The 235,184-nt window shown below is 42.4% G+C and overlaps 2 protein-coding genes across 2 annotated transcripts; one reads left to right on the top strand and one right to left on the bottom strand.

The window, feature by feature from the left end:
- Positions 1-14,913: 14,913 nt before the first annotated feature.
- UPRT (uracil phosphoribosyltransferase homolog) lies at positions 14,914-48,235 on the bottom strand. The gene is made up of 7 exons (XM_073599499.1): positions 47,885-48,235; positions 32,074-32,116; positions 31,436-31,505; positions 31,269-31,331; positions 29,098-29,259; positions 25,339-25,437; positions 14,914-15,451 (listed from the first exon to the last, which is right to left on the bottom strand). The coding sequence occupies exons 1-7, from the start codon at positions 48,103-48,105 to the stop codon at positions 15,345-15,347; spliced, it is 765 nt and encodes a 254-aa protein (XP_073455600.1). The 5' UTR covers positions 48,106-48,235; the 3' UTR covers positions 14,914-15,344.
- Positions 48,236-48,269: 34 nt separating this feature from the next.
- Positions 48,270-229,005, top strand: ABCB7 (ATP binding cassette subfamily B member 7). Its single transcript, XM_073599498.1, has 16 exons — positions 48,270-48,531; positions 104,517-104,597; positions 107,043-107,129; positions 134,473-134,592; positions 171,471-171,603; positions 183,245-183,513; positions 184,789-184,877; positions 186,859-186,946; positions 188,014-188,188; positions 194,758-194,915; positions 199,024-199,187; positions 199,729-199,858; positions 201,257-201,428; positions 214,526-214,629; positions 222,793-222,900; positions 228,392-229,005. Exons 1-16 carry the CDS (start codon positions 48,391-48,393, stop codon positions 228,608-228,610), a joined length of 2,238 nt encoding a protein of 745 aa, XP_073455599.1. The 5' UTR covers positions 48,270-48,390; the 3' UTR covers positions 228,611-229,005.
- Positions 229,006-235,184: the final 6,179 nt, after the last annotated feature.

Genomic DNA, 235,184 nt, shown 5'->3' with positions numbered 1-235,184 from the left:
ATAATCAAAAGTGCTAATTTTAAAGGCTTATATGCAAGTTATTGTCATAAAAAGTGTTTGGGGGACCCGGGTCCTGCCCCAGGGGACATGGATCAATGCAAAAAAAAAAGTTTTAAAAACGGCCTTTTTTCGGGAGCAGTGATTTTAATAATGCTTAAAGTGAAACAAAGTATAATATTCCTTTAAATTTTGTACCTGGGGGATGTCTATAGTATGCCTGTAAAGGGGCGCATGTTTCCCGTGTTTAGAACAGTCTGACCGCAAAATGACATTTCAAAGGAAAAAAGTCATTTAAAACTACTCGCGGCTATTAATAAATTGCCAGTCCGACAATACACATAAAAGTTCATTGATAAAAACGGCATGGGAACCCCGAACCAATTAAAAAAAAAAAATGACATGGGGGGGTCCCCCTAAATTCCATATCAGGCCCTTCAGGTCTGGTATGGATTTTAAGGGGAACCCTGCGCCAAAACGTAAAAAAAAAATGGCGCGGGTTCCCCCCAAAAAAATCCATACCAGACCCTTATCCGAGCACGCAACCTGGCACGCCGCAGGAAAAGAGTGGGGGGGGGGAGAGCGCCCCCCCCCTCCTGAACCGTACCAGGCCATATGCCCTCAACATTGGGAGGGTGATTTGGGGTAGCCCCCAAAACACCTTGTCCCCATGTTGATGGGGACAAGGGCCTCATCCCCACAACCCTTTCCCGGTGGTTGTGGGGGTCTGCGGGCGAAGGGCTTATCGGAATCTGGAAGCCCCCTTTAACAAGGGGACCCCCAGATCCCGGCCCTCCCCCCTGTGTGAAATGGTAAGGGGGTACAAAAGTACCCCTACCATTTCACAAAAAAAGTGTCAAAAATGTTGAAAATGACAAGAGACAGTTTTTGACAATTCCTTTATTTAAATGCTTCTTCTTTCTTCTATCTTCTTTCTTCTATCTTCCTTCGGTTTCTTCCTCCATCTTCTTCTGGTTCTTCCTCCAGTGTTCTCATCTGGCATCTTCCTCAGCGGCGCCGGCGTCTAATTCTCTTCGTCTTCCGGGCCACTCCGCATCCAACATGATGGGAGGCTCCCGCTGTGTGACGCTTCTCCTCTTCTGACGGTTCTTAAATAACAGAGGGCGGGGCTACCCGGTGACCCAGCCCCCCTCTGACGCACGGGGACTTCCCTGTGGCATTCCCCATGATGTCAGAGGGGGCGGACAGGGAAGTCACCGTGTGTCAGAGGGGGCGGGGTCACAGGGGTCCTCCGTTATTTAAGAACCGTCAGAGTAGAAGTGTCACACAGCAGGAGCCTCCCATCATGCTGGATGCGGAGCGGACCAGAAGACTAAGGGAAGAAGACGCCAGCGCCATGGAGGAAGATGCTGGACGAGAACACCAGAGGAAGAACTGGAAGAAGATGAAGGAAGAAACCGAAGTAAGATGGAAGAAAGAAATTGTAATTTTTAACATTTTTGACACTTTTTTTGTGAATTGGTAGGGGTACTTTTGTACCCCCTTACCATTTCACACAGGGGGAGGGCCGGGATCTGAGGATCCCCTTGTTAAAGGGGGCTTCCAGATTCCGATAAGCCCCCCCACCCGCAGACCCCCACAACCACTGGGCAAGGGTTGTGGGGATGAGGCCTTTGTCCCCATCAACATGGGGACAAGGTGTTTTGGGGGGCTACCCCAAAGCACCCTCCCAATGTTGAGGGCATGTGGCCTGGAACGGTTTAGGAGGGGGGGCCGCTCTCTTTTCCCCCCTCTTTTCCTGCGGCCTGCCAGGTTGCATGCTCTGATAAGGGTCTAGTATGGATTTTTGGGGAGACCCCACGCCATTTTTTAAAAAAAAATTTTGGCCGGGGTTCCCCTTAATTCATACCAGACCTGAAGGGCCTGGTATGGAATTTAGGGGGACCCCCCACTTTATTTATTTTTTTAATTTTGGCTCGGGTTCCCCTGTGGGGAATTCCCATGCCATTTTTATCAATGAACTTTTATGTGTATTGTAGTTTTAAATGACTTTTTTTCCTTTGAAATGTCATTTTGCTGTCAGACTGTTCTAAACACGGGAAACATGTGCCCCTTTACAGGCATACTATAGACACCCCCCAGGTATGAAATTTTAAGGAATATTATACTTTTATTGTTTCACTTTAAGCATTATTAAAATCACTGCTCCTGAAAAAAACGGCCGTTTTTAAAACTCTTTTTTGCATTGATCCATGTCCCCTGGGGCAGGACCCAGGTCCCCAAACACTTTTTATGACAATAACTTGCATATAAGCCTTTAAAATTAGCACTTTTGATTTCTCCCATAGACTTTTAAAGAGTGTTCCGCGGCTTTCGAATTTGCCGGGAACACCCCAAATTGTTCGCTGTTCAGTGAACTGGCGTACAGCCAATGTTCGAGTCGAACATGAGTTCAAATCAAACTCGAAGCTCATCCCTACTTAAGAATACTTGGACAAGTTTTGGCCAAGTTCCAACTGCAGAAAAGCCAGGATATAAGGTACTGCGTATTCTCAGGGGTTGAAATACCTGTGTTCACACCAGGCACGTTAGTAGATTTTTCTCCAAGTGGCTTTTTTGGCCTTGAGTTATATGGAAATGACAGTCAGATATACCCCTGTCCTTCATCACAGGAGCTTCCTGGTTCTTACATCACATCTACGCAAAGGTACTTGCTCATCATTGACCATCTGGAAGGTTGCAACCTGCTGGAGACCTATTGATAAGCTTTGTAATGTCTCTTTTAAACACGAGTGCATATTTGTTTTTCATTTTTATCAATATGTTTTAATACATGCTACACTTGGGAAGTGGCGTTTTTTCTCTCCTTTTTTCTGTTTATACTTTGGAGTGGAGACACCTAACCTTTGTGTGTTTTAGAAGGAAGCGAATGATGCACTCACATTGCATATCAGATTGAATTATGTATGGTGGTGTTTCAGCAGCAAGTTATTTTATTTGCTTTAAGGGCGAGTCATTTAACCCTTGAAGGTGATGGGACACTGGGTGTTTTTTCCACAGATTAAATATTTTATCCACACCAATTTTTGCAGACTTTGCACTTCAGTGGTGAACTATGGATTAACCACTGCAGAAATGACATTTCTTGGACTTTTTTTTATTCTTTATTTTAATAATGAATTTTGGGACTGTTATTCATTTTTTTTTTTTTTGAATATGTCATGTATTGTCACTTTATTTGTTAATTTTTAGGCCTTTTTTTAATTTGGTATTTATGAGATTTAGATTGGAGAGAAATATGAAATTTTGGCAAGTTATTTGTTTACAGGTGAATATTATGGTAGCACATTATTTATTGGTTTATTGTAGAAATACTATTAAATCGAAGTTGCATGGTCACTCTTTGTTTTTTTATTTAGGCCTAATTCACACCTGTTGTTTATATAGCATGGTTTATCTTGGTATACGTCGCTTTTTCCACTAAGGTATTTCTTTATGCACTTTATACGTACCCCCTTTTACATAGTAGGGTATTCTTATATTAGTTATATTTGCATTTGGTATATTAGCGCTACACTCTTTACACCTAATTCACACCTATGCATTTTTAGTGCATTTTGCCGATTTGCACTACAGTCCATTTACCTTGGTTTCCTATGGAACACGTTCTGTAGTACAAATCTGCAAAATGCACAAAGCACTAAAAATGCATAGGTGTGAATCAGGCCTTGAAGGGGAAGTCAAGCCAAAGCCCAAAGCAAATTGGTTTGGTTCTGCACTCCTGTGACCCGTTTTCAGCAGAGAGCGGGCTGAAGTCCGCTCTCTGCTGACGTCACAGAAATCAGTCCAGGCACCGCGTCATCCCAACAATAAGAGTCTGGATCTGCCAGGTGCCTGAACTGACACCCATTACAGCCTCTCAGCGAGCCGCTGAGTGCCTGAGACAGCCGCTCCCCTCCCTTGCACAGCCCAGCGCTCCAGTAATTGAGGAGGAGCAGAGCTAAGAACTGCTGATTGACAGTCAGCAGCTCTCTGCTCAGGAGCTGTTCACTCAGTTCTCAGGCACCAGGGGATAGATGCAGCATGATACTGGAAAAAAAACATCCATTCTCTTTTAAACTTCAGCTTATACTGTATAAGTAGTTATAGCAATCAGTTTTTTTTTTTTTTTTTTTGCCTTTTTGGGATAAAGGTTTTACATAAATAGAAGCTGATCATTGCAAGTACTCCTGGCAGTGTGAAATAATTTGTCTCATCCCTGTAACTGATAAATTTGCAAGAGAACTTTTGAAAAAACAGATTTACTGGCTGGATCACCAAGTGAAAATAGAAGAAAGAAACCCTAAAAAAAAACTAATGCAGCCATCACATCTAAGAATTGTTCAGCTTCAATATAATGTTTGCTATTGGGTTTTATGCCACCGAGCTTGACCTTCTGTTAACAGAGCCGAGGAATCAAGATGCTGGCTTAAGCAGAAATACTACACATGCGCCATCAAATCAGGCCCCATGCTGGCTTGGAGGCCCTTCAAACTCGCTTGTGAGATGTAACCGCTGACCCATCTAAAACTGTCTCCTTGTTTGTGAAGTTCCTGGAAACTGTATACGATAAACCAGGGGTATTCAAACTATGGCCCTCCAGTTGTTCAGGATCTACAACTCCCATCATGCCTAGTCATGTCTGTGAATGTCAGTTTTACAATGCCTCGTTGGGATGTGTAGTTCCTCAATAGCTGGAGGGCTGTAGTTTGAAGACTCCTGCAATAAACCAACTGCTTTCCCCACTGATAAGGCCAACCAATTTTTTCCGATCCCTGCACTTCCCCCTCTTTCAACAGCAGCCCACCCTTCTCCAGTATCATTACAAGCGTATATAACTGTGATTCTAAGTACCCATTGGGATCTTTTCAGCCTCCCCAATTTAGGCCCATCACCCTCCTAAATATTGACCTGAAAAGTGTTGAGCTTCCAGATAAACAAATACCTCTGCTTCCTCATTCATGGGGACCAGGTGGGCTTTGTACCTGGCTGTAAGGCTGGAGATAATATATGCAAGGTGATCCACTTAATACATCAGCGTAGGACTTTGGCTTTCTTCTCTCTTTTGATATGTTTAAGGCATTTGATTTCCTTTCATGGGACTACCTGCGCTATGTCTTGCAACAATGGTGTTTTGTAAACTTGATCCTCGCCTGGATTTTGGCCCTTTATGCCACCCCTACTGCTGCAGTCCGCTATGGTGGGCATCTCTCCTTATTTCAATACCCTCCAAGGAACTAGACAGGGTAGCCCCCCCTCCTCTCATGTTCTGTTCTTTTCATCCTATCGAACCCCTCGCTCAGGCCATTGGGGACAACCCTAACATCATGGCATATGGAATACTGGGCAGCAATACAAAATTAATCTATCATCACTCTTTCGAACCTCCAACAAACCCTCTGACTTTGTGGACATTTTGGGACACCGCATTAATCCATTCAAAACCATTGCCCTTAAAGGCTAAGTTCACCTTTGGAACATAGTACATGTTACACCCATATTTAGGGCCTTCTGGCCTTTGCAAACAAGGATACAACTCTATTTCACCTTATAGTCCCTAAGGATGCAAAATTGGCCCTACTACACCATCAGAACATTTGCCATATACATATTTACAGCTGCTAAAAAGTCGATAGCCAAAGCTTTGGAGAAAACAATCCGTAATCTTGTTAAAGATAGCATGAATATCTTCCTGGTCAGTGGAAAAAAATGCTCAGGGGCTGCAATTGAAATGTCCTAAAGTATGGGAACCTTGACTTCATTATGCTTTGCCTACTCTAGATCCCTTAAGCCTGACCTATTTCTGAGGCCTATGACCCTGACTAGGGTCCGAGCCTGCGGAACCATACCTCCCTCTTCCTCCTCCTTTTTTCCATTCTAACCTTCTCTGTGCTCGCCCCCTCTTTTCCTTATGTTACTCTTTTATTGTAATTGCCATGTCCTGGTAAAGGACACATGCCTGAAACCCTTTTCTAAGAACTGGCTACTTTTTATGTTATGGCCACGTTTTGGCCCCTGCCTTATATAACTCGTTGACAATTTCAATGCCTGTATAGCCCCTGCATGGGCATGCTTTTTGCTGTTCTTTCTTTTTGAAAAACCCAATAAATGATTTGAAAGAGAAATATAGTTAATGTTGATTGAGAGGGTAAAGTTCTGCTTTAAGACCATTACTTGTCTGAGAATTCTGGAATATCTGCAGAGAAATCTGCCTTGGTCAGGCCTCTTCTTGTGGGCCTGAGATAGAATTGGATTCAGAGTCCTGTGTTAAAATAGCGTTCAATATTCCCATTGTACACAACCAATGAAACTGGTAACATAGATTAAAATATGTCGCTAGCAAATGCCTCTGCTAGAGTGGTCTCAAAACATTGAACCTTACCGATGTGATGTTATCTTTATAACACACAGTGTGCTGGCTGCTAAAATAGGGTGCAAGTGAAGTAACGGCACTGAGTGGTTTGAGCTTGTCCTCCTGAGCTTTCGTGCGATTCCCTTGCGTCTGTTTTTTACCATTGAAGGAATTCCCCTGTGGAGTTCTCCTGTGGCATAGGGTGAGGAAACGGGATAACCGTGCTTTGAGAAGGATACACTGCAATCCAGGTGTGGATGGTCCTGAAATAAATAGAATTTAAAGACTGCTGGATGTTGGAAAGTCAAAATGGCACCACATCCCTTGGTTGAAGAAATTTTGTAAAGAAAGGGTAATGGGACTTTAAAGGTGCCAAGAACAAATCAAAAACCTATCTACAAATTTATTTATAAAAAAAAAGAAAAAAATCATCAGGATATCATCATACAATAACCATATGTAGGAAATAGACCGCAGTATTTTCTTGCTCTACATGTTTTGTCGTACGATGGCTTCCTCAGGAGATGAGTACTGCATATGTGGTCACTATAGATTAAAAGCAGAGTATTAGAATCATGTAGTTTAGTTGTAATATACAACATTGTAATGATAACATAAACAAGAAAAGTATACATATCAAAAACTCTCAAAAAGGCATAGAACATAGGAGCGCCAAAATCCTCACTTGATAATACCATGTATCCTATGAACATCAAATTACGGCTCAGATGTCAGGAGGATATTAACATTTGGGAGATATTTGGTGCACCACAGAGGGGGATAGAGGAACCCGAATGTGAATGGGCCTGTGAAGTAGGAGGATATTTTAAGGGCCACTGAGAAATGCATAAAAAACACATATATTATTAACCAATAAGTCCAAGGTTTGAAAATTTATTTTCAATTGACAAGGAAATAATAACGCTCATCCCAACATTGAAGGAAATTCCCAGTTCTTTCTTATTTAAGGACATTAATCTTCCAATAAGGAAAATCATAAGCTGTTACCCATCCTGAATCACAACAAATGAGAGGGAGGATGAATCAATACAAAACAATCCACATAATTTTCTGCCAGAAAAGGAACAGATTGGAAATAAACGAAAATTCTTGTTTACCTTCAACAGTACAGTGCCTCACATCAAAACATCCGCTGCAAAGACGGAGCAGCGAAGGAGGTCCTCTTATACTCCCTCCACCTCCACCAGCGTCTAATGGCGCTGGTGGATGTGTGGATGCCAAAAAAGGCCACTGCGCATGCGCAAGCCGCGCCGGATGTGAGGCCACAAAAATCTGGACGTCAAGGAATCTTATTGTTCTTTGATCGTAGTTCATTGTGAATTTTAAGTTGAAAACATTCAACATAAGGACTTCAAGAAGGGAAAGCAATTCTTCCCTAGGCCCTGTCCATATCACAAAAATATCATCACTGAACCTTCGCCATATACAGTAAGTATTTTGCTAAGGCTTTCCTGCAATTCTTCACATGAACTTAGATCAAAGAACAATAAGTTTCCTTGACATCCAGATTTTCATCAATGATGATGGGAATATTGGTTCAACCTTATTCCACAAACCTTCAGCAGGCAACACAGTTCTTCACTCTACAAGCTCCCATCCTAGACCCCTAGTTTTGAGCTTACCATACAGCCAATACCTCAGATTGAAAAGAAATTGTAGTCGACAGACTATGCGATGGAGGCCAAGGCCTTACAAAATTGCCTCTTAGCAAGAGGCTATACTCGATCATGCCTCAAAAGAGCCTACCATAGGGCCAATCTGAGGGATAGAGACACTCTAATTTTTGCCAAAAACACTATAAAAACAAATCAAAAAGTCCAACTAATAACTTTGTTTTTTTATTTAGGACAGCATTGGCAGGTCCGAGACATTATCAATAAATATTGGCATCTATTAGTAGCTAATGATGTGTCTAAATATGTCAGTCCCTATCCTCAAATTACATACAGAAGGTCTCAACCCCTGAGGGACCAACTTGTCCATAGTCATTTAACAACCAAATCTAAACATCAGGCTCAAAAAAGTACGGGGACTCGGTCATGTGTAAAATATAATTTTTGCAGATATCTCATGAATGTCAGTCAGATAATGCTTCCAAATGGAGAAAGCTATAGGCCCAACTTCTATGCTGATTGCCAGACAATAGGCGTAGTATATTATATGGAATGTGAATGCAAGGCCTTTTACATCAGCAAAACCAAAAGACCTTTTTTTTCATAGGGTTAGGGACCATGTGTCGTTGGTTTCCAAAAAGAAAATGGAAACTTAGCCGACACGTGGGCTCTATCACAGTTTTAAGCTATCCATGATTACATTTTTTGCCCTTGAACATATACCTGTACATGAGAGAGGGGGAGACGTTGACAAACTACTTCTACAGCGTGAAACTAAATGGATCCATACCTTATCGTCTATGAAACATCCTGGACTGAACGAGTTCATTAGTTACAAGCCCTTCCTTCTGAGCCATTAAATTCTTCTTTTTGTAAAGAGGAATTTTTCGATTATGATTAAATCATGATTACTTCTTTGATCTGATAGATTATAGTGTATGTTTGCTTTGTTTATTTTTGTATATTTTTATTGTAACTCCATTTGGCTCTGAGGGGAGGAGCTATCTAGGGATCCCTACCCCTAATACTTTAGATGTATCCTATGCCTTTCTATTGTTTTTCCCTCCTTTAAATGTTTGTATTTTTTGGGGGTATGCATATAGATACATATGATTTATCCCTATTATAAAGGCTCATTTGTGAACATTTAACACGTTTTTAGACTGGGTTGTCTTTCCCTTGTTTGGCCACTAGATGGCATTTACCAAATTGTCATATATTGAGGTGTATTGTTGGGAGATAGGTGACCATACGGACACCCAAAGCGTCATCGTTGCTGGCTCTGGGACACATTCAGGGTTTGCAGCGCAGGCGCCATTAGCCACTTGTTCAGCACCTTTCCCTAGGCAGGTTCTGACCCACTGTTCCTTTGGTTGGTGGGTGTGGTTGAGTAGATGATGGCTCAAGCCTGAATCCACTCCTTGCTCTAGGTAGATTTTTCAACATGGCGGCGTTGGCTTCAACGCGCCTAGCCATGACCTCACATCCGGCGCAGCTCGCGCATGCGCAGTGGCCTTTTTTGGTATCCGCACATCCACTGGCGCCATTGGATGCCGATGGAGGTGAAGGGGTTATAAGAGGACCTCCTTAGCTACTCCGCCTTTGCAGCAGCCATTTTGGAGTGAGGAGATATGTGAAGCACTGTCCTGTTGAAGGTAAATAAGATTTTTAGTTTATTTCCAATCCGTTCCTTTTCTAGCAGAAAATGATGTGTATTGTTTTATATTGATTTTCCTTATTGGAAGACTGATGTCCTTAAATAAGAAACAACTGGGAATTTCCTTCAATGTTGGGATGAACGTTATTATTTCCTTGTCAATTGAAAATTAATTTTCAAACCTTGGATGTATAGGTTAATACCTATATATGTGTTTTTTATGCATTTCTCAGTGGCCCTTAACCACTAGGCGCCCGCGCTATAGCCAAAAAACGGCTACATCGTGGCGTTGAATTGCCGGGAGGGCGTCCCTGGACGTCCTCCTGTTTACTTGTTCTCCACGTGCTGCCGCGGGCGTGCATCAGGGAAAATCTGTGTTGGCCATGTCCCTTGGACGCAGCCAATCACAGCGGCCATTTAGCACTCGATTGGCGTGTCCAGTGAGAGATGATCTCAAATGTAAACATATGAGAACACAAAACACAGTGCAATCTGTCATCAGTGGCACCTGCCATCTGTTATCAGTGCCAGGTATTAGTGACATCTGTCATCAGTGTCACGTGTCATTGCCCTGGTGCTCCAGGGCCTTCAAAAGTCTAATAGGTAATCAACAAGTTAGAAAAGTGTTAAGATGGCTTCCTAAAACAATTTGTCCCAAAAAAAGAAAAAAAAAAAAAAAAAGGGGAATGTTCAAACCAAAATTGGTGTTAATGAAATAGAAATGATGTGTATATGATTTCCTTCAAATAGTGGCTGACTTCTAATATAACAAAAGTATACCTACACATTCATAACGTGCATTAGTCAAAAAATGCTATATTGAATATAAGGGAAGGGGGGGGGGGAAATGGGTATGGAAAAAGGGGGGGGAGGATGGGACGAAAAGTCCAGGCAATAGTAAAGTGATTTGTGCTCAAAATTATCAAGTGTTATCCAAAAGGACAATATTGTTTTAAATAGTCCAAATTGAAAGAGCCCAAGTGATGCTGTGCTTGAAAACTTGTTCCTCTTGATAAAACAATATTGTAAAGTGCAATCTTCTTATTCCAGTGTTCTTTAGTGACTGTGCCTTTAAACGTGCTCCTCCTGTGCAAACACTCACCGGATACTGTCACCCCTGCAGGGATATTGCGCGGTCACAGTTGTGCCACTGTGCAGCAGTTCCTGGCTTTCCGGATCGTGTTTATGTTAACATAGAAAAGAAGGGGTGCCCATAGTGTAAAAACGTTTAAAACTTTTATTCCAAAATAAATAGAATGGTACTCACATTATAAAAATGAAAATTAAGCATGAAAGATCTGAATTTGCACCGTCAAAGAAATCCTATGTTCGATCTGTTAGGAGATGACGCAAAACGTTGATCATGCCACGGCCTACGCGTTTCATCATTGAACGCTCCCGTAGATGTCCAATGACAAAACACGTAGGGCGTGGCCTGATCAACGTCTTGCGTCATCTCCTAACAGATCGAACATGAATTTGAACCGTCAAAGAAATCCTATGTTTCAACTGCATCCTTCTGCAGAAGGAAAAGTGGTGGATATATACCTTGAAATCCCTCGTACCTCTAGGTATGAATACTGAATTGAATATGCAACCATTCTTGAATCGATGAAATATGTTCCTATTAAGGCAAAGTCTGTCCTTCTTTCCACCCATTTACCCTTTACCTCCTATTCTTTTCCATGTATCTCTTCCCCTGGCTTCTTCTTTCCTTTCTTCCCACCTTTCTCTATTCCTTCTACATACTTACCTCATCCTCTCCTCACAATAGCCCCTCTTCCTGTATACTTGAAGATAAAAATATCTATTTACAATAGAACATATAACCCTTAATCATCAAGGTAAAATCCAGAATCTTAAGTCTATATGTTTTGTGTTCTTTACAGTCAGAAAGGGGTTAAAATAATAAACTGTAAGCCGTTAACTAAATAAATGTGCTTTTTGCCACTAAACAAGAATATGCCACTAGCATTTATGATAAATATATGGCAAGCATCGAGATATAACAGATAAATGAAGGACATCTATCCAAGTTTTTATTTTAGCTTGTCCCAGTTATATTCTTCAGTGAAAGCAACAACAAAAGGAGGGGCGAATACACCTCGAGGCACTATAAGGGAGAGGTGTATGTTTGCCTCTTTTATGTCCAGTTGAAGCTACGTGACAAGTATGTTGCGATGCGCGTCGGCATAACTGCGGGGCATGGATGCCGCCTCAGTGATTCCCCAAACATCCTAGGAAGTAATGAAGCGGAGAAGCCTTCCATCAAAGTCTCCACCCACACAGCCGAAGCTGTTACGAGCAAAGCTACCAGCTATCGCAGGACTCCGCTGCGGCATGGCCGACTCACGTACAGGCAGTGGGTGGATATCCAAGACGTTAGATCTATTGGCGCCAACCCGCCTATCCCCAACAGACGGAACGGGAATGTGAGGAGCTTGCTATACTCCCGAAGTGCCCGATCGTATACCAGGAAGGAAGGCGGTAACATTACATTGCAGCACTTATGCATACTTCTTTGTATTCTTACATAGGAACGTTACTAGCCAGCAAGTGCCTCGGGGATCGATCAGATCCCGTGACAGTTTGTTCTGTTGGCCATGCAATTAGGGCATATCTAGTGTTGATGACGGCCAAAAAGTTATATGGCATAATACCATTTTGAACTTTTTCTGGTATAAACAACCTGTCCAACAATTACTGTCACCTTTGCACAGCCTGCTATATCACTGACTAGATCCACACCAACGGTTATGTGGACATCACTGCAATAGGAGCCAACTTTTGAATCTTCTATTCCTAGGATGTGCCTTTACAACATGCAACTTTATATAATCACAGCATGTCCTGAAAAGACCTACAGTTAGCACTAGCTGTCATCCCTAATATTATTCAATCCATCTGGCCCTATCTCTCATGACGTTATCGCACTAGTCAGATTCAGCTTCATTTCTCCCCCCGGGGACCACACCTACGTGGTCACCCCTGTATATTTTTGCACATTACTGTTTAGTTATGATTATTGGCGGTTTGCCATAGGGGTCTCCATATATGTGTGGATCACTGCAGGCGCCTGCCCTGCATGTTTTTCTTGTTTGTCATTCAATGTGTATGGTCTGTCTTCTTAGTCTGTCTGTTTTATCGGTGCACCACTTGTGATTGTTTCTCCTGGTGTACCACCTCATGGTTGGTGACGGGGGACCGTTGATGTTTTGGCTTCCATTGAGAAGCAATACATTTTTATATATCATGTGGTTTTGGTAAATTAATAAAATTTGGTATTGTTTTTTACCCACTCTTCTCTTATTGCCCTCTCTAGTAGCAATCTGTATCCCTGGGTTACCCACTCTGGTGTTTTTTTCCCAGAGATAGTTTTTGTATGCTTTATATAGGCTATGGTTAGAGCCTCTCAATCAGAGGAGCGGTAGGGAGTAAGTAACCACCATCTATCAGAGGTGAGAGCATAATGGTGTGGTCACTCTAGCTGTGTTGTGTTAAGTGGTTAAAATATCCTCCTACTTCACAGGCCCATTCATATTGGGGTTCCTCTATTCTCCTCTGTGGTGCATTAAGTATCTCCCAAATGTCAATATCCACCTGACAACTGAGCCGTAATTTGATGTTCATAGGATACATGGTATTATCAGGTGGGGATTTTTTAGCTCCTCTGTTCAATGCCTTTTTGAGAGTTTTTGATATGTATATTTTTCTTGTTTATGTTATCATTACAATGTCATATATTACAACTAAACTACATGCTTCTAATACTCTGCTTTTAATCTGTAGTGACCATATATGCAGTACTTATCTCCTCGAGGAAGTCATCGTATGGCGAAACATGTAGAGCAAGAAAATACTGCGGTCTATTTCTTACATATGGTTACCGTATGATGATATCCTGATGATTTCATTTTTTGTATAAATAAATTTGATATTTTTTATATATATTGTTTTTTGATTTGTTCTTGGCACCTTTAAAGTCTCAATACCCCTTTCATTACAAAAGGTCCTAAAATAAAGTTGATGCAAATGGCCAGCAAGTGTAAGTTGGTGGCAATAAGGCGACCCGTGGTGTAATGTAACACCTGAGACTAAACTCTGAATGGTGGAAGTTTAACCACCAAGTTTCAATGCTTAAATTACTCAACAAATGAATAAGATCAAGCCTAAATTCCCCATTTCCTGGTACAGTTTAACCTAAATGCACAGCACAAAGTCAAGATTGCAAATGTTAGGAGCACTCTGTAAGGTTTCTTAAAAGTGTTTGTTAAACCCAAACCCCCCCCCCCCCCCCAAAAAACAGATTCTGTTCCCTTAAAGCATGTTATATAGCACAGCGCTTGTGCTGTGTCATTTGGCCCCCTGTATACCCTAAAAAACTTGGCTGATCCTGCCTGGCTATACCCTCCCCCCTGCAAACAGACCACAATAATCATGGCTGCTGAGCCCCTGACATTGTGGTCTATTTGCGTGATTCCGTCAGCTGCACTCTCCTGTCTGTAGCTCCCCCTGTGTCTCTGTCATCTGTCTTCCAGCCCCCCTCCCTGCTCGTAGCCACGCCCGTCGCCCCTGCTCCTCTTGTATCTGCACCCACCGCTCCTCTCGTATCTATACATAAATCTTATCTCCTCTGTAGCATTAGAACATATGTCCCTGTGTAATGTAAAAACTCTGCCGATCTGTACCTGTATAAACGGCTCCCGCCGCTCAGCTGACTGTCGGCTCTCTCTCTCCCCCCCCTCCTCCACGGGCTGACATCAGCAGGACGGCTTGGCCCTGCCCACTTCAGCTCTGAGCTGGAGAAACAAGGGAGCTGAAATATGAGCTGAGCGCTCAGAGTGCAGCTTTTACAGGTACAAATCGGCAGTTTTTTTACATTACACAGACACATGGACAAATGTTATTATGATATAGAGGGGATAAGAGTGTTCGTAAAGTGGGTTAACAACCACTTTGAGACAAATAAAAAATCTTCTTATACTTCATAATTGTATTTGCATACAATTAACCCACTAACCTTCTATATATTATTTAAAAAAACGTTATTTTTTTCAAGCATTTTTCCTCTGTAGCATGCCATGCAAAATTGATAGAGACATGAATAGATCATAGCACAGTAGGATAACAATTGACACCAATTTATCATCATGAATTTAAAGAAAGTAAGAGCATATTGTAGTAGGCACCGTTCACAATGTTATGCTACAAAGCTAATATGCTTGAAAAAGCAAGTAAAAGGTATAAAGGAGGTTACGTAAATTATGCAACTCTTCTGGTGACAAAAGTATTTATTTTTAATAGTGGCCTATAAAGCTTACCGAGAATAAAAACAGAAAAGACACAGTGACAAAGATCTTGCAATTTTTTAAATTATTACCAAGTAGCTATAATAGTCATACAAATAAATAAATAATTGATGCCCTGGAACGCCTCAGCACACCCATACAAGCTGCATTTGAATGGAATGTGGACCCTTGGTGGGATGTGCAAGCAAAGAAAGTCAAGGAATACCATTCAGTTCCTGTTGCTGGTGGCTAGGCAGTAAATATTCAGTAAAAAGCTAGAAAAACATATACATTAAAAAGACTGCATAATTCAGTGTCATGTGCAAGTTTTCGGCAGCAGTGCACATTATTCAGGACACTGAGACAAACACTGGGTCATAAGCAGCTTCTGAAGAGGCAGGATTACAAAAAAAAGGTCAGTCTGTCCCAAAATACTTTTGTCCAAAGTGTGTAGGGGCCACTGGGTGGACTTCAGTGGTTAAAATGGTTATGTCAGGAAATTCTTGAATGATAGACATTGCACCTGTTAAGGAAATAATAAAGATATTTAACTTTATAGCAAACATGCAGATGAGTTTATGTGGTTTTTGGTTTATATGGATATCTGTAAAATCATTTTCTTAGACTACATCACAGGACACAGAGGGGTTAAAATGGTTCTAAAGCCAGGACTTTTTTTTACCTTAATAGAGGTAATCTACCAGTAATTGTTATCGACCCCCTTCACCTACCTAAATGCTTACCTGAGTCCTACATTCATCCAGAGCTGTGCCCATCTGCAGCGGCGTTTGTCTGTGTTCCTCTCCTTGCAAGAGACAGTAGCAGGTTTTCTGATTCTCCATGGATTCCACTTCATCCATTGGAGAAGAAACTTCCTCCGAAGCAGAAGGAAGGAGAGTGGCCATGTTATGTTCCAGGCTAGTGTAAAGCACTGATCGCTGATCTTGCAGACCAGAAATTATGCAAAGGAAGAAGAGGACTGTGCCCCTCAAACAGTGGAAATACCAGATAAGGGCAGGGAGTCAAAGCTAATCTGCCCCATAGGGGAGCCATTGCAGGGCAAACTTGGCACGAGGACCACCCAACCTGATGAAGGAATCTGGGAGTCCCCATTGTCCTCTCTACCTGCAAGAAGCCATGGTCTGGTGAGGAAGACAGGCCTGTAACCTAGCAAAAAGCGGCCATTTAACTGAAAGGCTTATGCCATGTGACAGCCCCCTACCAAATAATACACGGGCCACTGTACTTGCTGTGCCTCCATGATTGGAAGTCAGCTTGGTTAGTGACTGTGGAAAGCAGGATGACAGATACCAGATGGTAAGGAATCCTTATAGAAGATAATGAATACAAAATGGCAGGTTTACCCCTTTTAACATTGCTACAGCTTGTATATCAACCCATAAAGGGGAAAAACATGTCCTAATGCCATACTATGCTTTAAAGCACCACACAGAGGGAAGACTAATGGGGTCTTCCACAAACACAGAGGCAGATACACGTCCATGCTGCAGGCCCTAATAGGCAAAAAATTTACCCATCACAGTAGGCATGTCCCACAGGATCACTGCCCTGGACCTGTAGAGCACCCCGCTAAAAATATAGGGCACACTGCATGTGGTCCTGCACCGAACAGCAGACTTAACAGGCCTTCCTTACTCTTGTATGTGGGGCGTGTTATTATAGGAAAGTCCCAAAAAAAGGAGATCTTCATATAGTTACTCGGGAAAGCATCCATCACCTTCAGACACTATCACAAAAAACTGAGGCTTAAAGTGGATGTAAACCCAATGTCATCCTTTCTAAACTACTGCCATAGGGGTTATCTATAAGGATATACATGCCTCCTGCATGTATCCTTACCTGTCAAATGTCTTCCCTCTGTCTGTTATTAGACCCAAAAAACTGCACATTCTGTGGGTGGGTCTGTTGTCTGGAGCTCGGTGGGTGGAGTCGTGATGTCAGTAGACTTCCCGCCCACCTCTACACTCCCCTTGTCAATATGCATTTTCTCCTGTGTATTTCTTACACTGAACTTCTGCTATGATCTCTAACATCCAGTGAAAAGACAGGAAAGTAACCACATGATTTCAGCATGCCAAATCATGCTGAGGTGTGGAACAGCCAGTCCTTGCAGAGCTGCTGAAGAAAGGAGTGGGAGGGAATTAAAAAATAATGCATGTCTTAGGCTAGTGCACGAGATATGTAAATCATCTGTCACTCACAGCAAGGGGGAGGATTTGACAAAGTTTTTCTCAGTTTGTCAAGTTTTATCTCACTGAACAATAAAAAAAGGATTGCTCAGAGCTGGATTAACTCTTTGTGGCAAGACTGGGCTCAAATGATAGGAAATCTTATACTCTACATTATGACATAAAAAAAAAAAAAAAATTAAATACATTTTCGGGTTTACATCCACTTTAACTGAGCTGGGAGGGATGCCTGGGCAGGAATTCCTGCCTTTTTTCTGCGCAGTTTCCACTAACTGAAAGGTGGCAACATACTGTAACCCACGTACTAGTGACTATGAACTACCTAGTGTCCTGTGATATAGGATTAAGAAAGCATTTTAAATTTTCACATGGTTTCCAGCAATATACAGCGATCACTGAACACAAAAATGTAATATACTGCAGATTACCAATCCTAAAAAACAAAAAAAAACAAACAAAAAAAACAAAAAACAAAAAAACAAAAAAAAAACAAAAAAAAACAAAAAACACCTTTTTCTCCTTTATTTTTACCTGGTGATTCAGTAACACTTTCCTATCTTCGGATGTCTCTACTATGGCTGCAGAAGCAACAGAAACAACTTTGGACAGCAGAATCGTCAATTTACAATTGTCGGAGAGGGTAGCGTTAGATGCACCAGCAGATTTAGAATAAAAGCCAAACTCTGGCTAACACTTTTTAAGCAGTTACAATAGTTTTCTTTTTCCCTTTTGGAACAAAGGTTTTACATAAAACCTCTTTAGCCAGGGCAAGAAGTGCGTTACTGGCTGGATCAAATAGTAAACCTTAAAGCAAATAAAAAAAACAAATGAATGTAGCCACCACACCTAAGGACTAGTAAGCTGCAATATAATACGTTTTTGGGTTTAATACGCCTTTAAAATCTAGAAATCATACAATAAAAACATACAATGCAGAAAGTAATGAAATAAAGACTACAGTAAGTGCCAATGTGATAATCTCCAAAGAGCCCCACTGTTAATATTTTTATTATGGACCCTCCTGAACATGTTATCAATGGATTCCTGCATATATTTAGCCATTACCCTGAAATTTCATGGAATCGCAGAGGTCAGATTCTTTAAAGACCATTCTGTAACCTATGTCAGTCTTATAAGCTTTAACAGTTTTAGGCTTTTCCATGCATGATCTTGATCCTTAAAACCATTTGTGCAATAAAGGTATGGCAATACTATGGTTGTGAGTCCTATAATTATTAATACAACTTAACCGCTTCAATACCGGGCCAATTCTGACACTTTGCTCCTACATGTAAAAATCATCATTTTTTTGCTAGAAAATTACATAGAACCCCCAAACATATATGTTTTTTTAGCAAAGACCCTAGAGAATACAATGGCGGTTGTTGCAACTTTTTATCTCACACAGTATTTGCGCAGGAATTTTTCGAACGCGTTTTTTTTGGGGAAAAAAATGTTTTGTGTTTAAAAAAAAAACAAAACAGTAAAAGTTAGCCCAATGTTTTTGTATTCTGTGAAAGATGAAGTTACGCCGAGTAAATAGATACCTAACATGTCACGCTTCAAAATTGCATACGCTCGTGGAATGGCGCCAATGTTCGGTACTTAAAAATCCCCATAGGCGACGCTTGAAATTTTTTTACTGGTTACATATTTTGAGTTACAGAGGAGGTCTAGGGCCAAAATTATTGCTCTCGCTCCAACGTTCGCGGCGATACCTCACATGTATGGTTTGAACACCGTTTTCATATGTGGGCGGGACTTGCGTATGCGTTCGCTTCTGCGTGCAAGCACACGGGGACAGCGGCGCTTTAAAAACATTTTTTTTTTTTTTATTGTTAATTATATTTTATTTTTTTTATTTTGACACTTTTTTGAAAAAAAAAAAAAATTGATCACTTTTATTCCTATTACAAGGAATGTAAACATCCCTTGTAATATATGACATGTCAGGTGCTCTTAATAGTGATATATGGGGTCAATAAGACCCCTATCTCACCACTAGGCTGGGAAGCCTGAAATAAAAAAATAAAAATAAAACAATCGCCGCTTCCCAGCCGAAGCGGCGCCGTTTTTTTGAATGGAGAGGCCTCCGACGATCATAGAGACTCCGGGGACCATCTGGTCCGCCGGAAATCTCTATGATCTACATCCGGCGCCGGCGGATCTACTCTCCGCCTCACCGATCGTAACGGTGAGTCAGAGCAAGCACCGGAGGGCGGCGGGGGGGGGGAACACACGTCCCCTCTCGCCTCCCATAGGAACGATCAAGCGGCGGAACAGCCGCTATGATCGTTCCTATGGTGTAGAGATTCGCCGGCTGAAACCGGCAATATCTGAATGATGTCTGTAACTACAGGCATCATTCAGATATACCTGCTCAAAGACCAGGACGTCATATGACGTCCGTGGGCTTGAAGTGGTTAAAGATCAGATCACATTTTTTCATAGAAGAAAGCCAGTTCTCTGAGCTTTTTGTGCTATGGGTAAGGACAATTTGTAGTTTAAAGCAGTTCTAAAAAGGCAGAAGGTTTTTTTATAGGGCTGAAACAACTGATCGATTATGAAATGAATCGATTAAATCGGCCAGTAACATAATGGGGTTAAAAAAACTGAGCCCTTTATAGTACAAAAAGAGCAAATAATCGCTACAGTAAATATTACTTTCACAGTGCTACAGTAAAAAACTGAACCCCTTTCAGTAGCAATTATCTGCTTTTTTTGTACAAAAAGAGCTAATTTTTTTTTTTTTAACCCCATTATGTTACTAAACGTCTTAGACCTGGTTCTATGTGTTTTTTTGGTGCTTTTTGCAGAAACGCACTACAGTTCATTTACATGGTTTCCTATGGGACACGTTCACATCTATGCTTTTTTCAGCCGCTGCGTATTTGGAAAGGGTCAGGGACTTTTTTTTTAAAACGCAAAACGGTGCTTTTTTTGGTTCAATATACTTCAATGGAGAAGCTGCAGAAAAGTATGTAATGCGTTTCTGCAGCAATTTGTGATTTTTAATCTGCCCAACAAATTGGCCAAAAAAATGCAAAACCGCAAATTGCAGCAAAATCACGTACGCAAAAATCAAAATGCACAGCAAAAAGCACTGCAGAAACAGATCAAAAGCAAACTGCATAGGTGTGTACCGAGCCTTATGCTTGCCACACGGATCAATTTTCAGACGAAAAATCTTTGTACATTTGCTGAATGAAAGAATGTTTTTTATTTTACTCCCTAACCATATAGTTGGTTATTTATATTTACCACTGCATAGAGATATTTAAGAATAAATTGCCTTTTTTAAAAAAAACTTTACAGATTAACTAAATTATACACCACACTTTTATTTAAGGTTATTAACCGATTAATCAAAACATTAATCGGCCAAGTAATCGATTTTGAAAATAATCCTTAGTTGCAGCCCTAGTTTTTTTATCTTATGCATTAAGATAAAAAGCCTTCTGTGTGCAGCAGGCCCCCATCACACTTACCTGAAGTCCCCCTCTGTCCACAAGTGTTTCAGCCGTCCAAGATGCTCTGTCCTGATTGGCTGTGACACAGCAGCGGTGCCATTGGGTGCCGCTGCTGTCAAAGTCAGCTAGCCAATCAAGAGAGACGGGGCGGAGCTGCCTCGGGGCTCCATGTCTGAACGGACACAGAGAGCTGTTAAAGTGGTATTAAATGCAAAAACAAAAAAAATTATTCAATGGCAGCTTACCAGTTCATAGACGTGCTGGCTGCATTAGCTTTCTCAAAAAAATAAAAAAATAATATGGGAATATGTATTTGTCACATCAATCGATGCTAGAAATCCCCCTTATTGAAGCGATGCAATTACAGGGTGATCAATACAGAACTTTCGGACCTGTGAGGAGATGAGAGCATTTAGCCTAGGGTGGAGTGAAGGCCCTGTTAGGCTTAGGGACCCTAAACAGCTTTGAATAAAGTCCTGAACTGAGACAGTCACCGTGATCCTATCAGGGAGGCGAGAAGATTTGACGGCATAAAGCAGAGAGGAGGTAGGGGATGAAATTCCAGTTTATATTCCTGGAACACCATGTCCCAAACATCTGAAAAGCCCCAAAAAGGCCAATAGACCTCACCCCACCTGTAATAATAGAAGACAACCTGGTGCCAGACTTCGCTGGCTTGGATGTCCACGACTTGCAACGGAACAGTTGGGTACTTGGCTTTAAAAGCGGGCAATGACAGGGACACGTTAACTTTATGTTCTTTCTGCCTGGGACTTCCTTAATAGAGTCTAATGACTCCTCGAAGAGTCGTTCTTTGTCAAACAGCATCTTGATGTTTCCTACAAAATGTCTTCAAACCAGTTTGCAGCTAGAGAACTGACATCAGAGCCAGGCAAGAATTGAGGCACAGGTTATCCACCACCACGCCTATACAGTAAAGCCCACTAGTTATTTAAGATCTCAGGGATCCATCAGGATCGATCCAGAGCTGTGCACCATCCGCTTGGCCCAGGCTGCCAGGTTCTGGCAACTGACCATACACACCACCAACAGTTCCATGAACAAGCTCCATAGCAAAGGAGGCTTTGAGCAGGGTCTCAAACCCTTTGTCCAACTGGCCTCGCTGTACAAACCTCTTTGGAGGAGTATACAATTTGTCTGGCCTGGGACAGACCTCATTCAGAACATCCAGTACCAGTGGGTAAACTGAAAAGGACCCGGTAGGTTTTTTGGTTGCGAGAAGAGATCCCATACTGGTGACCTTAGGTCCAGTAGGTGGGGATGGTAGTAGGAGCAGGTTATATAGGCATTCCTAACAGCATTGTTTGCCAATGTCCTCACCAAAAGGTGGCAGCATATAACCTGTGGTTTAGATTAACAAAAGCCTGTGCCTTGTATTGTACAATTAAGTAATGTGCATCCCCTACATTTACCACCACTTCAAATCCATAAAATTAGAATCTATGTTCCAGATTATAGTAGGTGATTAGGCAACTCCGATATCTAGGGTCTGATGTAATCTTTTATATTGACAATCCTTGTATCACCATATAAAAATATAAAAAACACTTTCCAAGGCACTCAAAAAAGGAGGTTGCGTATGCCCAAGACAGGGAAGGAATTTAAAAAGATGAAACTATTTTAAATCAGTTAAATCATTCTACTGTAAAGAAAACAGACTAGTGGCACAGTTTTCAAACAAGTGCTAATCTGCCCAGGACTGGCAGGCCCAGCAAATTCAACCAAAGTGCCATTCGCACCAGAACGTGGTGTGAGAAACGCATGTTTCGAGCACATTTCCAGCACAGTGTTCAAAATGTACTGCCTTTGTGCTACGGGTGCCAATAAGGTTACTATCGCCCCAAACTCAGATCGCAAACGCAGTGCCACAGTACCATATGATCTGGTGTGGCACATTTATCAAAGTACTTTTTGTGCAATCTGGTACGATTTTAGCCCATTCAAAATTCTACTGCAGGGGATTGCACAGGGACGCACATTGCATTCCTGTGCAATTCTGGTGTGAACCGCTGCCAAGAGCTAAATGATGCTAAAAGTCCAAGAACCACAGTTAGTGTCAAAGTGCATGCACCTACGAGCAAAAAGGAACTACACCAACTTATGAATAAAGGGGGGGGGGGGGGGGAAATCGGGTTTTTTTGCTCACTGTAACAGCAGACATGTTTGGGCGTAAACCAAAGATAGCACCTTGGGAAGAAATTCATACTGACTGTGAAGCAGGGTGGTAGAAATATTATGGTTTAGGGTTGCTTTGCTGCTTCAGGACCTGGATAGCTAGCATTAAGTTAAATAGGAATGCTGCACCATATTAAAGTGCGCATGAGTAGAATGTAAAGCCATCGGTCAGAGTGGAAGATGATTATGAGCCAAAGCACATAGAGAGAGAGAGATATGGACTGGCCTAGTCAGAGCCAGATTCCTAAAGAAATGTTGTAGGTGGATTTGAAATGGGTAGTTCAAGCCCACAAATAACTTGCAGCTGAAGGTATTTAAAATGAAGTGGTAATAAATATCAGTTGATATCAAAGACCGAGTTATGCAAAAGACGTACAGGTAATTTCTGGTATAAGGAACAATGCCAAAGGTGTACTTTTCCATAATACACCATTATATCTAATAATATTTGTGTAGACTAAATTATTGAAAAGGTCAGCTTTATTGTGCTTTAATAAAAGAGATCACCTTTATCTGTAGGCTGTGTATGAATGAGGGTGTATTTGGGGTGTGCTTGCCATAGGGTGTACTTGGTGAGTATATAGTGAGTAGGATGAAGGGGTGACAATTGAGGCAAGTGCAATATGGGGGCTGCCATTGCTGATGACCTTTCTGTAAGGCTGACTGCCTGGCTGTTCTGGTGACCCACCACTTCAATACGTCATTACTCCATAAAGTTCATAGGTCTGCAAATTAACGTTGGATGTTCTCATCTGCATTTTTGTTCCCAGTTGGTGTCTTAAAATACTGAAGCCAGGTCACTGACAGCCAGACAACTAGCATTTTGCAGGCAAGGTCAGCAATGTTAGTCTACATAATTCTTTCAGTACAGGTTTTCTTCAAACACCCGCTACCAGGGCTTTTTTTTTAAAAAAAAAAAAAAAAAAAGAAGGAGAAGGAGAAGGTCACACGATACTTGCACTGCTGTTGTCAGATCTTTCCATGTACGCAAACTTCAAAAATAAAAATAAAAACTGCGCTGCAGAGCAAAAAAGGTCAAAGGTAAAAGCTGCACACAAAATACACCAATATCTGTGTATACCATGAAAAATAAAAAATAAATAAAGTGCGCTAATTATATGAAAATACACACATAGATGTGAATACATGTAGGTAGTAGTAAAAAGCACAATCTACTGAGAGCAAGTAAATGACTCCATGAGTGGTAAAAATATATAAGTGCAAAACATAAAAACTCAAATAAAAAGAAGAAACAAAAAATGTGTACATGTGAAATACAATGATATTAATAGCATGAAAATCTGAAAATCAAACAAACTCAGTCCATGGGTTCAAATATAAAAAGTTGATCAGTGAAAAAAAGCTTCCATCCACTATACAGCTCAGCAGCAACTAATCCCCCTATGAGTGGATTGACAAGGGAGAGAGATGTGCAGGATGGTGCAAATCCACTGGCGGTGACTCCAATAAGTAAGAAAGTGATAAAGGTGGACTCTTACCCTCCGTGTTGGACCCCCTCCTTGGCAGGGTCTATCAGGCATGCAGATTTTTGCCCTCTGCAGGGACCATGTAATGAGAAGATCTCCCCAGCAGCTGTTAGGAATGTTGTCTCCGATCCGGGCTGGGCCCCTTTGAAGACGTCTACTAATGACGAAACATGTAGGGCGTGGCTACGTTGTAAGCCGTCACGATTGCCCCATGTTATGCACGGGTTATTACGATTTTTATATGCCGGCTTGTTTTTAATTGTATTTTCACCTCACGGAGCGTGCACTCTCCGTTGCGGTCTGTACTTTTATTTAGTAAATTCCGAAACTTTTTACACTATTGGAGCTCTGCTCTTTTGTTTTTTCCTTTGCCACACTGGGAGCAAGAGAGCTTTCCTTCCCCCCTCTCCAGGCGTTTCACTTGGACCAGCCCGGATCGGAGACAACATTCCTAACAGCTGCTGGGGAGATCTTCTCATTACATGGTCCCTGCAGAGGGCAAAAATCTGCATGCCTGATAGACCCTGCCAAGGAGGGGGTCCAACACGGAGGGTAAGAGTCCACCTTTATCACTTTCTTACTTATTGGAGTCACCGCCAGTGGATTTGCACCATCCTGCACATCTCTCTCCCTTGTCAATCCACTCATAGGGGGATTAGTTGCTGCTGAGCTGTATAGTGGATGGAAGCTTTTTTTCACTGATGAACTTTTTATATTTGAACCCATGGACTGAGTTTGTTTGATTTTCAGATTTTCATGCTATTAATATCATTGTATTTCACATGTACACATTTTTTGTTTCTTCTTTTTATTTGAGTTTTTATGTTTTGCACTTATATATTTTTACCACTCATGGAGTCATTTACTTGCTCTCAGTAGATTGTGGTTTTTACTACTACCCACATGTATTCACATGTACGCAAACTAAAGGCTGCTATAGTGGCTGGATTTTTGTGCACAAATTGACGTTGACCCCAACTTAATAATTACATTGGCATTGAAAAGGTTAATATAAATTTGTGTGTGTAAAATATCCAAAAGGCTTACCATGTGGGGTGGAGAAGAGACTGAGAAGTATAATACAGCTAGGTTGGACTCCATGTTCTATCAAAACTTTAACTGCTTCAATAACAGTATTGCCAGTACCTGCAGAATAAATTTAACACAGATGATGACAGAGAACAACAACAATAAAAACAACAGGTAAGGGAAAAACTTTTAAAATTTGATCTCAACACATTAATAATCTACTTTGATGACTCTTTAAAATCATACAAAAATACACACAATATAGAGTATAAATAAATGTATTTATTTTTTTTATTACACACACACACAAAAGAGTGCACCCCTCACATTTAAATATATTATATGTTTTCATGTGACAACACTGAAGAAATGACACTTTGCTACAATGTAAAGTAGTGAGTGTACAGCTTGTATAACAGTGTAAATTTGCTGTCCCCTCAAAATAACTCAACACACCATTAATGTCTAAACCGCTGGAAACAAAAGTGAGTATACCCCTAAGTGAAAATGTCCAAATTGGGCCCAAAGTGTCAATATTTTGTGTGACCACCATTATTTTCCAGCACTGCCTTAACCCTCTTGGGCATGGAGTTCACCAGAGCTTCACAGGTTGCCACTGGAGTCCTCTTCCACTCCTCCATGATGACATCACGAGCTGGTGGATGTTAGAGACCTTGCGCTCCTCCACCTTCCGTTTGAGGATGTCCCACAGATGCTCAATAGGGTTTGGGTCTGGAGACATGCTTGGCGAGTCCATCACCTTTGCCCTCAGCTTCTTGCGCAAGACAGTGGTTGTCTTGAAGGTGTTTGGGGTCGTTATGTTGGAACACTGCCCTATGGCCCAGTCTCCGATGGGAGGGGATCATGCTCTGCTTCAGTATGTCACAATACATGTTGGCATTTATGGTCCCCTCAATGAACTGTAGCTCCCCAATGTCGGCAGCACTCATGCAGCACCAGACCATGACACTCCCACCACCATGCTTGACTGTAGGCAAGACACACTTGTCTTTGTACTCCTCACCTGGTTGCCTCCACACACGCTTGACACAAACTGTTTGCAGGCTTTCTTGTGCATCATCTTTAGAAGAGGCTTCCTTCTGGGACGACAGCCAAGCAGACCAATTTGATGCAGTGTGCGGCGTATGATCTGAGCACTGACAGGCTGACCCCTCACCCCTTCAACCTCTGCAGCAATGCTGGCAGCACTCATACTTCTATTTCCCAAAGACAACCTCTGGATATGACGCTGAGCACGTGCACTCAACTTCTTTGGTCGACCATGGCAAGGCCTGTTCCGAGTGGAACCTGTCCTGTTCAACCACTGTATGGTCTTGGCCACCGTGCTGCAGCACAGTTTCAGAGTCTTGGCAATGTTCTTATAGTCTAGACCATTTTTATGTAGAGCAAGAATTTTTTTTTTCAGATCCTCAGAGAGATCTTTGCCATGAGGTGCCATGTTGAACTTCCAGTAAACAGTATGAGAGTGTGAGAGCGATAACACCAAGTTTAACACACCTGCCCCCCATTCACACCTGAGACCTTGTAACACTAACAAGAGAGGGAAAATGACTAATTGGGCCCAATTTGGACATTTTTACTTAGGGGTGTACTCACTTTTGTTGCCAGCGGTTTAGACATTAATGGCTGTGTGTTGAGTTATTTTGAGGGGACAGCAAATTGACACTGTTATACAAGCTGCACACTCACTACTTTACATTGTAGCAAAATGTCATTTCTTCAGTGTTGTCACATAGAAAGATATAATAAAATATTAACAAAAATATATTATATATACACACACACACACACACACACACACACACACACACACACACATTTCCGGGTAGGGGACAGGGGACGCAAAAGGCATGCCGCTGGCAGCTCACTCCCGCTGTGATTATACACAGCGGGAGCCGTTTAACGGGAAGTGTTCTTAGATAAGCTGACTGTGGATGGCTGCCAGCTCGTGACAGGCTAGAAGTAACTCTGTGGAAGGCAAAGACAGAAGAAGGAGAGCAGTGCCATCTAAATGCAGCATTATTAAGACATCACAGACAGCGGTATACCTCACTTATGCCTAGTACACATGGTCGGATTTTCCGATGGAAAATGTGTGATAGGACCTTGTTGTCGGAAATTCCGACCGTGTGTAGGCTCCATCACACATTTTCCATTGGATTTTCCGACACACAAAGTTTGAGAGCAGGATATAAAATTTTCCGACAACAAAATCTGTTGTCGGAAATTCTGATCGTGTGTACACAAATCCGACGGACAAAGTGCCACGCATGCTCAGAATAAATAAAGAGATGAAAGCTATTGGTCACTGCCCCGTTTATAGTCCCGACGTACGTGTTTTACGTCACCGCGTTTAGAATGATCGGATTTTCCAACAACTTTGTGTGACCGTGTGTATGCAAGACAAGTTTGAGCCAACATCCATCGGAAAAAATCCCGGGGTTTTGTTGTCGGAATGTCCGAACAAAGTCCGACCGTGTGTACAGGGCATTACAGTTAGGGAGAGAGAGCGGGGAGGAGCGCGCGTTTGTAGCATGCGTGCTCCACCACCACAGACCCAATGCCTGCCAGCACCCGCCGATCATCCTGCAGAGAGAAAGAACGGCAGTCTGCCTATGTAAACAAGGCAGATTGCTGTTCTGACAGGAGGAAAGGCATGGATCCTGTGTTTCAGCAAAGCAGGGACATGGATCCGGGTCTTCTCCTAGTATAAGCACCTCCCACAGTGTAATAAAACACAGGCTAGGCACACAGATAACCCTTTGATTGCCGCCATTACTAGCAAAAACTAAAGAAAGAAAAATTCCATAAATGTATCCCAAAGTTTGTAGACGCTATAACTTTTGCGCAAACCAATATATCCTTATTGGGATTTTATTACCAAAAATACGTAGCAGAATACATATTGGCCTTAATTGATGAAGAAATTAGATTTTTTATTGGATAGCTTTTATGGCAAAATGTAACATTTTTTTTTTCGAAATTGTTTATAGCGCTAAAAAAATAAATAAATAAAAATTGCAGAGGTGATCATATACCACCAAAAGAAAGCTCTGTTTGTGGGAAAAAAGGACATACATTTTATTTGGGTACAGCATTGCACGACCAAGCAATTGTCAGTTAAAGTAACGCAGTGCCATATCGCAAAAATGGCCTGGTCAGGAAGTGGTTAAACTACAGTCTCTACTGCAGGGGTCTGACTTTTTGCAATTACATCTCGATGTGCTGATTAATGGTGCCTAGAAAAAGGCTGCAATAGGAGCCTTCCTCTCCTTTCTGCATCCCTTGTCAACAGCGAGAAATATAAAATAATTAAAAAAGATCAGGATCTGATTGGGGAATACATGACCAAAAAATTAGCATTTTTCAAAAGCAGAATGGCAGCACATATTTTACATATATGGCAGGTGTTCTTCAGATTAAATCTGAAGAATACTTTTTGCCTGATCTGCCACTGGCACCATACAATAGGAACCCCATAGGTTTTTCTCTCTATTGTAGTGAAAACCCCCTTATCCTAGTCCATTCTAGACTCTGACCCATTGCCTTTCACCTCCTTAAGCCTTACTATTGGCATCTCAATGATCAAACTAATGGGATATGGAAAGTACATTGCTTACTCTGTGAATGTGTAGCATGGACCAAACTGGTGTGTATGTTCAAGCCATCAGTTACTGTTTATGTATTGTGATAGATTAAAGCTTATGCAAAAATATAAAAAACAGTGAGAAACAGTGGGATAAGAAAAATCCTTACTTAGTATAGGATACATTAACAAAACCTTCCTCCTGTAAATATCTGGTGGGAACTTTGCATAATAGACTTTGGCACGTTGTGTTTCTTCATCACTCTGGATTAAAATTTTTCCAATGCGGATGGAGCGGCAGCAGTCTCGCAGACCCTGTTCCATGGCTTCACCTATACCGAGAAATAATGTGAGAGCTGAGAATTGGTAGGGAATTAAAAAAAAAAAAAAAAAGGCAACTTAGAGGATATTGGGGAGTTGAGTTCCACTTTAAAGCAGTTGTAAAAGGCTCCCATGTTTTTTCTTCATTAAAATAATAAGCATGTGCAAAATTTTAGCACAAAGCGGCTCCGAACCTGCTCTTCTGGAGTCACACACACACACACATTTTGTATATTTTTTAAATTTTATATTGTTTATTCACTGGGCCAAAAAAAAAGTAACAGCCTATTATGTTATTTGCTTAATTGTAAAGCTAAAAGCAGTTTGCTTCATTGCATGTGGCGTCCCCTTCTTTAAAATAGCGACATTTACATAAGCTGACCATCAGAAAAAAAAGCATTGGGGGTATAGTTTTTAAAGTGGTATTAACCCCCAAAAAACAAAAAAGTATTATATTGCAGTTTATCAATCCTTAGATGTGGTGGCTGCATTAGTTTTCTTTTTTAGACTTTTCCCCCTCTGTTTTCGCCTGGTGATCTGGCCAGTAACACCTCCTGTATTACAGGGTCCCCACTCTGGATGAAGGAGCACAAAGGGGCAAATTTGGACAGTAGCACTGTCAGTCTAAGGGAAGTGTTAGATGTACTAGCAGATTTAGATACACTAACAAACTGAAGCCAAACTCCATCTCACACTGCAGTTACAGCAACGTATTTTCCTTTTGGATAAAAGTTTCACATTTAAAAATAAAAGCCATTACCCAAGTTACTCTACCCGTTTCGCTCTTTACCAGTTCCCCTTAACAAGGCTGATTTGGCACAATTCCAATCAAAAGTTAAGTTCATTTGGGGCCCTAAGTGTTCTAGATCGGCTTGCGACACCCTATACACGGCAAAATCTAATGGGGGGCTGGGTGTCCCAGACATAGTATAAAGCGACGCAACTTATAAAATTATCGGTGATATATTCGAGACGAAAACGCCCTTATGGCTGTCTATAAAAAGATTAGCTATTCCGTCCCATACTATCGATTTTCTGCTCTGACGTACTGCTAAAGCCAGACCTCCCATTATGACACCTACGCTTTTTCACTCCTTTGCACTTTGGGACCAACTTCGTAATAACCCTGGGTTAGTTTCTGACTTCACTCCCCTAGATCACTGCTTTCATAACCCGGTCTTCCGTCCAGGCATGGAAATCAGAGCTTTTAAATGGACGGATAAAGGCTTAAACCGCATAGGACATTTCTTCACGCATAGAGGGCCCTTTACCCTATCCCATTGCAATACCACCCTAGAGATGCCGCTCTCTGAACGGTTCCCTTTTTTCCAAAATGCCCATTTTTTTTGTCGACCCCTCACGCGGCTTCCGAATCTCCATCCTTAACAGCTCATGGACAATGGTGTACTAAAAATCAGGGCTTCAGAGGTGGCATCTGCATGGCTTATGTATCCTTGCTTGTTTCCCCTTCGAAACAACCATACATGCTGGCTTGGGAGAGGGATCTTATCTTCTCGCTGGAACCCGAGATCTGGTTTTCCAGGCTCTGGGTCTCTTTCAGAGGTATATTAAAGGAGGTGAGTATTAAAGTGTTAATGAGATGGTATTTGGTTCCTTCTCGCCTAGCCAGGATGTACCCATCAACTTCAGCTGACTGCTTTAGAGGATGCGCCTTGTGGGGCACCATGCTCCACATCTGGTGGGAATGTCCCCGTATCAGGAGCTACTGGAGTTGAGTCTTCTCCTTGATCTGTAAAATAACAGGGATTGCGGTAGACCAACAGCCTTCTATTGCTTTGCTAAATGGTCTCCCAAATGGTATCCTGCTCCCTGTGAAACAATTTTATGCTTCTTGCGGCTAAGTTCACGATCGCAGGAATGTGGAAGTCACCCACTGTTTCCATTTGCTGCATGAAGCATAAAATAGCCTGGATCATGATATCTGAGAAGGTGGCTAGTGTAATAAATGGCAAACAGGTCCTCCTAAAATAGAACTGAACCTAGCATGGCAGTTACTTACCACTCCTCATAATGCTCACACCACAGTTTCCTTTTTCGAATTTTACTCCATCATACTTGTACCCTACAAGGAAAAAAAAAAAAAAAAAAAAAAAGATATTAGTTTGTCTTTTTTTTTTTAAAAGACAAACAAAAGGGAAGAACAGACATCAGCGAAGAGGATCTTACCTGTTGGAGTAGTGACAGTGCATTCTGTATATGGTAATTGGTTCAGACCCTCCTCAACCACCAACCGGATCTGCAAAATCAACACCAATATACCTTAGACACATGCTTTATCGCAGTGGTCTCCAAACTGCGCCCCCCCCCGGACTGGACGTGGCCCTTTTCTTGCCATTATGTGGGCCCTTGAGGGACTGTTCTTCCCATAGATATTCCTCTCACTGACACCAACAATGAGGCACTTATTCACCTATGACATTAAAGTAGAAGTATAGGCAAAACTCCCCCACCTCTATTTTGCATAAAGCAAGGGATGGTTATAACCCGTTTGATTGTTTTTTGCCATCTGTGTCCCATTGCAGAGATTTCTCCTTACTTCCTTTCCATAGCCAAACAGGAAGGAAGAGGAAATACCTGCAATAAGCTATATGGCATTGGAACAAGAAGTTTTCTGCCATACCCGGTCTCAGCAGCACAAGAGACACATCACAATGAAGGCAAGGAATATCCCTTTTGTTTTTTTAGGCTTTAGGTAAACTCAGGCTTTAAATTAAATGGAATACCCCACAGTATTTTGATCATTGTATATATACTCAGTTAATTTAGAAAAAATAAAACAGCATATTACTGGTAAATACACATACCAACCGATCTGCAGAAAATACAAAATCTCCTCTGCTTGTGGTCCTGTAAAACAGAGAAATACAGAAAATGCATTACCATCATGTTACTGTAATGATAGCCACAACAGAGCACGTTGTCAAGTTTCTTGCCCACATGAGGTTTATTCAATGTCCTCTGGAATCCCCAGTTATCATTTACCACCAGAACCAGCAGTATAATAAGACCTCTGAGTGTACTACTAGATCCCTTTTCGTCTGCCATTTTAGAGGTCCATCTTCTGGCAATTCTTTTTGTGTAGTAGGAAGACATAAAGTGGTTAAAGGGGTTTTAAACCCTCATGTTTCTTTACCTAAATGCATCCTATGTGACCTTCTAGTGACCTCCTAGTCACCTGAACCCTGTAATTTCCCACAGTGGAGACGCGCCCTTCCTCTGCCCGGCGTTCTTGGCTCTTGATTGGATTGATAGCAGCGCAGCCATTGGCTCCCGCCACTGTCAATCAAATCCAATGACGCGGGTGCCGGGCCGAGGCCTACATTCGGCATCTATGGACACCAAATGCTAGACTCGGGAGCGCGCCCGCAAGGTAACCCCCCAATGAGAGTGCTTCTCCTAGGGGGTTATATGATGCAGGGAGGAGCCGCAAGAGCCGCCGAGGGACCCCAGAAGTCAAGGATCGGGGCCACTCTGTGCAAAACGAACTGCACAGTGGAGGTAAGTATGACATGTTCGTTATTTTTAAAAAAATAAAAGAAGTAGCTTTACAATCACTTTAAAGTGACACCATTGTCACCAAATAAAAAAAAAAAAATGCCCAAGCCCTGCAAAATACCTGACATTAAAAACTAAAAACTTACCTTGTGTTTCCCATCCTCTCTCTGATGGAACACTGCAGCTTTTATTAAACCCCTTGGATTCAACAGTTGTGAGTGTACCAGATGCCTATGATCTCCGAGATGGACTATAGTTTATTCCTCTGACTTCTGCAGCCTTTACGCTGTTAAAGGACACAGCAGTGATGTTGAATTGAACCATGGCAGAGGACACATGCACCTGCCACTCCCAAAAACGTTGAACGTAAAATAACCTGGTGGGGGCTACAGCAACCAGAGAGACTTGCTATTAAGAATTATTTTGGGCAGGGACAGCCACTTTAAACTATAGGAGAATGGCTATATACATAGTCATGGTCAAAAATATTGGTACCCCTTGCATTTGTCAGATAATGCACGACTTCGCCCTGAAAATTGTTGCAATTACAAATGTTTAGGCATTCTCATGTTTATTTCTTTTGTTTGCATTGGTATGACACAGTGGAGAAACGAAAAGCCAAATCTGACACATTCCACGCAAAACTCCAAAAAGGGACTGGACAAAATTATTGCCACCCTCAATTTAATATTTGGCAGCACATCCCTTGGAAAAAAATAACTTTGTTTCAGCTCCCCATGCACCACCTATGTCTAAGTCACCCTGTGTCCATGTTTAATGGACAATGAGAAGGTGGTTACTTAAAATGTAACAGTATATATATTATTTATAATGTGCCCATCAGACGCAGGCTGCTGCATCTGATGGGCACAGGCACTGGTGAGGCTGCATGAAGGGCACAGACAGGCTGCTGCATCTGACAGGCACTGGTGAAGCTGCATTGATCTCTTGTATCATGTCTGCAGTCTCTGACCGTCTCCTGTTTCATGTCTGCTAGAGGTGCACCGAATGGAAATTTTGCTTATACTATTAGCAATGTGTTTAAGTTTAAGTAGGACATTGCAGACATGATACAAGAGATGGAGGACATGATAAAAGATGGTACAAGATGGTTAGAAACTGGGGACTGCATTTTTTCTTGTCCTTTCTTGCACTAAAGGTACCAATAATGGCCAACAATAAATTCATATTAATTTAAATTGATATTAAAAAGTCGAATACAATACAATTGTGTATAAAAATTATAAATATTTTTTAAAAACCTGTCATTTCCGGTATCAGTTTTCGGCCTAGTGCATCCTTTATTTTCGGTACAAAAATTTCCATTCGGTGCACCCCTAATTTTCACACGTAATGTGACATGAGCTCCCAAAGTCAGTGTTTGTCGTACACATGTGAACCCAGCCTTAGCTTAAAGTTGGCAAGGTTGGTCTGCAATGTGACATCCGAGTCATCCAGGTGGTTAATTAAGTGATGTGGTGGGATTAGCCATGCGTCGGCTGTACATCGTTAGCTAAACCGTTGTGTGATGTTTTGGGTAAATATTTGGGTTACTTCTCAAATGTATAAAAGGCTGTATTCTTGTCCAATAAATCATTCCATGTTCAAGCTGTGTAACTGAGCTGATCTCGCCTGGTTCTTAGTTCCAATATATGGGCTTTAATATCTGATGTTCAGACTGGAGGAGGCGGTATGCGGACAGAAGCACTCAAGCGGGGTGCGACTGGGGTTCCGGTCACAGTAGTCTTCAGATTTTGTAATGCCATGCACACGGTCAAGACATCCAGTGACTGAAAAAGCAACCCCAAAACATCAGTGAACCTCCACCATGTTTGAGTGTATTCTTTTCTTTAAAAGGCCTCATTTCTTTTTCTGAAAACCGTATGGGCTTTACCAAAAGGATGTAATTTTGTTTCGTCTGTCCACAGCATATTTTCCCAAAAGGATTTCGGCTTTCTCAGGTAAGTTTTGTCAAACTCCAATCTGGCTTTATGTTTCTGTGTCAGCAGTGGGGTCTTCCTGAGTCTCCTACCATAGCGTCAATTTCCATTCAGATGGCGATGTATAGTGCGAGGTGACACAGTTGTACCCTGTGCCTGAAGGTGAGCTTGAATTTGTCTAGAAGTTGATCAAGGTTCTTTATCCACCATTCAAACAATCCTTCGTTGCAGTCGTTGATCAATTTTTCAAGAGATTAGCTACAGTGCATTGGGCTGTAAACTTAGACAATGTTGCGCACAGTGGACACAGGAACATTAAGATCTCTGGAGATGGACTTGTAACCTTGGGATTGTCCATGCTTTTCCACAATTTGTGTTCTCAATTATCAGACAATTCTTTGCTGCTCTTCTCCATGCGCCACGTGGCACACAGTGACAAACAGAAAGGTTGAGAACGTTTTTCACCATTTTAACTGGTTGCCGGTGTGATTTCTATATGGTAGCGCCCGTTAATTGATAAGCGAGTTTATTTACAGTATTATAGGAGCATCACAAACTTGGAATGCAATTATTTCTTCCAAATTTTGAGAAGGTGCCAATAATTTTGCCCAGTCCATTTTTGGAGTTTTCTGTGGAATGTGTCAGATTTTACTTTTTGTTTCTCCACTTTTTTTTTGTGTCATACCAATACAAACAAAAGAAATAAACATAAGAATGCCTAAACATTTGTAATTGCAACAATTTTCTGAACAAGTGGTACATTATTTTACAGAAATGCAGGGGTGCCAATATTTTTGACCAACACTGTATTTGTGAACAGTCAAACCTGCAAAATAAATAAATAAATAAATAAAAAAAACAGGCAATCCTTTTCATTCAGCTTTCTAATCCAGACACCCTGCTGGATACTATTGCCAAGTTCTGACCATTTACTTTCTGCACTGCAGTCAAAAAACATTACTGCCTGGTCAAGACAAGTGAAAGGAGAGCATCTTCTTATATGCATTCCTCCTTTAAATACGTTTTGAAAGCACTTTCCTTAGAATACAAATTAAAGTGGTTGTTAGGCCTTTTTATACCATCCTCTGTGTTTATTAATCCTGTGTGCCAGTGTCTGTGTTTTATAACAAATAAGATGTTCTTTACCTGTTTTCAGATCGCTGATCGGCGCTCACGTGACCCGCTGCCTCTCTGCTCTACCCACCTGACAGCTACAGCAAGCGGGGCTGACATTCCCCCTCTGATGTCAGTCAGGAGGAGAGAGTCAGCCGATTGGCGCTCTGAAAACAGGTAAAGTACTGCTTATTTTTATAACACAGACACAGGGGCACACAGGATTAAAATCAAATCAGATTTTTTTTATTTAAAAACAATTTTTATTAAATTTATTTTAATAAAATGCTTTTGGAGTTAGGGTTGATAAAAAATCATTACTCCAAAAGCATTTTATTAAAATAAATTTAATTAAAAAAAAAAAATTTTGAATTTTTTTGATTTAAAATTGATCTTTTTTTTTTTTTTTGATTTTTATTAAAATCGATTTAAAATAAAAAAAAAAAAAAAAAATCAGATTTTTTTTTTTTTTTTTTTTAAATCATTGATTTTTATCCACCCTGCTACAAACTATCTGAAGATAGTTTTCTATTTAAGTTACATTATTAATTTAGTTTATTCAGCATGAAATGGAGCTTAGTTATGTAGCATCAGGCTGTATATTCTGCGATATTTACATTTTTGGTAAGCGCATTCAATGAATCCAAGCTCTGCAAGCTGAGATAACATGCACTGCATTGATGCATTCACACAATTTCACAGTAACCATGAGATAAAAAAAAAAGTTCAGGAATATTCCTTTATCCCATTGTTTTGCAAATTTACATACACTACAAACTGTATGATTGAATCGGTTCTGATATCGCTGTTTTACTAACCTGACAGCTTATTGTAAATAGGAAACCTTCATTTTGTTTGCAAATATTAACCACTTAAGGACCGCCTAACGCCGATTTACGTCGGCAAAGCGGCACGGGCAGGCAAAATCACGTACATGTACGTGATTTGCCTTCCGCGGGTGGGGGGTCCGATCGGACCCCCCCCGCCGCCCGAGGCGGTCCCGTTCTGTTCCCCGGCGATCCGAGATGAGAGGGAGGCCATCCGTTCGTGGCCCCCCCCTCGCGATCGCCGCCGGCCAATGGGAACATTCCTTTGCTGCTGTATGCTAAACAGCAGCAAAGGAAATGATGTCATCTCCCCTCAGCTCGGTATTCCGTTCCAGCGCCGAGGGGAGAAGACATCAATGTAAGTGCACAACACACTACACACACAGTAGAACATGCCAGGCATACAAAACACCCCGATCCCCCCCCGATCGCCCCCCAATCACCCCCCCCCCCCCCGTCAAAAACTGACACCAGCAGGGTTTTTTTTTTTTTTCTGATTACTGCATAGTGTCAGTTTGTGACAGTTACAGTGTTGGGACAGTTAGTATTACCCCCCTGTAGGTCTAGGGTACCCCCCTAACCCCCCCTAATAAAGTTTTAACCCCTTGATCACCCCCTGTCACCAGTGTTGCTAAGCGATCATTTTTCTGATCGCTGTATTAGTGTCACTGGTGACGCTAGTTAGGGACGTAAATATTTAGGTTCGCCGTCAGCGTTTTATAGTGTCAGGGACCCCCATATACGATCTAATAAATGTTTTAACCCCTTGATTGCCCCCTAGTTAACCCTTTCACCACTGATCACCGTATAAACGTTACGGTTGACGCTGGTTAGTTCGTTTATTTTTTATAGTGTCAGGGCACCCGCCGTTTATTACCGAATAAAGGTTTAGCCCCCTGATCGCCCGGCGGTGATATGCGTCGCCCCAGGCAGCGTCAGATTAGCGCCAGTACCGCTAACACCCACGCACGCAGCATACGCCTCCCTTAGTGGTATAGTATCTGATCGGATCAATATCTGATCCGATCAGATCTATACGAGCGTCCCCAGCAGTTTAGGGTTCCCAAAAACGCAGTGTTAGTGGGATCAGCCCAGATACCTGCTAGCACCTGCGTTTTGCCCCTCCGCCCGGCCCACCCAAGTGCAGTATCGATCGATCGCTGTCACTTACAAAACACTAAACGCATAACTGCAGCGTTCGCAGAGTCAGGCCTGATCCCTGCGATCGCTAACAGTTTTTTTGGTAGCATTTTGGTGAACTGGCAAGCAAGCACCAGGCAGCGTCAGGTTAGCGCCAGTAGCGCTAACACCCACGCACGTACCGTACACCTCCCTTAGTGGTATAGTATCTGATCGGATCAATATCTGATCCGATCAGATCTATACTAGCGTCCCCAGCAGTTTAGGGTTCCCAAAAACGCAGTGTTAGCGGGATCAGCCCAGATACCTGCTAGCACCTGCGTTTTGCCCCTCCGCCCGGCCCGGCCCGGCCCACCCAAGTGCAGTATCGATCGATCACTGTCCCTTACAAAACACTAAACGCATAACTGCAGCGTTCGCAGAGTCAGGCCTGATCCCTGCGATCGCTAACAGTTTTTTTGGTAGCGTTTTGGTGAACTGGCAAGCACCAGCCCCAGGCAGCGTCAGGTTAGCGCCAGTACCGCTAACACCCACGCACGCACCGTACACCTCCCTTAGTGGTATAGTATTTGAACGGATCAATATCTGATCCGATCAGATCTATACTAGCTTCCCCAGCAGTTTAGGGTTCCCAAAAACGCAGTGTTAGCGGGATCAGCCCAGATACCTGCTAGCACCTGTGTTTTGCCCCTCCGCCCGGCCCGGCCCAGCCCACCCAAGTGCAGTATCGATCGATCACTGACACTTACAAAACACTAAACACATAACTGCAGCGTTCGCAGAGTCAGGCCTTGATCCCTGCGATCGCTAACAGTTTTTTTGGTAGCGTTTTGGTGAACTGGCAAGCACCAGCGGCCTAGTACACCCCGGTCGTAGTCAAACCAGCACTGCAGCAACACTTGGTGATGTGGCGAGTCCCATAAGTGCAGTTCAAGCTGGTGAGGTGGCAAGCACAAGTAGTGTCCCGCTGCCACCAAGAAGAAGACAAACACAGGCCCGTCGTGCCCATAGTGCCCTTCCTGCTGCATTCGCCAATCCTAATTGGGAACCCACCACTTCTGCAGCGCCCGTACTTCCCCCATTCACATCCCCAATCAAATGCAGTCGGCTGCATGAGAGGCATTTTCTTTATGTCCTCCTGAGTACCCCTACCCAACGAACCCCCCCAAAAAAGATGTTGTGTCTGCAGCAAGCGCGAATATAGGCGTGACACCCGCTATTATTGTCCCTCCTGTCCTGACAATCCTGGTCTTTGCATTGGTGAATGTTTTGAACGCTACCATACACTAGTTGAGTATTAGCGTAGGGTACAGCATTGCACAGACTAGACACACTTTCACAGGGTCTCCCAAGATGCCATCGCATTTTGAGAGACCCGAACCTGGAACCGGTTACAGTTACAAAAGTTAGTTACAAAAAAAGTGTCAAAAAAAAATATATATATATAAAATAAAAAAAAAATAGTTGTCGTTTTATTGTTCTCTCTCTCTATTCTCTCTCTATTGTTCTGCTCTTTTTTACTGTATTCTATTCTGCAATGTTTTATTGTTATTATGTTTTATCATGTTTGCTTTTTCAGGTATGCAATTTTTTATACTTTACCGTTTACTGTGCTTTATTGTTAACCATTTTTTTGTCTTCAGGTACGCCATTCACGACTTTGAGTGGTTATACCAGAATGATGCCTGCAGGTTTAGGTATCATCTTGGTATCATTCTTTTCAGCCAGCGGTCGGCTTTCATGTAAAAGCAATCCTAGCGGCTAATTAGCCTCTAGACTGCTTTTACAAGCCGTGGGAGGGAATGCCCCCCCCCCCCCCACCGTCTTCCGTGTTTTTCTCTGGCTCTCCTGTCTCAACAGGGAACCTGAGAGTGCAGCCGGTGATTCAGCCAGCTGACCATAGAGCTGATCAGAGACCAGAGTGGCTCCAAACATCTCTATGGCCTAAGAAACCGGAAGCTACGAGCATTTTATGACTTAGATTTCGCCGGATGTAAATAGTGCCATTGGGAAATTGGGGAAGCATTTTATCACACCGATCTTGGTGTGGTCAGATGCTTTGAGGGCAGAGGAGAGATCTAGGGTCTAATAGACCCCAATTTTTTCAAAAAAGAGTACCTGTCACTACCTATTGCTATCATAGGGGATATTTACATTCCCCGAGATAACAATAAAAATGATTAAAAAAAAAAATATGAAAGGAACAGTTTAAAAATAAGATTAAAAAAGCAGAAAAATAATAAAGAAAAAAAAAAAAAAAAAAAAAAAAAAAAAAAAAGCACCCCTGTCGCCCCCTGCTCTCGCGCTAAGGCGAACGCAATCGGCGGTCTGTCGTCAAACGTAAACAGCAATTGCACCATGCATGTGAGGTATCACCGCGAAGGTCAGATCGAGGGCAGTAATTTTTGCAGTAGACCTCCTCTGTAGATCTAAAGTGGTAACCTGTAAAGGCTTTTAAAGGCTTTTAAATATGTATTTATTTTGTTGCCACTGCACGTTTGTGCGCAATTTTAAAGCATGTCATGTTTGGTATCCATGTACTCGGCCTAAGATCATCTTTTTTATTTCATCAAACATTTGGGCAATATAGTGTGTTTTAGTGCATTAAAATTTAAAAAAGTGTGTTTTTTCCCCAAAAAATGCATTTGAAAAATCGCTGCGCAAATACTGTGTGAAAAAAAAAAAAATGAAACACCCACCATTTTAATCTGTAGGGCATTTGCTTTAAAAAAATATATAATGTTTGGGGGTTCAAAGTAATTTTTTTGCAAAAAAAAAAATAACTTTTTCATGTAAACAATAAGTGTCAGAAAGGGCTTTGTCTTCAAGTGGTTAGAAGAGTGGGTGATGTGTGACATAAGCTTCTAAATGTTGTGCATAAAATGCCAGGACAGTTCAAAACCCCCCCAAATGACCCCATTTTGGAAAGTAGACACCCCAAGCTATTTGCTGAGAGGCATGTCGAGTCCATGGAATATTTTATATTGCGACACAAGTTGCGGGAAAGAGACACATTTTTTTTTTTTTTTTTTGCACAAAGTTGTCACTAAATGATATATTGCTCAAACATGTCATGGGAATATGTGAAATTACACCCCAAAATACATTCTGCTGCTTCTCCTGAGTACGGGGATACCACATGTGTGAGACTTTTTGGGAGCCTAGCCACGTACGGGACCCCGAAAACCAAGCACCGCCTTCAGGCTTTCTAAGGGCGTGAATTTTTGATTTCACTCTTCACTGCCTATCACAGTTTCGGAGGCCATGGAAAGCCCAGGTGGCACAAACCCCCCCCAAATGACCCCATTTTGGAAAGTAGACACCCCAAGCTATTTGCTGAGAGGTATAGTGAGTATTTTGCAGACCTCACTTTTTGTCACAAAGTTTTGAAAATTGAAAAAAGAAAAAAAAAAATGTTTTTTCTTGTCTTTCTTCATTTTCAAAAACAAATGAGAGCTGCAAAATACTCACCATGCCTCTCAGCAAATAGCTTGGGGTGTCTACTTTCCAAAATGGGGTCATTTGGGGGGGGTTTGTGCCACCTGGGCTTTCCATGGCCTCCGAAACTGTGATAGGCAGTGAAGAGTGAAATCAAAAATTTTCACCCTTAGAAATCCTGAAGGCGGTGATTGGTTTTCGGGGTCCCGTACGCGGCTAGGCTCCCAAAAAGTCCCACACATGTGGTATCCCCATACTCAGGAGAAGCAGCTAAATGTATTTTGGGGTGCAATTCCACATATGCCCATGGCCTGTGTGAGCAATATATCATTTAGTGACAACTTTATGCAAAAAAAAAAAAAAAAAAAGTGTCACTTTCCCACAACTTGTGTCAAAATATAAAATATTCCATGGACTCAATATGCCTCTCAGCAAATAGCTTGGGGTGTTTACTTTCCAAAATGGGGTCATTTTGGGGGGTTTTGTGCCACCTGGGCATTCCATGGCCTCCGAAACTGTGATAGGTAGTGAGGAGTAAAATCAAAAATTTACACCCTTAGAAATCCTGAAGGTGGTGATTGGTTTTCGGGGCCCCGTACGCGGCTAGGCTCCCAAAAAGTCCCACACATGTGGTATCCCCATACTCAGGAGAAGCAGCTGAATGTATTTTGGGGTGCAATTCCACATAGGCCCATGGCCTGTGTGAGCAATATATCATTTAGTGACAACTTTTTGTAAATATTTTTTTTTTTTTTTTTTTTTGTCATTATTCAATCACTTGGGACAAAAAAAATAAATATTCAATGGGTTCAACATGCCTCTCAGCAATTTCCTTGGGGTGTCTACTTTCCAAAATGGGGTCACTTGGGGGGGTTTTGTACTGCCCTGCCATTTTAGCACCTCAAGAAATGACATAGGCAGTCATAAACTAAAAGCTGTGTAAATTACAGAAAATGTACCCTAGTTTGTAGACGCTATAACTTTTGCGTAAACCAATAAATATACGCTTATTGACATTTTTTTTACCAAAGACATGTGGCCGAATACATTTTGGCCTAAATGTATGACTAAAATTTAGTTTATTGGATTTTTTTTATAACAAAAAGTAGAAAATATCATTTTTTTTCAAAATTTTCGGTCTTTTTCCGTTTATAGCGCAAAAAATAAAAACCGCAGAGGTGATCAAATACCATCCAAAGAAAGCTCTATTTGTGGGAAGAAAAGGACGCAAATTTCGTTTGGGTACAGCATTGCATGACCGCGCAATTAGCAGTTAAAGCGACGCAGTGCCAAATTGGAAAAAGACCTCTGGTCCTTAGGCAGCATAATGGTCCGGGGCTCAAGTGGTTAAAGATTCTAACTACCAGCAAGAATAAGTCCTTACATTTAAAGAGCACCTGTCATTTGAGATCCATCATGGCAGCGCCTGTTAGCGGGCATCCACTCACCTGCTGCCACCACTTCCCTCACCTTGTTGTATCACTGCCGCATCACTAGCCGTCCCATTAAAGTGAATAGGACTGTCAGTGAGTCAACAGCTGGTCAGAGGAGGAGCCACTGTGAGACAGAGATGACAGTTACTCTTTAAAAATTATGATTTAAATTGAGTTGATTAAAATAAAATCCGCCCTGGAGGATGGTATAAAGCTTTTACTGAAACTTCAGCAGCAGGAGGGGAGGGGAAGACAGAGGAGAGAAAGGAGAGCAGCCATGACATACCATGGTCAGTTTGTGCTGTATAACTTGCTTAAAAGGGTACAGAATCAATTTTTTTTTTTTTAGCGTAACAAACACTTTAATTATTCATCAGGTAAAGTGGAGTAAACAGCGGTTGTAAATAACCAGATGTAAAGTCAACTCACAGCTGTGGATTAAGCATTTAAGTCATGAGAGGCTAGACGTGCTAAAGAGAATTCAGAGGCCAAGTTCTGGACCTGCTGTCGGTACACTTCAAAAATAAAAAGAAGAAACACAAAACCTAGAAAAAGGTACAAACATAGACAAACCAAAAATACCAAATCAAAAATCTGATAATAAAATGAAGAAGAAAACAAAAACCTAGTAACAATGTTCATCTCAATATCCTTGGAGCATGGTGGATCACCAAATTATGCATGAATTCATACTTGACTCACCACTAAGCAAATCATTAATGTCAGCATTGCAACAGCTGCTGCCATTCCTACAAATACTCAGCATGTTATAATATCAGCTGTTTACCCTTTGAAAGTGCTGGAAAACCGAATAAGTCAACTGTAATTCAATGCACCAAACATTAAACACTTCACCCCCAGCTGCTCAATGACCAGGCCATGTTTCGCGATTCGGCACTGCGTCGCTTTACTGACAATTGCGCGGTCCTGCGATGTTGTACCCAAACAAAATTGATGTCCTTTTTTCACACAAATAGAGCTTTCTTTTGGTGGTATTTGATCATTGCTGCGATTTTTATTTTTTTGCACTATAAACAAAAAAAAAAAAGGAGCGACAATTTAAACAAAAAAAAAAAAAGCAATATTTTTTACTTTTTGCTGTAATAAATATCCCCCAAAAAATATATATAAAAATTTTTTTTTTCCTCAGTTTAGGCCGATATGTATTCTTCTACATATTTTTGTAAAAAAAAAAAAAAAAAATCGCAATAAGCGTATATTGACGGGTTTGCGCAAATTTATAGCGTCTACAAAATAGGGGATAGATTTATGGCATTTTTATTATTATTTTTTTCTATTAGTAATGGCGGCGATCTGCGATTTTTATCATGACTGCGACATTATGGCGTACACATGGGACATTTTTTACACTGTTTTGGGACCATTGTCATTTATACAGCGATCAGTGCTATAAAAATGCATGTGTAAATGACACTGGCAGTGAAGGGGGTTAACCACTAGGGGGCAGTGAAGGGGTTAAGTGTGTCCTAGGGAGTGATTCTAACTGTGAGGGGGCTGGGCTTGAACACACAGGACAGTGAATGCTGCTCTCCATGATGGAAAGCAGTGATCTCTGTCCTGTCACAAGGCAGAACGGGGAATGCTTTGTTTACAAAAGCATCTCCCCGTTCTACCTCTCCGTGACACGATCGCCGGGAGACCGGCGGACATAGAGTCCGCGGGACCCATGGGCGCGATCATGAAGCACGCGACGGTGGCGCGCGCGCAACGGAAAATGCAGAGGGACGTACAGGTACGCCCATTTGCCCATCTGTGCCATTCTGCTGACGTAAATGTACATGCAGTGGTCGGCAAGCGGTTAAAAAAAACAAACAAACTTGAAAAACGTGTTTGAAATGCATGCCTTGACTCAATGTTCTGTGCAATACTTCCCAACAAAAGCAGTTCTACAAAAAACAGAAACTGAGTGCGATTACTGTGCTCTTCAATGTCTGCTCTTACCATGAAAAGGTAACAACTACTTTTCTAGAATTAAAATAACTTTCAGGTAGCTAAGCGATCAAGACAGCTACACTTAGGCTTTAAAATACAAACTCCAGGTTTCATTTAACTTTAAAAATAGTTTGTGTGGACTAAGCTGGCCCAACAAACTATTTCCTTCCTGCTGCCGAAATGTTTTTTTTTTTTTAGTGGGGGGTAGCACCCTCCCTGACCCGTTTTCTTCTTGTCTTTTCATTCATTTTGGAGGGACGTCCAGTTCTTTGTGATGTCACTGTTGTGTCATATTTTCTCCACTTGATGATGACTGTCATCAAAGGGTTCCATGGTATATCTAATGCCTTGGAAATTATTTGTACCCTTCTCCTGACTGATACCTTTTTAACAATGAGATCCCTCTGATGCTTTGGAAGCTCTCTGCGGACCATGGCTTTTGCTGTAGGATGTGACAAAGAAAATGTCAGGAAAGACCTACTAGAACAGCTGAACTTTATTTGGGGTTGATCAGAGGCACTTAGGCTGCTTTCACACTGAGGTGCTTTGCAGGCACTTAAGTGCTAAAAATAGCACCTGCAAAGCGCCCTGAAAGAGCCGCTCAATTCACTCCAATGTGAAAACCCTGAGGGCTTTCACACTGGAGCGGTGCACTTGCAGGACGGTCAAAAATGTCCTGCAAGCCGCATCTTTGGAGCGGTGTATTCACCGCTCCTAAAGTGCCCCTTCCCATTGAAAACAATGGGGCAGTGCTGCAAACCCGCCAGCAAAGCGCTGCTGCTGCAGCACTTTGCAGCCGGTTTTAACCCTTTTTCGGCTGCTAGCAGGGGTTAAAACTGCCCCGCTAGTGGCCGAATAGCACCGCCAAAACGACGGTAAAGTAGCGCTAAATATATCGCCCCTTTACCACCAGCGCCAGCCTGAGTGTGAAAGTAGCCTTAAAATGATGGAAGGTGTGTACTGACTCCTATCTAACATGAGTTTGAATTTGATTGCCTAATTCTGAACACAGCTACATCCCCAGTTATAAGAGGGTGTGCACACATATGCAACCATATTATTTTAGTTTTTTTTTTTTACTCCCCCCTAAAAGATTTTAGTTTGTTTTTCAGCTGAATTGTACAGTTTATAGGTCACATTAAAGGTGGAAAATGTTCTGAAATTATTTATCTTTGTCTCATGTTTTTACATTGCTGAAACCTGACATTTTAACAGGGGTATGTAGACTTTTTATATCCACTGTATCCAGAAAAGTCTTAAAAAAAACCCATTAGGGAGATTCACCCCATTTATCATGCTTACTTTTATTAGAGAAAGTGAATGGAAATCCCAAATGTTCAGTTCTCCCCAATACAAGAAATCTTCCAATAGGACACTAGTGCTGGTGACACCCTGGGATTCCCTTACTTTGGAGGGATTTCCTCTGTTTTAGCTATAAGACACGAAGAGAAAGTACATTTCCCCAGGGGACACACATAACATAAAACATCTGCACATAGTTTTACTCGGTGGTTTTATTTGTTTTCATTCACAACCCTCTAAGCCACCGACAAGGAGCAAATATCCACACGGCGTTGTGAATTTCCGGTCCAGGTTGCATTCTTCAAACACTTCCACCATCTAGGTTCACCCTGCGTCTCCTCCACCTGGTGCTTTACGGCAGCTTCCCCTGCGTCTCCCAAGTGGCCAATAGGATTGCTTCTCCTCTTGGCCAATCGGGTGATGGGTCTCAAGACCCGCTTCCTGATTGGCCAGGAGGAGAATCAGGACGACAATAGCGCATATTAATTAGTTATTGTCACACAACTTTGCGGGCTCAGGGCTCTGCCTTTTTTTGAAGCCTATTAGAGCCTCTGGCTTCTAAGCTAAAAAACAAAACAAAAAAAGACCCCATTGGAATCTATGTGTCCGGTGCTCTGCCTGTAGATCAAGGGGGGGGGGGGGCGGCGCCCCTGCCTGTAGATCAAGGGGGGGGCGGCGCCCCTGCCTGTAGATCAAGGGGGGGGGGCGGCACCCCTGCCTGTAGATCAAGGGGGGGGGGGGCGGCGCCCCTGCCTGTAGATCAAGGGGGGGGGGCGGCGCCCCTGCCTGTAGATCAAGGGGGGGGGGGCGGCACCCCTGCCTGTAGATCAAGGGGGGGGGCGGCGCCCCTGCCTGTAGATCAGGGGGGGGGGGCGGCGCCCCTGCCTGTAGATCAAGGGGGGGGGGGCGGCGCCCCTGCCTGTAGATCAAGGGGGGGGGCGGCGCCCCTGCCTGTAGATCAAGGGGGGGGCGGCGCCCCTGCCTGTAGATCAAGGGGGGGGGGCGGCGCCCCTGCCTGTAGATCAAGGGGGGGGGCGGCGCCCCTGCCTGTAGATCAAGGGGGGGGGGGGCGGCACCCCTGCCTGTAGATCAAGGGGGGGGGCGGCGCCCCTGCCTGTAGATCAGGGGGGGGGGGCGGCGCCCCTGCCTGTAGATCAAGGGGGGGGGGGCGGCGCCCCTGCCTGTAGATCAAGGGGGGGGGCGGCGCCCCTGCCTGTAGATCAAGGGGGGGGGGCGGCGCCCCTGCCTGTAGATCAAGGGGGGGGCGGCGCCCCTGCCTGTAGATCGGGGGGGGGCGGCGCCCCTGCCTGTAGATCGGGGGGGGGGCGGCGCCCCTGCCTGTAGATCGGGGGGGGGCGGCGCCCCTGCCTGTAGATCGGGGGGGGCGGCGCCCCTGCCTGTAGATCGGGGGGGGCGGCGCCCCTGCCTGTAGATCGGGGGGGGGGGCGGCGCCCCTGCCTGTAGATCGGGGGGGGCGGCGCCCCTGCCTGTAGATCGGGGGGGCGGCGCCCCTGCCTGTAGATCGGGGGGGGCGGCGCCCCTGCCTGTAGATCGGGGGGGGGCGGCGCCCCTGCCTGTAGATCGGGGGGGGGCGGCGCCCCTGCCTGTAGATCAGGGGGGGCGGCGACCCTGCCTGTAGATTAGAGGGGGCGGCGCCCCTGCCTGTAGATTACGGGGGGGCGGCGCCCCTGCCTGTAGATTACGGGGGGGCGGCCCTGCATGGACGGGCCATCACTGATAGGGTCAGCCAAGTAACAAGCATCGTCAGAGGGGCAGTCAGCAGATCTTGCTTTCCTCTATGGATTGCCCCTCCTCGGGTCAGGCACACTAGGGAGCTGGCACTCCATTCTATGGATGAAGAAGAGTTCTATTTCCATCAGATACATTATAAGTGTTTTCATTTCTAATAGAGGGGGTGAAATACCCTGGAGATACCCCATAGCGCACACACATACCATGGCGAAGCCGGCTCACCTGTCCCGGATGATGGTCTGCAGCTCCCGGATCTGGTCATTCATGGGGAGAAGTTTGAGTTGAGGTCCCACCTGCTGCAGGTGATCTTCCTCCAGATCCGGGCTCTCCTCACTCTCCTTGTCCGTCTCATTGCTGCTCCCGCTGCCATCAGCGAAGCGGATCTGCCGATGGACGGGCTCCTGCTGCTGCTGCTGCTGCTGTTCCCCCGGCATGTTTTCCATGCAGCCTGGCTCCGACTCCACACAGCACCGTGCAAAGCTTAGCAGCCTCTCGCGAGCATCCTGGATGGCGCCCCTCGTTGGTCACCGCGGCTGCCAATCACATTGAGGCCGCATACCAACAACGTGATTGGCTCCATTCCAGGAACTGGAGGCGGAGCTTCGCTTGGGCATGACCAGCGATGTATTGCAGAAGTCGTACAGCGGGGAGGGACTGTCTGGCCTCGTTACTCTATGGTGTTGGAGGACTAGAAACTCTCCAGCCTCTCAGACCCCGTGACCCCGGACATGGCGCTGCTCATGGTGCTCAATGTGCCCCGTAGGAGACCGGGGTCACTGTGGCAGCTCAGGAGGCCTCTCAGCTGCTACTATCAAGGAGAACGGAGGTGGAAGTCCATCAGTTCCCGGGCAAAGGGGGAGCAGAGCCAGGTGAGCCGGCTGTATGGAGTCATGGGGGGGGGCGGGGTGCAGTCAGGGGATGGAGGGGCCCCTACTACCGGCTGAGCACATGAAGAGGACCTGTCATTGTGTTGTGGGTGGAAGAGACTGACAGGGATGTGATCAGAACACCAGTCAGGTTTTATTGCATCCTGGTGATGGTTGTCATTGAGAGAGAAAACCCAAATTTTGGGTTGTCCCCAGAACAGGAATAGAGGAGAAATCTTCCAATGGGGACACTAGGTCTGGTGACAACCAGGGATTCCATCACTTTGAAAAGATTTCCTCTCACTTCCTGTTTCGGCTATGGGACAGGAAGTAAAGGGAAGCCTTACCAATCGGACACAGATGGTGAAAAAAAAAAAATCTGACAGGTAATAACCCTCCCTTACTTTACCCAAAGTGAACAGGATTTTTTTTTTTTGCCTTTAGCTCTACTTGAACCAGTTGCCGACTGCCCTATAGCAGTTTTACTGCTCAGGGTGACCGTGCTGCACAGGATCCTGTGTGTGTATATACGTGATCCTACACTTCCAGGTAGCGGGCGTGAGTGCACAACTCGCTCACGCTATGATTCTACACAGCAGGAGCCAAACAGCGGGTCCCAAGGACTCCATGTCCGCCGGCACCTGCTGATCATTCAGTACACAGAAAGAATGGCGGTCTGCCTATGTAAACAAGGCAGATTGGTGTTCTGTCAGTAAGGCAGGCATGGATCCTGTGTTCCTGCAAAGCAGAGACATGGGTTTCTGCCTCCCCCAGGTAAAAGCCTCTCCCACACTACTTAAAAACACTGGCTAGGCACGCTTAGCAAGCTGCTTGCTGTGGGGGCACTGAACAGGGGGGAGGGGCACCGAAGAGGGACCCGAGAAGAGGAGGATCCAGGCTGCTCTGTACACATCCACTGCAACAGAGCGGTTAAGTATAACATGTTTGTTATTTTTATAGAAAAAAAAAAGACTTTACAATCTCTTCAATTGTCCTTGTTGTGTCTGACTTGTGTACAATATTGGCATGCACTAAAAAGGGAATAAACTCCAGAGATAAAATGGTAAATACAGATACTTTTTTTTTTTTTAATGTCACATGACAGTGTTTTTTTTTTTTTTTTTTTCTTTTTTTTGGGGGAAGGGGGTGAACGGTGTCTGTGTTTTTACTTTTTATTATTTTTTACAATAATATTTTTTTTTATTCTTTATTGCAATATGTGTTTTTTTTTTCTTAATCAACCCTGTTGGGGGGCTTTGGTGAGATATCAGGGGTCTTAACAGACCTCTGATATCTCCCCCTTGATACAGAGAAAGAGACCAAGGATAGAGATTCCCCAGTTCCTTTCTCTGCAGCCTCAGCTGCACTGAGAATGAATGGAGAGAAGACAGCGGCTCCTCTCCATTCATAAACTGAGACATCGTAATTACAGGAGATTACAATGTTTCAGTTATGTGAATGGACAGAGTCAGCTGCAGTGGCGTATCTAAGGTATGGCAGCCATGGCAAGTGCCATGGGCGCCATGGGGGGAAGGGGCAGCAAAAAGCTGCACTCTGCATGAAAAAAACCCCCACCTGTCCTCCCAGACTAATATAGCCCCCGGCGCCGCGGCCAGCCTGCAGGATCGCGGCGCTGGTGTTCTATCAGATGGCTGTCAGGCTCGGTTTAGGCTGAGGGAGGCTCTGTCAGCAGGGAGGGGTGGGGCAGGGAGCTCCACTGATGCTCTGACCCTGCCCCGTACTCTGTATGTGCTGGGAGCACTGACATCACCTCTCCTGGATCACGAATATTCCCGCCCCCTACCGCCGTAAGCCCCGCCCCTACCACTGAAAGCTCCGCCTCCGGACTCTGAGAGATGAGCCCGGCTGGTCAGGTAGGTCTTTCTACCTATAGACTCAGTGTTACTAAACCCTCCCTGACAATGTTCTTTACTCCCCTGTACAGCTGTGCATTGCTGAAAGCTTACTTTTTAAAACTGGCTACTTGGTCATCTGCTGTAGTATGTCACATTTGCAATCTGGTCATCTGCTGTAGTATGTCACATTTGCAATCTGGTCATCTGCTGTAGTATGTCACATTCGCAGTCTGGTCATCTGCTGTAGTCGCATTCGCAGTCTGGTCATCTGCTGTAGTCGCATTCGCAGTCTGGTCATCTGCTGTAGTCGCATTCGCAGTCTGGTCATCTGCTGTAGTCGCATTCGCAGTCTGGTCATCTGCTGTAGTCGCATTCGCAGTCTGGTCATCTGCTGTAGTCGCATTCGCAGTCTGGTCATCTGCTGTAGTCGCATTCGCAGTCTGGTCATCTGCTGTAGTCGCATTCGCAGTCTGGTCATCTGCTGTAGTCGCATTCGCAGTCTGGTCATCTGCTGTAGTCGCATTCGCAGTCTGGTCATCTGCTGTAGTCGCATTAGCAGTCTGGTCATCTGCTGTAGTCGCATTAGCAGTCTGGTCATCTGCTGTAGTCGCATTCGCAGTCTGGTCATCTGCTGTAGTCGCATTCGCAGTCTGGTCATCTGCTGTAGTCGCATTCGCAGTCTGGTCATCTGCTGTAGTCGCATTCGCAGTCTGGTCATCTGCTGTAGTCGCATTCGCAGTCTGGTCATCTGCTGTAGTCGCATTCGCAGTCTGGTCATCTGCTGTAGTCGCATTCGCAGTCTGGTCATCTGCTGTAGTCGCATTCGCAGTCTGGTCATCTGCTGTAGCCGCATTCGCAGTCTGGTCATCTCCTGTAGCCGCATTCGCAGTCTGGTCATCTCCTGTAGTATGTCGCATTCGCAGTCTGGTCATCTCCTGTAGTATGTCGCATTCGCAGTCTATTTAAAAGTAGTACCTGCTGTTGCACAAATCACTTTATTACACTTTTATTTTTGATATTTATGGCTATGCATATTCATTTACTAGATATATAGAATAATTCTGCGCTACCCTAAAAAGAAACACAGAAGCAGCCAACACGACCAACAAAGTATGAGATTGCAAAACAACAAAAAAGTGTGGCGCTAAACAATGTCACATATAACTGTAAACCAGTCAATAAGCAATGAGAAGGATCAATTGTGTCTGCTATGAACAGGTAGTCCTCATGTGGACAATACAGATGGGTAGTCCTTATGACAATATGTTGTAAACGAAATAATGAAGGATTATATGGACATCTCGAATAAAAATCAGCTCACTACCACCGAGAGATGAAGAGGCTTACCAGATGAGGTGGACCCAATGAGGCATACGCCGGATTGGGTCGGACAAGGCTTGGGTGGTGAGTGGCTGTGTATACTCCGAGAAGGATGTGATCTCGTGGATTTGCTGTATTCCTCCAGATAGCACCAGGAACTTGAGAGGTGTACGCAATCTCCCGGATGTGGGAGGTCATGTAGATCTTAAGGAGATGGTGGGGTGTTCCGTGGGTGAACCCCTCAAAGCAACATTCCATGAACCAAGAAATTATGTGGTAAAATAAGGAAAGAAAAGAAGGGCCACATAGTGTAGATCCAAAAAACAAAAAGTATTTATTTAAAATAAATAGATGTACACTCACATGTAGATTCAAAACATAAAACAGCGCTGTGAGAAAAAGTGGCGACAATGGGCAGGACCCCATTGTCGCCACTTTTTCTCACAGCGCTGTTTTATGTTTTGGATCTACATGTGAGTGTACATCTATTTATTTTAAATAAATACTTTTTGTTTTTTGGATCTACACTATGTGGCCCTTCTTTTCTTTCCTTATTTTACCACATAATTTCTTGGTTCATGGAATGTTGCTTTGAGGGGTTCACCCACGGAACACCCCACCATCTCCTTAAGATCTACATGACCTCCCACATCCGGGAGATTGCGTACACCTCTCAAGTTCCTGGTGCTATCTGGAGGAATACAGCAAATCCACGAGATCACATCCTTCTCGGAGTATACACAGCCACTCACCACCCAAGCCTTGTCCGACCCAATCCGGCGTATGCCTCATTGGGTCCACCTCATCTGGTAAGCCTCTTCATCTCTCGGTGGTAGTGAGCTGATTTTTATTCGAGATGTCCATATAATCCTTCATTATTTCGTTTACAACATATTGTCATAAGGACTACCCATCTGTATTGTCCACATGAGGACTACCTGTTCATAGCAGACACAATTGATCCTTCTCATTGCTTATTGACTGGTTTACAGTTATATGTGACATTGTTTAGCGCCACACTTTTTTTGTTGTTATGCATATTAATTTAATCCATATTGAGCATCATATTTGATTGGCTGCTTCTGCTTGGCATATACACACAATCAAATAGTGCTCAATGTGGATTAAATAAATAGATATCATCATAAAGTTTAATAAAGTGATTTTTGCAACAAGCTCCTTAAACAGTCCACATCCAGTGAAAGTTCATGCAGTGCAAACTTTGCAGTACATGAACTTTCACCGAATGTAGAATGTTTAATGACCAGGGGCGAACTGATCCATTGGGCTGTTTATGTAGTACTAATCCATAATTTGTTAATAGAAAGATTAAAGAGCTCGACTTGTAGTTTTGTTAGCTGTTTTTTTTTTTTTTTTTTTTCTGACAGGGGCGCAGTTTCAGTGCTTGCCATAGGCGCCATTTTCACTAGATACGCCTCTGGTCAGTGGACTCTGTCCATTCACACAACGGAGGGGGTAGGCGGAGGGGGACAGAGGAACGGAGGGGGCATGGAGGATGCGGTGACAGTCAGCGGTGATCACGTGTAGGGGAGTTACAAGCACCGATCACCGCTGTATGTCACTAAGCAGCTGAAAGCCGCGGGGGGGGAGAAGCTTGTAACTCCCCCACACGCCGATCACTGCTGACTGTACAGGTATCGGCGGAAGCATCGGGAGCATTTGCCCGAGTACAAGTACTCAGACAAATGCTCGGTATCGGTGCCAGTACCGATACTAGTATCGGTATCGGGACAACCCTAGTAATTCTCCCGCTTTACAAGACTCTGGCCCGGCTGCACGTGGAGTATGCTGTCCAGTTCTGGGCACAAGTCCTCAGGAAGGATGTACTGGAAATGGAGAGAGTACAAAGAAGGGCAACAAAGCTAATGAAGGGTCTGGAGGATATTAATTATGAGGAAAGGTTGCCAACTTGTTCTCTCTGGAGAAGAGACGCTTGAGAGGGGATATGATTTCAGTGTACAAATACCGTACTGGTGACCCCACAATAGGGATAAAACTTTTCTGCGAAAGGGAATTAAAAAAAACACGTGGCCATTCACTAAAATTAGAGAAAAAGCAATCTAACCGGAAATGACGTAGAGGGTTCTTTACGGTAAGAGCGATAAGAATGTGGAATCCTCTTCTACAAGCTGTAGTTTTAGCTGGGAGCGTCGATAATTAAAAAAACTATTAGGCACCTAAATGACCACCACATACAGGGATATACAATGTAATATTGACAGCGCACACACACAGGTTAGACTTGATGGACTTGTTTCTTTTTCAACCTTACCAACTATGTAACTATGTGTATGGAATGCATTGTGTACATTAGCACACAGAGAAAATAAAATATATCCCATCTACTTAAAAGGGAAGTGAATGTTTACATTTGCAGCACAAAGTGGGGTTGCTTAAAATAAAAAATAAGTTTGACGAATGTGACACGCATTCACCCACTCCTGGCAAAATTCTGACCGTATTGTGCTTAATACAGCATTTTCCTGTAATTGTCATCACCCTCTAGTGGCCATAATGTGATATTTATCCTGAAATGCCTCAATCACAAGAAATACTGAATTATGGCCACTAGATGGAGCTGACGATCATAGGAAATCACTGTATTAAATAAGAAACATTTAGAAGTAGATAAGAATGGGTGAATGCTTTTCATATTCATCCAATTGTTTTTTTTTTTTTTTTTTTTTTTCTTGTATAAATGGATCCCCATGTTACCTCAAGTAGTTGTAAACCCTTCCATATACCCAGTCAAGTCACTGGCCTCAGATGATACACAGAGATAAAACAAATCCTCCTACATAAGTTGTACCTTCTCTGCAGGCTTCTCTTTTCTACATCCATTCAAAGTGCTAAATTATAAAGCTTGTCTGGGAGTTTAAAAAGGTGGCGGGGAGCTGAAGTTACACTCTGCCAAGTTCAGTGAGGAGAGCTCTTATAGTTGATTGGCTGGAAGGGACACACCCCCCCTATACACAGCACATGTAAAAGAGAGGGAGATTTGTTTCATCCCTGTGTATCATCTGAGACTGTTCACGTCACTGGGTATATGTGAGGGTTTACATCCACTTTAAGGACTAAGAATTGTCACAGGAGAACGCACATTTTGGTGATGCCTTGCACTCGGTCACACAATTGAAATGTGAGCATATTGATTGGCTTTTTGTTTTGAAATATTACACTCTATGTCAGGCATCACTAAATGGCGGACCGCGGGCCAAATCTGGACCCAGTAGCAGCCCTATGCGGCCCGCAGCCTCGCCAAATAGTTGCTTGAGTGTTCTCCCTCTGCCGGCTCGCCTGCCCGCCGCTGCCGTTAACATCCTTTATTACATGGGAGGCGCGGCAGGTCTCTCCTTTACATCAACGCCGCATTCCTCGTTCCTCCCTCTCCCCACACTGCCCTACCTTAGTCACAAAAGCCAGGAAGCACGCATGGCAGGTCCAGACAAAGGATGTGACTTTTCAAGTTACAAAGCAGGTGATTGGTGGCTAGACATTGGGGCGGTCCCAGCAACCAATCACCCGCGTTTAACTGGAAAAGTCCCGCCCTTTGTCTAGACCTGCCATGCATGCTTCCTGGCTTTTATGACTATGGTAGGGCAGTGTGGGGAGAGGGAGGAAGGGAGGAAGGGGGAATGCTGCGTTGATGAAAGGGACAGTCTGACTCTGTAATATCTAGGGAGGACTGTGATGGGGGGGTGGGGGGTGGGTCTGTGTTTGTGGGGGGGTCTGTGATGGGGGTGGAAGGGATCTGTGATGGAGGGGTCTGTGATGGAGGGTGTCTTTAAAGGGACATGCTGTGATGGGACTGTCTGTAATTGGTTGGCGGGTCTCTGAGGGGTCGGTCTCTGATGGGGGGACTGTGATGTAAAAGGGAGAGATGTGCTGTGAAGGGAGGACTGAGGACACTGATTAAAGGGCTTGTTCACACTTGTGCAGAGATCTATGTTTTTCTGCACTAGAAAAACACAGGTCTCTGCAAGGGCAATAGAAAACAATTGTGACGTGCATGGGAGGCAGTGATGTGAAGGATCATCACCAATATGACACTCAGACCTCCGCTGGAAAAAACTTTACTGACCGAACCCCCGTGAATTTTAATTCAGTACCCCGCTCTATGTTGTTTTTTCATTTTTTTTTGAGTTTCCCCAAGGGGTATAGAAGGAAGAGGATTAATCTGCAGAATTGTATTGCTCTTGTGAAAGGAAGGAGAAACAGAGACCGTTCCCATCTTATTTTTCAAATGTGTACTGTATTCTGATTCATAAATGAAGGGGCTTTTATTTGGAGAAGACCATTGTGAGAACATTTTGATGAACTTTTAAGGACAACTAACATTTTTCATGCACTGGTTATTGAATGTATATAGATGTAAATGGACTGCCTGTCCGTTTACACCTCACTGCCAACTGATCCAATGTATTGGACCGGAGGGGAACAGATCTCCATCAGTCTGTATTTAGCGGATCAGATTGGATGTAGGCAAGTCTATTTACACCAGCTGCTCCATAGAAGAGAATGAAGGATCTGATCAGGTCTGCCTGAGAAACGGACAGGCAGACCCAATTGGACAGCTAGTGTGAAAGGACCCTTAGCTCTCGTTTACACTGAGGGCAGTATTAGAAATTGTGCGCGTTCGCACAATTTCAAACCTGCATTTCAGTGCGAGTTTGGAGGCGATTTGATAGACATCTGTGCGGGGGCATGCACAGATGTCTATTGAAATCGCCCCCAAAGTCGTCAAAAGTTATGCAGAAACTACTTTTGGGAATTGGTGCGGCGCTGCAAAGTCAGCGTCGCACCGATTCGGACAGTGCCGATGCCAGAAATGGGCTCCAATTTGGCATGCGATTTGACATGCCAAATTGCATGTCAAATCAGCCCAATGTGAACGGGGGCTAAGATATACTTTAAAAGAGACGTACAGCCAAAGCTCGTTTGACTGTACTTCTCTTGGGGATCAGAGGTCTGAAGTTCACTGTCTGCTGACATCTCACAGAGCCACTCCAGGCTCGCATAAGATTGTGACAATGAAGTCTAGATCTGCCCACATGCCTGGACCAGCACCCTCTCAGAAAACCTGAGCCAGCCGCTCATACCCCCTTCACAGCCCAACGCTCTATTGAGTGTTGGGGGGGAAGAACAGAGAGCTGCTGACTGCCAGTCAGCAGCTCTCTGCTCATGGAGCCCTGAACACTGAGCGATTGGCGGTGTTTGATCACTCTGTTCTTGGTGTTAGAGCCGGCGGGGGGCAGATGCAGCATCAGATCGATGCTGCATCCAGCTAGGTAAGTATGATTCTGCAAAAAAACGAGAACCCCATACTTCTCTTTTAATGTCTAGTAAATGTTCACTATCACCCACCAACATTCTAACCATTGTACCAACCTGTTGTTTTCCTGTCATATTGGTAACTAGCATTGCAGATTGCTCCTTTGTCCAGCAGCATTAATATTTTATACTTGGCACAGTAATGCAGTTTATTGTGCAGCTATTACATTGCAGCTGGGATGAAAGAAGTATTGGGGTCTGGGCTGTTGAAGTATAGGATAATGAGGGGTGCAGCTTGGAGGACATGATTCTGCAGTCACAGTAGGCCTTTTTCAGAAGTTTGATGAGTTTACAGAACTGCTGTGCAGAGATAGGTGATTGGAAGACCAAGGCGGTAGAGAATTGATGCAAGATCCTGGTGAGATGGCCTTTTCACGAAGAATGGTCACGTATGAATTAAAACCTGCATTGATGTTCTAAGGTCTGAGGGTGTTTTCCATTATTTTGTAGATAGCTGTGAATATTCTGTGCACATGGCATATCCTTGTTATCTTTCTCAGTACTCTTTGCTTACTTGCAGGTCTCTGCTAACACATCAGCACTGTGGTAAAAAAAAAAAAAAATAATCAGCCATTTATTCATGACCATTTGCAGATGCATTGGTTGAAATCTGAGTTACAGTTAAGAAAAAAAAAATCCCTGCTTGTTTACTTGTTTAAAAAAAAAAAAAAAATGTTTTTGCAATATTTGCCTCTTCTCTGGTGCTGTCCTCTGAAGACTCGCCATTCTGAGGTTCAGTTCCACCTGATTTTTGGACTGATTTTTTTTTCCCTTGCGATCTTGAGAAAGTATTTCCCAATTCTTTCTATGCAGAGAATTCTCTAATGAGGAAAGTTTAACCACTTAAACCTTTTTCTGACATTTATTAGTTTAAAGTTAAAATATATTTTTTTTTGCTAGAAAATTACTTAGAACCCCCCCTCCCAAAAAAAAAATATATACAGTATCTCACAAAAGTGAGTACACCCTTCACATTTTTGTAAATATTTTATTATATCTTTTCATGTGACAACACTGAAGAAATTACACTTTGCTATAATGTACAGTAGTGAGTGTACAGCTTGTATAACGGTGTAAATTTGCTGTCCTCTAAAAATAACTCAACACACATCCATTAATGTCTAAACCGCTGGCAACAAAAGTGAGTACACCCCTAAGTCAAAATGTCCAAATTGGGCCCAAAGTGTCAATATTTTGTGTGGCCACCATTATTTTCCTTGCTAAAGAAACTGAGGGTAAAGGTGATGGACTGGCCAAGCATGTTTCCAGACCTAAACCCTACTGAGCATCTGTGGGGCATCCTCAAACGGAAGGTGGAGGAGTGCAAGGTCTCTAACATCCACCAGCTTTGTGATGTCATCATGGAGGGGTGGAAGAGGACTTCAGTGGCAACCTGTGGAGCTCTGGTGAACTCCATGCCCAAGAGGGTTAAGGCAGTGCTGGAAAATAATGGTGACCACGCAAAATATTGACACTTTGGGCCCAATTTGGACATTTTCACTTAGGGGTGTACTCACTTTTGTTGCTAACGGTTTAGACATTAATGGCTGTTTGAGTTATTTTGAGGGGACAGCAAATTTACACTGTTATACAAGCTGCACACTCACTACTTTACATTGTAGCAAAGTGTAATTTCTTCAGTGTTATCACATTATTATTATTATTATTATTATTATTATTATACAGGATTTATATAGCGCCAACAGTTTGCGCAGCGCTTTACAACATGGGGCAGACAGTACACTTACAATACAAATCAATACAGGAGGGATCAGAGGGCCCTGCTCGTTAGAGCTTACAATCTAGAAGGGAGGGTCAAGTGGAAACAAAAAGGTAATAACTGTGGGGGATGAGCTGATGGAATGAAAATACAGTTGTTAGGTGTGGGTAGGATAGGCTTCTCCTGAAGAGAAGGGTTTTCAGGGATTGTCTGAAAGCTAATAAAGTAGGAGATAAGCGGACAGATTGGGGTAGGGCATTCCATAGTATTGGAGAGGCTTTGGGAAAGGCCTGGAGGCGAGCATGAGAGGAAGTGACAAGGGAGCTAGAAAGCAGGAGGTCTTGAGAGGAATGAAGAGAGCGAGTAGGTTGGTATTTAGAGACTAAGCTAGTGATGTAGCTGGGGGCGAAATTGTGGATGGTTTTGTACGTAGTTGTTAGAATTTTGAAATTAATTCTTTGGCTGAGCGGAAGCCAGTGGAGGGATTGACAGAGAGGAGTGGCAGACACAGAGCGATTGGTAAGGTGGATGAGTCTGACAGCGGCATTCATAATGGATTGAAGAGGTGATAGACTATGTAGAGGTAAGCCAATGAGAAGGGAGTTGCAGTAGTCGAGGCGAGAGATGACTAGCGAGTGAATTAAGAGCTTTGTGGTGTCATTGGTTAGACTACACCTAGAACCTTGGCATGTGGGGATGGGCTTATAGTTATGCCATCGATTTTGACAGAGAGATCAGGGGAAGAGGCATATGGGGGAGGAAAAATTATAAGTTCGGTTTTGGCTAGATTGAGTTTAAGGAAGTGGTGTGACATCCAGACTGATATATCTGAGAGTAAATTACTGATACGTGAGGAGACAGAGAGAGTGATCTGAGGGGTAGAGAAATAGATTTGGGTGTCGTCAGCGTAGAGGTGGTATTGGAAGCCATGGGAGGCTATCAGTTGACCCAGGGAGGTGGTGTAGATTGAAAATAGTAGAGGTCCAAGAACAGAACCCTGAGGGACCCAACAGAGAAAGGAAGAGGAGAGGAGGAAGTAGAGTTATAAGAAACGCTAAAGGTGCGGTTGGATAAGTAGGAAGAGAACCAGCGAAGTGTACAGTCACGGAGACCAAAGGCGTGTAGTTTTTTGAGGAGGAGGGGGTGGTCAACCGTATCAAAGGCAGCAGAGAGGTCCAGGAGTAGGTGTACAGAATAGTGTTGATTGGTTTTGGCCGTTAGTAGATCGTTTGTTAGTTTTAGGAGAGCAGTTTCTGTGGAGTGTTGAGGACGAAATCCAGACTGAAGGGGATCAAGAAGGCCATTATCGATGAGGTGGACGCTCAGTCGGTTGTAGACCAGACGTTCGAGGAGTTTGGATAAGAAGGGGAGCAAGGAGATGGGGTGTAGGTTGTTAAGATTGAATGGGTCCAGTGAGGGCTTTTTAAGTATGGGTCTGACAAGTGCATGTTTTAGAAAGTTAGGGAAGATGCCAGAAGAGAGGGAGAGATTGAAGATGTGGGTTAGAGAGTGTAGTATAGGGCCAGAGGGTGAACGTAGCATTTGTGAGGGAACAGGATCCAGAGGGCAGGTGGTAAGGTGGACATTAGCAAGTAGTTTAGCAACTTCGTCTGTAGTGGTGAGGTTGAAAGAGGGAAATAATGATTGTTCCTGTGGGCATGAAGTGTAAAGCGTGGAGGGTGTCGGCACAATAGAGATCTCAGCGCAAATAGTATCAATCTTCTGTTTGAAGTGATTGGCGATCTCCTGTGCAGTGAGTGAGTTGGCGGGTGGAGGCGGTGGAGGACGAAGTAGAGAGTTGAAGGTGGAGAAGAGTTGACGGGGACAGGATGATAAGTTGCTAATGAGAGTGGTAAAATAGGTCTGCTTGGCAGAGAGGAGGCTGGAATTGTATTTTTGGAGGGCAGATTTATATTGGTTGAAATCTCTCTGGGACTTAGACTTACGCCACAGGCGCTCAAGAGCACGACTACCTTTTTTCAGACTTCTAGTATCATCTGTTTGCCAAGGTTGAAGGGGTCTGGGCTTGATTCTGTGTGTAGTGAGGGTGGCAAGTGAGTTCAGTGAAGCGTTTTACACAGAAGTGGCTAGGTTGGTGCAGGATAGGGGTGAGATTTTGTCATAGAGGTTGTTGATAGCGTGGAGAAGAGAATTTGGATTCTTGGAGCCAGGTTTCGGTAATGGCGAGTAGGTCAATTGAGTTGGCAATAAAGAGGTCATGGAGAGAGGTGAGTTTGTTGCAGACAGAGCGGGAGTTCCAAAGGGCACAAGAGAAAGGGAGTCTGGTTTTGGGAAGAATAGAAATGGAAACTAAATTGTGTTGATTGCGGCTGCTGCCAGAGGGTGCAGGGTGATGGGTGCATGGGGTACAGTTAAATGATGGAGGCCCGGGGTTTGGAAAGATATAATAAAATATTTGCAAAAATGTGAGGAGTGTACTCACTCTTGTGAGATACTGTGTGTGTGTGTATGTGTATGTGTGTGTATGTATGTATGTATATATATATATATATGTATATATATATATATATATATATATATATATATATATATATATATATATATATATATATATATATATATATTATATAATTTTTTTTTTTTTTTCTTTAGTAGAGACCCTAAAGAATAAAATGGTGGTTGTTGCAATATTTTATGTCACACTGTATTTGCGCAGCTGTCTTTCAAATGCAATTCTTTTTGGAAAAAATGACACTTTAGTGAATTGAAAAAAAAAAAACTAACCAGTAAAGTTAGGCCAATTTTTTTGTATAATGTGAAAGATTTTACTTTGCCAGAATCGTGATCTTTATTCTAAGCAAAAATAATCCTGATTCTCATTTTGGCCAGAATCGTGCAGCTCTAACATCATGTAACCTGGGCTAGGAACAGAGCAGACTTCACACATCATTACATGAGTGCAGCTTAGCCCAACAGGAAGCACCACTCAAGCTGAAGAGGAAAGACTAATTTATCTTAATAAGGTGCCACCACCAATGTACCACATCCCAAACCTTTCTTGTGTTCTAAAAAGTTCACCAGTGATGTTTACATGGACTTTACTGGTACAAAATGAGATAACGCTCACATTTGATAAAACGATTATACAATACGTTATTGGTAAAAATAAATGGATCAGCTTGATCCTAACGTTTCTCGACATCTGGTAAACCATATCCCCTCTAAATTCACTTTACATATTGTTCCATATAAATTCTACTCTCCATATGAGGTATTGTACAGGTATTGCTTCATATGTTGTCTCCTTAGGTCAACACGTTTCCCATAAAGCTTCTTCAGAACCAGTCAAATGATTTAGTGAGGAGAAAATGGTAACCACAAAGTGAAAAAATTCTTCTTGGAACAGTGAAAGGGCCATCACAAAGTGGAGCAATCCCCTGAGGCGGACACTGGGACAAAGAGACTGGATCCAAACCATGGCCTAACCAAAGCTCAAAGGGACTAAAAGCTTACATTTTCAGCAATTTTGCCATAAGCATGCCTGATTGGGTCTTTAATGTCCTTATCTGGAATCGGTTTCCTCCATTAAACTAACAATCTGTATATCAGGGGTACTGAATTAAAATTCACGGGGGGGTCCGGTCTTGCTTATGGCAAGATTGCTGAAAATGTAAGCGTTTAGTCCCATTGAGCTTTGGTTCGGCCATGGTTTGGATCCAATCTCTATGTCCCAATGTCCACCCCAGGAGATTGCCCCACTTTGTGGCTGCCGCCTCCACTGATCCCGGAAGTAATTTTGCACTTTGCGGTTACTATCCTCTCCCCATTGGATCCTCAACTGGTCCTGAAGAAGCTTTACGAGAAGCGCGTTGACCTAAGTGGACAATTGTTACAAAGCAATATCTGTACAATATTTCATATGGAGAGTAGACTGTATATGTAACAATATGTAAAGTGAATTTAGAGGGGATATGGCTTACCAGATGGTCAAGAAATTTTAGGATCAAGCAGATCAATTTTTTTTTTTCTTATTCTATCAATGAAGCATTGCATAATGTTTTTATCAAACTTGAGTGTTATCTCATCTTGCACCAGTAAAGTCTGTGTAAACCTCATTGAGGAACTTTTTGGAATATATGAAATTTTCATTACATCTTTGGACTGGTCTGAGGACTGCAGTGCAGAAAGTATCTATGAATAGATTTCTTACAAAATAAATTCAGGGATTGGGGCTTTAGGTCCAAGATGCAGAAGTTCAGATTCAAAGCAATCCTGTTAGGAAGTTTAACAAAAATTCCATTCGTAGTACCCTGTATAAAAAAAAAAAAGCAGATTTATACTTGCTGTTCGTCAGTTGGCTTACAGAAACTTTGCTCTGCAGTAGAGCTCCCGGATACAATCTTCTTTGACTCCTCTGGTGTGTTGAATTGGGTGCCCTGCAGCTGAGTGCTTTGACTCTGCTTGAAGAACACTGTAGTGGTGTTGGTCCCCACTTGAGGAACCACAGTGGCCAGCATAGGCCATGTTCAAGTGGGAGTAAACTCCCATGCATGATTTTTACTGTAAATGTCTCCTAAACGTGCACCATTTAGGAGATATTTACTGTACATGCAGTGGGTGACGTCACAGGTGCATGCGCTCTGAAGGAACGGCATACCCGTTTCCTCCCCTCAGATTCCTGTTCCATAAACAGTGGCTCCCGTGCGCTTATGTGGCAGAGATGTCTTGGTGGCTCTGGCCTTCACACGGCCCCGGAGTCCACAAACCCGAAAGGAAGACCAGGTGAAGCTGGAAGCTCCTTCAGTGGTGACAACGTGCCTCTGGAGGGGCTTTGTTCTAAGGTACAATTTACATTATGATATTGCCTTGCAAGTTAGAAGACAAACAAAAAAAACAGCGGTTTACTACCGTTTTCACCATAATATTAAGTGTGGCAATGGGTTGAAACTGGGAGCTCTGCTATAGAGCAAAGGTACTGCAAACCCATTGACAGACAGGTATCTATAAAACTGCTTTATTCACAGGATGCCAGCTAGATGCCTTGAGTCAGTAGGGTTGATTTTTCTCATGGAGTAGGGGCTACTTACCTAAAGCCTAATTGAACCTTGAGTTTAAATTGGACTAAATACATTCTGGTTGTATCAAAGTCATATACAGTCAGGTCCATAAATATTGGGACATCGACACAATTCTAACCTTTTTGGCTCTATACACCACCACAATGGATTTGAAATGAAACAAACACGATGTGCTTTAACTGCAGACTTTCAGCTTTAATTTGAGGGTATTTACATCCAAATCAGGTGAATGGTGTAGGAATTACAACAGTTTGTATATGTGCCTCCCACTTTTTAGGGGACCAAAAGTAATGGGACAGATTAACAATTATCCATCAAACTTTCACTTTTTAATACTTGGTTGCAAATCCTTTGCAGTCAATTACAGCCTGAAGTCTGGAAAGCATAGACATCACCAGACGCTGGGTTTCATCCCTGGTGATGCTCTGCCAAGCCTCTACTGCAACTGTCTTCAGTTCCTTCTTGTTCTTGGGGCATTTTTCCTTCAGTTTTGTCTTCAGCAAGTGAAATGCATGCTCAATCGGATTCAGGTCAGGTGATTGACTTGGCCATTGCATAACATCCCACTTCTTTCCCTTTAAAAAACCCTTTGGTTGCTTTCACAGTATGCTTCAGGTCATTGTCCATCTGCACTGTGAAGCGCCATCCAATGAGTTCTGAAGTATTTTGCTGAATATGAGCAGATAATATTGCCAGAAACACTTCAGAATTCATCCTGCTGCTTTTGTCAACAGTCACATCATCAATAAATACAAGAGAACCAGTTCCATTTTTAGCCATACATGCCCACGCCATGACACTACCACCACTGATGAGGTGGTATGCTTTAGATCATGAGCAGTTCCTTTCCTTCTCCATACTCTTCTCTTCGCATCATTCTGGTACAAGTTGATCTTGGTCTCATCTGTCCATAGGATGTTGTTCCAGAACTGTGAAGGCTTTTTTTAGATGTTGTTTGGCAAACTCTAATCTGGCCTTCCTGTTTTTGAGGCTCATCAATAGTTTACATCTTGTGGTGAACCCTCTGTATTCACTCTGGTGAAGTCTTCTCTTGATTGTTGACTTTGACACACATACACCTACCTCCCGGAGAGTGTACTTGATCTGGCCAACTGTTATGAAGGGTGTTTTCTTCACCAGGCAAAGAATTCTTCGGTTATCCACCACAGTTGTTTTCCGTGTCTTCCGGGTCTTTTGGTGTTGCTGAGCTCACCGGTGCGTTCTTTCATTTTAAGGATGTTCCAAATAGTTAATTTGGCCACGCCTAATGTTTTTGCTATCTCTTTGATGGGTTTGTTTTTTGTTTTTTTTCAGCCTTGCTTCGCTGATAGCGACAGCTCTTTGGATCTCATATTGAGAGTTGACAGCAACAGATTCCAAATGCAAATAGCACACTTAAAATGACCTCTGGACCTTTTATCTGCTCCTTTGTAAATGGGATAATGAGGAAATAACACACACCTGGCCATGGAACAGCAGAGCAGCCAATTGTCCCATTACTTTTGGTTCCTTAAAAAGTGGGAGGCACATATACAGACTGTTGTAATTCCTACACCGTTCACCTGATTTGGATGTAAATACCCTCTAATTAAAGCTGAAAGTCTGCAGTTAAAGCACATCTTGTTTGTTTCATTTAAAATCCATTGTGATGGTGTATAGAGCCAAATAGATTAGAATTGTGTTGATGTCCCAATATTTATGGACCTGACTGTAGTTTGGTTTTCTTTAGAATGCAGCCACAGACTGAGTAGAAAAGTCTGTCCCCTGCCAGCATGCTTCAGAGAAGGACCCTTTGTTCTGTGTGTGGAAACAGTGTTTTTTCTGGAGAGGTCTGGAACGCACCCTACTGAACCAGAGCTAGAGCTCTCCAATCAGCCGGGAGCATGAGTTGATATGATAGGTGACCAAGTATGGTACCCTGCTTAGGTTGTTTGCAACGGACGTATCCAAAGTCTAATTCACAGTCTTAGAGCCAATCATTTCACTCCTTGAATGTGACATTTTGACAGTCTGACTTTATTATTGTTCCTTAATTTAGAGTGGCTGTAAACCCCATTCATGAAATCTTACCTTAGTAGGTATATCTGTAGAGTTTACTGATCTCTCTCCAAAGCACAAACTCCCGTGTCTTTCTGCTGCTTCATTCCTCTGTTATCAGCCTGATAACTTCTGACAAGTTCTCCAACACAGGAGATCAAAGCAGCTGGAAATGTGTTGGAAGGGAGTCTACAAAGCTGAAGATAGCAGATATACAAGTAAAACTCATGTTGGGAGATTTGTTTCATCTCTGTGTATCATCAGAGGCTTTTCACTTCACTAGGTGTATGTGAGGGTTTAAATCTACATCTACTTTAAAGATCAATTCTGGGTATGGTAAATTTTTGCACGATTTAATTGCTCTAATTTGGACCAGTGTAACCATGTGTATACCATACCTGGCTGATTCCCCTGGACGCTGGAAATCACTAGACTATGCTCCAGTTAACTCTACTTGCTTCCCGATCCTGTGCTGAGCAGCTGGCCTGTTTCATTCTGAAGAGAGTAGACTGGCTGCTCGGCATGGGTGCAATTCAGACAAAGCTTTGCATTCACTGAAAGAATACAAAGTGTTCTCTGATTGGACAAGGTGGGGCAGTGACGTGAGCACCAAAAGGGGTGCGCATACATTGCATTGTGGGATGAAGGGACCGAGCTCTTGGCTTCAGGTTAGAAGTTTTTGGACTGTAACAACCTTATGTTCAGTGCCTGTTATTGAGAAAGTTTGCATTTTGTTAGTGATGACTTTAGTAGGTGTCTAGCTCCTGCGCTCAGATTTGGAGAAGGAGGATCAGCACTATTGCTTTATACAGGGCTGGCAGTAAAATACTATGAGCACAAGGATGACCTCATCAGTGCATTGCTCCCCACTTGTTTAGTTAGAGGGCTGGAGATGCTTAACTGTACAGGAGGTCCGGGGTCTGGCTATGCTGTTTGGCAGGGGTGCCTGGATCACCAGACTGGATGGCAAAATGTATAAATAATAATAAATTGTTTGCCTGTTTGCCTGGTAAGACAATGTATATATTTCAACTGTGAGTTGTCTACTTACCTCCTAGTTAATATTTAAAGTGGTTTTAAATAAGGTTGTTCTGATACCACTTTTTTAGGACCGAGTACAAGTACCGATACTTTTTTTTTTCAAGTACTCGCCGATACCGAATACCGATACTTTTTTTTTTTTATGTCATGTGACAGTGTTTTTTTTTTTTTTTTTTTGTTTTTTAACAGTGCTTTTTTTGGGGGGGGGGGTTGAATTGTGTGTGTGTGTGTGTGTGTGTGTGTGTGTGGTGTTTTTTTTTTTTTTTTTTTTTTTTTTTTTTATCAGCCCTGTTTGGGGGCTTTGATGAGATATCAGGGGTCTTAACAGACCTCTGATATCTCCCCCTTGAGAGAGAGAAAGAGACAGAGGAAAGAGATTCCCCAGTCCCTTTCTCTGCAGCCTCAGCTGCACTGAGAATGAATGGAGAGAAGACAGCGGCTCCTCTCCATTCATAAACTGAGACATCGTAATCACAGGAGATTACAATGTTTCAGTTATGTGAATAGACAGAGTCAGCTGACTCTGTCCATTCACAAAGGAAGGAGGAGGAGGACGGCGGAACGGAGGGGGACAGAGAAGGAGAGGGGAACGGAGGGGACAGCGGAGAGGCACAGCAGAACGGAGGGGACAGCAGAGGGGGACAGAAAAGGAGAGAGGAACGGAGGGGGACAGCGGAGGGGGACAGAGGAACGGAGGGGGCATGGAGGAGGATGCAGTGACAGTCAGCGGTGATCGATCACCGCTGTATGTCACTAAAGCAGCTGAAAGCCGCTGGGGGAGAATCTTGTAACTCCCCCACGCGCGATCACAGCTGACTTCCAGGTATCGGGGGAAGCATCGGGAGCATTTGCCCGAGTACAAGTACTTGGGCAAATGCTCGTTATCGGTGCCGATACTAGTATCGGTATCGGGACAACCCTAGTTTTAAACACACATAGGTACCCCACACCCAAAAGCTAAGGCACACCATCAGCAATTTATTTTCAGAGAAAAGGCTGTAAAAAGAAACACATAAATAGCTTTTACAAGTTTTTTTTCCTTTTGTAAGTCACTTCTGTAGACCTCAGTCCGGTGGGGAGGCAGCAGTTGACTTGTCCTGTAGAGCAGTGGTCATTAACCCTGTCCTCAGGACCCACTAACAGGCCAGGTTTTATGTATTACCTTGGGGAGATGCAGACTAGAATACTGCAATCACTGAGCAGCAAATGATATCACCTGTGATGTTTTTCAGTTATCTTGAAAACCTGGCCTGTTAGCGGGCCCTGAGGACAGGGTTGATGACCACTGCTGTAGAGGAAATAGCCTCTTCAGTATTTTCCCCATTCATGCAGAATGAATGTATATACCAGATTCCCCAAACTAATAGCTATGCAGCTTTTTATAAATGGATCCCTCAGTGTCTGAGCTTGTATTGCTCACGGTCTGGAATCCTTCCTTAGGGTGAAAATAGCTTTAATGTGTAACTAACTATATTTACTAAAATAATTGCATTTCCATGTTCTGTGGGAGACCAGATATAGGGAATGCATGGTCCTGGGTTTAGTAACATTGATGTGACTGCATTAGTTTTCTCTTTTTTAGGCGTTTTACCTTTTTATTTTCTCCTGTTAATTCTGTGAGTAACACACTTCCTTATTACTTTATGTCAACATCCTTTACTGGTTTGCCGCAATATATGTTGCAAATATATTAGGCTTTTTGTTTTTGAGTTTAGACGCATTTTAGCTGACTTGAAAAATCCAACCTGACCAATATCCTTATCCCCATGGGATAATTGTAGAGGGGAGCTGCTGGTACATAGACATTAAATGAATACCAATCCATTTTGATTTGTGCCAGACTGGGTGATAAGTCTCATGGTTATGGATAACTTTCATTGGATAGGGCTGACTTTAGCTTTGTTTGTTTGTTAGATTGCAACCCCAACCGTTGAATATATTGTTGCCATAAGGAGGCGCTATTCATACCAAGACAGACTATGCTAGACTGAAGTGTTATTTCAGGAATTGTACCTTTATATATTCATGAAATGCTGCATTCCAGTAAGTCGGTAGGCGTAGATTATCATGGGTGTCTGTTCAACTTTAATACCAATGTCAAAATACTTGTTTACATGTACTTATTTTACCTGTTTGGAAGCTTTGTCTTGAAAGTTGATTTGAAACATTTTAAATGAATCTGTTATGTTCTTTAGTCAGTTCTTCCAACGACAGTCTTTTTCTGTATGCTGTTGTCATAGCATAGCACCTGCCTGCCTCCCTTCACATATTGTCACCTACAAACCCATTTAAAATGTGCTAGACAAATGGGGAAAAAAATATTGTTTGTGTCGCAGAAATATTTGTACAATTAATTCTGATCTTTTACCACAGAAAGAATATAATGCTGCTGTTTTGTTTTATTTATACAAATGTTTTATTTATACAAGCTAAACTCTAAGCACAAATATTTTAATTTAGATTTAGTTTTCAAAGCTACAGTGAGCATCGAATTCCATTGCAAGTCCAGTTATTACCTTGTAAAATAGAAGTGACATCATTGCTGTGTTGCACATAGTCTGTTCAGAGAGCAGAGCTTGGGAGGGACTCAGCAGGCCCATCCACTATGGTCTGGGGCAGATACAAGACCAGTCACCCTGCACAAGGTAAGGCAGAAAGCAGCAGTGATTGCTCTAAAATACAGGAAGGATCCCCTTCCACTGCCTGCAAGAGCAATGCAGATGCTAATTAGCCACTAGGATCACTTTTACAACAAAGCCCATCGCCGGCTAAAAAAAAACTGGGATTGCACATGTCGTTGCAGGCATCTTCCCGGTAGAAGCAGTATTAAACCCAAAAGAAAACATATTTATTATATTGCAGCTTACCAATTCTTAGATGTGATGGTTGCATTAGATTTATTTTTTAGGCTTTCTTTTTTTTATTTTAATCTGTGATCCGGCCGATAAGTTTGTTGATTTTGAAAAAGAATAAGCTCTCTTCCAGATGCATTGGTTTACATGGATGAGACAAACCATTTACCAAACAAAAGGTGAAGTTGTACTTTTAAGGCCTCTTCCCCTGTTCCTCTTTAACAAATGGCACATTTTTATGGAGGTTGGGGAGAGCGGGTACCTATTTTTGACAGGTACCTGCTCACTTCTATTTAGATCGCCTAGACTTAGCATAGCACTTCTATGTCCCATATTCAGCTGACAGCGGGCTAAAGCCCACTGTCAGCTGACATCACAGAGCTGGTATAGGCTCTGCATGGAATCTGACAGCAAAGTTGGTATCCGCCCCGATGCCTGACTGGTAGATAGCTCAGCCTCTTAGTGTACCTGTTGAGCTCCAGTGAGTGCTGGAGGGACAGACTGTCAGTCATCAGCTCACTGAAGGTCTTTGATTGCTCTGTAGAGCTGGTGGGGGACAGCTGCAGCCATCTAGTTGAGTATATATATATATATATATATATATATATATATATATATATATATATATATATATATATATATATATATATATATATATATATATATATGTATGTATGTATGTGTATGTGTGTATATATATATATATATATATATATATATATATATATATATATATATATATATATATATATATATATATATATGTGTGTGTGTATATGTTTGTTTTAATGTAAACGCGCACTTCTCTTTGATGCGTTTCATACTTTGATGTCCCATTTTCAGCATCCTGTAGATTTCCTAGATATTTTATACAATGGCAAATTTGACACATTGACAGTAACACATATATATATGTGTGTGTGTGTATATGTATGTCGGTTTTAACTTTTCTTTTATTGTAAATAGCCATGTGTATATTAAGTAACACAAACAAGCTTATTAGACAAAGGAGACCGTATGTCCTTTCACACAAATACTATTTAACAAATTAAGTGGAACAACATAATGTTCTGCTTCTGTTCTAACTACTCTACATGATTACAAAAGCTGAAAATAATAACTCCCATGGATACATTAAAGGGGCCTTGACTGACCATGTGTTAGGAAGATAATTGGGGAATAACACAGTTTGTGATCCCTATTTCAAATCTCAATTTCTTTAGTAATAGTAACCAGCAGGGTTCCAGGGCTAAAACCTCAAAGATCCATTGCTTACTACAATAAAACAAATACAGTGCTTCCTGGAGGATAGCAAGTAGCTACTGTGAGCATAGCTTCCATGCATACCATGCATGTGGGTGGACAATGTGAGGCTAGGGAAGAGCTCAACAGGAAATATGTTGTAAAATACCATTTCTAGAAGAAGCAGCTTTACAGAATTCCACAAAACAAGATATGTTATACTGGATTGCAGGTGATGTGTATTTATGTGTGGTTTGATATAGAGATACAGTATCTCACAAAAGTGAGTACACCCCTCACATTTTTGTAAATATTTTCTTATATCTTTTCATGTTTCAACACTGAAGAGATTGCACTTTGCTACAATATAAAGTAGTGAGTGTACAGCTTGTATAACAGTGTAAATTTGCTGTCCCCTGAAAATAACTCAACACACAGCCATTAATGTGTAAACTGCTGGCAACAAATGTGAGTACACCCCTAAGTGAAAATTTCCAAATTGGGCCCAAAGAGTCAATATTTTGTGTGGCCACCATTATTTTCCAGCACTGCCTTAAAGTGGTTGTAAAGCCTTTACAACCACTTTTTACTACAAACAAGACCCCGGATATCTCCTAAACCCTACACAGTTTAGGAGATATCCCCTGTATCTGCATGTGCCGACATCATCGGCACATGCGCACTGAAGCAATGGCACTTATGTGCTGTTGCTTTAGTTAGTGTGCGTCATCGTGCCCCCCCGGCCAATCACAGCACCGGTGCCCGCAATACTCCGGGAGCGATGTTGCCCGGAGCAGTGTACGAGGACCGCTGTGGGGGCATCGATCTAAGGTAAGTAATTCATAGTGAGCTCTTATGCTATTCATACTAGTTCATTATGACTTTGTCTTGCGTTTTTTTTTTTTTTAAGTTGGTTTACAACCACTTCAAGCCTCTTGGGCATGGAGTTCACCAGAGCTTCACAGGTTGCCACTGGAGTCCTCTTCCACTCCTCCATGACAACACAGAGCTGGTGGATGTTAGAGACTTTGCGCTCCTCCACCCTCTATTTGAGGATGCCCCACAGATGCTCAATAGGGTTTTGTTCAGAAGACATGCTTAGCCAGTTCATCACCTTTACTCTCAGCTTCTTTAGCAAGGCGGTGGTCGTCTTGGAGGTGTGTTTGGGGGTGTTATGTTGGAATACTGCCCTGCGGCCCAGTCTCCGAAGGGAGGGGGATCATGCTGTGCTTCAGTATGTCACAGTACATGTTGGCATTCATGGTTCCCTCAATGAACTGTACTCCTCAGTGCCGGCAACACTCATGCAGCCCCAGACCATGACACTCCCACCACCATTAGCTATGATTAAGCACTATTGAGAGTGTGAAACACGTCAGATATTTCATAGTGTACCTTGCTGCTGTATGAACTTTTGTCATTTTACACAATAAAGGCGTTTGTATCGGAGTGCGGTTGTTCAGATTCTCCTTCTTCATTACTCCCACCACCATGTTTGACTGTAGGCAAGACACACTTTCTTGTTTTTATACTCCTCACCTGGTTATCGCCACACACGCTTGACATGATCTGAACCAAATAAGTTTATCTTGGTCTCCTCACACTACAGGACATGGTACCAGTAATCCATATCCTTAGTTTGCTTGTTGTCAGCAAACTGTTTGCGGGCTTTCTTGTGCATCATCTTTAGAAGAGGCTTCTTTCTGGGATGACAGCCTGCAGACCAATTTGATGCAGTGTGTGGCGTATGGTCTGAGCACTGACAGGCTGACCCCCCACCCCTTCAACCTCTGCAGCAATGCTGGCAGCACTCATACGTCTCTTTCCCAAAGACAACCTCTGGATATGACGCTGAGCATGTGCACTCAACTTCTTTGGTTGACCATGGCAAAGCCTGTTCTGAGTGGAACCTGTCCTGTTAAACCACTATATGGTCTTGGCCACTGTGCTGCAGCTCAGTTTTGGGATCTTGGCAATCTTCTTATAGCCTAGGCCGTCTTTATGTAGAGCAACAATTCTTTTTTTCAGCTCCTCAGAGAGTTCTTTGCCATGATGTGCAATGTTGAAGTTCCAGTGACCAGTATGAGAGAGAGAGAGCGATAACTCTAAATCTAATACACCTGCTCCCCATTCACACCTAAGACCTTTTTAACTAACTTGTCCCATGACATCAGGGAGGGGAATTGGCTAATTGGGCCCAATTTTGAACATTTTCACTTAGGGGTGTACTCGCCTTTGTTGCCAGCGGTTTAGAAATTAAAGCGGAGTTCCACCCATTTAAAAGTCAGCAGCTACAAAAAGTTTAGGTGCTGACTTTAAATAATCATACTCACCTGTCCCACGCTCCAGAGATGCGGCCAAACGAAGCCCCGCTCCTCTCCCCCTCCTTTCTGTGATGCCGGCATTGTAACTGTGGGCGCCTGGCTGTGGCTTCACAGCCAGGCACGCACTGCGCATGCGTGAGCCGTGCTGTGAATGGCCGGGCAATCTTCTGGGACCTGTGACGTGTCCCAGAAGATTGTAGGGAGGGAGGGGGGAGAGGTGAACTTCCTTCCGGCAGCCAGGGTGGAAGCTGGAGCTGGGTGCCTTTTAAAAAGTGTGGCATGTGCGGGGGTCACCGTCACTTAAATCAGAAGTTCCATTTGTGGGTGGAACTCCGCTTTAATGGTTGTGTTGAGCTATTTTGAGGGGACGGCAAATTTACACTGTTATACAAGCTGTACACTCACTACTTTACATTGTAGCAAAGTGTCATTTCTTCAGTGTTGTCACATGAAAAGATATAATAATAAAATATTTACAAAAATGTGAGGGGTGTACGCACTTTTGTGAGATACTATATGTATAAATCAATGCAACATTGAACTATTGCAGGTGTTTTGGTTTCTGTAGACCTGTCTCTGAGTCTAGGTTCACATATGTGTGGGTGAGTTTGCACAAGCATAGAAGCCCAGTCATCTGAATGGGCTTCTGTACCGCAAGAAATGTGGGGGAAAAGTCCCCAATTCTTTTTTTAAAAACGCCCTTCATGGAACCACAAGGTCCTGTAGCACCATGTGGTTTCTCACAAAAGAAAACGCACCATGTTTCCCGATGTGTGAGGATAAGAATTACTGGCTCACCCACGCAACTGCTAAAGCACAGCATGTTTTGTCTGTGGTTTGGAAACGCGTGCAATTTATGCATGTGTTTATGACCTGCACATATGTAAACCTAGCCTAAAATTAGTACAGTACTTATTTTGAAATACAGATAGGAAAAGGAAATTCATAAATGACCAATAAGTGAATGCATACTCCATTTTACATTGTTCAAGGGTATCTCTTTTTCTGTTTGTGTGACCGCTAAATCAATTTTGAATTTTCTATTGTAATAAAACTAATGCACATAAAAATGCACATGCACACTGATTGGCTCACTTCTACATATCTGATGGACGTGTCTTAAATGCCAGCCCTTCTGGAAAGAGGTCCACAGGCTTATTAACCAAATAACCACCTACACACTTGACTACACACCAGCGCAGTTCCTCCTTCACTATTCCATGACCCCGACACGTGCCTACTTTCGCTCACTAGCCATGCACATGGTTAACGCAGCAAAGATGTGTGTCCCATTCAAGTGGCGCTCCCCTGATCCACCATCTATAGCAGACTGGTATATAGCGTATATAAAAAACAGCGGAAATGGAGGAGCTCATACATCAAGCGAAAGACACATCAGCCAAGTTTACCAAAACATGGTCATGCTGGTTACATTTCGTCACCACAGATGACTACAAAAGGGTCCTGACTTGAAAGGAACACAGGAGCTGTGGCAGGGAAAAAGAGGAACCCCCCCAACTCCCCATTCCCTTCCCCCCTCCTTTTTTATCCGGACCCTCATCACATACGTCAATATACCGCGGAATGACAGCGAGATTCCTTACATAACCTACTTAACCCATATGATACCCAACACCCCTCCCCCCACCCCATTTTCATAACCCCATTCACTTTCATCCAGATTCTCACATCTGATATCAACATGGCCAACACTAACACCAATATAGTCAATTGATAGAATACAAACCTATCTTTAATTATCGTCTGATCATTGACACTTACGTTCAAAATTGTTATGTACAATGTTCCTCAATAATACAAGTAAACCAAACAAAGGAGAGAGAGAAGGAAGAAAAGGAGGATAAAAAAAAATGCTATGTTTTACCATGTATGACTTGTACACCTCTATCTACATTGACACCTATACACATGTATGCTTTTGACAGCGGCTGCGTCCGCATTCCTGTATTACATATTACATGTTCTTATTCCTATTATTGTTGTTTTATATCCTCAATAAAAACTTTTAAAAAAAATGCACATGCATTAAAAAATTCACAGAAAATGTATATAAATAATATACTGTGCGTAAAGGTTGAAGGTAAAAGGTCAGTTTATAGTTGGATATCGGGTAGAATTTCTTAAAGAGATTTGTTTTCATGGATGGTTTAAGGGTGGACAGAGAAGGAGATAACTGGAAAAATTGGGGTAGAGCATTCCAGAGGATGTAAAAGGCTCTTGAGATTCTTGGAGACGAACATGGGAGAAGGTGACCAGGGAACTAGAGATTTTGAGGTCTTGGAAAGAGTAAAAAAGACATTTGGATGATATTTTCAGATAAGGTTGGTGATATACTTTGGGGTAGAGTTGTTGTGGATGGCTTTGTATGTTGTATTTTGAATTTTTTTAGTTATGCCAACAAGGAGGGAGTTGCAACAATCAAGGCGAGAGATAACAAATCAGTGAGGTTGGAGTATCTTGGTGGTGTTGGTTAAGAAGGGACATACTATTGAAAATGTTAGAGGGTGTAGGTGGCAAGAGTTGTACATTAATTCAACTGGACAAAAGGAGAACTCAGAGTCCAGTATTATAACTAGCATACTGACATGGGGAAAGAGACTAATAGTTGAGCTAGTAATAAAAGTTAGAAATGTTGGGGAGTGGGCACATAGGAAGAAGAAATATTGTTAGCTCAGTGTTTGGAAAGATTGCGTTTTAGGGAGTCGTATGACATCTATACTAATGTATGTCTGTTATTAAATTAGTAAGGAGACTGGCAGGGGTGAGCTGAGGGTTAGTTTACAGTGTCATCATAGAGATGATATTGGATACCATGGGAGGTTATCAGATGAGAAAGGGAGGTGGTGTATATAGAGATAAGTAGGAGCCTGAAGAAAGAGTCTTGGGGGGACACCAATGGAAAGAGGAGATGGCAAGATGGAGTTGTAGCTGACACTGAGGAAAGGGGGAACTAAAAAAATAAAAATAAACTCTTAAGCCAGCTGTAGATGGTTTGAATCATTTATGGGCGGGCTAATTGTACCCGATTCGATCCATCGATTGACTTGGGTTCAGTCAGCTTGTCAAATTTTTACGTGTGATTTTGGCTAGCGGCTACAGCTGCTAGCAGTAATCACTGTGTTTTCCTGGCAGGGACAGCTCCCCACACCCCTCTGCAAGAAGTATTTTCCTACCCCAGAGCAGGCATGTTGTTTCTTATTATATTTTTTATATTTTACATACCAGGGTGCTGGGTGTCATCCTCGACTCTGACCTCTCCTTCAGCCCCCACATCCAATCACTGGCTAAATCCTGCCACCTTAACCTCCGCAACATCTCCAGAATTCGACCCTTCCTGACTGATACCACAAAGCAACTTATTTACTCCTTGATTTTTTCCCACCTGGACTACTGCAACTCTCTCCTTAATGGCCTACCCTTACGCAGGCTATCCCCCCCTTCAGTCTATTATGAATGCTGCTGCTAGACAAATACACCTCACTAATCGATCTGTGACTGCTGCCCCTCTCAGCCAATCCCTTCACTGGCTTCCCCTACCCCACCGTATAAAATTCAAAATGCTAACCACAACATCGCCCCCAGCTACATCACCAACCTCATCTGCAGATACCGCCCAAATCGTCCCCTCCGCTCTTCCCAGGACCTCCTGCTCTCTAGCTCCCTTGTTACCTCCTCTCATGCTTGTCTTCAGGAATTCTCCAAAGCCTCTCCCATCCTCTGGAATTCCCTTCCTCGGTATATCTGATCAGCCCCTAACCTGTTCACCTTTAGGAGATCCCTGAAAACTCACTTATTCAGGGAAAGCCTATCCCACACCCACCTAACAACCCCAAATCATTCCCCGCATCTGTTACCTTTTGTACCACCACCCCCTCCCTTTTAGAATGTAAGCTCTATGAGCAGGGCCCTCCTGTCCCATCTGTATTGTACTGTAATTGTGCTGTCCCCCCTCTACATTGTAAAGTGCTGCGTAAGCTGTTGACACTATATAAATAGTTAATAATAATAATAATAATTAATAATGCATTGGTTGACTAAACTTTGATTGACTCCTCCTGCCAACTTTGACGCCTTGTATTCTGTGGATGTAGAATTTTACAAGAAATGGTCTGTCCCTACTGTGGACCCTACCATTCTTCCACTGAATGAACTTATATTTCTATTGAGGTACCATTACCTTTAAGGATTCAATAGATAGGTGTTTGAAGAGGTTCTTGAAATCCTCCTTTGTTCTGGCAGGCCCCGCCCTACAGCCGGCCATAGCCATCTTATCAGTTGCCCAGACTTTGGCAAACAGGGCTGGTTAAATTTAATACTGCGGTTTCTTCTGATATAGATAATCCCAATCTTTAAGATTGCAGCTCTTTCTCTAGACCAGGGATTTTCAAACTATGGCCCTCTAGCTGTTGCGGAACTACACATCCCATGAGGCATTGTAAAACTCTGACATTCACAGACATGACTAGGCGTGATGGGAATTGTAGTTCCTGAACAACTGGGGGACCATAGTTTGACGACCCCTGCTCTAGACCATTCTATTTTGCGTAGACGCCATGGAGAACGTGATCCATCAAATCTCCAGAATGTCCTTCCTTTCTGTACATATTTACAGAATGTTTTATGGCTTAAAGCTTGGGTGACTGACCTGGTTCAGGAAATGTGCTTTCTGTGCATACCCTTTTGGCGAACTTCTGTTTGGGAACTCCCTCAATGAATATATTGCAGCAACTACTGATGGAAGGGGGTTCATACCCCCATATCCACAATCCTAATTTCCTTTGGAATAAACATCACCAGCCTTATCTGTAAGATCTCCTCACCCCCTGCAGGCAGGCATCCTTATCTACTACGGCAACTCCTTCTGGTCCTGGCAAACCTTCCACATCTAAGCCTACCAGACCTGCTAAAAAGCATCCACATTAAAGATTCACTTCCATCTCTGGAGGCAAAGAAGTAGTCCATTAGGGTGCTTTTCTCAATCTAGAATATAAACGTTTTGGCTTTTTCTTTCATTCTACCTTCTAGAGCCACACAGTGATTGCTGTCGTTTCTCTCTATTCCTTGCTGCTATCTGTCTCTACTTGCTGCTTTTGGGAAGGAAGATGGTTTTAATTAACCCAATTATTGCCTTGGGGTGGCATGGGAGGGAAGATGGTTTTAATTAAACCAATTATTGCCTTAGGGTGGCAGTGGGTGTTCATTGCTTTTCCTTGGGAATAAAATAGGACTTTCCAATCCTACCACAGCAACAGCTGTCCTTTCAGGGCTGCATATCTCATCAACCTCATGATGCATTGGTCAAAATTGAATTAGTAGCAAGGTACCCACAAGGTCACCTATAGCCATGCCATTTTACTACTTTCACAGTTAGACTTGTGCCTAGTCTCTTGTAGACCTGTCACTAGATCTCTCATGTAAGATATTTATTTCCCTTTTTGGCAGACGAAGCATGACGGGTTTTACTCTCCCTCTGTTCACAGGTCCATGAAACTCTTACATTACAAACAGAAAATTATTTTTAATTTACCATGTTTTGTGATGATTTTTCATTGGACCTATTGTCTGAACAATCCAAAGGTGCATTGGAGACTTGCTGCTCTACAGACATGCCAAGTGATTTCCTAATATTCCTGATATTGTCCAGTTAGGCGCATCCCAACTTCTATGTTGGATGTCAGCTTTTTCTTGGGCATGTAGATACCCCCCCCCACTCTGCAGTTTTACTTGTAAGACAGTTTTACTTAGTGTGTTGGTAGTGAACCTTATTCTTGTGTTTGCTCTCATTCTTCATTCTGCACATCTTTCTGCCTAGCACTGCCTACAGCATAGCACGTACCTAGTGGGTCTTTGTTTGGACTGTATATTTTATCTCTTTAGCCTTTGCAACCCCAGTGTACTTTCTGCTAGAGGTGGCTCTCCTTGGTCTCAACTGCATCCTTCCATGTCTGGGACATCTGTGGGTTCTCTTGACAAACAGAGCCCTTCCTTCTTGTTCTAAAGTGCTCCTCCTTTCATGGGTTCCTTATAAAATAGATCCTTCCTTCTGAACCCCCATTCTAGCATCTGTCATTCTTACTTGTGCCGAATCACCACCTGATCTTTTGTTCGCAGTTTACTCCAAACCTGTTTGTTTGCCTGGGGACTGTTTGAGCCTCCACTGTCACTTGCATCATCTGAAAGATTCTTCTGCTGTTAACTGTTTGCTCAGGTCAGTTGACCTTTCTTGTTTTTTTCCCGTGGGCCTTTTGCTGCTGTTTTAGCTGCTTTGTTGCCCAGCCCTTGATTTATTGCTTGGGGACATCCCATGGTCTATGAATCGATTCCTGCACTGTACAATAAAGAGAATAGGAATGTTGATGTGCCTGTAAATTCCATTTTGGAGTACAGTACAGGACACTGGGCCCTGCCCTCTTTCCTCTGTAATCTCCTTGGTGCTTGCTTAAAAAAAAAAAAAAAAAACTGGAGGCTAATGGTAACTACATATACCTCATGATCTACAAATTGATTCCTGTGTCCTATACTTTACTCGAAGATACAGTTTTTTTTGTTTTTGTTTTTTTATTGCCATACTGGGGCTGTGGGAGGTTGAATGCATATATGTATTATTAATATGGAGCATATAGGAGCCCTACCATTAGAAAATTGTTCTTATTTATTTTATACTGTAGTCTTACACTGTAGTCTTCCTGAAATGACCTAAAGGCTAAACTTACAATAAACTGACTTATATAATCTATTCCTAGAGTTGCCCTTTGTGCCACCTTTTTTCCTCTCTGTAGATTTCAAGATTTTGTGCAGCCTCCCTCTTCTCACCATTAGTGTACAAGAGCCCACTATTGCTTGGGGCATGGCGGGATAGTAGAAAGCTTTGATTGACAGTTTTAATATTTTGCCTACACAGCTACTTTAAAGAAAAAACCCTAAGCACACTTTTAGCACTCCGTTAACCCTTACTTGTGGCAGGACTGATATGATTTCAGGACTTTTCTTTAGACAAGTGGGTACATAAGTGCCTTTTGATGTGAAGTCTGAGTTGGTTTAACTTTTCACACGAGTAAAAATCTGCATTTTTTTTTTTTCTGTTAAAAAATTACGTAAAACTCCATAACTATTATATAGTTTCTGAAAGTAGAAGCCCTGTTGAATAAAATGGGGGCAGTTGCAATTTTTTATGTTACATGATAGCATTTTCAGGTGACAGTTTTTCATTCTTTATTAGACTCCTAATGTCACTTCTGCCTTTCACTGCACCTAATCAAGCACATTCTCAGCACGGTAAATGTGGTCAGGCAGGTGTAAAATCACCCGGATTTCTTTTAAGCTGCATTCACACATGATTGTGGGTGGAATCGCTGCAATTCTGTCCAGCTATTTCAAATGGCTGCAAACCGCAGGGTGCGTTTGCGATGCCATGACTTCTATTGGCACTTCAGTCGTGCCGCAAAGCACATTGCGATTTGCCGTGATCGCATCACAAATTACCACACAACAAAAGCGGCAAAATCATGGCGTTATTGAGGTGCCATTAGAAGTAATAGCATCACAAACGCATTCTGTGTTTTGCAGCCACTTGAAATCGCAGGGCAGAATTGCAGCAATTCTGCCTGCGATCATCTGTGAATACAGCCTTACTGAAAAGTCGGTCGCCAGCTGAAAAACAAATGGTATCAAGCTTATGACTGCAGATGCAGCCTTGAACTTGTTTTAACCACCTGAAGTAGTTCAGTTTACATTTTAATATCTTATTTGCACTAAAGTTAACTATTCTAATGCAATTTACATAATTTGGTTTTGAATTTCTAAGGCATGTGACAAGTGTACCATACTTTATCCGCTTCAAATACTGGACCTTTTTACCCCCTTCCTGCCCAGGCCAATTTTCAGCTTTCTGTGCTGTCACACATTGAATGACAATTGTGCGGTCATGCAACGCTGTACCCAAATTCAATTTTTATAATTGTTTTGACACAAATAGAGCTTTCTTTTGGTGGTATTTTGAAAACAGACCGAAAATTCTGAAAAGGAAAAGTTTTTCTTAATTTCTGTCAGAAAATTTTTGTAAATAAGTAAATTTTCTCCTTCACTGATAGGCACTGATAAGCTGCATTCATGAGGCGGCACTTATGGGCATGGATGAGACGGCACTGATGAGAAGCCACTAATATGTCACATTGGGCACCGATAAGTGGCACTGATGGGTGGCACTCTGATGAGCAGGCACTGATGGGCACTGAAAAGCAGCACACATTGGCACCACTGATGGGCACAGATTGGCATCATAGATCACTGACTGGCAGCACTGCTGGGGCTGCACTGATGATCAGTGCCCTGATTGCTGTGCAGGTCTCCTCTGCGATGCTGCTGATCGGCTCTCCTCATACTCTGTCAGTGTGAGGCGAGGATGATTGCCTACGATTGGACACTTCTGGTCACATGGCTAAAGAGCCGCGTCATCAGGGTCGCGCCCGCCGTCATTTTACTATAGGGCGGACGGGAGGTGGTTAATGTACTTATATCAAGTTCCATTTTGTAGTAAAATTGCATTTTTTTTTTTTTTAATTTTTACAATTTTTTTATTGAATTTAAAGATGCATGTATATCTGGACTGTCATGTTTGATAGTGACACATACAAGACGTGCTTTCTGATAATAGCAGAGTCTGATATACAGATAGGCAGACATCACAGTGAGATTCCACAAATCTGTATGTAAAATTCAATCCTAAGGATATCAACACAGCAAGCATGTACAGAGGAGAATTCTAAATCAAAAATACTTTTGGATAAACCTTAAAACTTCATTTACTTTGAATATGCTGCACTTTCCTTGCTTTAATCTCATTTGAAACCCTAAGTTGGAATAAAATACATCTATAACCAGGGACTTATAAAAGTTAAACTTCTCCACTGGAAGAGTTCTTGACAGTGTTGGGCTGGATGGACAACATATGAAGTAAGAACCTTTGCAGCAGACAACTCGTGCACACAAGTCAGACAAAATATCTGTAAGCTGGACATTATCCTTCAATTAGATTTATGCGGTAACCTTTAGCTTGTTAGAACCTGTCTTGTTGCTACGATTTTTCCATGTCTGATATGTTCAATAAACTTTTTTAGCAGGATACTTTGGGCTTTGTCTAAAGTTCGTAGATGTGTGTTTTTTTTTTTTCCACTGACGCCTCTAATCTGATATACTGTAGAGGAATATATAAGGACATTACTTGTATAATCCATGCTTATGAATGTTCTTAATAGACCGATTGCTTGTTTGTTTTTCTTTAAAGTGTCACTAAACCCACATCATTAAAAACGATGTATAAATGGTGTATTACATGCTGTTCATACTCAGTCACTATGGGATTAATTTTCTGTATTCTGCAAAAAGCCGGTTGATCCTGCTGTTTTCTATCTCCACCTTCTGTTCATGTCCCCAATTCAGTTAGGGATTTTGTAGCTGTGATGGCAACTCTGCACATGCTTAGTTTTCAGTGAGTTTCTATTCTGAGCATTTCCTCCCTATCACATCTGAGCAGCCATTGTGACTATAGAGTCACACATGTGAGAGGTAGAGACAGTGGTAATTGACAGCTCACTCCTTCCCTCCTCCTTCATGCCCACTAACCAGCAAAACACAACGGGGGGCGGGATATTACATGTAGATTAATGGAGGCTTCACCTCCCTCTTATTATAAGACCCAGGTCGGAGGGGCTTAACGCAGCCTGTGACTGTCAGAAATCAGCCCACACCATGTCCTTTCCACAAAATAATAAAGATTTCATTTCAAATATATATTTGTATGACCATTTAAAACAATTTATTGGTATTTGTTTCTACTCTGTATTCCAAAGGCTGTTTTTTTTTTTTTTTTTTTAATTTGGCAGCAGAGCACTAGACGCTCCTCCTGCTTATGTTTCCATGCAGACAGGCTGGGAAAGATCTGGGTCATGTGACAGCTGTATATTGATTAGGAAAAGGGTACTTAGAATTATTAAATTAAAATATTTACAGTGCCATCATCCACATACAAAAATAGAGGGGACAATATAAATTGAAAAGTGTGTGTTTAGTATCACTTTTAATATGCGTTTATCAGGGCAGGTACACTGTTTTATTTTTCTTTAGTAGCTCAGAACATTTATTCTGCCTTGGTATTAACCGCTTCAGCCCCGGAAGATTTTACCCCCTTCCTGACCAGTGTGTTTTTTGCGATTCGGCACTGCGTCGCTTTAACTGACAATTGCGCGGTCGTGCAAGGTGGTTCCCAAACAAAATTGACGTCCTTTTTTTCCCACAAATAGAGCTTTCTTTTGGTGGTATTTGATCGCCTCTGCAATTTTTATTTCTTGCGCTATAAACAAAATAAGAGCGACAATTTTGAAAAAAACGCATTATTTTTTACATTTTGCTATAATAAATATCCCCCAAAAATATATAAAAAAACATTTTTTTTTCCTCAGTTTAGGCCGATCGTATTCTTCTACATATTTTTGGTAAATAAGCGTTTATTGATTGGTTTGCGCAAAAGTTATAGCGTTTACTAAATAGGGGATAGTTTTATGGCATTTTTAGTAATAATTTTTTTTTTTTTTACTAGTAATGGCGGCGATCAGCGATTTTATTGTGACTGCGACGTTATGTCGGACATTTTTGGGACCATTGTCATTTATGCAGCGATCAGTGCGAATAAAAATGCACTGATTACTGTGTAAATGTCACTGGCAGTGAAGGGGTTAACCACTAGGGGGCGGGGAGGGTTTAAGTATGTCCTAGGGGGAATGATTACTAACTGTAGGGGGATGGGCTAGCAGTGTCATTACTCTGATCACTGCTCCCGATGACAGGGAGCAGAGATCAGTGACACTGTCACTAAGCAGAACGGGGAGATGCTGTTTACATCAGCATCTCCCGTTCGTCCTCTCCGTGAGGCGATCGCGGGTATCCCCGCGGCGATCGAGTCCGCGGTACCCGCTACCCGACTCACGGAGCTCCCGGCCGGGGCGCACGCAATGGCACGGCGGGGAATCCAAATGGACGTACCTGTAAGTCCATTTGCCCAGCCGTGCCATTCTGCTGACGTACATCGGCGTGCGCCGGTCGGGGACCGGTTAATAGTTTGTCGAAGTTTGGATCTTTATTTTTTACTCTCCAGGGATCTTGATCTGAATGTAAATGCCAAAGTTTTTCACAAGGATGCTGAGTGCACAATGTAAAAATGGAAGAAACCTAAAACCAAAACCTTTTTTTGTTCACATTTTCCAACTCTTTCAAAATGAATTAACACCACCCCTGTGTCCCTTGGGGGAGATTTTTCTTCATATCCTGCCCTATAGACACAACACAACGTGAAAGAAAATCTCTTCTACACTGGCAGGGAAAAGTAGTTGAAAGCCTTGTAATGAACTGGTTTTCTGAAGTAATTTCCCAGAAAATGTTATCTAATCCTCATCCAAGTCACAATTCTAGACAAACACCATGTGCTTAAGCAGCTAACACACAAACCATTCTAATTTCTCGTGTCTGGAGAAAAAATAGGTGAACCTGTAGACTAATTATTTCAACAAAAGCAAATTTCAGTTAGTAGTTTGCATGCCTGGATTCCAGTTAACGAAATGAGTTTGGAAGTGTGGTTTAGATCTACTTTTATAAAAAAAACACTCAAACATTTTAAGATTACTGTTCATAAGAAGCATCAGGGGATGTGAACCATGCCTTGCAAAAATGAGCGCTCTGAAGACGTATGACAAAGAGTAGTTGATCTATGTAAAGCTAAAAAGGTATACAAAGTAATCTCAAAGTGTTTAGGCACCCATCAGTCGACAGACAAATTGTCTATAAATGGAGACGGTTAAGTACTGTGGCTATTCTTGCGAGAAGTGGGCACCCAGCCAAGATAACTCCCAAGGCTCAACATAGAATCCTCCGTGTGGTAAAGAAGAACTTGTGAGTACCAGCTAAGAGCTTAAACTCCTGACTGGAACGGAGTCTACTATATGCAAGTCTTTAAACAGGCAGGGCATTCATGGCAGAATGCCATGGAAGAGCCTTGGCTCTCCAAAAAGGAAAACTATTGCTGCATGCCTGAAGTTTGCCAAAGAGCACCTTTCATGGTTTGTGTTTGCTTTGCTGCCTCAGGGCCTGGACCACTTGCCATCATTGAGGGGAAAATTAATTCCCAAGTTTACCAAAATAGGGTAATGTCAGGGTGGCTGTCTGCTTAGTAGGAGTTGGGTCATGCAGCCAGACAATGGCCCTAACTGCTGGTTCACACAGGGGCGGCACGAAGTCAATGCAAGTCGCCTGAAGTCGCCCCAAAAATACTACAGGAAAGTTTTTCTAAGTCGGAGCGACTTGCGTCGCTCCTATTAGAACGGTTCCGTAGTACAGAACGGGACGCGACTTGTCAGGCGGCTAAGTCGCCTGACAAGTCACCCCTGTGTGAACCGGGGCTAAGCATAGAAGAAAATCCACCACAACCGTGCTTCAGTAAAAGAAAATGTGCCTTTTGGAGTGGCCCAGTCAGAGCCTAGACCTTAACCCCATTGAGATGCTGTGGAATGACCTCAAAAGAGCCGTTCACACCAGAGATCCTACAATTGTGTCTGAGCTGAAGCATTTATGTAAAGAAGAATGGTAAAACATTCCTCCTGAATGTTGTGCAGGTCTGATCCAGAGTTACTGAAAGTGCTTACTTAAAGTCATTGCTGTCAAAGGAGGTTTGGCCACCTATTAAAGTGATCGTAAAGTCTTGTTTTTTCTTAAGAAAAAAAAAAAAAACGTTATACTTACCTCCTCTGTGCAGTTAGTTTTGCACAGATCAGTCTGGATCTTCCTCTTCTGTGCTCCTGGCCCCTCCCACCTGTCGAGTGCCCCCCACAACAAGCAGCTTGCTATGGGGACACCCAAGCCACAGCTCCATGTGTCCATTCAGACACGGAGCCCCGGCCCCGTCCCCTCTCTCCCCTGATTGGCTAAGTCACTCTGACAGCAGCGGAAGCCAGTGGTGCCGCTGCTGTGTCTCAGCCGATCCGGAGGATAGTCACTAAAGCCTCGTACACATGTTACGATTGTTGGCCAACCGAGCGTCTGATTTTTGTCAAAAGGGCGTGTGCCAGAATCTTGTCTTGCATACTAACGGTACACAGTTGTCGTGCCACAAATACGAATGTAGTGACGTACTACAAGGAATTTCAGCTCTTGAGCACCACCCTTTGGGCCCCTTCAGCTAATTTCATGTTTGGTGAGCATTAATTCCAAGCATGCTTGTTTGTACTTTTGACTTTTGTGTGACAGATTTGTGAACTGACCATCCGAAAATCTGACGTCAAACAGTTGTCCGCCGAAAATTTACTAGCCTGCCATCCAACATTTGTTGGCCGAAAGTTGGACAACAATTGTCAAAAGGAGCGTACTAACGGTAAGTAGAACAATGATCTGTCAACAGACAATCCCCTGCGTACCGTGTATACGCTTTAGACATCGCTGGAGAGAGATGGGGCTCAGGTAAGTATTAGGGGGTGCTGGGAAGGCTGCTACACACAGTTTTGTTTTTTTTTTTATCTTAATGCATAGAATGCAAAACTTTCTGCCTTTACAACTCCTTTTAAAGTGGTTTTAAACCCTTACAATCCACTTTTTGCTACAGATAAGCCTATAATAAGGCTTACCTGTAGCTACCCCGGATATCTCCTAAACCTGCATGGTTTAGGAGATACCCCTTGTATCTGCATGTGCCGACGTCATCAGAACATGCACACTGAAGCAATGACACGTACGTGCCGTTTGCTTTAGTGAGTGTGCCGTTACTGGCGGCTCCCACGCTCATGTGTGGGAGTGATGTCATCGTGGCCAATCACAGCGCCTGAGCCGCGATACCCGGAAGTAACTCCGGGGAGAAATGTTGCCAGCTGGTGCTGTGTACGGGCACCACAGCGGGGGCTTTGATCTCAGGTGAGTATTACATAATGAGCTAGTATGTTATTCATACTAGCTCATTATGCCTTTGTCTTGGAGGTCTTTTTTTTTTTTTTTCATGTGGGTTTACAACCACTTTATTTCACTTGGAGTTTGTTTTATTGTTTCTGTCTATAGTTGTGACTTAGATGAAGATTAGACCATGTTTTATGGCAAACTACTTCAGAAAACCAGTTAATTCCAGGTGGTTCAAATACTTTTTTTTCCCCCTTAAGTAAGGCAAATGTCTTGTTGGCCAGCAGTCCTAGAAATAAGTGCCCCCATGGGAAGACTGTCTCTGTTCAGGTGACAGCTAAAAATTTGGGAATTGACTTTTAGCTCTGATAGCAGTATTCACCAAGCTAAAGAGGAGTAAATCTCCTTAACAAAGGTACAAAAAGGAAAAAACTGACAGTAGTTGAGAACACCCGACCTGACACGTTACCACTTTTTTGGCTTTAGATGCATTTTAATGTGATTTCAAAGGTACTTTTTTTTATTTTGGTTAACTAACAGACATGTCATTATACCACCTCGCTAAGTAACCACAAAAGTGTGTACTTCTACTTAATATAAAACAATAAGTGATAAATACAATAGTTTTTCTGAAGGCTCTTTAAAAATAGAAAATAAATTAACACATCTATAGAAAGTCCATAGAATAAGAGTGCTATTCACAAACCTTAAAAACGCAGGTTACAAGAATCCTACTGCTAGCGTGGGTCCTTGTGCCTCCAGTGTGACAAGGCCCGGTCGTCTCACCTGCCTATGCAGCGTCCATACTCCGACTCTCCACTGAGACCATCAAATTTTGCCGTGCGGCTTTGCCCTGACGCATCGTTTTGTCAAAACAACTTTCTCAAACGGCCAAGCTCTTGGTGTAGCAAGGCATAAAGGGGTTGATTTACTGAAGGCAAATAGACTGTGCACTTGCTCCAGATCTTTACTAAATGAGGTAAAGCTTCACTTTGCAAAGAATACTCAATCACATGCAAGGGAAATAAAAACCAGCATTTTTGCTTGCACATGATTGGATGATAGAAATTATCAGAGCTATGTAAATCGCAGCCCAACATCGCAAAAAGTAGTACAGAAAACGGAAAATTGTATACTCGCCTTTCCATAATTTTCCTTTCCTGACGCATCTTCATGGCAGCACACATTGGGTTGTGACTCCGCCTCCACAACCCGACAGGATTGGTCTAGCTATTAAAGTTGAAGAGAGATAACCCCACCATTCTCTGTATATATCATCTAAGAACAGGGTGGGAACCTGTGTGCTGCCATGAAATGCGTTGGGAAAGGAAAATTACGGAAAGGTGAGTATACAATTTTCCGTTTTCCTGACGCCTTCATGACAGCATACACTGGGAAATAACTCGCCAGTCGGGAGGGTGCAAAAATTAAGGTTTTATTATTTAAAGAGCTGTGGAATTGGCTTTAATAATGGATCTGCCAAAGTCTGCTGTTTGCTGAGCAGAGTCAATTTTAAAGTGAGAAGTGAATGTATGTCTAGACGACCAGGTTGCTGCTTTACAGATTGTTTCTGGTGAAACTCTACAGAATGCCGCCCATGAAGTCGCCACTGCCCTGGTTGAGTGTGCCCTGATGCCTTCCGGGATAGTTAGTTGATGAGTAGAGTATGCCTTCTTGATGGTGTTAACCAGCCAGGATGCGATCTTTCGAGAAGTTGCTGGATGACCCCTCCTGTGGAATTATGAGAAGAGTATCTGACTTCCTGAAGGAGGCTGTAGTTTCCAGATAGTTGGCAATGACAGTTTTGACATCCAATGCATGAGGTTCGCCTTGGTCGTTGGAAGGATGGAAGGATGATATCCTGATTATAATGAAAAGAGGATGATACTTTGGGAATGAAATATTCCGAGGGTCTCAATACTCCATCGGGATAGAGGACTATGTATGGTTCCGTTATTAGTAGTGCTTTAAGTTCTGAAATTCTTCTCGCAGATGTAATGGCGATAAGGAAGGTTAACTTCAAAGTCAGGTTCCAAAGTGAAATTGACTGAGCCGGAAAAAACTGAGGTTTTGATAATGCGTCAAGTACTGTAGAGAGATCCCATGCGGAAATGTGTTTTTTTTTTTTTTTTTTTTTTTGGAGGCCTGACTTTCAGGCAGGCCTTCATGAACTGGATCACCAGAGGGTGTAGGGCCCATCTAATGCCTGTTTTAGCCGATAGGGCAGAAACGTGGACTTTAAGGGTACTTGAACTCAGTCCTTTATTGATACCTAATTGAAGGAATTCTAGAACTTGCGGTGGCTCTGGTGATACTGGGTTCCAATTTTTTTGTTGGGCCAGTGAACAAAACCTATCCCAGACTTGTGAGTATGTTTTGTTGGTGTTTTTTTTCCTTGCCTGTAGAAGAGTTGAAATTACCTCCTGCGAGCATCCCTGCTCTAGCAGCCCTGTTCTTTCAATTTCCATGCTGTCAAGTGTAACTTCTCTGAGTGCAGGAATTGACCCTGGGATAGGAGGTCTGATGTTACTGGGAGAGGCAGTGGTTGTTGCAGGCTGAGCTGTAGTAGGGTTGTGAACCAAGGCCTCCTCGGCCAAAGAGGAATTACTGCTATCACTGTGGCTGATGATCTCCGAAGCCTGGATAGGAATCTTGCAATTAAGGGAACTGGTGGAAAAATGTATCCCAGCTTGAAATTCCATGGATGGGTCAGACAATCTATTCCCTCAGCCGATGGGAAAGCCGCTCTTGACAGAAATCTCCGACATTTGGTGTTCACAGGAGTAGCTGCTAAGTCGATCTCCGGTATTCCCCAAGTTTTTGAAAGGAGGGAAAAGGCCTGCTGGCTCAATGACCACTCGTTGTTTGCGAGAAGTTCCCTGCTCAAATAGTCGGCCAGCATGTTCTGAGCTGCTGGGACATACACTGCTCTCGGGTCCATCAGATGCATTTGTGCCCAATCCAGGACAGGGCGAACTTCTTCCATTTACGTGCGACTCCTCGTACCTCCTTGCCTCTGAATATATGCTACTGCGACTCTGTTGTCCATTTGAATCAGAACGCTCTTCCCTTGCAGGTATGGAGCAAAGGCCGGAAGCGCCTGAAAGGCTGCTCTGAGCTCCAGTATATTTGATACTATACCGTGAGCTTGAAACTGCCACTGCCCTTGGGCTGCTAGATTTTGGTAATGAGCTCCCCATCCCTTCTGGCTGGCATCTGAAGTAACCACTTCTGGCTGTGGAGGGACTATAGACTTGTACCTCTTGAGGTTGCTAGACCGTGTCCACCACCACATCGATTGTTTCACATATCTGTTTATGTAGATTGTCTGAAGCATTGATACTCCATTCCACTGCTTCAGAAAGGAATTCTGTAAGATTCTCGTGTGCCATTGGGACCACTGGATCATGGGCAGAGTTGCAGACATGGAACCCAGGACACTCATACACACTCTGGCTGGTAAGTGTGTAGCTGAGATTAGCCTCTGAATCTTTTGGATCAGAGGCATGATCTTTTCCTGAGGAAGCTGTACTCTGTTCTGGATGGTGTCTAGTTCCGCCCCCAGGAATACCATCTTCTGTGTGGGCTGGAGCTTGCTCTTTTGCCAATTCACTAGCCAACTGAAAACTTGCAGGGTTGATAGTAAGATCTCCCGGTACTGCATCAGGACCTGGTGACTTTTGGGCTAGAAGTAGAATGTCGTCCAGATAATGGTGTACTCTTAGACTTCTCTCTCTGAGGTATGCAATGACGGGCAGAAGAATTTTGGTGAAGGTCCTGGGAGCTGACGAGATGCCGAAGGGTAGGCACTGGAACTGGAAGTGATGTTGGTTGATTGAAAAGCGGAGACATTTTTGAAAGGCAGGATGTATTGGGATGTGAAGATAGGCGTCCGATAAATCTACGGACAGCATCCAATCTTCTAGATTCACAGCTAATAGTATGGACTGGAGGCTTTCCATTTTGAAGGATTCTAATTTGATGTTTTTGTTTAGTCTCCAAGTCCAGTACTGGTCGTAAATCCCCCGTTTTTTCTTTTTTACAAGAAAAAGGGGGGAGTAGAATCCCCTGCCTCTTTGACATAGTGGAACCTCCAAGATGGCCTCCTTTTGTTTTAATTCTGTTATGTACTTTAGAAGGATCCTTCTCTTGCCTGGAGAAGACGGGAGTTTGGTTGGAAGAAAATGGTTTCTGGGAATCCTATTTAAGAATCTCCACTTGTGATCGAACTTGATTGTAGAAATGGTCCAAGGGTCCTTGATGTTCTCTGACCATATTTGTGCGAATCTTTTGAGTCTGGTGCCCACCCTCGGAAGATGGGTGGGCGTATTTTCAAAAAGACTTCTGCTGTTTGCCAGAAGGGGTGGCCTTGGTTTTCCGCATCCTCCGGAAGGATGACTGTGTGTTCCTCCAGTTTCGCTTAAACTCTTTACCTGGTCTATAGGTTTTGGCTTCCCTGTATCTTTCGGGAAGGTTACCCTTGTAGGCAGGACCTCTTGGCCTCTTGGGTCTCCTGTCAGAGGGGATGAGGCCCAATTTTTTTTTTTTTTTTTCCCCCGTCACCTTGGAAATGGCTGCATCCAATCTGGAGCCGAAGAGATTAGAACCGTCATAGGGAATTTTGCACCAATTTGTTTTTGATGCTGCGTCGGCTACCCAAGGTTTTAGCCACAAAGCTCTCCTTGCCATCACCGATGCTAACATTGCCCGGGCCGAGCACCTGATAACATCCATGGAGGCTTCTGCGACTAAATCGCCTGCCAATCTAAGTTCCTGCAGAGAGTTAATTACTTTCTCTAAGTCTGCTCCTTCCTGAAGAGATTTTTCGATATTGGAAGCCCAGCCCGAGATGGCTTTACCAACTGCTGCTGTAGTGACTGCTGGTCTACAGGCGCCTCCTGCCGTGGAGTAGGCTTTTTTAAGTTCCAGATCAATCTTCCGATCTAAAACGTCCCGGAAGGAGACAGCGTCCTCGGGTAGGGTGACATGTCTTGCTAGGTGCATTAGGGAGGCATCCACAATTGGAGCGTTAGTTAAGGAGTTGACCTTAGGCTCTTTTAAAGGATACATTTTGGCTAGTTTATTATTAAGGCTAGGCCTCTTGTCGGATCTTTCCCATTCGTCTTTGATTAAATCATCTAATTCCTCAATGAAAGGGAAGAAATATTATGAATTCCGGCGTTCCTCCACAATTGGAATCCCTCCAGTTTATAGACTTCTGCTAAGTTCGGATTGTTCCACAAAGGAGTTTCTGCTAGAAAGCCCAGAATTTTTAATTTAGATTTGACCGTGGACCATAGTTTTTTGAGAAGAACTATGGTGGGGGCTGTTTGTGGCAGGTGTAACAGTCCTGCCTCCAAATTCGCCAGCACTGATGTATTTAGTATTCCACTTCGCAGCATGCTTTCAACCGAGTCAGAATCACTTAGCAACCCAAGACCACTCAAGTGCTGCAATTGAGAGGCATAAAAGTATAGTTTAGGGTTGGGAACCGCAGCTCCTCCCCGATCTTTACCATACTGCAAAGTGGAAAGACTTATTCTAGCAACCTTTTTCCTCCAGATTAGGGATCTAAACAGTGTCTCAATACGATTAAACCACCTACGGGGTATCCATTGTGGAGAATTGTGCATAATGTACAAAAGTTGAGGCCCCCAAACCATTTTGATTAAATTTATTCTACCAATTACTGATAAGGGGAGTTTACACCATGTATTGCATGTCATTTGAAGTTTTTTAAAAAGGGGTAGTAAATTATCTTCCAAGTATTTTTTTGGATTGACCGATACTTGAATTCCTAGATATTTAAATGAGGAGACCACTTTAAGCGGTCTTGCACTATCCGGCAAAGCAACCACTGGTTCATCCACTGGGAGAATGACAGATTTACTCCAGTTAATGGAGAATCCCGACAATGAGCCAAAGTGCTGCATTAGCTGCATCACATTTGTAAGTGATGCCTCCACATCCCCTAGGTAAAGTAAAGTATCGTCCGCATAAAGAGAGATCTTATCAGCTACTGGTCCTCTGATAAAACCCACAATAGACTGTGAGGATCTTACCATCTCTGCTAGTGGCTCAAGGGCCAATGCGAATAACAGGGGTGAAAGTGGACACCCCTGTCTCGTGCCCCTAAAAAGGGGAAACGAATCTGACAGATCACCATTTACGCGGATTCTAGCCGTAGGGGCCGAATACAGCAGTCTAACCCATTGAATAAAATTGTCTCCTAAGCCAAAACGCTTCAAAGTTTCCCATAAGTACGGCCATTCAACGCTGTCGAAAGCCTTGGCAGCATCCAATGATAGTATTGCTCTTTTGCCAGGATTGTCAACAGGGATCTGGAGATTGAGAAAAAAGTCTTCTTATATTAAGAGCTGTGGATCTCGATGGAATAAACCCGGATTGGTCCCTATGGATCACTTTATGGATAACTTTAGCTAATCTTGTGGCCAACACCCTTGCCAACAGTTTAACATCTGTTGTCAACAACGATATGGGCCTATAAGAGTTTGGTAGATGGGCCTCTTTACCAGGTTTAAGAAGGAGGAGAATAATAGCTTCATTCATGGATTGAGGTAAACTTCCTGTTTTTTTGGCATCTTCAAATACTTCCTTTAAGTGTGATAATAGAGTTTCAGAGTAGCGCTTATATACTTCCGCCGGCAAGCCATCCGAACCCGGACACTTACCAGGAGAAGAGAGTGCCAACTCCTCCAAGAACTCCTCAGCCCTAAGGGGAGCGTTCAACTGAACTACATCCTGCGTCGGGAGTTGCGGTAATTGGCATTGATCTAGAAAAGAGTTAATTTCTGTCAGTGTGGGATTGACCTTAGAGGAGTACACATCAGCATAGAAATCTCTAAACGTGGACAATATCTCTGCATGGGAAGAAACCAGAGTGCCTGATGAGCCAGTGATTGCTTCTATGTGGGATGAGCCTTTTTGTGAGCGTATCATCATGGCAAGCATATGCCCTGTGGTTTCTCCCTCTTCAAAATATTTTTGTTGAAGAAAAAATCTTTTCTTTTCCGCAGTAGTTAACACCAGATGGTTGGCCATATGTTGAGCCTCAAGAAAAGATTTCTCGGTACTCTCTGAGGGGGATTCGATAAAAGCAGATTCAGCCCTCTTGGCCTCTTTTAAAACAGTTTGCTCCCAGTTCTTGGTCTCGGTCTTAATGGTATTAATAGATTTAATGAATTGTCCTCTCAGAAATGCTTTTAATGTGTCCCAAAAAATGCCAGGACGAGAATGTTTATTAAACCTAATGAAAGAATCTAAGTTGTCAAAAATGGGGTCAGGCGTAGGAAACAATGACAACCAAAACGGGTTAAGTTTCCAGTAATTCTTCTTTAAGACACCCGACGTAAAAATCTCTATACATAGGGGGGAGTGATCAGAGACAGTTCTGGCTTCATAATTTGTGGAGGTTACTAATGATAGCATCAAGTCATTACCCAGACCGAGATCAATCCTGGAGAGGCTCTTGTGTGTAGCAGAAAAACATAAGTAACATTTTACTAGCGTATGACTCATCCTCCATACATCCCTCAATCCCAGTTCCGCAACAAGGCGGGCAAAGGGAGTCTGTCCCCCTCTCATCCCACCCGAAGGGATTTTTGCGGACATCTTATCTAGCTCGGCATCCAAATAGTTGTTGAAATCTCCAACAATAAGTGCTGGTATCCCCGGGTGTTGTGAGAGGAAGGAGGCTAGCGTCTTAATGACCTCTATCGAAAAAGGGGGTGGTATATATATATTTCCGATAATGCATTGTAACCCATCTAATGAGCATATTAGAAAGACATAACGACCATAAGGGTCAATAACCGATAATGTATGAGTAAAGCTAATATTTTTGCCTATCAGAATGCTGACACCTCTGGCATAGGAAGAGAAGACAGAGTGAAACTGAACGCTAAACAATTTAGTAGAGAATGGGGATTCCTGAGCAGGTAACATATGTGTCTCCTGGAGACACACTACTGAAGATCCCATGCGTTGAAGCATGTGTAGTACAGCTAGGCATTTCACCCTGTCTCCCAGACCTCTAACATTCCAACTAGTAAGCCCTATCTGCTTAGCCATAAAACATTAAAACATAAATAAATGAGGCTAAGTTGTGCAAGGCATATAAAGAATGTTTCAGAGAGCCACTATTGTTGTGTCTAGCAAGACTGTAAGAATTAGGCAGTCTTTGGTGTAGATTTCTTGAGCCAGATGATAGTAGGTAAGGCAGTACCAGGACCAATGAATTAACTGAGTCCCTGGGAACAAAAAACAAAAAGAAAGCAACGGAAAAAAAAACAGAAACTGTAGTGTCCACGAAGGACCCGCAACTGGGGGGCTAGATTCAGTAGCCGGCTTTGAAAAACCAGAAGGCAACAGGCCTTGTTTTACTTGCATAAATGTAGATATCATTAACAGACTGTTCGTGCGGTATCCTCCGCCTTGAAAAGAATATTGCCATCTTGTGACCAGAACTATTATAAGCGGATAATAGTTGCACCATTATTGCTTAAGTAAAAGAAAGTTTCTCTCAGGGTATGGGGAAAAGCGTTGATCTTCAGGTATTTCTGCGCCGTCTGCCCAAATCTTCTCGTAAGGATTTTTCCTCTCTGTCCAGCCACTGCACCACCATCGCAGGCCTCTCAAAAAAGTGAACCTAATCCCTGGCTACCACACGAAGACGAGCCGGATAGTGCATAGAATATTGTAGTTCCAGAGAACGGAGTGTCTTTTTAATATCATTGAACTGGGCCCTCTGATTTTGTACATTAGCTGAGAAGTCTGGAAACAGTGATACCTTAGAATTTTCGATCACCAGGGCATCTCCCAGAGTGCGGGCTTTTGATAGAATTATGTCTCTGTCTCTATAATGGAGCATTTTAAAAAGAAATGCTCTAGGGGGATTGCCTGGGGGCAAGGGCCTAGACAGAACCCGATGCGCCCGCTCCACTGCAAACATGGGGGAGAATGAGTCTTTCCCAAATTTATCCAGCAGCCATTTTTCAATAAAATCGACCGGATTTCTGCCCTCCATTTTTTCAGGGATGCCAATAGCTCTGATGTTATTTCTGCGAAGCCTGTTTTCTAAATCATCGAGTTTCACAGCATGTTTAGCCACCATTATTTGTTGAGCATGTGTATCCCTTTGCATGGGGGCCCATTCATCTTCTATGATACTAATACGTCCCTCAATAGCAGAGGTTCGATCCCTTAATTTCTGCATATCTTGACGCAGGAAAGACACCTCTGCCTTCATCCCCTTAACCTCCGATGCAAGTGCAGTAATAGAGAGATTACAAGAGGTAACAGCGGAAAAGATATCCCTCAGTGTGGGTTCCTGTTCAGGCGAGCTCGTGGTTTGGGCCTTGTGTGATCTTTGGGGCATAGGTAAATTACTCACAGTGTCCCAGGGAAGCAGAGCAGCGTGCGGATCCTCCAGGGGAACAGTGTCATCTGCCTCCGATTGCGAGCCGCTTCGGCTCTCCGCTCCATTGCCGTTCGTTTCTGGTGAGTCCCATATGTCAGACTGGGGGAAAAGCTTCTGCACGGCCTCCCTGTGTTTCGCTGCAGCCGACTTGGATGCCGCGCCGCCATCTTGGGCCTCGTGGTCCGGAGCGGTGCGGACCGTGAAGCCGCGTCTATGTTTTGTAGCCTTACTGGTATATCGCTGAGAGCGGGCGATCGTAGCTGGTATACCGGGGGGGTAATCTGGTGCTGGGTTCGGTCTGTCAGCAAAGATTTGCAGGATTTCTATGTGGATTTTCGGCGGAGCTCACAAGATGTGCGACTGACTGCATCCGCTGCCAAGCCACGCCCCCCTATTTTGCCTTTAGTAAATAAACCTCATAATACATGGATTGTGTAGTTACAGAGAGAACACACAGGAGCACTTTTTACCATCCTTCTGCATTTGGGTGAACAATAAATTCCAAACATGCTTTAAAGTGGTTGTAAAGCCACTGTGTGTAATTCCTGCAATCCCCTGTGTTAAATTACATTATGTACCCCACTGTATGTGCTTATATATATTAAAATATTTCAGAGCGCCACTCGGCGCTCACGTGACTGCCTGCCTGCCGCTCTCCTCTCCTGATCTGATAACTACAGCAGAAGGAGCTGGGAATCCCCCGCTGACATCAGCAAGGAAGTGAGCTGTGGGCAGTCAGGTGAGCCCCCGAGCAGCGCTATGAAATAGGATATAAAGCGGCATATTTTTTAAAAAGTACATACACTGGGGGGGGGGGGGGGGGGATCAAGGCCATACAGCGGGATGACGGAGGCGCGTAAACTATCATGGATCAGCAGATGTGATAAACGTGGTCAGTTTACAGAGGGCTGGGGGGCAGGGGGACAGCACCAGGCAGGATCAACCTGGTATTTTAAATGATACAAAGGGCTAAATTACACAGCACTGTGCTGTTGTTCGTGCTTTAACCATTTCCGGACAACCTTCCACACATATACTGCAGCAAGACGGTCCAGCTGCGCAAAACGACGTGCCTGTACGTCGCTTCGTGCAGTAGCCACTGGGGGCGTGCGCTGATTGGACAGCGGGGGGACCAATCAGCAGGTCCAGCGAACGCAATGTCCGTCGGCCATCCACGATCGTTCCCCAGAGAGGCAGAACGGGGATCTGCCTATGTAAACAAGGCAGATCGCCGTTCTGACGGGAGAATTTGGAGATCTTGTGTTCTGCTAAGCAGGAACATGGATCTCTGTGTTCTACCAGTCAGAGCAGTCCCCACACAGTAAGCACCCCCCCTAGTGACACACTTGATCCTTTGATCGCCCATGGTGTTAACCCCTTCCCTACCAGTGTCATTATTACAGTAATAGTCCGATTTATCTGCCGCAATGTCACACTCACAGTAAAAAAATAACAAATTAAATAAAAATTCCATAAAAATATCCCATAGTTTGTAGATGCTAGAACTTTTGCGCAAACCAACCAATATGCACTGGGATTTTTTTTTACCAAAAAAATATGTTGCAGAATACAAGAAATTTTGATTTTATTTTTTGTTATTGGATATGTATTCTAGCAGAAAGTAAAAAATATTGTTTATAGCGCACAAAATAAAAACTGTGGAGGTGATCAAATACCACCAAAGGTACAGCATCGAATGACCGCACAATTGTCAGTTAATGTAATGCAGTGCAAAAAAATAGCCTGGTCATGAAGGTGGTAAAACCTGCCGGGGCTGAAGTGGTTAAAAGAACAGGATCTATTATTATTATTATTATTATTATTTTTTTTTTTTTCTTTAGGGTTACAACTGCTTTAATGTTTGAATCCTTTTAATTTCAACAAAAAAAAAAAACAACCAGCGTACAATCTCCAGTAGATAATAAATTTGGTTATCTGGTCTGTGTAGTCCAAATTTTGAATATGGCGTGAACATTACGTACATTGCTAGGAATTTGGATGGACAACCTATTTCAACATCACTGCACCTGACACACTTTCTAGCTGGGATGAACACACGCCCTGTAGATTCAAAGTGATGCAACTGATTGATTAAAGTATCCCTTGCAACAGATATGCCCCATGTAAGCGTTTTTTTATTTTTTTTTATTTTTTAGAATACTTAAAATATTCACTTTTTTTTTTTCCTAAATGGGAGTGCTACCTTCACCATGTTTCCACATATATATGTGTGTGTATGTTTCCTGAGAAGAGTAAACAATAGTGGCAGATTCCAGTAACAGTTGAATAAATCTAGGACAGGCAGATCTGACCACCTTTGTTGTCTGCGAGAGAATTTCCTGTGTATATAGTTTTGCATTCAGCTTATCAGGAGAGATGGGTCATTTTTTTAGACCTTGCCTGTTGATAATTTGACCTACCAATGGCCTACTGCTGACTTTTTCAAAGATATTTCATGAAATGCAAATAGGCTAATGCAATGTATAAGGCCTGGTTCACACCTATGCATTTTTTGTGTGCGTTTTTCAGTTTTGCAGAAACACACTACAGTCAATTTAACATGGTTTCCTATGGATGTAGTTCACATCTGTGCTTTTTTCCTGGTTTTTGGTTCCATAGACTTCAATGCATCAAAAATGTGTATTGAAAAACGCAAAATGCACCTGCAATATGCAAACTGCAACCTGCATAGATGTTGAACCAGGCCTAATTGTTAAAGTGCTGCTCTTGTGCAGTTGCCTCCACAGCCTTTATATAGTACTATCATTCAGCATCTAGTTGGAGCACCCTTGTAAGTCAGTGGTTGAAGAAAAAAAAAAAAAAAAACACGGAAGAAAATGCATGAATAATGCATCCCTTTAAATCCGACGGAACGCTTCACACCAGTCAGCTGCGTTTTTAAAAGTCCTGCTTGCTGCATCTTTGGTGCAATTTTCAAAACCACACCAAAAACGCACCTCTCCATTGAAATGAATAGAAAAAGCATCAAAAATGCACCTCGGTTGTGTTTCTTTGCTGCAATTTTTGAGTCACATGACCATGTTGAACAGGTGCATGCTGAACCAGAAAACGCACTAGTAATGCAGCAAAATGCATATGTGTTTTTCATGCATTTTTTTTCCAACAGAGCAGTGTTAAAGCTGCCTTTAGAGTATGCTGGACATAAATGTAAAGAGATTATTATAATTTGCATTGGCTCATCCATCTGTAACTCAGTGTTCATTAGATACTGGCTTTTACTATCTTGGTGTCAAAATTCATCAGTTTTCTGGTGTGTGATGTGAAAACACAAGGCTTTATGAATAGGGTGGAGCCTATTCTGGGCTTCTGTTTCACCATGATAACAGTCCTGGACTTAGAACATTTGTGTAGATTAGAATAAAGTTCCTGTTGATGTCTTTGGCGTATAGTTTGTACACAACTTGTATGTTTTATGTTGAGGCAAGAAGCAATTGTAAAGCATTAGGCAATGTAAACTCAGACTGCTTGATAAACTTTTACTTTCACTCACATGCTGCGTTCTGAGAAATACCGTATTTATCAGCGTATAAGATGCACCTTAATTTTAAGAGGGAAGTTTCAGGAAGAAAACATATTTTTTAGATAAACAACTTTGAAGCAAATTAAGGGTCAGTGCCCATCAATGTCCATCTGCAGCCTGATTAATGTCCTCAATGCAGCCTGATTAATGTCCATCTGCAGCCCATGAATGCATCAATGCAGCCTGATTAATGCCTATTTTAAACTAATTTGCAGCCTCGCCGTCTCTCACACACACACACACACTCCTGCCTCCACCATCGGCATTGGACCAGCTCCTGTAATAGGCAGAACACTAGTCCAATGCCGGTGGCGGAGGTGTGTGTGACGTGAGAGCCGAGTGGAGAGGAGATGATGGCTCATTGAATTCCGGCGGCGCTCGTCCCACTCCGAGGTACGCTGTCGGCGTATAACACGCACCCCTGATTTGCCCCCTATTTTCAGGTAAAAAAAAGTGCGTGTTATACGCCGATAAATATGGTAATCATCACCCAGGCCAAGGAAACCTCTAGACAACCATTCCCTGTAAGGCTGGATTCACACCTATGCAGTTTTTTAGTGCTTTTTGCATTTTGCAGATTTGCACTACAGTTCATTTAACATGGTTTCCTATGGAACACATTCTGTAGTGTAAATCTGCAAAATGCAAAAAGCACAAAAAATGCATAGGTGTGAATCCAGCCTTAGGCCTGGTTCACACCTATGCATTTTTTAGTGTGGTTTCTGTTTTGCAGAAACGCACTACGGTCCATTTAACATGTTTTCCTATGGATGTAGTTCATATCTGTGCATTTTATGGAAAGGGCCAAGCACTTTTTTTCTGGTTTTTGGTTCCATAGACTTCAATGGATCAAAAATGTGTATTAAATAACGCAAAACGCACCTGGAATATGCAAACTGCATAGGTGTGAATCAGGCCTAAATGCTCATTATACAACTTGGCCTGACAGACATAAAATCGCACACTCCTTTGAACTCCTACTACTGAAAGTTCTCAATAGATATGAATAATTTATCATTTAAATCTAATAATTTTGTGAAAACTAATCTTTTAGAAACTGAGCTAAGAATTATGTTTTATAGGTTTGATTCTCTTTTTGGGATTTTTTTCCACAGTGGTTTTCGTATGGCACATATGCCAAAAGATACTCAGTCTATAAAAGCTGAATTCTTGGCAAGCAGCTAAAGCTAAATACAGCTGAGAACTAGAGATGCACCGAATGGGTTTTTTGGGGCCGAAACCGATACCGAAAATAAATCTTCCTTAATCCCGAAAACCGATACCGAAACAGCTCCAAAACCGAAAGTGACTGTTTTTAAAAAATATTTTTATACAGGAGATGATCAGAGACTAGGGACATGGTACAGGAGATTGCCAGAGACTGGGGACATGGTACAGGAGATTGCCAGAGACTGGGGACATGGTACAGGAGATTGCCAGAGACTGGGGACATGGTACAGGAGATTGCCAGAGACTGGGGATATGGTACAGGAGATTGCCAGAGACTGGGGACATGGTACAGGAGATTGCCAGAGACTGGGGACATGGTACAGGAGATGGTCGGAGACTGCAGACATGCTACAAAAGATGGTCAGAGACTGTGGACGGACATGATACAGGAGATGGCCAGAGACTACAGACACATTACAGGAGATGGTCAGAGACTGCAGATGTGGTACAGAAGATCAATGCAGCCTCACCAGTGTCCATCAAATGCAGCTTCACAAGTGCCTGTCAGATGCAGCCTACCAGTCAGTTGTAGCAGCCTGTTTGTGCCTGTCATGCAGCCTCACCAGTGCCTGTGTCCATATGTAGCAGCCCACCAGTGCCCATGCCATGTAGCCTCACCAATGCCTGTGCCCATCAAATGCAGCAGCCCGCCAGTGCCCATCATGTACAGCCTGCCAGTGCCCATGTTATGCAGCCTGCCAGTGCCCATGTTATGCAGCCTGCCAGTGCCCATCATGTACAGCCTACCAGTGCCCATGTTATGCAGCCTGCCAGTGCCCATCATGTACAGCCTGCCAGTGCCCATGTTCTGCAGTCTGCCAGTGCCCATCATGTACAGCCTCCCCAGTGCCTGGTAATGCTATGTCATGCTGTGTGTCAGATCTGAATCGCTGTGCAGACAGTTTCATCCCGGTACGCCCCTCAGAGTCTCCCCTCCCTCCTCCTCCTCTCACTTCTGTCCTACACAGCCTCCCCAGTGCCTGGTAATGAATGTCACGCTCACACGCTGTGTGTCAGAGATCTGAATCGCCGTTCAGCCGATGTCTCGCCTCCTATGACACACAGCACAATGATCCCCTGGCATTGGATCAGAGTGGCGTCTATCACAAGGCGGTCTAGGAGGCGGGACATCGGCTGCACGGCGATTCAGATCTCTGACACACAGCGTGTGAGCGTGACATTCATTACCAGGCACTGGGGAGGCTGTGTAGGACAGAAGCGAGAGGAGGAGGAGGAGGGAGGGGAGACTCTGAGGGGCGCATGGGATGAAACATGTGCGGCACCCGGTGGGATGGCCCCGCCCCTTTTTTTTCGGCGCCAGTATCGGCAAAAATTCTCTTTCGGCTTTTTGCCGAAAGGGCCATTTTCGGCCGATTTTGTTTCGGTGGCCGAAATTTCGGTGCATTCCTACTGAGAACATACATGTGAACCGTACACCTTTCAGAACTATTCCTTATCTTGTTGAACTGCTGATGAGTTAGGGTTAAATAATTTTGACTTGTAGTGAAGTACATCCTCGGCCTAGTAGAGTTCTACAGGGATCAATGTGAAGACTAAAGGCGGCTATAGATGGTTCAAACCATGTATGGACAGGCTGAATGTACCCAAGTTGATTGATCAACTTGGGTACAACCAGCCCACCGGATTTTACATGCGATTATTGCTAGCGGGTGTTGTAGCCACTATCAATAATCGCTGTGCTCTCCCGGCGAGGACAGCCTTCCCCTGCCAGGATCACACAATGGCTTCATGTGAGGATTCCACTGACCGTTGATGGGGGAATTTAGCAAGTTTTGCCACAAATAGTTTTCTTTTGGTGGTATTTAATCACCACTTTTTTTTTTTTTTTTTTTTTTTTTGCTAAAAAAAAATGAAGTTTTTATAATTTTGTAAATAAGTAATTTTTCTCCTTCACTGATGTGCACTGATGAGGTGGTACAGATGAGGTAGCATTAATATGTGGCACTGATAGGTGGCACTGATGAATGGGCACTGAAAGGCAGCACTGACTTGCATCACTGATGGGCACTGAATGGGCTCAAATTGGCATCACTGCTGGGCACAGACTGGCATCACTGCTGGGCACTGTTTGGGCTGCACTGATGATCAGTGCCCTGATAATCTGTACAGGTCTCCCCTGTGAGGAGATGCCGGTGATCAGCTCTTCTCTCTTCACACTCGTCGTGTCATGTTTACATGTGATCGGCTGTGATTGGACACAGCTGATCACATGGGTAAAGAGCTGTAACATCGGCTCTTTACCGAGATAGGGGATCACGCCGTGTCCCAGGGACATAGCGCGATCACCATATGACATCGGCCCAGAGCAAGAGGGGATCCCACCGTCATTTGTCTACACACCGTGTGGGAGGTGGTTAAGCTCAGTATAAACTTTTTTTTTTAGTTTTTCGGGTTTTTTTTCTTCCATTCAACTTGCGGGTTGAGCGAAAAAAAAAATTTAAATAAAAAATCCCTGACAAATCCCCCATCAACACAAACAATGCGTGATCCAGGGATATCTGCTGCCACGTTATTGTATTCTGACAGAGGGGAATCAGAAGGGTACTGATAGCTTTTTGGAAAACATTCTTCTAAATGAACAGTGTAAAGAAGAAATAGAGTTTTAGTCTCTTACACTCTTTTTGCCATGCAGAGCTCTTCACTAGGGGATGTCCACTGAAATGCTCTACCTGTAGCTTTGTGTTCTTCTGTATCATTGTACCTTTTGTTGGCTATGAATATAGTCACATAGGGGAAGGGAGCTCTGATAATGTAATGGGACTCTGATTTACAAAGAAGTAAAGACTGCTGGTGTCTAGAGACATGGAAGCTGTGGTGGTACAAAGGGCCCTTTGTCATTTTGCATTTTTAATGTTTGTTTTTAATTTGCTTTACACCTGCTGCCTGTGTTCTTCTGGCTCTGTTTCAGCATTATATTCTGTGCTTTCCTCTTGGGTATCGCAAAGCATGAAAGCAGAGGGAAAATGGTGCTGCTTGAAGAGCTAATAATTCCTTTTTGTGCTAATATGACCTTGTTTTTCTCTTTAGGTGCTGCACACACTTCCAAGACAGACCGTTTGTCGCATTTGGGAGAGAGACAATTCAAGACACTTGTTAGATGCTGCAAAGGTATTAATAGCTTCATCCTATTCTGAAAGCTTTGGGATAAGATGGGAAACACATTGAGAGCATTCACCATTTTATTCTGCAACATTTTGCATAATGTCTCGTTTTATGTGCATGGAAAAGGGTAAATCCTCTGCCTGCAGCACAATTAAATGGATCGTGAGCTAAATTTGATATGTTTCACATCTGTGTTAAACTGTATGTTATGTAAAAATACACTTGCACACATATAATACATACTATACACATAGTGGCTGATCCATTAAAACTGACTGGGGAAAAGAAGGCCATAGTATATCTGGAGATGTTGCCAGTAGCAAACCAGCCAGTGCAGAGATGAAGAGATATGCGGGCAGCCACACACCATTCCTGGTCATGCAATTAATAGTTAAAAGCAGCCTCAACTTGCTCCCTCTAAGCCATGCCCCCAACACGTTTTGCCCCACCCCCGGGGCTTAATCATGATTAATACACCAAAGACCTGCTGGTAGGTGAATTGGCTCCTGTTTAAATTGGCCCTATTATTTGTATTTATGAATGTAAGTTTAGGGACCTTAGAGTGTAAGCTCCTTGAGGGTAGGGATTGATGTGAAGGTACAATGTATATGTAAAGCGCTAAGTAAATTGACGGTGCTATACAAGTACCTGAAATGGATAAATAAAAATACGTGGGGGGGGTACCTTGCCAAGGGTGGCCCTGGCAAAGTACTTTGTCCCTTTTGTTTAATGATGACTTGGGCCTCTTCCCCACACCCCTGGCCTAGGGGTTGTGGGGGGTGTAGGGAGATTACTTATCGGACTTCCCCTAGTCCCCCGCATGAATAGGTAAGGGGTACAAAATAACCCTGATAGCTTATTCACAAAAAACAATCCAGCAATACTAAAGATTGACTACACTGTGAAAAAAAAAAAAAAGCCTTTATTTAAAATAAAATGCACACAATAAAAATATAGTCATTTAATAGTTAAAGAGGTTTTAAACCTCCCTGCAGTACTTGTACCTATAGGTAAGCATAGAATAAGGCTTACTTGTAGGTACTGTAAATATCTCCTAAATGTAACATTTACTGTATACTGCGCCGATGATGTCATCGGCGCATGTGCTCTGAAGGAACAGTGCTGTTTCATCAGGAGCGAGTGCCGTGACTGGCGTCTCCCGCTCGCATGTGCGAGAGTGACGTCACGCGGCTCCAGCCAGTCACACAGCCAGAGTTCGCGGCCCCGAAAGGAAGAACGGCAAACATGGATGCTGCCTGCAGTAGGGATGGCACAGGCTTTGTTTGCAGGTAAGTGTCACATATTGTGCTAGTATGCGATGCATACTAGCACATTATGCCTTTACTTTTCAAGAAAGGGGAAAACTTTTTTTTTTTCCTGCAGGGTTTACGTTATCTTTAACTTATGTGTACCTGGCCTGTCTTGATGTTCCTAACCACGCTGCTACACATATTGACACACTTCGCGATCACTGTGTTTTTTTACATTTGGTATTATAGCAGGAATATATCGCGTGGCATCTCCCCAGGAGGGGACTGAATGCCAACCCAGTTGGGCAGGCTTATGATGCCACAGCCATCTCTGCCCATTTTTAAACTTGATCAGTGGGGCGGGGAATACTTGACCCATAGAGTCAGCAGGTGCCTCCTGCTGTGGGTGTTCTCATTGTGTGTGACTGAGTTCATCTGCAGAGTGGTGCAGAAAAAAATGTAGCATGTCTGCACTTTATGTCCCGCAGCTGTCAACTGCCAGGAAGTGCAAACAGGACACACAGAAAACCATTGTTTTCTGTGTGCCCTCGCTGAGAGCTGCATTTTTCTTTCCTAGAAGAAAGCAACTCTCTGCTATAATGTCAAGTGGCCCTTAAAGTATCACTAAAGGCAAAACGTATTATCTATTTTTTAGTTTTAGATTGAATGGGGAGGGATTAGAACACATCAGGTTTTTATTGCTGTCTTCCCCCGTTATGAAGATTCACCCTCTCTATTTGTTGTGTTTACCATTTATCATCAAAAGTGGAAGTAAAAGAACAATTCAAATTTTGGGTTGTCCACAGAACTGTAATAGATGAGAAATCTTCCAATGGGCACATTGGCTCTGGTGACAACCAGGGACTTCCTAATTATGGAGGGATTTTTTTTCTCATTTCCTGTTTTGGCTTTGGGACAGGAAGTGAAGGGATATATAACCTGACTGGAGTTATAACCCCCCTCCCCCTTATTCTATCCAAAATGAAAGAAAAAGATTTGCCTTTAATTCTGCTTTAATCATATTTCAAAGTATTTGTACATTTTGCTTTTGTTTCCTGAATGAAATTCTGACTTGAAAACCACCGAGGATGTATGACTTTCCAATACCTTTCCTTTACACAAATAAAGGCATTTGTTTATGTAGTTGTGCCTTATGACAAGAAAGATGTCTACCTTTTAAAAATGTGTTCTTTTATTGTAGGTACTGTCAGCATGGCCTTCTACTCATATAAGATCATGCTGGCATGGGAATGCAGGAGGTGGACTTCACACAGATCCCAAAGAAGGGGTAAGAAAACCAGCCGTTTTTAGTATGCGTTAATTTTCCCCCTAAATATTCTTACTTGAATTAATTTTTTATGTCATTTTTTACTTTTCACGTAGCAGTTGTGGGTGCTAAGCTATCAATTATAGGTATATACTGTAGGCCTGTGTGCCCTAATCAATAGTAACCAATCAGATTTCAGCAGATTAGGTCTTGCCTTAGAAAAATTGATACTGGATCTGGATTTTCGAAATTTTGATGGCATAACGATAAAGCCAAGTGTTTTCTTGTCAACAGTTGTTAGTGTGTCTGAACTCAAGAACATAGTTACATAGTTACATAGTAGGTGAGGTTGAAAAAAGACACAAGTCCATCAAGTCCAACCTATGTGTGATTATGTGTCAGTATTACATTGTATATCCCTGTATGTTGCGGGAACAAAACTCTAATTTACCAATCCTGAAAAGTGGTGACTGCATTCCTTTTCTTTTTTTTATTATTTTTAAGGCTTGTTTTCCTTTACTTTTACCTAGTAAATTTTGCAGTAACATGCTTTCTTCTGTACCTGGGTAACAACGTTTGCTCACCATTCTATTTATTGTACTGTATATGGTGGAGCAGCACTAGGACAGTACTACAGAATGCCCACCCTTTTTTCCCTTATCGTCTTTCAGGACAGCACTTGAGAGAGTGACTCCTCCCCTTGCCAACAGGAAACACCTCTTCCACCAAACTTTAAAAGGAGGCTCCTTTCCACACATTGTCAGTTTTTGTGTTTCCTCCGGAGGGAACACTTCGTGGGAGGTCAGGGCTCTCAGGTACTGTCCTGGGAGCTCAGGTTTCCTGGATTTCCATCAAACACTTTTTTTACCTCATGAGAGCTGTTCCTCCCATTCCACAGCTGAGGTGAAGTGCTGCTGGCTGGGCTCCCTCTCCCTCTTCATATGGGCTCAGGGTGAGTCCGACTGTCGTGGGCATCGCTCCTAGGCGGCGGCAAGACAGGCGGTGGCCGTTTACTATATTTTTTTCTCAGGTCCACCGCCTGTTGCTTATTGCACCGCCGCCATCTTGGGGATGGCAGCGGGGCTCCATCCGCCGGAAGTGAGGCATCCGGAGGGGGCGGTGCCCACGGAACAGGCGTGCGGCGTCATTTCCGCCGGAAATCGCAGAGGGAAAGGGGAGGAACGGGGCTGGTGCTTATTTAGCGGTTCTGGTCCGGCGCACTGGCGCTATTGGAGTCCGGAACCGGCGTTTAGCCACACAAACACAGCAAGCGCTCCTCGATGGAATCGATGGCGGCAGCGAGTGGGACAGGCACAGGCACCAGCAAGGCCCAGGTAAGGTGCAGTTGTATACTGTCTTCCTTGTACTGTGGGGTCTCTCTCTCTCTCTATCTCCCCCCCCCCAGTGGCAGGGGCCTGTCTGGGCACATAAAGCAGTGAGCTCTTACTGTGCACCTGTGGTGAGCATCCTTGGGTATAGGACAGGTTGTCTCACTGGGATGGTTTCCTCTTTTGTCTCATGGCAGGCCAAGAGCTCTGATCCAGTGGCAAAAAGAAAATGTCCTTCATGTAAATCCAAGCTACCTGAAGGATGGAAGAAGACGTTATGTCAAGCTTGTATTGATTTGCTAGTTAAAGAAGAAGCTTCTTCCGCTTGCAGCGACTTGATTGCATCGGATAAAAAGGAACTTGATGCGACTATTCAATCATTTCGCTCTTCCCTAGCAAACCCATCCCTGAGTCAGCCTACTACCTCACAGTCCTCCCAAGGCTCACTTATAGTCCCGGCGATGGAGACTGAGGCATCTCCTACCCCGGAGGGACATTCCCCCTCTCAATCTGAGGATTCTGATGAGGGTGAGGAAGGAGAAAATTTACCTTCAAGATTTAAATTGTCTTTAGAACAGGTAGATGACCTGTTAAAAGCAATCTATACCACACTGGGTCTGGAGGAGGAAAGAAAGGAGTTATCTCTGCATGATAAAATGTATGCAGGGCTTAGCGAGCACAAAAATCGCAATTTCCCAGTACACTCTGTTATTTCTGAAGCTATTAAGAAAGAGTGGACAGAGCCAGAGAGAAAGCCTTTCTTTCCCAAAGCCTTAAAAAGGCGTTTCCCTTTTGATGAAGATCCAGCGGCGGTTTGGAACAAAAACCCCAAACTAGATGCCGCGTTTTCCCAGGTCTCGAGGTCTACAGATTTGGCATTCGAGGACATGGGGGTGTTGAGAGATCCCATGGATAAAAGGATGGACCAGCTACTAAAGAGGGCTTGGCAATCCATCATGGGAAATCTTAAACCTACTATGGCAACTACAGTGGTATCCAGAAATATGGAGTTCTGGTTAGATCAACTTAAGGCCCATATCTCAGCAGACTCACCAAAACAAGAAATTTTGGATTCATTTTCAACTCTGTCTGCCGCTGTCGCATTTATATCGGATGCTTCAGCGGAAACAATTAAAATGACAGCTAGATCTGCTGCCCTAGCCAACTCAGCCAGAAGGGCTCTGTGGTTGAAAACTTGGCCGTGGGACGCGGCATCCAAAAACAAGCTGTGTGGGATACCGTTCCTGGGTGACTTGCTTTTTGGACCTGATTTAGATGCGGTTCTAGATAGAACTGCTGATAAAAAGAAGTCTTTTCCCATCAAAAAGAAAAAGCAGCCAGTTAAACGGTTTTTTCGTTCCCAAAGGGCTCAAGAACAAACCAAACCCCAGGAGAAAAGAAAAAATTGGGCATCGCAGAAGGGTAAAGGCAAAGGAAATGTCCTTTTCCATCCTCCTGCAGCCTCCGGTAAAGCACAATGACTTGTGCGTACCAGTGGGGGGAAGGCTTCATAATTTCCTTCCCCTTTGGGCCAGCATGACAGAAAGTCTATATATTTTGGACATACTGTCCCAAGGTTACAGGATAGAGTTTTCGGATCGCCCGCCAGAAAGATTCTTTGTAACAAACCTACCAAGGGATCTAACAAAGGCTCTGGCCATGAAGAACCTTTTAAAGGATCTGAGGCACCAGAGGGTAGTGATACCAGTATCCCCAGAAGAACAGGGTCAGGGTTTCTATTCACACATCTTTCTGATAAGAAAACCATCCGGAAACTTCCGTCTTATCCTCAACCTAAAACCCCTGAACAAGTCAGTCCTATACAAAAAGTTTTGTATGGACTCAATTTTCACGGTCAGAAACATTCTGACAAAAGATTGTTTTATGGCATCAATCGATCTGAGGGATGCTTATCTTCATATTCCTGTAGCACCTCAGTCCCAGAAGTTCCTGAGGTTTGCGGTGAATATGGGCAAGGAGATTATACATCTTCAGTTCAGGGCCCTTCCCTTTGGCCTGTCGTCAGCTCCTCGTATTTTTACGAAGATAATGGCGGAAGCTCTCGCCCCTCTTCGACTCCAGGGGATTGCGGTAATTCCATATCTGGACGACCTCCTCTTTTTTGCCCCATCCAGGGAAAAGTTGCAGGAGGATTTGAACAAATCCCGCAGTCATTTGGAGTCACTAGGGTGGATAGTGAATGTTCAAAAATCAAATTTCATCCCAGCTCAGCAAGTACTGTTTCTGGGTTATTTGATAGATTCAGTGGAGCAAAAGATTTTTCTCCCAGAAGAGAAAAAGATCAAGGTCCAAAGGGTAATAACGGCACTACAAACAAATCAACTGATTTCAGTCCGAAAGGTTATGTCGGCTCTGGGGACATTAACCTCTTCAATGCCAGCCATCCAATGGGCAAGGCTGCATTTCAGGACCCTCCAGAGGTTCCTTCTAAGGACATGGAACCACAGGACGGAGAGTTTGGATACAAAAGTAAAGATTCCCACCAGAGTCAAGCGTTCACTTTGGTGGTGGAAAAGTCAGGTGGTACTGCAAAGAGGTCTTCTTTGGTCTTTTCCGACCGGGAAAGTGGTCACAACAGACGCCAGTTTGCAGGGATGGGGGGCCCACATGGGTCAAGCCTTAGCGCAGGGAACATGGTCCCAGTTCGAGGCCCAAAGATCCTCAAATTGGAGAGAGCTGAAAGCAGTTGCCCTAGCATTAGCTTTCTTCTCTCAAAACCTCATAGGTTGCCATGTCCAGATTTTGTCGGACAATGCCACGGCCATAGCCTACCTGAACAAACAGGGAGGCACAAGAAGCAGGGCCCTTCACTTACTGTCAGTAGAGATTCTGGAGTGGGCGGAGAACCACTTACTATCTCTATCCGCAGTCCATCTAAAAGGCACATTGAACGAAGTAGCGGATTATCTGAGCCGACAAAAAGTTCAGGAATCAGAGTGGAGTCTGAACAGGAAGGTGTTTGCATTAATCACCAGTGTTTGGGGCCTTCCGCAGGTAGATCTGTTTGCTTCAAAACAAAACACGCAGCTCCCGAATTTTTTCTCCCTTTAGAGAGACATTTGCTCTCAGGGGATAGATGCTCTGGCACATCCGTGGGATTTTCACCTAGGGTATGCTTTTCCTCCATTTCGATTAATCCCTCTAGTGTTGAGGAAAATACTGAAAGAGAGAGTATCAATCATTTTGATTACTCCATATTGGCCAAAGAGAGCTTGGTTTTCCACGATTCTGCAGTTGGCAATCAAACCATGTTGGCATCTCCCGCTCAGTCAGGATTTGTTGATTCAGGGGCCAGTGCTTCATCCAGGGGTAGACAGGTTAAAGCTCACTGCCTGGTATCTGAGGAGCAATTAATGAGAAGCAAAGGCTTTTCAGAACGTTTAACTGCTACGCTGCTTTCCAGTAGGAAAAAGGTAACCAGGGATATTTACGCCAAAGTATGGAAAGTCTATGTTTCTTTCTGTCATTCTGAACATAGGGGGGTTAAAGACCTAGTTTCAGTGCTGGAATTTTTGCAAAAAGGTGCAGACAAGAATCTGGCGGTCAGCACTCTTAAGGTGCAGGTGGCTGCCTTGGGAGTTTATCTGGAGAGATCCTTATCTTCAGAAACTCTGATCATGAGATTTTTCAAAGCACTTTCCAGGTCGAGACCGGTACCGGTGAAGCATTTCCCAAATTGGGATCTCTCGGTGGTTCTGCAGGCTCTGGCAAAAGAACCATTTGAGCCTTTACAGGCCATATCCCTAAAGAATTTAACTTTAAAGACTATTTTTCTGGTCGCAATTACTTCAGCAAGAAGGATTAGTGAACTGCACGCCCTATCAGTAAAAGAGCCTTTTTTGTCAGTTTTTCCTGATAGAGTTGTCCTTAAAGTAGATCCAGGGTTTTTGCCAAAAGTGGCAAGCTTTAGTAACGGGTCTCAAGAGATTACTCTACCAACCTTTTCTGCTAACCCTTCGGGTGCAAAGGAAGAGCAGTTTCACAGTTTAGACGTAAGACGTATCCTATTACAGTATTTGGAAGTAACAGGAGGGTTTAGAGTTTCAGATTCATTATTTGTTCTTTTTTCTGGAAACAAGAAAGGCCAACAAGCATCAAAAGCATCATTGGCTAGATGGCTTAAGACAGCTATTTCTGTAACCTATTCTCAAATGGGTTTATCTTCCCCGCTGGGAATTAGGGCTCATTCAACAAGAGCGCAGGCCACTACATGGGCAGAAAGAGCTGGTGCCACCCCAGATCAGATTTGTAAGGCGGCTACGTGGTCAAGCTACTTAACGTTTGTCCGTCATTACAGACTGGATCTCCTATCAGCAGGTGATCAGGCTTTTGGCAGAAAGGTTCTGCAGGCTGTGGTCCCTCCCTAGGGGGGTAAGTCTCTATTATCCTCTCAAGTGCTGTCCTGAAAGACGATAAGGGAAAATTCAAGTTAGACTTACCGGTAACTTGTTTTCCTTGAGTCTTTCAGGACAGCAGCATCCTGCCCTATTGTTTTTACATATATATACTGTGACTAATCATATCTCGATTATGTGTTCCAGTTTGGGGCCGGAGGTTCTCTACTACTACTGACAATGTGTGGAAAGGAGCCTCCTTTTAAAGTTTGGTGGAAGAGGTGTTTCCTGTTGGCAAGGGGAGGAGTCACTCTCTCAAGTTCTGTCCTGAAAGACTCAAGGAAAACAAGTTACCGGTAAGTCTAACTTGAATTTTTTATCATTACTTAGAATGTGTTTTATAGTCCAAAGAATTAGCAGGGAACAATGCAACTGATAAAGTGCAGCACAGGCAGCCTGTCTGAAGTCTCCTCATTGGGAGAACACAGTGATTATTGCTAGCGACCATAGCAGCCACTAGCAATATTCGCATGTAAGTTCTGGCAGGCTGGTTGTACCCAAGTCTATTGATCAACTTTGGTACATTCATCCTGCCCATACATGGTTCGAATCTCAGCCGGTCCCAGCTGAACAGCCGAGCTTCGAATCGTCTATGGCTGGCTTTACTGAGCACATATATCACCCAAAACGCCCTTAATAGTAAATTTATGAAGCAAGTAAAAAATGTTCATTGTTCAGGTTCAATTAATGAAGCATGAAAGGACTCGGAAACGCCAGGATTTCTTCACTCTTAAGCCATGCCCTCTTTTTGGTAGCATCAGCTCTGTAATTTCAGCTCTATTTTGTAGTTGGGTTTTTAGAAATCTTCTTGGAATCTCCTCTTCTGCTGTTTTCGGTAATTATGTGGCAAGAGAAAACTTAACAGGCTGCCATTCACAGACCCAAAGGTCCAAAGAGACAGTAAGGAGTGCGTCACTGCCATTTTAATGACCTTTAAATGACAGAAATTCTGAGACACGGGATTCCCAGTATATTGGTTTAGAAGTGCAGACCATTTAAAAGGTGATATTAAATGCTATTTCTAACCAAACTTGGATGTTGCTTTAGTTTAACTGAATTTGACATTTGCAATATATAGTACATGCTGGGTTTGATAAGTCAGAAATTGTAGTAAAATAAAGATGTATCTTGTAACAATGTTACTTTTTCATAGGCTATACCTAATTCATTACATTGTACAATGTATTTGCTTAATAACAATTCGCTAAAGTTTGACAGCGAAATGAATCAAGATCTGGGTAATGTGATTACTGTAAGGAGGAAACTCCAGGACAAAGGCTAAGAGACATTTGATGGCAAAGCGGAGTTCCACCAGTTTTTTAGTTTATTAAAAGTCAGCAGCTAAAAAAGCATAGCTGCTGACTTTTAATAAACAGACACTCGCCTGTCCCATGGTCCAGCGATGCGGCCGCCTGAAGCCTCGCTCCCTTTTCCCCTCCTCTCCCCCACCTCTCCCCAGCGCTCTCATAGCAACTGTGGGCACCTGGACGTGACAGCTTACGGCTTCACGGCTGGGCACGCACTGCGCTTGAGCACGTCGCGCTGCGCTCTGCTATTGGCCAACCAATCGTCTGGGATCTTTGTTGTGTCCCAGAAGATCGCTGGAAGGGAGGGACCGCCTAGGGAGAGAGGAGGAGTCGCCTAGGTGGCCAAAAAGAGGAAGGAGGAAGTGGGACAGGAAGTCCCACTAAAAATAAGGTACCCCCCCCTCCCAAAAAAAAAAAAAATTACATGCCAAATGTGGCATTTCAGGGGGCGAGGAGTGCTTAAAGCGGAAGTTCCAGTTTTGGGTGGAACTCCGCTTTAAGTAAACACGTGTGGCAGACCAGCATAATGAACTTGATATTGCATCAATTATGTTAGTTGTGAAACTGAACAAACAAGAAAGATGGGACAAGAAATCTATAATCTAAAATAGTAATCAACAAATCTGTAGTAAAGCGTAGGAAGAACAGATTGTATGTACAGTACAGAGTATAAATTCTACATTAGCAAGGTTGTATGCAAGGTAATATGGTTATGAGCAGAACAATTAGAAATCAAAGCTGGGCTGCGCAACTGCAGCATCTTACTGGCTGGCTTGACCCCCGAGTCCTCTGATCCCAGTAAAGGCGGTCTCATGACATTGTTTTTTAATGAAAATCTTGTGGAAAGCCTAGAGGCAGGAGAACTTGCGACTCTGTCTAAGTTCCCCACATTGGCCTTTATTGATCTGGTGAAAAACTAAACAACACTTATTTGGGCAAATATTTGGGCTGTACTAATTATTATACTCGTGTGTGTATGTATGTGTATATATATATATATATATATATATATATATATATATATATATATATATATATGTGTATATATATATATATATATATATATATATATATATATATATATATATATATATATATATATATATATATATATTATATTATACTGGGCTGAGGTGATAGGAACGGTCAATAAAATATGGAATCTCTAACTTAAAATAGATCCCTAACTTTGTCTATTAGACTGGCTAGATGAAGAGCTATATCTATATAGATATATCTATATAGATATAGATATATCTATATAGATATAGCTCTTCATCTAGCCAGTCTAATAGACTAAGTTAGGGATCTATTTTAAGTTAGAGATTCCATTGACCATTCCTATCACCTCAGCCCAGTATTATATATATATATCGTTTGCATTTTAGTCCAGTTTTGATTTCTTTTTAAAGCAGATATTGTTTATTGAAAACTTTTTTTGTGACAAACAAACACGAATTGAGAAGCGTACAACCCTGATAATGGTATACAGAGTCAACAGTGTGTGTGTGTGTGTATATATATATATATATATATATATATATATATATATATATATATATATATATATTATAGTTGACTCTGTATACCATTATCAGGGTTGTACGCTTCTCAATTCGTGTTTGTTTGTCACAAAAAAAGTTTTCAATAAATAATATCTGATTTAAAAAGAAATCAAAACTGGACTAAAATGCAATGGGAACCTTAAGGGGGTCATAGCACAGCACAAGGGGGCTCATAGACGGTGAGGCATCTTAGTGGAGAATGGAGATAAATAGCCATCCAACAGTTGGGGCATAATTCAGCATCCCGAATGGTTTGGAGACACCTGCTAGTGGTCAGTCGAACACCTGTCAGCTAATTTTAATAACAGATGAAAGAGGGCTAAGGGCATGTTCCCTACAGAAACTTTAGGGACCTATTTTTTGAGCTTTCTGATCTTACATTTTTGAAAATTGGATCACTGGCAAACTTTGGCCTATGCAAAGACCTCAGTGTTTCCCCTCAAATATGGCACATGATATTTGCTTCTGAGCTGGTCTGGCTCAAGGTACCCTGTTTCCCCGAAAATAAGACCTATCGTGATTGTCGGTGATGGCTGCAATATAAGCCCTACCACCCGAATAACCCCTAGTTAAAGTCCTTGTAGGTCTTATTTTCAGGGTATAGCTTATTTGGGGGGTAGGGCTTATATTGCAGCCATCACCGACAATCACGCTAGGTCTTATTTTCGGGGAAACAGGGTAGGACATGAAGTTCTATTGGATGTTTTGGTGTCATCAGCATTAGGGGCACTTTTGGAAGTAGACAACACATGTGTAAAAAGACAAATTCTCACCTTTAAAGTGGTTTGTAAAGGCAGAAGGTTTTGCATTCTATGTTTTACGATAAACAAAAAATTCTGTGTACAGCAGGCCCCCTAATACTTGTTGTGGGGGCACGCAACAGGAGGGAGGGGCCAGGATTGCCCAAGAGGGACACGAGAAGAGGAGGATCTGGGTTGCTCTATGCAAATCCACTGCACAGAGCAGGTAAGTATAACATGTTTGTTATTTTTAACGAGAAAAAAAAATTGAGACTTAAGTGATGCTAAAAAGTGGTTATAAAGGTTGAAGGTTTTTTTTACCTTTTCTGTTTTCTATATTAAGGTAAGAAAAAACTATGTGCAGTTCCCCAGACCCCTCTTATATTTACCGGAGCCCAATCTTGATTCAGCACTGTGCCTGAGAGCAGTGGCTCTCTTTCCTCACTGGAGATTCATGAAGCAGCGGGAGCCAATTCTTAGATGTGATGGCTGGTATTTAGTTTTCTTTTTTAGGCCCCCTTTCTGCTATTTTTATCTGGTGATTCCCAGTAGGTCTGTTGTCTTTTCAAAAGAGCAAGCGCTCTTCCTGATGTATCCTTTTACAAGGATGGGATAAACCATTTAATGCTGCCAGGGGTGCTTACAATGATCAGCTATTTATTTTTATAAAACCTTTATTCCAAAAGGAAAAAAAACATTAGCTGTAACTGATTATAGTGGTTGAATTTTGTTTTAGTTAGTGTTTCTAAATCTGCTGTGACCCAAACTAAATTTACAGGTGCCGCTCAAGGCTCCACCAGGTCCTCTTATGTAGCAACCAGTTGGAGTGCAGACAAGGCCAGAGCTTGTCCCGTCTTTTCCCCATTTCCATTGGATATCTAAATCCGCTAATACATTTAACACTACTCTCCCCCCCCCCCCAACTACCAATGCTGCTGTCTGCTGTGCCCTTCCTGTGCTGCTTCATCCAGAGTGGAGGCACTCTTACTGGCCAGATCACCAGGTGAAAGCACCCCCACTCCCCTCCTCTCTCCCCTTCTGGTTCCAGCCACATTTAAACAGGGCCTATTTTTTTTTTTTTTTTTGATCTTTTGCTTTTAAGGGTAGAGGAGAGATTTGGGGTCTTTAAGACCACAGATCTTTCCATAAAGAGGACCTGTCATGTTGTATTGTTATCACAAGGGATGTTTACATTCCTTGCGATTTAGCAGTAAAAGTGATTTAAAAAAAAAAGTGCAAAAATGTAATAAAATAAATACATTTTAAAAGCGCCCCCGTGCCTGCGTGCTCACGCACAGTGGTGAACACATACGTAGGTCACACCCACATATGTAAATGCTGTTTGCACCACACATGTGAGGTATCCCTGTAAACGTGTGCGCAAGAGCAATAATTCTAGCACTAGATCTCTAAACTGGTAACCTGTAGAAATTTTTAAAGCATCGCCTATTTAAGATTTTTAACCACTTCAATACAGGGCATTTTCACCCCCTTCCTGCCCAGGCCAATTTTCAGCTTTCAGCTCTGTCGCATTTTGAATGACAATTGTGCGGTCATGCGACGTTGTACCCAAATTAAATTTTGATTATTTTTTTCCCCACAAATAGCGCTTTCTTTTGATGGTATTTGATCACCTCTGTGTCTTTTATTTTTTGCGATATAAACACAAAAACAGCGACACTTTTGAAAAAAACACAATATTTTTTACTCTTTGCTGTAATAAATATCCCAATTTAAAAAAAAAACACGTTTTTCCTCAGTTTAGGCCGATATGTATTCTTCTACATATTTTTGGTAAAAAAAAAAAACGCAGTAAGCGTATATTGATTGGTTTGCGCAAAAATTATAGCGTCTACAAAATAGAGTGATAGATTTATGTCCTTTTTTATTATTATTATTTTTTTTTTTTACTACTAATGGCGGCGATCTGCAATTTTTATCGTGACTGTAACATTGCGGAGGACGTATCGGATACTTTTGGCGCTATTTTGGGACCATTGACATTTATAAAGCGATCAGTGCTATAAAAATGCATTGATTACTGTATAATTGTCACTGGCAGGGAAGGGATTAACACTAGGGGACGATCAAGGGGTTAAATGTGTGTCCTAGGGAGTTATTCTAACTGGGGGGGGAGGGGACTGATGAGATGAGGAGACTGATCGGTGTTCCTTTATACAAGGAACATACAATCAGTTCTCCTCTCCTCTGACAGGACGTGGATCTGTGTGTTTACACACACAGATCCACGTCCTTGCTCTGTGATGAGCAATCGCGGGTGCCCGGCGGACATAGTGGCCGCCGGGCACGCGCATCAGGTCCCCAGTAATGCGCCATGCGCGCCACCGGCAGCTCCCGCACGCTTTCCACAATGCCTGGAAGCCGAGGACGTCATATGATGGCCGCCCAGAGGGACGAAGGGTTCCTGCGGCCGTCATTTTACAATACGGCGGTAGGCAAGTGGTTAAGTACCATAGTTTGGTGCCAGTCCATGAGCGTGCGCAATTTTAAAGCATGACATGTTGGGTATCTTTTAACTTGGCGCAACATTCTCTTTTTCATATTATACAAAAAAATTGGGGTATAATTCTATGTTGTGTTTTTTTTTTGTTGGTTTTTTTTTTTTTTTTTCTCCTTTTTTCTTTAATTCATTAAAGTGTATTTTCTCCAAAACAATTGCACACTGCATAAAGACTGTGACATAAAAAATTGCAACGACCACCATTCTATTCTCTAGGATCTCTGCTAAATATATATAGATATAGATCTATATATATATATATATATAGATATATATATATATATATATATATCTATATATATATATATATTGTTTAGGGGTTCTAAGTAATTTTCTAGCAAAAAATGCAGATTTTTACTTGTAAACAACAAGTATGAGAAAAAAGCCTGGTTAGCAAGTGGTTAAGGTGAACTTAACTTCTGTGGGCCACTTCACATCCATAGAGGCTATCACACCAGCTTAATGACAGAAGTTCCAAAAATACTGAAATTGTGGTAATTGACACATAGAAATGTTTATTTATAAATACGTTCTTAAATATTTTAGGTAACAAACAACCATTCTTTGTGCTTTTGGAAGTAATGCTCCGTACGCACGATCCAAAAATCGTACGAAAAATGCAGTATTCGAATCGATCGTATGATAATCGGATCATTAGTACAGAGCTTTCGAGAGACGATCAGGACAGTTCATCCGATGTTATTCTATCGGACATGCACGGAAATTTTTCCGTACGATGACAGATCGTACGATTTTCGTTTAATCAGTACAGCTATCGTTCGAAAATGCAATACAAATGCATTGCAACACATGACATCACTCCTGAATTTTTATTTTGCCGTACGGAATTTTCGGGAGTTTAGTAAACTCATCAGATTCGACGTGAGATTAGCATGCAAACAAAAACGGACTATCATTTGTCCGATAATCGGATTGTGTGTACGGGGTTTAAAAGTTACCAGTGAACTTGCAGATTTAATTTTGTACTGCCACCAAGCATCCACCTTTTGCAGATACCTCATGTCCCTGTACCCCACAAATTGGTCATTACATTGACTGACTACATATGTTAACTATATGTAGGTTGCGTCCAATAAAAATGACCTTTTAATGTGTATAAATAAAATGTCCATCTTTTAGTGTCTGCATGCAGCATGATATAAATTACAAATATATGTTTGCAAGGTTGGCTGTGCAGTTTGCCCTTCAGTATTTAGGATTTGTGAACCTGTGCCGTGCAGACAAATACCTATTTCACAATATTGTCTGCCTCCCCCTTTCCTAATCACAATCTTGACTTATCCTGACTAGCCTGTAGCAATGTATAATTACATACACTCTCTCTTCATAGGGTTCTTTTATACCGTCACAGCATCCCTTCCACTTCCAGCTCCTCATGTTTCTCATAGACCTGGTACCAACTGTGCTTGGATACAATAAAACTATTTATGCATATCCTTACTCTATATACTGCGATGAGAAGATGGATTTGTAGCTAAAAGCTGTCACTGTGCTCTGCCTTTTCTTTCTCACCCAGGTACAGATGAGCATAAATGCCTCATTTTGTTACATTTTTTTTTCTGTCTTTTTTTTATTTATTATTTTTTTTCGTTTTTAATCTTCAAATGGTCTCCTTTTTTATTTTTTGGTGCTTTTATTTTTAATATGTTTTTCATTGTTAAATGTGTTAATTATGAAAGCACTTATTTTGGAAATCTTGGAGCATGTGGAGCAATTATTTTAAGGATGGGCTTATATCCATTTAAAATTGGAGATGTTTATGATTGGAAGCGATGCTTTGTTGTAATTTATGTAAGAGGGCGTGTCCGACACAGACACAAGTAATATGTAAGATACATATTTTGTGTGTTGATAGATCTCAAATAAATATATATATAATATATAAAATCCTTTATACTCAGGTAAAGCTGGCAGCATTTCAGCCTGCATGGACTGTAATGCAGCTTAAATTTTCACAAAGCTGTAGCTGAAGAACACTGTCTAGTGCACTTTACATAGCAAGCATAACTTTATGTTTAAAGTACAGCAAACAAACCTAAAAGTAGAAGTTCTTCAGTCAAATGACTAAATATACAGCTCAGAGACACATTTGTGCTCCTTTCTATAGGATAAAGAAAGTGCATACTCTGTGTTGTGGGGGGTAGTACTAGGGATTTAACTCAATATAGCCCATTTTTAGAGGCTTCTAAGGGCCCCCAAAATGTTGTTGTTGCAAACCAGGCAAACGGCTAAATGTACTGTTAAAATACTTGTGTAAGAACTGCTTTATCTGTCAAGGATGTGTCATTTTGTTCAGCCATTGTTTTGATTTACTCTCCGAATTTACCCTGCATAGCAAGGATGGTATTTCAGTTTTCCACTTACGTTTATCACCTTCCTGTTCAACGGACAATGAATCAGAAGAGCTCGAACGGCACCTACTTGCATGGTCAAACTGCTGTACAATTTTGCAAGCTTTCTCTTCTTCCGTCTTGTGTCTCCTGGTTTTCCTCCAAGCATTGCACCACATTAGCCATTGCTTTTCCCAACTCTACCCAATTTTACTTAAAAAAAAGTGTTTTTGTTTGTATCCCTGTTAGGAAGATTTCCTACTCTCGAAAGCTTTCTAATAGGGACAGTGATGGCAATAAACTCCAAAAGTTCTAAACAAATTCAAAATATTGGCATCTGGTAAGTGACCCTGTCACCATCTTGGATACTTGGAGTCTGCTTTTACAAACTAGTGCTGCAATGCACTTTTAAAGTGTTAGGCTAATTTTACACGTGGCAGTGCTTGCCGCCCCCTTTGAGAAGCCTTTGACAGGTGGTGCCATGTCTCCTCCCTACTGTCGGTTTAAACCCTGGAGGGGCCGTACCATTATGCTGCATCTGCGTGCATTATAGCTAAAGCATTGCGGCCATGGCATGTGTACACCCCATCTGACTGGCTTTGTAGTTTAACAGGGAGTGTAAAAACCACCTGTTTCTACCACCCTCAGCCACAAGTGTAAATGAGTACAAAGTGTGATTTTATTCCTTTGCTGAGCCAAATGAAAAGCAATTTTACACTATTTATGTGGCGTTTTGGAATGTTGACTCGCATGGGGATGAGCACTATTAAAGCTGGGAGGAAGATTCTTTGAAAACCCACAATAATTGGATGTCACAGCCAGGGAAGCAGCTAACTGAGCAGAACTGTGCTTGGTAAGCTGCTTTGGAGGCCAGGGGAGACCATGTTTTTTTTTTTTTTTTTTTTTTTTTTTTTGTTAATATAGGTTTGATACATTTGGTTTTTATGTGTATTAATGTCTGGAATGGACTGTGAAAAAATTGTTTGTCCAGAAGCATTGTTGTGGTGGAGGATCCACTTGTTAGGCCAGAGTTCCAGTCTTTCCCTCTGAAAAGATTCCTGTAACCTTTTCAGAATTTCCAAGTAACAATGTTGGTTGACCATTGTACCATGTTCTATTATCCCCTTGTGATCAAAAGAACTCACTACCATGAATGTACAAGGATTTGCAGACTGTCCACATTTGCATCCTTCCTTTGTGTTTTTGGCTGCCCACTTCTTGCTTTGTCGTGGACATCTTCCCACCCCTCCTTAAACCATCTATGCCATTCAAAAACGCATGATTTCTTCATGGAATGTTCAAAATAAGCCTGTTGTAACAGAGCTAAAGTTGCACGTGCACTTTTGCCAACTTTCACTCAAAATTTAATGGTAATGGTAATGGTAATCCCCTGCTGATTCCTGACACTCATTTGACACACCTGACACACCAACAGCGCAATGATCACACTTGTTATCTCTTCTACTAATCCATAAAGACTGAATCCAACTGGTCTGCGACCCAGGCGAGTGCAAATTAGAACATGTCAGAACACGCTCGAGGGCTGACTCTCTGACACACCACCATAGTGCTGTGCCACAGACATTGGTGGTGTTGCACATATAAGTAAAAAGAAAATGGCAGAAAACACATGCCTGTAAACGAAAAGAGTGAATAGCTTTCCAAAGCACAAACAGGTAACTTGGTGATACTGGCAAAATTGTAATTGAGGTCAAACATAATTTTTCGATGTGTTTGATGCAGAAGCTGTAAGGAACGACTGCTGCAAACAGTAAACCCTTTATTCCCTTCAACAGTAGCTCCATGTTGACCGCCATTTCTGTCAAACAAGGTTAAATAAAAATTTGCATTAAAACCCAATCCTCGTAGATACATTAGGCTCCCCCCCTCCTTGCCATGCTTGATCTTGAGTTTCTTCTTTAAATAGGTTGTACTCTTCTTGAAGAGCTCATTTGGGAACCTCTGCAATACACATTTAACCTTTAAACATAGTCTTGTGCTCTATAGCTTAATGGACTCATAATGCATGATTACACAAGTTTAGAGCCAGCCCTGTTAAATGAAGTGGTGACATTTTACGCGCAGTTAAGCAAGCTAGAACAATTCTCAAGCTTTTAGCTGGGAATTCACTGCAGTGTGCACTGAAAAAAATCCAGTTTACCTTGTAGATTATATTCACAGAAAAGAGTGTCGCTTTTTGTATCGCCAACAATTAGTCCTGACAAGCACACTAACCAGAAGGAAATCAAAGGACTGGAGATGCAGCGCCAACACTCTAGGTGTGATCTGTCACCTCCTTTACTACTTGACTATTTTGTCTGAAGTCAGTGGATACATACCTTCATCTTTTAGGCGCACAAATTATCTTGTACATGCCAATGCCAAGTTTGTGCTGGTTTTTCCTTTTTCGTACTACAATAATAAACCCATTTTGTTTTTTTTCATAGTACATTAATAAACCCATTTTGTTTTATATTGATTCTTACTCCTTCGGTTTGGGAACATTTACAAAGCTGTTTACCCCAATGCTGGAGAGTTGGAGCTCTCCAGTCAGAAGGGACAAAGAGCTTTGTTTTGGATAGCTGTATTTTTGACTCAGAAGTGTGCATATGTTGGACTGCTGCAGGGAAACTGCTGCTTCCACACAGCATCCACACAGCATCAGTCCTTCTCTACTGCATGCTGACTGTAGGCAGGTTTTCTACTCTGGATGTGGCTGCTTTACAAAGGGAATGAACTGAAAGACTTTGACTATCTTTTGTTTTGAATGTATTTGACATATATAAAAGGAAACTACAATTAGGCTTTAAGATACTTTGGTACTAAAACTACCGTTTTTATTTAGTTTTTTGGGACTAAAAACCGCTGATTTCACTGAAGATATTTATATGTATCCATTGTAAATCATTTGTCGTCTTTGAAGACTTCCACATCTACGGTAGTCATTGGGCAAATAACTTAATATTTTTTCTTTGTAACTAAAACGTATCACACTAGTGGCTAAAAAGAGAGAGGTTATCGATAGAACAGTACATATCTGTAATGATATATAGCCTTGTACAACACTATGGTGGCTGGTGTGACTATAGATGAACCTTTCGGAAACATGGAAGTTACCATTGCTAACTTATTTGCTGACTTATTTTTAAAGGTAAAGACTGCAGGGCGGTTATTTGAATCTACTCTTCACTAACTGGTTTGGACAATTATTGAGTGTCAGGATACCGAATATGTACATGCTTGTTCTGGGACATTGACTCTCCAAGTACTGAAGGAAGAAACCCTATGATGACTCAGAACATGTACCTTCCAAATGAAGTCCACAATAATAGGTCCCAGTGTTTTGCTTCTTACATACAGGAGCCGCTGTCCATGGTCCTGAGACACAGAAAAAAACAGATGTCAGAATGTCAGCCAGCACACCCAAGATACTTAGAATAAGCTTACGAAGTAAACCAAGAATATTAATGTCCAGCCAGATCCTTGTAATACAATGGCAACCACAGGCACCCCTCAGTGGTGAACAGACATGAGCCTATTGTGCTAAGATGGACTATAGTGTTTGCCAGCATGGACTATACATTTCAGCTCATAAATCATTAAAGCGACACTACACTCTGCTTAAAAAAGAAAAAAAAATGATTCAAGTATGTATTCTTAAAGCAGAGTTCCAGGCAAAAATTGAACGCCCTAGAAAACTAAACCACACCCCACCTCACCCTCGTTTTTGTGTATGTATGTATATATGTGTGTGTATATATATATATATATATATATATATATATATATATATATAAAATATATTGGGGCTGGGAAAATTAAAGATTAATTCCTTGATTAATCGTTAATTTTTTTGATCGATCAAAATTTTTTTGATCGGTACTCACCTCTCCGCCGGCTTCAGGGAGTTCCGTTGGAGATCCGGTGACGTCACGGACATCAATGTCGCCGTACTACTCCCCCTTCCCAAGTGCCATTGTCTAACGAAGGGAAGGGGGGGGGAGTCCAGGGACATCTATGTCCGTGAAATCGTAAATTGATGAAGACAGATCCTAACGATTTGATTGATCTCACTGCTCACAAGTATTTAGATAAACATCTATGGAAATCCTGGACTTGGCTATGAAAATCAACATATCTGAGTGCTTTCCTGGCTGTAAGTCAGTTTTACGATGAACTGACATTGGTTATCCAGCAATCAAGAAACATTTATGATGAGGGCACTTTTTTGACAGTTTGCTGTCTCAGCAGGTGATGGATGTCTCTGGCTCTCCATCGGTCCCCCTGATTCCCAATGGTGCTATTTAAATAGACTGTAGGGTGACGCCGTAGCCCAGCCCCGCTGAGGAAGTTCTGATTGAACGTAACGCGTACGGGGGAGGAGCTACGCATGACATCAGCTAAAAGTAGTTGGATCTGTATGTGCGTTATAATTAATGTAAATTAGACGATTAATCGATTTAAAAAAAAAAAATTGATTAATCGAACATGAAAATTTTAATCAGTAACAGCCCTGCATGCCTCCCTGTGTCCTGTGCATGCCTCCCTGTGTCCTGTGCATGCCTCACTGTGTCTGTTGCATACCTCCCTGTGTCTGTTGCATACCTCCCTGTGTCTGTTGCATACCTCCCTGTGTCTATTGCATACCTCCCTGTGTCTATTGCATACCTCCCTGTGTCTGTTGCATACCTCCCTGTGTCCTGTGCATGCCTACCTGTGCAGATCTGCCTACCTCACTGTGTCCTGTGTATACCTCCCTGTGTCCATTGTAGCCTACCTGTGCTGATCTGCATCCTCTCTGTGTCCTGTGCATGCCTCCTGTGCCAATCTGCATCTCTCCTATGCCGCTCTGCATCCACCGTTCATCGTGTTATAAAAACATACGGCGGCTATTCCAGTGTTCAAAAGCCACGCCGCCTCCTCCTCGTCTGTGATAGGCAGAACACTCAATTTCCCAGCAGTCAGTGTTCAGCCTATCACGGACATCCGCTCATCCTCATACCACGGATGAGGATGAGAGGATGTCCGTGATAGGCTGAACACTGACTGCTAGGAAATTGAGTGTTCTGCCTATCACAGACGAGGAGGAGGAGCGGCTTTTGAACACTGGAATGGCGGCCGTATGTTTTTATGACACGCTGGCCGCCGTCTGTCTACATGACACGCTGATCATGTAGGCAGGCGGCAGTGACTCGAGTATAAGCCGAGGGGGGCACTTTCAGCATAAAAAAGGGCTGAAAATCTTGGCTTATACTCAAGAATATAAGTGTACTTTATATTAAATTAAAAGTCAGCAGCTACAGTATTTGTAGCTGCTGACCTTTTTTTTTTTTTTTTCACCCAGGCTGGAACTTTACTTAGTATCTAATATTGGTCCCACTGTATATAGAAAGCCACCCTCTCTCGTTCACTCCTGAGATGGCCTAGGGACTATGGGATTTTTAGTTTGCATAGAGCAGTGCACATGACTGCAACTAATTGCACTGCTTGTTCCCAACAAGTGTAAGTGAGGAGGAAAAGGAGACGTTCAGAAGCTCAAGCAGGATGTTACCGGGAGGCAGAAAAATAGATTACAGGGCCATTAAGTAGTGGATGTGTATTGATTAAGGATGCACGGATACCATTTTTTTTACAATGAGTACAAGTACTGATACTTTTTTTTTAGTATTCACCGATACCAATTACTGATACCTACCACAACTGTTTTGTTTTAACTTCAGCTGTCCGCAATGGTACAAAGCATTGAAAAGTTATTAACAAATGAAATAAATTGATTTTTTTTTTTTTTTTATTTAGTGCTTTTTCAATGTAAAATGTGTAAATATGTTAATATATGTGTGCAAAAATATTCACTAACAAAGCAAACAAAAAAAAAGTTTTAATTGTTTATCGTTTATAAAATAGACATGAACAAAAGAAAAACAGCAGGAAAATAATTAAATGGAAGAGAATAGGGAGTTAAGGCTGATTAGAGTAAATTAGGGGTTATTAAGGGGTTAAACAGGAACATTTGTTCATCCCATTGATCTGCAGATGAAGAAACATAAATATACAAAAAGAAACAATGTTTCTTTTTATTTTAGTGTTTCAGGGCTGAGCAATGTTGGTAATAAACATTGCCGGCTGCCTTTTTTTTTTTTTTTGAAAGCTCCAATTACCGGACTTCTTTAACACTGGGGAGACCCACTGACAGCTCAAAGAACCGAGCCTGAAAGTATTGGTTTCAGGTATCGGTGCATTTGCACGAGTACCGATACTTGTGCAAATACTCGGTATCGATACTGATACTAGTATCAGTGCAACCCTAGTATTGATTATTTTTGAAGAATAAGGATATTGTTCAATGTCACTTTAACCACTTGACGACCGCCTCACGCCGATGTACGTCGGCAAAGTGGCACGGACAGGCAAAATCACGTACAGGGTACGTGATTTGCCTTCCGCGGGTGGGGGGTCCGATCGGACCCCCCCCCCCCGGTGCCCGAGGCGGTCGTCTTTTGTCCAGCGGCGATCGGTGATGAGGGGGAGACCATCCGTTCGTGGCCCCCCCCTCGCGATCGCCGCCGGCCAATGAGAACACTCCTTTGCTGCTGTATGCTAAACAGCAGCAAAGGAAGTGATGTCATCTCCCCTCGGGTCGGTATTTTCCGTTCCGGCCCGAGGAGAGAAGACATCTATGTGAGTGCACCAACACACACACACACAGTAGAACATGCCAGGCACACAAAACACCCCGATTCCCCCCCCCGATCGCCCCCCGATCCCCCCCCATTCGCCCCCCCCCCCCCTGTCACAAACTGACACCAGCAGTTTTTTTTTTTCTGATTACTGCATAGTGTCAGTTTGTGACAGTTACAGTGTTGGGACAGTGAGTATTACCCCCCTTTAGGTCTAGGGTACCCCCCTAACCCCCCCTAATAAAGTTTTAACCCCTTGATCACCCCCTGTCACCAGTGTCACTAAGCGATCATTTTTCTGATCGCTGTATTAGTGTCGCTGGTGACGCTAGTTAGTGAGGTAAATATTTAGGTTCGCCGTCAGCGTTTTATAGCGTCAGGGACCCCCATATACTACCTAATAAATGTTTTAACCCCTTGATTGCCCCCTAGTTAACCCTTTCACCACTGATCACCGTATAACCGTTACGGATGACGCTGGTTAGTTCGTTTATTTTTTATAGTGTCAGGGCACCCGCCGTTTATTACCGAATAAAGGTTTAGCCCCCTGATAGCCCGGCGGTGATATGCGTCGCCCCAGGCAGCGTCAGATTAGCGCCAGTACCGCTAACACCCACGCATGCAGCATACGCCTCCCTTAGTGGTATAGTATCTGATCGGATCAATATCTGATCCGATCAGATCTATACTAGCGTCCCCAGCAGTTTAGGGTTCCCAAAAACGCAGTGTTAGCGGGATCAGCCCAGATACCTGCTAGCACCTGCGTTTTGTGCCTCCGCCCAGCCCACCCAAGTGCAGTATCGATCGATCACTGTCACTTACAAAACACTAAACGCATAACTGCAGCGTTCGCAGAGTCAGGCCTGATCCCTGCGATCGCTAACAGTTTTTTTGGTAGCATTTTGGTGAACTGGCAAGCACCAGCCCCAGGCGTCAGGTTAGCGCCAGTACCGCTAACACCCACGCACGCAGCATACGCCTCCCTTAGTGGTATAGTATCTGAACGGATCAATATCTGATCCGATCAGATCTATACTAGCGTCCCCAGCAGTCAGCGTCAGATTAGCGCCAGTACCGCTAACACCCACGCACGCACCGTACACCTCCCTTAGTGGTATAGTATCTGATCGCATCAATATCTGATCCGATCAGATCTATACTAGCGTCACCAGCAGTTTAGGGTTCCCAAAAACGCAGTGTTAGCGGGATCAGCCCAGATACCTGCTAGCACCTGCGTTTTGCCCCTCCGCCCGGCCCGGCCCAGCCCACCCAAGTGCAGTATCGATCGATCACTGACACTTACAAAACACTAAACGCATAACTGCAGCGTTCGCAGAGTCAGGCCTGATCCCTGCGATCGCTAACGTTTTTTGGTAGCGTTTTGGTGAACTGGCAAGCGCCAGCGGCCTAGTACACCCCGGTCGTAGTCAAACCAGCACTGCAGTAACACGTGGTGACGTGGCGAGTCCCATAAGTGCAGTTGAAGCTGGTGAGGTGGCAAGCACAAGTAGTGTCCCGCTGCCACCAAAAAGACAAACACAGGCCCATCGTGCCTGTGGTAGCATTTTGGTGAACTGGCAAGCACCAGCCCCAGGCGTCAGGTTAGCGCCAGTACCGCTAACACCCACGCACGCAGCATACGCCTCCCTTAGTGGTATAGTATCTGAACGGATCAATATCTGATCCGATCAGATCTATACTAGCGTCCCCAGCAGTTTAGGGTTCCCAAAAACGCAGTGTTAGCGGAATCAGCCCAGATACCTGCTAGCACCTGCGTTTTGCCCCTCCGCCCGGCCCAGCCCAGCCCACCCAAGTGCAGTATCGATCGATCACTGACACTTACAAAACACTAAACGCATAACTGCAGCGTTCGCAGAGTCAGGCCTGATCCCTGCGATCGCTAACAGTTTTTTTTGTAGCGTTTTGGTGAACTGGCAAGCACCAGCCCCAGGCAGCGTCAGATTAGCGCCAGTACCGCTAACACCCACGCACGCACCGTACACCTCCCTTAGTGGTATAGTATCTGATCGCATCAATATCTGATCCGATCAGATCTATACTAGCGTCACCAGCAGTTTAGGGTTCCCAAAAACGCAGTGTTAGCGGGATCAGCCCAGATACCTGCTAGCACCTGCGTTTTGCCCCTCCGCCCGGCCCGGCCCAGCCCACCCAAGTGCAGTATCGATCGATCACTGACACTTACAAAACACTAAACGCATAACTGCAGCGTTCGCAGAGTCAGGCCTGATCCCTGCGATCGCTAACGTTTTTTGGTAGCGTTTTGGTGAACTGGCAAGCGCCAGCGGCCTAGTACACCCCGGTCGTAGTCAAACCAGCACTGCAGTAACACGTGGTGACGTGGCGAGTCCCATAAGTGCAGTTGAAGCTGGTGAGGTGGCAAGCACAAGTAGTGTCCCGCTGCCACCAAAAAGACAAACACAGGCCCATCGTGCCCATAATGCCCTTCCTGCTGCATTCGCCAATCCTAATTGGGAACCCACCGCTTCTGCAGCGCCCGTACTTCCCCCATTCACATCCCCAACCAAATGCAGTCGGCTGCATGAGAGGCATTTTTATGTCCTCCCGAGTACCCCTACCCAACGAACCCCCAAAAAAGATGTTGTGTCTGCAGTAAGAGCGCGGATATAGGCGTGACACCCGCTATTATTGTCCCTCTTGTCCTGACAATCCTGGTCTTGCATTGGTGAATGTTTTGAACGCTACCATTCACTAGTTGAGTATTAGCGTAGGGTACAGCATTGCACAGACTAGGCACACTTTCACAGGGTCTCCCAAGATGCCATCGCATTTTGAGAGACCCGAACCTGGAACCGGTTACCGTTATAAAAGTTAGTTACAAAAAAAGTGTAAAAAAAAAAAAAAAAAATATGAAATAAAAAAAAATAGTTGTTGTTTTATTGTTCTCTCTCTCTCTATTCTCTCTCTCTATTGTTCTGCTCTTTTTTACTGTATTCTATTCTGCAATGTTTTATTGTTATTGTTATTGTTATTATGTTTTATCATGTTTGTTTTTCAGGTGTGTAATTATTTACACTTTACTGTGCTTTATTGTTAACCATTGTTAACCATTTTTTTGTCTTCAGGTACGCCATTCACGACTTTGAGTGGTTATACCAGAATGATGCCTGCAGGTTTAGGTATCATCTTGGTATCATTCTTTTCAGCCAGCGGTCGGCTTTCATGTAAAAGCAATCCTAGCGGCTAATTAGCCTCTAGACTGCTTTTACAAGCCGTGGGAGGGAATGCCCCCCCCCCCCCACCGTCTTCCGTGTTTTTCTCTGGCTCTCCTGTCTCAACAGGGAACCTGAGAATGCAGCCGGTGATTCAGCCAGCTGACCATAGAGCTGATCAGAGACCAGAGTGGCTCCAAACATCTCTATGGCCTAAGAAACCGGAAGCTACGAGTATTTCATGACTTAGATTTCGCCGGATGTAAATAGCGCCATTGGGAAATTGGGGAAGCATTTTATCACACCGATCTTGGTGTGGTCAGATGCTTTGAGGGCAGAGGAGAGATCTAGGGTCTAATAGACCACAATTTTTTCAAAAAAGAGTACCTGTCACTACCTATTGCTATCATAGGGGATATTTACATTCCCCGAGATAACAATAAAAATGATTAAAAAAAAAAATATGAAAGGAACAGTTTAAAAGTAAGATTAAAAAAGCAAAAAAATAATAAAGAAAAAAAAAAACACCCCTGTCGCCCCCTGCTCTCGCGCTAAGGCGAACGCAAGCGGCGGTCTGTCGTCAAACATAAACAGCAATTGCACCATGCATGTGAGGTATCACCGCGAAGGCCAGATCGAGTGCAGTAATTTTTCCAGTAGACCTCCTCTGTAAATCTAAAGTGGTAACCTGTAAAGGCTTTTGAAGGCTTTTAAACATGTATTTATTTTGTTGCCACTGCACGTTTGTGCGCAATTTTAAAGCATGTCATGTTTGGTATCCATGTACTCGGCCTAAGATCATCTTTTTTATTTCATCAAACATTTGGGCAATATAGCGTGTTTTAGTGCATTAAAATTAAAAAAAGTGTGTTTTTTCCCCAAAAAATGCGTTTGAAAAATCGCTGCGCAATTACTGTGTGAAAAAAAAATTGAAACACCCACCATTTTAATCTGTAGGGCATTTGCTTTAAAAAAATATATAATGTTTGGGGGTTCAAAGTAATTTTTTTGCAAAAAAAAAAAACTTTTTCGTGTAAACAATAAGTGTCAGAAAGGGCTTTGTCTTCAAGTGGTTAGAAGAGTGGGTGATGTGTGACATAAGCTTCTAAATGTTGTGCATAAAATGCCAGGACAGTTCAAAACCCCCCCAAATGACCCCATTTTGGAAAGTAGACACCCCAAGCTATTTGCTGAGAGGCATGTCGAGTCCATGGAATATTTTATATTGCGACACAAGTTGCGGGAAAGAGACAAATTTTTTTTTTTTTTTTTTTTTTTTTTTTGCACAAAGTTGTCACTAAATGATATATTGCTCAAACATGCCATGGAAATATGTGAAATTACACCCCAAAATACATTCTGCTGCTTCTCCTGAGTACGGGGATACCACATGTGTGAGACTTTTTGGGAGCCTAGCCGCGTACGGGACCCCGAAAACCAAGCACCGCCTTCAGGCTTTCTAAGGGCGTGAATTTTTGATTTCACTCTTCACTGCCTATCACAGTTTCGGAGGCCATGGAATGCCCAGGTGGCACAAAACCCCCCCAAATGACCCCATTTTGGAAAGTAGACACCCCAAGCTATTTGCTGAGAGGTATAGTGAGTATTTTGCAGACCTCACTTTTTGTCACAAAGTTTTGAAAATTGAAAAAAGAAAAAAAAAAATGTTTTTTCTTGTCTTTCTTCATTTTCAAAAACAAATGAGAGCTGCAAAATACTCACCATGCCTTTCAGCAAATAGCTTGGGGTGTCTACTTTCCAAAATGGGGTCATTTGGGGGGGTTTTGTGCCACCTGGGCATTCCATGGCCTCCGAAACTGTGATAGGCAGTGAAGAGTGAAAGCAAAAATTTACACCCTTAGAAATCCTGAAGGCGGTGATTGGTTTTCAGGGCCCCGTACGCGGCTAGGCTCCCAAAAAGTCCCACACATGTGGTATCCCCATACTCAGGAGAAGCAGCTAAATGTATTTTGGGGTGCAATTCCACATATGCCCATGGCCTGTGTGAGCAATATATCATTTAGTGACAACTTTATGAAAAAAAAAAAAAAAAAAAAAAAAAAGTGTCACTTTCCCGCAACTTGTGTCAAAATATAAAATATTCCATGGACTCAATATGCCTCTCAGCAAATAGCTTGGGGTGTCTACTTTCCAAAATGGGGTCATTTTGGGGGGTTTTGTGCCACCTGGGCATTCCATGGCCTCCGAAACTGTGATAGGCAGTGAAGAGTGAAAGCAAAAATTTACACCCTTAGAAATCCTGAAGGCGGTGATTGGTTTTCGGGGCCCCGTACGCGGCTAGGCTCCCAAAAAGTCCCACACATGTGGTATCCCCATACTCAGGAGAAGCAGCTAAATGTATTTTGGGGTGCAATTCCACATAGGCCCATGGCCTGTGTGAGCAATATATCATTTAGTGACGACTTTTTGTAAATATTTTTTTTTTTTTTTTTTGTCATTTTTCAATCACTTGGGACAAAAAAAAAAAATATTCAATGGGTTCAACATGCCTCTCAGCAATTTCCTTGGGGTGTCTACTTTCCAAAATGGGGTCATTTGGGGGGGTTTTGTACTGCCCTGCCATTTTAGCACCTCAAGAAATGACATAGGCAGTCATAAACTAAAAGCTGTGTAAATTCCAGAAAATGTACCCTAGTTTGTAGACGCTATAACTTTTGCGCAAACCAATAAATATACGCTTATTGACATTTTTTTTACCAAAGACATGTGGCCGAATACATTTTGGCCTAAATGTATGACTAAAATTTAGTTTATTGGATTTTTTTTATAACAAAAAGTAGAAAATATCATTTTTTTTCAAAATTTTCGGTCTTTTTCCGTTTATAGCGTAAAAAATAAAAACCGCAGAGGTGATCAAATACCATCAAAAGAAAGCTCTATTTGTGGGAAGAAAAGGACGCAAATTTCGTTTGGGTACAGCATTGCATGACCGCGCAATTAGCAGTTAAAGCGACGCAGTGCCAAATTGGAAAAAGACCTCTGGTCCTTAGGCAGCATAATGGTCCGGGGCTCAAGTGGTTAATAAAGGTGCATTGTTGCTCAGTTTAGGGGGGGGATCACATTCATGTAAGTGTATGTTTTGTTGCTGTATTGCATTGGCTGTACTAAACAGAATTTGTTAGCTCCAAATAAACCATAACCTCTTGATGTAGGACTAAAATATATGCAACTGAAATGCATTTTACTTTTATACAAAAATTACCCAATTAGTACAGAATCACTTTATTATTTTTATTTTTTTCCAACAGCTGAAGGAGGTGGATTCAAGGAAAATCTTAAAAGCTATGTTTTCTTATGTGTGGCCCAAAGACCGGCCTGATTTACGAGCAAGAGTTGCTTTATCCCTTGGGCTTTTAGCTGGTGCAAAGGTAAGTGATCCTATGGCCTTTATCCAGAAAACCATTAATCATGTCCATTGGGAGGCTGAAATAAGTGCCTGCATATGACCCCATAGGTCACTTTTTTATCCATATCAGTGGCACAGCAGTTTGGAAATATTGGAAATCATAGGATTAATACTCTAGTGCTCTGCTTCCTCTTGTACAAAATGTAATCTAAACTGGAGACAGGGAGCCAGTGGCAGCAGCATGGTTAACCCATTGGTGGTCATTTTTAAACAAGCATTTTCTTTTACACAGCACTTGATTTTGTTATAATTTCTTCAGACACAACAGCAGACATTTGGAATTTGCAGGTCCCATAAGTTTGCGACAGCTTATTATTTATTTGAGACTGCCATTTAAAGATGCTGAACATATTGTCACTATCCTAAAATATTGAGGTACTAAAAATTACCTGGGAAAGACTCTCTTCCTTTTCGGTTTCATTTATTTTAGTTGCTTTTTTTTTTTGTTGAATAGAGTGTAGTTTGTGTGTGTATATAAAGCTTAAAGCAGAACTTTTACCCATAACAATTTGATAACCATTATATTTTATAAAACAACATACATTCCCTAATTATGCTACCCACCTAGTGTGTGCTGTAAATTGCCTCCAGCTTTTCACTTGTTTTTTTCCGGTTGTAAGCTGCCATTTTATTGAAGCCCAGAGCATTCCCTTCCTTATTGGAAACTCTCCCCCCTCACTTCGGTCTCAAAAACTATATGTCACTTTCTTCATTAAAGGAGAAGTACAGCCAAAGCTCATTTGCAATTCTTTCTGCACTCCTGTGACCCGTTGTCCTCATCAACATGGGGTTAAAGTGCTAAGGAGAGTCACCCCCCCATGTTGAGGGCATGTGGCTTGTCTCCCTCACACCCCGTGGCCCTGCCAAGCTACATACCTGGATGAGGATCTTATATGGATTTGGGGGGGGCGACCTCACACCAGTCTCGACTCTACTATTGTTTTACATTCTGCTGTCGGTGGGGAATCCTGCTAATTTCAGATGAGAGTTTTATGGTTGTTAAGGATGCGGCAGGTGCCTGGGCCACTACTTATTTAACAGTATTTGCAGAGCGTTTTTGCTTTTTGAGGTAAATATCGCGTAAAAAGATGGTGAATTGACATTTTCAGTATTGCATATAGGGGTGCACCAAATAGAAATTTTGGTACCGAAAATGAAGGATGAACTAGGCCGAAAACCGGTACCGAAAATTACAGTTTTTAAAAAATATTTATATTTTTATATACAATTGTATTATATTCAACTTTTTAATTAGTATTATCAATTTAAAATATGATTTTATTGTTGCCCATTATTGGTACCTTTAGTGCAAGAAAAGCTCAAGAAAAATGCAGTCTCTAACCATCTCTTGTATCATGTCCCCAGTCTCTAACTATCTCCTTGTATCATGTCTACAATCTTACTTAAACTTAAAGTGGTTGTAAACCCTTACAACACACTTTTTGCTACAGGTAAGCCTGTAATAAGGGTTACCTGTAGCTACCCTGGATATCTCCTAAACCTGAACGGTTTAAAAGATATACCCTGTATTTGCATGTGCCGACGTCATCGACTCATGTGCACTGAAGCAATGGCACGTAAGTGCCATTGCTTCAGTTAGACTGTGCCATTACCGGCGGGAGTGATGTCATCGTGGCTCCGGCCAGTCACAGCTCCGAAGCCTGCGATACCCGTAAGTAACTCCGGGAGCGCTGTCGCCGCCCAGGGCGGTGAATGAGGAGCGCTGCGGGGGCTTCGATCTAACGTAAGCAATACATAATGAGCTAGTATGCTATGCATACCAGCACATTATGCCTTTGTCTTGCAGGTTTTTTTTGGGGGTTTACAACAACTTTAAACACACTGCTAATAGTATTGGCAAAATTTCCATTTGGTGCACCTCTAGCAGACATGATACAGGAGCCGGTCAGAGACTGCAGACATGATTCAACAGATGATCAATGCAGCCTCACCAGTGCCTGTCAGATGCAGCCTTACCAGTCAGATGCAGCAAGCTGCCTGTGCCCATCAGATGCAGCAGCCTGCCTGTGCCCATCATGCAACCTCACCAGTGCCTGTGCCCATCAGATGCAGCAGCCTGCCTGTGCCCGTCAAGCAGCGTCACCAGTGCCTGTGCCCATCAGATGCAGTAGCTTGCCTGTGCCTGTCATGCAGCCTCACCAGTGCCTGTGCCCATCAGATGCAGCAGCCTGCCTGTGCCCATTAGTTGCAGCAGCCTGCCTGTGCCCGTCATTCAGCCTCACCAGTGCCTGTGACCATCAGATGCAGCAGCCTGCATGTGCCCGTCATGCAGCCTCACCAGTACCTGTGCCCATCAGATGCAGCAGCCTACCTGTGCCCATCATGCAAACTCACCAGTGCCTGTGTCCATCAGATGCGGCAGCCTGCCTGTGTCCGAAACAGAGCAGTGATCCCTATGTGTCACAGAGCTGGATTTGAATTGCCCGGGCTGCAGTAACAATGCCCGCCTCCTGTGATCACGTCACACTGATCCAATGTCCCGCCGTTGGATCAGTGTGCCGTCTATCACAGGAGGTGGGACATTGTTACTACGGCCTGGACAATTCAGCTCACTGACACAGGGAGATCGCCGCTCTGCAATGAGGAGGAGGAGGGAGGGAAGGACAGGACCCTGACCAGGATGACACCACTACTGCACATTCCCGATTTATTGTGTGGTTTTGTTTTTTTCGGCAAAAGACTATTTTCAGCAGTTTTTTTTCTTTGACCGCTGAAATTTCGGTAAATCACTAATTGCATATACTGTAATATTTTGGGAATACGTGTCACGTGACCCAAATACCGCATTATATGCATTTGTGAATTGCCCACTCTCATCGAGTACAACTAAATTTCAACCAACAGAGAGGAGATTCCGACTCTGGCCGCTGCCCCTTACCACTCTGACTTAAGAGGCATAGCTGACCACATACCAGCTACTAAATAATGTTCAGCATGCAGAAGCACAATTTGCTTCTTTACAGTACAGACACAAATGGCAACCACCCCAATTTGTAACTGGCTTATGCAGCAAGGAGCATGTGAAAGGGCCATTGCATGTCAAAAAACAACAGACAGAAATTTGCAGTTCACTTGCGAGACAGCCTGCAACAAACCAAATTACCCTGTCCAACAGTTCATGGTAAAACAGGCGGTTTAACAACCCTGAACAGAAAACCTGAGATGAAAAAACACCTTGTTGACTAGTGTGTGAGAGATCATGGGGAGCCTGCACCACCCCTCAAGGAAGGAGAGGAATCTTGGTACCATTCGCACAAGCCAGATTAAATCAATCTGGTCTATGACTCAAGTGCTTGAAATGAAGGTGTTTTGCTCAACAATGTCCTTCTCACATGGCCTAATCTGAACAACAACCCTATATACATTTTGCTTTGCTTAAGACAAGAACCAGTGGCTTACATTCAGCAAATGTTCCACTGTTTCATCTTTCCAGAAGAAAATGGAAGGTTCCGATGGCATTGCACTTCACAATATTTCTACATTTGAACTGGGTTACTCCTGAGTCTGATAAAAAAATCGGAGCTAATACCATTACAGTCGACACCTCTGTGAAGTCAAAGTTCTCACCGTTTTGAACGCTTTTCAAAGTGGTTTTCTGTCGTACAAGCTATTGCATGACTTGTGCATGTTGCTCATCAATTTGCAACCAATACTGACGACCATAAAGAGTGTTATGGATTGCACATCTGTAAGGCCCCTTTCACACTGTTGGACCGTTCAGGTCCGCCTGTCAGTTTTGTCGGCGGACCTGAACGGGCGCTCCATGCTAGTCTATGGAGCAACGGATGTCAGCGGTGACATGTCCACTGACATCCGAAGAGTATAGAGAAGGAAAGGAACTGCTCATGATCCAAAGCATACCAACTCATCAGTGAAGCATGGTGGTGGTAGTGTCATGGCGTGGGCATGTATGGCTGCCAATGGAACTGGTTCTCTTGTATTGATGATGTGACTGCTGACCAAAGCAGCAGGATGAATTCTGAAGTGTTTCTGGCAATATTATCTGCTCATATTCAGCAAAATGCCTCAAAACTCACTGGACGGCATTTCACAGTGCAGATGGACAATGACCCGAAGCATACTGCGAAAGCAACCAAACAGTTTTTTAAGGGAAAGAAGTGGAATGTTATGCAATGGCCAAGTCAATCACCTGACCTGAATCTGATTGAGCATGCATTTCACTTGCTGAAGGCAAAACTAAAGGGAAAATGCCCCAAGAACAAGCAGTAACTGAAGACAGTTGCAGTAGAGGCTTGGCAGAGCATCACGAGGGATGAAACCCAGTGTCTGGTGATGTCTATGCGTTCCAGACTTCAGGCTGTAATTGACTGCAAAGGATTTGCAACCAAGTATTAAAAAGTGAAAGTTTGATGGATGCTTGTTAATCTGTCCCATTACTTTTGGTCCCTTAAAAAGTGGGAGGCACATATACAAACTGTTATAATTCCTACACCATTCACCTGATTTGGATGTAAATACCCTCAAATTAAAGTTGAATGTCTGCAGTTAAAGCACATCTTGTTCGTTTCATTTCAAATTAGTTGTGGTGGTGTATAGAGCCAAAAAGATTAGAATTGTGTCAACGTCCCAATGTTTATGGACCTGACTGTATATCACATCACATCATATCACATCATATCACATCACATCACAGCACTGCTGTTTTGGAAATTGCTACAAGCAAGTTAGGCACCAAGGACAGGACTTTACTGAAGGAGCAGTAAATATCTGCAAGGTTTTGGATTGTTGGGATAAAAAGAGGCATATCCCCCAATTCTTCACATATGTCAAGTGTCCACAATGGCAAGGAAGGCACAAAAAACATAAAATTGCAGAGCAGTCAGCTGACCGATTAAGCACAGAACCGCCCTTTACTAATGTTCATAGATGACAGTGAAAACAGGTTCAGCACCTTGCCAATGTCTTCTGGAGTCATTGGAAGGAGGAGTACCTTTCCAAGCTTTACAGTATGTTAATGTTTGCATTACTCCATCTACTCCCCCTTTCTTCTTTTTCAGGTGTACATGGCATAAAGTCTTCACAGAATGTTTGGACTTTATTCTCAATAGTTTAAAACTTGAAATCCTAGATTTCGAGGGGAAGCATCATATTGTTTGTTTGCCTTTAAATAATTTCATCTCTTCCTCACTCTGTAGCTAGAAGATGCTCTGTATTGCTAGTTTCCCCATCTTTTTAGTGCGCACATGTAATTACTGGAGCTGCACATCAATTCATAGCAGCACCCCAGTCCCAAATCTAGAATTGCATTTTGGTTAATAGCTTGAAGAGCATGCTTATAACACTCACAGGATAATAGTTATTTTTGTATTTGTTGTGTAGAGCATATTAGCACTGAAGCCCTGCTCATTTTATTAGTGATACATTGAGCACAGATGGATGGCACACACATATTAGGCATGGGTAAAACCTGGCTTTCACATTTATGGGCTATAAAAATGCCATTTCATCTATCATCTACCCCAATATTTATACCCCCCCCCCCCAAACACACACACACTTTTTAATTAAATAAGACTTAGGAGTGCTGTGTCCAGTACCTTCTTTGCACTAGCGTACCACGTGATGATTTCAGGGTATTGGGTGTGATTCCCCACACTTAAGTTTTTTTTCATGCCCGTATTTGTGCAGAGGCCACTGAAAATCATATTACACTGCCCTTTGCTGTTGTGCACAGCTAACACATTACAGATTGTGTACAGGACGAGTGAGATTATGTAGCTGCCTCAGGCAGCACAGTGCTTGGCTGCTTCTTACCAGACATTCATGAAATTTTAATCAGTTTCAACACCACTTCTAAATGATCTCACCTTGTTTAAGCACACTGGCACAGAACATGCTATAAGATGGGCAACAGAATTTCAAACTACAAAATACCAAATTACTTTGATTCTTTTATATGCAAGTATAGTTATACTGCAAGTCAGCTAGATCACATTTGTGACATACCTTGTTTACCCACTTCAATACCAGGCACTTTCTCCTCTTCCTGCCCAAGCCAATTTTTAGCTTTCAGCGCTGTCGCACTTTTAATGACATTTGCGCGGTTATGCTACACTGTACCCAAACAAATTTTTTTTTTTATCATTTTGTTCCCACAAATAGAGCTTACTTTTGGTGGTATTTGATCACCGTTGGGGTTTTTATTTTTTGCGTAACAAAGAAAAAAAGACAGAAAATTTAGAAAAAATAAACGTTTTTCTTTGTTTCTGTTATAAGATTTTGTAAATAAGTAAGTTTTCTCCTTCACTGACGGGCACTGATAGGCCGCACTGGTATGCGGCACTGAAAGGCTGCACTGATGGGTACTTATGGGTGGCACGGATGGGCACTGGTAGGTGACACTGCTGGGCGGCACTGCTGGGCATCACTGATGAAACATCTGGCAGGCATTCATAGTGGGCACGGACTGGCACCATTTATGGGCACTGGCATCTTTTAGGGCACTGTGTGGCATCCGTGGTGGTCATGGGTGGCATACCTGCTCATCAATGTGTGGTGGGCACCTTGGTGGTCCTGGTGGCATTGTATGGGCATCCCCGGGGGGGGGCTGCGCTGATAAACAATCAGCACAGACCCCTCCCCCTCACCCAGGCAGGAGAGCTGCCGATCGGCTCTCCTCTTCTCGTGTCTGTCAGACGCGAGTGAGGAAAAGCCGATAAACGGCTCTTCCTGTTTACACTGTGATCAGCCGTGATTGGACACAGCTGATCACGTTCTTTACTGAGATCGGTGCAGCGGTGTGTCAGACTGGCACGCCACACCACTGATTGCCACGCTGCGCGCCCCGGCAGTTATCCTGCTTGACGTCATAAGACGCCCAGTCAGGATAACTGAACCACCGCCCGCCAGTCATTTTGCTATAGGCCGGGCGGGATGTGGTTAAAAGCCCTCCAACCTGGTTTCTTGAATTTTAAATCGATTTCCCCTCTTTCACTTATATGCAACTGTAATATTTGACATTTCATGCAGAGAATGTAGCAGGAAGGTTCATGCAGACAGAGGTATGAATTTTCATTGCAGGATAGGGGCAAATCCAGGAATCCCACCTCGAGAATTAAGTCTCTTTGTCCCTAGTGCCTTCTACCTGCAACTAAAACATTCGTTTCAGCCAGGTAGAATGTTTTAAGATGATGGATTATCACAAAAACATGTTATTCAAAGCGGAGACCCCCCCCCCCGGTGCCACAATTGGCACCTTTCAGGGGGGAAAGGGGACACAGGGATACCTGTCCCACTTCCGGGTGCCTCAGCCGCAGCTATTGACGTCACGGCTGGGCCTCCCTCTTCCTTCCCCTGTCGCCAGGCCAGTAGGAGAGAGGAGCGGCCTCGCGCATGCGCAGTAGGGTTCCTGGCGTGAAGCCGAAATGCTACACTGCCGGGTACCCTTACCCGCAATGGTGGCGGCAGCACCCAACAGCTGATGGGAACGGGAACATCAGCTGTGGTGCCGACATCACTGGACTCCAGGACAGGTAAGTGTCTTATTATTAAAAGCCAGCAGCTGCAGTATGTGTAGCTGCTGATTTTAATTTTTTTTTTTTTTTGGGTGGACCTCCACTTTAACATAATTTTTTTAAATGAGCTGTGAATCTGAATTTCTGTAACTGTTCCGCTTTGAATTTTAGCTGATTGTTAGATGAATTAACTTTTAAAAAGCTTTCTCTGTTGGACGCATGAAGTTTGAATAAGCTTGTTCTTCACGAATCTGTAGGAGAAAGAAATGCAATTGAAAAGGGACTTAACAATCTAATAGATATTAAAAGGAGGTAAAGTTCTAATTTAACTGTGCTGGCTGCTTGTGCTAAAAATATTTTACTTACAAAGTGTTATGTAATACTTAAGATACATTATTATTACTATGTTTTAACATGTTCACAGTCCCTATGGTACTTCACTGCATCTTCCAGCCTCTAGATGTCACTGTTGGGAAGGCATGGTGTAGGATCAAATATAAATGACCCCTGCCCAACAATTACATGGCTTTATTTACATATTTTTAAGTTTTATAAATGTGTCTGTAGATATGTTAAATATATTTGAACTTTGATTTGAAAGTTGATCAAAACTTTTACTGTTTTTTTTTTTTTTTGTAAGCTCACTATGTAGTCCATATACCCAGCTTATATTTTGACGTAAGGTTATGCATTAGTGCTCTTCTTGGATGAAAACCTTTTAGAGGGACGTGGAGGAGTAAATACAGAAGGAAAAAAGTGTAATTTTTAAATTTATGCTGAGGATGGGTTAACGTTTTGAAACATTGTATTCAAATATAAATAAGCAGTAAGTAGCGTTGAGTGAAGTATAAGCTGGCCTGCAGAAGGCCCAGTATGAAGTGCATAAAGACATAAAATCCATATCTAAAAAAGAATGGAAATCATCTACACATGGATTTCCAGTACCTTGAGATAAGAGATAAAACCTCTAAAACAGATGTTAAAAGTCTCCTGAAAACTGTGACTTTACAGTTTGAGGATACAGGAGTCTTCAAGTACCCGATACACAAGAAAGATGATGATCTACTTAAGAAATCATGGGAGGCTGCATTCATGTGCCTTAAAACACCACCACAAGACAGTCTAGGGTTTAAAACCTTATATTAGACAGATGGGGTATAACTTGGAGCCCTTTCCAAAGTGGTTGATTATATATGTGATGCAAATGGTATTGCTGTTAGAATTGCATCTACAGTACAACAGATGCTCTCTGAAATGATGCCAAAAGAATCTGGCTCCAGTCCTGGTGGGAAGACCCTGTTCTAAAGCCAAATTGTATAGAATTCCAGTTGATGGTGAGTTTCCGTGCAGAAGAAAATGAAACCGAAGCTGATCATGGACAAGAGCATACAGGAGGCTGAAGCAGAAGCCCACTTAGGACTCCTATTTATGAAATGTCAGTGGTATTACATTTCTGCTTGCTTTTCTCAATGATGGTAGCCAACAGACGGTGGTGACAGTATTCAAAGACAACGTACCATAGACAGCAAAACAAAATGCTGCCTGCGCGTGAGTATGATAGTCTGGTGGCAGCTCCTCATATACATTCGCTGCATTGTATTGTCGGGAGCACACACCACTGTGGTGAACCCCCGGCAGCACTCTACGAAAAAATAAATAAGAGGGCACACCAGCCTAGTACATTATCTCATGCACATCAGCTTAGCATATTATCCCATACACCATTTATTAATAATCCAAATAAAATATACTCACAAAGCATATCAAAGTAAGTGATATCTTCAAGGTTGTTCGATTTATTCAGCATAATCCAGACCATGAGGGGGATACCACCATGATCCTAGCTGGCCTATGCATTTTGAGAGAAGTACCCTCTTCCTCAGGGCCGAACCATCTAGACCTTCTAACTTCAGATGCACTATATTAAAAGTATTGGGACGTCTGCCTTTACACACACATGAACTTTAATGGCATCCCAGTCTTAATCCTTAGGTTTCAATATTGCGTTGACCCACCTTCTTGCAGTTATGACAGCTTGAACTCTTCTGGGAAGGCTGTCCACAGCGTTTAGGAGTGTGTCTATGGGAATGTTTGACCATTCTTCCAGAAGTGCATTAGTGAGGTCAGCCACTGATGTGACCGAGAAGGCCTGACTTGCAGTCTCCACTCTAATGCCCCGTACACACGGTCGGATTTTCCGACGGAAAATGTGTGATAGGACCTTGTTGTCGGAAATTCCGACCGTGTGTAGGCTCCATCACACATTTTCCATCGGATTTTCCGACACACAAAGTTTGAGAGCAGGCTATAAAATTTTCCGACAACAAAATCCGTTGTTGGAATTTCCAATCGTGTGTACACAAGTACGACGCACAAAGTGCCACGCATGCTCAGGATAAATAAAGAGATGAAAGCTATTGGCTACTGCCCCGTTTATAGTCCTGACGTACGTGTTTTACGTCACCGCGTTCAGAATGATCGGATTTTCCAACAAATTTGTGTGACCGTGTGTATGCAAGTCAAGTTTGAGCCAACATTCATCGGAAAAAAATCCTAGGATTTTGTTGTCGGAATGTCCGATCAATGTCCGACCGTGTGTACGAGGCATAATTCATCCAAAAGGTGTTCTGTTGGGTTGAGGTCAAGACTCTGTGCAGGCCAGTCAAGTTACTAGACCCCAAACTTGCTCCTCCATGTCTTTATCCGTATAGTCAGTGTTATCTGGTGCTCCAAATGGAGTAATCTTTAGGGGGATAGTCTGTGACTGTAATAGCTGGATGGTGATGTATCCATAAGTTGAGTGTTTGGAAAAGAAAGGGGTATTAAGGGTTAAAAAGGAAGGCTGCCATCCTTCAGAGTGTGTCTAGAACTCTGCAAGACATGTAAGGGGAAAAAAAACAGGGAGGGGGAGGCACCGATCTGAGTGTAGTATTAAAATGATGACTTTAATAGGATAAGATTAAAAACCCTTACAATATGATAAAATATGCATGCTCATCAAAGTAAAGTGCAGTCCTGGCATTCCACATGGCTCTGCGGGTCCCACCGGGTAGCTGGAAAGGATCGGGCAGCTGGCTGGAATGAATCCGTGTTTCTCCAGGAACCTCCACGCTGACCTGGAAGTGACGTCACCGGCGTCTGGACCAGGGCAGGGCTGGAATCTTATCAATCAGGGCTGCAGTGGTGAAGGCTACGCGCTCAGAGTTGGCTGCTCCTTATAATGGCCTCTAGAGCAGCCAGCTCCAAGCACGTAGCCTTCACCACTGCAGCCCTGATTGACAAGAATCCAGCCCTGCCTTGGTCCAATCAGACACCGGTGACGTCCCTTCCGGGTCAGCGTGGAGCTTCCTGGTTCCTGGAGAAACACTTGTGATCCATTCCAGCCAGCTGCCCAATCCTTTCCAGCTACCCGGAACAGTAGTGGGACCCGCACAGCCATGTGGAATGCCAGGACTGCACTTTACTTTGATGAGCATGAATCTTTAATCATATTGTAAGTGTTTTTAATCTTCTCCTATTAAAGTCATCCTTTTTATACTACACTCAGGTCGGCGCCTCCCCCTCCCTGTTTTTTTCCCTCCATGTCTTTATGGACCTTGCTTTGTGCACTGGTGCGCAGTTATGTTGGAACAGGAAGGGACCATCTGCAACCCCACAAAGTTGGAAGCATGAAATTGTCCAAAATATCTTGGTATGCTGACGCCTTAAGAGTTCCCTTCACTCGAACTAAGGGGCCGCCAAGCCCAACCCCTGAAAAACAACCTTGCACCATAACCCCCCTCCACCAAATGATTTGGACCAGTGCACATATTTATATATACAGTCAGGTCCATAAATATTGGGACATCAACACAATTCTAATCTTTTTGGCTCTATACACCACCACAATGGATTTGAAATGAAACAAACAAGATGTGCTTTAACTGCAGACTTTCAGCTTTAATTTGAAGGAAATTAACATCCAAATCAGGTGAACGGTGTAGGAATTACAACAGTTTGTATGTGTGCCTCCCACTTTTTAAGGGACCAAAAGTAATGGGACACATTAAAAATCATCCATCAAACTTTCACTTTTTAATACTTGGTTGCAAATCCTTTGCAGTCAATTACAGCCTGAAGTCTGGAGCGCATAGATATCACCAGACGCTGGGTTTCATCCCTGGTGATGCTCTGCCAGGCCTCTACTGCAACTGTCTTCAGTTCCTGCTTGTTCTTGGGCCATTTTCCCTTCAGTTTTGTCTTCAGCAAGTGAAATGCATGCTCAATCAGATTCAGGTCAGGTGATTGACTTGGCCATTGCATAACATTCCACTTCTTTCCCTTGAACTCTTTGGTTGCTTTCGCAGTATGCTTCGGGTCATTGTCCCTCTGCACTGTGAAGCGCCGTCCAATGAGTTCTGAAGCATTTTGCTGAATACGAGCAGACAAAATTGCCGGAAACACTTCAGAATTCATCCTGCTGCTTTTGTCAGCAGTCACATCATCAATAAATACAAGAGAACCAGTTCCATTAGCAGCCATACATGCTCACGCCATGACACTACCACCACCATGCTTCACTGATGAGGTGGTATGCTTTGGATCATGAGCAGTTCCTTTCCTTCTCCATACTCTTCTCTTCCCATCACTCTGGTACAAGTTGATCTTGGTCTCATCTGTCCATAGGATGTTGTTCCAGAACTTTGAAGGTTTTTTTTAGATGTTGTTTGGCAAACTCTAATCTGTCCTTCTTGTTTTTGAGGCTCACCGTTGGTTTACATCTTGTGGTGAACCCTCTGTATTCACTCTGGTGAAGTCTTCTCTTGATTGTTGACTTTGACACACATACACCTACCTCCTGGAGAGTGTTCTTGATCTGGCCAACTGTTATGAAGGGTGTTTTCTTCACCAGGGAAAGAATTCTTCGGTCATCCACCACAGTTGTTTTCTGTGGTCTTCCGGGTCTTTTGGTGTTGCTGAGCTCACCGGTGTGTTCTTTCTTTTTAAGGATGTTCCAAACAGTTGATTTGGCCACACCTAATGTTTTTGCTATCTCTCTGATGGGTTTGTTTTGGGGTTTTTTCAGCCTAATGATGGCTTGCTTCACTGATAGTGACAGCTCTTTGGATCTCATATTGAGAGTTGACAGCAACAGATTCCAAATGCAAATAGCACACTTGAACTGACCTCTGGACCTTTTATCTGCTCCTTGTAAATGGGATAATGAGGGAGTAACACACACCTGGCAATGGAACAGCTGAGCAGCCAATTGTCCCATTACTTTTGGTCCCTTAAAAAGTGGGAGGCACATATACAAACTGTTGTAATTCCTACACTGTTCACCTGATTTGGATGTAAATACCCTCAAATTAAAGATGAAAGTCTGCAGTTAAAGCACATCTTGTTCGTTTCATTTCTAATCCATTGTGGTGGTGTATAGAGCCAAAAGGATTAGCATTGTGTCAAGGTCCCAATATTTATGGACCTGACTGTATGTGTCCCCATGGATAAAGATCCATTTCCAGGAGGCCGCATATATGCTTACGGTAGGCGGGAAGGGGTTAATAGTTCACAAATTTGATATAAACTCAGTCTGTGATAGAATTATAGTGTCTTCAAGTTTAAAAAAATTGGAGACCAAGATATGTTATCACGACATAGAAGTGATGCACTCTTGTACACAAAATAGACGTTACTTTACCTGTTAATTTTTTGTTGTTGTTGTAATCTCTTGGTACTTTCTTTTTGGTCTTTTACACTGGGTTTACGAGTTCCCGGGGATAGCTCGACTGGAAAATTTGCAGAAGTTCATGTGCTAAGAATGCTGTAACCAATGTATAACTTTTATGCCCTATCCCTTCATTCTTTTTTTCTTTCTGTAACCCCATGGAAATCTCAATAAAATGTTTATGCAACAAAAAAAAAATTTGGAGACCATCCACTGTGCAGAGTAATGCCGCGTACACACGGTCAGACTTTTCGTCTACAAAAGTCCGACAGCCTGTCCGACATACTTCCGACGTACCTTCGGCGGACTTGCGGCAGACTTTCTTACGAACGGACTTGCCTACACACGACCACACAAAAGTCCGACGGATTCGTACGTGATGACGTACACCGGACTAAAATAAGGAAGTTCATAGCCAATAGCTGCCCTAGCATGGGTTTTTGTCCGTCGGACTAGCACACAGACGAGCGGATTTCGGGGTCCGTCGTACTTACGACGTAAAGATTTGAAGCATGTTTCAAATCTAAAGTCCGTCGGATTTGAGGCTAAAAAAGTCCGGAGAAGCCCACACACGATCGGATTACCAGCCAGCTTTAGTCCGTCAGCGTCCGTTGGACTTTTGTAGACGAAAAGTCCGACCGTGTGTACGCGGAATAAGGGAAAGGTGCTGCTTATCCTTCACCCTTTATGCACTCATCAGACGGTCAGCCACGTACAAATGTAGCAAACACAGCACAGCAGACTCCAGCCAGCTGGAATTCCTAAGATGGCCGCTGTTTTAGTAAGTGCAGCTGAGTTTTATGATTTTTTAGTGCTGATTCTTTATATTAGGATCCCTGCTTTAGAATCTGTGTAATTTTTATGCTGCGATTCATCACTTTAATAAATACTACACTCTGGCTCCACGTGGTGAGCTTTTTCTTATACAGTCCCCCCTTTGGCTAGAGTGTCACCTGGTGAAGATTGGGTGAATCTGCTGCTGCGGAGTGGATTATTCAGAAAATATCCACTTCAGCTCCAGGCTTTATTTTTGACACTTTGTAAAAATCGGTATTTTTGTGTTTAGAAAATGTGTTAGAACCCCAAACATATATTTATAAAGCAGAGGCCCTATAGAATAAATTGGTGGGTGTTATGCCCCGTACACACGGTCGGATTTTCCAACGGAAAATGTGTGATAGGACCTTGTTGTCAGAAATTCCGACCGTGTGTAGGCTCCATCACACATTTTCCACCGGATTTTCTGACACACAACGTTTGAGAGCAGGCTATAGAATTTTCCAACAACAAAATCCATTGTCGGAATTTCCGATCGTGTGTATACAAATCCGATGCACAAAGTGCCACGCATGCTCAGAATAAATAAAGAGATGAAAGCTATTGGCTACTGCCCCGTTTATAGTCCCTACGTATGTGTTTTACGTCACCGCGTTCAGAACAATCGGATTTTCCGACAACTTTGTGTGACCGTGTGTATGCAAGACAAGTTTGAGCCAACATCCGTCGGAAAAAATCCTAGGATTTTGTTGTCGGAATGTCCGAACAATGTCCGACCGTGTGTACGGGGCATTACAAATATTTAATGCCACGCTGTATTTGCGCAGCAGTTTTTTAGAAGCATTTTCTTTTTAAAATACACATTTTTTTTTATTTCAATGCAAAAAAACACCATGCATAACTCAATTTTTTTGTAAAATATAAAAGGTGATGTTACGTCGAGTAAATTGATACCAAACATGTTACGCTTTAAAATTGCGCACGCCTGTGCAACAGTGACAAACGGCATAAATTTTACTATCCATAGGCGACATTTTAAAAGCCTTTACAGTTTAAGACTTTAGATTTACAGAGGAGGTCTAGTGCTAGAAATACTGCCCATGATCTGACGTTCGTGGTGATACCTCATATGTGTGAGACTGTTGCTGTTTGCATGCATGTGGGACCGATGCACGCGTTCGCCTTTGTGCGCTAGCACAGGGGGATGTGGGCACTTCAAATTTTTTTTACATGTAATTATTTATTTTATTGTTTTTTATTTTTACACTCTTGCTTTAAAAAAAATGATATCACTTTTATTACTGTCACAATTTGTGACAGCAATTGACATGTGACAGGTACTCTCTATGGAGGGATCTGGAGTCCGTAAGACCCCAGATCCCTCCTCTGCCCTCAAAAGCATTCAAAACAGCTAAATCGGTGTTTTTGAATACTTTCGATTTTTTAAAAAAAAGAAGTGATGTCATGTCATCGTTTCCAGGTTTCCAGGTTTTCAGAGCCAATTCTGGCTTTTCTTGGCTGTACATCAGCTGGCAGACGTGTTTCCTGGTGGGACCAGAGAGCCCGAGCAAGCCGTGGAGGGGGGGGGTGTTCCATCTCGCTGCTTGTAATAGCTATCGAGCAGCGATTTAGCTGCTCCAATTCCTATTACAAGAGAGCTTATCACCGCTCTAAAAAACAGTAGCAGGGTGATGCCTGGTCGTTAAAGGGGTTGTAAAGGTTCAGGGAATTAAAAAAACAAAAATGTCATACTTACCTCCTCTGTGCAGTTGGTTTTGCACAGAGTGGCCATGATCCTTCTTTTCTGGGGTCCCTCAGTGGGCTCCTGGCTCCTCCTCTTCTCGAGTGCCCCGTCGGAGAAGAGCTCTCCTTGGTGGACACCCGTGCGGGCGTGCCCCCGTGTCCTGCCTTTGCGTCTATTCACACAGAAAGCAGGACTCGGCCCTGCCCCCTGGCGTCCGCGACATTGGATTTGACAGACAGCAGTGGGAGCCAATGCTGCACTGCTATCAATCCATCCAATCAGGGCCAAGACACCAGCTTTTGCTGGTGTGCTCGTCCCCGGCGAGAGATAGAGGGGGTACAGGTAAGTAAAACAGGGGCTCGGGGTATATGCTGTGTTTGCTACGTTTATATGTGGCTGACCGTCTGGTGAGTGCATAAAGGGTGGAGGAGAAGCTGCACCTTTACTTTGCACGGTGGATGGTTTATCTTTCTTTATTGAAGACACTATAATTCTATCACGGACTCTGTTCACAACAAATTTGTGGACTATAAATTTTATGGTCAATACTAAAATTTGTGTTTGTTTTTGGAGCGCTGCACCTTTTTATTTGTATTTCTATTAGGGTTTTTATGGTCACCTTTGTGCTAGCTGCCCATACTCTGAGCGCTCACTTGTTTAGTTGTTGAAGCTTCAGTTACCATATCTGTTACTTTTACTTTCCCCTTCAGCTCATCCCACACCATTATTACCTTTTCTATCATTTGCCCCTCTTTGTTAGATTGCCAGCTCTGACAAGCAGGGCCCTCTAAACCCTTTATATTAAAGCTGTATTGTAGCTGTGCTACCTCCCTTTATTTTGTAAAGCACTGCACAAACTTTTGGAGCTGTATAAATCCTGTAATAATAATAATAAAAATAATTTTTCATTTGAGTCTTGCCATCCTAAGGTTGTAGGTCAAAGTATTGCTTTTGGGGTTACCCTGTTAAAAAGGGTGCCAGCACATCAGTCCAATACTCCTTGGGTAACTTTTCATTTTCGGGGACTCTTAAGTTTCCGAGGTGTGGTTCAACATCATCGTCCAGAGACAATATCCATGAAGCTCTCTGCACCAGCTGTCACCCCTGTGTCCCAATCTGTCTCTCCAGTGGGGATTTTATTTGCTGCTCTAAAGACAAGCTAACTTGCCCACTGTCCTTCAAAAGAGGCTTGGTGGCCTGCAGTCAGCTTTTGCACCCGTTGAGCTGTTTAGTGGCTCGCTACATGCTAGTTAGCATTTGCCAACATGGCCTTTTTGTTTGCCAATAGGTGTGTCTCTCTTTTGAGGTTCTCCTATAACGCCAATTTGTAAGGGGGAAAAGCTCAACTGTAATTGGCAACAGTAAAACGTGCATGAGACAGGGATTTCTAGGAACAGCCCAGGCAGATTTGTCGTACCCTTTCATTCAGCAAATAAATCCAGGTTCAGTGTGGGAGGGCTTTGTACAGAAAGTCCATAGCATAAAGCAAACAACACATCTACTTATCTCAGTCAGCTTGCATATATAAAGGTCAGCTGAGATTTATAATGAAGTCTGGCTACCTGATAAGATATGGGTCTAGGAATGGAAGCTTTATCTTGGCCACACCTCTACAAAACATTTTGGATCTAAAAGAAAATAAATGTGTTTTATTGTCTGCATCATCCATAAACCCAAAAGCCTTTTATTATGTGTATGTGAGAAATCTAGGTGATATACGGTATGTATACCACCCACAATCCTGCCAGCCTGTGCTCCAAAATAACATGTACCGTATATACTCGAGTATAGGTCGATCCATGTATAAGTCGAGGCCCATAATTTACCACAAAACACTGGAAAAAACTTATTGACCCGAGTCTAAGACGAGGGTGAGAAATGCAGCACCTACTGTAAGTGGAAAAAGAGTCTCAACAATGCCCATCTGCAGCTGTATGCCTCCCTGTGTCCTGCGCATGTGTCCCTGTGTCCTGTGCAGCCTACCTGTGTCCTGTGCATGTGTCACCTACCTGTGTCCTGTGCATGTGTCCCTGTGGTGATCTGCATCCTCCGTGTGCCGCTCTGTACCGATCAGCGTGTGATAACATTCGGTGGCCATTCCACTGTTCAAAAGCTGCACCTACTCGTCTGTGATAGGCAGAACACTCCATTTCCCAGCATTCAGCGGTCAGCCTATCACGGACATCCTCTCATCCTCATACCACGGACGAGGATGAGCGGGTGTCCATGATAGGCTGAATGCTGGGAAATGGAGTGTTCTGCCTATCATAGACGAGGAGGCGCGGCTTCTGAACAGTGGAATGGCCGCCGTCTGTCTGCATGACACGCTGATCATGCAGACAGATGGCGATGACTCCAGTATAAGCTGAGGGGGGGCACTTTCAGCCCAAAAAAAGGGCTGAAAATCTCGGCTTATACTCGAGTATATACGGTATATAATAATCTACCAATAAGCATTGGCAAAACAACATTGTGTTTAAAATGTTTCCATAAACCCTCAAGTTTATGCCACAACCATCTAAATGTTGGCTATTACTGGTTGTTTATTTCATATGACATCCTGGAATGGTTTCTTGAATGCTATTTTTATTTATATTGAAGAAAAAACTTTAAATCAAATGTAAAGCCTGATTAGCTGCAGTTAATAACAGCATAGGTTTTTTGTTTTGTCCTATTTCCAGTTCTTATAAACTGCCCCCCTTGAATTGCAGGTAGAATTTTCTCTTGTATGTAATATAGCTGCTTACATATAGCTGTTATTTATTTGACATCAAATTTGATGCTATACAAGGACCTTACAATGTCTGGCATACAAGTAGTTAACTCTTTCTGTCAGTGGTGAAGTGCATGTCACTTTTAAAAAGCAAGAAATAGCCTTAATGATTAGTTACCCTCCTTGGAGCTGCTGTCCTGTCATTTCTACGTGTCACAAAATGTATAGGTGATGCTCTTCGCCTAGCAATAATAATAGCAGAGTCAGAGTTTGTTATTGAATGGTTGGCACCTGCTTACATTTGACATGCTTCAGTGCAATAATTGCAGACTGTTAACATCGCTAGGCCTATGGATTTAATTCATAAAGATTTAAAGATCTAGGCTTCTACAATAGACAGTTTGAACAACCCTAACCGATATACACACACAAATCTTTTTGTCTAGAGTGAATTAATAAAGCCCACATCATCACACCATTCTGGCAATATACAAATTGCAGTGCATTGCTGTGTGTTTTTGTTCTTTCTCTTGGACCTTAAAGCTAAACTCCGGGAAGTATATTTTGCATAATTACATTGGGCCAGCTTGACTTAATGTATAAAATATGCATATCTAATATCCAGACGGCCACTGGGCATGCTGTAAATCACTGTAGTAGTCTACACTAACATACAGTAAGTATGAGTCACGATTTTCTGGGTTCTGTGTGAGGAGCTTCCACTCTGCACACTGACCCCAGGGGGTCGATCACTTGGCACCCCCACCATTTATCTGCTTTGTATCTTTTTCTGTGAATACAAGGCATTTCCCGATTGGGCATGGTGGTGATGAGGCATTCTATAAATGTGGCCCCCTGTGATAAGTGTGCAGAGGGGAAGCCACTTGCACAGAACTCAGAATATCATGGATTTTAGTGTATGTGCGCACAGGCAACAAAAATGATTTACTGTATCCCCACTGGCCTCCAGATATCATATATTCATACTTACATCAAGCCAAGTTGGCCCAATTTAGCTATGCAAAAAATTCTTGGGAGTTCAGCTTTATTTTTTAGGAATCTCACTGCTGAAGACTTCAATCAATGGCAAAATATATGTAATACTAAAGCCCATAAGGTATATAGTATATGCCTTTTTAAAATTAAATCACAATAAAAAAGGTTAGTATTAGTAGTTAGTATTTCTTAAACAGTGATATTGGACATTGCATAAACACATCCCACTCTCTTCTCTGTATTTCTAGGTCTTTGCTTAAGAGGTTTACTGCATTATGTATTGGGGTTATAGCTTGGAGTGCGTGCATGTTTCATTAACCCACGGCCATCCTGTATGGTGCAGTAGCAGCCTATAAAGCACGTGTCAAATACAAGGCCTGCGGCCTGAATCCAGCCTGACAGATTATTTCATGTGGACTTCCATATAAAGTTGGCCAAGGAATCAAAATCTCTTTATCCCACAGGAAGAGGATATAATTGATATACCTAGCCCACCGGACCAATCATAGCGTCTGGGCAAAGACGACACCCTCCTCCCACTTAGCCTTGAAAAGATTAGCGAGGCTGGAGGCACATTTTGAACATCTGGTATTTTGATATCCTGTTTAAAATAATCTACAGCTTGGTAACCCAGTCTGTAAGCGCTAATAATATACAGGGAGGCCGCGTCTGCCGTGGCTAGCAAATATCCTTCCCTGTATTCTACCCCTCGCAAGAGGGTATCCCTAGTATCTTTCAAATATGAGGGCATATTTCTTACCAGGGGTTGTAGAAAGAATATGATCTCTAGCCCACTAATTATTGGATGCTCCGCTGGATGAACAGGGTCCTAATGGACCTTTGGCAAATATTGTATCACGACAATCCAAGAGGCCGTGGGAGTTAAAAAAAAAAAAAAAAAAAAAAAAAAAAACTTCATTATAACCCTTATTAATTAACTTCTGTAATTATCTATTATATGTGCCTTCCAAAAGAACATATTTTTCTTTATCAGAAAGAATTTTATTGATTTCTGATACATAGTCCACTTTATCCAAGACCACAATGCCACCACTCTTATCAGTGGACCTAATGACCAAATTTTTCCTCACATAATTGTTTTACACACTTGCAAAAAGTATGTTCAATGTTAGAGCTTTCCACTTTCAAATTGTCTAGGTCTTTGAGTCCCTAAAAACACTGATGGATGTGGTTGAACAGAGCAGCATTAGCTAGACCAGAATGCTATCCCCTCACAGGCTGAATCCTCCTCTTATCCCTCACAGGATTGGTGATATGGTAAAGCTTAACATTGAGTTTTCTAATATATTTCTAAACATCCATAAATGTTTGGAACTTATTAAATTTAGGGGAAGGAACTTTAATCCCTTGTCAAGGGTTTTTTCCTCCCTGCTTAATTCTATACTGCTTAAATTGAATGAATATCTTTCCCAATAACATCCTGTTTATTTTAAGTCTGGAGTCTCCTCCCCCCTTTGGTGCCTTTTTTTTTTTTTTTTTTTTTCCTGCTCTTTTTTTTCTTCCTTGATTTACTCTGGGAAAACCCCAATAATTTGGTCTTTTAGAGCCTTGTGCTTGACTGGGCTTTCATCCAGATCTCTCATGGTTGGGGTAATGGTGTGGGACATCATATTTCCAATCCCTGCTTGTTTGAGCATAAACATAGTCCTCCCATACCAATCCTCAAGGTGAAGAAATCTATTCTGTGTCAGCATTTCTCTTTCCGGGTGACAAGCCCTCCTATATGGTGAATTAGTAACCTCTTGCCTCCTAGGTCCCATATATTTCCTGTTAGGGGACCTATACAGATTTTTCTTCTCTATCGGGGATGAAGGTCTGAACTGTTCACCTATCTCCTTAACTAGGGTTCTTCCTTCACTCTTTTCCTGTTGGATCTTATCAGATGATGGCACATCTGTTTCTTCTTTATTTTGCCAACTGAAAATAATACCAGATATGTGGTCTGCTATATCCCTGTTTTTTCTGAACTTTTTCTTTATACTCTTGAAGTCTGGAACATGTTATACTTTACACCCTAAATAAGAGTGTAACAGATAACGTGCTCCAGAAGGTGAGTTTATCCTTTAACTGGGCTATTATACACGGAGGGCGGGAAGGTCTGCCTGATCACATAAACACTGTGATTGGCTGTCATAGTGGTCATCATTACTATAAACCAGGAGCTGTCCTTGACGACTCAGTTACTGTGCTCTTGCTGTGCTCTGAGCGCGCTCTCCACACACAGAACTTCTGCTGCCCATGAACACACATGTGACATGTGTGCGTTAAGGCATTGCCTTCTTTGCCACTACAAATATACGCAACAGGCTAAACGAACATTTTTTACTTTTACTTATGATTACTGTTTTTTCACTTCGTGGTTCAGTGGGGCAAAAATTATGTAACCCTGGCCTCAGTTTCATCCTGGGAAGTTCCTGATCACATTTTCTCTGTTTTCAGCTGCATAAGAGCTGGGGGAGGATAAGCAGCAGCACACTGATCTTCCAAGGAAATAATCATTACAAGAAAGCAGGCTGAGTTCCCAGCACAGCTAGAGAACTGACCATGTGTGTCAGTTCTGCTTAGTGTGGTCAGTTTTCAATAGAAATTGGAACTTTAAAGATATCAACAGCACCAGGCCCTGATGGCTATTCCACTCCCTACTATAAAAAATTTGCCCCCATCATTACCCCACACCTTACTAAACTGTATAATAATATCTTACAAGGCGGCCAATTCCCATCCGAAATGCTATTAGCTAACATGTCCCTTCTTCCCAAACCAAATAAAGACCACTCCACCCCTCAAAACTACCGCCCAATATCTGTTATTGACAACGACTTAAAAATATTTGGCCGTATTTTGGCAGACAGATTATCAGCCGTTATCTCCCCATTAGTTGATCCTGATCAAACAGGTTTCATTCCTAACAGACAAATAACTGACAACATATGACTGACCACAAATATCATTCAAGACTCCAACATACATGCCAAATCCATATTATTACTCAGTCTTGATATACATAAAGCTTTTGACAGCGTTTCCTGGTCATATCTTGACACTCTACTCCCCAAATATGGCATCAACAATGAATTCTTACATGGCTTTAAGGCTCTTTACCACAACCCACAAACGCATATCAAACTCCCAGGCATTAACTCTGACTTTTTCCCCCTGACCAAAGGTACTAGACAAGGTTGCCCCCTCTCCCCTCTACTTTTCGCCCTCGCGATAGAACCCCTCGCCTGCGCTATAAGAAACAACACATATATAAAAGGATATTTCAAGGGATCCAAAGAATACAAGCGAAGTCTCTACGCAGATGACGTGCTTTTGTTTATAACCGACCCTCTAATCTCACTACCCAACCTAACTAAACCACTTGCCATCTTCCACGACCTGACAGGTCTGGGTGTAAATCTATCTAAATGCTCAGCTTTACCAATCAATATTTCCCCAGCATTAACAGCTATACTTAAAGACAAATTCTCATTCAATTGGAATGCGGATTCATTTAGATATCTTGGTATCCAAATTACACCTTTGTATAAATCGTTTTACCAAGCAAACTACCCTCCCTTATTTAACAGTATTAAAAATCTACTTAAACTTTGGTCATCATACCAGATTTCGTTCTCGGGCAGAATAGTGGCTTTAAAAATGATGATATTACCCAAACTACTATTTTTTTTTTTTTTTAGAGCCCTTCCCCTTATTCTACATAAAAAAACATTAGATTCTTTACAGAGAGAAATCAACAAATTCATATGGCTAAACAAGAAACCCAGATTTAGCTATTCCCTTATGTTTAGACCCCAAATAAAAGGAGGTCTCAGCATTCCTAACCTTTGGCTTTATTATCTATCGGCCATATTTACCCAATTAGCCCAATGGTATGCCCCTTCACTCCAAATCCCTTGGCTCCGGTTCGAAGAAGATTCCGTCCTACCCTACAATCTACAATGACTTCTCTGGTCCAATACTATCCCGCCACAAAAAATAAGACCCTTAAACCTCATTGTCACTCACACCCTTCAACTATGGAACAGACAAGTCTCTAAATTTAAGTTATCCTCTGACATCCCCCCCCTTAACCTCCTTTCTAGGTGACCCTCGTTTTCTCCTCCCAGATAGGGCGCAAGATCAAAACTCTCTAACGAATTGGAAGTCACATAACCTAACACATTTAAAATCGCTTTCCCACAACAATTCATTCCTCACTTTCTCCAGTATACAAATAAAATATGATTTCCCACCCACTGAACTAGAGAACTATAGAAATATATGACAATTCTATCAGAAATATCACTCACTTACACTCTATCCCCCCTATACACAATTTGAACAAATTTGTATCTCCTCCCCTCGTGATAGAGGTTTAATCTCTAGAATATATAAAAGTTTAAATGAGACCAATATGCCTGAGAAATCACATCCCATGCTTCAATGGGAATCAGATTTAAATATCTCATTTACTCTTGATCAATGGGATACTATTTTTACAAATCTCCATAAATGTACCAAAACAACCTTGATCAGAGAATCAGCCATCAAATTGCTCTATAGATGGTATCTCACCCCCGCTAAACTTAACTCCTTTTACCCTTCACTATCCCCACTCTGTTTTAGGGGTTGCCCCTCTCAGGGTACACTTTTACATATCTTTTGGGAATGTCCCCATATAAAAAACACTTGGCATAAGGCTAGCTTAATCATTGAAAAAATATCAGGTAGTAAGATTTCCCTTACACCCCAAATCTGTCTTTTATTCTCCCCTATACAAGATATTCCATTGACTAGCACAAGGCTAATTCACACATTCCTCAGCTCTATTCACTGGGCCATAGCCTTCAATTGGCGCTCCACTACGGTACCTTGGTCACAAATACTCAACCGCATGACGAACATCAAACTCTCTGAGAGAATCCACCACACGTTATATGACTCTATGCCACTTTATCAAAAAAAATGGACTCTCTGGGACACCACCTCTATGATTTAGAAAAATTTCTAATATATATATGTAAGTGTCCTTCTTTCCTCCTTTTACGACAATACTTTTGACTGGCCTGATTATAACAATGTGTATTTTTTCATCTAACTAACCATATTCCTTTATTATCTCCTATACAACATTTACTGCTAAAGATATTTGTATACATTTCTGTACCATCATTGTAATTGTTTTATACCTTGACCTTTTACATAATAAAAATCGTTTGTAAAAAAAAGTTTTCAATAGAAAAGCAGAGAGACTGACAGAAACACCAGTTATTTCACACAAAGGAAGCCATACAAAGAGAACAGAATACTTTTTTCATACAAGTACATGTTACAGCAGGTTCATATCAGGAATATGAAATGTTGGATTTACATAATTTTCATGTGTGAGGCATTTGTTCTAATAATAATTTTAAAAAAAGTCATCCCTTTGATCAGTTCATTTTTTTAAATTTTGTGTTGAAGAGTAAGATTTCTTTACATGTTTTACGCAGGAACCGTTGGTTTTGTTCCTGAGCAACCTATTAGATTCATGTGAGCACTGAAAGATGGCAGTTAAAATCTGGTTGATCGGGCTGCAGTTGGTTGGTAGATACTTTTGATAAATGAGGATTGAAAGTATTTTTGTATCAGAATAAAGGGGCTCAGAGGGTAGAAGGAAACTATGATATTTTTGCTGAACTCAAATTTAGTAGAATTATGACCAGCATAGATCGTATTATGTATTACACAACTAAGAAAAATGTTGGTGCTTGCACAGTGTGACGGTAGTACTATACTGATGATCTACCAAATTATTATCAGTCTTTTAGGTTAAACTAAAATGACTCCTACTTAAAGCGGTAGTAAACCGCTGCAAAAAAAAAAAAATACTTTCCCCTGAAAAATAATAGCATAGTGTGCTAGTATGCATCACATATTAGCACATTATGAAATACTTACCTTAAAACAAAGCTCTCCAGCGGTGCACTGTCACCGATGAGAGGGCTTCCGTCTTCCCCTGGTCTTACTTCTGGATTTGCAGGAGCCCTCAGTTACGGCACGGTGCTCTGAAGGTTTATTATAGGCTTACCTGTAGGTAAAAATCACAAAGCGGACTTTACTAATGCTTTAAAGCCAAATTCCAATCACCAAATAAAATGATTTCCCTTGTCCCTCCTGTGCCCCTATTTAAAAATAAAAAAAAAAAAACTCCTGCCAAATACCTTTTAAAAATAAAAGTTGCAGTCACATGGTCGCTCCATTATCCCCACGTTCTGCTCTGTAGGTGGATGGGAAGCAGCTGCACATGTACTTAAAGGGGTTGTAAAGGTAAAAATTTTTTCACCTTAATGCATTATATGCATTAAGGTGAAAAAACTTTTGACAATACCGCCGCCCCCAGCCCCCCGTTTTACTTACCTGACACCTCGAATCTCCGCTGCTCGTTCCCGTCATCTCTATTGCAGCCTGGTCGCTGATTGGCTGCAGTGGATGGATTGAAAGCAGCGCAGCCATTGGCTCGCGCTGCTGTCAATCACATCCGATGACGCGGGGCGGGGCCGAGTGATACAGTGAGCGGCTATAGCCGCCGGCTGTATCACGGGAGCGCGCCCGCAATAACTAACCACCATGCGAGGGAGCTCGCATTAAGGTGGTTAGTGCTTGCGGGGAGGAGCTGAAACAGCCGCCGAGGGACCCCAGAAGAGCAGGTTCGGGGCCACTGTGTGCAGAACGAGCTGCACAGTGAAGGTAAGTATGACATGTTAGTTATTTTTTAAAAAAAATAAAATTACCTTTACAACATTACCTTTACAACCCCTTTAAGGGCACCTTCACAGGGTCAACATGTGCCATAAGATATTCAGCCTTGCATGCAGGAAAAGGAGCGACCATGATAGGAAAAAAAGAACTGTGCTACAGCAGATAAGTATTTAGTTTGAAATTGGAGTTCAACTTTAAACTTTAATTCAGGTGTTTGATGTTCCTCTCTCCAACTTGCCATTTAAACATTATTTCAGACTCGGCAACAAAAAGAAAATCGGGTGTTTTATACAAAAAGGAAATATAATGTATTGTGTCATACCTAGACTACAAAAACACAAATACTGGCAATTATTGTGCTCATCATTTCCATTTAAAATTGTGTGCTTATGTTGCACACCTAAAAATGTTCTTAGAATGATCTTACAAAACCTAATTATGCCCGGCTAATCAAAGATTTTCTCAAGAGTTTGCCATTATTTATTTTCTTCTATTTCTCCTCTTTTATATATCTCACATTCACTATAAATTGAATTGCATGTTTGCATTTTTTTTTTGTTTTGCCTTGAGCAGGAGTTTGCATGGCATTAGCCCTCCATCCACAAAGCATTTAATTTAAAACGTAAACCACACAGTTTTGCTCGCACATCCTTGCCTCTTTCAGCCTAATCCGCTCCTTGCGATATTAATGAATTTCAAATCAAGGCAAATTTTGCTGATGAGAATAAATCCTCACTTGATTATGAATGAAATGGAATGGTACTTGGCCTTATATATATTCATGTTTTGCCCTCAGGGAATCCGCTGCACTGAAATCCTGGATGTCGGCTTTAGATGTTATTAAAATGTGTGCAGGATACTTAGGAATATTCCTGTTGAAAGACTTATCTAAAGTATATGTTGAAGGAAAGGGGCACAATTGAATTTACTTGCTAAAAGGATATTCTTTTCCTTAACTGGCAGATTTATACCCATATTCTATTTCTGTAAAATGTCAGGTTTATGGCTCCATGGTGGGATTTGGAATTGGAAAGACAAGCAATAGAGCCATATCTCCATAACTGAAAGCCATTAACGCTATTTCCTTTAATGATAATCACACTACAGGATATTATATTACAATGAATCCTGCTTCTTAAAATATTCAAATATCTCTTCATTTTGTTAGCCATCTCGGTTACAGCCTGTTATTAAAGGTAACCATAATCACCATTGGGACAGTCTTAAAGTCTATCCTGTCAGCTAATACGGACACACCCAAGCAGCTTTTTAAGTGTGGGATTTTGTTTTTTTATATTGCAGACTACTATTGTAGGTAGGTAGGTGACCAGGTATTTTTTCTGAACTGCAGTGTTGAAGATGTGTGGTAGCTGGTCATTCTGCACAACCTGAACCCGGAAGTACAGGTACATCGCTATGCCTGTATGGCCTGACTGCATGCAGTAAAACAGCATCATACCTTTCTAAAGTGTACTAATGGACAATTTATGGCACTGATCAAGACAAAGGGAAGGTGGTTGAAGTTGCTACAAAAGGGCCCAGTATTTGTCATGTATAAGGCACTGTACGTTACAACCTTAACCACTTAAGCCCCGGACCATTTGGCTGGCCAAAAACCAGAGCACTTTTTGCGATTCGGCACTGCGTCGCTTTTACTGACAATTGCGCGGTCGTGCGACGTGACTCCCAAACAAAATTGACGTCCTTTTTCCCCACAAATAGAGCTTTCTTTTGGTGGTATTTGATCACCTCTGGTTTTTATTTTTTGCGCTATAAACAAAAAAATAGCGACAATTTTGAAAAAAACGCATTATTTTTTACTTTTTGCTATAATAAATATCCCCAAAAAACATATAAAAAAAACATTTTTTCCTCAGTTTAGGCCGATACGTATTCTTCTACATATTTTTGGTAAAAAAATCACAATAAGCGTTTATTGATTGGTTTGCACAAAAGTTATAGCGTCTACAAAATAGGGGATAGTTTCATGGCATTTTTATTGATAATTTTTTTTTTTTTTTTTTTATACTAGTAATGGCGGCGATCAGCGATTTCTATTATGGCGGACACGTTGGACAATTTTGGCGCAATTTTGGGACCATTCACATTTATACAGTGATCAGTGCGATTAAAAATGCATTGATTACTGTGTAAATGTGACTGGCAGTGAAGGGGTTAACCACTAGGTGGCGCTGTAGGGGTTAAGTGTGTCCTAGGGAGTGATTCTAACTGTAGGGGGAGGGGCTGTGTGTGACACTACACTGATCACCCCCGATTACAGGGAGCTGTGATCAGTGAGAGTTTCATTAGGCAGAACGGGGAGATGCTTGTTTACATTAGCATCTCCCCGTTCTTCCTCACCGTGAGACGATCCGCGGGACCCGCAATCACGGTCACAGAGCTCCCGGTGGGCGCGCCTGCAAGCCGCCTCTTAAAGGGCAACATACAGGTACGTTAATCTGCCTGTACGTGCCCTTCTGCCGCAGTATATGTGCGTGAGGCAGTCGGGAAGCGGTTAAACTAATAAGTGGCAACATATGTTAGAGTCAGTTCACATAGATTAATTATTTTATCACATAACTATTGAAAATATTCAGTGAGCCTTTAGGCGTGAAACCTTTTATGTATTTATCCTACAGTACAGGATACAGGACTTGTATTTATAGACCATGAGTCATATGCTGGCTACATTCCGGTGATTGGCAAAAACCTTGCAGGAGCTGCTTGTATGGGCACACTTAACCCCGCCCACTCCTCCTTTTAGACACTTCTGTTAAGATCTGACTACTTACTCCCTGTGATTACCTTCCCTGATCAGCTACTCTAAGTATATACTCTCAGTATAAGTTGAGTCCATACCTGGACCCCACTGTGTGTGGGGATGGCCTGTAATGTTTGCTTTTGGGTACTGGATCCTGCATATAACAGTGCTGTACAGGTCTAGAGCCATTGGCTCTATGGTTCTCAGACACCAAAGTCCCCTTTGGGGGGGGTATGCACACCATGATGGGTGAAACGTGGGCCTTTTTGTGGGTACAGCAACATGAAAAAGGTAAGAAATGATTTCCCTGTACTGTAGACTAGTTCATAACACCAAAACCTTTAACTTAGCATTCAAGCAGATGCTCTAATTCATTTTATTGTGCTTATCCCCTTTGCACTTGTTCATAATGCTTCAGTACTATACAAGTAGATTATTTTTATTACAATCTAAAATTGTCAGTCTCCTCCCATCTGGATGTTGTTTCAGGATGTGATGCAGTTGCAAAATGTTTTCTGGCTGATGCACATCTGCCTGCCACATCTGCCTGCCACATCTGCACAAAACGTGAGCTACATGTTTACTACACTTCCTGCCACCTTCTGCTACAGAGACGGATAAAGCAGCTCCTGCGATATACGTAGCATCTCCTTAATTCCACATATGCAAAACCCCATACCTTCCATATCTATTCCTTGAGTTCCCCACTGAGTATCCCCTCACTTCAGCTATGGCGGATCACAGGCATAAGGGAACTAGGACAAGAGAACCGAATAATGCACTCATTCAATGGACTACAGGAAACACAAAACACTATTCAGGGTGATGGCTGTTCCCTTGTCCTAGAGCAAATTGCCTACTATGACAACATTTCTTTCCTCTGACTCCAGCTCCTTCTCAGGTGCACAAATGCAGATTTCTCTGCCACTGTGTCTGAATTCTTCGAAAAACTTTCGTCCTTCCTAGAACCCTTTTGACTTCTAGAGACCAAAAACACTATCCCCTCCTCCTTGACATTGTTCTTGAATCAGTAATTTTAAAACCCTTGCACTTTATGAGCCATATATTGTGGCTTCTAGACAAATGCTGTTCACTGTCGATGCACTGATTGATGAAGTGCCCACTTGCCTTTGCCTAGCACCACCTGATACTCCACAGCAAAAACAAGTTCCTATGGGTACTGAATGGCTAAATCAAAAATGACTTTTCCTATTCATGCACATATTAAATGTGCGCTATGAGGATAGGCCCAATCTTGAAAGGAGACATAGGGCCAAAGCTCTTTTGGCCCTACCTCTTCTGGGGATCACAGGAGTGCACTTCGTTCTGCACTAATGTGACCCATTTTCAGTCGAGAGCTGGCTGACGTCACTCAGCTGGTCCAGGCTATGGATCAATCCCGACTTTAATGTCACGATCCACCCAGATGCCTGGACAAGCAGCTGGCTCAGGCTCTGAGCGAGCCACTGGGAGACAGAGCCAGCCTTTCCCACTCTTTCCACAGCCCAGCTCTCTAGTGAGCGCTGGAGGGGAAGTGCAGAGAACTGGTGACTGACAGCTAGCCAGAAAAAGAAAACAATTGACACTAAATGCCCTGTATACACGGTCAGACTTTCCGATGGAATACGTGCGATCGGAGCTTGTTGTCGGAAATTCCGACCGTGTGTGGGCTACATCGGACTTTTTCCGTCGGAATTTCCAACACACAAAGTTTGAGAGCATGCTATAAAATTTTCCGACAACAAAATCTGATCCTTTAAATTCCGATCGTGTGTAGACAAATCCGACGGATAAAGTACCATGCATGCTCAGAATAAATTAAGAGACAAAAGCTTTTGGCTATTACCCTGTTTATAGTCCCGACGTACGTGTTATACGTCACCGCGTTCGGAACGATCAGATTTTCCGACAACTTTGTGCGACCGTGTGTATGCAAGACAAGTTTGAGCCAACATCCGTTGGAAAAAAACGATGGATTTTGTTGTCGGAATGTCCGATCAATGTCTGATCATGTGTACAGGGCATAACAGTTTGCTTTAAAAAACAGAGGTTCTAATTGCACAACATTTGCATTTCTCTGCCTAATTTATCCATTGCTATACATGTTCCAACATGGAGACTCAGACCAGGGTTAAGACCACACTGTACAGAGGGGCCTTCATGAGGCAGTGCAGAGCTTTTTTTTTTTTTTTTTATCTTTTGCTGGCTAACTAGATATCACTTGTGGCAGTTGCCAATTTTGTTTAGCTTGATGGATATGGCACAAGGACACATTAGATGCCTTTAGCTGACATTTTGCCCTGCTGATCTTCTGCCGTGTCCTTGCTCCTTGAAGGAAGTATGCTGCAACATCGAGATTCTTATAGACTAGAGATAGAACCATACTATACAGAGAGGCCTATTTTTATTATTTTGCCGAATAGCTGGTAAGTGTGCTGCAAAATACATTTTGTCTTGTTTGCTGTGTGTGAAGCACTGCCATGTGAACATTGCTTTCAAAGATAGTTACAAATTGGGGTGATTGCCTTTGTGTTTAGCTTGATGAGCTATGCCTTCCCTCTGATAAAGATTCTTCCTTGGCTCTTCAGTGCAAGATAGAGGTAAAAAGGTTCTGGTTAGCCTCATCACACTAAATTGACCCAGAATGATGTGGTACTTAGACATACTCAAACTCCAAACAGACCAAATTAATGGTACAAGACCCCCTATTCGACCCTGTTTCGAACCTGTTTTTCAGTCACTGGCTTTAACAAGCATGACGGTTGAAACTCAGGGCTTGAAGGATAGGGACATATTTGATTCATTCATGCCCAACTCGCTCAGAGCTAGGAAGTCAAATCTACTTTCCGCAAGATCTACTATCACACATGGAGCGCGATCTTTGCTTGGTGCGAGGAAAGAGGCCTGACTCCCTGAAAATGCTCTGCTGCTTTTATACTGGCCTATTAATCTGGTCGCGATTGCTTGGCCTTGAGCATCCTTAAAGTGGTTGTAAACCCTTACAGACCACTTTTACCTACAGGTAAGCCTAGATTAAGGCTTACGTGTAGGTGCAAGAAATATCTCCTAAACCTACATGGTTTAGGAGATATTTCCAAAAGACGGGCACCGATGCGCCGTAGACAATGGCGCGCAGGCGAACTGAGTGTGCCGTCTAACGGCGATCATGCCGTTAGTGGCGGCACCTGCGCGCATGCGCGGGAGTGACGTCTTCGGCCAATCAGCACCGGAGCCGTGATACCGGGAAAGAAGATGGATGCTTCGTAGGAGAAGGGACAGCATTGACATTGCAGGCTCCCTTGTCAGGTAAGTGACACATAATGGGCTACTATGTGATGCATAGTAGCCCATTATGCTTTACCTTTGCAGGGAAACAAAGAGGAAGTAAACTCATCAGGGTTTACTTCCTCTTTAAAGTGTACCTAAATCCACAACCGTAAAATCAATGTGTATATACAGCAAAGCGTGCTTGTTATACTCACTGTGGAACCTAAGGGGTTAATACTCTGCATTGTGTAAAAAGGCTGTTTGATCCTTTCTTCTCTAATGGCTCCTCCTTACACTGTCCCCAATATATTTCCTGATAACACAGAGCCAGGGGACAGGCTGCAAATGCTTAGTTTGGTGTGTATTGCTAGAGTTTTTTTTTTCTTGGGAGGGTGCATGTGATCAGCACTGTCCAGACAGAGCGTCAGGGGTCCTGCATTCTGATAGGACAGTCAGTGCAGAATGAAAACTCCTCCTACAAGCTTTAACCAGACACTCATAGAAGTCACAAGACTGCTATATACTTAGAGTTGCCACCTCATCCCTTTAAATCCGAACACGTATGAATTACACAGGTTCTGAGGCTAATTAAATGCAGATAAGGCAACAAGTGGGTTTAATTACCACCTTAATCAGCCACAGAACCTGTGTAATTAATATGTGTTCGGGTTTAAAGGGATGAGGTGGCAACTCTATATATACTGCTGATGAGATAAGGTATTTAGCATATACTGTAGTTTATTTTTACTAAAATAATTGCATTTCCATGTTCTGTGTACTGTGGGAGATCAGATATAGTGAATGCAGGGTCCTGGGTTTAGTAATACTTTAAAATGACAGTAAACTATATTCAAGTATGTGTTTTTAATTCAGAGAAATACCTTGTATTGTTGTCATCCTCTTCCAATTTCCCTTTTTTGCTGATGAAATCTGACTTCCTTTTAGAGCGTGGTTCCGTTCATTCTCCATGGTCCCACTGTAAGTACTATCGTAGCCACCCTTCTCTTGCTGGCTCCCTGAGATAGACTAGGGACTATAAACTGTGGGATTTGTAGTTTGCATAGAGCAGTGCTTGTGACCGTAACTAAGATTCAATTCTTGTTCCAAACAAATGGAAGTAAGTGGAAAGGGAGAGATTTGAGAGCTCATGGACATTACGAGATGGCAGAAAAACACAGTAAGAAATTTTATGAAAAATCAATTACAAGGACATTATGTAGTGGATGCGTTTTGGATTATTTTCAGAGAATGAGGCAGGGATCTTCAAACTATGGCACTCCAGCTGTTGTGGAACTACACATCCCATGAGGCATTTTGAGGACCTTTTTGTCAGGTGTTGCTCATACAAATCCCCTAATTGTCATGTGTCACCTTGGATCTGAACACCCCTTTGAGCTGAGTAGAGATATTCCCTTGAAAGATATTGCATGTAAGGTTGCCTCCTCCATGGCAATTACATCTGTTAGGCATGTATCTGAGCTAGCAGCCCTTTTCTTACATAACACAGGGACAAGGTGGTTAAGAACAAAGCTACTTTTCTACCCAAGGTGGTCCTTTCCTGACACATTAATGAGGAAATTGTCCTTCCTTCCTTTTGTCCTGCCCAAAACACGGAAAATAATTTTCCTTAACCACTTCCCTACCCGGCCATAGTAATATGACGTCCACAGATGGGATCTCCCATCCTGGGTGGACGTCATATGACGGCCTGGGCTTTCCGGCCGTCTAGGGGGCGCGCGCGCCCCCCTGCGTTGCTCAGGACCTGGCGCGTGTGCCCGGCGGCCGCGATGTCCGCCGGGCACCCGCGATTGCCCGTTAACCGGGCCGGACCATGGATCTGTGTGTGTAAACACACAGATCCACGTCCTGTCAGTTGAGAGGGGAACGATCGGTATTCCCAGTTAGAGGAACACTGATCGGTCTCCTCCCCTTGTGCGTCCTTGCCCCCTACAGTTAGAATCACTCCCCTAGGAAACATTTAACCCCTCGTCTCCCCCTAGTGGTTAACCCCTTCCCTGCCTGTCACATTTATACAGTAATCAATGCAATTTTATAGCATTGATCGCTGTATAAATGTGAATGGTCCCAAAAACTGTGTCAAAAGTGTCCGATGTGTCCGCCATAATGTCGCAGTCATGAAAAAAAATCGCGATCACCGCTATTACTAGTAAAAAAAATAAATAATTTTTTTTATAAAATGCCATAAATCTATCCCGTATTTTGTAGACGCTATAACTTTTGCGCAAACCAATATATGCTTATTGCGATTTTTTTTTTTTTTTTTACCAAAAATATGTAGAAGACTACGTATCGGCCGAAAGTGAGGAAAAATTTTTTTTTTTTTTTTTTTTTAAAGTTGGGATATTTATTATAGCAACAAGTAAAAAATATTGTGTTTTTTTTTTTTTCAAAATTGTCTTTGTTTATAGCACAAAAAATAAAAACCGCAGAGGTGATCAAATACCACCAAAAGAAAGCTCTATTTGTGGGGAAAAAAGGACGTCAATTTTGTTTGGGTACAATGTCGCAGGACCGCGCAATTGTCGCTTAAAGTGCGACAGCGCTGAAAACTAAAAATTGGTCTGGGAAGGAAGGGGGTGAAAATGCCCGGTATTGAACCGGTTAAAGTGAAACTTCACTTTCTCATTCAATATTGACTATTTTTAATCCTTATGCTGCTAGCATGGTAAAAAGATAGGAAGGTATATCATATATGCTTGTTTTAAACTACAAAGCCTGTGCCTGGAAACCTAGGTTTTCAGGTCTAGGCAAATTATGTCATACATTCCAGGCAGGGAGGAGGGATTTTCTAAGCTAAGCTCACCCACCTGCCCGCATGCCTGAGCTATGTGCGTATGTATTCCAGAAAGTAAATGATCCATGAATACTCTGCCCTTACTCAAGCTGGCCACGGCCAGACATTCAAAGGGGTATTTTTCAAAGATGCCTCTAAATTCGATAACTTGGGCCCTAACTTTTATCTCACGTGATCACTCCTTTTATCTTACTAAAAAACTGGAGTCTCTCAGAGTGGGTGGGGTTATAAGAGCTTAAACCAAGTGGTGGCCCCAGCAAAGTTTTTGCCAGTGTCCAGTCAAATGAAGATAGCCTGCACATAACCCATGATCTATGAGAACAAATCCTGTGTCCTTTACTGTATTCCAAGGTGAGGAATTCCCTATTCCCAAGGTGAGGAAGTCCTTATTTTCTTATTAATCATTTTATCTCGCAAAGTGTTTTTTAATCATTACCTCATTCAGCTCCTGTTTTTAACTCCCTCTGTGGTCAAAAAAAAGGAACCTGTTTTTCTCTGTTTGGTTCCTTGTTCCATGTGCTAGTAATTACCTTGATTGTTTTTAATTAATGAAACATAGCCTCCCCTTTTGGGGATGTATGTTAGAAATTATATATATATCAGTATTTTAAAAATTGCTGTATGCTACGAGGAAGGGTGCAAAAGCCCAAATGCATTAGCATCTTTTGTATCCTGCTTTTATACATGTAGCCAATAAAGAATTTTCTTTGCAAGAGCACTCCGAATTGCTGGCTTTAATCTTACTGATATTCATTCCCATACAACCTGAGTGGCTCACACACATATCCTTGGTTCTATGAACCAATTATCATTGTTTAGGGGCAATATGGTAGGGCTTATGGTAGCTATAAGACTGGATTTAAATTTATGGCTAGTAACCCATCTTAGTGCATGTTGAGGGGCCCATTGAAACCTGTAGTAGTTCATAACATGTCAGTTTGCATAGACAGACATTGCATTAAGTGTAAATGAGTGTAAATGGGCTCCTCAACACATGTAAAAATGCGCCCCCACACTTGTTGCAATGTACATTTGTAGCTGAACTTAGGAAAGTTGTTCACATGTATCCTTACTGTGTGTGTGTGTATGGGGGGGGGGGGGGCTTAAATGCTCGTTAAGTTTAGGGGGAAGGTCAAAAGGGCAGTATGGCATTGTCCTTCTCCCAGGCGTTCCAGACTGTGGGCAGTCCCTTGGCATTTTCATGTGCAGTGCTGGGATTGTTAACTCTGCGTTGTACGTGAAAGAAGCAGGAGTGGGACTAGCACCCTAGAGAGGAGGCAGCAGAGGGCCGGTAGCACTGATTGAGGGAGCCTGCCAGAGCGTAGAGTATGGTAACGGGCAGATAACTTTACAGTGTGGTTGAGGGTGGCACACTGCAAGAGTACATTTTGCCTAATCCCTGGAGTTCAGTTTTAGATGTACTAAAATGCAAACTCATAACCATGAGCCCCAAGAACCCAGCTTTAAAATGATAGCATGTATGTCACTAATATATTATGGTTATTGAAGTGATGGTCAGGTAAATTTTTAGGATGTTGTTTCACTTACAGATTTTTGCAGTTTTTAAATGGGTCATAGCAATTATCTGTGCTAGGTTTATATGTCCTCCACATGTTCAAACCAAATTCATTTATTACATAATGTAATGGGTTTGTGCAACACAATTATCTGTTTATACGTTAACAGTTTGTACTTTTTTTTTTATCCAATCTTGTGTAAAAGTATGAATATAAACATTTACCAAAAAACAAAAAGTTCAGGTTAGGCACATATTCTTTCTCTTTATGGATCACTAATACTTTTATGTTTCTTTGCAGGGTATGAATATTATGGTGCCGTTCATGTTTAAATATGCAGTTGACAATTTGAATGAGGTATCTGGGAACATACTGAACCTAGCAGATGCACCAAATACTGTGGCAACTGTAGCAACATCTGTTTTGATTGGATGTAAGTACTACTATGATTACCAAATGTACACTAATGTATTGAAGAATCTTCCCATCACTGATGATTCAGTATTCAGCTGGATTTGCCAATAAAAGTGAAAGAGTTAAAAGAACCCGTGCTTTGCTCACACAGCGAAAATGAAACCGGTTCACTTTGCTGATTTTTTTCATCTGTACACACTTACCTCTCCTTCACTCCCCGCTGCAAATGTGTTGAGATCCAGGTCATAACAGTGAGAGCTGACACAGTGGCCTAGGCGGCATCCAGAACTTCAAGTCAAAATTAAACACCACAGCCACAGCTACTAGACTATCTATTTGTCATTTGTGAAATTTGACACTTAAATGACAAGAGTTGGGTTTAACTTGGTGAATGTCAGATCTGAAGGACCACTATTTGTTTAATCACTTGCCTACCGTGCACTTACACCCCCTTCCTGCCCGGGCCATTTTTAGCTTTCAGCACTGTCACACTTTGAATGACGATTGTGCGGTCGTGCTACACAGTACCCAAACAATTTTTTTTACCATTTTCTTCACACAAATAGAGCTTTCTTTTGGTGGTATTTAACCACTTACCTACCAAGGCCAATTCTGACATTTCTCTCCTACATGTAAAAATCATCATTTTCTTTTTTTCTAGAAACTTACATAGAACCCCCAAACATTATATATATATATATATATATATATATATATATATATATATATATATATATATATATATATATATATATATATATTTTTTTTAGCAAAGACCCTAGAGAATACAATGGCGGTCATTGCAATTGGGAAAAAAAAGTTTTGTGCTTTGGAAAAAAAAAAAAAAAACTGTTAAGTTAGCCCAATGTTTTTGCATAATGTGAAAGATGAAATTGCGCTGAGTAAATAGATACCTAACATGTCATGCTTCAAAATTGCACACACTCGTGGAATGGCGCCAAACTTCGCTACTTAAAAATCCCCTTAGGCTACGCTTTAAAAAATGTTACTGGTTACATGTTTTGAGTTACAGAGTAGGTCTAGGACCAAAATTATTGCTCTCGCTCTAACGTTCGCCGCGATACCTAATGTGTGGTTTGAACACAGTTTTCATATGTGGGCGGGACTTACGTATGCGTTCGCTTCTGCGTGGGAGCTCACGGGGACAGGGGCACTTTAAACAATAATTTTTTTTTTTTTTTTTTTTAATTTTACTATTTATTTTAGCTTGACACTTTTTTACCCCCCCCCCCCAAATTTTTTTGATCACTTTTATTTCTATTACAAGGAATGTAAACATCCCTTGTAATAAGAATATGGCATGACAGGTGCTCTTTACAGTGAGCTATGGGGTCAGTAAGACCCCACATCTCACCTCTAGGCTGGGAAAAAAAAAAAAAAAAAGATCACCGCTTCCCAGCCAAAGCGGCGCCATTTTTTTTTAATACAGAGGCCGGGCGTGACATAACATCGCGCCCGGCCTCCAAACGATCATAAAGACTCCAGGGACCATCTGGTCCGCCGGAAATCTCTATTCTGAACATTCAGGGCCGACGGATCCTGTGTCTGTCTCAGCGATCGTAGCGGTGAGTCGATAGAAGCACCGGAGGGAGTGGGGGGACGTCCCCTCTCACCTCCCTTAAGATCGATCAAGCGGGAGAACAGCCGCTATGATCATTCTTATGGTGCACAGATTTGCCGGCTCTAAAAGACAATATCTGAATGATGCCTGTAGCTACAGACATCATTCAGATATCCCTGCTCAAAGCCGAGGACGTCATTTGGCGTACGGTGGGCGGGAAGCGGTTAATCACTGATGGGTTTTTTATTTTTTACAAAGAAGAAAGACAAAAAAGAGGTTTTTCACTTTTTTTTCTGTCAGTAAATTTTGTAATTTTTTGCCTTCACTGATGAGGCGGCACTGATAGGCTGAACTGGTGGGCACTGATGAGGTGGCACTGACGAGGAGGCACTAATATGCCGCACTTATGGGCACTGATATGTGGCACTGGTGGGCACTGATATGTGGCACTGGTGGGCACTGATAGGCGGTACTGAAGGGCACTGATGGGCATTGATGGGTTGCACTGATGGGCGACACGGATGGGCGTTGATTGACAGCAGTGATGGACATTGATGGGCAGCAGTGATAGGCGGCACTGATTGCCAGCACTGACTTGCATCGCTAATGGGCACTGATTGGTGGCACTTGTGGGCAGTGGTGGGCACTGATCGCTGACATTGGTGGGCTCTGATTTATGACCCTGTTTTTCCCTATTGTAATCAGGGCACTGATGATCAGTGCCCTGATTACATTCCTAAATGTCCCCCTGTGTGGAGATGCCTCTGATCTGTCAGTGTGAGGCGAGGGGCGCCGATTACTGGCACTTTCTGTTTACATGTGACTGGCCGTTACCAATTTAATGGCACTGAAAGCGCAACTAGTCATTTTAGGTGTATAAAGGTGGCCATACACTATACAATCTGATTGTACAATCTGTCCTCTAGATTTACCAAATTTATATAATAGGAGGAAACGCCTATCTAGCCAATCACTATATCTAATCAGGCAGGCCCTTGCACTATATAATTAATGGCAGATCTAAAGGAGATTGTACAATCAGATTGTATAGTGTATAGCCACCTTTATACACCAAAAATTACTAGTGGCACTTTCAGGGCCATTAATTGGTAACGGCACACCAAACACAGAAGCAAACACACATTTTGGCATGTGAAAAAATGAATGTCAAATGCTGCTAGACACACAGTAAAAAACACGCAACCCACAAAACGCCAACATGTCCCATAAGCCACATATAGCACAGCCCATTTAAATCAGTGGGCCGCCCTATGCATGTCACAGGAAAAACGAGGCACAAAATGTGCACTCCCACTATGCTAGATGTGAATGGGGCCTGAAAGTTAAATTGGTGCTTTAACACAAGAACAATGAGGCTCCATTCACATCTGTGCATTTCCTTGCATTTCAGAAATGTGCTGCACCAAAAATCGCAGGAAAAAAACGCACCAAGCTCCTATTTAAAAAAAGTTCAGAACCTTCTTTGGGGCTATTGCATGTAGGGCAGCCCATTCAGGTGGGTGGGCTGCCCAATGAGTGAACATTTTCCAAAACACCTCTCCCCTCCCCTACCTCGCTAAAAAAACAAAAACAAACAACACTGATTGATTGAATTTCATTTAAAAAACGTGCAGCTGGAAGTGGGAGGGTGGACGATGCAGGGTGTGTGCTAATGAGGTCAGCTGGTCAACTCCTTCCTGTGTCATGACCTACAGTCTGTAAGGACATAAGACAGAAGCAATAGATACGTTTGGAATCATTGATATAGGACAGTAAGGTACGTGTCTGTAGATTTTATAGAAAGCTTTCATATTTTTGCAAAAAAAGTACATTAGTGACTAGGGGAGCTGGAATTTAGAACAAAAAAAGGTGAACTTAGCCTTCAATGCACATAATAATGGTTTGCAATAAGAATTCCCTTTTTAATTTTACATGCATTCATGCTGTTCAGCAGAAGTGACAGGACTTAGAACAACATAAAAGTACAGCTGTACCTTTCTTTAAAAACTGAAAAACTTTAAGGAAATGTTTTCTTCCCCACCCACCTTGTCTGCCTGAACTGGTGGAATGGATGTACACAATGGTGGGCACAGAGTAGAGCACTCCTGTACTGCTACTTATAAGGAATTTGAGGTAGACAGTTTTGTTTCAGTGGTTGTTAATGCACGTTATTTCCTTTACTGAAAAGTACGTTAAACAAGCCATTCTCAACTTTTTTTTACCTTGAAAAACCCTAAAAAAAAGTTTTATAATCTCAGGGGAACACTTGAAAATAGTTTTTGATCTACAGCTTACATAAGGTGTGATAGTAAGTTGTTGATACAAAAAAGTGTAAATATAAAAAAAAAAAAAAAAAAATACACTTCCTCTTAAGAAAACACCACATTGGACCATGAGCTATGTTTGTAAGGCTAATAACCTTTAAAACAGAATGGTATATTACATACTCATAGCCTCCCTTGGTTTTCAATATCCTTTTTACGTCAGCGACATCCAGATCTATCTCTCTACCCCTCAGCTCACAGCATCAGTCTCCTCGCTCATCACTAACCTACTGACTGACGTATCTGTGTGGGTGTCTCACCACTTCCTCAAACTCAATCTATCCAGAACCAAGCTCATAATATTTCCCCCACGTGCCCTTTCTCCTGACTTTTCCATCAAGATTAATGGCACAACCATCAATCCGTCCTCCCCATGCCAGGGTGCTAGGTGTTGTCCTGGACTCTGAGCTCTCCTTTCGGCCCCACATCCAATCCCTGTCCAAAGCTTGCCGCCTCAACCTCCGCAACATCTCCAAAATACGTCCCTTCCTAACCAATGACACCACAAAGCTTCTTATTCACTCTCTGGTCATCCCACGCCTCGACTACTGCAACTCTCTCCTCATTGGATTACTTCTACATAGGCTATTCCCAATTCAGTCCATCATGAATGACGCTGCCAAACTTGTCCGCCTTACCAACCACTCAGTGTCTGCTACCCCTCTCTACCAATTCATCCATTGGCTGCCACTCCCCCAACACATTAAATTCAAAATAACAATAACTAACAAAGCCATCCTAACTCGGCCCCCAGCTACATCGCTAGTCTCAAAATACCAACCAAATTGTTCGCTTAGTTTCTGCCAAGACCTCCTGCTCTCTAGCTTATTTCTGGATAAGTATGTTAAAACTCCTGAGAGAGAGATGTAGTAATCCCCAAACTAAAGAAGGCATTTTCGATTTACTGAGACAGTATTTATGGCAGTTTTTACTCGACCCATTGGATCAACTGAAGCAGTGCTGTTTACAATTGTGCTTAGCTGGAGGTACCAAAGCCACAGGAGCTTTATTAACCACTTGCCGTCCAACCTCCATCATTATACTGCAGCAGGTTGACAGAGCTGCGCAATCGCCATAGGTGTACGTCGGCCACTTTAAGAGCGATAGGCGGCGGCGCGATGCTGGAGCCAATGCACATAGCCACAATGTTCCCTGGCAGCCTGCGATCGCTCCACAGAGAGCCAGAACAGGGATCTGTGTATGTAAACAAACAGATACCCATTCTGACAGGGGAGTAGAGCGAGATCTGCTGTTCCTGGTGATCAGGAACAGCGATCTCTCTCCTCCTCCTCCAGTCAGTACACTCCCCCCCAGTTAGAAACACCTCCCTTTTGGAACACTTAACCCCTTCCCTGCCAGTGACATTTATACAGTGATCAGTGGCTATTTTTTTTAGCTCTGATCGTTGTATAAGTGTCACTGTTCCCAAAAAAGTGTCAAAGGTGTCCGATCTGTCCGCCACAATGTCGCAGTCTCGCTAAAAATCGCAGATTGCCGCAATTACTAGTAAAAAAAAAAATAATAATAAAAATGCCATAAATCTATCCCCTATTTTCTAGACGCTGTAACTTTTGTGCAAACCAATCAATATACACTTATTGCTATTTTTGTTACCAAAAATATGTAGAAGAATACATATTGGCCTAAACTGGTGAAGAAATGTTTTATTTTTGGATATTTATTATAGCAAAAAGTAAAAAATATATACTGTGTATTTTTTTTTCAAAATTGTCACTCTTTTTTTGCTTATAGCGCAAAAAATAAAAACCATAGAGGTGATCAAATACCACCAAAAGAAAGCTCTATTTGTGGGGAAAAAAGGACATAAATGTTGTTTGGGTACAGTGTCGCACGACCGCGCAATTGTCATTTACAGCGACACAGTGCTGTATTGCACAAAACAGCCTGGTCATTAAGGGGGCAAATCCTTCCGGTCCTTAAACCTTAACCTTGTGGTTAAAATGAATAAGAATGTGCAAAAAAATTGAGAACTCCACAAAACACCACAGGTTCCATGCCTGCATTTTAACAGTGAGCTTTAAAATGCAGACTGGGTTGTGACATAGCATGTCAGAGTATATTGAAGGGCTGATGGCCATTTCCACTCTCTCTTATAATGATACCCCCTAGTGCTTGTGCATGGCAAAAATATCCTTTCATTGGATGAAATCATTTTTTCAGTTTACCAGTATAATTTTCACAGCTAAGTTAGGGTAAGTTGTCTTAATTTTCTATGATGTACAATATACATTTTGGCCTATGTTCACTGGTATCTTAAACAAAAAGCAACATATCTGCTACAGCAGAATCTTTCCCTTGTAAATATTATTTTTGAGGACATTAAGTCATGTTTTAAATATTATTATTAATTAAACATCCAGTATAATTAAGTCTTTGTCAAGACCTTATTCATCTGTCAAATGCAATGTTGGCAGTAATTTCCATTTTTAAATCACAAGTGACCTTTATGGTTTGACCCAAAGGCTAATGATTTCTGGACTTTAGAAGGTTTTTCCTTTCCTTCTGTCCACACATTTTTGAAATATATTTACTTTTCTGGTATATTTAACCCTTTGTTTTTTGTTTTTTTTGGGGGTTTTTTTTGGGGGGGGGGTCTTTTCATATATAACAGAGATTTGATTCTAGGTTGTCTGATTTTGTTTTATCGATGTATCCAAAAAACTGCCTTTTCCATCATTTCTTTTTAGTCATGTGCCACCAGAACCACCTTTTGACAAATCTGCTCTTGTTCTCAGCCTGGATGGGCTCTTTTCTGCCAATCTATTCTCACCAGCTACACTGAAAATGATCTGTTGTATTTCCTGAAGCCGCTAATTGAAGCTCTGCAGTCCCTTCCTGCAGATCCCATTACTCTTTTCTGCTTGGCTTAGGATGGCTGCTCCACTCACCCAAAAAACTGGCCATTCTGAACGCTACACTTTTCTGAACAGCTAGGGGAGCCCATAGAAATTGATGTTTTTCTGTTTAAATCTTTATGCTGCCTCTAGTGCCTGGCAGCGTCTGCTTGTGTGAGCATATTCAAATTTGCTCATTCTAGTTGCAGCTGCCAGGTCTGAGAAAAAAGCATGCTGATTTAAATAACTAGCTGGAAGTGTTTCCTCATGTGCATTTCACCATTATACGTGCTGTTATATGCCACCTGAATTATGGAACGATACCCATAAGGGTACATGTTCCACAATTTGCAAACCCTGAAATAAATAAAATGTTTTTATTTTTTATTATGAGACATTATAGTTAAAAAAAAAAAAAGGTCTTATTTTGCAATCAAAATAAAACAATCACTTTTACTGCAAGTTTTGTTTTTTTGTTTTTTGTAAGGTCCAATCCTTTGATTTGACGCCCATCTTTCTGTTTAATTCCAGTTTATGAACATGGTTTGGTTTGGATTTTCCTGTTTTTATTCCAACATTTGACTAAAAATAAGACAAAGACTTGTATGTTTACAGAGTCTAGAAATGTATTATGCACAAACTGTATAAAAAGGCTAAAGGGAAGAGGCCTGCTGTTTTTTACGCATAAGAATCAACAAGCAGCTTTCTTCATACTTTAAAAGCACTTGGCTAACAAAAATAAAATAGAAGTGTAAAATCAACAAATTGTTAATCCTTTCCAGCTTAATGTGTTCTCTCCCCTTTTCTGCATTTTCTGTTATGACTGTAATTATTGGATTGGCAAGGTTACCATAGTCGTGCTTATTTATTTTACGTTAAGACTTTTGGGTTGTTTTTATTCTTGATATTTTTTTTTCTAAAGATGTGTGCAGGCTTTATTTTTATACATAATTTTTTTCAAGCTAACTTCGGGTTGTTATGCAGCCTGGCATTGTTTGGAGTTTGCATTTTATACAAAATTGGAAGCCTAACATATTTATCACACAATGATCATAGTCCTGGTCTTTATGTACAATAATGTGTCCAAACTAAAAGGAATCTAATTGATGGCCTTCTCGGTAGATTCTTTGCAATAGAATTTCTCTCATAGGTGGAAGGAAGGTTACCAGATAAATAATTTTTAGAACTGGGTTACTCAAATGATTTCCATTTACATAGCATGAAACATACTAACTGTTAAGAGGGTATTCCGGAAAAAGGGGATTTTATTCTTATGATTCCTGCCTTTTCTCCTGGATTGAAAATATTCCCAGAAAAATAGGGAACTTAAAGCGTTTGTTAACCTTAAAGAAAAAAGGATCCTGTTCCTTTAAAGCATGAATAACCACACAGTACTTGTGCTGTGTAATTTGGCCCCCTGTATCACCTGAAATACCTAGTTGATCCTGCCAGTTTCTGCCCTCCCCCATGTAAACTGACCATGGTTAATCATGGCTGCTGAGCCCTGGCACCGTGGTCAGTTTACGTGCCTCCGGCATCCGCAGCCCTGCTCTCTGCTTTCCTCTGTCTCCTGTGTCCCCCCCCCCCCCCCCTTGCCTGTCCGCTAGTCTGTGTGTGAGCAGCCCCTCCCCTCCCCTTGTAGCACCTCTCCGAGTAGTGCACACATTTCTGCACACAAGCACTGCCAGCCCTACTACTAGTATAACATGTAGTATATACTGTATGCCTTTTTGTAAAATTCTTCTAAATACCTTATTCCTTCTCCCCGATCAGCGGTCATCCCCCCGAACCGCCCATCGCTCTCTTCCTCTAATGTATACACTAGGAAGGGAGGTCACGTGACTGCCCAGCAGGCGTTGGAGGGAGATCCTGGCCCCTCCCTCCCTAGTACATACAGGGAGGGATAGAGCAATGGGCGGTCACATGACCGCTGATCGGGGAGAAGAAGTAAGGTATTTAGAAGAAGAATTTTACAAAAAGGCATGCAGTATATACTACAAGTTATAGTAGCAATGGGGCTGGCAGTGCTTGTATGCACTGCCTTAACAACTCCTTTAAGGGAGAACTAGTTTTTTTTTTTTTTTTCTTGTTTTTTTTTTATTTATTTAACTCCCCGTTGCATATAGCACTTGGTACCGTTCTAACTGGTGGCCTCTCTGTCCCCTATTCACACCTCGCTATGCTGACTGTAGCTCCACCTCCCTTTTGAAGCCCAAATTATAAGCATTTCTGTGGGGAGGTACAATCAGCGCAGAGCCCCACCCCTCTCTAAGTTGAGTGATTTGTCACTATTGTGAATGAACAATCAAAGCCGCTTGTTTATTCATATTGGTAAAAGATCACTTAGCTGCAGCTGCATGTAATGTATCTGCAGCTGCCTACACATACAGGGCATTGGCAAATGATTGTTCATTTATAACCGGGAGAGATTGCTCAGAGTTGCGGCTTTGTGTGTCTATCATGATGGTACACATATACAGCTTAGCTGATAGTTACAGTCTGGTTGAAAAAAGACAAAAGTCCATCTAATTAAACCAATAGAAGGGTGATAGATTACACAGTGATCAGCAATGGCAGGTTGATGCAGTGTCTACCACTGCTGATTGCTCGTTCATAAAACTGAAACATCGCACAGTGCTGCAGCGCTGTATCATCCATTAGCTGGGCTGTGTATGTATACAGTTGCTGATAGACACACGTCACAGGCTGTGATTTTTTTTTTTTTTTTTTTTTTTTTTTTTTTTGTGAAGGGTAGTGCTGGTCTCCAGAACAGCCCCTTCTACCTGAGACCAGAGCTGTCAGTCACAAATTGTCTCCTTTTTTAGCAGTGTTGGGGTTTTAGATGGGTGGGGGTAACCTCACCACTCTGCTTAGAAACTAAGGGACGGATCTGAATGGGAACAAGAATTCTATTCACTTGGTACCCTAGGGAGTTAAATATCTTTAATTATTTAATAACAGATTATGTTCTGGCTTGAAGAAATGTATCCGGTTCTTGATAAATCCAGCAAAATTCACTCATCAGGTGGCCCTTTTGGTCCCCTTCCCATCCAACATCTCTAGATTGAAAAGTCAAAGGGGTTAGGCATAAAACTGTTGACCAAACAGCAGCTGCATCTAATCACATGCAGTTTAGGATACAATAGACTAGCAGGGGGGTGCATTCATCCACGCTTTATAGCCTGGATGGAGTAATCTGCTGGATATTTTTCAGTTCACGCCACAAAAAAAACCTCTAATAGTGTATGGCCAACTTTATTATAATACTTATTCCCTGCCTTCTGGACTACAAACTATTCCCATGTGGTGTTTTTTTTTTTTTTTTTTTTTAACTTTAGACTGGACACTATGTGTCCAAAGGTGTTCCTTCTTGCCGCTGACCACATTTTGACAGGCTAATCAATATAATGCTGTTATACAAAACTGCAGCGGTCTGTTATATTTTTGAAAGTCACGACAGACTGGCTTATGGAAGCCATGGTGGACTGGCTTACTGTGCTCAAATATATTTAAAATTATTCCAAAGGTACATTTTTTTTTTTTTTTTTTTAAATAGCAAACATGTCATACTTACCTGCTCTGTGCACTGGTTTTGCACAGAGCAGCCCCAATCCTCTTCTCCTAAGGTCCCTGTTTCCGATTGCCCCCATTTTTTTTTTTTTTGTGCTAATGAAAGCATACAAGGTAACCTACTGTCAACTACATTTTTGACACTTGCAGCTCTCAGCATTATAGTAACATGAGAACACACATTTTGTTTAGTTTTTTGTAACCTTTTCCTTCCAGCTATATTTATAACTTCTAACGGATGCTGTCTCGTTTATGCCCATCCAGTATACACACTGAGGTGTTTTGTCTTTGATCAGAAAGAGATTGATATCCGACCTCTGCCCCTGTTCCTCTGCTCTGCTGTGTGCCTTCACACTTTTTATGTTTTTCTGGACATCTTTAACTTTAGTAATGAGTATTTTTCTTATCTCGGCTCTAAGACCAGACACAATATTTGTTGAAGTTCATTACTGCAGTTCTCATGCATCAATCTTTTTAGATCAGTATATACTAATTGGATGGATTGGAAATTTTAAATCATTATTCAGTAGTGGGATAACGGTGAAAGTAGGGAGAGCAGACAAAAAACTTGTATTAAAAAAAAAAAAAAAATAATGAAGAAAATGGAAAGTAAGGGACCCAAGAAAGTTGCGTTTTCCAGTTATCCGCTCTGTTGCTAAAGGAGTAGTTGTTTTCGGTATTTGAACTGTGCCTTCATATATTCAAATTTAAATATAAAAAAGGTCAGCATGTGTTCTAAAATCAACGTAAAAAAAATTTAACTGAAAGGATAAGTTCACCTTTGATAACATGTTACACCCCATATTACTGTTTCTAGTCTATTCCTATAGTTCCGAATGATATTAAAGTTTGTAAACGTACCTTTTGAAGATTCTCTCACAATGACTTCCTTGAATTCTTTGTGACACATATTTATTACCCACATGTAAGTAGGCACTGCTTTGTCACACATTTCAGAGAGCCTGCCTTCTGAACTACAGATGTACTGAGAAGAGTAGATTCAGGAGGCGAAGTGAGTACAGGCATCAATGATTGCAGGCAGCAAGGTACCATGGGATATGTAGTCATTAGAAATTGAAAGTAAACCGCAGAGGAGAAGCTGCAAAGCATGCAGGAAATCAAGGTAGTTGTGAAAAGAGATGGCCAGCAGACAGTCAGAGCTCACAACATAAAAGGAGATTTTTAAGAAAGTGTCAAAAATGACTATATTGTCTGTGTTTCTATTAAAATTCTGATGTTTTTAAATTAAAGTGTTTTCTGTGACCATAGAAAGTTTTTTTTTCTCACGTTCAATCTCTGCAATCTGTTTTGTTTTTCCTTTTTTTCTAGATGGTGTGGCTAGAGCTAGCTCTGCTCTTTTTAATGAACTGAGAAATGCCGTGTTTGGAAAGGTGGCGCAGAGTTCCATCAGGAGGATTGCAAAAAATGTATTTTTACATCTGCATAATCTGGACCTTGGTTTCCACCTGAGCAGACAGACAGGAGCTCTCTCTAAAGCCATTGATCGGGGTACAAGAGGCATCAGCTTTGTGCTCAGTGCCCTGGTGTTTAATCTGGGGCCTACAATGTTTGAGGTTTTCCTTGTTAGCAGCATATTGGTATGTTCTGTCTTGTACCTTAAACCTGTTTTTAGCCTTTTTGTTTTTTTTAAATGTAAAATGTGGAACACCAGAGTCTTCCAGGTACTGAGGTCACTTGTAGGTAGGGTTTTTTGGGGGTTTTTTCACACAATCTTTACCCATGTGAGGGAATTCATTCTGGCTGTTTATATATTGTGTATATTGTACCCAGATGAAATCCATGATGTGCTTTTTATAAAATGGACTTTATTTAAAGATACTGACCCAATAAAAAAGAGCATTGTGTTAATAGCTTGAATAGCACAGTGTGGTATTCAGTAAAGGAATTAAATTACAAAGCTTAAATGAACAAACTGAAGTTAAAACCTGATTGGTTACTACGCAGAACTGTTCCAAATTTCTTTCTCCTCCAGGCTTAGTGAATCCCCCTCTTTGTTAATCATTTGATAAATAATTTTATTTATCATTTGATACATAATTTTTTTCATATTGCCTTTGAATTTTTAACCCATCGTTGGAAATGCAATGACAGTCTACTTCTTGTTCAGTAGTGGCTATTAGTTTTAGAAGATTAAAGGCCTATATCTGTAACATGTTTTTTCCGTACTTATATTTTGGAAATTCCTAAACACTTTTTAACTTAAAGCACGGGTGTAATATACAATTACCCCATAAAAAGGCAGCCTAGATATGGGTTAAAGAATGTTACCATAACATTTCATATTCCTGATGTTCTTGCTGTACCATGTACTTGTATGAAAAAGTATCCTTTTCTCCTTGTATTGCTTCCTTTTGTAAAATCACTGGTGTTCCTGTCAGTCCCTCTGCTTTCCAATGTAAAAACTGACCATACTTGGCATGAGAGCACTGCATGGTCAGTTTTCTGGCTGTGCTGGAGACTCAGCCTTCTTTCCTTCAATGATTAGACATGCACAGCTATTCACTGGGAAGACTGGTGTTCTGCTGTTTCTCTTCCCCTAGCTCTCTGAGCTTCTTATAAGCTGAGAACAGAGGGTATGTGATCACTTATAAAAGGGGAGAGAAAAGGTATTTACAATTTTTTTAATATGGATACATAAATGTTTTGCATTGTAAACTGTTGTTTTACAAGGTGAGGGTTCGCATATATTTTAATATACAACTCTCTGGTGGGCTAATTGACAGACTGTTTGTACAGCCAAGGTCATTAAAAATGTGCATATTATTTGACTGCTATGAATTTATGTGTCCTGCAGTTACAGGTAATTTTTTTATTATTTTACATATCTTACATGTTTTTCCCTCTCTACACAGTATTACAAATGTGGAGCCCCATTTGCACTTGCAACTTTGGGAACACTTGGAACTTATACAGCATTCACTATTGGAGTCACACAGTGGAGGTAATTTTATTATGTCTTAAGACTCTTTTACACTTCAAAATGTAGCATTTAAACTTTTTATTTTTTTTTCCTTTTTATTTTTTTTTTAAGCAACTCGGAATGCCAATCATTGCACCTCTCACTGAATAGAGGTTAGCTTACAGTTTTGTTCACGATTTTGCATTTGCTTTCCTTCAAAAATTATACCCCATGTCGCTTTCTTGGTACTTTAAAGCGACTCCAAAACCTCTGTAGAAGTTCATTACAACACTCTCTAACACGACCTGCAGTATTTGAGAGGCTTTTATTCACAGTTAGCTTTGCTTAGTTTTGGAGGTATTGTAGGTATGAGATATCCCAGAATGAACTGGGAAACCAACAAGTGAGCCAGAAAGACATCAGTAGTCGCTTCCAGGTTCATGTATCTATGAGAGTGTCTAGTGCAGATGCCACATCTGGTGTGTCGTGTGGAGCAGCAGGAAGGTAAGCAGGGCAAATTGTTACTTTTCAATAATTTATGGACTTAAAAGGATAAGTTCACATTTTGTACAAAAAATAATAAATGCACATGATTTTGCAGGTTAAAAAATGTGCATGTATTTTTTTTTGCACTGCAGCCTGTAAAGCATTGCACCTGCAATCAGGGACTGGAGCACAGTATCATGTTACACCCTATATACAGGTTGTGGAACTCCGCTTTAAGGCAAACCTGTATTTAAAGAATAGAGGAGCTGCCTTTGGTGACTACCATCTTAAAACACTAGTTGCCAGGCTCTCTCTAGCTTCAGTACATAACTATTCCAATCCACATGTTTGTTTTGAGTCAGTGATTAACCACTTCAATACTGGGCACTTTCACCCCCTTCCTTCCCAGGCCAATTTTCAGCTTTCAGCGCTCTTGCACTTTCAATAAGAATTGCGCGATCATGCAACACTGTACCCAAATGAAATTTTTATCATTTTGTTCACACAAATAGAGCTTTATTTTGGTGGTATTTATTCACAAATCTGTTTTTTTTTTTTTTGCGAAAAAAGAGCGGAAATTTATAAAAAAAACAATATTTTCTACTTTCTGTTTTAAAAGAAATCCAATAAAATCAAATTTTGTCATAAATTTAAGCCAAAATCTATTCTGCTACATGTCTTTGGTAAAAAAAAATCCTGTTAAGTGTATAATAAGTGGTTTGTGTGATCACTGCCATATGTGCGCAGATGATCATGTACAGATGTGTGCAGATGATCACGGACATATGTGTGCAGATGATCATTGGGACATATGATTTTACTGTTACGTTTGTGGGACAGGTGTTTTTACTGTGTGGGGACAGTGTTTTTGGGGACAATATTTTGGGGACATTGTGATTCTACACTGTGTGGGGACACTGGGCCTGTGATCAGTGTGTAAAAAGCTGTAAAAAACAGCTAATACTCATTGAACACCGGCTGGCTGCAGTGATCCCCTCCTCTCCTCACTGACCGCTTCCTTGTGAGGAGAGCGGATCGCCTAGCAACCAGCTCTCTGTTTACATCACATGACAGCTGTGATTGGACACAGTCGTCATGTGATCAGGAGGGCCAATCACAGAGCCCTCCTGCCGATCGGAGATGCTCCGTGTCCGGGTGACACGAACGCATCAGGATCGCGCCGCTGCGAGGGCACACGCGAGCAATCCCCCTCCTTCTGAGGGACGTTCCTGAATGTCCCTCAGAAGGCGGAAGCTCCCACTCGGCCGTATATGTGCAGTGGCCGGGTGGGAGGTGGTTATGTCAGAACTTCTAACCTATATAGTGGTTTCATGTCGGTGCAGTAGAAAGCATTGAAAACAGTGGATTAGCATGAAAAGACTGCCAACAAACATTTTGAGAAGGCGAGGACTGCAATGGCAACCTTCACGTTTTTTCAGTACATGTTTCCTTTAAGAAATCCTTCTTCATCCTCACCATAACTTTAATGTCCCTAAATTGAATTACTGATGTACTGTTTTGCTGAATATTTTTATAGGACGAAGTTCAGAATAGAAATGAACAAGGCTGATAATGAAGCTGGAAATGCTGCTATAGATTCACTTCTAAATTATGAAACTGTTAAGGTAAGGAATAATAGTTTGGAAAAGTATGTTCCTTTCAGTTCTATGGCAGTCTCATGGAATACTGTGTTTACTTTGTGTTCAAGTCCTGTCTGTAGTTGGGGACACTTTCAATTTTTCACGGCAAAGTGACAGTTCCTGTGTGAAACTGCCCCGCCTCACTGATACTTGCTGCTTCAGTGCTCCCCACCACTCCTATCACAGGCGGCACCAAAAGACATGGTGTAGGCTGTTGTCGAATCCTAGCGGAAGTGGTCACATCAACCCCCCCCCCCCCCTCTAAGTTTTGACACTCAGAGGGAGCAGTGTGTTCACTTCCTCCAGCCACTAGGCCAATGAGTTTCATACTGGTAGGGGGTCTAATGTTTTTCCATACCTGAAAGCACTGGGTAAGCATGGATCTGAAAGTTACGTGTACAGTTGCTTTCCAGTTAACTTTACAGTAAGAACTAAAAATGTGCACCCCTAAAAAAACTAAAAATACTAATAACTTTCGCTTAAATGGTAAACATCATGCTACTTTCTCAGTAATGTTATAAATTCAAGTACAACAGCAACCCCTTAATTATAGTTTAGCTGAGACATCTGATATGTGAAGGACATCTGTCACAAACATATTGCGAATAACTTAACCTTCAGTTTTATGCATCTGCAAAACAGGTCCGGTTTATTGTTCGTGTTGCTGTCAGGCAGAAGCAGTGCTGTATTGTACTGTGGTGGTGGTTTGGAATGAAGGGTTAGGCTGGGGGGGGTGTCTGTACTGGGGGATTAAGCTGGAAAGGAGGTCTGTACTGAAGTTTTGGTCTAGGTATGGGGATTCAGTGCTATGGGATTTTTTGACCATATTTACCATCTGTGCTATATGATAATTCACCATTATTAATCAACAATATATGAGCATTACGAGCAGGTTTCACAACATGTATGCCTATGCCTAACTTTTACATTCAGTTAGGTCAATAACTAGTTGGCTGTGAAAAACTTTTAGCTAGTGTACCTTTAGCTTGAACATTAGCAGAGGGCCTTGGCTGCTTTTATTTTACTATGTTGCATTCTTTCTCTTGTGACAGTACTTCAACAATGAGAAATATGAAGCAGAGAGGTACGATGGCTATTTGAAAATATATGAAAATTCTTCTCTGAAGACTACCTCAACACTTGCCATGCTGAACTTTGGACAAAGTGCAATATTTAGTGTGGGCCTGACAGCTATCATGGTGCTTGCAAGCAAAGGAATCCTTGCAGGTTGGATAAAACTAGATTGATCCCACAAACTTTTTGTCTATAGAAAATATAAAAATGTAGTGTACTGCCACGCATAATATATATATATATATATATATTATTGTGTGTGTGTGTGTGTGTGTGTGTGTGTGTGTGTGTGTGTGTGTATAAACTGTAAATTGTATATAAAATATGTTAGGTATTGTAAGGATAGGTACAATCTGTGGATACAGTGAAATGCAATAAAATATCACTTGCATATGTGCTGTTTACTAAATTTCGCCAGGAAATAAAACACATTCTGGAGCCCCATTGTTGTATAACAAAATACAGTGAAAAATGAAAAGAATGTGTTAATCATAAAAGGTGTTCGATTAATGGTAAATGTGCACCTAGCATTAAAATAGAAGTATCCAGATAAATCAGTCTGACTAATTTGTCCATGCAGTTAATGTTATTTAAGTGTATTCAAAGGTTATCCAAAAATAACATCCAATATAATTTGTCGATGTTGAAGGTGCAAGAAACCTTGTGAACATCATAACAAGAATGTTCCGGTTGATACTTATATGCACAAAAGCTGTTTTTTTGTGAAAACTAGAAATGTGCTTTAGTTTCAGATAAACCCATGTTTGGTGAATTGGCAAACTAAATGAAACATTTATAAGCAGTAATACTACTACTGCTGCTAAATGTGACAGCTTTCCACTCAGCCAGGTTATTAGGGAGTTGGGTATAAAAAACTTTTCCCAGTGACTGCTTGCTGTGAATCTGTTCCCCGGTGATTTCTATATTCAAATGTGGTTATACCATATCTGGTCAATGACAATGCCCATCTGTTTACATTCAGCTGTAAGCTAGGGAGCTTTGCATTTACAACGAGCAGTTGTCAGGAGCCAATTGTGTCTGTGCTTGGGGGGGGCTTTTCTTTTGGGGGGGGGGGGGGGGGGGGGATTGTGGTTCATAATGATTGATGTGGATCCACGTTCCTGAGCGACATGGTTAACAAAGTATTTACTTTGTGGGACTTTTTTTTTTTTTTTTTTATAATGAATTACTTTTGTGTCTGTGTATTTAATGTTTTTACAATTTATTTTTTATTTTTTGTGAATGAGTAGGGGTAGTTCGTCCTTGCTCAATTATAGGGGTGGGCTAGATATTTTGGGCCCCCTTATTTTAACCGCTTAGCGACCACCCAATGCGGATATACTGCTGCAGGGCGGCTGCTCTGTACCAGATCACGTACTTACTGGTACGTGATCTGACACTTCCGAGTCTGGGTGCGCAAACTGCTTTAATTGGACACAGTGGGAGCCAATCAGCGGGTCCGGAAGACGCAATGTCTGCCAGGACCCGCCGATCATTCAGGAGAAAGGCAGAACGGCAGTCTGCCTATGTAAACAAGGCAGACCGCTGTTCTGTGAGAGGGGACTGTGCTGATCCTGTGTTTCTGCTAAACAGGAACACAGATCTATACATTCCCCCCATCAAAGCACTTCCCCCACAGTTGGTAATCATTCCCAGGGAACACATTTAACCCTTTGATCACCCCTGATGTTAACCTCTTCCCTGCCAGTGTCATTACAGTAAACAATTCATATTTTTAAGCACTGGTCACTGTTATAGTGTCACTGGTCCCCATAAAGTGTGAGGTGTCAGATTTGTCCGCCGCAATATCGCAGTCCCACTATAAGTCGCTGATCGCCAGCATTACTAGCAATAAAAAAAAAATGTGTGTGTGTGTGTGTGTGTGTGTGTGTATGTGTATATATATGTGTATGTATATATATATATATATATATATATATATATATATATATATATATATATATATAGATATAGATATATATTGTGTGTGTGTGTGTGTATAATATACACACATACCATAGTTTGTAGACGCTATAACTTTTGCGCAAACCAATCAATATACACGTATTTTTTTGACCAAAAATATGTAGAATACATATTGGCCTAAATTGATGAAAAAATTTGATTACTTTTGTTTTTTTATTGGGAATGTTTTATAGCGGAAAGTAAAAAGTGTATGGCGCAAAAAAGATAAACCACAGATGTGAACAAATACCACCAAAAGAAAGCTCTATTTGTGGAGTCAGTTTTCCTTTGATAAAAAAAAAAAAAATCAGGAGGGGCGTGCCTGCTCTAAAGAAATTCACCAAACTATGGCAACCGTGGCTGGATAACACAGCTTCTCAGGTGGCGGCTTTGGTCTCCTTTCAGTTGTCTCTTTAATGGGTCTGCTGTAAACCTTTTATTTGAATTTGGTGAGAGCATTGCGTGTGTGTGTGTGTGTGTGTGTGTGTGTGTGACTGGTGTAGTGCGTGGTCGTGTGTGCAGCTGTTTTGTTGACTTAGTTTAATTTTATTATATTTTTATTGTTTTTTATTTCTGGCAGCTATGGCTGGCCCAGGTTTGTTGTACAAATTTCTTGGACTATTTTTAACAATGGACGTGCTATTCCAAAAATGGTCTAGTATGTGTTATCCTGATCTGTACTTTTGATGGGCTCTGCATCGCTAACACTACTACTGCCATCGCCATGTTGGATGGCATTTGTTTGTTATGTTTAAAAATTACAACTATAAATGTCTATAAGTTTACATACCCTGGCAGAATTTGGCCATTTTTCAGAGAATATGAATGATAATACAAAAACATTTCTTTCACTCATGGTTAGTGTTTGGCTGAAGCCTTTTTTATCAATCAACTGTTATTACTCTTTTTAAATGATAATCACAACAGAAACTGCCCAAAAGTTTACATACCCTGGTGATTTTGGCTTGATAACATGCACCCAAGTTGACACAAAGGGGTTTAAATGGCTATTAAAGGTAACCATCCTCACCTGTAATCTGTTTGCTTTTAATTTAGTGTGTGTGTATAAAAGATCAATGCGTTTCTGGACTCCTGACAGACCCTTGCATCTTTCATCTGGTGCTGCACTGATGTTTCTGGATTCTGAGTCCATGGGGAAAGCAAAAGAATTGTCAAAGGATCTGCGGTTAAAGGTATTTGAACCGTATAAAAAAATATCCAAGGAACTGAGAATGCCAGTCAGCAGTGTTTAAACTCTAATCAAGAAGTGAAAAATGAGGGGTTCTGTTGAAACCAAACCACGGTCAGGTAGACCAACTAAAATTTCAGCCACAACTGCCAGGAAAGTTGTTCGGGATGCAAAGAAAAACCCACAAATAACTTCAGGTGAAATATAGGACTCTTTGAAATCATGTGGTGTGGCTGTTTCAAGATGCACAATAAGGAGGCATTTGAAGAAAGATGGGCTGCATGGTCGAGTCGCCAGAAGAAAGCCATGTGCCAAATGCCACAAAGTATCCCGCTTACAATACACCAAACAGCACAAAGACAAGCCTCAAACCTTCTGGCACAAATTCATTTGGAGTGATAAGACCAAAATTGAGCTATGTGGCCACAACCATAAACGCTACATTTGGAGAGGAGTCAACAAGGCCTATGATGAAAGGTACGGAGGTGGCTCGCTGATGTTTTGGGGATGTGTCAGCTACAAAGGCACAGGAAATTTGATCAAAATTGATGGCAAGATGAATGCAGTATGTTATAAAAAAAATACTGGAGGAACATTTGCATTCATCAGCCAGGAAGCTGGGCATGGGACGTACTTGGACATTCCAACATGACAATGATCCAAAACACAAGGCCAAGTCGACCTGTCATTGGCTACAGCAGAATAAAGTGAAGGTTCTGGAGTGGCCATCTCAGTCTCCTGACCTCAATATCATTGAGCCACTCTGAGCCACTCTGTTCATGCAAGACAGCCCAAGAATTTACAGGAACTGGAGGCTTTTTGCCAAGGGGAATGGGAAGCTTTACCATCTGAGAATATAAAGAGCCTCATCTACAAATACCACAAAAGACTTCAAGCTGTCATTGATGTTAAAGGGGGCAATACACAGTATTAAGAACTGGGGTATGTAAACTTTTGATCAGAGTCATTTGGGTAGTTTCTGTTGGGATTATGATTTAAAAAGAGTAAACACAGTTGATTGATAATAAATGGCTTCATCCAAACACTAACCATGAGTGAAAGAAAAGATTTTGTGTGATCATTCATATTCTCTGAAAAATGGCCAAGAAATCATAAATTCTACAGGGTATGTATGCACACCCTCTTACAACTGGGGATGTAGCTGTGCTCAAAATTAAGCAATCACATTCAAACTCATTTTAAATAGGAGTCAGTACACCCCTGCCATCATTTAACCACTTCCCGCCCAGCCTATAGCGGATTGACGGCCGGGCCGTGGTTCCGTTATCCTGACTGGGCGTCATATGACGTCCAGCAGGATAACATGCCGCCGCGCGCCCGCATTGCGGCGATCGGTGGATCTGACACACCGCTCCACCGATCTTGGTAATGAGCCTCCGGCGGAGGCTGTTTACCACATGATCAGCCATGTCCAATCACGGCTGATCACGATGTCAATAGGAAGAGCCGTTGATCGGCTTTTCCTCACTCACGTTTGGCGGCTCTCCTGGCGGGGGGGTCCCCCCTCAGATGACCACCAGGGAAGGGGGCAACATGTGGATGGCCAGGTATGTACCCCATGGCCATCCACATGTGCCCAGTCTGTGCCCACAAATGGGCACTGATTGGCACCATTATATTGCAGTGATGCCCAGAAATGCCACTCTTAGGGGCATCAGTGCCACCAATCAGTGTCATCAGTACCACCCATAAGTACCCATCAATGCCACCTACAAGTGCCCATCAGTGCCACATACCAGTGCCCATCAGTGCCACCTCATTGGTGCCACCTCATCGGTGCCCTTCAGTGCAGCCATATCAGTGCCCGTCATTGAAGAAAACGTACTTATTTACAAAAAATTTTAACAGAAACAAAGAAAAACTTGTTTTTTTTCAAAATTTTCGGTCTTTTTTTATTTGTTGCGCAAACAAAAAAAAAAAAAAACACAGAGGTGATCAAATACCACCAAAAGAAAGCTCTATTTGTGGGAACAAAGTGATAAAAAAATTGTTTGAGTACAGTTTAGCATGACCGCGCAATTGTCATTCAAATTGCGACAGCGCTGAAAGCTGAAAATTGGCCTGGGCGGGAAGGTGTCTAAGTGCCTGGTATTGAAGTGGTTAAAGTGCCTCTGATTAACCCCAAATAAAGTTCAGCTGTTCTAGTAGGTCTTTCCTGATATTTTCTTAGTTGCATCCTACAGCAAAAGCTATGGTCCACAGAGAGCTTCAGAGGGATCTCATTGTTAAAAGGTATCAGGAGAAGGGTACAAAATAATTTCCAAGGCATTGGAATACAGTGAAGACAGTAGTCAACAAAAATGTGTTATGGTCTGATGAAACCAAGGTTGAACTTTTTGGCCATAATTCCAAAAGATACGTTTGGCGCAAAAACACCACTGTACGTCGCCAAAAGAACACCATACTCACAGTGAAGCATGGTGGTGGCAGCATCATGCTTTGGGACTGTTTTTCTTCAGCTGGAAGAAGCCTTAGTCAAGGTAGAGGGAATTATGAACTGTTCCAAATACCAGTCAATATTGGCACGAAACCTTCAGGCTTCTGCTAGAAAGCTGAACATGAAGAGGAACTTCATCTTTCAGCATGACAATGGCTCACAGCATACATCCAAATCCACAAAGGAATGGCTTCACTAGAATAAGATTAAGGCTGGGTTCACACTATCTTCGCATGTGGCTCACAGCAGGGGTCCTGTGCGTCCCCGTTCATTGTTTCAGGTCCGATTTCAGCCCGAACTTTGGGCTGAATTTCGGACCTGAAACGGACCAAAAGATGCACAGGGCTCCGGAGCTGCAACGGAGATATGTGATAGAGAGCCGGTCAAAATCTCCTGCTATTGCGAATTGGATGCAGGGAACCTGCATCCAATTCGCAATAGTGTGAAACCCAGTCTTAAGTTTTGGAATGACCCAGCCAGAGCCCAGACCTGAATTGAAAATCTGTGGGTTGATCTGGAGAGGGCTATGCACAGGAGATGCCCTCACAATCTGACAGATTTGGAGTGTTTTTGCAAAGAAGAGTGGGCAAATATTGCCAAGTTAAGATGTGCCATGCTGATAGACTCAAAAAGACTGAGTGCTGTAATAAAATCAAAAGCTGCTTCAACAAAGTATTCGTTCAAGGGTGTGCACACTTATGCAACCATATTATTTTATTTTTTTTATTTTTACTTCCCTCCATCTAAAAGATTTCAGTTTGTTGTTTAACTGAGTTGTACAGTTTATTGGTCACATTAAAGGTGGAAAAAGTTCTGAAATGATTGATCTTTGTCTCATTTTTTTTTTACATCACAGAAACCTGACATTTTTTGTGTGTGTGTGTATATATGTATGTATATATATATATATATATATATATATATATATATATGTGTGTGTGTGTGTGTGTGTGTGTGTGTATGTATGTGTGTGTGTGTGTGTGTGTGTATATGTATATATATATATATATATATATATATATATATATATATATATATATATATATATATATATATATATAATTGTATATACTTTGGATTTGTGTGCATAATGCTATTTGCTCTCTTCAGGAAACCTAACTATCGGGGACCTGGTTATGGTAAACGGGCTATTGTTCCAGCTTTCCATGCCTTTGAACTTCTTGGGAACAGTCTACAGAGAGACAAGACAAGCTCTAATTGATATGAACACACTCTTCACTCTTCTGAGTATAGACACAAAAATTAAGGTAATTCTTCTTAGGTTTTATTTGTCGTGAAGAAGAGTGGATTTGCATGTGTAATAGTGCGTAAAGCGGCAGATGCACACAAACATTCTTTTCAAACTCAGCTAGTCTGACTTTAGGAACTTTCGTGCTCTGTGTAAACATTTACATCTGTAGTTAGCTGTAAGCAGCACCAGGAAGTAAAAATGTACACAAAAATACGCTAGGTTGTTCATAATACACTAGGGAAATGCGCCCATGTGCGGTTCCGCTGCTTGATCGTTCTTATAGGCGACAGGAGGGGACGTCCGTCCCCCCCTCCCACCGCCATCCGGTGCTTCTCCGGGTCCGGCACCAGATGACTACGATAGAGATTTCTGGTGACCAGATGGTCACCAGTCACCTCTATGACCGCTGGAGGCTGGAGCGCGATGTTATGACATCACGCCTGGGTTCCCAGATGTCAACAAAGCCGTGATCGCGGCTGTCAGCATGAGGTCGGTGAATTTTTTTTCACCGATCTCATGCTTTCCAGCCTGGAGGAGAGATGTGGGGTCTTACTGACCCCACATCTCTCCATCAAGAGGACCTGTCGCATAGATTCCTATTACAAGGGATGTTTACATTCCTTGTAATGGGAATAAAAGTGATCAAAAAAATAAAAATGTAAACAAAAGTGAAAAATAAAAATAAAATAAGTAAAATAAAAATAATAATAAAAAAAATTTTTCAAAATGCCCCTGTCCCCGGTAGCTCGCGCTCAGAAGCGAACGCACACGCAAGTCCCACCCACATATGTAAAAGCCGTTCAAACGACACATGTGAGGTATCGCCACGTGCGTTAGAGCGTGTCCAACAATTCTAGCACTAGACCTCCTGTAACTCTAAACTGGTAACCTGTAAAAATTTTCAAAGTGTCGCCTATGGAGATTTTTAAGTAACAAAGTTTGGCGCCATTCCATGAGTGTGCACAATTTTCAAGCGTGACATGTTAGATATCTATTTACTTGGCGTAACATCATCTTTCACATTATACAAAAAAATTGGGCTAACTTTACTGTTTTGTTATTTTTTAATTCATGAAACTGTTTTTTTTCCAAAAAAAAGGAGTTTGAAAAATTATTGCGAAAATACCATGCGAGATAAAATGTTGCAATGACCGCCATTTTATTCCCCAGGGTGTCTGCTAAAAAAAACATTAATTAAAGGTTGGGGGGTTCTGAGTAATTTTCTAGCAAAAAAATTATGACTTTTACATGTAGGAGAGAAGTGCCAGAATAGGCCCGGTATGGAAGTGGTTAAGAAAGGGGGCGGTATCCCTACCCCCTCCGGGGTCGTTCGAGAGACAAATCGCCTCTTTCGAATTGCTTTGCATAGATCAATCTCCACTTTCCCATGCGGTCTCTTTAACCTATCAACTGCTGATCTCACCACCAGTGGGCCATAAGCTTTAGTATATCGCCAGTTTGGAAAAAGAGCTGGGGATAGAATTATCGGAGAAACAGGTTGATAGACTTTTCCTGTTCTCCTATAAGACTTCGATCTGTGCTAGACATCAGGAGGCGGGCTTTAAAGTACTGACCAGGTGGTATCATACTCCGGCAAAGATTCACAGAATGTTTCCCCAATGCTCAAACCTTTGCTGGAGGTGTGGAGAGGAGGTTGGCTCTATGCTCCACGTCTTCTGGTCTTGCCGACTTCTGGAACATTACTGTAACGAAGTATATCGTATAGTTCAAAAATTCACTGATAGACCCATACCGAAAGATCCAGCTCTCTTACTCTTGCACCACCACGACATACCAAGTAAAGCTTATAGGAGGTCCATTCTGCCCCTGTTGATCACGGCCGCCAAGGGATGCACTCCACTGTTCTGGAAGCAGACACAGCCTCCGACGATAGCCGTCTGGTTGAAAAAAGTCACTGACATCCATGCAATGGAAGATCTGGTGGCCACCGAAGGGGGCCTTAATGAGAAACTCTCAAGAAGATGGTTTTGGTGGCACGAATTTGTGTACTCTAAGGAATACGCAGGACTGGTCCAGTGTGACTAGTCTTCTGAACATTCACTACTGGCAGAGCTTTCGGTCTGGTTGCAGGTTCGGGCCGATGGATAATGTTTCCCTACTCCCTGTACCCCCTCCTCCCCACTCCCTCTTCTTAGTGTGTTGTCTTTTTTTTTTTTTAATTTCGTTTTGTTTTTTTTACTTTTTTGCCCTTAGTTCGGCTAGGACTCTGCGGCTTTCCCTTAATCCCCCGGAGTCTTTACTACGCATTTTTTTTTTTTTCGTGAAAATTTGACACGCGGGATACAGAGACTCCTCTGTTTTGAGCTGACCACCGGCTGCTACAGAGGTGACTGATGAGATTACCATGATAATGATTTTGTGAGGCCTGGAATATTCCTTGCTCTTTATGTTTCTAGTTATCTATATTATTGTATGGTCTCTGTATTTACCGTATGTTTTTCTTGCAAAAATAAAGTATTGAAAAAAAAAAAAGGGGTGGGGCGGTGCCACATACACGTAGTGGCCCACTCAGATCCCATCCCATTGGCTTGTGTTTGATAGCTGCTGGGTCCTATCCACCCTGGGTCCCACCCACCCCCGACATTAGCGCTGAATTTTGACAGCTCTTCTCTCTGCATTCAGTTACATATGTCGGTTTCACACACTCAGCAACTCTGGCAAGTGTCAAGCGCCGCTCTGCCAGTGGAGTGTGGGGAAGAGAGGAGGAACACTTGTGGGTTGATGGGGCACGGTGCGGTCAGCGTTAGTCGGCCAAATTTGCATAATAATCGGCCGATGTCGATTTCTTAAAAAAGGCCAAATATCAGCCGATATATCGGTCAACCTCTACTTTCAAGTTGATGTACCTGCTTTTCCACCCAACTTTCCCTTTAATACAGTCACTTTTGACACCATTTATTTCAAAAGTAAATACAGCTTACCCCGCAAGAAGGTTTCAAACACTTCCCAACAGGTAAGTAAATCAGAAAAAGGATCATGGATCCTAAAGCATTCTGTTGTCTGTAGTTCTATAGAATCGTGTGAAGTGACAAAATGAAGCCAGATTGCATTTAGTTTCCAAGAGACCCTGGTAAGAGTATTATGAGCTCTAGCTTTAGGATACACAATGAGGGGATTGTGGTCTGAGATTCCTCTAGAACTTATTTCATTCTGCTCACTTGTGGGATTATGGTAGGAAATTCTACACACAAATTAGTTCTGGAAAGCGATATATGAGTTTTAGAAAAAAAACAGAACAGTTGCTCTTTGGTGTACATGTTCCTTTGTATGTCAATCCATTCTGCCTCCTAGGAAGCCGGATAGTATGGTGTCTCTAGATACTGATGTTACAGGGGTGGTGAAATGTTTATCTAATGATGGGTTCAAGTAGCAGGTAAACACCCCCATTATAAGATGGGGCAAGTTGGGTTTTTCCAGCAAATACCCTAAAGTGGTTGTAAAGGCTGAAGGTTTATTACCTTAATGCATTAGGGTAAAAAAAACTTCTGTGCCAGAGGATCCTCCCCAGCCCCCATTATACATGCTTGAGCCTGCTCTCGATCCAAGCGGCTTGCTATGCGGGCACTCAGCAGGGGGAAGGGAGCCCAAAGTACAAGTGGGGGACTCCAGAAGATTAGGATTGGGACTGCTCGGTGCAAAACCATCGTACAGAGCAGGTAAGTATAACATGTTTGTTATTTTTAGAAAATACAAAGGTTATCTTTGGTGTCACTTTAATTAAGGCCTCATACACACTGGGCATAAAAAATGCTGCTCATACAGGCGTTTGGCATTTTTCTTTCTTTTTGCCTGTGGAGGCAATGCTGTTAACTTATGTGTCCACGCACATTTGGGCAATTACTGGCTTATTTGTTGAAGAGAAAAAAAAACAAAACCTCACACACGCGTTTTTGAGAGGAGTTTTCGGGCAGAAAAAAATGCATTTTTAAGTGTACATTTTTTCTAGTGTAAATGTAGGGAAAATGCATATGAACGCAAACATGGCTAAATGCACCTAAATACATTTACAATATGCTCCATAGGAGAGTTTCTTATGCTGCATTTTTCTGCTGCCTAGTGTTCATGGACCCTATAACCCAGCATTTTTCTTCTGTTCTCTCTAGAATAAAGATTTGGCTCCCCCAATAGTGGTCACTCCTCAGACTTCAAATATCACCTTTGATGATGTCCACTTTGAATATTTGGAGGGACAGAAAGTCCTAAATGGTGTGTCTTTTGAAGTTCCTGCTGGAAAGAAAATAGCAATTGTTGGTGGCAGTGGCTCAGGGTAAGAAGCTGTCATTTGTTTTTGAGATATTTTCTTTAAAATAGTGTAATAGTCTTGGGTTTCTTTAACTGATATTGTTAATGCTGAGTTAATGTCAGGTAACTCACTCCCAATACCTTACCCTTTCCACTCCATTAATGTCAGATAGGAATAAAGGAGGGTATGCAAAACTTGCCTTGGCTATGATAAACCACTTCTCTTGGACCCACTGCACCCATTTACGTAAAAGGTATTGGTGCAGGTTTTGAAATAATCTTCTAAATCTTTCTTTTTTTACCTAGTGATTTACTGATTTGGAACAAGCATACAGCTAGTGTAGTCTGAACTCTCTCTCTGCATGCATGTTTCTGATTGATGACATGCTAGATTATGAGATCAGGATGAGGATAATAACCTCTCCACAGCTTGAACCTTTAAAGACAAGTCAGCAGTGACCGTCCTATACTTCTGTCCTGATCTGTTAAATTTTTATTCTTACAATCTATCAAATTTTGTGGAAACCCCCCATTTTCTTTGTAAAATCTTTTCAATTGTTTTCAAGCAAGAGCACCCTGATCCGACTTTTGTTCCGGTTTTATGAGCCTCAGAAGGGAAACATATATGTGGCTGGTCAGAACATTCAGGATGTCAGTCTGGAGAGTCTGAGAAAAGCCATTGGCGTTGTTCCCCAGGTATGATTTATGTCATAGACAAAACTTTACTTAAAAGAATGAGAGTCAAAGTTTCATAAATTTTTTGTGAGGAGGCAAACTTGTATCTTTTTATTCAGAAAGTTGAAATTCTACCCAGTGAATAAGCTGTCTTTACTAGCACAGGATGTAAAATGGCAATAGCATTAATTTTAGGCAACGTCTGCATACATCTTTTAGAAAACCTTTCATATATTCAAAATGGTAGTTAAAAATGCATCTATTACAAAGGTAACTGCTATTTTGCAAAAGTAAAAAAGGTTGGTGCAATATTTAACATTCTCTTGCAGAGGAAGGTGCATGCTCTGTCTATAGTTACGGGTGTATGTCAAGAAATTTGACTATCATCAAAAAGTTAATTAATTTCAGTAATTCAATTTAAAAATTGAAACTCCTATATTATATAGATTCATTACACACAGAGTGATATATTTCAAGCATTTCTTTCTTTTAATTTTGATGATTTTTGGCTTACAGCTAGTGAAAACCTAAAATTCAGTATCAAAAAATTTGAATATTACATAAGACCAATAAAAAAAAAATTTAATTACAGAAATGTTGGCTTACTGAAAAGTATGTCCATGTACAGTATAGTATACGCTCAATACTTGGTGGCTACTTTTGTATGAGTTACTGCATCAATGCAGCGTGGAATGGAGGCGATCAGCCTGTGGCACTGCTGAAGTGTTATTGAAGCCCAGGTTGCCTTGATAGTTGCCTTCAGCTCATCTGCATAGTTGTGTCTGGTGTCTCTCATCTTCCTCTTGACAATACCTCACAGATTCTCTATGGGGTTTAGGTGAGACGACTTTGCTGGCCAATCAAGCACAGTGATACCATGATCATTAAACCAGGTATTGGTACTTTTGACAATGTGGGCAGGTACCAGGTCCTGCTGGAAAATGCTTGAAATATATCTCTCTGTGTGTAATGAATCTATATAATATGCGTTTCACTTTTTGAAATAAATTACTGAAATAAATTAACTTTTTGATGATATTCACGTTTTTGAGATGCACCTGTATATGTGGATTATTCTGCTATAGAATTTAAAGCTCAACTACAAAGACAACTTGTATTTATTTTCAGAGTGGGGAAAGGTAAGAACCTTTGTCAGGTTTTTATTGCGCTCTGTGTCCTCCCTGTGGGTATTTCCCCTCACTTCTTGTCACAGTAAAAAACTGTGACAGGTTGTCATCGGAACAAAAACTTAGTGGTCATCTTCCCAATGAGAACCCTGACTGTAATATAAACATAATGGAAGTGCCCCCATACTCCCTGAGAGAAAGATAATGTTTCAGCTGGAGTTAGGCTTTTACTGTTGACTAAAGATACAAAAAAAATATCGCTGCTTAATATTTTATATTTATTTCTTTATAGGATGCTGTACTTTTCCATAACACACTTTTCTATAACCTGATGTATGGAAATATCAATTCCTCACCTGAAGAAGTGTATGAAGTAGCTAAGTTAGCAGGATTACACGATGCTATTCTCCGGATGCCTCATGGTTACAATACTCAAGTAGGGGAACGAGGGCTCAAGCTATCAGGTAATGTCCTAAAAACCGTGTTCACAAATGATTACCACTGGTTAACGAAAAGGTAAAAAAAAACACACTATGTAAATAATTAAGAGGCCAGTAATATTTTTAATTTTTTGCTGGAAGTGTCTGATAAAGACTGATTGTTTAGTAAGTGAAAAAGAAGATTTGTACCAATTTTTTATGGTTACAATAGCTTAGATAAGTGAACCCTTCAATAAAGTCTTTGGTGTTAAGTGACTTTCGTGTGTAATTAAATTCTATGTCTCAAATCACAGAGGGTTTTTGAGTACCACAGCAAAAGAATTTGATGTGTTTGTTACTGGGCACACTGCCCACTTGGTGGCATGAATATTATTTCTTATCAAAGGCTAAAGAAACCATTGCTGTTCTTTCTTTGCCACACACTGTTGAGGCATAGATGTGGGATTAGCTGTGTTTATTCATGATTCATAAAAGCATTTGTTTGAGTTACTCTTTCCTGTAACTGGGTTTAATAAGCAGTTTGCTTGTGCCCCAGACATTTTACAGTTTCAGATCATCTTTTAGGATGGACTGTAATATTTATTTTGTTCAACATTGGGCTTTCTTTGTAAGTAGGTCAACATGAATTTTATATTTAACCAGTTGCCGACCGCCGCACGACGATGTACGTCGACAGAGCGGCACGGGCAGGCAAAAGGGCTTACCTGTACGTCCATGCCTGCCCGCGGGAGGGGGGTCCGATCGGACCCCCCCCCCCCCCCCCCCCCCCCCCCGGTGCCAGCGGCGGTCGGATCGAGGTCAGGGTCGATCAAAGGTGAGGGGGAGGCCACTCATTCGTGGCCCCCCCCCTCGCGATCGCTCCTGGCCAATGACAAGCTTCCTCGGCTTCTGTGAATGTAAACAGAAGCGGAGGAAGTGATGTCATCTCTCCTCGAGCCGGTCTTTTCGTCCGGCGCCGAGGAGAGAAGACATCCAAGTAAGTGCACCAACACTACACATACAGTAGAACACGCAGGCACACTTGTCACCCCCCAGTCACCCCCTGATCACCCCCCTGTACCCCCTGTCACTCTGACACCAATAGCAGGTTTTTTTTTTTTCTGATTTATTGCATTGGTGACAGTTTGTGACAGTTACAAGTGTTAGGGCAGTTAGGTTAGCCCCCTTTAGGTCTAGGGTACCCCCCTTTAGGTCCAGGGTACCCCCCTAACCCCCCTAATAAAGTTTTAACCCCGTGATCACCCCCCGTCGCCAGTGTCACTAAGCGATCGTTTTTCTGATCGCTGTATTAGTGACACAGGTGACGCTAGTTAGGGAGGTAAGTATATAGGTTTGCTGTCAGTGTTTTATAGCGACAGGGACCCCCATATACTACCTACTAAAGGTTTTAACCCCTTGATTGCCCCCTAGTTAACCCTTTCACCAGCGATCACCATATAATTGTTACGGGTGACGCTGGTTAGTTGGTTTGTTTTTTGTAGTTTATTGTAGTTTATTACAGTTTTAGGGCACCCGCCGTTTATTACCCTATAAAGGTTTAACCCCCTAATTGCCCGGCGGTGATAGAAGTTAAGTTTTTAGGATCAGATAAGGTCTGCGTCGCCCCAGGCAGCGTCAGGTTAGCGCCAGTACCGATAACACCCACGCACGCAGCATACACCTCCCTTAGTGCTATAGTATCTGAACGGATCGATATCTGATCCGATCAGATCTATACTCCCCAGCAGTTTAGGGTCCCCCAAAAAAACGCAGTGTTAGCGGGATCAGCCCAGATACCTGCTAGCACCTGCGTTTTGCTCCTCGGCCCAGCCCAGCCCAGCCCACCCAAGTGCAGTATCGATCGATAACTGTCACAAAACACTAAGCATACATAACTGTAGCGTTCGCAGAGTCAGGCCTGATCCCTGCGATCGCTAACAGTTTTTTGGTAGCGCTTTGAATCAGTCGCTGACAGTCAGGAGCTTTTTTGCCTGTGAGTCTCACTAGTGTACCCCTAAATTTAGAGCCCAAAATGGCAAATCGAAGGTACACTAGTGAAGAGGCCTACACGTTTCTGAGCATGACAGATAGTGAAGAGGAAGTCACTCATCTGTCAAGTTCAAGCTCAGAATACGAACCTGTAGAGGACAGCGGCTCCATGACAGATAGCTCTGACGACGGAGTTGTGGTCCCTGCTAGGGTCAGGCGTACCAGACCCCGATCTTCTTCTTCTGTCCTTGAAGTGCAAGAACCGCAGGGCTCTCGTATGGAGCAGAGAGGTACTAGTGCCACTACTCCTTCTGGTGAACTGGCAAGCACCAGCGGCCTAGTACACCCTGGTCGTACATCCAGCACTGCAGTATCACGTGGTGACGTGGCGAGTCCCATAAGTGCAGTTCAAGCTGGCGAGGTGGCAAGCACAACTAGTGTCCCGCTGCCACCAATAAGACAAAGACAGGCCCGTCGTGCCCATAGTGCCCTTCCTGCTGCATTCGCCAATCCGAATTGGGTACCCACCACTTCTGCAGCACCCGTACTTCCCCCTTTCACTGGCCAACCCGGAATTCAGGTGGAAACAGTTGACTTTATGCCACTCGATTTTTATTCACTGTTTTTCACCGAAGATCTCATTAGATCTATTGTGGACCAAAGCAATTTATACGCTGGTCAACACATCGCCGCTAATCCCCAGTCCTCCCTTGCCAGAGATTGGAGACCAATTACGGTCTCCGAATTTAAGATCTTTCTGGGCCTTTCCCTCAACATGGGCATAACCAAAAAGAGTGAGTTGCGGTCATATTGGTCCACTGACCCAATTCACCATATGCCCGTGTTCTCTGCTTCAATGGCCAGGGCACGATACGAGCAGATTTTGCGGTTCATGCACTTCAACGACAATGAACTCTGTCGTCCTCGTGGAGACCCTGCATACGATCGGCTCTCCAAAATTCGGCCCCTCGTAAACCACTTCAACCAACGTTTTGCAGACTTGTTTACCCCCCATCAAGTTGTCTGCGTTGATGAGTCCCTGATTAAGTTTTCTGGCCACTTGTCCTTCAAACAGTACCTTCCCAGCAAGCGTGCCAGATACGGGGTCAAGATGTATAAGCTCTGTGACAGGGCCACAGGCTATACATGTAGATTTATGGTTTACGAGGGCAAAGATAGTCACGTAGAGCCGATAAACTGCCCTGACTACATAGGAAGCGCTGGCAAGATAGTGTGGGACTTGGTGTCACCCTTATTCGGAAAGGGGTACCACTTGTACGTGGACAATTATTATACGAGCGTGCCACTTTTTAGTCACTTGTTTGATCAGCAGATTGGAGCATGTGGCACCGTGCGACCTAATCGCCGGGGCTTTCCCCAGCGGCTTGTAGAGTCCCGTCTTAGGCTGGGGGAGAGAGCCTGCTTGAAGTATAATAATTTGCTCGCTATGAAGTGGAGGGATAAGAAGTTTTCGTTCTCACCTCCCTTCATGCAGACACGACGACCCAAATTACTACGGCGACTGGTGTTGTGGAGAAACCCCTCTGTGTCCACGAATACAACCTTAATATGGGAGGGGTGGACCTCAACGACCAGTTGTTGGCGCCGTACCTAATTGCCCGTAAGGCCAGAAGCTGGTACAAAAAAGTGTCTGTTTATTTCAATTGGCTTTGCTGAACGCTCATGTGCTATACAGAGCTTCAGGACGGACTGGATCCTTCCTTAAATTCCAGGAAGAGATCGTCAGAGCCCTTCTGTTTCCAGACGGTGCTCCACCTCACCTTCCCAATCCAAATGCAGTAGGCCGGCTGCATGAGAGGCATTTTCCTTATGTCCTCCAGAGTACCCCTACCCAATGAGCCCCCCAAAGAAAATGTCGTGTCTGCAGAAAGCGCGGATTTAGGCGTGACACCCGGTATTATTGTCCCTCCTGTCCTGGCAATCCTGGTCTTTGCATTGGTGAATGTTTTGAACGCTACCATACACTAGTTGAGTATTAGCGTAGGGTGCAGCACTGCACAGACTAGGACACACTTCCACAGGGTCTCCTAAGATGCCATCGCATTTTGGGAGACCCAAACCTGGAACCGTTACAGTTTTAAAAGTTACAGTTATAAAAAAAAAAAAAGTAAAAAAAAAAAAAAAATACACAAAAAAAATATAAAATAAAAAAACCAAAAATAGTTGTCGTTTTATTGTTCTCTCTCTCTCTATTTTCTCTCTATTGTTCTGCTCTTTTTTACTGTATTCTATTCTGCAATGTTTTATTGTTATGTTTTATCATGTTTGCTTTTCAGGTATGTAATTTTTTTATAGTTTACTGTGTTTTAAACATTTTTTTGTTTTCAGGTACGCCATTCAGCTGCAGCGCGGATTTATTTATCTTGACAGCAACAGCGTTTGCTCCCACGATACATAAAGCCGTGACTCCAGCGCTGTCGGAGGTGATTTCACCACCACAGTTACATACTTCAGCATATATGCCGAAGCGTGGGGGCAGAAGTGGGTGGAGCGATTTGCTCCTGCCTTTTGCGGGAGGATGCCCCCATGCTTCGGCATATATATATTTTAGGTAGGCACAGGTTGCGTTAAATGTTTTATTTTTTACTATGGTTTTTTTTTGTATTTGCTTTGCAGGTATGGTAAGTATTACTGTTATACTGTAATGTTACTTTGTTTTTTGTTAACCATCATTTGCTTAGCAGGTACGCCATTCAGTTGCAGCGCGGATTTATTTATCTTGACAGCAACAGCGTTTGCTCCCACGATACATAAAGCCGTGACTCCAGCGCTGTCGGAGGTGATTTCACCACCACAGTTACATACTTCAGCATATATGCCGAAGCGTGGGGGCAGTGGGTGGAGGAGCAATTTGCTCCTGCCTTTTGCGGGAGGATGCCCCCATGCTTCGGCATATATAAATGGTGCATGTATGCCCATCATTAGAAGTGGGTGGATGAAGGGAGGTATTCTAATGGTGGGCATACCCACCGATCAATATCTTTTTTTCGTTCAGCCCACAGGCTGCATGAAAAAAAAGTTTACAATATATGCCTAACAAGGACCAGCAATGTACTGGTATGTTGCTGGACTTTGAGTGGTTATACCAGAATGATGCCTGCAGGTTTAGGTATCATCTTGGTATCATTCTTTTCAGCCAGCGGTCGGCTTTCATGTAAAAGCAATCCTAGCGGCTAATTAGCCTCTAGACTGCTTTTACAAGCAGTGGGAGGAAATGCCCCCCCCCCACCGTCTTCCATGTTTTTCTCTGGCTCTCCTGTCCCAACAGGGAACCTGAGAATGCAGCCAGTGATTCGGCCAGCTGACCATAGAGCTGATCAGAGACCAGAATGGCTCCAAACATCTCTATGGCCTAAGAATCCGGAAGCTACGAGCATTTCATGACTTAGATTTCGCCGGATGTAAACAGTGCCATTGGGAAATTGGGAAAGCATTTTATCACACCGATCTTGGTGTGGTCAGATGCTTTGAGGGCAGAGGAGAGATCTAGGGTCTAATAGACCCCAATTTTTTCAAAAAAGAGTACCTGTCACTACCTATTGCTATCATAGGGGATCATTACATTCCCTGAGATAACAATAAAAATGATTTAAAAAAAATAAAAATGAAAGGAACAGTTTAAAAATAAGATAAAAAATCAAAAAATTAATTAAAAAAAAAAAAAAAAAAAAAGCACCCCTGTCCCCCCCTGCTCTCACGCAAAGGCGAACGCAAGTGTTGGTCTGGCGTCAAATGTAAACAGCAATTGCACCATGCATGTGAGGTATCACCGCGAAGGTCAGATCGAGGGCAGTAATTTTAACAGTAGACCTCCTCTGTAAATCTAAAGTGGTAACCTGTAAAGGCTTTTAAAAATGTATTTAGTTTGTCGCCACTGCACGTTTTGTGCGCAATTTTAAAACATGTCATGTTTGGTATCCATGTACTCGGCCTAAGATCATCTTTTTTATTTCATCAAACATTTGGGCAATATAGTGTGTTTTAGTGCATTAAAATTTTAAAAAGTGTGTTTTTTCCCCAAAAAATGCGTTTGAAAAATCGCTGCGCAAATACTGTGTGAAAAAAAAAAAATGAAACACCCACCATTTTAATCTGTAGGGCATTTGCTTTAAAAATATATATAATGTTTGGGGGTTCAAAGTAATTTTCTTGCAAAAAAAAATAATTTTTTCATGTAAACAAAAAGTGTCAGAAAGGGCTTTGTCTTCCAGTGGTTAGAAGAGTGGGTGATGTGTGACATAAGCTTCTAAATGTTGTGCATAAAATGCCAGGACAGTTCAAAACCCCCCCAAATGACCCCATTTTGGAAAGTAGACACCCCAAGCTATTTGCTGAGAGGCATGTCGAGTCCATGGAATATTTTATATTGTGACACAAGTTGTGGGAAAAAGACAAATTATTTTTTTTTTTTTTTTGCACAAAGTTGTCACTAAATGATATATTGCTCAAACATGCCATGGGAATATGTGAAATTACACCCCAAAATACATTCTGTTGCCTCTCCTGAGTACGGGATACCACATGTGTGAGACTTTTTGGGAGCCTAACCGCATAGGGGACCCCGAAAACCAAGCACCGCCTTCAGGCTTTCTAAGGGCGTAAATTTTTGATTTCACTCTTCACTGCCTATCACAGTTTCGGAGGCCATGTAATGCCCAGATGGCACAAACCACCCCCAAATGACCCCATTTTGGAAAATAGACACCCAAAGCTATTTGCTGAGAGGTATAGTGAGTATTTTGCAGACCTCACTTTTTGTCACAAACTTTTGAAAATTGAAAAAAGAAAAAAAAAATACGTTTTTCTTGTCTTTCTTCATTTTCAAAAACAAATGAGAGCTGCAAAATACTCACCATGCCTCTCAGCAAATAGCTTGGGGTGTCTACTTTCCAAAATGGGGTCATTTTGGGGCGGTTTTGTGCTATCTTGGCATTTTATGGCCTTCAAAACTGTGATAGGTAGTGAGGAGTGAAATCAAAAATTAACGCTCTTAGAAATCCTGAAGGCGGTGATTGGATTTCGGGGCCCCGTATGAAGCTAGGCTCCCAAAAAGTGCCACTCATGTGGTATCCCCGTACTCAGGAGAAGCAGCAGAATGTATTTTGGGGTGTAATTCCACATATGCCCATGGCATGTTTGAGCAATATATCATTTAGTGACAACTTTGTGCAAAAAAAAAAAAAAAAAATTGTCACTTTCCCGCAACTTGTGTCAAAATATAAAATATTCCATGTACTCCTCATGCCTCTCAGCAAATAGCTTGGGGTGTCTTCTTTCCAAAATGGGGTCATTTGGGCGGGGTTTGTGCCATCTTGGCATTTTATGGCCTTCAAAACTGTGATAGGTAGTGAGGAGTAAAATCAAAAATTTATGCCCTTAGAAATCCTGAAGGCGGTGCTTGGTTTTTGGGGCCCTGTACGCGGCTAGGCTCCCAAAAAGTCCCACACATGTGGTATCCCCGTACTCAGGAGAAGCAGCAGAATGTATTTTGGGGTGTAATTCCACATATGCCCATGGCATGTTTGAGCAATATATCATTTAGTGACAACTTTGTGCAAAAAAAAAAAAAAAAAATTGTCACTTTCCCGCAACTTGTGTCCAAATATAAAATATTCCATGGACTCAACATGCCTCTCAGCAAATAGCTTGGGGTGTCTACTTTCCAAAATGGGGTCATTTGGGGGGGGGTTTGTGCCATCTTGGCATTTTATGGCCTTCAAAACTGTGATAGGTAGTGGGGAGTAAAATCAAAAATGTATGCCCTTTGAAATCCTGAAGGCGGTGCTTGGTTTTCGGGGCCCCGTATGCGGCTAGGCTCCCAAAAAGTCCCACACATGTGGTATCCCCGTACTCAGGAGAAGCAGCAGAATGTATTTTGGGGTGTAATTCCACATATGCCCATGGCATGTTTGAGCAATATATCATTTAGTGACAACTTTGTGCAAAAAAAAAAAAAAAAATTGTCACTTTCCCGCAACTTGTGTCCAAATATAAAATATTCCATGGACTCAACATGCCTCTCAGCAAATAGCTTGGGGTGTCTACTTTCCAAAATGGGGTCATTTGGGGGGGGTTTGTGCCATCCTGGCATTTTATGGCCTTCAAAACTGTGATAGGTAGTGAGGAGTAAAATCAAAAATGTATGCCCTTTGAAATCCTGAAGGCGGTGCTTGGTTTTCGGGGCCCGTACGCGGCTAGGCTCCCAAAAAGTCCCACACATTTGGTATCCCCGTACTCAGGAGAAGCAGCTGAATGTATTTTGGGGTGCAATTCCACATATGCCCATGGCCTGTGTGAGCAATATATCATTTAGTGACAACTTTTTGTAATTTTTTTTTTTTTTTTTTGTCATTTTTCAATCACTTGGGACAAAAAAAAAAAAATATTCAATGGGTTCAACATGCCTCTCAGCAATTTCCTTGGGGTGTCTACTTTCCAAAATGGGGTCATTTGGGGGGGTTTTGTACTGCCCTGCCATTTTAGCACCTCATGAAATGACATAGACAGTCATAAACTAAAAGCTGTGTAAATTCCAGAAAATGTACCCTAGTTTGTAGGCGCTATAACTTTTGCTCAAACCAATAAATATACGCTTATTGACATTTTTTTTACCAAAGACATGTGGCCGAATACATTTTGGCCTAAATGTATGACTAAAATTGATTTTAATGGATTTTTTTTATAACAAAAAGTAGAAAATATCATTTTTTTTCAAAATTTTCGGTCTTTTTCCGTTTATAGCGCAAAAAATAAAAGCGGCAGAGGTGATCAAATACCATCAAAATAAAGCTCTATTTGTGGGAAGAAAAGGACGCAAATTTCGTTTGGGTACAGCATTGCATGACCGCGCAATTAGCAGTTAAAGCGACGCAGTGCCAAATTGTAAAAAGTGCTCTGGTCAGGAAGGGGGTAAATCCTTCCGGGGCTGAAGTGGTTAAAGCACTCTTAATTCTAAAATGCAAGTTACATTTAGATAGAAGTAGTATCAATACCATTCAGATTTTTTTAATTGTTTCCCTGTACAGCATTTGAGGTATTTGCATTCACTTTATGGCTACATTTGCTCTGTTTTGTTTTTTAGTTTTATTTTATGCTTAAGAAGACATAGCAAAGTCTATGTATAAAACCCCTTTTTTAAATTACTGGACAGGAAGCCTATGTTATCCACTAAATTATCTTTGCCTATAGCAAGAACGTGATCCCAATGATAGGCTTTTATTTTTTGGTTGCATTTAGTCATTTCCTTTGATTTCTTATTACGAAAAAAATGAAACAAATGTTGTGCATTTCACACACAAAAAGTACCAAATGGCTGATGTAACTGATTACCAAACATATTTTGCAATTTCTGTTGACGATATCGATGATAGAAAAAAACTCTAACAGCAGCTTCTGCTGTTTAGCTAACTTATAGTGCTCTAGAAATCATGTGACGCAAATTAAATATTTATTTGTGAAGCAAATATTAAATTTGAAGTAAAAAAAAAAATATATATAAAACAACAGTTGGATCATGTATAAACAAAACCAAAGTCTGCTGTACTTACCTACCAAAACAACCTCTCCAGCAATGCAATGTGAATGCGATTCCTTGTCAAAAGCACTTAGTCTTCGCCTATTCTTTTTTGAGATTTGGCAGCGTCGGCCATCTTGATTGGCTGTCCTAGGATGACCTAATTCCTGTGCATGAATGCAGCACCCAAGGCATCCCAGCACCCAAGGCATACCATGATTGTACACAGAGCTGCACATGCATAATGGTAGGTTATCTATTCAGGGCCCAGTATCCTCTCCTCTGGTTGCTCACAGTCTGACTCCCTGCATTTCTCAGGCCATTCTGCTGAGCCATCTGCCACACTTGTTTCCTCTTTTCTGTCTAGAGTAGACTTTTCTGTAAAGCGTCAGATTTCATGGACAGATTTTATGGCCTTATCAAGCCATAGACAGTAGGGGTCACAGTCATGCCTCTTCGACCTCCCCTCCTTATTTTCACTCTTGAGGTAGACACATTACGTGAGGAGGAGATGGGAGTTGAGAATGATCCTTCTTTTTCTGTGGAATTGGAACAGGATGACGTAACAGAAATTAAAACCAAGTGTGCTCGCTCCAAGGTATCCAGTATGGGATCCCTTCAATTGCCTAAACCAGTCAAGATTTTCCCAGTCCACTTGCAAGTAAAGTCTATCTGGTCTGGTCTCAGCCGGAGAAGTCTTGTATTTCTCCAAAATGCTTTGCCCAACAGTATCCTATTGAGGAACATTTCCTACAAAGGTGGGTACTTCATGTGGTGGATCCTGCCATATCTTGCCTTAACAATACTCTTATAGCCCCCATGGAGGATAATGACAGGTAGACAAGAGTTTAAAGGCCATCATTTTTCTTTGATGGACCCTGCCATGCTATTTCTGGTGCTTTAATGGCAGTCTGTTAGACCATTGCTGTCTGAGCTGTCTGAGCCAAGTGTATAGCCAGAAATCCTAGCTTCATCCTTACGGCTGTCTCTGTTCAGTCAGTTAGACACTTTACTTACAGCCTTATGCTACTGTGTAAATGCTTTGGCAGATACATTTTGTCAAATCTCCATCAACATGTGCAGGATTCTTTTGCTTGAATGCTTGTCACCTGAGCTCCCATGCAAGAAACGCCTTGAGTGATAGCACTTTGAATGGAGAACACCTTTTTGGTCACGCCTTGGATAAATAATTTACATCAATGGGAATTGCCTACAGTAAGAGTACTCTCCTTCCCCAGAAAGAGGGCTTGTGCCTCTACCAGTAGGCTTCTACTGCTGAGGTTAGGAAGGATTCCTTTTGTCCCTCCCAGTCCTCCAGTGCTTAGTTTAAGTTTTAGGGTACCTACTTTTGTAAAAAGGCATTGTCCTCTAAACCAGCCAAGACTGGCTCCGAGACCTCTTTCCAGTGATGGTATGCCCCCACTTCTAAAAGTAGGGGGATGTCTGTCAACACCCTGGTCCCAAAATAAATTTCTAATGCCTAGGTCCAAAGTGTCATTTCCAGAGGCTACAAACTGGAGTTTCTCCCACTACCCTTCATGCTGTCAATCTTGTCTCCTTCCCTGTCTTGGCAGGTGGATTTGCTTGATGCTTTCTGGCAGCTCTTGATTCAAGGGGTCATTACCTCTGTACCACCAAAAGAAAGCTTTCAAGGGATCTTTCAAGCTTTTTTACAGTTGCCAAACTGAACAGTTCAGTTCGGCCCATTCTTGATCTTAAGATTCTAAATTTGCTCTACGGGTTTAAAAGTTTGGCACGAAAACAGCTAGGTTGGTTATAGCCTCACTTTTTTGTGACCTCTGTTGACATCTTGGATGCTTACTTTCACATTTCTAACCTTCATCAACACTATTTGTGCTTTGCTGTGGAACATTTAGCATTACCAATTTGTCATTCCCCTCTTTGGCCTATCCACAGCCCCCTGTTTTTCACCAAGTTGCCTAACCCAATTTTGACTCTGTTAATTGCTGAGGGGATTCATGTTGTTATATGATACCTGGATGGTATCCTGTTGAAGGACCAGTTCTCCCTGTTCCTGTTACCCAGACAGGGCAGATTCTGCAGAGCTTCGATTGGATCCTTAATCTGAGGAAGTTATCACTGAACCCAATTTACAGGTTGGAGTATGTGGGCTTGATGCTGGACATGGCCCTGCCCAGGATCCTTCTGTCCAAATACAGTAGCGAATACTGAAGTGAACTGGGAGAGTCAGAGACATTGTATTGTCAGCTCACTACTAGATATAAGTTCACTGGATTTCAGGCAGAATCAAAAGGTGTGGTTTTTTTTTTGTTTTTTTGTTTTTTTTTATGCTTTTGTTGAACAGATATAACAGCTTGCTCTTAATGGCAAATAGGAGCCCATTGTTAGTGCCGGTTCACACAGGGGCGACTTGTCAGGCGACCTAGCCGCCTGACAAGTCGCCTCCCGTTCTGTACAATGGAACTGTTCTAATAGGAGCGACGCAAGTCGCTCCGACTTAGAAAAAGGTTCCTGTACTACTTTGGGGGCGACTTGCATAGACTTCTATATAGAAGTCGTTTTGCAAGTCGCCGTGGCAGTCGTGTGCAGGTCGCCTCGGTGAGGCGACCTGCAAGTCGTGCCGCCCCGGTGTGAACCGGGGCTAAGGGTTTCTTTAAAGCTCAGAAGAAAAGAAATGCAATAACCACATTTACGGATTGGTAAGCCACAATATATTTCTTTTTTTGTTTTGGCTTTAGATGCACCTTAAATGCATACATGGTAAGTAATGTAGAATAATAAAATTTACAGGTGTTAATTAACTCTCACAGAAGTCACAGTACTCCCACTGATAATGTTATAATTTCTTCTTTTACCTGAATGCCATCATCATCCATAGTCGGTATTTAGTTCTTGAATTGAAACGCTGGTTTAGAGATGCCATGATCATGTAAATCCAGATGCCTGTGCAGTTCTTGGCTGTGTTCACAAATGTCTGACACAAGTCAGCAATCTGGGTGTCACTGTGGAAGAAAAAAATTAAAGTGGAAGCCTAAAACTATCTCTAAATCTACTCGAAGCCACATTCTAAGACTAACCTACCCAACCCTGTAAGAAAAAATCGCTATACCTACCTTTTCTGAAGCCGGTCCATTCTGGTCCCCAGCAACGGCTGCTATCTGCCAGAAGTAAGGCAGCAATAGCTGGGAATTGACATCACCCATAGAGTTACTATGAAGCTTCCGTTGTTGACTGCCTATTCTGCACACTCCCACACGCAGAAGTTGCTGCTGACAGCTCAGCGTGGGACTGGACCGAAGCGACTTTAGAAAAGGTAATGTATAGCGATTTCTTCTTTACAGGGCTAGGTAGATTAGTCTTAGAATGTGGCTGCGAGTAGATTGAGACTTAGTTAGTTTAAGCTGAACTTCTACTTTAAGTAATTCTTCCTGCTACCTGTAACAGACTGGTGCCATTATGTCAGCTTAGGTAAAAGTCACTTGACCGGATCCCAAAGACTGCTTTTTAAGCAAAAAAATTACAGTTTTTTTTTTTTTTTTAAATTAATACTGCTATTTATGCTGACTTGTAGATTTAGTTAAATATCTACTTTGCTATAGTTTAGCAATTTAATTCAATTTTTGTGATTTTTCTTAAGGCGGAGAAAAGCAGCGAGTGGCAATTGCCAGGGCAATGTTGAAGAACCCACCTATTATTTTGTATGATGAAGCCACTTCTTCCTTGGACTCCATTACTGAGGAGGTAAGTTCATGGCTTTTAAGATTCTCTGTTGGAGACGAGACAAAGCATATGTACAACGGAACAGGAGCTGGCAGAACATACCTGCTAGCAACATAAGCCTTTTAGCGTGGACCTAGATTGTGGATGTCAACTGGCGGTCTAATAACTAATCACCAATGTTGCCTGTTGGCTCTCTGCAGCTTATTCCCACAGCCAGCGTGCCTCATTCCGCACTTGTCTTTTCTTGACTTGACTTGTCCGTATCTTGCTGTGGAGAAAGCAGTCTTGATCGATGAGCAAGGTTGTGCTTTCTCATGTTAGATCCATCCTTCTTATGAGATGAAGAAAGCACATATCCACTCTGACAGCCAACTCTGGTGGGAAAGACTGGGGTAATGCTTACGGGACATTGCTAGGGGGCCACGGATCCACAGACAGCAGCTGCCTAGGTGGTGGAACCATTACAAAGCCACAGGAGGAGAAGAAGGCACTTGTATTGATACAGAAGTAGCACAGGAGGAAAAGGGGATCAAGAGGAAGCAGGAACAGTGTGGCAGGGTGGCTTCTGCTTCATACTTGGATCAAGATGTGTAAATTAGAAACAAGAAGACATATAAAGACAAAAAAGAGTGGTCATGGGACTTTAAATGAGGTGGGTCACAGACTAGGCACAACTAGGATACAATTGATAATTTATTATAAATTCATGATATACAAAAATACGTAAAAAAATATGTAATATATCTATGCAAAAAGTCGTATAAACATTAGCAGTAAAAAGATCCATATATAATCATGAAGATATCACAACAAAATGCACAATTGGTCCATAAATGTATTGTAGCATCTATGGATCTCCGCACGCTTTGTGGCTCTCACTAGGGTTCACTCATCAGGAGTTTGATGCAGCAATTCATTTATGGAAAGGAAAAAAAAAAAAATATCTATATATATAGATCTATCTATCTATCTATCTATCTATCTATCTATCTATCTATCTATCTATCTATCTATCTATCTATCTATCTATCTATCTATCTATCTATCTATCTATCTATCTATCTATATATATATATATATATATATATATAATCTCTCTATAGATAGATATCTATATATAGATGGATATAGATATATATATCTATATATCTATATCGTAAGGAAAAAATTCTAAATAAATAAATAGATTAAAAAAAAAATGAATAAAACACGGATAATTAAATAAATAAATGCCTTACTACTTGCACATCAACTCAATTAGTGGGCCCAGTATCAGTGAGGAGAGGGAGGCACCGAGACAAATAGTCTCCCACGGGGATGAGGCAAGGATAAACCACCCAAAAATGGCCAATGGGGAAATCGGCCAGGGGGAAACAAGAACAAGACCCCAGGTGCAGTAATTAGAGTGTATGAACACAGCAGACCAGATATTTCTAAGAAAAAAAAGGTGTCTGGTATAGTGTGCATGGATACAGATATACTGGTGATCAATCAAAGTGGAAAGTACTATGTGAACCCATGAATAGTGGAATGGAGAGTGCAGAGAAAACACCAAACCATAGCTGAATATCAAACACAATAGCGTAAAGCTAAGTGGAAAGATTGAGAAGATCTTTCCACTTAGCTTCACGCTATTACTCTTGCCGCCCCAATGCTAATTGAGTTGATTTGTAAGTAGTAAGGCGTTTATTTATTTATCCTTTTATTCATTTTTTATCTATTTTATCTATTTTATTTATTTTTAATTTGTTTAAATTGAAAAAACTTTTTTTTTTTTTTAGATTATTATTATTTATATATATATATATATATATATATATATATATATATATATATATATATATATATATATATATATATATATAGATAGATAGATAGAGATATATATATATATATATATATATATATATATATATATATATATAGAGATATATATATATATATATATATATATATATAGAGATATATATATATATATATATATATATATATATATATATATATATATATCTATATATATATAGAGATATATATATATAGATATAGAGAGAGATATATATATAGATATATATATATATCTATATATAGATATATACCGTATTTATCGGCGTATAACACGCACTTTTTTCCCCTTAAAACCAGGGGAAAATCTCAGGTGCGTGTTATACGCCGATCCCCTGCGATCCCGACCTGTCACATTTTCAAAATCGCCGACCGCGATTTGAAAATGGCGCCGCCGGCGCCGAAATACACAGAGCCGGTCCTCGGCTCTTTCCGGCGGCTCTCGTTCACTTTCGGCTCCACTCGTAGTCCCGAGCGGAGCTATCCGAACCTACTCGGCTAGGTTCGGATAGCTCCGCTCGGGACTACGAGTGGAGCCGAAAGTGAACGAGAGCCGCCGGAAAGAGCCGAGGACCGGCTCTGTGTATTTCGGCGCTGGCGGCGCCATTTTCAAATCGCGATCGGCGATTTTGAAGCCCAGAATGGCTGGGATCACTGGAGCAAGGCTGCACTGGGGAAGGCTGCACTGGGGAAGGCTGCACTGGGGAAGGCTGCACTGGGGAAGGCTGCACTGGGGAAGGCTGCACTGGGGAAGGCTGCACTGGGGAAGGCTGCACTGGGGAAGGCTGCACTGGGGAAGGCTGCACTGGGGAAGGCTGCACTGGGGAAGGCTGCACTGGGGAAGGCTGCACTGGGGAAGGCTGCACTGACATGGCTGCACTGACAAGGCTGCACTGACAAGGCTGCACTGACAAGGCTGCACTGACAAGGCTGCACTGAGAAGGCTGCAATGATGGGCATTTAAATGTAAGTTTTTTTTCCCTTCAACTTCCCTCCTAAAAGTTTTTTTTTTCCTTAAAATTCCCTCCTAAATTGGGGTGCGTGTTATACGCCGATAAATACGGTATACATATATCTATATATATATATATATATATATATATATATATATATATAGATAGATAGATAGATAGATAGATAGATATAGATATATATATATATATAGATATATTATATATCTATATATATATATATATATATCTATATATCTATCTTAGGTTTTTTTTTTTTTTCATAGATGAATTGCTGCATCAAACAAATGGATCTCAACAAACGTGTTGAGATCCATAGATGCTACAATACATTTACTCATTTACAGACCAATTGTGCATTTTGTTGTGATATCTTCTTCATGATTATTATATACGTATAGTGTCTCATTATATATGGATCTTTTTACTGCTAATGTTTATATGACTTTTTGCATAGATAGATTACATATTATTTGACGTATTTTTGTATATCATGAATTTATAATAAATTAGCATTTGTATCCTAGTTGTGCCTAGTCTGACCCACCTCATTTAAAGTCCCATGACCACTCTTTTTTTTTTTTTTCTTTATATGTATAACCGGGGATGGACGTGGGCCACTGTTTATGTTCCAGATCATTTTTTTTTGTTTCTAGAAACAAGAAGACCCTTGACTACAAGTCTTCAGGTACAGCATTCTCCCTATCAGGCCCTCAGAAAAACTGAGAAGCATAATAGTGACATTGCCAAATGTCACTTCTTTGCAAAAAAAGATGCAACAACTCTCATGAGAACCGCATTCTTCAGAAGCAGGAGTGGGCAGAATCTGGCTTAGATTATCTCACCGTGCCGGTTTGTAGCTTTGAGGCTTCAGGAACATTAGTGCCTAGGCAATGTGGCATGTCAAAGTCTGCTGCAACTGTCCATGAGGAACTTGCAGCCTACACTAGAAGACAGACAATTTTTGACTTTTACTAAGCCTTGGAATTTGGCTATGCCATCACTTTTTAAATTTTCACCCAATTGATTTAACTTGAGTTAGAAGCTCAAGAGAACAAAAATATGTTTCTACATTGACTGCATGTTCTTATTGCAAAGGAAAAATAGTACAGGACAATGCCTTCAGGTTTTTAAACACTGGGAAAAAAGCTGCAGGAACCCATCTATATAATCCCTCCCACTCCCAGCTAGCCTCTGTTATTATGCTAGTGCCCTTAGGTTATGGATATCTTTATTCTACTGAGAGAAGCTTAACTCTCTTAACTCTGTTATGTACAGGGTTTTTCGTGCTTAAAATCTTAGCCTGCCGAGAAGTGCTGATGTGTCACAGCCATAGAATAGGTGCGATGGCTGTTTAATTTTGAAGCCATTTTCCCAGCCTTCTGTTTTAAGTCTGCACCTGCATGACCTCTTCTTGAGTGGGTTCTCTGCACATACACAAGCTATTTTCTTCCTCTTGGGATGCATTTCCCAACCAGCACCTGACTGCCTGGCTCCCACAGTACAGCACAATAATTTTTGGATGTTTTCCTGGCACCCTATAGTGCCTTGCAAAGAAGGCTTCATCCTTCCCTCTTTACAGCAGTAAAGGTCTTGAGTACCCCTTTTTGAGGACAGTTTGCACTGCACATGGCAGATCACAATGGTGAGGTGTCAGATGGTGTTGCTAGCTCAGGCTTAGCTCATGGCTCTGATGAAGATGGTAGTCTATCTTCACAGGCCCCTAGTACTCTCTGTTCAGTTGCCCCCCAGTCTAACCCTCTGAGTTCCTCTGGCTACATAGCCTTCATCCTATCTATTTAGGGAAAACTCTTCTGCTAGCATGTCTGATTTCATAGGCAGTATGTCAGTACTTTTAGAGGCTGCAAATAGCAGTGGTCACAAATGAGCCCCTTCAGTCTTTGACTTTGCTTTTGCTGATATTCTTTCTGATGAGGAGGTAGACAAAGAAGATCACCCATTTCCTTCTGAGTAATCCGATCAGAATGAGACACCTTTGGTGGAGATTTCATCCAAAGTTAAGCATACCATTGCTACCCTTATTGACAAAAAAAAAGTCATATAAACATTAGCAGTAAATAGATCCATTGATAATGAGACACTATACGTATATATTAATCATGAAGATATCACAACAAAATCCACAATTGGTCTGTAAATGAGTAAATGTATTGTAGCATCTATGGATCTCAACATGTTTCGTGGATCTCACTAGGGTCTACTCATCAAGAGTTTGATGCAGCAATTCATTTATAAAAAAAAAAAAATATGTATAGATATCTATATATCTATCTTATTTAGCCATAGAGGAGCCTCAGTCTGTAGACCCTAAGGTCTTAAGTATGGGAACCCGTAAAAATGACCAAACCTGCTAAGACCTTCCCAGTCTACTTACTCTTAGAACTTGCCTTGCATAATTACTGACCTACCCCCGAAAACACCTTGCTGATCCAAATCTTTTGCTTAGCAATATCCTATTAATAAAGGTTTCCTTCAGAACTGGATGATCACTATGGTGGGCCCAACTATTTCTGGTCTTAACAAGACACTAATGTCCCTGTGAAGAATACTCCTGTGTTCAAGGACCCAGTAAACAAAAGGCTAGAGGCCCTCTTTAAAACCCTATTTTCCTTGGCCAGTGGTTGCCTCCATGGCTGTCTGCCAGAATTTTGCTGTCTGGTCCAAGCACATGACCCATAACTTGAGCTCCATGTTTATGCATCCCTCCACCATATGGAGTTTTACCTGTGGCCTTATGCTACCCTGTGAATGACATGGCAGATGCACTTCTCCAGATCTCCAGGATGGGCCTCCTCTCTGACCATTTGCAGAGGATCCTTTAGCTCAAATGCTGGTCTGTGAAACTCCTGTGCAAGAAATACCTAGAGTTTCTGTCCTTTGAGGGAGAAGGCTTGCTTGGCCTCTTCTTGGATAAGTACATCAAGGAGAATGTGTGGGGTAAAAATACTCTCCTGCACCAGAAAAAGAAGTCTCACACTTCAGCAGGTAGACCTTCTTCTTGTTGGAGTAGGAAAAGTTATTTTCATGCTTCTCAGGCTTCCAACCCAAGTTTGTCTAAAACGCACATTCAGGAGATGTGGTCCTCCAAGCCTGCTAAATCTGGCTCAAAGCCCACTTTTCATACTTCGCTTTCTCCAGTCTGGTTTAGATCAGCATCTGGCCTTGAGTATCATCAAAATGCAAATCTTGGCCTCCGTATATCTGTATATTCCCCTGAGACTCGGTGAAAACTCAACCTGTGTTTTTTTGGGTTTTTTTTGTTTGTTTTTTAACCTTTACGATCTCACCCTCAACCTATTAGTTATATTCCCTTATCTGACCTCAGTTTCTTGTTGCTTATTAACTTTACATGGAGAATCTCTGAGTTAGTCGCCTTAATGCTGTAAAGAACCTTTCCAGTACTACACAAGGATAAGGCTGTCCTGAGGCCAAAAGCCTCTTTTTTTCATATGGGGATTTCCTCCTTTCATTTCGACTAGGACATTATCCTCCGCTCCTTATGTCCTACTCCAAAACATCCCAAGGAATAATATATCCACTGTCTTGACATGGTATGAGCTGTGAAAGTCTACCTGTCGGTTACAACCTCTTTCAGGAAATTGGATTCCCTCTTTGTGCTTCCCAATGGTTCCCACAGGTGGCTCCCTAAATCTTGCTCTCCCTTGCTAGATGGATTAGATAAGTCGTCATTCAAGCCTATGGTCCAAAGGATAGGGTTCCTCCCTTCCCCGTTAATGCGCACACTAACAAATACATTAGTGCTTCATGGGTTTTTTAGCATCAGGCATCTGTTTCTCAGATTTGCAATGCTGCCACTTGGTCTTCTGTTCACACATTTATTTCAACCATGTGGATGTCCAGGTCTCCTCTGATGCCAGTTCTGGACACAAGGTGCCACAAGCTGCATTTTGTCAAGCCCTTTATGACCAGTTTATAACATGGGCCTGTTGGCATTTGTATGCTGTATTGCCCACATCCCCCCAACCCCCCCCCCCCCCCGTTAGGCCAGGCTTTTGGACATCCCATGGTTTAAAACTAAAGATTTTGTGCACTGTACTGTACGTCTAAGAAAATAGAATTTTGGACCTAAAGTAGTTCTATGGTCACAGCATACACATTTTATAATAATACAAACAATAGTTCTTTTTGACAATCCAATATAGGTTTACATGGCTGGTATCCAGGGAAGGTGCTTGTAACCATGGGATGTCAAGCTGCCATGTACTCGCCCACAACAAGTTGAAAATGCATGGAAGTAAACGCATGAAAATGCACAATATGTGTATTTTTATGTACTTTTATAAGCTCCAGTAGGCCAGGAAACTCAGATTTGAAATTGGATATGCTGCATTTTTAACAACACTGCACGCAGCACCAGTGAACTCAATAAATTTTTAGGTCACATGCATTTTTATATGCTGCAAAATGCATATAAAAATGCACAGGTGTGAAACAGGTTTCAGTGGCAATGTGCTAGTGTTGAACAGCCTTTCTTTGTGTTTTTCTTTTTCTGCACACAAGTTTTGAGAAACTTTCTGCAACTTATTATTTAGACATCCATTTAAAAAGCAGCGTTACTTCAGTGCATGCTCTTGTGCAGTGAAGGGTTGTAAAAACCTTGCTCAATGCCATAAATTGCTCTTATCTCTAAATCAACACAGTCATGTATGTTTGCCTTAGTAACTGTTGATCCTTTCCCTTTTAACACAAAATAAATTTGACTTAAAAGCGTATAAAACATATGGTTACTCTAGTGACACCACAAGGATTTTTCTTTCAAATCTTAAGCCATGCTGAGTCTAAAGAAGATGTAAGAAAGTGTTTAATAGCCTAGATAGCCTACATATAACTGATCATTTTAAATATATTTGATTTTCCATGAAAGGCAAAAGAAATAGCAAGATTTATACACAGTACCTATTTATTACCACTTCTTCAAAATTCATTTGTTCATTCAAAATGAAAGATCTCAACTCGCACTGCACTGAACGGAATATTAATTGCACAAGAATGCGCAGCAAATTCCTATGCGGTTCCTAGTATAAACCGGCCCTCAATCACACCTTTTTGCTTTTAGTTTTGCTTTTTGCACCAAGTAACTAATTTAAGCTGCAATAGAGTAAATTAATTTACGTAAGTTTACTTGTGGATTGCAATGTGTCCATATGAAGCTGAAGGCTTTACAATGCAAATTGACTTGTTTTCCAATTATATATTGCATATTCAGTAGCAATATGTTAAAATTCATTTGGGTTTAGAGTACTGGTTTAGTACAAAATGTAAATATTACCTTAATAAAGTCTGACAGTTTACCTGTGAAGTCATTGTTTTACACCTCTATATTTGACAGAATATTCTCAGCTCGATGCGTGATATGATAAGACACAGGACCTCTGTGTTCATCGCTCACAGGTTGTCCACCATTGTTGATGCAGATGAAATTATAGTGCTGGAAAAGGTAAGCAGCACCTAATTGCTTATATAATGGGTAGCTGGGACTAATAACTGGGGGATTTGCTAAAGATTTTGTGTAGGCAAGTGTGTTTGTTGCAGGTGTTTTATTCTGACAGCCAGTGCCCATGTGTTTTAGAATACTAAACAGTTCCTGCATCTTATTGAATGCAGGCGCTGTTTGACCGACAATTTCCAACCTGACTTATGATTTTTCAGTCGAAGGGTGTTTGGGCGGCATGGTGCTGACAGAGCTACCCACTGATTGACCTGTTTATTAGCAACTGGCTAAAATGTGCAGGTTTTTTCTTTTTTAATGTCTGTCAGGCCATCAGGTTTCCTGGATCACCAAGGTGCCAGTGATTACCTGATTGGGAATTTACACAGTTGTCTTGATTCCTTTACAAACAGCAGGAATATAGACTAGTCTAGATGTGATTCCTTTTTGCTGTGTTCTGCAGTACACACATACCTCATGTTATTTTAATAGTCGGTTCATGTGAGAGAGGCCTGTTCTCACCTGAAATCTGCATTGCACGACACTACCTCCATGGAGTTTGCATGTTCTCCCTGTGCCTGCGTGGGTTTCCTCTGAGTACTCCGGTTTTCTCCCACATTCCAAAGACATGCTGGTAGGTAAATTGGCTCTAGTATGTGTATGTGAGTTAGGGACCTTAGATTGTTAAGCTCCTTGATGGCAGGGACTGATGTGAATGCACAGTATACATGTAAAGCGCTGTGTATATTCATGATTCTGTATAAGTACCTGTAATAAATAAAATTGCAGTGATTCTGAAAATATACTGCGGTTTAGTTGTGCAGTTAGTTTTGTGATCAAGTCGCCCTGCCAGGTCTTTGACCTCCACTGCAGCGGCAGCGTGATTGATCAAGAACACAGGATAAAAGTACACACACAGTCTTTAGCCTGTGGATTAGACAATGAAAGAGTGGTTTCCCCTTACAGGCCTCCTTCTGTTTGTTATACTTGTGAAACCTGTGCAAAATTTGGGCAGCCCTATGTAAACAATGGGGTAGTACAAATTTTAGTATAAAAATGCTGACTGTTAGGATAATGAACTATAGACACTTAGCAGGTCTGTAGATGTAAAGTGGAACTCTGTAGTTTTCTATAAAGTGCATTAAATGTATGCCTTCCGTAGCAAAGGTGTTAATTATGCAGATATCTTCTCCCATTTCCATTATGTTTAGTAGCCAGTTTTCCTTTCTGGTACCCAGCTCTTCAAGCACATGCTCTCACTAAGGCTTCATGCACACAGGGCATTAGAAAAACGAGCTGCAAGCCACTACTAACGCCAGGAAAAAGCAGCTGCAAGAACGCGCTTTTAGCAGCTTTTTGCATTTGGCTTTAATGCGCGTTCAGCTGCGTCAGTTTTTAGCTGCCTTTCTCTGCTTCTATTCAAAATCAATGGTTCCCCATGCGAGTTGTCTTTCATCCAGCTTTTACCCCATTGATTTTTATAGAAGTCGCATCCAAGTCGGATCATCATGATCCGACTTGTGATGCAAATTGTGCTCTGAGGACCTTGAAGGGGAACCCCAGCTAAAATGTAAAAAAAAATGGTGTGGGGTCCCCCCCAAGATCTATACCGGGCCCTTTAAGTCTGGTATGCGCTTTGATTCTGGTATGCGCTCCCCACACCAAAGCACCTTGTCCACATGTTGATAGTGACAAGAGCCTCTACCCGACAACCCTGGGCAGGGGACTTATCAGGATCTGGAGGCCCCCTTTAACAAGTGAATGAGTATGTGGTACTGACAAGTCCTTTTTTTAAAAAACCTTCCTCCGGTCTTCTTCCTCTGGTGCTGTCTTCTCTGCTGCCTTTGTCTTCTTCGCCGCACTCTTCTGCTTCCCCAATCTAAGCATTTTAGGTGTGATCAGAATGTTCAACTTTACATTTTTTCTGTGAAGGAAAACTTGCCATTTAGGTGAGCACAGCTTCATCTCATACACTAAGCTAAGTGAATAGCCTCAAAGTTTATCAATCCTGTCTACATCAGCTATTAGAATAGTTCATGCAACACACAACAGTTTATAAAGGGACATACTGTTTACATGGATGAATTGGCACTAAAAAATGTACTTAGGTTTTTCACATGAAGCAGAGCAAATGTACATTAAAGTGGTTGTAAACCCACATTTATAAGTTTTACCTATAGGTAAGCCTATAATAAGGCTTACTTATAGGTAGTGGATATATCTGCTAAATACCCTGTTTCCCCGAAAATAAGACCTAGCGTGATTGTCAGTGATGGCTGCAATACAAGCCCTACCCCCTAAATAAGCCCTACCCTGTTTCCCCAAAAATAAGCCCTACCCTGAAAATAAGACCTACAATGACTTTAACTAGGGCTTATTTGGGGGGTAGGGCTTATAATGCAGCCATAACCGACAATCACGCTAGGTCTTATTTTCGGGGAAACGGGGCATGCGCCGTTTAGGAGATATTTCCTGTACGCTGCACCGATGTCATCGGCACATGCGCTGTGAAGAAACTGACCTCCGTGACGTACTCATGTGTGGGGAGTGAAGTCACGCGGCTCTGGCCAGTCACAGAGCCAGAGTCCACGGCCCCGGAAGGAATAGGGCAGAAGATAGATGCGGCCACCAGCGGGGACACATCGGGCTTCGTTTGCAGGTAAGTGGCACATAATGGGCTAGTATGCGGTGCATACTAGCCCATTATGCTTTTACTTTGCAGGGGAACAAAGAGGAAGTAAAACCCATTAGGGTTTACTTTCTCTTTAAATTGGTTAAAAAAAAGCTCTAAGGTTTGGGTTATTACATTTGCAGTATTTTTTTATTTTATACTGATATTTCTTTTTCAGCAACATTTATTTAAATGTATGTCCATTATATTATGATAATAAATGTCTGATATACATTTTCCTCCTGTTAATTGTAACTTCTATGACTCTAGTTATTTTTCACAGTAAGGACATCTGTTACCAGTTTAATTCAACATTAAGAGCATAATGCGTGTCTTGCCCAGCTAACACCACAGCCTTGTGGGGTGTCCGTGGGCAATTTGTTTCTTGTTTTAGAGACAAATGGGATATTTTACCTGCAGTTTTGCATGTGTTTCTAAATTGTAATTCATATTATGTGCAATATGCCAGCCACAGTTGTAATGTAAAAACAGAAATCTGGTGAGCCTGTTTGATAGCTATGTGGTATAATGCAGGTACACTAGTGTATAGAAGCATTACATCACTGTCTTTTCTGTTAGATGTGTGCCTAGTGAATCTTGTTTTAGAGCCAAATTCCTGCTGTTATACATTGTTTCCTGCTGGCATGGCATTCACACTAGCCCCATAGGAAGGCAGCAAGATCAGACACTCAGACACATGGCAGCGCAGGAGTGAGAAGACAGAGAAATTCCACAGTTGCTGCAGTCTCTCTTCATATGAGGCATGGATGAACCCATCTTTTTCTTCAATTATTTGATCACTACCAGTACAATGAGTTATTTAAAAAAATGTTTTTTAGGGTTTTGAGTTTTGCCGTTGAAAAGATAGCTTGATTATTCTGTGAGTAATGCTATCTGCCGAAAAAAAGACGTGAGCAAGGCAGGTCTCAAAAAATCTGGGCTTATACGGTAAGAAATAAGTACTATGTATGATGTCTAAAGCTATCGGCTTGCAGGAGTACAAAACAGAGCTGTTCACACAAGTCTGTGAGAAAGGCCCAGTTCTCAGTGGTTTTCTTATGGGATTATTGCTTATTTGTTTGCAAATGTGCTTTTTAGAATCGTTTATTACAAGATCAAATTCTATGAGCACATACAGGTATTCTGTCACAATGAGCGTATGGCTCATCCATTAAACTCAATTGGCAAAGCATGCTGGACTTCTGCAAAGAAAGCCCATCACCTTCTTCCTGTGCATTGCCTACCAATTCATGCTGACTGGTTAAGATGTTCAGTCTTTGCTTGAGAGGCAGAGAAGGTGACTGTGACCCTCTTATCATTATGACTCATTCAGCTTCTTCCAGCCAGAACCTCTTCACATGTGCACTGCCAAGTTTTCACCTTAAAGAGGGAGTCCACCTAAAAAAAAATATTAAAAGCCAGCAGCTACAAATACTGCAGCTGCTGACTTTTAATAAATGGCCACTTACCTGTCCCAGGGTCCAGCGATGTCGGCAGCCGACGCCGATAACCCGCTCGATTCTCGGCAGCTGCCGCCACCATCCTAGGTGAGGGAATCGGGAAGTGAAGCATTGCGGCTTCACTTCCCGGTTCCCTACTGCGCATGCGCATCGTAACTGGTCCCCGCTATCTCCTGGGACCTGTGTGTTTCCCAGGAGACAGCGCGAAGGGACAGGAAGAGGCATAGACTCCCGTGGGAGTCTATGCCGGAAGTGGATGCAAATACCTGTCTTAGACAGGTATCTGCACCCCCCTCCCCCCTGAAAGGTGCCAAATGTGACACCGGAGGGGATGAGGGTTCCGAAAAGCGGAAGTTCCATTTTTGTGTGGAACTCCGCTTTAAATTGTAAAAACAAATAATCGGGACCCCATAAAGACAACCCAGGTTTGTGTGTTAAATCAAATCTATAAGTATATATCATAATAAGCCTTACTAGGTCCTTTGGGACTCTGTGAATTTAATCTGTGGGTGCACCACACCCCGTTTCTTTTATTGAAAGATTGAATCTCCACCCCGAATTGACATCAGGTAATGATCCAACATAAGAACTTTGAGTTCAAGGTCTGTATGGCCTGCCTCAACGAATTGTTTATAGACTGGAATTAATTACTGATTTTCAAACCAGTTACTTGTAAATATGTGGAAAGGTTTGTCACCTAAAATTGTTGCTCCTGGTAACTACCATTTGATACTTCTTTGCAAAAAAAGAACCATTGACAAAATAAACTCTGAGAAATGTGGATGAAAAAACTCAGGAATGTGCTGAGTTTTTTAAGTCACTTTCTGTTGCTGTGATTTAATGTATTCCTTGTTGTGCTGTATTGTAGTACTTCTGATTTGCTTGTTCATTTCTCATGGCAAATGAGTCATGGGTGAACTGATAGTGCGAAGAAAGCACAGAGCTTTGGAAGCATGATCTATTTGCTGTATCTCTGATCTCTACAACAGTTCACACGTAGGATGTAACCATTGAGAAAACTATAGTACGTTTTGTTTTGCCAAGGTCCCATGTATGCATGCATGATTTGGTGGTCATGAGCTTTTCACCCATGATAGAAGTACTGGAGAAGAATCCTCCATCAATATACCCCTTTTATGAATAAATAAGCAGGAGGGTAATGCTGGAGGACTACATGTATATGATAGTAATATTTTTTTTGGGGGGGGGGCATTGTAATAAGAAAGTTCTTGGCTTCTTTGATGTGAATTATTTGCCTGTTTTTTGAATTTGACATAATGCCTTTACATGCTAATTAACCTTGATGCAAAACAAAGAATGTTTAATTTTTATTCTAGCCTGACTGTAATTTCTGTTCATCTTGTGGCAGGGTAAAGTGGCAGAGAGAGGGACGCATTTTGGACTTTTGGCAAACCCTAGCAGCCTTTATTCTGAACTGTGGCACACACAGAGTAACAGGGTCTTAAACAGTCACAGCAATCAGAAGTCTGAGAAAAGTAGCCAAGAAATGTCCAAAGAGGAGGAACGAAAGAAGCTGCAGGAGGAGATAATTAACAGTGTTAAAGGATGTGGCAACTGTTCCTGCTGATGAAATGGACAGTCTAAACTGGAAATGGAGCTTCATATGCCCTCAATATTACGTTTTCCCTCATCTCTTCACTTTTAGGAACAAATCTTTTTTTGACCCCTTTTTCTTCTTCCCATAATTTTTTTATTTGTGTATATATACATCTGCCTGATTTCTTCATAGTGTAACAAATTCTTCCTGAAATATTTGAAATATATTTTCTTACAAAGATTGTCTCCAGTAGTGACATTGGACAAAACCTTGCTGATCTTCCAGTTGTGTCATTTTCTCCATCACTATTGTCAGTTTCTCCACAACTGGTCCAGCAATTTTAACGCCTGAAAAATGGTTGCTAATGTACAGTGATTAGCTTGAATAATAGTAAAGAGGTTTTATAAAAGACTTTATAACTGATACTTTTATTGTTTGGTTTGTTAACTGTGTGCTGCTCACAGACTTTTTTAGGAAATTTATAAAATTAGAAACATGTTTTCTAGGGCAGCATGTTGGCTAGGAGTTATTTATTTAGTTTAGATCCCACCAAGAACATTGCATGGAATTTGTATGCTTTTCCTATATTTGCATGAGTTAGGGTGGTAGGGTCAGTTGCCAATAAGCCCCCTTAGGGATAGGACTGAATGTAAATATTCACATATACTCTGTAAAATGTAACAAGACATTATAAATAGATATTTCTTTACTGTACATCACGGGACACAGAGCCACAGTACTAACTGTATGGGTTACATGGCACCTTCAGGTGATGGACACTGGCACACCCTAACAGGAAGTTCAATTCCCCATATAACCCCTCCCCTTACCGGGGGTACCTCAGTTTTTTCCCCAGTGTCTTAGGTGTTGGTCACGAGTAAAGATGTGCTGAGCTCCGCTGGAATATTCCTTACTGGGGCAAGCCATGCAACCGGATCCATTGAAAGTGTCTTTTCCAGGCCGAATTGAATGGTACCTGGGCCCCGTGTCTGAAGAAACGAGGTTTTACCTGTAACGCTTCTCTTTTTAGAGAGCTGGACCCCGGGATCCAGTATTTGTTTTTTTCAGCCTTATTCCTGGCGGGGTGCTCTTTATAGGCCCAGGGCTATGGATCCTCCAATAAAAAGGGGGCCCCAGTTCCTGAAGGTTTTCTAACGGAGCCCACCGTGAGAGGTGAATATTGGGTCTGTTACCACAGAACTCTGCAGCTGGATATGGTAAGGGAGATTCCTAAGGAATTTTTCTAATTCTTGTGGGTTTCCTCCTTTAATCACTTAAGCCCGGATCATTTGGCTGGCCAAAGACCAGAGCACTTTTTGCGATTCGGCACTGCGTTGCTTTAACTGACAGTCGTGCGACGTGGCTCCCAAACAAATTGACTTTTTTTTCCCCCACAAATAGAGCTTTCTTTTGGTGGTATTTGATCACCTCTGCGGTTTTTATTTTTTGCGCTATAAACAAAAATAGAGCGACAATTTTGAAAAAAACGCATTATTTTTTACTTTTTGCTATAATAAATATCCCCAAAAAATATATAAAAAAATGTTTTTCCTCAGTTTAGGCCAATACTTATTCTTACATACAGAATAAGTATTCTTACATAAGTATTACAATACTCTACATATTTTTGGTAAAAAAAATCACAATAAGCGTTTATTGATTGGTTTGTGCAAAAGTTATAGCGACTACAAAATAGGTTCGTTTTATGCCATTTTTATTCATTTTTTTTTTTTACTAGTAATGGCGGCGATCTGTGATTTTTATCGTGACTGCGACATAATGGGGACACATCGGACAATTTTGACACCTTTTTGGGACCATTGTCATTTTTACAGCGATCAATGCTAAAAAAAATTGCATTGATTACTGTAAAAAGGACACTGGCAGTGAAGGGGTTAACCACTAGGCGGCTAGGGAGAGGTTAAGTGTGTCCTAGGGAGTGATTCTAACTGTGGGGGGGGAGGGGCCGTATGTGACACATCACTGATCATAGCTCCCGATCACAGGGAGCTATGATCAGTGACAGTGTCACTAGGCAGAACGGGGAGATGCTTGTTTACATTAGCAGCTCCCCGTTCTTCCTCTCCGTGAGACGATCGCGGGTATCCCCACGGACATAGAGTCCGCGGAACCCGCCATCCTACTCACGGAGCTCGCCGCTGGCGGCGCGCACGCGACCAGACGGCGGCAAATTCAAAGGGACGTACAGGTACGCCCATTTGCCCAGCCGTGCCATTCTGCCAACATATATGTACATGCGGCGTTCGGCAAACGGTTAAAGTAAATGTTGCTATGCCTATAGTCACCACCGGGGGCTGTCAAGAGCACGTACCCACTCCATGCTTGTCAGTCTTGCCTCTGTGTCTCAAGCTGCACGCTTCCTCCGGCCCAGGCTCCAGGTAAAGTCTTGGGAAAGGGGGGTTTTCTTCTCCTAGGAATGTCCCCCCACCTGGATGGCTTTCCTCCAGGCAGAGGGAGCATGGCATTAGGCGGCGGTGTGCCGCTCCACTCCCGCCGCCATTACGGCAGTTTCCATCGGCAGCTCTCTTCCACCCCCAGTCCTCCTCCATGCGCTCCAGGTCAGGACCGGAGCCCGCTAGCGCGTGAAAACGTTCTATTTTAAAATAGACGAGGGAAGGGGGCGCAGTGGGTGGTCGGAGAAAGGGGCGGGGCTTAGCGGCGTTGGCGCGATTTAGTGTCCACAACGCCAGCTGCATAGCTATAAAATGCGCCTTTTTCAGGTGCATACAGCTAAGAGAGCAGTGGTCATCAACCCTGTCCTCAGGGCCTACTAACAGGCCAGGTTTGCAAGATAACTGAAATACATCACAGGTGATATCATTTGCTGCTCAGTGATTGCAGTATTCTAATCTGCATATCCCCAAGGTAATACATAAAACCTGGCCTGTTAGTGGGCCCTGAGGACAGGGTTGATGACCATTGGTTTAGAGGAAAGATTAGTGGCTTTAATCACGTCTTCACATAGTGGAAGAAAATGCATTAGGTCCCCTTCTACCACCCAGGATCCTCAAACAAAATAACTGTGGGAGGGGGAAGATGAATCCCCCTCAGGGGACCTTGAACAGGCTGATGACTCCTCTTCCGAGGAATCAAGTGGGGAAGCAATTGACGCTGCTATATCCTCTGTGAATAAAAGTTTGACTTGTCCGGTTGACAATGCGCAAATGTTTAGGGATCCAACTGACAAAACATTGGAATTCCTGTTAAAAAACATTTTCTCCCTGGCAGGTTCAGTGGCTCAACCTGCAGTGGCCTCCACCGTCAGGTTCAAGAGGTTACCCCTTAGGGTCAACCCCAGGGACAGAAGAAGTCCTGGGGGAGGAAACCCGCAAGACAGAACGCTAAAGCCTCTTTATGAAGGGATGCCCCCGCTCGCTCGAGTGGGGGGAAGACTTCTGCAGTTCTCAAAGGTCTGGCAGGAAGGATTTTGGGACAGATGGGTGGTCTCCACACAGGGCTGGACTGGGACAAAAATTTGGCCCTGGACTTCCTCATGACTGGCCCACTTTAATTTTGAGTGTCCCCAACAGCGCCCCCCTTACATCAGAGTGTCCCCAACAGCGCCCCCCTTACATCAGAGTGTCCCCAACAGCGCCCGCTTACATCAGAGTGTCCCCAACAGTGTCCCGCTTACATCAGAATGTCCCCAACAGCGTCCCGCTTACATCAGAGTGTCCCCAACAGCGTCCCCCTTACATCAGAGTGTCCCCAACAGCGTCTCCCTTACATCAGAGTGTCCCCAACAGCGTGTCCCCAACAGCGTCTCCCTTACATCAGAGTGTCCCCAACAGCATCTCCCTTACATCAGAGTGTCCCCAACAGCGTCCCCCTTACATCAGAGTGTCCCCAACAGCGTCCCCCTTACATCAGAGTGTCCCCAACAGCGTCCCCCTTACATCAGAGTGTCCCCAACAGCGTCCCCCTTACATCAGAGTGTCCCCAACAGCGTCCCCCTTACATCAGAGTGTCCCCAACAGCGTCCCCCTTACATCAGAGTGTCCCCAACAGCGTCCCCCTTACATCAGAGTGTCCCCAACAGCGTCCCCCTTACATCAGAGTGTCCCCAACAGCGTCCCCCTTACATCAGAGTGTCCCCATCAGCAGCTCCCTTCACATCACAGTCCCCACCAGCAGCTCCCTTCACATCACAGTCCCCACCAGCAGCCCACTTCACATCACAGTCCCCACCAGCAGCCCACTTCACATCACAGTCCCCACCAGCAGCCCACTTCACATCACAGTCCCCACCAGCAGCCCACTTCACATCACAGTCCCCACCAGCAGCCCACTTCACATCACAGTCCCCACCAGCAGCCCACTTCACATCACAGTCCCCACCAGCAGCCCACTTCACATCACAGTCCCCACCAGCAGCCCACTTCACATCACAGTCCCCACCAGCAGCCCACTTCACATCACAGTCCCCACCAGCAGCTCACTTCACATCACAGTCCCCACCAGCAGCCCACTTCACATCACAGTCCCCATCAGAGAGCCCCCATCAGCAGCCCTTCACATCAGTGTCCTCCCTCTCCTCCCCCTCCCACATGTACTCACCGTTTTGAAGGCAGCTTCTCGTTCCTCACTCCAGTCATGTGATAACAAGTGATAGGGGAGAGAGGAAGGAAGGTCTGCCGTTGGTCTGTCTCCCCCTGCAGGCTGGAGGGAGTATAACGCCTAATGCTCTCTCCAGCATATGACGGAAGCTGCTCCTTCTGACAGGAGTGAAATTGCGTTCACTCACTGTCAGAGAGGAGCGGCTCCAGGACCGCACCTGACTGGCCCACTGAGCCATCGGCCCACCGAGAATCTCCCGGTAGTCCCGATGGCCAGTACATGCCTGTCTCCACATTAGCTCTAGGGTACAAACTAAAACAAGTAAAAAGACGCAATGGACAGGTACCTCAGTATGGAACCCAATAGTCCAAAAAGCAAAAAATTAATAGGATGCATGTATAAGTTCATCCATGCATACTGGGATAGATATAGCAGGGGTCAGTCAGGGCAGCCACCAAAGGAACCAAAAGCGGGGTCCAGCGAGCTAGAACAACAACAAGGAGAGGGGTGCCTCTGAGTATGTATCATAAAAACATTTCATTAAGACAACAATATCCACTCACATAAAAGCTAGATGAGTTGCGTTCCGGTCTTATTAGCTGGGCTGAAGAGGTACAGTAGGACTACAGGTCACAGCGGTTCCTGCAGGGCTGGTTCCACATCGAATCCAGAGGAGGAAGGGTGGGTGGGATGGCACAGCACGGTGCAGTCTCCTTCAGCTTGCAGTCTAATGCATATCCTGCTCTAATGGGGACGGGTGGTGTCCAGAGTGCAGGGATAATGGTTCCAAGGAAGGGGTTGGGACGTCAAAGCTGCCGGCTGGCCGCGCTGCGGCTCTGCACTGAGTGGTGATGCCTCGGTGATGAAACACGGCCGTGTAATTAAATCAAAGCGAGGCTTGGGGAGCAAACACCGCGCGGCGCCCGGTAATGAAGTCACACATATGCGATGCGTTTCAGAACAAGCAGGCCATTAGTGGATGAATGGCCGCATTCCTTTATCAAGCATGAGATGTGTAGGGCACAAAAGGCTTTTTATAGTCTAATGGGGGGCGGAGCCAGGACGTCCATGTTAAAAACGGGATCAGCAGTAAATGACAAAAAGGACATTAAAAAGACATAGTACGCTAAAAAAACTTTTTCAACACGCAATGGCCTAGAGCAAAGTACAAACTGCAAATAATGTAAAAACAGAATTTTTAAAAAACGGCCACAGTAAATAATTAACAACTTCAGCCCTGGAAGGATTTACCCCCTTCCTGACCAGAGCACTTTTTACATTTTGGCACTGCGTCGCTTTAACTGCCAATTGCGCGGTCATGCAATGCTGTACCCAAACGAAATTTGCGTCCTTATCTTCCCACAAATAGAGCTTTCTTTTGATGGTATTTGATTACCTCTGCCTTTTTTATTTTTTGCGCTATAAACGGAAAAAGACCGAAAATTTTGAAAAAAAATTATATTTTCTAATTTTTGTTATAAAAAAAATCCAATAAACTCAATTTTAGTCATACATTTAGGCCAAAATGTATTCGGCCACATGTCTTTGGTAAAAAAAAATGTCAATAAGCGTATATTTATTGGTTTGCGCAAAAGTTATAGCGTCTACAAACTAGGGTACATTTTCTGGAATTTACACAGCTTTTAGTTTGACTGCCTATGTCATTTCTTGAGGTGCTAAAATGGCAGAGCAGTACAAAACCCCCACAAATGACCCCATTTTGGAAAGTAGACACCCCAAGGAAATTGACAAAAAAATGAAATGACAAAAAAAAAAAATTACAAAAAGTTGTCACTAAATGATATATTGCTCACATAGGCCATAGGCTATGTGGAATTGCACTCCAAAATTCATTCAGCTGCTTCTCCTGAGTATGGGGATACCACATGTGTGGGACTTTTTGGGAGCCTAGCCGCGTATGGGGCCCTGAAAACCAATCACTGCCTTCAGGATTTCTAAGGGCGTAAATTTTTGATTTCACTCCTCACTACCTATCACAGTTTTGAAGGCCATAAAATGCCCAGAT

Source organism: Aquarana catesbeiana, linkage group LG09 (assembly GCF_042186555.1).
Source record: "Aquarana catesbeiana isolate 2022-GZ linkage group LG09, ASM4218655v1, whole genome shotgun sequence".
Taxonomy (NCBI): Eukaryota; Metazoa; Chordata; class Amphibia; order Anura; family Ranidae; genus Aquarana; species Aquarana catesbeiana.
This window is presented reverse-complemented; position numbering and strand designations above follow the sequence as displayed.

Coding starts and splice junctions, on each gene's coding strand:
- ABCB7 (XM_073599498.1), top strand. CDS start 48,391: ATGGCGCTGCTCATGGTGCTCAATGTGCCCCGTAGGAGACCGGGGTCA. Junction 183,514..184,788: donor TCCTTGTTAGCAGCATATTG/GTATGTTCTGTC, acceptor CTCTCTACACAG/TATTACAAATGTGGAGCCCC. Junction 199,188..199,728: donor GTTGGTGGCAGTGGCTCAGG/GTAAGAAGCTGT, acceptor ATTGTTTTCAAG/CAAGAGCACCCTGATCCGAC.
- UPRT (XM_073599499.1), bottom strand. CDS start 48,105: ATGGAAAACATGCCGGGGGAACAGCAGCAGCAGCAGCAGCAGGAGCCC. Junction 32,117..47,884: donor CAGACCATCATCCGGGACAG/GTGAGCCGGCTT, acceptor TCTGTTTTACAG/GACCACAAGCAGAGGAGATT. Junction 31,332..31,435: donor CACTGTCACTACTCCAACAG/GTAAGATCCTCT, acceptor TTTTCCTTGTAG/GGTACAAGTATGATGGAGTA.